At 38.9% G+C, this 288358-nt stretch overlaps 2 protein-coding genes and 1 pseudogene across 7 annotated transcripts; 2 read left to right on the top strand and 1 right to left on the bottom strand.

Annotated features, from left to right (window-relative positions):
- The first annotated feature begins 25932 nt into the window (after positions 1-25932).
- LOC311629198 (large ribosomal subunit protein uL23-like) lies at positions 25933-26435 on the top strand (annotated as a pseudogene). The gene has a single exon. The product of its transcript is annotated as a large ribosomal subunit protein uL23-like (transcript).
- A 25793-nt stretch (positions 26436-52228) lies between these two features.
- Positions 52229-222912, top strand: PTPRZ1 (protein tyrosine phosphatase receptor type Z1). 4 transcript variants are annotated; one of them, XM_084897130.1, is made up of 30 exons: positions 52229-52639; positions 103852-103917; positions 135268-135447; positions 141017-141168; positions 144969-145064; positions 145554-145620; positions 147017-147174; positions 147314-147464; positions 158954-159138; positions 160486-160612; positions 167762-167808; positions 172566-173541; positions 181680-181824; positions 190474-190565; positions 193600-193685; positions 195751-195771; positions 195936-196032; positions 199368-199450; positions 200919-201053; positions 201611-201745; positions 204094-204257; positions 207755-207890; positions 209728-209874; positions 213060-213153; positions 213453-213526; positions 214278-214406; positions 215265-215411; positions 218546-218688; positions 219724-219859; positions 221972-222912. In XM_084897130.1, the coding sequence occupies exons 1-30, from the start codon at positions 52582-52584 to the stop codon at positions 222110-222112; spliced, it is 4368 nt and encodes a 1455-aa protein (XP_084753256.1). In that variant the 5' UTR covers positions 52229-52581; the 3' UTR covers positions 222113-222912. The 4 variants fall into 4 exon arrangements, with proteins under 4 accessions (XP_084753256.1, XP_084753254.1, XP_084753257.1 ...); XM_084897128.1 differs by having other exon boundaries at positions 52438-52639; positions 172566-176109; XM_084897131.1 differs by lacking the exon at positions 195751-195771 and having other exon boundaries at positions 52438-52639.
- An 8209-nt stretch (positions 222913-231121) lies between these two features.
- AASS (aminoadipate-semialdehyde synthase) lies at positions 231122-287657 on the bottom strand. 2 transcript variants are annotated; one of them, XM_084897133.1, is made up of 24 exons: positions 287538-287657; positions 276777-277000; positions 273783-273959; positions 270464-270548; positions 267800-267867; positions 267553-267699; positions 266613-266691; positions 266338-266465; positions 264806-264954; positions 263511-263633; positions 263001-263112; positions 258120-258179; positions 257862-257929; positions 255342-255463; positions 255021-255147; positions 249014-249124; positions 248597-248705; positions 247448-247588; positions 243019-243186; positions 237573-237668; positions 235295-235410; positions 234549-234637; positions 233053-233229; positions 231122-231553 (listed from the first exon to the last, which is right to left on the bottom strand). In XM_084897133.1, the coding sequence occupies exons 2-24, from the start codon at positions 276984-276986 to the stop codon at positions 231435-231437; spliced, it is 2781 nt and encodes a 926-aa protein (XP_084753259.1). In that variant the 5' UTR covers positions 276987-277000; positions 287538-287657; the 3' UTR covers positions 231122-231434. The 2 variants fall into 2 exon arrangements, with proteins under 2 accessions (XP_084753259.1, XP_084753258.1); XM_084897132.1 differs by lacking the exon at positions 287538-287657 and adding an exon at positions 283043-283281 and having other exon boundaries at positions 276777-277437.
- Positions 287658-288358: the final 701 nt, after the last annotated feature.

Raw genomic sequence — 288358 nt, 5'->3', positions numbered from 1 at the left:
TCACACCAAATCCACGCAGAAGTGTTCAGTCATTTCACTGTGCTCTCAAAGCACTTGGTAAAAATGGTTAAGGTCTTCTAGCCAGTGCTGACTAGAAGGTGCTGACTTCATGGACACCCTTTCTCCTCTCTCTCCAAAATCAAGTGGACTGTGGTCCAAGCCTGCTCAAAGCTCCTGACGGTGAGCACTTTCCAGTGTGCCTGCATCCTTCTGCCTCTGCCAGGGAGTCACAGGATTACCAAGAGGCAGGTTATTTGTTGCCAAACTTCTTTATGCCACTGGCATTTAATACTTTTATCATTCATATAATATGTAAGCCAATAAAATATGAATGAAATGACAACTAAGTTACTTGTAGGTAAGACTCTAAGAGAAACTTCTATTGAGTTAGATGTGAGTTAGACATTAATAAACTATTAAGGAAAAAATAAAAGTACAACAAGATTCTACAAGTGGCTTTGCAAGCTTGTCTGTTTTCCAAGTGTCTTTAAGCTCCCATTCTACTTTCAGAAAAGTGTAATTAATAGGAGTTATACAGAATGTCTTTTAGGTGTTGTTTATGGAAGAAAGGGAAGTTGGAACTTCAATCAGGAAACCCATACTCAAAGGAATTACATATACTATTAAAATATTGACCAACAAATGTATATTTATTGGGGTTAAGTTAAAGTTATATGTGTATCACTCATGTGATATTTTATTTAAATTCACTTTTTTGATAACCAATTTTCTCCAGTGTGAATCTAATGGGTAAGTGGGTTTCTGTTGTACCTCCATCAAGTATTTATTACCATGATCAGCCATTATTTATGGGTCTGACTTCCTATCTGAGGGAGGGGACTCTGCCTTATTTATCATTGTACCCTCAATGCCTATTTCCTTACCTGGCACACCTTGCTCCATAATGTTTCTTTACTAAAAGGGCACATATTATCTTAGTTGACTTTCATAATAGTTGGTAAAGAAGCTAATGTAGATAATGCACTTACTCTACAGATGAGGAAACCACATCTCAGAGGTTGAGTGATTGTCCAGGGGCAAAAGCTTGGGATGAAAATGATGTGGCCGCCTAACTCCTGGCCAGCACCCTAAAGAGCAGATGGAACCAGTGAGTTTGATGAAAGATGTTTGTTTTGATGATTTTCCAGACAAGTTAGATCTTGTCTCTTACAGGAAAGGAGACCCCATTCAGTGGCTTATACAGAATGATTATTCCTTCTCTAATCAGAGAATTCTGGATGGCATATGTTTGCTAACCCTTTTGGTCACAAAGTCTACATAAGGGTTGCTGATTGGGCATGAATGTCATAGTTCCAGAAAGCTTAGGGCCATGGGTCACTGCTGTTACCCCACATCTGCAAGGCCAAAAGGAAAATCACCCTCCTACAAATATCCAGAAATCATCTGAGAGATTGGTTATGCATTTGCTTAACTCTCTCCACCGTTTTAAGAAAATAGGTAGCATGATAAAGAACAATAAAGGCATAGAAGAAACTGAGGAGCCTCCTGAAATAAGAATTAAATTGAAGTCTTCAGTTGCCAAGCCTTTGAAGAAATGTCAGCATTGAGGAAATCCAGAGTCTACTGAGTCAGCAGGCAGGGCCACACTGACTGAAGAACCTGAGGCTGAGTCACATGGAAGAGAAATGAAGGCTGTGGTAGGCTGAACGAGGAAGAGGAAGAAATCAGCATTGCTTTCACTTGCACACCTGCCTCCTGTAAGTTACCTGGTATTTTTGTGTTCTTTTCTCCACAGTGAAGACTTATCCAACATTAATCTTCAGTGTGAATAGCTTTAGAATTAAAATGATAAAAAGGAAACTATTTCAGAGATCCCGAGACTTGCAGGAGCACGTGTGGCAGCAATGTTTCTGGTTCTCATGGCAGTCACATGGAACGGGGGGAGCAATATCATAAAGAGGTGTTACTGCCTGTCTCAGGAACCATGATGATCTCCTGTTTTTGCTCTAGTTGTACTGAGAGCTACTATTTTTCAGCACCTTCTAAGTGCCTGGTGCTTTCCATAGATGGTCCTATTTGAATTCTGATAATAAACTGTCACACTTCATTCACGTCAGATACCTGAGCTCCCCTGATTGAAGAGATGTGATGAAATATTGATCAGATGACTAGCCCCTGCTAATGTGTCAGCTAGCTAATTTGTAACTCTAGTGTCTAGGGGAAAAATGTCTTTATTTATTTAGCAGATGTGTATCTCTAGAAGGTGACGCAGGAATTTTAGATAAATTAAATATGAATAAAATTTGTATTCAGGCTACCTTTGGAGGGCCCTCAAATTAAACAAAATAGCTGCCTCAACTGTTTCTCTATAAAGTCAGTCCTACTGAAAAAAAAAATGCTCAAAAGGCAGAGCACTTCAGTAACCTTGGTAATGACATATGAGCACCCTGCCCATACTCTCCATGAGTCATCAGGAAGTACCAGTTGAAGAAAGCAGCCAGCTCCCAGCCCAGCTCTTGCACACCATTTCCTCTGTCAATAGCTGTAGAACTGGATTTAGAAGACAAATGCCTCTAAATATTATATAACTGGATATAATCGCTTTTTATAAATGGCAGGAGAAACCTTAAAGACCAGGAGCAGCTGTGGAGAGAACAGAGAAACTCAAGCAGGCTTACATCCAAGCCCCCTTTTACCCCGTGCATAGTAAGACATCTGCAACAAGGATGGAGCAGAGGAATAGTCACATACATATACCCGAGGAAGAAACACAGTTTATAGACTACTTAAAAGCGCTGGATCTCGAAGTCAGATGTTTGGAGAATGGGCACTTTTTAAGGAGCTGACTTGAGTTGTGTAGGTACACCGGAAATAACAAGGTACTGACAAAATTTTAAGAAGAAACAAAATGTTGACAATTTTGAGTGATCGAGTGAAGAGGTGGGGTGTGATATTTCAAGAGGGTGGCTAGGAAAGTCCTTGAAAAGGTGACATGTAGGCAGAATCTAGAATAAAGTAAGAGTGAATCTTTCTTATCACACCTTCCAAAGGGGTGCATTTTTCACACCACCTTTAAGAGCCATGCCCATTTGTTAGAGGAAGCAGCGGAAAACACATAATTGGAGGAACAGTGGCCACATGGCAAAGTCACAGTAGAAAGGCAGTAAGGGAGAGGCATCTATATGTGAGGACACCCTCTTCAATCTGCACCCACCTGTCCTGCTCCCAGCACTAAGCTATGCCTCGGGCTTACATCCAGGTGGGGTTTCGGTGTCATTCTGATGCCCTTGACAGCCAGCTTTTCTATAGCTTTCCTTAAGAGTGGATCCCTGTGAGGACCAGTCCTTCTTCACTAGACCTTGTTTGGGGAGCTTCTGAATGTTGGGAAGAGGGCGCCCATTTTTTTCACTTTGTGTGTGTAGGTGTGGCAGTCCGGACCTCAGTGCACCTGTCACATCTGCCTAAGGCTGGTTCCAATTAGACTTTTCCCAATGGAACCAGGAAAAAGTTAATGTTGGTAGCTTCATTCTTAGTGATTCAGCAATTATTCATTTCATGCTAAGCCCTTGAGTGAGCATCCACCCTGAGTTACCAAGCATTGCTCTGATGTCATGGGATTTATGTGTAAGGACACTTTTCCATGGTGCAATCTTGAATGGCATTGTGTACGCTCTGCCTCTATGAGTGAGTGCCATTTTACCAGCATGCCAGGCAAGAGTCTCTTCTGATAAAGAGGTCATTACTGCAAATAAATAAACTATTTTCCTGAAATTACAACCTTTAAGGAAGCATCCAGGAGTGGAATTAGATGAGTGAACTGTGAATGGTTTTTACCAGGTGGCTCCAGCCAGAGTCAAGTAGAAAATTTCAAAGGAAGAAATTATGTTTCTGGAAATCTTCAGTACTCACTGAGTCTGAAACACATAGGTTTGCTTCTCTGCAGCTTTCAGCTTACCAAAGCTAGGTACAGAATTTCATCACCTCTAATAAACGTATATCCTTCAGGATATAAACTTTGAAGCTTTATGTGCGCCCTCCCCTATAGAATACGTTTTCCTCCTGTTCATTCAATACTACTTAGAATATCTATGATTCATTTTAGAATTTGACCAAATACTATAGAAAGTATTTTAGTTTGATACAAAAGAACAACCATAGTATTGAGCATGCTATATGATGGGTGCTTTTTGTGAATATTTTATTTAATCCTCACAGCCCTATGTATAATTATTATTAAGAAAACTGAGGCTTAGTGAGGCTTATATTGATCACCTGAATTTGCACAGCTGGTGAGTATGGCTGTATTGCCACCCTTTAGTTGGCCCCTTAATTAAATTCTGAATCTCTAGAACTTTAACACAAATATGGCGTGTGATAGCCAGCAATTTAACTGTTCATGTCCTATGCAAGTGGGTGCTTGTGAGCTGTGGGCTCTGACTCAGACCGGCATGTTTGTCCAATTATACAGCACCTCTACAACTGTGTCCTGATATTTTTTCCTAAAGTTTCTACCTTCACCTCCTTTATAGAGAAGAAATCCCTCTTCAACATTGCTGATAAGGTCATGGCTCAGTCTTAATATCTAGGTCTGTGGGTGGTAACTCAAGGGTCAGTGGTAGTCTCTGTAGAGCTCCTATATTAATGCTACTCAAAAATTGCAGGCTGCTGACCAGCTTCCTGTCTGTCCACTTTGTTGTTCTCAGTATGTGATTAGGAGCTGGTGTCAGAATGCCAATCAGCCATACAACTGTCTTAGTCTGCTGCTATCGCTAAATACCATAGTCTAGGTGGCTTATAAACAACAGGCATTTATCTCTCACAGTTCTGGAGGCTGGAAGTCCAAGACTAAGTTGTGGGAGGTTCATATCTGGTTCTCATATTTATTCACAGACTTATCTCAGGAAAGGCCACGACTTTTTTTTGAAGTGAAAGCCTCTAGAGAAGTGGTTCTCAGCCTTCCTAATGCAGTGACCCTTGAATATAGTTGCTCATGTTGTGGTGACCCCCAACCATAAAATTATTTTCGTTGCTACTTCATAACTGTAATTTTGCTACTGATATCAATCAAAATGTAAATATCTGTGTTTTCCAATGATCTTAGGCAACCCTGATAGTGGTTCTCAACCTGTGCACATGTGTCAAACACAAGGCCCGTGGGCCAAATCCAGCCCGCCAGGCCTTGCAATGTGGCCCGCACCGCGCTGTCATCACTGCACTCCGCTGTCAGTTTATGACATTGTCAGTTTATGACTGTTCAGTAAACCATTCGGCCCGTGATTTAGGCTGGATTTTAGATTTTGGCCCCTTCTCTGATTGAGTTCGACACCCCTAATAGAGTCTAGAGAATCTCCACATATAAGATATATAAAGGCATAACTTCTTAATTGCAGTGAAATCAGAGAAACCATTTAACCCCAGAAAGTACCCAAGGTATCTTCCCAAAGCCCTTGAATTTTTTCAACACAATTTGAAAATCACTCTTACAGTCATCAATTTCTGGTGTATTATTTACAGACTCTAGTTACCTCATCTTTTTCCATACTTCCAACTTTAGGTCCACTAGCCAGAAGTGGCTATGAACAGTGATGAATTCAATGTTTAAAACATGAAACTTCTTGGGGCAAGCTCCCCAAATATATCCCCAAAACATTGCCAGTTCTCAGTTCTGCAATGTGCTCCCATTAGACTTCAGGTGGCTTTTCTCCTAGTGTGATAACAAACAACCTCTAAAAATAAAACTTAGCTTACAGTAGTGCATCAAGTTAAGCAGTACCATTGCTTCATTCTAAGTATGTTCCAGATTTTGACCCAAAAATATGTTCCAGGTCTGGGTGGGGCCCAGCCATTTTTACCTTCAATTTCTCTCCTTTCTACAGAAAGAAACAATTTTTCTAAAAAAGTTATAAGGTCAGTGTTATTTTTCTATGTACTCCTCCCAAGATATTTATCTCTTCCTGGGTTTCAAAGATCATGGGATATTCACAGGTCAGCATTTGAGCTGACCTCCCTCTGAATACTTCATCCACTATTGCAGCTTCTATATCAGTCTGTATAATAGAAACCTTTCGTATTTGCCAGCCGTCATCACAGTCACTGATATCCCCACACTTTTCCTCTCAAAGCACACAAAACACAAATGTTTTGATGCTCTCAACTACTCATCTTATTTACCATCCAAATGAAACAGTTATATAAGTATTTGGTGCATGCTTGCTTGTGGGTTGGTTGTTTCTCTCTGTGTTTTTGTTTGTTTTGGCAGAAAGTATCAAATGAGTGTGTGTGTGTGTGTGTGTGTGTGTGTGTGTGTGTGTGTGTTTTGTTTGTAGTAAGGGTGAAGAGAAGACATAAATTTTATCTTATTTGACACTCTTTCCACTTTTGCTAGAGTGTTGATTAAGAAGTTGTACTGAACTCTGAATTTTCAAAAACTGTGATAAGTTAGACATGTCTTGTCTCATTGAATAGACTATAAATTCCTGAAGGATATAAATCATAGTTTGCATTTGTTTGGAGTTGCCAACAGTATTCAGAACAGTGCCCCTTCATAGTATTTTTGGCATTGAATCAAATCAAGGATTAAATTAAGCCACTGAGCAGTTCCTACATTGTCCTTAAATCTTGTGAGTGTCCTGTAATTTATTAAGTTTAGGCCTGATGTCTTACATACCGAATTGACTTATAACTTAAATGATAAAATCCATCACTGTTTAACATAGTTTTTCCACTTCTTTGGTGGACTATTATCCTGATATAAGAACTTGAAAAGAGTAAAGTGGGGGCCTACAAAGAGTAGGTGAAGAATGTTGAAAGGAAGGAAATTGCAAATTTAAAGGTCTTAAGTGAGCTAATACCTGATAATAGTAGCCAATCTCCCCTCCTTGTCCCCAAGTAATTTCCCATGATCCACTGGATATTTTTAAACAAAATTTTATTGCACTGAATAGAATTCTGTCATAAATTTAAAAATGCAAGTGACAGTTACAGAGTCACACTAGTTAGTATCAAATTAACTCATTGGAAATTGAGAATGTTGGTTATAGGCAGGGGTAAAGGTGGGGATATGAAGTAGGCAATTTTGAAAAGGGAGAAAGAAAGACATCCAAGCACATTTTCTTTGAATCTCTCTCAGAAGTTTTTATGAGTTAGCAAATGTCAAAAATGATCCCCATTTATGCAAAAATTTGTTTATTCATTCAGTTAATAAACCCACCAATATTTATGAAACATCTTCTCTGTCCCAGACATGCTCTGAGCCACCTACCACCATGCCCCCAAATATTTTTTTCTCAACCTCCTTTCACTTTTTTTTTTAACCTCTTTTGCACCAAAATGTAGTGTGGAGCCTCCACTTCCTAGACCTAAACTTCAAGGTGGTATATTTCAAACACAGTTCAAACTAATGGTGACTATATTTATTAAATTACTGGATACCCAAACTTTCATTTATAATAAATATAGACCCCAAAAGGTGTCAAATCTTAAAGCATTTTAAGAGCACAAAACTTACAGCTTGGAAAATTTGGTAAAAATATAGCTTCATGAAATTAAACATAAAATCAAACATATCTTCATTTCACGTGTCTACTAATTTTGAATTATACTCAGTGACTTTCTAGTTATAACTCAGGTTTTTGGTGATACTACCCTTTTACACTTTAATTTTTTTGTGTTCTAAGCATTTCTTTGGAGGTTCTCACTGTCATTCATAGTAAGATTGTAGTATAACCATTACAAAAACTTAAATGTAGTTGCTAATGTTTTATTGTGCATCAGTGACATATAAACAAGCAAGCAAAACAAAATGAGAAAGGTTGTTGAAAATAAATGAAACAAATGTCAGGAAAAAATGAGTTGCCCAGATTTAGGTATGAGTTAAAAAAACATATTGATTCATCTTAAACTCCTTCTGTGAATCTTGGGTTCAAATACTCAATTTCATATTTTGTTAAACCTGCATTACTTGAGCCAAAAAAACAAAACAAAACATTTTATTTATTTATTTATTTATTTATTTATTTATTTATTATTTCTTTAATACTCACCTGAAGCTATTTTTCTGTTGAATTTTAGAGAAAGATGAAGAGAGAGGGAAAGACAGAAAGAAACATTGATGTGAGAGAAGCACATCGATTAACTACCTCCTGCATTTGACCTGATCAGGGCCCTGCCTGTGGAGAAGCCTGTAACTGAAGTATGTGCCCTTGACTGGAATCGAACCCAAGACCCTTCGGTCCACAGGCTGATGCTCTATCCCCTGAGCCAAACTGGCTAGGGCCAGCAAACACTTTACAAGTAATTTTAGTAGATTGAGCTCATTTTATTGACATTTTCTTCATTTAGATCTAGATTCCACCACTTAGTGGGAAACATAACCAGCTTGCTCAACCAGCTGAGCATCAGTTTTCTAACTTAAATAAATATAAATCATATTACAGTACCTGCCTCATAGTCTCATATAAAAAAGTATAGGCAATAGCCTTCTATAAATGATAACATATCCTATAAATAAGTAATTAAAATATAAATCCAAAGAAAGCAACTAAGAAGAGCATTTGAGGAAAATGTGTCAAAAATCTGCAAATCCTCAAACATCTGAATGATTTAGACTAATGTTAACACTGTGTCCAAAGACAGAAACTATAGAACTTAAATATAAACTTGTACAAACAGGACACAACTAGATTAGAGATAAGTAGGTGATGTCTGTGGTATTAAATAAAAGCACAAGGGTCAACAGTCAGCAATGATTTTTACATAAAGACTAATTTACAAAAAAATCAATGTGTTAAAATGATCAATTTTTTCTTACCTAAAATAAACATAGCCTGACAACATTCTACAGAGAAACAATAGGTATTTTTTACAATTCAGATAAGTTACTTCCCCCAAATGAAAGATCATTAATGAGAAAGTTGTCATTGGAGTATGTCAGTGGTAGATGTTAATCTTCTCGCATATTTGAGAAGGACATGGAAGTAGATCTCTAAATATTTGCCTTAAAATACAATCAGGGGCTTTCTCTTTGCACAAAGTGGCTATGAATTGCTCACCGCCGATTTATGTAAAAGCCACCTACATATCTGTTTTGTTTTGAGTGTTAAATTTGGTTGTTTTAGATAGTACTGTTATCATTGCTTGCATCTCTTCTTAACTTATTTATATTGTTGCAAGAGCTGTTTTTTTGTTTTTGTTTTTTTTTAAAGAAGGAGAAATGTTAGCTTACTTTAAAAAGCTAAAACACAGGCAAAAAACTAATCAGGATTTTGTATATCAATTGCTATGTAGTCATTGTTGCTTAGCAACACAGTGATCCCTTCTATAGAGAGGTGAAAAAAATTGTATATACACACACACACACATATATATATATAAAACCTTTAAAAATGAATGTTTAATGAACTATCTTATCATTTTCAAACACAAATTTCTTCTTGTATACTGATATTCACACTGCGGCATATGATTTATTAATAGTTTATAAAAACAGGAAAAATAGTACAACTAAAATATACTTTAAAATTTTTAAAGAAAAAAGAGCAAAAAACTAAAAATATGAAACTCAAAACTATGATATTTGCTTTAACTATCAAATGTTAATAGAAACTACTCAGGTGACACACAGTATAGAGAGAAAATAGAATTGTTAGAAAAGTGTGTTAAATGATTAAGCCCTTTTGGATAAGTAGTCCCAGACTTTATCCTAGATAACAGAAAAATGGTTCAAGTATTTTCTTCAAGTGAAAGTATAATAATATATATATATATATATATATATATATATATATATATATATATATAGAGAGAGAGAGAGAGAGAGAGAGAGAGAATAATATATGACATGTAGTAGAATACAAGATAATTTAAAATGCTAAAGGTCTGCCAAAATAATCTAACATTTTTGATGTCTCAAAAGATATTTCAGTTTCTCTTAATAACTTAAGGTTTCATTATGAACAGTAATTCTTATTGCATAATACTGTGAAAGTTATATTTATTTAATTATTTTCTAATTCTGAATGCAAAAACCTACCATGCAGCCAATACTTAAAAAACAGTTGATTTTTCAAAATTTGGTTCCTAGTCAGTTCTTTGAAATAATGAAAATATTTTTTCTTTACAAAATTTTATATATACTTCTGTTTCTATTCAACATGAAGTAGAAAAAAAAATTAGAATTATCCTTCCACCTGAAACAGTTAATAGCTGACAAAATATATGACACAATGGTTTTCAAGAATCTGACATCAGGCAACCAAATGATCCCTGAGATGGGAAACAAATGAGATGGTCCCTGTGACTGTCTTCAGAGAATTTCCAAACTAATGAAAGAGGGAGAACCCATGTAGAGATTGACAGACTCTCTGAGTTTAGAAGATGGAGCTGAGATTCTGGAGTAATCAAATTATCTAGGCTTTTTAGGATAGAGTTCCAAAAAGGAGAGATACAAACAGAAAGAATATATCTTATTATCATAAGTTATGTAAGACATCCTGCTCTGGTCCCTAACATATCTTCAAAGCAGCACCTGAATGAATAAATTTCCCAAGAAACAAAGCTACATTACAGAACAGAGCTCTAGAATATTTATAGAAATACAAACACAAATGACACTCAACCAGGTAAATTTCATAATGCCTGATATCGAATAAAAAATTATTAGGCATATAAAGAAGCAGAAAAATCTGACTCATAAAAGGAAATACATCAAGTAAGGAAAACCAACCTAGATTGATACATGTGTTAGAATTATCAAACAGGAACACTAAAACAGTTACCACAGAATTTCATGTATTCAAAACGTTATGTAGAGACATGGAAGTTATAAATAGAGACCCTAATCAAACTTCTAGGATTAAAAAAACACCAGATGGAATAAATGGCAGAAAGAAAGATTAGCATACTGAAGCCATGAAAATAGAAACTAACAAAAATGAAATACATAGAACAAAGGGAATCAAACAAAAAGTTTAAAAAAAAAGCACGTTAGTGAGCTGTGGTACAATTTTAAGCAGGCTAATATACATATATTTGAAATCACAGAAGGGAAGATGAGATAATTTTTTTAAATGCTTAAAAATATTCCAAATTTCATGAAAATTATAATCCCACAGATTAAATAACACAATATGCCTCAGATATAATATGTATGAAGAAAACTACATCAAGGCACATTGTAATTAAACGGCTCGTAACCAATGAGAAAAGGAGAACCTAAAAGCACTCAGAGAAAAATGAAATACTAGGTCAGATGAACAAAGGTAAGGACACTGGATCTCTCAGAACAGTGCAAGTGAGAATATGGTGGAGCAATATCTTTATTATACTGAAAGAAAATAGTCAACTTATCTAGTTCAAGAACATAGGCAAAATTAAGACTTTTTCTGACATACAAAGGATAAATAATTCATGTCAAGTACACCTGCACTGCAAGACGTAATAAAGAGAGACCTTCAGGCAGAAGAAAATGATACCAGAGGGAAATGATCTACACTAAGGAATGAAGAGCATGAGAAACTATACCTACAGAGTAACAATGAGATTTTTTTTTGCTATTATGTAAATTCTTTAAAATATATTGATTATTTAAACAAAGATTTAAAAACCTGTATTATGGAGGTTATAAAATATGTTATAAAATATGAAAAAATAAAAAGTATGTCAATGTTGCCCCATGGCTGGAGTAGAAAAAAAAGGAAGCATATTATTATTAGGTTCTTATACTATGAAAAAAATAATCTACACTAATAAAAGAGAAAAATGTAAATTGACCATGCTTCCATGATGCCCACCAGCCAATCAGGAGCAAGTATGCAAATTAACCCAACAAAGATGGTGGGTTAATTTGCATAGGCTGTCAGGGGAGGGGTGTTGCTAAGCAGTCTGGGTCCCGGGGACGGGCACCAAGCCCTCAGCTTCCTGGGACCATTGCTGCCCCGGGCAGCCTCATCAAATCACTCACAGACTCCTAGGACAATCACTGGCCCTGGGAGGTGAGGGCTGCTGTGCCAAGCCATGCCTGCAGGCACCCAGGGCCATCGCTGGCCCCAGGAGGCAAGGGCAGCCACACAGCTTAACAGCAGACAGTATGGCCTGCTTGGCTATAGCTGTGGTGACCCATGAGCAGGCAAGCATGACCTGCAGTCAGCACCCAGCAGGGCCTGCTTGCCCATCACTGTAGTGTGGAGCAGGCAGGCCCCACAGAGAGCAGAGAATCATGGGGACCAGGCCTAAGCTGTCAGTGGGACATTCCCTGAGGGCTCCCAGATTGGAGAGAGTGCAGGTTGGGCTGAGGGATCCCTCCCCCCATGCACAAATTTCATGCACAGGGCTTCTAGTACAATATAATTTGAAGATGGAGTATAATGAGCTAAAGATGTATGCTACAAATCCTAAATCATCTACTAAAATAACAGAACAAAGATTTATAGGTAAGAAGCCAACACATGAAATAAAATTAAATCATAAAATGTATTCAATTAATCCCAGAGAAGACAGAAAATATTGCCAAGGAATAAAGACTAGTTAATAAATACAAATGTGTAAGTGGTTTAAACACCCTAATTAATAGACAGAGGTTTCAAATGGATAAATAAATAAGATATAACTGGATCCTGCCTATAAAAAATATACTTAAAATACAAAAACACAAATAGGTTACAAGTTTGAGGATTATATACACAATGCTAACACAATCAAAGGAAAGCTGGAGTAGCCATATCGATATCAATGTAGATTTTAGAATACAGAATACTATCTGGTACAAAGAAAGCCATTTCATAGTGATAAATAGGTCAATTCATCAAGAGGTTATAATAGCCCTAGACATTAATATACATAATAAGAGAACTTCAGACTACATGAAACAAACATTGACAGACTCACCAGAGAAATAGACAAAGTCATAAGAACAGTTGGAGATTTCAATATTTTTCTCTCAATAATTGGTGGAATAAGTAGAGAAAAGGTAGTAAGGATATAGAAAATTTGAACAAAATTATTAAACAACTTAGCACAATTTACATCTATAGAACATTATGCCCAACCACAGAATATACACATGTAAACATATTTACCAAGATAGACCATATTCAAAGTCATAATAGAAGTCAAAATAAATTCAAAAGAATTCAAGTCATCCACGTATATTTTCTGACCACAATAGCGTAAATTAAAAATCAGTCCTGACTGGTGTGGTTCAGTTGGTTGGAGTATCATCCTGTTAGCTGAAAGGTCATGGGTTTAATTCCCAGTTGGGGCACATACCCAGGTTTTGGGTTCAATCTCTGGTTAGGCACTTACTGGAGGCAACCAACTGATGTTTCTCTCTTTCTCTCTCTATCACCCTTCTCCCTCTCTCCCTAAAATCAATGAAAGCATGTCCTTGGGTGAGGATTGGGGGGAAATTCAATAAGAGAAAGATCTCTGAGAAAATCCCCAAATATTTGGAAATTAAAAACACTTCTAAATAACCCATGAGTCAGAAACAGAAATTAAAAGAAAATTAGAAATTTTTGAACTGATAAAAATAAAAATACACATACAAAAATGTGTGGGCTGTCTCTAAAGTAGTATTTAGAAAAAAAATTGGAACAAAAACAACAAATAAAATCAATACAATCAAAAGCTGGTTTTTTGAGACAATTAAAATGGATAACTGCTAGCCAGACTTACAAGGAACAAAAGCAAGATAATACAGAATACCAACATTAGGAGTAGGAAAAGTGAAATTTCCTACAGATTCTAAAGATAGAAAAGAAAAATAAAGAATATTAAGGGCAAGTTTATGCAATAAATTCAACACCTTGGATAAAATGGACAGGTAACTTAAAATATATCAACTAAGCTCACTCAAAAAAAAAAAAGTATGGATGTCCTAAATAGCCTCCCTGTGTCTATTAAATAAATTGAGTTTGTAGTTAAAAATTTTCCCATAAAGAGAACTCCAGGCACAGATAGCTTCACTGGTGAATATTCACAAACATCGATGGAAGAATTACTATTTTACACAGACTTTTCCAGAAATTGAAAAGGAGCGAATATTTCCCAGCTCTTCTAAGTGGGACCAGCATTACTCTGATACCAAATGAGACAAAAACAAAACAGAAAAGAAATCACAAGTGAGTATCCCCCATAAACATAAATGCAAAAATCTTCAGCAAAATACTAGCAAGTCAATTATAATGTGATGCCAAGTGGAAATTCTAGGTTCACTTAGCATTCAAAGATTCATCAATTTATTTCTTGTATCAATAACCAAAAGAACAAAAATGCACACTTATCTCAAGACAAAAAAAAAAATCATTTGAATGAATGTCATATCCATTTGTGATTCTTAAAAAAAAAAAAAAAAAAAAGTCTCTTAAAGCAGGAAAAGAAGGGAACTTTTAAAAAATGTGATGCATAGTGTTTCCAGGGTAGCTTGCAAATTGATTTAGTCCTTGTGTGAATTATTATATCTGTACTAGAGGCCTGGTACCCGGGATTAGTGCACTGGTGGGGGGCATGGCCTGCAAGGATTGCCCACTGTGGGAGCACCGCTCATCCTGGTCAGCTGAGTGGCTGTGGATCCACCCTCTGAGCGGCTGCTCCCTGGTCTGGCATCTTCTGTGGAGCTGGAGCACTCATCTCTCCAAGAGACTCAGTCGGGGCTGGGCCCAAGGACAATAGCACTGAGAGGCAGGGGAGTAGGCCTCAGTCCAGGGGCAGCAACCAACCCACCTCTCAGCCTCCAGGGTCAGCTGTGTGAGGAGGCAGCAGGGAGCAAGGAGGAGGAGCCTGGGGCAAGGAGGCTATGATAGCAGCCCAGGTTCCTGCCCATTGGCTCAGAGTTCACAGCGGGAGCAGCCGCTCATCCCAGTCAGCCAAGTGGTGCTCCCACTGTGGTATCGCACTGACCACCAGAGGACAGCTCCTGCATTGAGCATCTGCCCCTGGTGGTCAGTGCACATCATAGTGACTGGTCAACCGGCTGTTCTGCTGTTCAGTCACTGGGCTTTTATTATATAGGGTAATTATAAAGGATTGGAGGCAACACTGTGAAAATCTACATGCTGGCATTTCAGTTACACACACTCATGCCTTCAGCACTTAGGGTCCCTGGGGAGTAAGCTGGCTGCTGTCCCAGCATGCCTGAGCTTGTCCATGAAACTCAGCCACACTCGGGTGTAAATAACTAGTACCAGCTCAGTCTTGACTCTGCTAAAGAGGTGAAGACAGAAGACCAAGAAGCATCTACAGAGGAGATGGAAAACACTATTGGAATTTCTTACATTCTTAATCCTATCAAGGGCTTTTATTGTCCATCTCTGTCCAAGTATAAAGGCACATTTTTAATAGGTGTTAAAGCCAAATGGGAAAAGAGAATAGAAGGAAAAGGCCCTTTCCAGGCTGTACCAAACTTGAATGGGCTAAGATCAATACACATCATACATCAGAAGGAGAGAAGGGGAGACGCTCCTAAGATTTTCTACTACTAACCAAATCAATCCTTGTACTCACTGCAGCCTGAAGGTAAAGCTGGTTTCTCTTCAAGGCCTATTTTGTCCCACAAAATCCAGCCAATTGTCTTGCAGCTTAAAAACCTAAATGTAATGAGTCATACTATTCAGCTCTCAATAAAGGCCCTTGTAGTTCTTAAGGCTCCACAGAGTCAGCCTCTAGTGAAAGAGAAAGAAACTCTGAAGGTACATTTTCTGATAATTTCCTGTGACTAAGTGCCTGTATGTGAGAATGTGGTCCACACCCTATCAAAACCCACACGCACATATGCAAGACCATTGCTGCTTCAACTCTGGAAGCCCACACTGTCTACCACCTCACTCATCTCCAGGAGGCTCTTCACCTCTCCCCACTGTGGACAGGGATGGTGAGAAACCAATGTTGAGTATATACCACATCCAGCTGAGATAGATCTTTGGATTCTACAGGTAGATGGGATGAGAGGGAGGATGAGAGGGGTGCAGGACAATAGATCCCATGTAAAGGGGTAACATGCTTTTACCACAAGCATTGGAGGTAGTCAGTGTTTGCAGATGTGGGTCCCAAATATGGGGTTATTTGGAGCTCAAGAGGTAACATCCACTTTTCCCTGCCTGAGCTAACAGTGAGAAGAACCAGACAGAAAGAACACAGATAGAAAGAAAAAAAACACACAGATTTATCTTTATTACCTATAACGCTAACTGTGGACAATGTGCGCTACAAGAGCAGCCATGTAGGCTTTGCAGTACCGACTCACTGACTTAAACCAATTTCCACACCCACTCTTGGGCACTGCTGAGAAACAATGGAAATGGACAAGAATCCTCCAAGCAAGTGTGAGTCCACGCAGAGGGAGAAAGACGCTCCACCTAATTTTCATCACCACTGAAGAGCAAATTGACCATGTGGAAAGGGCAACAATGTAGGGTGGAGGCTACAGGGCTGCACAGGACTTGGTGACGATGAAGATTAGCCAGTGACAGTAACGCATGGGAATGAAAAGGTGGGGGCACAAGCATACTGCTGTAAAGGAATGGGCTTTGTGGGAACAGAGGTCACTTGGAATGATCTGAAGGGAAAGAATCTTAGCTAAGTAATCATTTTAAAATGCTCCAAATTTTTAAAGAAGGGAGGTAACTAAAGACACCTAAGAGGGGTGTGGAAAAATCATGGAATGTGGGCACATGACAAAGGCTAAACCAAAGAATCAGTATGGATGCCTATGAATAGCATCAGGAAGACTAAAGTCCTCACTGAAAAAGATGAGGCTCAAAGATCCCAAACAGAGCAAAAATAACTTGAAAGATGTTCCAATGGAAAAGAAAGAGAAATGGTCCCAGGGAATATGATGCAATGTTCGCAGATGACAAAGGCAGCTGACCTCACATTACTCTTGGGCAAGTCATTTTCTCTCTTCATGACAGTTTCCTGCCTCCTTAACAGGTGGAAGGTATTGGACACCAAGTTCCCGTCCAGCTTAATTTTGTTTCCGATGTTCATAAAGAAGCATGATCATCAAGCTTGGAAGGAGGGTATATACCCTAGGGATTTCTGTATCATCGTAGCACAGTGAGAAAATGAAGGTTGCATTAATAAGTGGAAAAGCTACCACAAGTCCAGTAAAAATCAAGCATGTCACATTGACTTTTTTTCTGCTGATGTGTTGAGAGGGAAGTTCATTAACATAAAGGTTCTTCATTTGGGTGATGTGTGTATGAATCCTCTAAAGATATACTTTTAGATAAAACAATTGGAGAGTAGAGAGGAAAATGAGAGTGAAGTTAAATAGAAACAATAGGCACAGTATGTATTTTTGTCATTCTAACTGTGTGACCTTGTAAACATTACTAAATTTCACTGGGTCTGTTTTTTGTTTGTTTGTTTGTTTTTAAATCTTTATTGTTGAAAATATTACATATGTCCCCGTTTCCCCCCACTGTCTTCTCCCAGCCTGTCCCTGCTGCCCCCCTCCCCCCCCCCACGTTAGCCCCAACCTTTCACCTCTCACCCCATTGTCTGTGTCCATTGGTTATGCATACAAGTTCTTTAGTTGACCTCTTATGCCCCCTAATTCTGTTCGCCCATCCACCCTCCTCTGCCTTCCCTCTGAGATTTGACTGTTCAGTGATTATATGTCTCTGGATCTATTTTTGCTCATCAGTTTATATTGTCCATTATATTCCACAAATGAGTAAGATCATGTGATACTTATGTTTTTCTGACTGGCTTATTTGGCTTAGCATAATGCTCTCCAGGTCCATCCATGCTGTTGTAAATGGTAAGAGTTCTTTATTTTTTTTTTTACAGCAGTATAGTATTCCATTATATAAATGTACCACAGTTTTTTATTCCACTTGTCTTCTGATGGGTCTGTTTTTGTTAGTAAAAAAAAAAAAAATAAGCACTTTGGCAATTTAATTCTGAGCTGACTTTTTACTGTAAAATGTAAAGGTTCTAAAGTTCTAGAAACTTGATATCCACATGTAAGGAGACTTTCGTAGACTGCAACAAGAACTCTGCTTTGGTTTTAGAGAGGGAAGAGGGTGAGAGAGAGGGTAAGGAGTTGTTCCTCCCATCAAGGAGCAATGGATTCTGCACTGGCCTCTACCAGCAGGAAGCCCTGCAAATGCCAAATGCCCATACCACTTGTGCTACCATTGCCACCACTGTTCTACAATTAAAGTGAGCTTCACCACCTCCTAAGGGGACTTGTACTGCTGTTCACAAAGCCTTGAGCATCTTGGAGAACACTGAGTATCAGAGTAAAAAGACCTTGGGTGACAAAACGGAGGTCATGGCTGCCCCTTCTTTCTCTTCACCTGGCTGGGCAATGGCAGACACCTTGCCCCTGAGCAGGTCCCTGCTAGCACCCCAGACCAGGTAGCTGCAGATTTGACTGCTCAGCAGACGTTGGATATTTATTTTATTTAAATGGACGATGCTGCTGTAAAAAAGAAGGAACCCTTACCATTTGCAACAGCATGGATGGAACTGGAGAGCACTATGCTAAGTGAAATAAGCCAGTCAGAGAAAGATACATATCGCATGATCTCACTCATATGTGGAACATAATGATCAACATAAACAAATGAACAAAAATAGATTCAGAGACAGAGAAGCATCGATCTAATGCTCAAACCTCAGAGGGAAAGTAGGGGATAGTGAGGGTAAGGAGGAGAGATCAACCAAAGGACTTGTATGCATGCATATAAGCCTAACCAATGGACACAGACACCAGGGGATAAAGGCATGAATGTGAGTGGGGTAGCGGGGAAGGACACATATTTAATACCTTAATCAGCAAAGAAAGAAAAAAAAATAGATTCAGAGACAAATGGTGGGGGTGGGGGTGGGGGTTAGAGAGCAACCAAAAGACTTGTATACATGTACAGTATATTAGCATAACCAATAGACACTGGGGCGGTGGGGGCTTGCCCCCAGAGGTGGGAGTGGTGGTGGGGGATGTAAAACTTTAAACAATAAAATTAAATAAAAATAAAACACACATTTACCTGGAAAAATAAATAAATTGGATGAATATAAAAAACAAACTTTCAACAATAAATATAAATTTAAAATAAAATGGACTTCTCCCTGTTTCCTCAGGGCTTAATTTAGCATGGAAGACTATTGATAAATGATTAATAAGTAAATGATTAATTAAGATCATGATAAATCTTAGGAATTATATATATAATAAAATTCATATATATATAGTGGACATATAAGATATCAATAAATATAATGTATGAAATAATATTTTATAATTCAAAATGCCTTTTTAAAATGAAGCCATATTCAGTCTACTTATAAATATTTGCTAGTTCTGTAGAAACAATTTTCCTTGATTCTCTATATGATCTTGCTATTATGAGTAAAGACAATGATATCTGAAGGACAAAATAGGAAACTGATTTCCCACTCCTGAGCAAGCATAACTGACTAGTTTAGCTGCAAACCTAAGGCAAAAGTATAATATTGACTTTTTCTTCCCGCTGTTTTACTCTGAAGCAGCTATTTTCTGCTTTTACCAGTTGTATGCAGCCATCTATCATGGTCAGTAATCTCCAACAAAATAAGAAGAACAAAAAAATAAAGAGACAAGTGATTCACCACTAGCCCTGATGCCAGCTGGAAGGGAGAAGGCCATTTCTGACTTGGAGCTAGCAGGCACAATAGCACATTATTCCCAAGGGAGCTATGACTTGAAATTTCTGAATGGGCTTGCCACCAGTCTCAGCTGGCAGCCTACTGTGCATGCTCAGGCATGCAAAGTTTTCAAATATACTTCCCTTCCTCCTCTTTCTACCCTCCACCCCCCAAATATTGGGACAGTTCCTGGAGTTTCTGTAATCATCAAAAAACAAGGCCAGATTTTCACTATTTGTTTTCTCCCATTGATTTAATGCTTCTCACTATGAGAGTATAAAATTTCCTGCTATTCTCTTATATAAGGCATTTCTTTTTTCTTTTTTTTTTAAACTTTCTTTTTTTATTTATTTATTTTAATATATTTTATTGATTTTTTTACAGAGAGGAAGAGAGAGGGACAGAGAGTTAGAAACATCAATGAGAGAGAATCATCGATCAGCTGCCTCTTGCACACCCCCTACTGGGGAGGTGCCTGCAACCAAGGTACATGCCCTTGACCACAATCGAACCCGGGACCCTTGAGTCCATAGGCTGACACTCTATCCACTGAGCCAAACCGGTTTCGGCCATAAGGCATTTCTTTTTCTCAAATTCGGGGCACCACATATAGGGTGACACCTCTGATTGCCAGTAATGAGTACTGAGAATAGCAAATTACAGGCTTTGATAGTCATATAAATGGAAGCAAGAAGGCCACCATCCCAGCCACTTTGTGGTGTGGCCTGTGGGTAAAACAAGGGCCACTCGGGCAGAATCTGCATTCCAGTTCCAGACGACCCCGTTGGGAATGAGACCACCTAGCAGACTTGACCATACACAAAAGGTTACTAGGGAGAACCAATTATGCTACGGTCCTCAATAGAAAGAAAGGGCATGGAACTAATAACAGCCATTGTTATTGTGTCCTGTAATTAAATGTCATTCACATGTTCCTAAAGGACTATGAAGAACACATTGTCCTTATAGGGCATTTTCCACAATGAGCTATGAATGTTGCCCTTGCAGCGAGTGATAAAGAGGGACGTGAAGAAATAAAATATGTTTTTCCAGTCACTACCCCCCACCCCCTTTCCCTAAGAGGGGAAAAAAGGATTTTTTTTTGTGGCAAACATATTGGAGACATTGTTAAAGAACAGTTCCTCTCCGCATAAAGGTTACCTCTGTCAAACTGCCAAGGTCAGTGCCCCGGTGGATTATCTGCCAACGAAGTGCCAGTTGTGAAATCTATACTGTGGCAGGCATGGAGGCGAGCTTCTCTCTCCCACCGTCCGCATGAATCGCCACCGTTCTTTGCCCCTTTGTACCAGAGCTGCCACTTTTCCCACTCTCTGCACCCTCCTCATTGGAGGGATCTCCTTCCTCACACGTGAGCTGAATGTGCCCTTGTCTGCCAGGAAGCCAGGCTCGCTGAATGCTGATTTCATGGGAGTCATTCAAGAGAGGCAAACAGTCGTTTCCCAAGCGATCCAAAATGAAAGGTGACCTGAAAAGGCACAAAGTGCTCTGCTTGGTGCATGCTGCAGCGTTGGTGCTATTTTAAAAAATTATTTTAAAAATGTCTTTATTGAATTGGTTGGGGTGGCATTGGTTAATATAATTATATAGGTGCCAGGCAGACAGTTGTGCAATACACCATCTGTGAATTGTATTGTGTGTTTATCCCAAATCAGATCTCCTTCCATCACCACTTATCACCCCTTTCCCCTTTCCTGCTTGTCCACATTCCCCCTTCCCTCTAGCAATCATTGTACTGTTGTCTGTGCCCATGAGTTTTTCTTTTATTTTCTTTGCTTAATCCCTTTACTCTTCCCACCCCTTTCTCCTCCTGACAGCCATCAGTCTGGAGAAGAGGAATATGCACTGAGTGGTCAGATTATTATGATCTCTGATAGATACACATATATGTATATGTTTTTATTTCTAAACTTTGGGAGTATTTTAAATGGCTTTGTCTTTTTTTTATTTTTTTTTATTTTATTTATTTATTTATTTTTTTTTTTTCCCAGAGAGGAAGTCGGATACTCAGAATCTGTCATGGGGGGAAAAGACTCAGTGTAGCTTGCCTGTGCAACTCAGCCCAGATGGACAGACAACTAAGAGCTATTGGGCCTTCTGGTAGCAATCTTGGCACCGATTTGGAAGGTTGAATGGAGACAAGTTCCTAAACACTCCCAACTGCTTAGGTGGGGCTGGTTGCAGAAGGGGAATGAGATACAAGGATTACAATTACAGAATGAGGGAACTGGATATTCTAAGGCTTCTCCTCAGGATGGAAACATAAGTCAGTTCCCAGCAACCAGAATATTCTATCATTGGATTTAAATGAACACAAAGGAGTCCTCAACACACATTTAAAATATTAATTTCCTTCGAACAAAGAGCATTTATGTTAGTCTTCTGAGATATTTAAAGACAGTTATGCTTCTATCTTGAGTGTCCTCAGGTCTAAGATATGAATTTTTCTTTCAGAGTAATTTTAATTGGAAATTACACAGGTATTTGATGTATTTAGTCCTAATGCTATAAAGCTTTAGGTGGTCATCTATTGATTTTCAAATATCATGTTCTAGATTAAGCAACGCTGTCCAGTTCATATATTTTGGAAAATGCATATAAAATAAAAGTCATAACCAATCAAAAATTCTAGATTAAAAATGTCTTTCCCTGTGTAACAATGTTTTTCCTTAAGGCAGATTAGAAATATGCACTCTTATTATCCATAAGGAAGCCACAAAAGTCCATTGAGTACTTAAACTGTGGCTAGTCTGAATTGACATGTAATATGAATAAAAAAATACCAGAATTTGAAGATATATGAGAAAATAATAAAAATTTCTTAATAAGGTTTTTATATTAGTTACACGCTGAAATTATATTTTAGATGTGTTGTATTAAATATTATATTGATATTAAAATTAATTTCACTTGTTTATTTTTAGTTTAAAAATGTGGCTAATAGAACATTTGAAATTACATATGTGGTTCACCTGGTGTATCTCTTAGATAGTGCTGGTATATACATATAGTAATAGTTAATAGTCAAGATAGAAGCAAATCCTGAAAAAAAGCACGAATTTTTATTTTTTTTATTTTGCCCAATCCATTTTTTATGTTTTATGCAGCCTACAGAGATATTTCATCTAGGAGAACATATGAGGATCATGTTAGGCAGAGGTATTTGACATCCAAAAGGTGGCCCTCAACATCAGCAGTATTGCTGTGGTCACCAGGGAAGAAGGGTCCTTAACACATGAGGTGATGGACATACTAATTTTTTTAAAAATATATTCTAATGATTTTTTACAGAGAGGAAAGGAGAGGGATAGAGAGCTAGAAACATCGATGAGAGAGAAACATCGACCAGCTGCCTCTTGCACACCCCCTATTGGGGATGTGCCCACAACCAAGGTACATGCCCTTGACCGGAATCCAACCTGGGACCCTTCAGTCCGCAGGCCAATGCTCTATCCACTGAGCCAAACCAGTTTCTGCTGGACATACTAATTTAACCTAAACCCTGAAGTGGAAAAAAGGATGGGACCACAAACACATTACAACGCAAAATACAATTCATTGCATTGAAGCATTCCTATAAGATGTAACACAGCACACTGCAAAATATTGAGCTTACTATTTCTTACACTCAGTAGAAAGCTTTGTCTATTTCTATATTCTACAATTTAAAATGGAAGAGTACAAAACCTTTCCATTGGTTTGGCATCTACATTATTAAATATTCGGCAAACCACGTAAGTTTTTCAAATAATTTGTCTTTTTTAGTTGAAGCCTTTTATTGTCTTCAAAATCAAACGAACAGTCTCCTGCTTTATGTCCCACAGGACTTGTTTCGTTAGTGGACATTATGTGAATGATCATCAGTTCATAAAAGAGACTAGACTAGGAAGAATATTCTTCCCTTTTGATAGGATGGATTTTGATTATTATTATATCAATAGTTTCTTTATACATAAGGAAAAAACTAACATGTTACTAATTTATGTTCAATTCTTAAAGATGGGTGTAATGTGATATATAACAGCTTTCTATACTTACTAAATACATATCACAACTTTGTACATAAGTTTTGTCCTCATTTTACAAAGAAGAAAACTGGAGACCAGAGATAGCAAATGGTGTGTCTATATTCACACAGTGTGTGGGAGAAAGGAAGGCATATCTGACTCCAGATTGGTCCCTTTCAGTCATGTAACTGCATTGCCTTTCAGCGTACGAATTGTGTGCACCAAAACCAGATGGTGCATGTGTTTGAAATTTGCAAAATATTACATCCATCTAGTGAAAATCATGAACAAGAGAAGGACATGCTTAGTCATCCTTTAATATAAAAATGTCCTCAAACAGAACAAGAACCTTGATAAAAATACATAGCTCACAACAAAGATGTATTTTTGTTTTTTTTAAACAGAATAACAAATCTAAGAATCAAGAAAATATATGTAATTAAAAAGCATGGAATCACCCTAGCCTTAGCCAGTTTGGCTGAGTGGATAGGGCATCAGCTCTTAGATTGAAGGGTCCCAGGTTTGATTCTGACTCCTGTCAAAGAGCATGTATTTTGGTTGAAGGCTTGATCCCTTGTGAAGGAGGCAATCAATTCAATGTGTCTTTCTCACACTGATGTTTCTCTCTCTCTGTCTCTCCCCGTCCCTTCCACTTTCTCTAAAAAGCAATACAAACATATCCTCAGGTGAGGATTAACAAAAGTGTGGAACTATAGGTATGTTATCAACTTAAAATTTGTCTTTCCCTATAAGTATCAAGTGATTTGGCAAGTATTTTTACTTATAAACTTTAAAAATATTTATGTCTGACCTACAAAAAATAACCTATAAATGTCATATGATTTTTGCGTTCTATTACTGCTTTCATGTATTTTTTTTTTTTTTTTTGAGAATGCCTGCTAAAATTGGCTTTGAAATGTATAATTTTTTTCTTTTCAGCCATGGAATCCATCTGTTTTCTTACACAAAGCCAGGGGCAATTAACAGAAAACACTATGATGGATTTCTTTAGAATGTGTAGATAATATTTCTGATCATTTCTGAATAATTGGCTGTTTTGAAACAAATATACCTGGCTTAATATAAATTAACAGCTGGTCAGTGCATGACACAATGAAATAATAAGTTCCACCCACAAACTAACAGATTGCATTTTAGGTACTGAAAAAAAGCAGCCAAATTCACTAATTAATTTTAATGTCAGGAAAATAATTTTAGCATCTTTTTAAAAGATTGTATTAAATGCACTTTCAGGTAAATAAAATTAAATTTGACAGACATATTCTTATGTATGTACATATTAATCTAAATTAAAGTGTGAGTGCCTTCATGATTCTAAATTGTTTTCAGTAGTTTCATGTTTATTACCTCTATCTATCCCATTCTCTGCCATTAAATTATATGTTCTTTTAATATATAGTCCATGGCTTTTTAAATTTATTTTCAACCATCTGACCAGGAATTAAACTGTGACCTCCTGGTTCCTAAATCGATGCTTAACCACTGAGCCATGACAGCTAGGCTATCATGTATTTTCTATTTTCCTTCTCTTTGTGCCTCCTTGTTGAATTCCAAATAATCTCTTTAGATATACATTGTGGTTTCAGTGATTTTAATTTTTTACTTCTAATTTTCTAGTTTGTTTCTCAGATTTGCTGTATTTTAAATCATATTGCTTGCCTATTTTGTGGTTTTGTGTTTTTATTTTCTTGAACTTTCTAGTCATTACTCTTTCTTGGTCCTTCAGGGTCTAATTTTGCTGCTTGTTTTTTCTTCTGACTTTTGTTCCTAGTAGCTTATTTCCTCTTCCCTTTTAAAATGTTGAACTATTAGATCATTTTTTCTTTTGCATCTAAGAAAATTATGTTGAACAATAGATGAGGATGAATTATGTCAAAGACGATTTGTTGTTAACCTATCTTTTACTAACTTATCTTTCGTATTTTTCATCGCTTTCTCTGCATTATTCTCTCAAAAATTTTCTTAGATCTACTTTCCAATGTAATAATACATTTTCCAGCTATTTACTCTGCTCTCTAAACCTCCCATTGTTCTTTTTATTGGAATGACTTAATTTTCAATTATAGAAATTTATCACTGTTTCAAATATCTTCATAAAAATATGTACTATTTCACTGCCTAGGTTTTGAATTTTGTTTCTATTATATTTTAATCTTTATTTAACTTTTAGTAAAATATTGCTACATACTTATTGTACAATAGATAGAATATTCATACCCATAGATGCCACTCCTGAAATGTTGTTGTCTTTTGAATATGAATTTTACCCACTAATTATTTAAGGAAACCCTTTTTTATGAAGATGGTGCCGAAAGTTAAGAAGGAAGCCCCTGTCCTTCCCAAAGCCAAAGCTAAAGCAAAGGCTTTGAAGGCAAAGAAAGCATTGTTGAAAGGTGTCCACAGCCACGCAAAAAAAGAAAACCTACCTTCCCGTGGTGGCCAAAGACACTAAGGCTCCGGAGGCCTCCCAAATATCCTCGAAAGAGTGCACCCAGGAGAAACAAACTTGACCTCTATGCCATCATCAAGTTCCCCTGACTACTGAGTCAGCCATGAAGAAGATAGAAGATAATAATACACTTATGTTCATTGTGGATGTCAAGGCGAACAAGCACCAGATCTAACAGGCTGTGAAGAAGCTCTATGACATTGATGTGGCCAAGGTCAACACCCTGATCAGGCCTGATGGCAAGAAGAAGGCATATGTTCAACTGGCTCTTGACCATGAGGTTTTGGATGTTGCCAACAAAATTGGAATCATCTAAACTGAGTCCAGCTGCCTAATTCTAAATATAAAAATTTTACACTGAATAAAAAAAGAAATAATGGGAAAGAAGGATTAATCACTTTGAGATTACCTCTTCTGTTACTATACTGCTTCTATTGAAGCAAAGTAACCTCCATCTTATATAATACTGTTGTCTGAATTTTCTGCTATTGTTAAATAGTCCATATCCTGTAAACTCTGTCATTATAAACTGTCACTTTAAGACCGTCTGTTATTCTGTAAAATACTTTGTTTTTAGTTCAAATAATAGAAAAAGATTAACTTAACTGTCTAACCTTGCAAACTAGTGATCCAATGTAATAGACTAAAATAGACTAATAGTGATAATAATTATGCCAAGTACAAACTCATTATGTAATCAAGGTTACAACTGTCTGTAACAATAACTCACACAGAGCCCTTTGTAATATCTGCAAACAAAGAGGCTCGAAGAGTAGAAATATGGAAAAACTTCCAGTATGGGTTGCTCAGAAATTGGGAAAGAGACACCTCCCTCTGGGCCAAGCGCAACAAATGACACCTAAGTAACTGGCTCATTAAGGCGTCTTATATCTCACTCGCTGATTTACAATATACCACTCAATGCAGAGTTTTGACAAGAGTTGTAACAGAAACTTGAACTACTTTCTACAATAATAATGCCTCTTTCTCTCATCAGCCAGATAGCATCCAAAATTTTCACCTGCATTCCTTGACTAATTTCTAAATATAGGACAGTAGGATTAAGTTTTCATTGACCACCCTGGATATTTTGAATTTCTCCAATCATGTGTGACTCTGATGTCAGTTATTGTGCAGTGCAAACTCTTCATATTCTAATGACAGCCTTCATTATTTTTGTACATTTCAGGAGTAAAGTCTCTTCATGCATGGCACTGTGCGCAAGTATAGAAAATGTTTCTTCCCCCGACTGATGAATAATTACTCCTCTTTCTATGAAGCTTCAAAAATTGCATCTCCCTGTTCCAAGAAACTTGGATCATTTTTTATAATGGAATATGGACAGTTTCTACTGTTTTATTTTCTGGATGCTCGAGATTTTGAATTGTGTTCATTGCTTGTTATATCTTCTCCATTGTGACTGAGGCTTGTTGAATGGCTTCCATTAAGTTTTTATTTGTGTCCCAGAAAATTTAGTATTGATTTCTATTACAGCTATTCCCTTATTGATGTCAGCTATTTTAAAATCTGTATCACCATTTTAATCTTCGGTCCCCATTATTTCTGTCAATAAATGATAATATCCTATTTTATCCTTCTCAGGAGTGTTTTTGTAAATCACATCACCAGCAGATGCAGTTGGAATCCCTGCATTCATGAATTCTAAACTTCCACTTCAGGTCAATACTTCTGACTTATACTATTCAATAATTAATAGTTAGGCACATGTACTATTCAAATTCAAACATAAATAAATTAAATTAAAATTTCAGTTTATGTGGTATGTTAGCTACATTTTAGGCACTCGGGAGACAGATGTGGCTGGTGGCTAGCATCTTGACAATGCAGATAAATGTAGAATATTTTGATCATCACAGAGAACTCTATTTGAGAGGACTTCTGTAGATGATGACCGGTTTTATTCAAGGACCTTGACTTTTACTCTAGCCGTGAAAGCAAACTCTTTCTGAACAACAGCATAGAAAGCTTTATCTGCCAGAGCACCATGTTCATGTTCTCTTAATCTATACAAGTGACTTTGTAAGTAGAAACCTCATAGTACAGCATAAAATGTGTACCTCTTATCCCATTATAGCTATTATAATAAAATAGGACTTCACAGTGAATTCTAATGAATCTAATGTGACAATACCAACTGCCAGCAACTGTCCTCCTTAAAATAGTGCTGATCCATGAAGAGTTTTGAACATATCAGTTTTACAATTTATATTCCTAAGTACAGTCATATCTCAACCATCATACCTTTTGTAATTATTAAAAAACCTCCCGAGAAATGGTATTGAAGGATTCTATTCATAAGGGATGACCTGTAGAAATTTTTCCTCAGTATCCAATATTACTTTACTGATAGCTTTATCTCTGGAAATTTTTAAATGTCCAAAATTATAACAAAATATGAATCTTTACAAGGTGAATATATGACAATATTTCACAATTCCTTTTAAAGCATTAAATAATATCTGACTTAGCTGCTTGGTAACACCAGCTTCTTTTACTCACTGATACATAGCCTAAACTATTTGTTGGGTAGATGTCACCACCACTTTGATGTCATGACAGGAATCTTGATGTACCTACTACCTTTTTAAGAAAATGATTTTAGAGAAAGAGAGGAAGTGGGGAGAGAGAGAAACTTTGATGTGAGAAACACCAATTGGTTGCCTCTCCTATGCACCCTGATTTCGGATGGAACTCGCAACCTAGGTATGTGCCCCAACCGGGATCAAACCTTCATCCTTTTGGGGCACAGCATAACGTTCCAACCAACTGAGCCAACTGGCCAGGGCCTGATGCATCACATTTTTTGCAGACACTTTCAATATGACAATCTGACTTTTTGGTGCTTGTGTATCTATCGAATTTAAAGTATAAATAGACTTTTTTTTTGCATGTGTATATTATGTTAACACATTCTCCATCAATCATTCCTAATTGTATCACCCCATCAATACCCATTCCAAGAAATATCTCATAACAAGAGGGTTACAAAAGGTCTATTGTTACCATCAATTACAAAAAATTATAAAGGTACTATGTATTGTAAAACTAGTCAGCTGGAAAGAGATGTTTAATTGAACCATCTGTTATTCACTTGTAACTTTTTTTTTAATCAGAGAAACCAAACTCCCTTTTGAGAGAGAATGTGGGAATTCCACTTGCTGTCAGCTTTCTGTCTATTGTCAACCACCAAAGGCAGGAGCAGAGAGTGTGAAGATTTTGTTTTACTGACCACGGTGACTATCACTGTAGTGTCACCCAACAGTACAACAGTAGAGTCATTCACAAATCTAGCCAGTTTTCCAGAGAATATTTCTGGTTTCCTTTGGCTTAATTTCACAGCCACAGCTCTAGACCCTGTGCCCATTTTCCACAGCACTTGCACCTTCATTGGTGGGTACAAAGGATGTCACTCCAGCAGTCAGTCACAGGAATGTCCCTGTAACCTACTTAAATATAAGTAGATGTAAGGTCTTTTGAATTGTTCTGATATTTCTAGTTCTTGTGGTGAAATTTCTCCTATTTTTAATAACACTCTCCGAGTAGTTTGTTTACTTCTGTTCTCTCTCTCTCTCTCTGTGTGTGTGTGTGTGTGTGTGTGTGTGTGTGAAAGATAGAGATAGAGATGAGAGAGAGAGAGAGAGAGAGAGAGAGAGAGAGAGAGAGAGAGAGAGAGAGAGAGAGACTTGAATTATGGACATGTCCAAACAACAGAGTTTTCATAAGTCCTATACCAATTGTTAATATTAATTTCCTTCTGATTTCTAAAATTCTACTGCAACAACTCCTACTGTTCCTTAAGCTGCTGAATATGAAACCATCACTATCGCCACAACTGATTTTAATTATGGGTCGTGTTCAAGCTCGTGGCACACAGGAATTTAGTTTGGGTTATAATTTTCAATCATAGATATGTGCTATTTTGGGGAAAAAAGAAAGAATAGAAGGAAGAGAAGAAGGAAGGTAGGGAGGCAAGAAAGGACTTAGTTTCTTCATGGGACAAATATGGCCTTACATTGAGATGTACCCTTGTTGTGAAGATTACATAAATGAATTAGTTTCCTCTCCCCTAGAAATTAAGGATCTATTTAATAATATTTGCTGATTTATTTTACCTAATAATGAATAATCATTCTAATAGGTACTAGATTTCTCCTGGATACAGACAGATATAATAATGGCCGCTTTTAGAGATTGTAGGCTCTAAAGAATTTAGTTCTTACTCGCCAGTTCACCATCTCATGCCCTATCTCTTTTCCCCAGGGTCAGTATTAATATTCTAACCCCTTGCTTCCTAAGTCTCATTGGTTTCAGCACCTCTTTATAGCTTTACTTTGATTTCTCTCTCTCTCTCCCCACTTTCTCGCAACCTGTCTCTCTGGAGGTTAACTCTGTATTTTGTTAGTCTTTAATTTTTACTAATATTTTTCTAAAATGATTCATTACTCAGTATATGATATTTTATGAGGAAAATTTAGCATTGATTATACATTTACTCATACAAACAGTCTTCAGAACTCATTGATATTGGGGAAAGAGTAAAATCAGTTAAAATATTAAATCAAGCATTACAAAACATCATAATTTATAATTCAATTATACCTGTTTGCTCACAATAGAGCATTTTCTATAATGAATAATAAAAAACAGGCATCATATTAATCACTCTGGAATTTAATGCTTCTAAGTTCCATGAGAGCTAATCAGATTGTAATTATTTTCAAATAACCAATTAGACTGCCATTTTGTCTTAAAGTGCTTTTCTAGGTTTTCCACCTTTTTTTCTTGTCACCCTGTTGTGACTATAATTCACTATTAAATGGACTTAATTGTTCTTAAAATTATGTCTTTTTTAACTTTGTGCTTAACTCTAACCAATTGTCTTACGTTAGAAATCAGTAAGTAAGGGAACGGTGGGGGAAATGTGGTAGCTAGAGGTGACACACCTACATGGCTCTCATGTGCACCCATTCACAAATAGCAGAGCATCAAAGGGGCCTGCTCCATTCAACATTGGGTTTCCCATTCATTTTGCTAAAAGACAAGAAAAAGTAATAAAAGCAGTTAAAAAAAATTAAAACACATTTACCACCATAGGTAACTATAAATCATCAAATAGCCAACTGTCATGTGTCTCAGGGGCCTGTTTCCTCATCTATAAAATTAGTCAGAGAACAAAAGAATAAATGGGAGCCATGAGGTTTCTTTAAACTGATCCTACTGTTACAAAATCACATGTGGAGAGTTGTAGCAATTCTCTTTATGTCTTCTACTAAAGAAGGAAGGAGCCCTCTTGCCGGGATGAAAGGCAATGTTTTTACTAAGTTGGAAAATATTTCCTGAGAGGTCAACCATTTGAATCCACTAAGTTTCTGCAGTTGAAGCCTTTATCTTTAATAATTGTTAACATACTATTCAACTTACTTCCTTATTTTCTCACCTGTTTCTCCCATATTTTATTGTTGGAATTCTGTTTTTTTTTTTTTTGGGGGGGGGGTGTTGTTTTTAGGATTTCAAAAGATCTTACATAGGTTCGATTTTCTCAAACTGCATCATTTTGGTTGATCCATCTCAAAGATTTATATCATTTGTAATAGTTGGCCTCAGACTTGGTTTTACTTGCTAAGGGCTTGAGCTACCTTAAGAATTCTCATTTATTTCTCAAAGAGTGAGCTTCACCCCTCACTAGGGAGATGCAGGAGACTCGGGATATAAGCTTGTAAGCAGTTACAGTAACAAAGGAGAAAGCGGAGGATGCATATGGCAGTGAGGGGTACTGTGGGAACACAGCAGGAGCACCCAGTTAGCTGTATTTCTTTAGGTTAACGCATGAATTTGCTTATCCCTAATTTTAAATGAGTGCTTTAAAATCATGCCATCCTAATCTTTACCTAAAATTCAAAGGTTTTCCTATTCCTCTACTCCAGCTTCTTGCTTCATTAATTATCCATTATTTTTTGAAATATTTCAGCTGCTTTTTCTCCAGTGACTCTCAATCTGCAAATAATAGTAATAAAAAAATTCCTCTTAACAATTCCTCCCTCCTGTTCTATTCTTTCTTTCCTTCCTTCAAATTTTTAAAAATCTTGACAGCAGTCTACATTCCTGTCTTCACTTCCTTAACTCTCCTACACTCACCTGCACATTGGAATCCGGCCTCCACTCGCCATTGCTCTACATAAACTTCTTTGTCACAAGTCAACCAAGCTATGTTAGATGAATGTCCAGTGACACCACCACACCGCTCCCTCGCTTGATCTCAGGCAGGATTTGATTCTGTTGAAACTATTGTTTCCTTTGAGTTCTGGTTCACAACTCTGGTCTAGTGGGCTATATGGGTTTTAGAGCTTGGACTAAACCCTTTATCCAATAGTCTATTGAGTTGCTAGTATTTTTCTTATTGGTTTAAATTAGCTCTGTATATATATAAAATATATATATATATATATTTTAAACAGCTCTTAGAGTCTCACATGAGTTGTAAATATTTCCCCCATTTTGTTTGTTCTAATATTTTAATCATAAAAAAATAATTAGCAATATTCATATTAAATGTACTTAGCTTTGTTGTGTAGATTTTAGGCTTTTGGATCTTGATTTCCAAGGTGAAAAATAATTGTACCATTACTTCTTCTAATAGTTTTATGATATCAGTTTTTGCCTTTAAATATTAATCAACCAAAAATTAAATAGATAATTATTTATTAGATCTATATAGACTGTTTCTAATTCTGATCCATTGATCTGCCTATCTACTCTCTTGTCAATACAAAAAGATTTTCATTTTTAAAATGGATCACTGTAGCTTTATATGCATTCAGTAACTTATAGTACTTATTCTTTTTATTAGTCTTCCTTTTCAGACTTTTTATTAATTTTAGCTACTTCTAAACTTCTATTTTCTTCATAAAAATGTTAGAATTCAGCTTGCCTAAGTTTTAAAAATAGCTCTCTATTTTTTGGTCTTATAATAATGTATGATATCTAGCGGAAATAAGATATATTTACACTACTGTTTTCAATCTATCCAAAAACATTGTGTGCCTTTCTACATGTTCAAGTCCCTTTCAGGCACATCAAACTAAAATCTCCAAAGTGGAAATTATTATTTCTTTGCCACCACTGCCTACACTGTTCCAGTTGGACAAAATAAAATGCTAAGAAATGTGCTAGAAGTAGTGAACATAAAATTGGTTGTGTACACTATAAAGCATAAGTCCAAGTTCTATTTGTGACACTACAAGACTGCATTTTTTTCTGTTAAAGAAAAAATTTTAGAGAAAGACCTATCATTTCATTCTTGCTACTCACCAAGGACACTACCAACATGCACTTTCTACTTAATGACTTTCTATTGTCTTACAGTTTTAGTTCACGGGGACAAATTAACAGAGATCACTCTTTGTGCACAAATTTGTCTTTCATTTTTATGAAATTTCAGTCATAACAATTTTCTCTTAATGATTGTTATTTAAAGATTATGGAACATAGTGAAAACCTATTTTCTTCCTCCTTAGCATCTTCTCCATGTCCAAACTGCTCCAACAGCCTGCGTGCTCTCTTCTTTCTTTCATTCCTCTTTTGTCCTGTCTCTTCCTTTTTCTCACTCATGATTCCTGAGAGAAGTTGTCCAAAGTCACCAGCATCCAAAGAGCAAGAGAAGCAACAAGACACAGTGTGAAGTGACAATTCGTTATATGGTGTCTGAGAACTGAAGTTCTAAGGCCATTGCCAGCTCCCTGTCGATCATGTTGCTGTAGATACACTGGTCTTTCAGTTCTTAGGTTTACCTGAGTCCTCTTTGCCTCTAAGTCTTTGCATATGCTGAAATACTCAATTATCTTCTCATCTCTTCAATTTGCTAATTCTTACGGAGCATTTAACATTCAGTTTAAATCACGTACCCAGGATAAGCCTTCTTTGTCATCTCATATGAGGTTAGGCTGTCACACAGCCATATTACATAGTGTGCTTTCTATTAATGAGACTTGTTTTAGCTTTGTTAGGATGAGTTGATAGCCTTTATTCTGAGGATAGGTTAATCTTACTAGTAAAATACGGCCTTTGAAATCCTTATTGAACACTACAACATGTTAAAATTATCTCAGCTCTGTTTCTTTGGAATTTGCATGTCTTCCAGCCATGAGTGAGCTCTGGGAAGTTTTCAGCTTATTCTTTTTGCCCAGGCTTATTGATTTCATCCACAGATGCAAGTAAGTTTTATGCAGATTTCTAGAGCTCAATCCCCTGTATTTTTCTTCCTAGATTTTAACTACCAGCCTCCCAAAACTCTGATTGGTCCCTCCAACTCAGCAAGATTACATGACATGCTCTGCTTGGGTACTCCTCTCCTGCACCACAAAAGAATACGGTATGCTTCCAGACAGAAAACCAGGGTTATCATTGGGCTTACCTTATTTGTTGCCCTTATCTGAGTATCCACAGTCTTGTGCTATCTATTGGTCAATATCTTAAAACAACTGTTTCCTGGCCCTAGCTGGTTTGGCTAAGTGGATAGAGCATCGGCCTGCAGACTGAAGGGTTCTGGGTTTGATTCCAATCCAGGGTACATGCCTGGCTTGCAGGCTCGATCCCCAGTGGGGGGCATGCAGGAGGCAGCCAATTGTCATAGTTGTTTCTATATCTTTCCCCTCTCCCCTCCTCTCTGAAATCAATATATATATATATATATATATATATATATATATATATATATGTAACCTAACTGCTTCCTGCATTTTGACTAATATTTATTTATAGCAAGACAGCAAGTCTGGTTCCAGTTCTTCTGTCCTATTTGAAAGAACAAGTCTCTGTATTTTTATTTAAATTATAATCTGCAAAGAATAGTTTAGTGAGGAAAAAAAAAAAAAGAATGTGGAAAGCAAGTAAAAGGCTATTGAAGCAGTCAGTGAGAAATGACCTAAGATGGTATTAATAGACTTTAAGATACATTTGAGGATGGATTAATGGGATTGAGGGGCAGAGGAAAAAAGCAGTGTCAAGGAAGATTCTCGGTCTTTTGGAGTAAACAGCTAGGTGGATGATAGGTCCATGTGTTCAAATGAGGAATAAGGGAATAGGGATTATAAGATATTCAAGAAGCAGAACCCAATATGCTTGATGTTAAGTTCACTCTGGTGGTGAGTCAATAGGAAGGAACAAACAATGGTAATCTCATGATATTTGTCTTAAGGATCAAATGATGAGGTACCTTAAAATGCTCATGTCCATATAACAAAATACAAAGAATCTTTAAAAGTTACAAAGACAGGAATGCTATTTCAATGATCAGATCCATTTGGAATTTATTTGGGGGTGACACTGAGTTCTCCCATTCTTGTGTTTTCATGGTTGCTTCTCAAGGATTATATTATTTTAGGACCTGGAGGTCATCTATTATTCCCAATTTGCTGATTTTTATATCCTAGTGTTAATAGTCACTAATAAATGCTTTATCATCTTTGTCTTTGTCATTGTTACATGCCTTCCCTTGTACTTGCTTTTGGATATGGAAACAGCCCTCATATCTTCTGCAAGTCTCAGTTGGTGAGTGCATGCCATTGCCTCCATTTGTAAACCCCCACACTGCGATCATGATATAAACTCAAGCTCAGACCAAAGACTGGTTTCTCTGTGGCTCATCCTCTGAATAATTTACAGACCTCTTCACCCTTCCTCAGATGGCTTCTCTTATGGAAATCCCACAAGAACTTTCCTACCTTCTTTCAATTGCTGGAGTACTTGTCTGCATCATTTATGTCAGTTGCCATTTTGTGATTGACAATGAAATATTCCTAGTTGCTCATGTCCTGGCCTTTACGTACGAATGTGCTCATTAATCTATTTCATATTTATTAACCATGTCTTAGACACAGTGTTATGTGCTGGTTCTAGATATTCCTATAATATAGCTCCTGTTCACAGCCTTTGAGAGGGGGAATGGGGGAATACCACAAATGAACAACCTATGCCTCAAATCATTTGTGTTTGTCAAAGAGAATGAACCTAAGAGGTATAATAAATATATGCAGAATAGGAAGATACTTATTTGGTATTAAAAACCTGAAATAACCACTTTCTCATTTTGAGGAAACTTGTCACATAATGATTGTATTTTACTGGATCTCAAATCCTGACCCACCCCCCCCCCCCCCCAAAAAAAATGCACAGATTCTTTCTTATATGCGAAAATAAGAGCCTGAATGTAGTCTTTAGAAAAAAAGGCTTATCCAGCAGAAATTTCAGATAGCAAGGAGAAAACCTTAAGAGGTTCAGAATTTCAGTTTAGAGAAGCATCCAGAAGTTCAGATGATTATCTGGCACTAATACAACTTCCTTAACATGAAAATAGAATTGTAAGTCTCAAAGAATAGAAAATATATTTTTAAAAGTAATATTTACCATTTTTTTTTCTCGCCCAAAGATATGCTTCTCATTGATTTTGGAGAGAGGGAAGGAGTGAGATGGAGGGAGGGAAGGAGAGACACAGGAATGGGGAGAGAGAGAGAGAGAGAGAGAGAGAGAGAGAGAGAGAGAGAGAGAGAGAGAGAGATGAGAGTGATAGAGAGATGAGAGTGATAGAGAGATAAGAGAGAGAGAGGAGAGAGAGAGAGAGAGAGAGAGAGAGAGAGAGAGAGAGAGAGAGAGATCAATGTGAGAGAAAAGCATCAATTCCCTGCCTCCTGTACACACTCTGACCTAGGATCGAACCAACAACCAGGGTATGAGTCCTGACAGGAAACCAAACCTGCCACCTTTCAGTGTATGCAATGACACTCCAACCACTGAGCAACACCACCCAGGGCTTATTTGGAAATCTTATAAGAGTAACCCTCTTTAAAACACCGATAATATGCTTCAAAGCTTAATATGTAGAAGCCTATGTTTGGCTAAGTGAAGGTCAGAAGAGAAGATGTGTTCCAGTTCCGTGCATTTTGGAGCCTCTGGTAAAATCATCTGTTTCTGCTGTGCTCTGTCATCATCTGTTAAAAGGAGGCAGCTCTGAAAACATCATTACAGAAATGCTTCACAGCTCCATGCGTCATGTCTCCACTTGTTTTAGAATGTCAATAACATCTCAACTATTACTGCAAAAAAACAGTAATAGTTAATTTTGGGTCATCTGCCTAGTACAGCTCTATCAAAATAAAAAAAATAAAAAGGAAAAGGGCACAGAATAACTATGATTTCCCCAAGGAGACACATTATTTTACAGTAAACCTGGGACAAGAACCGGGATACCCTTGAGCCCTTCCCCCTGTTCTCTCCCTGGGCTCTGAACAATGCAGAGAATCAGAAATACGAGGCCTTTGTTCTGTGCAACTGGTTCAGGATTGGGGCAAGACCGCAACTGCATCCCTGCTTAATAAATGGGTATCTGGAAATTCTGAAAACTAATTAAAATACATACCAGGCACAAAGAAAAGAATCGTTCCTACAGACAGCTCTGCGGAATGAGCAGGAATGGAATCTGAAGATGTGTGCGGGCTGCAGTTCCAAACAGGATGACTGAATGCTTGTTTTCAGGCACCTTGAAGTCCCACCTCACTGTGTTTGATAGCATTATAATGCAATGCAAACCACCATTCAGCCAGAGAAATCATTAAAGCCACCATACCAGTTGGATTTCCATGGCATTTTAAAAATTACAAAGGACATTCACACACTTTATCTCATTTAATCCTCCTAAGAGCCCTGTGAGAGAAATAACACTGTCCTCCTTTACCAGGGAGGCCAATAAAGTTTGGGTAAGTCATCTGCCCAAGCTCACTCAGCAAGCAAATGACAGAGCGGAGTCCAGATGGGTCTCTGTGCCTCAAAAGCCACACTAGGTTTTAACTATTCACGTCTTGGTTACTGCGCGTGAAGAAGAACCTTCACTCATTGACACCACTCGGAGAAAATGCATCCTTTCCTCTTGCTCTGGGCAAGGTGGCTCCATTCCAGGCAAAGCTGGCATGAGCTCCCATTATGTTCCTTTCCTGAACGCCCTCCTGCAAAACGCAATCATCATCACCTCAAACAGATTGAAGCTTCAGTTCATGGCAATATGGCACAGTTTTACTTTTTTTTTTTCCCTCTCACTGCAAATGACTTGACTCTCAGAAATTACCCCTAGCCTATTTAAGTTTTTGTAGAAAATGGCATTGCAAAATATTGTTAGCAGGCATATGTAAGATGTGTAGGATGAGGTAAATTCTCTCTTTGAACATCACATTTGCAGTTAAGTCTCTGAGGCTGAAAGTGATGGTGAAAATGAGCTCGAGGCACTAAGCACAGAAGCTGTGGAGTTGGCTTCTGGAGAATCTTGTCATTGAGGAAAACCTAGCTGTGCCTCCTGCCAGGATAAAAGTGGGAGAATTCAAGACATAGGAGACCTTGGTGTATAAAAGTTAATAAAGCAATTCGTCTGTTTTCCATCATCTAGAAATATAAGTTTATGTTTGAATTTACTTCATAATAGAATAATGTAAGAGGAAAGAACAATGAGAAGGTAAGAAAATGATCATTTCTAGACATAGATGCGGCTCCAGAGTAAGTTCCTGAAATGGAATCGGGGAGCATGAGGAAGAAAAGTGGTGCCACAGCATTGTGAGTCATTGATTATGATGCCTTTTAGCCTTGACTCCTGAGAATTTATGATGTGTGTGTTTTTTCAGGGAACTAGTATTAAAGTTGTTTTAACCCATTAAATATTTGTTAAAGGTAAGAAAGGAAAAAATGAAATGCTTTGAAATACAGTAAGTGCTATCTATTTGATTTGCTTGATGGACTTATATAAGAATTTTTCCTATTGGTCCTACTTTAGTACTTCCATTTCTCATTATATAGAACTATATATTATGAAATGTACCTAATCATATCTTCATTAAAGGAGATATATGCATTATTGCCACTAACTAATTAGCATTTGAAGACTGGCAAAATTTTGTGGAAGCACACAAAAAGTCTGTGCTGTAAGGGCAAGAATATAGATAAGCAAAAGACACAGGTGAAATAAATGCAACAGAATAATTATTATCAACTGTTTGATCATTCAGAACAACTCTGTAATTTAACTTGGGGGGAAACAATAGCCAGTTCAGTATATAACAGGATATTGAGTGAAATGTCTCCTGTTATCTCAAAATTTTAGCGAAGGCCCAAAGCCAAAAGTTAAATACGAAATTCTGAAGGCAATCCCCCTAAAACAAAAAAAATTGGGAAGAGACCCTCAAGGCAACATTTACTAAGAGGTTATCCAACTGGGTCTGAAACCACCAACGGGGGACGGGTGGAGTGGAGAGGGGTTGTTCTCTAGGCGGTGCCTGTGCCATCCTTCTCCCCACTGACACATGATTAGGATGGGCAGGATGATTTCCAAGTGAGTCATTCAAAAGACATATGGTGCCATTCCCCATTAAAGGTATTAAATAGGGTGGTCTGAACACACACATACATCTATCCCTATTCTTTCTAGAAGCCCTATTGAAACAACAGTTTGGAAAAGTTTTTAAGTAATAATAACACAAGGACAAAGAAAACATAGGAAAAATAATTGCAAAAGAAGACAAAAGAAAAATCAAATTTGAAAATCGGGGTGAAGGCTAAGGGATCTCCAGGGCCTGAGAGTGCTAGGCCCTGAACTAGCAATGGAGAAAGTCCATAAGCCACCCAGTTTGCACCGCGGGTCCCTGAAAACACGCCAGCTGGGAACTCCAGTGCTTCTGTGAGTAAAGGAAAGGCGGGTTTAAAAACAGCAGATTGGCTGACAGTCTGTTTAAGAGGCTCAAATCCTAGATCCTCTCACTTACTTCACACCTACAGATTACCCTGCCTTCCCAACCTGATAGAGAATAGAGACTCTCATCTCTGAAGAAGGTGAAATGGATGGTACAGCACAGCATTCCTGGAACAGGAACAGGATACTATTTTTGAAGAACATTTAAATGCCAATAAGAGCTCTTGAAAATGAAAAATATGATCAAATAAACCATAATCCCAACAGACATATTAAGAGAGAATTGACAAAACTCTCCCAGGAAGCAATAACTAACTAACTAACTAACTAACTAACTAACTAACTAACTAACTAAGTAAATAAATAAATAAATAAATAAATAAATAAATAAATAGAGATAGGAGAGAAAAGAAAAGCTATTCCTTATCTGTTTCAGCAACATAGCTTCTGAATGGCTTGCATCTAACAGAAATTTACTTCCTACCATTCTGGAGGTTTGGAAGACTAAGATCAAGGCACTGGCAGCAATGGTGTCAGCTCAGGACCAGCTTCCTAATTCACAGACGGCCTTCTTCTCACTATACCCTCACAGGGAGAAGGGGGGAAACTGTCCCTCATCTCTTTAGGAGCACCATTGAGGGCTGTCCCCTCATGACTTAATCACCTTCCAAAGACTCCATCTCCAAATGCAAACCTAAAAATGAAAAGGTGGACACTGCCATGTATGAAGGAAAGTGGAATTTTGTTCCCTTGGTCGACATCTGCCTGAGCTGTGGAATTGCTTGTCTGTACCTTTGCCCCCCAGAGTTGGGGAAATTAAGCACAAAACTAAGAGGAGAGGAGGCGGCCAAGTGTGGAGCAGCCAGTAGCGTTGACATGGTCAAGATGCAAGGTTGCCTGCTGCAGCAGTTGCCTCATTGTCATAGAGAATCACCACAGATCTAGTGGCTTAACACAGACTTCCCGCTCTGCAGTTGAGCAGTCTGAGGCTGGTGTCATGGGGCTGAAGTCAAAGGGCCACCACGGCTGCCTTTCCTCTGGAGGCTCTGGGAATGGACTCATTTCTCTGTCCTTACCAGCTTCCAGAGGTCACCCACAGTCCTCAGCTCACAGCCCTCTTCGTCCATCTTCAGAGCCAACAAGGGATGGTGGAGGCCTTTTTCCATCACACCACTCTGACTCAACCTTCCGCCGCCCTTTTAGAAGATTTAGAAATGGGAATCCTATAAGAATACACTACCACCAAGATGCTTGAGTCTATCGGTCCCTGGAGAAAAAGAAGAGCTTTGAATCCATGCAATATTGGAATTGCAGACTTGATTAGAGTTTGAATAAACAAGATTGTCTGGAAAAATTGCATACTCTGATCAAGAGGCTATAAGAAATGGGAAGTGTAGTTTACCACATAGTACCTGTTGAGGAGTGGTCAGTGAAAAAACTCAACTTTCTCATAATGTTACTTCTAGGTGTCTATATTCTTCAAGAACCTGTTACAAGTATATGAACATCTGGAAAGCCATTAAATTTGTATGTAATCTAGATGACATTAGTTGTGGGAAGTATAACAGAGGGACATGATGTCTCTTAGCTGAGCTAAAGGGCCATGGTCTTTCCTCAGGCTCTTCTTTCCAGCAACATATGTTTTTAAAACCATATTCTTACTGTAACATTAAGGAAATTTAGCTCAAGTTAAAAGTGGCAAAATTATTTTGCCTTTTCTAAGCAGTGATAGAACAACTGGTACTATGTGATGAGTCCATGCCTTCAAGGTCTTAAAGTATATAAATGTAATAAACATTTTTTTTCTAGGTTAAAAAAGGCAGGAAAGAACCAGAGAAATGATTTGCTTTTATAATACAAACTATTTGTCTTGCTGTCATATTCAATCCCTTCAGTCTTATTCATCTACCCTCTTCAACCGCCTACGGAAGCCATCAGCGATGGAGCAACAACTCAAAAACTTGTGATGTTGAGAGTATTAACAATTTGTGAGCTGACTCATCTCTGATGATGGAAATTTCCATATTTCTCCTGAAAGACTTCAGAATAATTTTTAACATTCAGAACCGAAGAAAATATAGCAAAACTATTGCAATTCAATATGCAATCATAAACCATTGTGCTCTGTTGATTTTGAGTTTCTTTATATCTTTTTATTTTATACTCTCATTCTCTCTCCCTCCCCCTCCTCTCTCTTCTTGTTTTCACTCTCTGTAGCAGACATCTATTTTACCCATAATTATTTCTCCTTTCCTTCTAGGCACATTGAAAAGCCAATGGTTGGAAGGAAAGTACTATATGCCCTCTCTGTATGGAGATATTTAAGTTGACAGTACAAGATGCACCAGCACTTTCTTTCCCTGAAATGGTGAAAATTGTGAAAAATGTGTGTTGAGAAAGAGATGCCAAAAACATAAAACAGCCTGAATTCAACGCAGCTACCCTGGCAAGTCAGGTTTCTTGGTCACTGCAGTATAATCTAGCCCATCCTGATGGTTACACTCACTTTGCATTATCTTTTTTTTTCCCCCATTTTGGTTTTTATTATTTTAATTTGCTCTCGTCCTTGGGTACTTCTTCATATTACTGAACATACTTAATCAGTCTTCAACTTTTAACTTGCCAAGTATACATCTATAAAGAGGTATTGGTATTACTGCTATGAAAAATCAGTTTCATTGGAGTATAAAGCTAGCAGGAATCCAGTTGAGCCACAGATGCTCCCTAGGGGAGTGGGTAAGTACTGGGCTACTTCTGCTTGAGAAAGAGGCCTTCCTGTGGCTAAGTAAATTCATGGTGTGTTTATGAAGAGAGCATACACACTGGCACCAGAGAAACTCAATTTTTAATGCCAATTTCACACACACACCCTCCAGGTCTTTGAGTAATGCTAAACTCATTCTGCCTTGGGAAACATCTACAAAATAGAGAAATGACATATCAAATTTGGGGTTTGGTTGTGATTAAAGATAACAATACAGAAACATTTGGCTTCGAGTTGATAGTCAGTACAAGATAAATGCTATTATTATGTTCTGTTTTCCTGACATGATTTTGAAGATGACCAGGTGCTGGCAGCTTCAGGGAAGAAAACGAGGGTACTAATGGTGCCCTTTCTCCAGCCGTGATGCCTCCTTCTCCTCGCCTCTCCTATATTGATTTCCCAAGCCCTTAGAGGTATAGTTCCAAAATATATCGACTTAGGTAACTGAAAAGAAACACCAGTCGGTATTGTCCCCAGGCTAACAAGAATCTTATTTGGGCAGATGGCATGCTTGAATTCCTGGAAGGATGTGTATTCCTTGCACCACGCACTGCAACAAGCCTTGTAAAATGTGCTATGTATCAGGAAAGCAACATAGCGACATGTGTAAGGCACCTGGTCTGAGTTTGGTAGGGGGTTGGTGTCTTAAGTGTCCTCAGAAAGATTCAGTGTACATTAATAATTAAATATATAGCTCATTAAAAAATACAACTTTATTTTGATTTTAAACAAAAAGAAATGGGAGTGACAGCAACAAACAAGGTTTTGCCACTGATAAATATATAGTTCACACCTGAGGTCTGTCACTTATGATCTATATGACTGATCAAATCATTTTTGTCTCAGTTTTCCTACAATATTGGGAAGATGACAATGTTACCCATCTCGTAGTTTTTTAAAAAATATATTTTATTTATTTTTCACAGAGAGGAAGGGAGAGGGATAGAAAATTAGAAACATTGATCAGAGAGAAACATTGACCAGCTGCCTCCTGCACATCCCCTACCGGTGATGTGCCTGCAACCAATGTACATGCCCTTGACTGGAATCGAACTTGGGACCCTTCAGTCTGCAGACCGATACTCCATCCACTGAGCCAAACCAGTTTCAGCCCATCTCTTAGTTTTGATGGAGGATTAAACAATTATATGGATTAAACAATTATATACAACACCTTCAGAACAACATTTGACACCTCATATGTGCTAAATAAGTGTGGCTATAATTATTATTATACTAGAAGGACTATAGTAGAGAGTTAATAATTAGTTTTCTAGAACTTTGGTGTATACCAGCTTCTCAACAGTATATATATATATATATATATATATATATATATATATATATTCTTTGTTATGAGAATAATGTGAGGATCCTCTAGGGCTGTGGAACCTCCTTAGCTTTTATTCCTATTTTAAGGAACAGGAGCAGCTGTGTAGAAATAATGTAAGTAAAAGTGAATGCTTAGACAGGTTTTGGCCAATGGCAAATTTCAGGGTTTTGCAATAGCCTCAAAATATAGATGCTTCTTAACTTTAAAAATTTTAAATAACTAAAGGCCAAATACTGCTGCTGAAAACATCAGGGAAAGATTGAAGTCCTCAGGCCTAGCTGGTTCTCTACTTAAACAGAATCTGTGGAGAAGTTAATCATTAAAGAAGAGGAGGGAATAAGATTGTGATCTGGGAATGAATGCACTGGAGGTTGGCAATGAATGCACTGACAGTTGAGGAACAAAAGTCAAGGAAAATGTGTTATGAGTAGTCTAAGTCTATTATCATAAAAACCAGCCAGTAAGGCAAGAGGAAGAAGAAGCCTCCTTGTTCAGAGAGTGTAAGTTAATGTCCAGGAAATGATAGGGAAACATCCAGGCTACAGGCTGATGAATTGCGTGGCTCTCTTGACACTTACCATAAGCAAGCAGGAGAGGCAGTGGGTAGTATTGTTTTGACAATGGCCCACCTTCAATAAATTAGTTCATATATGTAAATATTTATTAAGCACTGGCTATGTGGAAGGCCCATTGATTATCTGAATAAGTAATGATCCATACAGAGTAAAATTTCAGAGTAAACTGTAGGATTTGGTGACTGATGAGCTGAGGCTGGGGAGGAAGAGCCAAGGAGATTTCTCAGGTGTTATAGTGTTAATGACCATAGAAAGCACCAGTTTTAGAGAAACTATGAGATTTTAGTTTCAAGGTGCACTGCACTTGCAAGACCATTAGAATGGGATTGATTTTTTTTTATTATTATTATTATTTTTTTTACCTTTTAAAGATAACTATTAATGGAAAAAGGAAGGCAGAAACCTAATGTTGATGCTTTGAGGGAAATTGGAAGGTGAGGATGTAGAGATGATGATAGTCCATTCTTTCAAGAGAATTATGAATACTTACCAGGTACTATGATTATAATGAGATATGCAGTAAAAAAAAAAGACTTTTTAATTGAAAATATTTAATAGCCTGGTGAGAAGAATAAATTGGAAGGGACAGATTCAAAGAAATGATGGATCATTAATCCCAGAAGAGTCAGTGGATTCAGATCAATCTTGGAAGAATGAGCATTTAGCAAGAGAAGAAAAACAAAAAACAAACTCACTATCTAGGATTGGAGGAAAGCAGAAATTCTTTCTACAAGTAAAGGGGAGAGTTTTTTTCTTGGTCCCTAAGGTCAAGTGGATGGTATCATAGAGAGATAATTTAGGCTAAAAATAAAAGTGAACATAATAGTTTTTAATATTGTCAGAGTATAATGGATCATCTAGAGTGGTTGTATGTTATTTTTGATTGGAAATAGGCAGGAAAGAGTTAAGTGATTATTTATTGGAAATGTGTATGCCTTTGAAATAGAGTGGCTCATTCCAATGGCCCAGTGTAATGCTGATTTCCTGATTTTTTTCAGAACTTGTTTTACACCTTTAGTTTCCAGGCTAACACTATCATGGGTATTTTTTGAAGACCTAGAGAGCAAAGAAATATTGATTTTTAAATTAAGCTTATAAAAACTCTTTAAATCCTGTGCTTGCTTCTGATAAGAGAGGGAGAAGAATGTTTTCACCTTTAAATGGCAAAGAAATGGAAGTATCAATAAACCTAAATTTGGCCATATGAATCTTTGTAATTTAATGCAAATTCGAAGATACATTCCCTTGAAATTTACAATGAAATTCAGATCATGGATGTTGGGGGGGAAGAAAAACATCACTATTTATAATAGAGATGGTGGTGGAATGGGGAGAAGGGACAGCACACTGTAAGAGAGGAATCACCCCCTCCCATTCTAAAGAATACACTTCTCAGTTGTTGTTGTTTTAAATATGTTTTTATTGATTTTTTTAGAGAGAAAGGAAGAGAGAGGAATAGAAAGATAGAAACATCGATGAGAGAGAAACATCATCGATAGGCTGCCTCCTGCTTGTGCCCCACAGGAGACCGAGCCTGCAACCTGAGCACTTGCCCTGACCAGGTATCAAACTGGTGACCTTTTGGTCCCTGGGTTGATGCTCAATGGCTGAGCTACATCTGTTGGGTGTGGATACACTTCTCTTAATGCAACTAACAATTATCTTAGCACAACCAAAAATAAACAATATAGTACACTGTTGATTTACATAAGCTCCTCAAATAAAAGTTCCCACTATAGAGATGAATTAATAATTGTTGGATAATACTTTTAGATCTTTAGAAACAATCATTAATGGCATTTTCTATTTACGGGTGTGTATTCCATATTAGATATTCATTTAAAAAATTACTCTGGCATTGAGTATGGACTATCCAGTAGAAAGATTAATGGCAGGACAACTTATAAGAAAACAGGTACAATATTCTATCCAAGAGGGTTATAGCCAGTAACAAGGTTACTGCGGATGGAGGGAAGGGAGATTCATCTGAGAATAAACATTTTTAAAACCAAGAGCAACTTTTCCAAGGAAATATTTGGATTATTCTTAAATAATATGAAGTGGCTCCTAATGATGACTACTTCCTTTTCTAAATGATCGTAAATCATGCCGCTCATAAAATATTCTGGAATCAATATGCTTCTTTGATAAATTCAAGAAGACACCAAAGGAAAATGGCCTGAAAGATGGCTGGTGAAGTAGTTTAAATCAATCCAACTACTTTGCCCAGAAGGTCATTTTAGTTTATGGATATAGATGCAGATATGGACATAGGTATATACATATAAAAAGAGGAGAAATAAGAAGAAAAGAGAGAATGATAAAGGTAAATATAAACGATTAGAGAATTGCAGCTCAGTTCATCGATTATAACAATGTGCCTCTGTTGTGGAATGTTGACAGTGGAGAGGGCTGTGCAGGTCATAGAGTTCATGGGAACTCTCCCTACTTGCTGCTCAATTTTGTTGTGAACCTAAAACTGCTCTAAAAATAGCCTGTTTAAAAAGAAAAACCATTTTTATATGAGTTAATCAAGTTAAAAGTTTAGTTCAGGATAAAGAGAGGCTCAAGAATTTGAAGACCCTTATGTTTAAACGTATACAAAAATTGGGCTTATTCAAAGACAAGGAATATTTCCAAAGCAAGATAGCAGTATAACCAATCAAAAATTTAAGATGACACCTAAGATCCTTGTTACAATGACATGTTTGCTTTTTGAAAGAAAGATAAACATGTAAGCAATATTCATCCACAAGTAATTTTTACAGTTTTATACTTATTTTTTCTAACCACTGTTTTAAATTTATGCAAAATGCATAAATAAATTATTTTAATACACAGAGGAAAATTTATCCTGAACTAAATGTTTCTGACATGGATAAAATGGTTCCTACCTACCTTTTAGTGTTCTTTAATACAATTTTAATCACTAAATTATGTACTTTGCATATAATGAGTTTAAATTATTTTGTAGTGAATCATAATAATATACTAAAAGGCTAAGTATGTAGCTCACTGTGGTTTTCTTTTAAACATAATTATCCCTTCTTCACATGGACTCAGGGTACCATATCACACTTAGCTCTGGACCTATCAGTGAGGATCCTCCCACCTGTTTTATACCTGAAATTGTGAAAAGGTGGTAATAGGCCAACTAGCTAAACTCCTTAGGGTCATTAGAAGTAAAGATACAAAACTCAGGCAGGTTCCTACCTGCTTTTTAGGTAGGAAGTTGCTAGTGGGACAAATCCAAATAAAAGGTTTGACTATGTCAAAGAAAGTAAAATTATTCTTCAGTTTTCCCCCCAGAAATTTCACAAGAATACTGAGTATATGCCATTGTCTCAATCATTGTGAACACAATTTGTAAGGTTCAAAACACAAGATAAATCTATCATCACAATCTAAATTACTTGGTTTCAAATAAAATGAGATCTGCTCTGACAAACATAATCACAAAACACATATTTTATTTCTAAAAAAATAAAATAAAATTACGTTCTCAGACTGTAAATACTGAGTTGATCCAACCTAATGATTTCTGCTGAAATATATTTGTCAATAAAAATGGATAAAAAGGAGCAATAGCATATGTGAGCAAACCAGGAAGAACTCATTACTGTCATAGTATAAGAAGTATTTTACATGCCCCTAAATTCCATATTTTATTCAGTGATTATACCATACCCCATAGTTCTGAGCCACACATATTCTGCAGAGAAAACACCCTCCTTCCTCCAACTGCCCCTATCTTTATTCACATTAGGGACACTTCAAAAATAATTTACTGAGGAAGAAAACTTATGGGAGACCGTGGCTATTTCACCACCACAAATGACCAGCCCTGACATCAGACAGTTCCCAGAGCCACCCAAGTGTGATGGGATGACTTAGCAAATAAAAATACAGGACACCCTGTTAAATTTAAACTTCAGATAAATAATTCATTTTTACAAAATATAAAAATGTCCTAAAAGTTGCCTTGGAGAGCACTAAAAATTAATTTGTAAGTAAAAAGTATTCATTTCCCTAAAAACCTATTCCTTAAGTTTATTCATTAAATTTAGTGCATCGCAGTACACTAAAATTATTTTGCACTAAAAATTATTCTTTGTTTATATGAAATTCAAATTTAACTAGGTATCCTGTATTTTATCTGGCAATCCTCAGTAAAGGTATTTTGTAGAACAATGCTTTTATCTCCTTTCAGACTGTGAGTTCCGTTATGATAATGATAGAGCGACTAAAACTTTAATGGTCAGCTCCTAAAGCAATGCAAGACATATAATGGACACACAATAGAAATGTGATGCATAAGAAAAATAAATGTAAAGAATGAATTTTAAAGAATTGATGTAGACAGATAGAGGATGGGTGAATGGACAGATAGATGGGTGGATGGATGGGTGGATGGCTGAATGGATGGATAGATATAGGTAAAACCCTATAGCTTATTTTGTTTGCATAGCTCAACAAAATAATGATTACCCGTTCTGGCAAAAAGCGAGGCCAGAGTTCCATCCCCACCAGGTTTACCTCTTTGGCAACTGGTATGAACAACAGCACAGCTGCGATTCTATTTTGGCTACAGCGTGGCTGTGCAGTGGATGGAAATGGACATACCTGTCTTCCTGCGGTGAGGCCTCTGTATGCACACTGAAACTTTGGTTCCACTTCAGTTAACCACTTCTCTGGATGAGATCTAAGATGAAGACCCACTAGAAGATCCGAATCTTCACTGAATATTTAAGAATTAAACAAGGAGTTTATTGTAGAAAGCAAATAATTCTATGACTCTCTCATAAATTGCCATTGGCAACCTCTCGATATATTTCATTCTAAAATCCAAGACAATAACCCCCCAAACAAGAAAAATGTTCATTAAGCTACTGAACTCTCATATTAAGTGTATCCTGTTTTGTTTTTATTTTTGACAAAAGAAAACAACAACAACAACAACAAAATATCCTTCCAGGAATATACTAAACTCCACCTGTAAATACAAACTTCCAGAACTTAAAATGTGATTGGTATGATACAGCATAATTTAAATAAACTTTACCAGCACCACCACATACATATAATATTATAGATTATAGAATATATGTCTAAATATACAAAAGACATATATATATATATAAATATATTTTCATACATAAGTATATAATATATAATACATGACATGATATATGGCTATCAATTGACTTATATATGGGTAAATAGGTAAATAGGTAGATAGGTGATAGATTCAGATTCTGATGTGATTTCACAGGTTTATAACTTTAAATCACAATAACTAATGAATATTAATCAGGCAACACATCTCAGAAATGACCACGACCCCCATAAAATTGTGAAATGTGAGGTATAATCTGCTTTTTATGTTCTGACCCTTCTGATGCCTTCTCTTCTCCAACACCTGGGCTGTTGACCTATTTTTTCAAGAACCTGAACCAGCTGAGCCTCCTGCTCCATCACCCTCCCCAGGACCGTGAGATCCGCACTGGCTGGCTCTCCACGGCAGCTTTCCGTTGCCGTTACTCAGTCATATAGAATTGATTGCCATCCTGCTCCCAAACCTCAATAGCAACTTGACAATTCCCTCAAGGCGGCTGCCGTGCCTTCCTAGAAGAATGACAATGATTTTAGCTGAGAACTGAATTAGCAGAGACCACAGGACCCACCTGTCCTTTTTACCAGGGTAACTAGGATCTCAAAGGTGTCACTGTTTTGTGATTTCACTCAAAAGAGTGACTAGTGATGTGACTTTCTGGCCAAGTAAAAAGGGAGTTAGAGTCATTTCTGTTATTGTTGGATTATTCTGGCAGACTAGTCAGGTAGACTTGATAACAGACATTATGGAACACCACATATGCTCCTGAGCAAAACTAGCTTCTAAACAGTTGAAGATCTTGGGGGTTTCTTTTGTGGTTCCCTCTTGCTTAGTATTTCACGTATAAGCTCCTCCGATAGAAAAGCAATGTTTCCCACTTAATCTGCTCAAATTTAAGTCACACTATTTTTATAGCACATGGCTGCTTATTTCATTCTTGTTTGCTCCCAAACCTTTGACATCAATTTCCCCCCTTCTAGTCCTTCTCAATTAACTACAGTTCTTGAGGAAACCTCATCTATCTACTCCAGTCCGTATGAAACACTTTATGTGACCTCTTGGCACATTTCTAGTTTATATGCGTTTCTTGCTGTGTTAGCAAATATTTTCTTCCCTACTGGCAACTGAACAATCAACCCCCCGTTATAATTCTTTTCAAAGTTGCACCTTTTCTATTTTATTCATGGAAGGAATAAGATTGAATCAATTTTCTTAAAATGTACAAGTATTCCTGATTAAGCATTCTAGATCGATTTGAAATTTATTACATGATTACAATCAATTTCAGGAGTAATAGCAAACAGAACCACTGCCTCTGCACATTTACTAGAAACCTGGAGTTCAGACACTGTGGATATTGGTGAGAACAGGTGGTAACACTCGAAATACATTCAGAACCCAATTTTGCATGTGATAACTTTCTTTAAAATGTTTAAACTAAAATACTATTTTTGAGACCAGAACAGAACACAGGAACACTCACTCACTGTACAGGAAACCTATATCAAATGGTTGCTAAGAATACAAGCGATAAATTCAGAACTTGATTTTCTGTGTCTTGGCGTGGACTTTCTAAAAGCTCCAAATTTGGTCTCATATGAGTAGAAAAAATATTCCAATAGTTAGACGATATATAAATGAACATATTTGAAAAGTTCATGAATTTTCAGGACGTTGCATTATCTTGTCCTTTAGGCTTCAAGTTAATTCAACAAACACTTAGAGAACACATTGGCTATCTCTGCCTCTGGGGCGATAAGGAATAAGGCAAACTCCCACCACCAAGGTGCTCCCAGGCTAGCTATGGAGACCACCACTCAAACCAGCACGCACAGCGTGACATTGCCAGCTCCGAGGCAGCAGGAGGCGTGCAATATATCTCTTTCTTTATCTTTCAATCAACCAATTAAACTACATTTCCCTGCGACCCAGACCCATGCACTTGAAAGTTCCCCAAGCCGCTGTGCGCAGCAGAACAATGTGATGGCACTTTGGGGAAGGGGCATGGTCTGACTGGTCACACAGCCTGGGCCGGACGGAGATTATTTGCGGGTCAGCTGCCCGGGAAGTAAGTAACTGGGCTGGATGGAACGCCTTCGGTGATGTGGGCATTGGAGACGGAGAGGGGCGCCCAGCTCACTCTGGCTTCCCCACGCTTTCTGGTCGGAGCCACTTAGCATCTGCAGGGAGGGCAGGGATGAATGGAAAAACAGTTCCAGGCGTGAACCCCGAAGGTCCATCTCGGGCTGTGCGGGACTGTGGGGGTCTGGCCTCTTCTCTTCCAAAGGGATGGGGGAGTCCTCAGAGAGGATGGTCACTCCGCGAAGACTCTAAACCCCAGCGGGTCCCACCGACTTCGGCCAGGGCGGCTGCTGCGGGGGGCGGGGGGTGTCGCCATGCGCCTCCTGTATTGGGACCCGCACCCTGAGCGACAGCCGCGCCCCTCCGCCCACGGTCACGCGGAACCCGGACTGCGCCAGTTCCCACCGGCGAGGCGAGGCGGTGCGCCCCCGCCCCTGCCCGCGCCCCCGCCCCCGCCCCGTCCCTGCGTCCGCCCCCGCCCCCGCCCGGTCCCGCGGCCGCGCGCACAGCCCGGCCCCGCGCGCCCCCGCCTCCCGGCGCCGCTGCGCTCGGAGCGCTCAGACCTCGGCGGCCGCAGCCAGAGAAGGAGACCGACTCCCGCCGCCCGCCCGCCCGCCCGCCCGCCCGCCGGCATGCGCCTCGGCTAGTGGCTCCTATTCCCACGATCACCACCACGCTTCCTCTCTCTCTCTCTCTCTCTCTCTCTCTCTCTCTCTCTCTCTCTCTCTCTCTCTCTCTCACACACACACACACACACACACACACACACACACACACACGATCTGCACATCTATATGCTGGAGGAGAAGACCTTTCCTTCCCGCTCGCTCCCTCTGCGCCCCGAGAAGCTGAGCGGCCGCGCGGCGGGGGCCCCCGGATCGCCCGGAGATGCTCCTCCCGGCGCGCCTCCTCGCCCTCATCCCGCTGCTCTGCGTGTGCCGCCTGGGTGAGTGGGACCTCGGGCTTCCCCTCGGGGTCCTGTGGGACACAGGTGGGGTGTCTCGGAGCCTTAGGCACTGGCTCTCGCCGCCGCCGTGTACCAGGAGGAGAAGGGGCGGGGGGCCGGGACCCCACGGTGCCAGCTGCGTGGGAAGGCGCCCTCCCCACCGCGACCTCCGCCGCCTGCCACCTGCCCGCGGGCTCCGGTCCCGCCGCACAGGAGACACTGGGCATCACTGCCCCGTCCTCACAGCTCCTCTCTCTCTCATTTTGCATTGTGGGAAGAGCCTGTTGTTCTATACACATCAGAAGATGCAGCCTTACATATAACCATGGTGCGGGGCTGCACATTACAGCGCCGTTTTTGCTGTTAAGTTCATGCTACAGATATTATGGGCTTGAATGAAAAATGCACGAGCATTACACACACACACTCATACACACACACACACACACACACACACACACACATACTCACACCCCTTCCCCCCACTGCTCACACAATGCCTGAAAGGTAGTAACAGGAACAAGCACCAACCCGACTTTTCAGTGTTTTTTTCATACTTTTAATTTAGTCACATTCAAGTCTGGGCAGTTACTTTAAAAAAAAAGTTTCAATCAACATTTCTGTCAACCTTCCGCCCCTGGTGCCAGAGCCAGAGGAGAGCTGTAGGCTGATCTGTTTATCCAGGACTCATCTTTCATGCACCGCCTTTTAGGTGACACATTAAATAGTGGAGGTGCACTCAGAAGTAGCCATTTTCCTGAAGAATTGTAAGATTGGATTATTTGCATTTTATTAAAGAAATGCTTTGTTTTGTTTTCCTTTAGTAAGATTTGCTATGATGATGGACTGTAATAGGTTTGGAGGCATGCACTTGAAAGTTGGAAAGCATACCTCCATTTATGGGTGCACATACTCCTTTTAGGTAGAGGATAAGACTTTTGTTAAATGTTTAGGTTGTTCATATTCAAGTAGATATTAACCTACATTTTCATCCAACAGATGGTGCTGTTCTTGGCACAGTCACATGTACAAGAAAAAAATAATTTCATATTCTAACTAGTTAGAATTGTATGGCAAACGTGATAACTGCCACCTCCCCAAACCTACCCCAAGACACATGGTCAAAATATCGATCCCAAAAGCTTTGCGGAAGTACTCAGGGGTGATGTGAGACACAGGGACGCTGAAGATTTACAGGGGATTCTGGTGCTGGTTCTCTCCAGCATCATACAGCTGACTCTGGAGAGGGAACGACATTTTTCGTTAGTGCTGTGGTCATCAGCTACACACCTGTGGAATGTACATTTCCTCTGTAGATCTGTTTTAACCACAAAGCCAGATCCCCTTGGTACTTAGATGATTATTTAAAACACACCTCACTGCAGTATAGAAATAAATTAGAGCATACTGTTTTGTATGCCTTCCAAACCACATCCGCTGAGTCTACTATGAATTCTTTTTAATTGAGCTGTGATTCACATGGCGTACAATTCATCTCTGAGAGTGCACGATTCAGTAGTTTTGGGTGTTTTCACAAAGTTGTGCAACCATCACTGCTATCTGATTATAACATTTCATCACCCGTCACATAAACTCCATTAATCGTCATTCCTCATTCTCTTGACCCCAGCCCTGGAAACTTCTAATCTACTTTTTCTTCTCTAGATTTGCCTGTATGAGTATTTCATATAAATGGAGTCAGATAATATGCGGTCTTCGGTGGCTCGCTTCATTCCGTTAACATAGTGTTTTCAAGGATTCTTCCTCTAGTCTAGGGGTGTCGAACTCAATCAGAGAAGGGGCCAAAATCTAAAATCCAGCCTAAATCGCGGGCCGAATGGTTTACTGAACAGTCATAAACTGACAATGTCATAAACTGATAGCGAAGTGCAGTGATGACAGCGCGGTGCGGGCCACATTGCAAGGCCTGGCGGGCTGGATTTGGCCCACGGGCCTTGTGTTTGACACATGTGCTCTAGTCTGTATCAGTACTTCATTCCATCTTGTGGCTGAACGATACCCCATTCCAATAGGCCACATTTTGCAACTTCTTAATAAAACATAATTTGTAGCTTGTTGCTTTTGGTTATTTAGATTTTAGTTTATTGGATATTTTCTTTAATGTTTTGATGATGTTAGATTATAAAGGATTAAATTAATTGTTTAAGAGTACCACAAGTGTTTGTGATGATATAGAATGTAAGCCTGTTTTAGGATTCAAATTTGATTTTTTTTTTTTTTAGGCTAACAGTTGACTCCTTTATCAACCTTTCTCTATTTTGAGAAAGTTGGCCTTTTATAGTGTTGCCTGCAGGCAGACATAGGGGTCTTTACAATCTCAGATCTGATGAGTATCTTGATCTTAGAGTAGCACAGTTTGAAAAAAAACAGAGGCACATTATCTACAAATGAAAAATTCGGCCTCCACTTCAATTATCTTTCCCTCAACATCTACCTGGTATTGTGGATGAGTTTGTTACTTGTCTTCAGTGCCCCTGAAGCCAACAAGAGACCTTGCATAGCTAAAACCAGTTTGGCTCAGAGGATAGAGCGTCGGCCTGCGGACTGTAGGGTCCCAGGTTCGATTCCCGTCAAGGGCATGTACCTTGGTTGCGGGCACATCCCTAGTAGGGGGTGTGCAAGAGGCAGCTGATCGATGATTCTCTCTCATCGATGTTTCTAATTCTCTATCCCTCTCTCTTCCACTCTGTAAAAAATCAATAAAATATATTTAAAAAAGAGAGGGAGAGAGAGAGAGAGAGAGAGAGAGAGAGAGAGAGACCTTGCACTGGTAAGAGATGCTCATGAGAGTCTACCTACTGAGGCCAGCAGTTCCTGGTGACAGCTCTGGGACAATTTGAATGCTAGGCTGCCATTCTTGCCATTATCTGCAAAAATTTGTAGAATTCACTAATGCTTTCATTATTAGCAATTAAGCCTATCTTAATGACCTTATCACTTTTTGTCCAAAATATTCTGGTGTTTTGAATGAACATATAGACCAACTGCATCCCTCAAATAACTTCAGAACACAAACAAAATATCATTAAACTATTTAGACTGGAACAAATATTTTCCCAAATTACTAAAGAGAAACATTATGGGTTTTCTTTTTATTTGGGGGGGGGGGGAGGGTTGTTAAATATGTTGTGAGTTCATCTACTTGGACTATCCTGTCAAAATTGGCCTGTAGCCTGAACTGGTTTTACCAACTAGCTAGATTACAGACCTCAAACTTTAGTGTGTGTCAGAATCACCAGAAACACTTAAAACCCAGATTTCAGGACCCACCCTGAAGAGTTTCTGATTCGGTAGGTACGGGGTGGGGCTTGAGAATCCACATCTAACAGATTCCCAGGATATGCTGCTGCCAGGGCCAGGTCCGCACTGTGACAACTTCTGAGCTAGTTTGACATGTAAATATTAGCCTAGTGTCCAGATTATTAACAAGTTTTCACTGTGGATTTGATTTCTGATACCTGACTTAATATTATTATTTTAAAAAAACCACATGAGTAACACATTTAATGCTAGAGATTCTTAATAAGAGAGGCGGAACTTAAAGATGACTGTAAGGTAATCCCCTAAGTGAATCTGGACCTTCTCTAAAATAATTGAGAGGTGTGCTACTAGGTGGAGAACTAATGTAATGACTGTATGACTCTAATTATTATTTAATCTTGACCCACTGAACAGGTAATGGGAAAAGCTGCTGTGGCTTTCCTGTAAGGAAGCTTAACTATGAGTCATAGAGGAGAGGTAACTGTTTTAAGGGCTTTTATGGAATAGTTACATTGAACTAATGAGAATCCGGGATCTTTGAATTGAGTGATAGCCCTGCAAGGTATGCAAAATGTAAAAGTGTAAATATTATTGTTAAAGAAGGTGGGGCTAGGTGGTAGAGCTTTAATAGTGAAGACAGTTCCATAGCCACTCTGTGGCCTGTATAGACTGGTGTTAAAGGGGAGAGATTAGCTCTTAGCTCAGAAGTGAGTGCTCTGCTCCCACAGCACATCATCCGTGACGGGTTTTAGCATTCACCGTATCATTTTGTAGTGTATCTATCTCCCCCTCTAGCTCCTTGAGGGCAAAGACAGTATTTCATTCACACTTGGACTTAGGATTCTTGGACTTAGAACCTATAGTAGGTACCTGGTAAATATTTAATGTACAGGTCATAGAGAAAAAGAACTGTGAAGGTTCTTAGCAGTAGCTTTTGCTGTTGAGATGGGTCCACTTCAGCTGACATTTTCTTCTTTTGATTCTGACCCCCAGCCCAAGAGTTAGGTCACTATTCACTTTGAGCCATGCCACTTCTGGCATCTCATCCTCACATTCTTTGATTCTCCCAGAAAGGCCCATAAGCATCACCTAGATCCAGACAAGACCTGGGTCTTAAAATTGGAGCTCCTGAGATGGATACTGTGAGTGTCCTCGCAGTAGCAGTTTTGAGTGAAGGTTAAATTCTAGATGAGTTGGCAGTAATGATGCTTGGATATGGCCCAGGGAGCAGGGCATCAAGTCATTGTATGTGCCTGTGTGGGTGTGTGCATGTGACTGTGTATATACTCATGTTTACCCATTAGGGAGGAGAGGGCAGTCGAGGTGAGGGGTGGTCAGTAATGAAAAATGAAGTGTCTTGAGCCCATGAAGACTTGTGTTTTTAGTCAGTCAAAAGCCATCATATTGGATTAATCTCCTCCAGTCAAGCTGGCTGCAAGAGGTAGTGGCCAAAGCTGTTCTAGAAAGCAGATGAAGGACACGGCATATAGTTGTGGGGGGTCCTTCAGCTGGGCCTGTGCCTTCTTGCAGTCTGGGAGCCCTGTGATTGGTTGCCCCGAAGAGGGAGGCCCTGCCCACTGCAGGGTCGCTGGCCAGGTAGCCTGGGACTCCCTCTTTGATCAATCACATCACACCCACCTTGGCGGCAGCAGTGAGTGCTGGGTCACCATGGAACCCACAACCCAGGAGGGACCAAGAGGTCAGCAGTTCAGTCCACTCACCAATCCCTGCCCTCCTGAGCCTGCTGTGTGCGCAGCCTGGCATTTGGTTGTTCATTCAATAATTTTGGACATTATGGACCCTGGCTCTTTATATATTAGGATGGATATGCATGCTTTTGCAAATTGTCTCAAGTTTTATTATTAATCTAAGCTGTACCTAGCTTAGCCCTGCACATAGCAGATATTAAGCATATATTGAATTGAGTTGAATTCAAATGGAACTGGGTGTGGGGTGAGTTAAAAATCCTCAGAGGAGTTAAAAACAGAAAAAAAGACTTGGTCCTCTTTTAGGATCTTTGCTGTGTTTTCTCCTTACTCCCCTTCCTTCCTTTCTCTTATTTGTTTGCTTTTGGTGGCCATTGATCTTCCTCTTCACTTCCTTTAAGCATGAATTTAAGATTTAAAAAACCCTCAGCATTGCCCAGCATCTTGATGAAGAATTAGGGAGAACATTGATGTTATTTGATCCCATTATTTAAAAATATCTTACTGTGATATAATTTGTAGTTAACATCATTTTTAAAAGATACGTTAACATTTCTTTTTGCTTAAAAATTCTAGTGTCCTAAAATAGGCAGGTTGTCTTTTTTTCTTTCTTTCATATTTGCACACATATATGGAAGCATTTAAAGTGCTGGTTAATGTAAACTTTCTGATTTCATTCAATAAATGTGAATCAATTTATGTACACATTATATACATTGGCGGGAGATAAGTTTTTTACAAGTTTCCGTAGAAATATAGTCTTTATATATTTGAAAAGAATAATGCATTAATTGGTAGGAAAGAAGCATTTCCTTTTAAAATATTCATAGTGAGTAAAATTACTTTCCCACACTTGTAGAATAGTCTATCTTTCTTTCTCTGATTTCCCCGACAACATTGACTCCATACTTTTTCTGTTCTTTCACTGTCATCGACTGGACTGCTTATTTCTTGAATCCTAAAGCTCTGATATATTTACCAAAAGATGGACATTGTTACTAGACTTTTTCTCTGAACTTATTAATTCATAACTTTGAATAAGAAAAAAAACCACTGTTGTTGTTTACAAAAACCTCTTTTGGCAGAGATCATGGTCACCACCAGAGTCCTGATTGTGTGCTCATAATAATAAAATGCTGGCCAGACATAAGGAACTTTCTATAATAGATTTTCACAATGATTTTAAGTTGCGTCATCATTAGAGTACAAATTATTTCTGTAATTAACGCTTTTGCCCTCTTGCATTCTTACACATTTTCTTAAATGGGATACAGAATTGTGCAGAATGTTGGTCTGCTCACAGGAGTGCATTACACATACGCTATCATTGTCATGTTTGTTTCAGTGCAAATAAAGATTGACAACCATTTATCGAGGTCAATGGCTCTCAATTCTCAATGCACTTTGTAATTGGTTGGTATTATGTCTCCTCCCAACATTCCTATGTTGAAATCCTATTTCCCACTGTGATGGGATTTGGAGGTGGGGCCTTTGGGAGGTAATTCATTCCAGAGGAGATCCTAAGAGTAGAGCCCCCGTGATGGGATCAGTGTCCTTATAAGAAGAGAAAGGGAGGCCAGAGCTTTCTGTCTCTCTACCCTGTGAGGATACAGAGAGACTGCAGCTGTCTGAAAGCCAGGGAGAGAGTACTCTCCAGCTCTATCCAGAACCAAATATGCTGGCTCCTTGATCCTGGACTTCCCATTATCCAGAATGATCCTAAATAATAAAAGGCTATTATGCAAATTGTCCCCCTGACCAGGAGTTCCACAGGAGCTTGACCAGGGGGCGGGGCCAGTCAGCCAATGTCCATGCCCCTCCCCGCAGCTGGCCTGGGACCCGCTGGCTGGATCCCATCCATGCATGAATTTGTGCACCAGGCCTCTAGTGAGAAATAAATGTCTGTCATTTCGCCACTCATTTTATGGTATTTTATTATAGCAGCCTGGGCTGACCGAGACACCTTTGGAACTTTTAAAACATACTATGTCTGGGCCCCACCCTGGATCCAATACATGAGTGGGTACAGGACCCAGACAGAGATGTTTTCTTAAAATTTCCCAGGTGATTAAAGAATACAACCAGGGTTTAAAAAAACACAAATCTAGGTTAACCTTGTGATACTAGTAATCTTAGTTCATTTTTCTTAAGTAGAAATATTTGCAAATTCCGTGCTATCCTAAAACATAGCTAGTGCCACAGAACAAAGGTTCTGGAAAACTTCCCATCCCTTTCTGCTCTTCTTCTTTTTCTTCTTCTTCTTTTGGCTAATCCTCATGATGTTTTTCCATTGATTTTTTAGAGAGAGTAGAAGAGAGAGGGAAAGACAGAGAAACATCCATGTGAGAGAAACACATCAATTCAGTTGCCTTCAGGGCCAAGCTAGGGAGGAGCCTACAATCAAGGTTCATGTCCTTGACTGGAATCTAACCCAGGACCTTTTGGCTGGCCCTCTATCCACTGAGCCAAACAGGCTAGGGTGCTTTCTTCTCTCCTTAAGGCAGTTTCAGTGTCAGAGTAACCCTAGAAGGAGGAGTGTGGACTATAGTAGCTGACCTCATAGTCTCTGCAAGCCAGAGGAACCTCAGGAGGCCAGACAATCTTGGAGTTGGTCCAAAGATTTAAGTCTGTCAGCAGATGGATAGATACCTGAACCAGCCTCTGAGATGGGAGTCCCAGGTGCAATATAGGCACATAATATATTTAGTTTTGTCAATGACACATATTCTTGCTAACTGTTTGTCTTGTTTATTTTCTTTCTCCATTCATAAGTTGCCAGAATCAGACTTAACTGTTTTGTTATGTAATAGGTATAAAATATAGCCATATTTTTTTATTTCATCAATTGATTTGTATGTATTTCTTAGAACGTTTTCATATTCATCAGGTCTATGCTATTTGTTTTTACAATAATTATATTTGAAAATTAATAATAGCTCCATTTAAAAGTTAATGTAGAACTGTTTCAGATGGCCCAAATAACTACTTTATTATCATTAGTAATTAACAGTGAGGACAAAAGCACAAATCAATTCAGTGAGTCTTTGTTGAGCATCTCCCTTATAATAAATATTTTCATAGAGAGAATATTCATCTAGTGGTTTGCTAAGCCTTTGCCCGAGAGAGATCCATCCATAAAGGTCTCTCATCCATAGCAGAGTTTGCAGAATATGAAGGAGTGAGTTGTATGAGAGGGTAGACAGGATTCACCTTTGGGAAGGTTTCCAGGAGATAGGGTTGGGTGTAGACCCTGCAGTGTGGGTAGGTGGGATCAGGGGTTACTGTTGGAGAAAAGGGCATTAGTTTCAATATACACATGTATGTCACGATTTACATTAAAGATATATGAAATGGTAAATGAATGAAATAAGTGGTAAATTAATAACGTTTAGAAAAGAAATAATGCAAGCATAGTTTTTCTTGTGTAATGAAGAAATGTAATTATATTGTGCTATTGAGAGCTGATTGCAAGAATTTGATATTTAAGAAGTATGGCTGAATGGATTCTTCAAGAGTAATATTTGATTATGATAAATTTGCCCTTGATGGCTTATAAAGTGGGGAAATGACATGTAATATGTATTATAATATACTAGAGGCCCTAGGGGATTGGGCCTAACCTGGCAATAAGACATCCCTCTGGCAGCCCAGGACCACTCAGGGGATGTCAGACTAACGGCCGTTAGTTGGACATCCTTAGCACTGCTGAGGTGGCTGGAGAGGCTCTGGCTGAGCGGCACTCCTCCTGTGGAAGCACATTGACCACCAGGGGACAGCTCCAGCATTGAGCGTCTGCTCCCCTGGTGGTCAGTGTGCATCATAGCAACTGGTCATTACATTGTTAGGATCAATTTGCATATTACCCTTTTTTTATATAGAATATTTATATAAGTATTTTATCTGTAACTACATATGTATATTGTACATATATACACACAATAAATATATAAGAATATATGTTTCTGCTTCTCAAAATTGATAGTGCCTTATTTTGAGCATTCTAATTATAAGATTATATCCTTCAGAAAAATTAGGTTTAATGGTAGGACTTATCCTGGATATTTTGAGCCTGCCTTTTGCCTGCCTCCCACATAAAGAAAGAAGAGGAAGGTCTGCTTCTTCCTGTGACCTGAATACAGTTCTGTGCCTCTCAGAGGGGTGAGCCCAGTTGAGATCAATAGAACTCATTTCACCAGCTCCTCATTGAACAGCTACTGTTTGCTTAGCACTGTGCTGGACTTCAATAGTTTTTCTCTTTCAGGAGTTAATTTTGATACAGATATGAAATGAACCCTGGTGGGAGTATACCAGAATAGAGAAAAAATGAAATAAATGTTCGGTTATATGAATCAGATTTTAAGTCTGTAGAAAGTTATAAAAAGGACAGACAAAATAAAGATGTGAATTTATTTTAAAAATATATCTGTGACCATATGAGCAGCACTTTCTCCTTTTGAACATGGGACATTTACTATTTCATTTAATAATTGAAACCCCTTTTGTACCTCCTCCCTTATTTTTGCTAGATACAGAAACAAAAAGATAAGCTTATATTTATTACTCATTTCAGATTACTCACGGAAAGAGAAGCTTCAGTACAGAAGTTGGTTGGGTTTTGCATCTCTAGTCTGAAATGCATTTACTTCACCTTCATATCCTATCACATTGAAAATAGTAGTGCAAAGAGCAAGATACAGAAGCAAGATATTTGTTAAAACACTCATCCTGTATGTTCTGTTCAATACTTACTGTTAAGAAAATGTCACAGAATTTCCATAGTTATGTCTGTCCCAATGCAAAGTTTAATTTTTGGTAGTGGCAACTGCTGTTTTATTTCAAAGATAAACTCTTGGTGCTAAGATTTCAAAGACTGGGTGGATATGCCTATGATTCTTAGGTAAAAGTTTATCAAAACGGGGCAAGAATTTTAGACAAAGAAGTGCAGAGAATGAAATAAATTTTAATTAGTCGAGAATGGCTAGTACACGTTGCCTTTATATCCCTTAAGATGCAGAACAGTCTGGGCACCATCCATCCCACAGGAGAGGATCCCTCTTGCCTGTGACTCTAACTTCTATTCTTCCCTATCTTTCATTACATTTTAGCTATTTAGTATTCTTGGCAGAAGAAATCAAGAAAACACAAGATGCTTTCTTGTTCCTCAGTAATGAATTCAAAATTTTATACTAACCCTCCATTCCATGAAATGATAAAATAACCACCATTTTTTTTAAAAAAAAAGAGAATATTCCAGTTCCCTGTTTGATGGGAGCTTTTCAAGATGGCGCTCGCTCTCTTTCTCTCCTTCTCTTCCTCCTCTTTTTCCTCCTCCTCCCCATCCTTCTCCTTCTCCTCTTCCTCCACATTTTGGAATTAGAATCCTACAACATTTGCCATTTGAAAAAATAAAGCAATTGGTGCATTTTTACAAACATGATGAGCTGTGAAGATGTGTCAGACTCAGTGGCATTCAGGCAAATGAAGATGATATTTAGCCAAGTAATCACTCTGGTAATGGTTGTGGTGCATAAATCTTTTTACCTGAGACGAGTTGGGTCTTCTCTAAATGATGACAGAGGCTACCTCATGCAGTGAGTTTTTCATTATGAACCCATGGGGAGTGCTGGCTTTCTAAACATGAGGCTTTGAGACTGCAGCACACAGTCTTCTGGAGATTGGTTTGGGTGATTGGAGGAAATCCTGAAAATAGGTCAAGAAAAATTGATACAGATTTTTGTGTGGAAGAGATTGTGCTTGTGGCCTTCTACTATCATCAAATATGCCAGACTATGCAGCTTTAGTGAGAAAATGTGTTCACATTTATCCCAGTTAGGGTCCTTAGGCTGGAGTGTATGCTTCCACTGATTGGAACTCTCAAGACCTTTATATGAAGAGTTTTTTGCATATTTTATTGCTCAGTCATCTATAAACCCCAAACACATATCTATTTGTTGATCAAAACTCAGCTGGAAAGCTCCATTGCACCAAATGTCATTCATATACATACATACACCCACATACCCACACACAGAGCCATGGAAATAGTAACACATCCATCCATTCCCTACTAAGCTAGAAAACCTTGCTAATCGAGGAAACCAACCTGTCTCTTCCCATAAGGCAAAAAGTTCAATAAACATGCTATAGTCATTAGTGACTTAACACAAATTATTGCTTGTCTAAGGCCAATGTTAAAACTTTTTATGTAAATTTGTAGTGACAAATATTGTTGGTATGCTTTTCCTTTTACATGGTGTGTTTCTTTAATTCTCAGAAGAAAAAAAAACACTCACAAAAAACTAACTTCAATAATGAAACACAATAGAGGAATCAGGTCTCCATCCATGGAAACTAGAAAGTACTAGGTGGGATTTTGTTTTGCTTCTACTCAGTATTGGGAGGGATCTGTAGATTCATGTAACTCTTGATATCATAAGATGCTCTCATGAGAGCATTCAAGGTGCTTCAAACCTGAACTCCGGCTACCTGTCCCACTTGACCTGACCCTTCACACCAGTGCCCTTCACTTTGGCTCAAGCTTTTCCTTTTCCTGTGGAGGCTTTGGCTCCTTGCATCCCTAGTTTTCTTCTACGTGCACTGTGAAACCTTCTCTAACACAGCACGTTTCCCTGCCCCAGAGAGGAAACATCACTCATGCTATATCCATAACTCTCTTCCTTGAAAGAGTCTTGTCTCAAGGGATACAACAAGCCCTGGTCTGTCAAGACCCCTGACCGGTAAAGTAGATGCTCAATCAGTACTTGTGACATAAAGCAAGGGATGAAATTCCTGCCAAAGCAGTCACTTTAAGAACAGAAAATCCAATAGGATCCATGTAGTCAAAAGTGAAATATGGCCCACACCCCATCTCATTCAGCACACTGTTTAGCAGAGTGAGGAACTTGGGATCACATTTCCAGCATTCAGAATTAGAATTCAGTTCACCCTCTTATTTTAAAAAAAGTAAACCAAAAGTGGGTCAATCAAATTACATTCTCATTTCAACAGACCCAGGAGTCTATATGGATTTTGAACTGAATTGGCATACTCTCATGGACCACTTTCTAAGGGCTTTTCCTCTCGGCATTCAGGCTTTTAAGAAAGAAAAGTAAGCGATTGGAATAGAGTACAATAGTGAATGCAGAAGAAGGGGAGAAAGATGGCTGTGGCCAGAAACATGAGAGAAAGAGGACTATAAGTTTCTTTATTCTAAGCAGTGGTGGGAGAATCTACTTGCTGGCCTGCACAGCGGATGCGCCATTTCTGTGGCTGAGTTTTCCCTATGTTTCCTGTCAAACCAGGGTTTTAATGAAACAAAAAGATACCGGATCCTTGTCACTAACACCTCCTCATCCCTCCAGGGCCAGCCAAGAGCATTTCCCTCAGTTCTTTTTATCCTTTTTTTAAACCAAGAACAAGATCTAAGATACTTGAGATCCTGTTCGATTCAAGTGTGGAGAAAAGCGCTGTACATTTTATAGCCACTGGTTACCTGTTGCTGTCAATAGCTTTATTGTCTGCATTTTACCATGTGTCCAGTGCTTTAAAATTTTGCAACAGGCTACGTTTTAGATTTGTAGAGTAAAAGCTATTTTACTTGGAAAGAAGAGCCAGTGTTCTTGATACTTAAAATCTCTAAACAAACAAACAAACAAACAAATAAATAAAAATGTGAGAATAGCAGAGTTTTGTCTGGCCCTTCTTGGGGTTCTATGAGGGATATTCTAAAACCAAGTTTTGTGACAAGAATCCTAGTTTCTTTTCTTTGGGCTTCTGAACTGCTTTACAGTGTAGCTGAATGGCTCACAATAAGATATGTGAAATATGAAGAAGAGATTATGAATAAAAACAGATTGCTCAAATCAAGTCTATCAAGATGAGGCAAATGTTTAGTGAAGTATTATAGAGGTCAGTGTTCAATTCAATAAAAAGAATTTAAATATTTATGAGACAAATAGGCAAATAGAAATCATTTGCAGACTTCTGTAGCTTCCCAATTCTGCAAATAACCTTGAAAGGAAGTTGAATTCAGGAAAACTTGTCCCAGATAGACTAGGATAAAGGACCCTCTAAAATACATAATTGCTTATATTGAAAAAATTAGTCATTCTTTTTAACTTAATGTCAATTATATTATTATTTAGTAATAGATTATTTAAGGAATTATTTTGAAATGTTTAATATTTCCAGAACAAAATGTATGCATTATAATTTAAGAAATACAAAATTAAGAGAAAAAATATCTGAGGAAAAGAATTACAATACTCAGATATTTAATTAAAAGACACCGAAAAAGGAAGTACTTGGTGACATAGTGATGGTTGATAGGATGTTAGATTATTAAAAGTTCAAAAAACTATTTTCTTATATAATAGAAGAAGCAGTATTTGGTCTGATGCAGAATTAGCAAATAGGTTTAAACCTTTTTTTACTAGTTTTCAGGTTAGGAGTTACTCCTGGCAAGCAGCTCTGTCACCAGTCATCACTAAGTTATAGATAGACAATGCGTCTTTTTTTATTTCTACAGCCTAAATTCATCCTATTACTTACATTCAATTTCATGTTAATCCATTTCAGAACTCAGGGGGACGGAAAATAAGATTATCTTTCCAGATTGGGGAAATATTTTTATTTTTATTTATTTACTTATTTATTTTTTATTCAATTTATTAGGGTGACTTTGGTTAATAAAATTTTAGGTTTTAGAGGTACAATTGTATACCACCTCATCTGGATATTATCTATGTTCACCATCCAAAATCCAGACTCCTTTCATCACCATTTACCCCCTGTTTACCTTCTCCCCAGCTTCCTATCACTCCGGTATTCACCATATTGTTGTCTGTCTATGAGGGTGTTTTGTTTTGTTTTGATTTTAAATGCAATTCTTCACCTGTTTCACCCAGCTCTTCTATCTCCTCCTCTCTGAAAGCTGTCAGTCTGTTCTGGGTATCTCTAAGTGTGTTTCTATTTTGTTTATTTTGTTCATTACATTCCACATATAAGTGAAGTCCTATGGTATTTGCCTTTTTCTGTCTGGCTGATTTCACTTAGCACAATACCCTGTAGGTACATCCATGCCATCATAAAAAGTAAAATTTTCTTTTTTCTATCTTTATGCCCTAATAGTATTCCATTGTGTAAATATACCACATATTTTTAATCCACTCATATATTTATGGGCACTTGGGCAGCTTCCAAATCTTAGCTATTGTAAATAATGCTGCAAGGGACAGAGGAGTGCATATATTCTTTGGAATTAGTGTTTTGAGATTCTTTGGATACATTCCTAGAAATAGAATCTCTGGGTCTTAATGCAGTTCCATTTTTAATTTTTTGAGCTAAGTCCTATTGTTTTCCACAGTGGCTGTACCAATCTGCATTTCCACCAATAGTGCAATGGGTTCCATTTTCTCTACATCCTTGCCAACACTTGTTGTTTGTTGACATGATAGCCATTCTGACAGGTGATACCTCATTGTGGTTTTAATTGGTATATCTCTGATGATTAATAACATTGAGCATGTTTTCATATGTTTATTGGCCATCTGCATGTCCTCTTTGGAGAAGTATCTATTCAGGTTCTTTGCCCATTTTTATTGGATTTTTTTCTTGGGGTTGAGTTGTGTAAGTATTTCATAAATTTTGGATATCAATTCTTAGCAGATGTATCATTGCCAAATATGTTTTCCTATTCAATGAGTTGTCTTTGCATTTTGTTGATGCTTTCCTTTGCTGTGCAAGAACTTTTACTTATGAGGTAGATCCATCTGTCTATTTTGTTTGTTTCCCTTTCCTGTAGCAATATATATGAGAAAATATTGCTCTGAGAAATGTCTGAGATTTTATTTCATATGTTTTCTTCTAGGATTTTTATGATTTCAAGTCTAACATTTAAGTCTTTATAAACATTGTTTGAACTCTGTCTCTGGTATATTGCATTCCTCCATTTCATTTAATTCTTTTCCTGTGGATTTCTCCTGTTCTTTAATTTGGGGCCTGTTTATTGCTCTTTTCATTTGGCTGCCTCTCTGTACTTGTTTTTGTGTATAGGTAGATCTGCTATCTCTCCCTATTTTTGTAGGATGGCATTATATAGTAAGTTCCATTATAAGTGCCTTCTGTAGCTCATTAATATAGTCTCCCTATTCACCTAAGGTAGTTGCTTCATGAATGTCCCTAATCCTGATCCCAACAACATTACCACCAACCTAGATAAGAACATTTTCCCACTCCAATGAGATGATAGACTGGAAATACCCAGAAATGAGGATTCCCACTTACACCAGGCACAAAAGTTTTTAAGTCTCCCAGGTAACATAATAGGGATCTTATCCATCTGTTTTATAGTGAAAACACTCATAAAAGTAAATACTAAGACCCCTGATATTTTTATGAGTAAAGCAGCTTTCCAAACACTATACAACCGAACTTCTATAAATGACTTAAAGAGTTGATTTTCCTCCATATTAAATTCAATTATCATATAAAAGTTGCCATTTGATAATAGGAAAGAATTGGTGGGATTTTTAGAAACCAAAGGTCATATTAAGAATCAAGAAAAAGCCAAAACCAGTTTGGCTCAGTGGTAGAGCGTTGGTCTGTGGACTGAAAGGTCCCAGGTTCGATTCCGGTCAAGGGCATGTACCTTGGTTGCGGGCACATCCTCAGTAGGGGGTGTGCAAGAGGCAGCCAATCAATGATTCTCTCTCATCGATGTTTCTAACTCTCTATCCCTCTCTCTTCCACTCTGTAAAAATTCAATAAAAATATATTAAAAAAAGAAAAGAAAAAGAAAAACCAATAAAATAGATATATTAAATTTTTTTTTTTCCAAGACTGTTCAACTTCAGCCAGGTGACTATCAAAGTATGCATGGGGGGAAAAATTCTCTTTAATTGGTCTCAGTTATTTTGAAATATATGCTCTGAATAGTTTAATGTCACACTTGTCTTTTGAGTAACCAATATCTGCTTTCTTATGGCTAAAAGAACTTTCATTTGAACCACAAATAAGAAAAAAATCAAGCTGTTAAAAATGTGACTTTTTAACACAGCCTTTCCATTTTTGTATAGTAAGAAAAATAATTTATTACATAAAGGATGTGTTCTTCTTTTTTTAAATCAATTTTTATTGTTCATATTATTACAAAGGTTCCTCATTTCTTCCCCCCTCCACCAGGTTCCCACCCCACCCTCTGCCCTTTTCCCACCCCACATTGTCCTCATCCATAGGTGCACAGTTTATGTTCAGTCTCTTCCTGCATCCACCAAAGGATGTGTTCTTTTATATTTCACAAAATATTTTGAGACCTATTTTTACAAAGAGGTTTGTATTTAGCAATCAAATAAATGAATAAATTACGTTTGAAGTATGGCTTGAATCCTAACTAAATCAAAACAGAAAAGCAGAGAATTAAAAATTATATATATTTTTGCATGAACTTCTTGATCATCAGGAGAATCGTCAGAAATAAGAGACTTTTCTTCTGATAAGTCAGTATTTTCTTTTAGTGCATTAACTTCTATTTCATTATCTTCTTTTCAATTCCAGTGAGAGGACCCCAGAGGCCTTTATCTGTCAGTACTTAGAAACCCCTGCACCCACGTTAGCAGCTGATCAGCTTCCCTAATCTATGTGGACCAGGATTGTTAGAGCCCTTCCACTTTCTACGGACATTAGTGTTTTACCTAATTTCGTCAGTGCTCTGATGGGTAGTCTCAAAAATAAATCTTTGATAAATTGTGCAAGGATTTCTGTGGGATAAGCACTGCCAGGTGAAGGTGTGAGTCTGTGGGACTTGGGCAGGTCCTGCACATTCTCCTCCCAGAGGAGGGACCATTCCCCTTTCTGCTCAGGGAACCTTTGGGGGTCTCTGCTGCCTCACTTTGTCCCCAGGGCTGATGGTCATGAGACCGGAAAACAGCCAGTCCGATGGTGACAGTGATGTCTCCCCAGAGTTGACAGTGTGTGTGTGTGTCCCCCTGGGGACAGGGGGCATCTCTGACATGTGCTGGTATGGGCACTGCCTCTAGATAGACGGTGGTGATGCTTGCCCAGCATCATGAATGTACTTCAAGCTCAGAAATGGCAACACTTAAAATATGAATAATACGATTTATTTATTACTTAATCAGGGTTATACAATGGGAACATAAACGCTAAAAACAGAAAAAAGGAAATAATAAAGTCAAAAACCTCCCAACTCCCTGAAATAATAAGAGTCAAAACATGAAAAATTGTATCATGCCATGGAGAACAAAAAAACAAGAAAAGAAAAACAGAAGAGAAAAGGAAAATATAAAGTTTTCCCCTTATGACAGGATGTGCAAGCTCAGCCAGCAGCTCTTGAACTGGGTTCTCCACAGGCAGGTCCTCCACTGAGGCAGGAACCACCATGACCTCCACGGAGGGTTCTTCATCCAGCGGTGGTGGGGCCTCTATTTCTACTGGTGCCGCCCCTGGCTCCATAGCTACAGCTGGAGAGGCTGCTGGAGGTGGTGAAAGCTCTGCAGGTGGAGATGCCTCCAGCTCTGCATCAGGAGGAGCTGCCTCTGCCTCCTGGGCTGGTGCTGGAGTTGGGAGAGGAGAAAAGATCACTCAGGTGCTTGCATTTCCATCTGTCCCCCAAAGCAAGAGCACAGCTAGAGCCTAGGACCCACCAAAGGATGCGCTCCCTACTGGCAGTCAGCAGATGGATAGTCTTAGGTGGTCTTTGCTCCTGGCCAGGCTCTAGGGGTGCTCCCCATGTGTCTGTCAAGTGCCTCTCCCCATAAGCTCCCATGGACCTCCCCAAACCTTCCCACCCCTACACCACCCCATGTTCTCACCCTTGGGCCCTTGAGCTGGGCCATCCATAGGCAGCGCCTCCTTTGAGGCAGGAGCCAGCATGGGCTCCAGGGAGGGTTCTTCATCCAGCGTTGGTGGGGCCTCCTTTTCCTCTGGGGCCGGCCCTGGCTCCACAGCTGCAGCTGGAGAGGCTGCTGGAGGTGGTGAAAGCTCTACAGTTGGAGATGCCTCCAGCTCTGCATCCTGCTCCTGAGGCTGGACTTTGGTTGTGACAGGAGGAGCTGCCTCTGCCTCCTGGGCTGTTGCTGGAGTTGGGAGAGGAGAAAAGATCTCCCAGGTGCCTGCATGTCCATTGTCCCCCAAAGATAGAACACAGCCACAGCCCAGGACCCACCACAGGACATCTTCCCTGCCCCAAGTCCAGCAGATGGATGGTCAGAGGCTGGTCTTTGTTCCCGGCCAGCCTCTGGGGGTGCTCCTTGTGTGTTTGGCAGCATCCTCTCCCCATAAGGTCACATGGATCTCCCCACCCATTCCACCCATGTCAGCCCCACCTCCTCACCCTTAGGCTGTGCCTCGTTGGGCTCCAGATCTTCCCACTCGGTGTTATTAACAAGGATATAGCGCTTCAGGTCAGAGTTGAAAATTGGCATCTGCATGTTGAAACTGAGCAGCTTGGAGATTGGAGGCTTGTGGAGCCTAGACAACTTCGGTGGAGGAGTCCTCCTCCGCCCACCCACGGGCCCTGGCTCCCCAGATGCCCAGGAGGCCACACACACTTCAGGCCTGTCCTGGCCCTCAGTGGTGTGGCTCTCGGCCCCCTCACTCCTGGACATGAGGAAGGGGTCCTCCTGGACCAGCTGCTGCTCCACCTTGGTCTGGGTTGAGCTCTGCAATGACAGTGACCAGCAGCCAGTCAGTAGGACTCAATCATGGCCCTAGTCACTGCTGCTTCTGCCCCTGGACCTTCTGCTTCCGGATCAGGCCCAGCCCTGTGTCTGCACAGACCTCCTCCCAGGGGAAATGAGAGTCACCTCCAGGGCTCAGGATAGACCTCGGGCAGAGAGCAACCCACACTCCACGTCCACCCAGCCAGCCTTGATCTAGGGTGCGAGCATGACTGATCCTGACACCCCAACCTAACCTATTCCTGTTCCTGGCAGACCCTCCCCATGTGAACACCCCTTCACCACACACACACACACACACACACACACACACACACACACGGTGAGGACATAGGGCTGCTCAGGTGGGATCAGAGTGGTGACCTGGCCTGAACAAAACTGCCCTAAGCCTCCCTGTGTTACCGCCGGGTCCCGTCGTCTGGACTGAGTCCGGATCCAGCGGCGGGCATGTCGGAATATACACTCATCTTTGCCTTTCTTGAGGCCTCGGCCTCGGGACACGGGGAGACAACACGAAAACATGGTGTTCTCTCCAGTGCCTCTATCCGAGTGAGACGGGAAGGGCAATTACAGAATGTAGCTGCCTGGTTACCAGGTTCTGTTGGGTTCCATCGTCAGGAAGTGAGGTCGCCCATGGGTCCCCTACCCCGAGCATCTCCTCTGACATGAGCAGCGACCTCACTTCCTGACAATGGAGCCCAGCGGAAGCCGGTAACCAGGCAGCTCCATTCTATAACTGCCCTTCCCATCTCACTCAGATAGAGGCAATAAAAATTGCCTGATGACACAGTAATTCCACTTTTGGGTATATAATCAAAGAAACCCAAAACACTAATTCAAAAAGATATATGCACTCCTACATTTATTACAGCATTATTTACAATATTCAAGATATGGCAGCAACCCAAGTGCCCATCCTATATAATAAAAGGGTAATATGTATATTGACCCTAATGACTGGTTTTGGTGGTGCACAGTGACCACTAGGGGACAGACGCTCAATGTAGGAGCTGCCCTCTGGTGATCAGTACACTTCCACAGGGAGAGCACCACTTAGCCAGAGACTGGCTCATGTCTGGCCAGCGCAGTGGCAGAGGTAGGAGCCTCTTCCACTGCCATAGCAGTGCAAAGGATGTCTGGCTAATGGCTCTAAAGAGCGGGCCTAAGCAGGCAGGTGGACAGCCAGAGAGATGTCTGACTGCAGGCTTAGGTCTGGTCCCCCGAGTTAAGCCATTACTCAGATATCACCCGAGGGGTCCCAGACTGTGAGAGGGCACAGGCCAGCTTAGGGACCACCCCCTTAGTGCAAAAATTTTTGTTTACTGGGCCTCTAAGTCAATAGTTGAGTGGATAAAAAAGTAGTGCTACGAATACTAGTATACAATGGAATAATACTTGGCCATTAAAAATAATGAAATCTTACCATTTGCAAGAGCATGGATGGACTTACAGGGTATTATTGCTACGTGAAATAAGTCAGTTGGAGAAAGCAAATACCATGCGATTTCACTTATATGTGGACTCTAAAGAATGAAATAAATGACCAAACTAAATAGAAACAGACTTATCGATACAGAGAACAAACTTATTGTTGCCAGATGGGAGAGGGATTAGGGGGTTGGGAGAAGAAGGTGAAGGAATTAAGAAGTACAAATTGACAGTTACAAAATAGTCCTAGGAATGTTAAGTACATCATAAGGAATAGAGTCACTAATATTGTAGTAACTCTGTATGGTGCCAAGTAAGTACTAGACTTATTAGGGGGATCACTTCATAAATTATTTAAATTTATAACCACTATGCTGTATACCTAAAACTAATATAAAATTGAATATCAACTCTAATTGAAAAGTAAAAGAAATTATGAAAAAATCATGACACTATTTTGAATTTATGAATGAAAAAGTGGAAAGAGTAAATACTATAATTTCTTTTTAAATATAAGTTACAAAATTAACCCTATTAGAAGCCTAAACCCTATACAGAACAATTATGACAGAAGAAAATGAGGAAATATATAAAGAGTTCCTCTAATAAAAGGCCTAGATAGTGTCATGGGAAGTCTGTCATAATGTTTATAAGTCAAAATATAAAGAAAACTTAAACTACTCCAAAGCAGAGCAAGTGACTTCATTTTTCTTTCAAATTTGTTTTAAGGAACATTTCTCATTGACCCCCAAACTGATGAAGACTTCATAAAAATTTATTAGTTTTAAAATGTATAACCAATCTCAGTTATGACTGTTGATGCAGACATTTTAAGTAAGAGTTAACAGATTCTAACCGAATATTTTAAGCAATGATTAAGATTCCTATAGGACTTACTTTGGGAAAATCAGGTCTTAAAACAGTTATATAGGGAATGAATTAGATGATCAAAGTTTTTAAATTATGAGCACAGGGAAGAATTAGGTTAATTTAATATTAATTTTTAAGGGATGCAATATTTTCATCCTGCTTTTTAAAGAGGCTTTTGTGACTTTAATTAATAAGTTATTCATTCAAAATAAGAGGCTTTTGTGATTTTAGTTAATGAGTTAATCATTCAGTATACAGAGCCTCACACAAAATTCAGCCATTATGGTTGTGGTCCTTTGGATGTAACTTTAATCATAAAGTTATGTATAGCCCATGTTTTCAGAAAAGCTTGTTATGACTTCAGAAATTTTTGGTAATTATCTCTTTTGCAAAAGCAGAAGGGACAATGTAATATTAGGAAATGTGAGTTCTGTGTGTGACTGCAGAAGAACTTCCTCTCCTCCTAAAGCAGGAGGCTCTGTGTGAATGCTTACAGCTATAGGTGAGGTCTTGAACAGCAGCGTTTTATCTATTCATCACTACAGCGATGCTTTCTTCCCAGTTATTAGCTTAACATATGATAATACAAATTAATCAGCAGATGTTAACTTAATGAGTGTTTCTTATTAAATGTTAAAATAATGAATGTTTCTCATCATGCTGTTAGTTCTACCATTAAAAAGAATCCTCTAGCCTTCTGCCTCCTTTCTCTCATTCCCTTTTCAGCTAAACCTTTGGGAATGTTTTCTGTATCCATCGTCTCCATGTGCTCTCCTCCTGTTTGCTTCTGAACCACTCTACACAGGGTTCTGTTTCCACCCCTCCAAAAAACTGCCCTCACCAATCTCACCAGCAGCCTCAAGATTGCTACATCCAATAGGCAATGTTCTTGGTTTTCATTTTGTTGACCTACCAGCAGCTTTCGAAAATTATCACTTTGTGTTTTGGGCACGGCATTGTTCATGTGACTTTCAGAACGTGACACTTGGCCTGGTTCTCCGGGCTTTCCCACTGGCCATCTGCTTTGCCGATTCCCTCAAGCACTTTTGCTGGTTCCTTCTCATCTGCCCCCTGATGGACAGTGCATGTCATAAAGACTGATTTACTGGTCTACTATCTTCCCCTTGGTGGTGAGTGCATGTCATAGCAAGCTGTTGAGCACCCTTAACATATCATTAGCATATTACACTTTGATTGGTTGAATGGCCAACTGAATAACTAGACACTTAGCATATTAGGCTTTTATTATATATGATACTTATTGAGGGAGATTTAAAATAATGGTATTTTATTTTATTTATTTATTTATTTATTTAAAATATATTTTATTGACTTTTTGCAGAGAGAAAGAGAGAGGAATAGAGAGTCAGAAACATTGATGAGAGAGAATCATCGATCAGCTGCCTCTTGCACACCCCCACTGGGGAGTGCCCGCAACCAAGGTACATGCCCTCGACCAGAATCAAACCCAGGACCTTTCAGTCTGCAGACCAATGCTCTACCACTGAGCCAAACCGGTTTTGGCAAAATAATGGTATTTTAAAGGAAATATGAACAGAGGACAGAGTAGAGTTTTTTTATACATGCCATGTTGTGGTGAAGGCTCACCGTAGAAAGTTGTTTTATTATAACCATTTGATGAATCTTCTGGTATTATATACTATTGAGCTCAGAAATAAAGATATCTTTGTCTTGAAGAGTTATTTGAGAAAATTGTGATGACTCAGATGGGCCTTATGAGGAAAGATTATAAAAGGAATTGGCAACCCACAGTTTGTACCCAAAATAATTTAAGAAAATAATTTTCAATGAAATACAAAAAAACAAAAAGAAAATTTCAGACATGCAGGAAGATCTCAAAGAAAAAAAAAGTTTAGCTTAGCATATTTTCCTCTTCTTTTACTTATTTATCTATTTTAGTTAGTTAGAGTTTTCAATTATAGTTTACTTTCAATATTATTTTGTATTGGTTTCAGGCATAGAGCATAATGATTAGGAAATTATTTACTTTACAAATATTTTCCCTAGATATTTCCAGTACCAACCTGGCACCATACACAGTTATTGCAATATTATTGACTATAAACCCTATGTTGTACTTTACATCCTCATGACTATATTTTAATTGCAAATTTATATTTTAATCCCTTTACCTCTTTTACCCAAGCCCCTCAACCTCCTCCTCTCATACTAAACAAAACACAACACAAAACAAAACAAAAACACCCCAAACAATTCAATTTAAAAATGGGCAGATACTTCTCCAAAGAGGACATACAGGATAGCCAATAAACATATGAAAAGATGCTGAACATCACTAATTGTCAGAGAGATGCAAATGAAAACCACAATATTACCTTATACCTGTCAGAATGACTATCATCATTAAATCCACAAATGGCAAGTGTTGGTGAGGCAATGGACAAAAAGGAACTCTAATGTACTATTGATGGGACTGCAGATTGGTGCAGCCCCTATGGATGTTTCTCGAAAAATTAAAAATGGAACTGCCTTTGACCCAGCAATTCCACTTCTGGGCTTTTATCCAAAGAAACCCAAAACACTAATTCCAAAGAGTATAGGCTCCCCTCTGTTCATTGGAGTGTTATTTACAACTAGAGGCCCGGTTCACAAAATTTGTGCATGGGTAGGGTCCCTAGGCCTGGCCTGTGATCAAGGCCACCTTGCCATCAGCTGGCCCCACTGCCCTCCCCCCACTAACATGCTACTTTCTGTTGCCCTCTCTGTGGGGGGGCGACAGGAGGGGAGATCAAGGCCCTGGCACTGTCCGCACCTGCTGCTACCCACCCCCAATTCCTGGTTCCCCACCGGGGCAATAAGGGCCTGTCTTGAGCATTTGCCCCTGGTGTTCAGTGTGCATCATAGCTGACTGGTCCTTCCCTGTCTGGTCGTTTTGCATATATATATATATATATATATATATATATATATATAGACCCAGAATATGAAAGTAACCCAAGTGTCCATCAATGATGAGTAGATAAAAAAGCTGCAGTACCTACACGCAATGGAATGTTACCCAGCACTATTCTTGATTTATTCTTCTCCCATCCTCCTGAGACACGATACTTCAGGCTGCATTTGGAAGGCCTGCATCCACTGTTTCTGCACCTCTTCTGAATTCTCCTTTTAGCCAAGTGTTCCAGGCCCCCCTAATTAGTCAGCTGTTCTGCCCCTTTTTCCACTCAAATCTCCATTTCTTTATCTTGACTACTCAGTTGCATACTTCCTCATTGTCTGATCCATGTAATTCATGCTGATCTGTAAATGATCAAAATTAACAAGGACACAGGTAGATTTGAAAAGGCAAGCACATTAACACCAATGATTCTGTAACTGGCTCGATCCCTAGTAGGGAACCTGCAGGAGGCAGCCGATCCATGATTCTCTCTCATCATTAATGTTTCAATCTCTCTCTCCCTCTCCCTTCCTCTCTGAAATCAATAAAAATATTTTTTTTAAAAAAGAAAGAAATAGGACATAGATCCTTCCCAATCCAAAAAAAAGAATGGTATTGTTGTGGACAGTTCAGAGGTTGTCTCTGCCTTTGAAGGAATATCTTTAAAGTCTTTTCAGCTGCTATTTTGAGTAACCATAATATAAGTACACTACGTTAAATTCAAATACTATTTTCTGGAGCACGAGAAGCTGAAGTTTTCTGGCAATCTTTACTGTTATTTTGTTTTTTTGATGTTTTAAGGATAGTTTATTAATTTTTAGAGAGAGGGGAAGGGAAAGAGAGAGAGAGAGAGAGAAACATTGATGCAAGAGCAAAACATCGATTGGCTGCCCCCTGCACGTGCCCTACTTGGGATCCAGCCTGCAAACCCAGGCATGTGTCCTTGACAGGACAACAAACTGACAACCTCCTAGGGCTTGGGGCGATGCCCAACCAACTGATGCACACCAGCAGGGCAACCCTTACTGTTTTTTGTTTTTTTTGTTTTTTTTGTTTTTTTTTTTTAAATATTGGTTTTCTTTGCTGCAAGAGTAGTGGCAAATTAATTGATGTTGCTCCTTCTTTTGGCTCCATGACGAAGAATCTTAGATGCGTTTCCTTTGAGTAAACTGACAAGGCTGTCTGGGAAGTGCTGCTTTACACATCAGAATGAGGAGGATGCTGTTCTATTAAACATAAGAGCATCCTGCTGTAAAGAGAAGTGTTTCATATACTTGTGATCTACCAAAGCGTGCAGGGAAGCTCTTAATAAGTAGTTCAGGGTGACCAGCCTCCAGGGGAAAGCTGACGCAGAGTGTATCCGTGGGAAGTAAAGGAAGACATGGGTCAGAATAGTCAATGATGGGAGCGCAGGAGGAGTTGCTATGAAGTGACATCACAGGAGAGCAAATCCCGTCTAATGCTTGTGTTTACTCATGATCACACGGCTTTGGATTATTACTGTGTTTTAAAAACTTGCCATCGCCCATTGTTTCTCTTTTTCTTAGCTTGTCTTCCATTCAAGTCCTAGATGTTTCTTAAAAATAGCTTCAAAGCCAATGTTTTCCATTAGACTAAAACTGTAGTGATGAGGACATATCTCTATTCCTCCCCTTTGCAAATCCTGTTAGGCATTGCCGTTCCCATCCCAATTCAGATCGATTCCATTTCCTTTCAATCGTGCCTCAAAATGCCTCTTAACTTCTAATGCCTGGAGGTATTTCTGTGTCATTTCCAGATCTCTCAAATACATTTCTTGTGATTTTTTTTCTTCTTCATTATGTTCTTAATACTTTACGAATAACACTCTGAATATATGAATGATGAACTCTGCTCTTTGTACAAGTTCCTATCTTGTTGCTTACATTATCAGAAGTTTTATCTTTGAAGTTTCAGAAAGCTCTGATTTCGTTTGAACAGAATGATCACTTAGGAACCATATCTGGTTTCCTTCAGACTGTCTCTCCTCAGGAAGCTCAGATCTCGGAGTTGCTGGGAGTTGGAGCCAAGGCCAGGAGCAGGGGGTGGCTGTGGACTCAGGGGAAAGGGAGACCTGTGTTTCAGGCTCAGGCAAAGGCCAGATCTGATTGGAAGGCTCTACAGCTCGGTGCAGGCTGGGCTGGGCTGGAGCAGCTCTTCATGGGAGCTTGACCCATCTCCTGAGGCGAGGCAGTGTGACCTGGTGGGTGTGGATGGAGGTGCCTCCGATGGATTATTGGAGACCAAACTTGGGGTTGGGGACAAGAGAGAGTGTTTGTAGTACAGGCAACTTCTGGAACTATCGTTTATGACTCAAGCAACCTAGTTGTGTAATAGTGGCGACCATTGTGCTCTTGGTGGCTAAACTTGGGGCCTGCATTGCTTTTGGAACAGATTCACATCCATTTTTCTGAAGAAAATTCTGGCCTTGTCAATAGATACTCCTATGGCTGAAGTCTGAGCAGAGATGAGACAGCCATTCACTGAGGGACAACAGGACACCAGAACAGTTGTTGAAACTTGAGATACAGGTGTCAAGAATTCATATTCGGTTTTCAGAGTGAAGAGGTCAAGTGTGGGGCTGGAAGGAAGGAAGAAACATGACCCTGGGAGAGGGTAGATAGAAAGGGTGACCTGAAACTAGATGCTCAGGCCACGGTCATAAATGTGAACCAGGGTCAAAGCCCTGGCAACTCAGGAAACCACAGGAGGCCTCTCACCCTGCACAATAGAATATAAGCATCACCTTATTTCTGATGCTTTCCTCACCGTCCTGAGGGGGTCACTCGCTCTTCTGTGAAATCACATTGTTCAAGCACGCCTCTCATTGCCAAGATCCTGTGGTATGGCAATTGTTTATACATTCCTTTTCCAGTTCTAATGTGTGAACTTGGTGCCAGAAACTAGCTCACCACCTGGCACATGCATGCTGTTGAATTGGCAAAGAGACCTTGAGAATCTCTTTATCTGTCTATAGAGAGAGCCAACAGATAGCCTTGATATATTGGCTCATTCTGGGACATAGATAAGGATAAGTCACATTGCCCAGTCATATCCGTGGCTCTCCCTGCGTGCTCTAAATCTTCGCGTTGGTCGAGGGGCATAGGGATGTGTGGAGATACGTACCTGGAGCCAGAAGTGGCAGGTCTGTGCTTTGAGATAAGCATTCTGGTCAGTGTTTGGGATACAAAATGAAGATGATGAAATCCCCCCTCCCCCCTGCAAGGCCTAAGGCTGAGCATAATAACCACTGTTTCTTACACATGACCTGGTGCTCATTGTTGCTAAGTGTTGTCCGTTTTTATGTAATATAACTCCTCACAACAAGCCCATCGGATTTGTTTTATCCATTTTACAAATAGGAAGTGTAGAAAAGTCAAGTAACTTTCCCCAGCATCATGCAGCTGGTAAGTAGGAGAGCATGGAGTCAAGTGTCTAAGCAAAAGGAAAGGGAAGAGCTCAGCGGTATGTGTCCCTATAAATGTACTCCATTCTGTGTGTCTGACGCTTCCCACCATGGCTCTGAGTGATGGTGTCTTTTTCTTGAGAACGACAGCAGTAAAGAGAGCACTATTTAAGACATCCCTTCTAACACTTCAGGCAAAGACATTATGCTTGCCAGAAATCTCATTTTCACATTCACTATTTATGCAAAGTGAGAAAGCAAAACTAGAATATGGATGAGGCCATGTAATCTAAAGTTCCTGAGCAGTGTAGTGAAAGCTCGTTTTAAGTAAATAGTACTGAAAAAAGATGTATTTTGTTAAAATCGTGAGTAGTTGGGGGAAAGAACAATAAGATCTAAAAATATTTTCTATTATGTTTGTGTTCAACGGCTTGTCTGTCTAGCTCCACCACTTTGAAGGTAGCTGAATTTGTGCATTGTAAATATCAGCTCTTATCCAATGTGTGGTTCAGCCCTAGCTGGTTTGGCTCAGTGGATAGAGCTTCGGCCCACTTACTGAAGGGTCTCACGTTCAAGTCCAGTCAACGGAATGTACTTTGATTGCAGGCTCTATCCCCAGTCCTGGTTGGGGCATATGCAGGAGGCAACCAACTGATGTGTCTCTCTCACATCATTGTTTCTCTCTGTGAGTCTATTCCCCTTCCCTTCCACTCTCTTAAAAAAAAAAATCAATGGAAATATATCCTCGAGTGAGGATTAACAACAACAAAATGTGTGGTTCAGTTTTATTTGAAAAGAGTATCAACTATAAACTGTGTATTTCTTAGTTTTATTGTTTGTTCTTTGTTAAGAATAGTGGTGCATCCTTAATGTTCCTTTCTGATTGTGTCATATTTTAGGTTCTGCATCAGATTTATTATTTATTTTCATCCAGCTTCTCTTGTGGCTTCAGATACTAGTTTTCCCTGGTCTTACCACACCTCTGCTCCAAAATGGATTATATATTTCTGTAATGATTCTATCTGTATTTCTACTCTCTTTATGGCAAGTGACAACACTTTAGGTAAGCTCTCCTTAAAAATTAGTAACTTAAATAAGTTGAGACTTTAAAATAGGTCACTAAATAGCCTTTTGAACTAAGAATATTACCAATAAGCAGGTCTCAGGCTAGAATAACATTAGTAATGACCTTGTAGTGACAGTGCTACTTATCCTTTTGAAATAAATGTCAGATAGACTGGGATAGGATTAGCAAAGTAAAAATTGGAGCAAATTATTTTTGTAGAAAAAATCTATAGTGTTGATTTTTTTTTTCTTTTTTCATTTTTCTTTTATGGAATAGTCATTGGTACCTGAGGGTTTCATGGCAATTTTTTTAAGGATTTGCAGGATATCAGCAGATATGTTTAGGATTTAATATTGTTCTGACATTTCTGATTGTTCTATGTATTAAGTATATGTGCTTGTGCTAAGGTTATTTTGAATTAAGCTTTTCTCTTTTCAAATTAAACTTTCATCCTGCCCTTTACATCTTGCCTTGGATACCCAGGCATAGCAGAGGGCAGAGGTGAGCTATGGCGGGGGGCGGGGGGGGGGGGGGGGAGAATAGGGAATTAACGGAGAGTTTGAGCGCCAGCTGTGATGCATTCCTGCATCCTGGTCCCAGGATGCCAAAGGGGTGTGGATAACAGATACCGCTATTTGAAATGCCACAGTGGAAAATCTACCTTATGCTGTGATCACCCTCTAGTGAAACATCACTTAACAAACTTCACTCACGAAACATACCTTCTCTAGGTTTTAGTGTGTTTCTCATAAATAAAAAGGGTCAGTCTAGGATGACTATATATTTAAGCAAAGCCTCCTAGTAAGTAAGTGATCCTAAGAAACAATAAGTAAGCAAAAAAAGAGAAACTAAGACAAAACAGAAAATAAAGTGAAATTTTATAAAATCTATATAGTTAGAGATATTTTGTATTCACAAAACAAGAACAAGAGATTTTAAAGGGGCATAAAAAGATAACAAGAAAGTGCCCTTAGAATTTTTTTATAATGAAATAATGGTTGAAATAAACTATCAAATATTAGGTAGAAAATTTCCCTAAAAGTAGAACAAAAATCCAACTATGTGGACAGTAGGAAAGAGGAGATTGTTAAAAAATAGATTATCCATCCAGAAAATCAAGTATCTAGCTAACAGGAGTTTCAGAAAAATGAGTGATAGGAACAAAGAAGAGAAATTTATGGGAAGGAAATGTCAAGAAAATGTCCTATTACTGAAGAATCAGGTTCTCTAAATTGGAAAGAGCCAAAATAGACCCACTATAGTCAATGATAAAGAGATCCAAACCAAAGGATTATTGTGAAAAATTCAAAACATTGGAGATAAAGAAAATATTATGAAAGTTTAAAGTGGAAAACAACAACAACTAGATTCAATTTACAAAGGACTGAGAATAAAAATGGTGTCAAATTCCTCAGCACCCATCAAGGAGTGATACATATTTATATAGCTTTTGCTATATATATATATAGCAAAAGTTGGAAATTTGTTGGGAAACAAGCATAGAATCTCACATGGGGAAGGGAAAAGAGTCCCCGGGAAGGGTACTTTTTAGGGTACTAGGGTCGGGTGTGTTACCAGAGCCCAAGGAAAAAATCCAGTGAAGAGAGAGAGTAGGACAGATAAAAGGTAATTAGAAGGTGCAATGGCTTCTGTTTTCTTGGTGGTAACAGGGTGTTGGGTCAGCCTTTAATTGTAAAGGGAGAGATTTAGCACCATCACTGGTCTAGAAAATGTGGATTACCAGAGGGGGATAAAACGAATTATATATGTGGCAGGGAACATTCATCTGAGATTATAAATCCTAAATTTGTAGTTTATTCATTCAGTGAATATTTATTTAATACCTACTGTGTATCTATGTTAGGTGTTGAGGATACCGCAAAACAAGTAGACACATTTCCAATTCTCTCATTATAGCCTCGCACAGTAAACAAACATCAAAAATTATTACACAAGAAAAAAGAATTACCTAAGAAACAGTATAAACTGGTTCAATGTAGGGGAAGAGAAGGAAGAAAAACTATTACACAAGTTGTATTTCAAATATAATTCTGAGAAAGACCGTGCAAGAGTCATAATAGAAAGGACTTCTTTGAAAAGGTGGTACTAAGGTACAATAGGAAGGAAGAGAAGGATTGGGGGTGGGTAAGGAGCCAGAGAAGGGAGAGAGTAGCTGTCCAGCCAGGTGGATGGCTGAGCAAGAACTCTCAGGTAAGAAGTTGCTTGGGGGCAGAACTGCCAAGAGTGTGTCTAGGATTCATCTAGTCGGGTCTTACATGTCATCTTAGGGCACTGCAAGAATTATCATTTTCTAACTGAGTCACGATAGGAACAAGTGTGAGAAGCCCTGTATTAGGTGGATGGACGCTAAAAGGTTTCCATCTGAATCGGTAACAAGATGCCTGCAGTAGATGACACCTGGATGACACCTTCATCTGGCCCTTTGCATGCACCAAGTTTGGCACATACCAAGATGATGTTACATCTCCTGTGTTTACAGTCATGGAATGAATTCCTTTATTTAGTTGATATGTGTTTGATAAAATGATGCTACATTTAACCTGCCCTCATTGTATAAATACCATAAATCAGCATGCAGAGGGTGTGTGAAATGAAAGCTTATCTTGGGATTGCTTACAGAGAGAGTGGGATAGTGCTCTTGCCTTAGGCAGCAGGTATGGGAGAGTTTTCTTTCATGCTTTTTATATTGACTACCATCAGTAGACTAGAAAAAGATGGAGTGGAATTTCAAATTATGTCATATCCAACAAAAGGAGTTCTCAACTTATTTACACAAATTAATAACATAATTCAGCAAGTCACTCATAAAGTTCAGGCAAAAAATAATCCAAGTTAGTTGCCGGGGAAAAAGTGGAACTGTTGCCTGGAATTAGCCAGCTGCACGGACTATATTTCTTAAATTGTCTACTTATCCTCTTCATTTCTGTACACAGTTCCCATTTAAGAGAAGCAAACACTTAGCATTGCTTTTCTTAGCTGTGCGTTGTTACAACTCCAAAATCATGTGTTTCACACTATCTTACATCGTTGGTTTCTGATTACTTGATGTTGTCTGAATTTTTAAAGCATTCCATTTTTATTTCTGTAGAAAAAATTTTTTAGCATGATAGAAATTATTGGGAGTGATCTGTATTATCACTAACAAGGGTGCCTGTTAAGGTCCTAAGTAAGCTTCCTTCATAGGAGAGATTCCACGCTGTCTCTTCTTACACTCAGATGTGAACTTGTGGTGGTCTCCAGTCTGAACGGCCTGGGAGAGTGTGTCCATGGCAGTCTGCTGGCTGTGTATCGGAAGCTGCAGCAGCACTCAGCCATGAAAAGGATCAATTGTTTTTGTGAAAAATCCTCAAGGCATGCCTTGAATTCCAAGACACAAGTTCATTAAAATTGTGAAGCATCTATGAATCTTTTCTTTTCATCATGAGATCTTCCTGATGGCCAGTTGTCTTTTAAAGATCAAAATGAAAAGCATGATTGTTGAAGACCATGGAATACAATCCCTGCTGCCTTTTCTTCTTAAAGACTTTATACTGAATGCTTGCTATACCTACCTGACTACAGGCGTGACCATGATGTGAGGTTTATAACTTTCCGCTCATTTGTTCACTCCTGTGCCAGGCTCCCTGCTGGGTTTGCAGACGAAAACATCCCAGGGGTTCTTGTTATATCCAAAAGCACTGCTAGGTTTCCCATAAATCATCTGGTGGACTGGGCGTTGAGGACATTATATTGTTACCAGGGAATTAAACTGCCTTGTAGCTGGAGGGAGTGAGATGGAGGTTCTCGGGATGCCGCTGAAAGAAGAATGTTCAGAAGCCCCCGGGGGAGGAGGGGATGTGGGAAAAGGCTTTATTTGTGTGAACTTACATTTCTCAGGTTCCAAAGTCCCTGCCACTTCAGCCAGTCCTGGAAAGGGGGCAGCTGGGGTTCCAGCAGCCAGAAGCAATGCCAGGGTCCCGAACTTCCACCTCATGCTGAGCGGGTGCGGTTCAACATTCAGGCCAGATTCAAGTGCCTGAGTCCATTTGTGGTGCCCCACATGGCCCTGCGCTCTGTGGGTGCAGGGGAGCCCAAGCTCCCTGCAGTGGGAGGGCCCAGTGTGCCAAAGAGGGAGAAGAGAGGGGACTTCCTTCTTTTGGAAGTTTAATATTCAGGTTTCTCGCCCTTGCAGTGACCACACCCCAGGTGTGATTGAAGGGCAGACAGGTCGGTACCTTCCCAAGTCACCGGCACCTCACTGGGCATGCATCTAACTGCCTTTGTCTAGTCCCTCCCCCCACTGATGAGCAGGGAACAGACTTGGAGAGTGTGAAATGCAGTTTTTTGGCAAAGCTGTGTCAATGGCACGCCTATATCATCGGGCCTTCCCTTTTCTCCTTTCCCGTTCAATAATAAGCAGGTTATTACAAATGGCATCATTACGAGAGGCTGATCACATTGCATTACTTCTAGGTGGATGTCCCAGGAAGATGGGGTGGTCTTTCTCCCTGTGAGGAGAGATGAATGAAGAAGGCCCATAGGGTGTCACCATGTCCTGCATACATACTCCTGTGGCTGACAGGGGCTCTGCGGGAGATGGGAAAGCGTGTCAGGGCGATGGTGTTACCACCCCAGATCACCAGACGCTTCCCGAACTGGAGGGAGCAGTGAGCCTCTGGCCCGGTAATAACTAGGGAATGAATGCCAGGCGCCTGGCAGGGGTCTTGGGAAATGCAGACTGCTTGGCCTACTCATGCCCTTTGCCCTGATACCCAAGAGGCTTCTGGGAATCCTTCCTCACGGGAAACACTTCTTTCACTGAAATATTAAATGAAGTGAAACAGTTCGGTTAGCTGGAGGTATATAGATGTCATTTAAAACAGAAGGAGCTGACAGTTTCTGTAAGCTGTTTCTTCTGAAGTTTAAGAAAAAGGTAGTTAATTTGTATTTCAGTAGTCACTGTATTCTAAGTTTGCCAGAGAACTTGAATGGCATGTTAAAGAACTTTAGACATTATGCTATCATTTGTGAACAACTCGAAGAGAATCTTTTTATTTACTAGTAAGTGGCATGACCCTCATGCATACAGATTAGTAGGCACTAACTGTTAAATGAATTCTTAGTGAACATTCCATTTGGCACTGTTGTGATGGAATTGGAAAAATGTTGAAGTAACTAAAATATATCTGTTAAAGCCCCAAATATTTACTTTAAAATCTCCCCAGTTTATGATGAAAACCATTTTTCTACAATGTAAATAGTTTTTTCTACTTTGTTAAAAATATGTTTAATATATTCTAACTTCTTAAATGACATCTCACATCAGTATTCTCATCTATATCATATATATATATATATATATATATATAATATATATATGTATATATATATAAGCCTAAGCAACTGTTACAACTGGAATAGCTAGTTGAACAGTAACTATGACACGCACTGACCACTAGGGGGCAGACACTCAATGCTCTCCCACAGCCAGCCTCGTGTGGCCCCACCCCCTTCGGCTGGCCAGCCAACCTCCTGTGATCCTCTCCCCAGCCAGCCAGCCCCCCAATAGGTCTCGATCACCAGTCAGGCTGAGGGACCCCACCACCCATGCACAAATTTGTGCACTGGGCCTCTAGTCTATAATAATTCTTTAAGATGCTATTGAAAAATGAGGCCTATTTTCACATCATTAAATGGCTCATTACTGTTTTTGAGGTTATTTTTTTTTCTGATTTTTAACAGTTGTTTGGTCAATTTACTCCACTATCCATTGTCACTTTTAGATACTATTGGAATTTCTTTATTCAGATTTTTCTCCTTTGTGTTAGCATTTGTGATTTTTAACTTTCTCTGGATTCATGATATATATATATATATATATATATATATATATATATATATATATATATATATTGAAGATGTAAAATCTAAACTCTGGATAATATAAGAAGAATTCTTATGTATGAATTTGCTTTGAAGTTATTTCTGTTAACCATTCAGCTTTTTAAATTAATTTATTTCAGTTTAATTAAATTAAAATTTATTATTGATTGCTTACTCCTGTGGATCTCTTCAATTAGATTAATTTTGTTATTGAGTAAATCTGACTATAAAAATATCTTTGAAAATATAGATTTCTCCTTGAAGTGAATTCAGTGAACATTCCTGATAGTATCTTTATGTAAAATGACTTGTCAGATGCCAATTGTTTGCAAATTAACTTTTTTGTTTTGCAAAGAAGTTAATGAATCAGTGAAATTGATGAATTTAAAAAAATAGCAGGATGAACTCTAAATGTAAAGTAAATATATAGATACATATATACACATATATGTTTATATATATATATATGTGTGTGTGTGTATATATACATATATACTCACACATATACATATATATGCACATATCTATCTATATATCTATCTATCATCTATCTATCTATCTATCTATCTATCTATATACACTAGAGGCCCAGTGCATGAAATTTGTGTGGGGGGTGGGGAGGGTATCCCCCAGCCCAGCCTGCATCCTCTCCAATCTGGGATCCCTCTCACAATCCAGGACTGCTGACTCCCAACTGCTCGCCTGTCGGCCTGTCCTTCTGATTGCCCAAAACTGCTTCTGCCTATCAGCCTGATCACCCACTAACCACTCCCCTGGCAGCCTGATTGATGCCTAACTGCCCTCCCCTGCAGGCCTATTGCCCCTAACTGCCCTTCCCTATAGGCCTGATCACTCCTAACTGCCCTCCCCTGCAGATCTTGTCCCTCCCAACTTCCCTTCCCTGCTGGCCATCTTGTGGTGGCCATCTTTGACCACATGGGGGCAGTCATCTTGTGTGTTGGAGTGATGGTCAATCTGCATATTACTCTTTATTAGATAGGATAGAGGCCTGGTACATGGGTGGGGGCCGGTTGGTTTGCCCTGAAGGGTGTCCGGGATCAGGGTGGGGGTTCCCTTGGGGCGTGGAGTGGCTTGAGGGAGGGGCCTGTGGTGGTTTGCAGGCCAGCCACACCCCGCGTGAGCCAAGTATAGGCCAGTGCTGGCTGGAAGCAGGTATCTGGGATTTATTTATCTTCCATAATTGAAACTTTGTAGCCTTGAGCAGAGGGCAGGGCAGGCCAGGGCAGGAAGGAAGCTTGGCTTCCTTTCCCCCAGCCTCCTGCTTGTTCCAGATCTGTGGCCGCTGCCATATTTGTTAGTTTAATTTGCATACTTGCTTCTGATTGGTTGGTGGGTGTGGCCTGTGGGTGAAGCGAAGGTATGGTCAATTTGCATGTTTCTCTTTTATTAGATAGGATATATATTCTATAGATATGGGGTTTGAGACTTAAAGACAAACACCGACTGGCCCGCAGAGATAGGAAGCAATATGTTAAACAATAGGATTGAGTAATATCTCACATAGAACATAAAAGAAAGGATAGAGAAATCTCCTACTGTAGCAGTACATGAAATAACCTTTGTTCTTTAAGATAAGGTGAAAATAAGGTTCCATTTACTTCCCAGATGAAAACATTATTGCTATGTTAATAGGTTGTCTTATCCTTTATAAACACATGCAAATGAATTAATGAATTGGATCCCAAACCACCCCACCAGCATAGGAGGGCCTTATGCTGCAGACAGAGGAACTGAGGCTCTAAGGTGGGCAAATGTCTTCCGAAGTCCACAGCTGGGACATTTAAAGCCAGATGTAACATTCGTAGTTCTTCTGGCCCCCTGGCTGGTTCCAGTCCCTTTCCATTATGGTTCATAGCCTTTCAAAGTTTCACAAATGAAAAATAGCTTTCACTTTTGGGAGGCGCCCTTAACTGGAGAAGTGGGACCATTGCAGCAGGTGAGGGCTGTCAACTAGGGAACACAAATTCAAAATCTCCAATGAGATGTTAGTGCTAAATATAAACACACAAGGGCACTTAATATTTAGGCTTGCTTTTTCTTTTTCTTTTTTTTTTTTAAGAAAACTTTTCAAATGCTTTTTATTACATTCTCCAGAAGTAGTTGAAAGAAATCTACTTTTATGAAGGATCTATTTTTAGCACTCATTTTCTTTTCTGATTCCACATTTCACTTGCCTTTTCTTCCTATAATCTATATTCAGTGTGAATAAAATTTACATTTAGAGAGTAAATACAGTATGGGAGAAAATTATTATTTTTAATCGAAAGGTTACTATTTCTATGTTTAAAGGTGAACTTGAACTGGTAATTGTAGCATTTCTTTTAAATCATGGATCCGTTCAGTCATCCCACTATTTTTTATTTTAAAACTGAAGACATCAACAAAATAGCATTCACTTCAATATAAAATAGATATTGTGCAAATTTTATTTCCCAGGTTAAATCAATGTGTCTTTGACTAGATGTATAATAGATTATCAGTTATTGGCCACCAAAAATGAAAATTAGGATAAAGACATAAACTTCAAAAAAGCATAAAGTAACTTAGATGTTTAAAAATATATTAATGAAAACATAAATTATATATCAATATCTTAAGTATTTATGATCCTATATGATAAAACCCTCATGTGCAAATTGACTGAACAGCCGAACGACAAGTCACTATGATGCTCACTGACCACCAGGGGAAGAGACTCAATGCTGGAGCTGCCCCCTGGTGGTCAGTGCACTCCCAAAAGGGGAGCACTGCTCAGCCAGAAGCCGGGCTCATGGCTGGCTAGCACAGCTGCGGTGGTGGAAGCCTCTCCTGCCTCCACTGCAGGAGGGCGGTAAGGAGCAAGGGGTCCCGGACTGCGAGAGCCCCAGACTGCGAGAGGAATGTCTGACTGCCGGCTTAGGCCCGATCCCCAGGGGTAGTGAGCCTAGGCTGGTAGGTGGACATCCCCCAAGGGATCCCAGACTGCGAGAGGGCACAGGCTGGGCTAAGGGACCCCCCTCCAGTGCAGGAATGCTGTGCACTGGGCCTCTAGTATATATAATATCAAATATCTAGTATATATAATATCAAATATAAATAATTTCAAGGACTAAGTCCCTTCATAAAAAAAATTTTCTTTTTTTCTTTAAGCTACAAAGATACTACCCTGTGGGGGTTTTTTTGTTTGTTTGTTTGTTTGTTTGTTTTTTTGTTTTTGTTTTTAATCCTCACCCAAGGATATGCTTTTATTGATTTTTAGAGAAAGGAAGGGAGAGAGTGAGAAACATGCAAGTGAGAGAGAAATATCAATAGGTTGCCTCTCATATTCACCTTGACTGAGAACGGAACCTGCAGCTTCTTGGTGTATGGGACAAGGCTCCAACCAACTGAGCCGCCCGGCCCAGGCAGAGATGCTACCCTTGGTGTGTTGTAAAATGTTCTTTTTCATTTCACCATCTCCATTACCACATCAGACACTGCAGGAGTATGCTAATTATCTGGAGGTGCCCCAGTGGCCCAGTAACTCCAGGGCAAAATCCCAGCAGAGTCCTGGTTGCAATCCAGGTTGAAAACACTGCATTAACTTGTTTAGTCTCTCAGCATCATCACAAACAGTAAACCTGGAGAGAAAAATGTGTTTAATCAAGCTGAGTTAAGTATTCCAAAGTAAATAATACCTAACTCCTGGCCAACCATTTGTGATTGTGTGTAAAAAGTCACTAAAGAACTATATTCTCCAAGGCTATTAATTATCTACAGAACAGGAATGCTTTTTAGATATTGATCCTCTGAGTGCAATAAACCTGGGTTATTTAGGCAACCTAACATCTGTCACTGCACACAGCTTTCAAGTTTCAGGAAAAACAGTGGGCCACTAAGTCAAGACAGGTCACCAGTGCAAGACTTGAAGACAAGTGTGTCGTGATTGATGATTGAACGGACTCCTCTTTGCTTAGAGTGGACTTGGGTGGTTCAGAGAGTGAATGTCATGGGGATACCAAGTTCCATGGGGTGTACACATGTCTACACGAGAAAGTTGAGTGCAGGGGGAAGCTTTTCTATTTTATTGATTTTTACACAGAGAGGAATTGAGAGAGATAGAGAGTTAGAAACGTCGATGAGAGAAATACATCGACCAGCTGCCTCTTGCACACACCCCACTGGGGATGTGCCCGCAACCAAGGTACGTGCCCTTGACCGGAATCAAACCCGGGACCTTTCAGTCCGCAGGCCGACACTCTATCCATTGAGCCAAACCAGTTTTGGCAGGGGGAAGCTTTTCAAAGAGCAGCAACTTGGTGGGAGAGTAAGAAGGTGAAACACAAAAATGAATCTTCTATTCCAACAGAACATTCCTCAATGGAGCCAATAGGATTCGAGCAGTTTCCACTCATGTCAAATGCATTAACAGACCAAAAATAAGTTGATGAGTGGTATTTATCACTTGATAGTTTAATGGCTCGTTGTTCTTGCGAGAGTCAGTTGAACATTTGAATGTAGGGATTTGTATTCCCCATGTTCACAGTTACCTTTAAAGTATCCTTTAGTCTAAAAGTCAGACAACAGTAAACAAATGTTGTGACTGAATAGAATATGCTCTGCCATGATCTAAATATATTATTTTGGGGACTTTTGCTTCACTTGTAAAAGAAAAAACTAAACACTTAGAAAACAAATTCAGGAAATGAGTTGATATAAGCCTTTATTGTATTTTACAAAAGAGAAAGATCAGATAAGGCTTCATAGAGAGTATAGTGTTGACAATTATTATTTACTGATGGTGGTGTTGGTGGGTATATTACTTTCTGATTGCCATTTTAAAAATTTATCATTATTTTAGAGAGAGGAAGAGATAGAGGGGGAGGAGAGAAAGAAAGAGAGGAGAAACATCTATTGTTTGCCTTCCATAACCACCCCGACTGGGAATTGAGCCCACAACCCAGTCATGTGCTCTGACTGGAAATCAAACCAGAAACCTATTGCTGCACAGGGTGATACTCAGCCAGGGCACTATGTAAGCCATTTTTAGGAATCTCAAAATGGCTTAATATATGCCCTATTATTTGTTACAGCATCCTTATCAGTAAACAGGAGATAACGGTCCCTGTTTTATAATTATCAAAATGCCACCAAAGACATGTCACTTCTCCAAGAGGGAGGGTCTATATTTCTGACCCTAAAGATTCCTGAAAGAATCTACCACGCTTACTCTGATTTCTGTTTGAAATATTGCCCAAGCCCATGGAGGTGTAATGAGCAGTAACATCTGGCTTAGTAAGCTTATAAAAAATTATAAAATAATAGATACTCAAAAATTATTAACAGCTATTGAAAAATGCCCTGACTGGTGTGGGTCAGTTGGTTGGACCATCATCCGCACACTGAAAGTTTGCTGGTTCAATTCTGGTCAAGGCAAAAACCTAGGTTGCAAGTTCGAGTTCAGTCCTGGGTCAGAGTGAATAGGGGAGGCAACCAACTGATGTTTTTCTCTCACAGCCATGTTTCTCTCTCTTAAAAATAAAATAAAATAAAATAATCTATTAAAAATTATCAGCCTCTTTATTACAATGACTATGCTTATGAATAAACGCTTTTTTGCTAGACTGTTAAAAAAATAAAGTCTAAATGAAAAGTGACAAAAATGAATTTTCAGTCACCACATTGGAAAGTCAAGAAAATGGTTCTGCCTTGTCCAGGCATAATAACGAATCAGTCAAAACACCGGCAGCTGTTTTAACATACAATCCACCTATAACCTACTTCATAACAGGCTGCCAACTCATAAAGTTGCCAGATTTTCCTGCTTAATAGGTAGATATGTACATATGGGTCTAATTTTGTCTCGGCAAAAAGTATTTGTTTTAGAAGACACAAAGTGAAATAAAATTAAAAAAAAAAGTTTACCCCAAAATAGATGACTTAATCAATCCAGTCATCATAGCTAATTAGATGTTCTGAGAGTTTGCTACATTCCTATTTTGCTATGGCTCTTGTTTTTAATTTTCTTGGTCGTTGAAATGTTCAGATTGCCTAACATGTGCAGACTTGGTTTTGATTTTCTAAACTTAGCTTAAAAATATTGTTAATGCTACTGTATGCAGTCTCTTGTGAATAAAGATAAGCTGTTACTGTAAAATCTAAAATAAGAAAGGAAAATGGATTTCAAATTTTTCTTTACCCAGTCTTCAAGACATAAATTTGGCCCGAACTGGTTTGGCTCATTGGATAGAGCATTAGCCTGTGGACTAAAGGGTATAAGGGTCCCGAGTTTGATTCCTGGTCAAGGGCACATGTCCAAATTGGAGATCGATCCCCAGTAGGGGACATGTGAGAGGCAGCCAATCAATGATTTTTTCTTGCTGAAACTGGTTTGGCTCAATGGTTAGAGCGTCGGCTTGGGGACTGAAGGGTCCCAGGTTCGATTCCGGTCAAGGGCATGTACCTTGGTTGCGGGCATATCCCCAGTAGGGGGTGTGCAAGAGGCAGCTGATCAATGACTCTCTCATCGATGTTTCTAACTCTCTATCTCTCTCCCTTCCTCTCTGTACAAAACCAATAAAATATATATTTTTTTAAAATGATTTTTTCTTATAATTGATGTTTCTCTCTCTCTCTCCCTCTCCCTTTCTCTTTGAAATCAATAAAAATATATTAAAAATAAATAAAACTTAAATTTGTCTCTAACCTATTTGGCTTTAGAATTAGAGATACTGTTTCAGAAATGCATATACATTTTACTTTTTTTCATTTTACATTTTTAAATATTTAACTAATACAAACGTAAAATACACTGAAAACTTAAAAACATATTAAAAATAAAAATCACATACAAACTTATTTTACGTCTGAATATATGTAATATTATAAAATTTTTACCATCACTGTTGATACTGTTTTATATCATGTGCATTTCTCCAAATCAATAAATACATTATTTCATATTATGAACATTACATCATTTCTTTAAATTTCCCCTCACTTATTGTACATTAATTTATTTTCCAACTGGTCACTGTTACTTTCAGTGTTGTGAGCACCATGGAACATGGCCCTTTGTTCTTATCTCTGTTAATCTTTTAAAATATTCTCCTTCAAATGGAATTACTGTCTCACAGGATATGAAGATCCTTATGAATCTTGATGACTCTTGCCAGCTTACTTTTCAGAAAATTTATACTTATTCATACTTCCACTTGTCTATTAAGAAACATATCAAGATAATTTGGGTGTCACTGAATATTTATAATAATAATAATAATAATAATAATAAACTTTTGACACCCAATATCTTAGCATTATTTTAATTTTTGTTTCTTTGATACCCAGTAAAATCTAAAAGTTCTCTCTAGGTTTATTAGTTATATTTTCATTTTAAAAACTTGTCTGTTCATATATTTGCCTTTATTTATTTATTTATTTATTTATTTATTTATTTATTTATTTTTAAATATATTTTATTGATTTTACACAGAGAGGAATTGAGAGGTACAGAGAGCTAGAAATGTCGATGAGAGAGAAACATCAACCAGCTGCCTCCTGCACACCCCCCAATGGGGATGTGCCCGCAACCAAGGTACATGCCCTTGACCGGAATCGAACCCGGGACCCTTCAGTCTGCAGGCCAATGCTCTATCCACTGAGCCAAACTGGTCCTGGCTATTTATTTATTTACTTATTTTTAAAATATATTTTATTGATTTTCCACAGAGAGGAAGGGAGAGGGATAGAGAGCTAGAAACATCAAGGGGAGAGAAACATCAATCAGCTGCCTCCTGCACACCCCCCACCGGGATGTGCCCACAACCAATGTACATGCCCTTGACCAGAACTGAACCTGGGACCCTTCAGTCCACAGACCGACGCTCTATCCACTGAGCCAAACTGGTTTCAGCTATTTGCCTTTATTGATTTGTAAGAATTTATATGTTTGGAATATATTGTCACATTTGTTGAGTGCATTTTAGCAATAACCAATAGTTTAACATTTGTAATTTGCATTTTACTAAGCATTTTTCTTCAAGTTTTGAATGTTATGGAGTCAGTACTATAAATATTCTTATTATATCTTTTGTTTGTGTGTACAAAGGTCTTCCCCATCTTAAAATAGATTAAATACTTACTTATATTTTTCCTGTAGTTTCTGTGAATTCTTTTTTCATCAGTCCTTAATACACTTGGCTTTTATTTTTGTTATTTTTTATTTTTAATCCTTACCCAAGGATGGGTTTCCATTGATTCTAGAGAGGAAGGGAGAAAGAAAGTGAAAGAGAAACATCAATCAGTTGTTTCCCGTACATGCCTGAAAGATTCCTGTACATGTGGGTCAAACCCACAACCTAGGCATGTTGACTGGGAATAGAACCTGCAACCTTTTGGTGTACAGGACTATGCTCCAAACAACTAAACCACCTGGCCAGGACCACATGGATTTTATTTTGATACAGTGTGACTTAACTGCCTTTCCAAATAGCCAGTGTCCCCAAATTTGTTGAACTTTCATATTTTCCTTATTTGACTGTGATGTTTCCTTTATCATGGATTATATTAGTATCTATTCTAGGTCCAATTTTAGTGCTATATGCTTTGTTATATTGATCTGCCTATCAATTTATCTCTTAGTGATTGCTTAACCAAACCCCGCATTATTTCACTCTTTTTCTTAACTGTATTATTAATTGTTATTTTTCATTTAATTTCTACTGAACTTTAGAATAACTTTGCTGATTAAAAATACTCCATTGAGATTTGACCTATTTATTGATATGGAAAGAACTTATATCTTTCCCAAATCCTGTTTCTATTTAAGAATTTCATATTCTCCTTATTTATTTATGTTTTCTTTTGTGTTAAAAACAGGTCATATCTCTATTTAGGAAATGTCTTCATATTTTATGCTTTTCATGGTAAATGTAAATAGAATCCCTTTGTATCTTTGGGAATTTTTGGTGTGCTGGTTGTCCAGAACTTCCTGAGTGATCCTGACCATGGAGAGACACAGATATTCTTGCTCTACTCCTGATTTCACATGGGCATAAGACTGAACAGCAGAAACATCATTTAGACTGCTGAATAATCACGCACTTTCATTTAGATATCAATATAATTGTACATAATAGAATCTTATCTAATAAAAAAGAATCATGCAAATTAACCATCACTCCGCTATGCCCACAGCCAATCAGAGTGAGTATGCAAATTAACCCAACAAAGATGGAAGTTAATTTGCATATGCAGGCTCAGAGCAGTGTGAAGCCTGTTTTGAAGGGAAGGGGGCGGTGGAGGGAGCTACTGGAGTGGTGCTCCAGACAGAAGGACTTGCTGGCTCTGGGTGGCCAGGGAGCAGGGACATGCTGGCTTCTGGGTGGCCAGGGAGCAGGGATGTGCTGGCTCCCAGGCAGCTGGGAGTGAAGCCAGGGGAAGGAAGGCCTATTCTTCCAAGAATATTGTGCAGTGGGCCTCTAGTAATAGTATATTAATACATAACACAAATGTGATAGTACATTATATTTGTGTATTGGTGAATTCCATGTTTTCTCTTCACATTCATATGCTTTTTCTTCTACAGATTTGATTCTCTTCCCACTTTTAGCATTATTTTTAGCTCCTTCTTCTGACAACTATTTTCACATATGTTATTTCTATCTTTGATCCCATCACCATTATTTCATCACCAATTGTGTTTTTCTCTTATAGTGGGATAATTTCACTGTTAGTTGTTGTCATAAACCTAGGTAGCTGTGATAATTATAGCCCTGTACAATAGCAATGAGTTTGTGCCATGTTAGTGTTTCCTTGGTGAAGTAGAACACAGCTGACAGGGAAAATAAAAAGTGTTGCTTTACTCTCCTTCAGACTTTATTTTATACATGAAGCTCAAACTAGCTTAATGGAAACTTTCATCACCTACATAATTTAAGTCGAAGGAATAAATTTCCCAAAGTTAAATCAACATTTCATTTTAGTATTCAGAATATAGAGATGGTTTTAATGGAACAGTTATGAGGCTATAAAACCCTACTTATTAACTTGAGAATATATCAGTGATTTATTATGATGAAAAAAAACACAAAAAAACAACAAGTCACGAAATAATGAAGTAGTGTAATTCAATTTACATAAATTATAAATTCATTACATAGACATAGTAAAACATGCACAAAATTATACTGGTTGTCTGTAAGAGATGGGATTATAAGTGATTTTTAAAATTATTTTTCTTATCTTTATTTTTCTAACTTCTTTGAAACAGGCATGTGTTATTGCTCATGTAATACAGATTAAAATTATTCATATGTTTTTGACAGAAAAGGCCTCAACTTTAAGGATACAAACAAATCACAGTAGGTTAAACCCACACATCTAAGGAGTGTAAGAAAATACACTGGTTACTTTTTCAAGAAAAGCTTGTGAATATTTTGAGCTTTTATTGAAAAGTTTTCAGTAGGTTTGGTAGATAAATTGCCAATATACAAATCCTTTTTAGGGAGGCACACAGTACTCAGTGTCTAGGGAACAGTAAAATCTAATTGCTCACCTCCAAACCTGTCCTTAGTCCTATGAGAAATGTGTATTTAATTAGGTAACTATCAAAATAAGCATATGGAAGAAATAGCTCCCTTTGTGCTCTTATTTAATTATCTTTTATATCTCTTACATTTAATCTTTCTATCTCTCTGGATAATTTTCTCATTTTCAGTATAGTGTCTCAAGGATATATTTTTTCATCTTTTTAACCTTATCTTTAAATGAAGAGGTCATCTGGACTTTAGTAATTCACCTCTTTGCAGAATTCCTTGTTGTTATCAATATGAATTAAGTAACTTCTTATTTGGCATTAAGTTGTAAATTTAAGTTTTAAGATTAAGCAGTACATTAATTTTTAAATCTTTACAGAGAAGAAAATAACCAATGGAATTATTCTTACTAACACTGAAAGGTAGCTGAAATTAGAAAACAAATGATTTTTGGAAAAATTTATATATAAATATATAATTTTTCAGAGGAGTACTTTTTTAGGAAGTTTTATTACATCTGAAGAATAAACAGGAAGTATTATGTTTGAACTGTAACAGTATTCTAAACAAGCCTATTACCTGAATTATCATAATTAAGTAAATTATGTTTCACAAACATCTTTGCATATATACTGGATGAAAGTTTATAATCCTGATGGGTAAAGGCAGGCTATATGTTAACACAATTTGATAGCAATATTAAATGACAGGAAAATCCAGAGAAAATCTGCCCTGTATGATATTATAGACTCTACTATATCATGGGCAGATTTAATTTTACTTGGAAAGTTTGCCTTAGTTATTTAATCAGGATTTTGGTTTAGATCACTTGGATCATAAACTCAGCTTTCTTATCAAACAAAGATACTACACTAGAACTAGAGGCCCATTGCATGAAGATTCATGCAAGAATAGGCCTTTCTTCCCCTGGCTCTGCTCCCGGATGCCCAGGAGCCTTTACAAGCCTTCGCTCCCAGCCTGAGCACTGCTCCTGTACCTCCCTCAGCCCCCCTCCCCAGCCCTCCTCCTCATAGCAGATGACCTGCCCTACCCGGCCACTCCGCAGCACCTCCACATGCAAATTAACCTTCCATCTTTGTTGGATTAATTTGCATACTCCTTATTGGATGATGGGTGTCATGGAAGTGTGGCCAATTTGCATATTTCTCTTTTATTAGTGTAGATACTGACAAAATAAAGGACTTTCAAAGCTAGGTGATGTGTTCACAGGTGTTCTTTAATCAAAAGCTAATTCTCTTCTTAAAGGAACTCTTATTTCTGATTTTTTTTTTTCTTTTCTGAGAGGGGACTTCTATTATTTTGTTTCTGGTAATAGATGGGCAATGACTGCTATAGCGATCACTCTTTTTTATCACTGCCGCTTCAGTCTAATGGGTGTCTGACGGCCACATTATTTAATAGGTGATAATTGTTCCGATGACATTAAATTGTGGTCAGGGGTTTCCAGATCTTCCTTCAAGCAGATACCAGCCATCTAAATTCTTTACCCACCCACCCCCAACCTCTCTCACTTCAATTAGAAATATTTATTGCATTATTACCCAATCTTATTTATCCATTTATTTATTTTACTAAATATTTTTCATTGAATTTAGGGAGAGAAGAAAGGGAGAGGCATAGAGAGATAGAAGCATTGATTAGAGGAAAACATCAATTGTCTGCCTCCTGCACACCCCCTACTGTGGGTCGAGCCCTAAACCTTGGTGTGGGCCCTGACCAGGAATCTAACTGGTGACCTCCTGGTTCATGGGTGGATGGTCAGCCCCTGAGCCACACCAGCCAGACTACATACACTTCTGTAATACTTTCCTTTAAAATATGCGCAGTATATAAATATATTAATACTTTCCAGTTAACTTAGCAGATTATCTCCTTCCTGTTTTTAAAAGAAATGTAGATAAGAGGAGAGAGTTGGATGACAAAAAGTATGAACATTGAAGTGACTTTTGTATCATGGTGAGTTGTCACCAAGAATAAGTTCCTAGTGACCTATGCAGACCCTATATGAGGGCCCAACTGGCGTATTAAACCTTTGGTTTCAGCATTTGCCACTGCTTGGTGCTCATGCCTTTTCCTCTATCTGAACCTGTCAATGCCTGTCTCCCAGTCTCCTTGTCAGTCTTAAGGGCTTTAAAGATTCATTTTTAATTTTATTTCTTCTCTGCCTTTCCAGATGTCCCTCCTCTGAAGTTCCTTAGTGATTTTCTTTCAAAGGATGTGGAATTTGTTAGTATCATCTCCTTTGGCAAAGTCCACTAGAGAAATTTAGTTTTAGAATCTTAAACTTCAAACTTGTATCTGTGGTTATTTCCCACCAAAAGCTGAATTTCTTCTCATCATAATATCTGGCTACTTTATAGTATTAAAGAGTGTGTGTGTGTGTGTGTGTGTGTGTGTGTGTGTGTGTGTGTTTTGTCAGAGCACTGCTGCTAGTTTATGTACTTGTATACAAACAATAAGTAGAATATATGTTAACCAACAAGAAGCAGAGACTTTTTAAGTTAAGGGCAAAATCAGAGGCATTTTTGTAATTTTGAAATATTTATAATGATATTTTAATAGGAAATGAGCACTCTAATTTTGTTGTTTTAAAAACATGAGCAAGGGCAAGTATAGCAGTAGGGTGGGGAGGGGCAAAAAATGAAAAAAAAAAAACTTTAGCAAAAAAAATGCTAATTTTACCTTTACCTTTCATACACATATTTTTCTTTATATTCTTTGAATATAATATATGTGTGTATATATAATATAACATATATGTATATATATATGTGTGTATACACACACACACATATATACACATATACACACATAGACATATACAGATTTGCATATATCTAGAAGCTCAAGTTAAGTATAAGATCGAATATGTTGCAACAAGTACTTTTAAGGTTACCTGAAATAAAATAAAGCAAATTTCTCTTTTTTTTTTTTTTTTTTTTTTTTGTAGCAGGTTATAAAACCATTTTATAAAGAATATTTTGGGACAAATTTTAGAGTAGCCTTAACAAATATACATACATACATATACATATACATATATATATATATATATATATATATATATATATATATGTTTTTTGTGTATCATGTGTACAATTCATTTCTGAAATTTATTTCTTAGTTTTAACAGTACAAAGCACACCAAAACAGACCTGGCAAATATGTTTAAATGGAAAGAAAAATATATAAAAACTAAAGAAACTGAAGTTCACAGAAACAGAAAAAGAAGTCTATTTTATTATTTTAATTGATTTAAAAATGTTTAAGTACTTTGATAGATTCTATTTTATATGTTGATTTTCAAAGTATATAATGCAAGAAAAATAGTGACCCTGGCTTCTTTTTTCTGGTTCATTGGAGCTATCACATCTTATCTATCAGACCTCTAAGGAGATACCCTCACACTCAAAGACTATGCAATTAGCATATGAATGTGCAATGGGTTGTTTGAAGTGACAAGAAAACAATATGGAAAGGAACTGAAGGGAGCTACCAACATCTGGGAATCTTGTATTGAAAAAAGCTTTTTTTTTTTTTTTTTTTTTAAATAATAATTCTTTATTGTTGAAAGTATTACACATGTCCCCTTTCCCTCCCATTGACCTCCTCCAGTCCGCCCCCACCCTCCACCCCAGGCCCTCACTGCCCCATTGTCTGTGTCCATCGGCCATGCCATGCAGATATGCATGCAAGGTCCTAGACTGATTACCTTTCACTCTCCTACCCTCCCACCCCCCACCCCCTGCCTTCCATCTGAGATTCTGCCCTCTGTTCCAAGCTTCCAGAGACATGGAAGCATGGGGGAAAGCTTTCTTAAGGTAAGCGATTAAAAACCAAGGACAACTGCTCATTCTGTAGAGTTTGAGCCCCAAGGAAAGCTAAATTTTGCTATTTACTGTCATCTTTTAGACTGAATCATTTAAACAAGACTTTACTGTTTTATTTATTTCAATATAATACTTGATAAATGTAGGTTTTGTATGATCTTTGATCTGAAATCATCAAAATGCATTGAGAGGACAAAAAGTCTTATATTTAAAAATATTTATATTTAAAATATATAATAAGATGAAAGACTTTTTCCCTCTGGTCAGTGCAAAGTTTCAGAGGAAAATTACTGTTGATGGCCAGTTCAAATTAGGTATACAGTCAATTCTCAGCCATTTATATATCTAAATAATTTCTGTCTCATTTTGTTTTATTTTGGTTCTCTTGACAGTATATGTGCAATAGTGGTTCCTGCTCAGGCAGCACACCTTTGGGTAGTAATGAATAGCTCAGGATTGTTATAATAATTGAATTGGGTAGTAATGAATAGCTCAGGAATTACTGATACTGGGAAGGCTCAGCGCAGTAGGAGGCAGGTGCCATGCTTATTGTGTTCATTTCTGTCGCTACCTTTACACACCACTTACATTTCTTTGGCATAAATACCTTACTCTAAAATAAGAATTAAATATATATATATATATATATATATATATATATATATATATACACACACACACACACACACACACACACACACACACATATATATATATATATATATATATATATATATATATAAAATTGATTTCAGAGATGAAGGGAGAGGGGAGAGAGACAGAAACATCAATGATGAGAGAGAATCATTGATCAGCTGCCTCCTGCAGCACCCCACTGGGGATCGAGCCCATAACCCAGGTATATACCCTTGACCGGAATGGAACCCAGGACCTTTCAGTCCACAGGCCAATGCTCTCTCCACTGAGCCAAACCAGCTAGGACAGGAATTTTTTTTTTTTGTAGACTATTGAGGTCTGAGTCAAATGATCTTTGAGACATTTTCTAATATTTAATTTGATGTATTCCTTGATCATGAAGAAACATTTTAACCATAAATGACCACCATACTATGGGATAACTATTTGATAAATGAAGTAGAAACCTAACATTGAATTTTTAAGTAGAAAAACAAATACATGTATGAATATTAATATCAATTCTATTCATAATAGCCTCCCTCCCAAAGAAACAACCTAACTATCCATTAATTAGTTGGTGAATGGATAAATAAAATGTGGTATATCTGTTGTCAAAAGAAAAATTGTACCAGTCAAGTTTAAACAGCAAGAGAGACTTTATTCAAAGCTATTGCAATTGGGAAAGAAGCCATAATTAAGTCTGAATTCAACTCCATTGAGGCAGAGGGGGTAAAGTTGTTTAAAGGTTGGAGTGAGCCCCAGTGGAAAAGAACTGCAGAACATTAAGGGGGAAATCATAAACCATTTGAGTTTGCTAATTGGCTTTATTCAAAGGAAAAATAAATGCATAACTTTATGACAAAGGGGTAATTTTTGAACTTGGAGCAGTCACCCCAATGAAGTTAGGCTCCTACCTGCTCATAGAAAGAGGAGATAAGGGTGCTATTTCCTTTGATGATTTCATTTCAAAGAGAAGATTCCCCAGTCCTTGAGCATACATTTCTGACTGTAAAACTGCCACGTGGCTAGGAAAAAAGACTTACATCTCACAGGGACACAGAGAGAATTTACCATACAAGTCTTCTAAACTCCAAGGAAAGGTGGGTCAGGGGCCTAGAGTCAAGAAGAAGCCAGGCCAAAGTTTATTCCAGCTGAGGAGAACTTTAAGACAGACCATTTTGGTCACCGTACAATGAGTATTTTTAAGGCAATGAAAGGAATGAAGTAATGATTGCTGCAAAATGGATGAACTTTGGAAATATTAATTATGCTAAATTAAAGAAGCCTGTCACAAAAGGCCATATATTATGTGATTCTGTTTATAGGAAATGTCTAGAATACCAAATCTGTAGTGACGAAGTATAATATTTTTAGTGGTTGGCTAGATCTGAGGGTTTCTCCCAGCCAACACACACACATCTCAGTTCTCACTTCTGCAAGCACCTCATTTAACTTTGTATTGTAAAAGAAGCAAACTTTCAAAACATGATAACCTCTGGGTCTCCCAGAAGTGTTTACAGATAAAACCTGTGTTTTTATAAACCCAAAAGTATTACTAATAATCAATAGGATTATAAGCATTAGACTTAGGAAATGGGAAGAAAAATTTGATGACAGGAAAAGTTGAACTGAGAACTTATAGAATGCCTGACATAGTCTCTCTTTTGGGTTAAACCCCTCTGAATTGCTCCTACTTTACCCACAATATATGCTTTGTCCCTGCCTGAACTTCAGCCTTCTTTAAATTGCCTCCTAAAATTTACACTGTCTACAAAAAGAGCAACAATGGGATCTATAAGGGTAGTGATTGGGGTTGGGAGAAAACATTGGGAAGGTGACATGGTAAGGGTAATAAGGAACCGTTTATGGCATCGATAATTTGACCATCTTACTTAAAAAAACATTAATTAATTGTTTTTTTCTTGGTTCTAGATTGGGCTTATGGATACTATAGACAACAGAGAAAACTTGTTGAAGAGATTGGCTGGTCCTATACAGGTAAACATGTTAACATATAATGATTTTCAGAAGAAAGTTTTATTGGCTTTTTATCTATTTTTATATGTAATAGGAAACTTTGTAGCCAATGCACCTTTTTTAACTTAGCAACACGGATGTTTATTTAGATTAACTAATAAAAATGTTATATGCAAAATGATTTCTAGTGGATTTTCCATAAGCAAATTTTTTAGTGTAGAGATATTGATATCAAATAGAGCCTAGATTTGAATCCCATTTCTACAGTGGCTGTATCTCCTTGGGAAATATGCCTAAACTACGTGAGGCTTATTTTTTTCACATTTGAAATCGAGGATTATTCTGGGCATTAAGATAAATGAAATTTGAACAGTGCCTTCTTATAAACAGAAAGGTCTCAAGAAATGTTACTGCTATTGTTATGATGACAGTAGTGATTTTTTAAATTCATTTAACGAATACTAATGGGATTTTTGCTCTCAGAGGGGTTCTCCTTTTCTCTTTCTGAATTGCTGGGCTGCACTAATTGGAATCAGGTCCAAAATGATTTTTTAGAATGGCCAACCTTGGCTGAGAGCATCACGAATATCTTAAGTTGGCTTTACATGGTTATAACCGGAAATCGTGGTCAGAAACCCTGGGGCAGAGGAGAAGCTCCAGACCTGATGGGCGGCATCTCGATGGCCCATAACATGCCTGGCGACCATCTGAGACAGTGTTGAGTGGTAGAGGAGTGGAGAGGGGCTGGGGAACTGTGTGAAAAGGTGAAGGGATTAATAAAATAAAATAAAATAAAATAAAATAAAATAAAATAAAATAAAATAAAATAAAACTCAAACTCATAGACAATAGTACAGTAATTACCGTAGGGAAAGGGGATGGGGGAGGTAGAAGAGGGTAAAGAGGGAATAAGTGGTGATGGAAGGAGATGACTTGGGGTGGTGAACATACAATACATTATACAGACGATGTGTTATTGAATTATACACCTGAAACCTACATGATTTTGTCAACAAATGTCAACCCAATAAATTCAATAAAAAGGAAAAAAAGAATAAAATTGGATGGATAAAATGGAATCAGATCGAAAGGCCTTTAACATGAATATAGCCAATTTGAACTTTATTTTATAGGTGAAAGGCAACAGCACCATGGGATTTATAGATAGTTGTAATTTTTTATTATTTCTTTAAAAGTAGTAAATATTTGTTGTGTAAAATTTAGAAAATATGTTAAAGGAAAAAGAAAAATATAAAAATTACTCTTAAGTACTTGCCAGGATATCCACTAAAAAAATTTGTATATATTTCTTTTAGGCCAGTTTTTATTATATTATGTTTGTTTATTTTATACATAGAGTTATGTACCCAATATGCTAGAAATTATTTTTTGAGCATTTACTCATTCCAGTGATAATTCTTGTTGATCATCATGTTTTATTTTTAACCATTCATTATTTTTTATATTTAAGCTACTGTAGAAACAACACTGTATGAATAGACAGAATGATAGAAGTCTTTATTTGTAATTTTACCATTTGGTTATTAGAGAATATTTGATATGCAGTCACTGAGTACAAAAAATTAAATGCTTTCCTTCAAAATTCTTGATATACATAGCCTAACTGTTTTTCTAGACTAACCCACTGAATGTTAGCCAGGGTTTGTGATTGTCATTTTTCAAATCTTTACTAATTGGATAGCTTTAAAAGTGAAATGATATGATTCTTAACTTTTTCTGTTTGACTTCACTTAACATGATATTCTTAAGGTCCAACCATGTTGTTGCAAATGGCAGTATTTTATCTTTGCTTATGGCTGAGTCCATTATATAGATGTACCACATCTGCTTTATCCAATCATCTCTCAAATGACACTTTGGTTGTTTCCATGTCTTGGCCACCATGAATAATGCTGCAATGACCACAGGGGTGCATATAGCTTTGCCAATAAATGTTTTCAAAATTTTCAGTTAGACAGCCAGAATAGGGCTTGCTGGGGCATATGGTAACTATGGTATTACTGTTTTGAGGAGCTAGCATATTGTTCCCATTGTGGCTGTACCTGTTTACATTCCTACCAGCAGTGAATGAAGGTTTCTTTCTCTCCAAGCCTCTCTAACATTTGTTACTACTTGTCTTGTTGATAATAGCCATCTAACAGGTGTGAGGTGGTATCTCATTATAGTTTTGATTTGCATTTCTCTAATAGCTAGTGAAGTTGAGCATCTTTTCATATATCTGTTGTTCATTTGCATGTCTTCTTGGGAGAAGTCTGTTCATGTTCTCTGATGTTTTTTAATTGGGTTGTTTGTTTGGTGGAATTACATGAGTTATTTATATATTTTAGATAGTAAACCCTTGTCTGAGCAGAGATCCCAGAGATAAGCTCATATGTATGTCTGCAAATATTTTTTGACAAAGGAGAAAAGAAAGCCTCTTGAGTAAATGGTGCTGGGAAAATTGGAAAGCCACATACAAAAGAATGAAATTAAACTATTGATTGTTCCCAATGCAAAAATTAACTCAAAATGGGTCAAAGAACTAAATATAAGACCTGAAAAAATAAATTACACAGAAGACATAGCAACTAACTTATGGACCTTGATCCTAGAGAAGATTTTATGAATTTGACCCCAGAGACAAGGGAAGTAAAGGCAAAAATAAATAATTGTGATTAAATCAGATTAAAAAGCTTCTGCACAGCAAAAGAAACTCCCAACAAAACAAAAGGCACCCAACCAAATGGGAAAAGATATTTGCAAAGAACAGCTCCAGGCTGTAATAAGTTTATTAATCGATGTAAAAAGTATTGTTTTATTTTTCAAAGCTGTTTGTGCTTAGTAATTTTATATCTGACTCTGTAACTAATTTTGTCTTTTTCCCCCCTTCAAAATAAAAATTCTAGTCTTTTTATAAAAGTGACCCCTCTAGTAATTATGAAAAAGTCTGAATACTTGGAGTGCATTTATAACCAAGGAAGATAACATCCTGATGGACAGCCCTCTTGTTCTCTTGGAAAATATTTGCTGATGTCACCATTTGGGGATTTAATACAGGATATCTTTTTAAAAGATTTATCTAGATATCACTCATTCGTGTTTGGGAATGTTGGTTGCAGATAAACTTTTCTCTAAGTTTTTGATGAGGATTAAATTTCTACCTTCTTTGGCTGGTTACATTTATATTTCTCATTTTTAACTGCCAAGAATATCACAGCCAATTTTTAAAAGTTCACCACTCTGGATAGTTTTGGCTGTGGATAAAAAGTGATATAGATAGCCTTTTTAGGAAACTTGATACAGAGAGACATGTTCATAGATAAAAATCATCCAGGTTTAGTTTCTTAACAACTCCCTAGTCTTAGAGATACAACTAAAAGTGAGTTACTTTCCTCTCTACAATAAATCTTTAAAGAGAGAACTCAGATATTCACCAGGTATGACTTAAATGGAAAGCAAGCGTTAATGTAGCCTCCATCCTTCCTAAACCTAGAATCAGAAAATGGCCTAAGGAAAGAGAGGGGTACAATTCTCACCAAGCACCAAAGTGTGTTGACTGACAGAGTGTAGTGTTGTGTGTTTTCCGGCAGACCTGGGTCCCTGAGCAGCTGGGTGTGCCTCACCAGGTCGGGAGAAGACAGCACTTCTACTTTTGGGTTTATTATTTGCCAATGCAGATACCACTGTGTATATTCTATTGTATTATAGAGCTCTTCCTTTAATGGGCAGAATGTGTATAGACCTGGCATCTGTAGGGTGGCCAGGCTTCTGTAGAGGGGTCTTGGCATAAACAATGAAGTTCTTTGCTCTCTCGTATTTATTTATTTATTTATTTATTTATTTATTTATTTATTATATTTATTTATTTATTTTACTAAACCATCCACTTAAGCTAGCTTTTATTTACTAAGGATTAATCTTAAATCACAGGAACTTGAAAAGCATTGAGTTAGTTTCTGTATTTCTGAGAATTTTAGAATGCTCAATCCTTACAAGTGCTTGCCTTTGAATTCATTTTGACAATACCATCTGGAGGTAGAAAATTATCGCATATTTATAATGCACATATATTTGCATACCCAGATAGACACACACAGAGAACAGTTGGATTCAAATTTTGTTTTGGAGGCTTTTTGTGATTTATATCTGCCCTTGACAAGTCAAGTTCCAACTGACCTTCTCTTTTTAGAATAAGGACAGCCATTTTTAACACCCTAAAGAATTGTTTTGACATAATAGGTTGATCTATTTCTCTAAACACTGTTTTATGAAGCTTCTGTAGACCAATGAAAGGTTTGATTTTATAGCTATTTTTTTCTAATTGTGTGCACAAACATTAATTTAGAAGAATCCAGGGATCCTCATCTTGGCCATCTTTATATTAATGGGAAACTGTGGTTGGCCTTGCTGGATTGGGAGGCTCTATTTCCCGTGTTAATTTTGAGAGCTGTGGAGTCTACACAAACTTCTACGGAGCACTGACCTTTATGTGCACATTTCTAGATGAGCCTAATGCTGTGGATCTCTGAATAGGACTGACTGCTTTATGCTAGGGGTAAAATTTGCTCAGGAAACTCCACAAAGATTCTTAGTCTGCTAAGAATACTAGCGGAAGGATCAACAAGAGCTTACCAGGTGTGATGGAGCTGTGGTGCTTCCCAAGGCACAGTCCCTCTCTCGGGGTGAACCCATTCCAGGGTGCCCCCTGGCTTCTCTGGAATCACCTGTGCTTAATTGCACTAGACAACTCCTGATACCCATCTCTGCCACTCAGATATGGGGTTTGAAACAACTGCTGTCACCCCATTGGCTATTCTGGTTGGGGAAGCAAATGTTCTCTCTCTTTCAGAGCCAAAGAGAGTTTAATCTATTGTTTAACCAGCAAACATTTTGTTCAGATTCTGAGTAAGTGTATGATTAAAATTCCAAAATTAAAAACAACAACCCATCCCCCCCCCCCCCTTCCCTTGGTTCTCTCAACACTTAACCCATGCCGAGGATTTCCTTAGTCCAAATAAAGTCATGGTCTGCTTCTTGAAGCACAGAGGCCCGAAATCCCGATGACACTCACCCTAGTTCACCCAATGCGAAGCTGGGGGCCAGGAAGGCACAATGGGCCCCTGCTTGTCCCACCACCAGGTCCGGGTCTCTGGGGCGATCCTGGGTAGGTTTCTTTGGAGTCCTGCTGATGACACCAAGTAAATGTCAATGTAAGAAACATCCAGACCTGTAGAAAATGTTGTAAGAGCTTTTTTTTGAGCCAAACTGATAACATATGCCAGGGAGCGAGATCTCAAATGCTCCCCCAGTTCTTTGCTTTATGATCAAGTTGCACCATATTGTTTATAACATAAGACCTATAGGCTTCTACTCCTTTAAGGGACAGTCTACCAATTAAAGGGATAGACTCATTAAAAAATGTCATTTTCTGTGTGGGGAAGTGTTATAGGTCTCAAAAGGGAATGTTTCAGATGAGGACATTTTACAACTGCTTAGCTCCAACTGACTACAGATTCCCCCCCCCCCCCCCCCGAATTCCTAAAGTGTTAAAAAGAAAGCAAATGAAAGTCTTGATCCAAATGGATGTGTCTCTTTCAAACAAATTACATCTAACCAGGCATTTATAATGTGGATTATTCACTATAAAGTTTATTATCTCTTTTATTGTTAACACAAGTAGTTAAAGGTTGATAGTATTTTCAATTTCTATGCTTACTATTATACATAGAAAGTGAAAAACTATCCTCTTTAATAAAAGTTTTAAGATTCTTAATTTTAACTAATTGATGAATGGCTGAAGTAAACTGGTTTTGATTACACTTAATGCTAGTTTCATAACAGATTATCTTGGTGAGCTATATATTTCTATTCTTTCTTGTGCTGTGTTATCATTGAAATGTGTTAGATTAGCTGCTATCTCAGAAGGAAGGATTTGTCCTTGAATATTTGTACATATAGAATTCTATAAAAATTACTCGGAACATCATAACATTTGACTATAGAAGAGCTCATTGCTTTACCATAGCCATTTAAATTATTACTTAAATGGAATCACATCAGGCTAAGGTTGTTTATGAAAGATTACAGAATTATTATACATGAAGAAACAATGGAAATCTCTGCTGGCTGCCAGCTGGGTAGAGGAATAGAGGGTGGAAGAAGAGAAGTACTACTCTTTCAGCTGTGTTATTTATATAGGTTAAAAACAGCTATATAGGATGTTTGCTGTAATTATGTTGAGAAATGACAGGGTTGGTAAATACAGTTGACAGTCCCGTTTTTAAAGTTATTATGGGAAAGTGAGCAAGACATGTTAGTCATTGTGACAAAATAGTGAATGTTAAACCTGGGCACTAAAATCCTTAGTAATTTAGTTCTTTCCTTAGTAACTTCATTTCATTAAAGGGTTTCAGAAGGTGAATTTCCTTCTTCCTAGTAACCTAAAATTTTCTCTGACAATTCAATAAAAATAAAAACTAAGTTGCTTGACCTTCCTTATATATATATATATATATATATATATATATATATATATATATATATATATATATATATATATATAGAACACATAACCCATGATCATCATGTGAAATGTTCAGATCCTCCGTTTGAGGTGTTAGAACTTTGCAACTTCAAGCAGTAGAGGGGCTTTCACTGCTGCGTTCTTAGGAGTTTCACTATTGAAATGGAGTCTTTATTGCCCTGTCTGGTGTGGCTCAGTTGGTTGAAGCATCATCTAGTCACCAAAAGGTTGCCAGCTCAGTTCCTGGCCAGGGCATGTGCCCAGGTTACAGGTTCAATCTTTGTGTGGCCAATCAATGTTTCTCACATCAAATTTTTTTTCCTCTCTCTCCCTCACTCTTCCTCTTTCTCTAAAATCAATAAAAATGTATTGCCCAGCTGGACATGGCTCAGTGGTTGAGCATCAATCTATGAATCAGGAGGTCACAGTTCAATTCCCAGTCAGGGCACATGCCCAGGTTGCAGGCTTGATCCCCAGTGTGGGGCATGTCAGAGGCAGCTGATCAATGATTCTCTCTTTTCATTGTTGTTTCTATCTCTCTCTCCCTCTCCCTTCCTCTACGAAATCAATTAAAATATATTTTAAATTTTAAAAATAAAAATTTATTGAAAAAATAAAGAAATGTAGTATTTATTTTCTGGATTTTAAAAATATGTTGTTGTGTGTTTTTCCACCATTTTCAGAGCAACGTGAAATTGAAATTTTTTTGTATACTGTCTTGTCAAATTCTTAAAACCTTAATACCTTTAAAGTTTTGGTTAAAGGGTTGCATTGGATACAAGTAAAAAAGGCCACACGGGTGTCACTCTTAGACACTTGGCTGAACACCTCTGGAGGAAGGAGGCTTTAAATACTGAATTGATTCTGTTGTCTTAAATGGAATATCCTGTCTAAACAGTATTTCCATTCCAATAAGTATATGTACTAGAAGCTGCCACTTATTGCAAACTCAAGAGCCATAACAGAAGTTTGTGTGCAGTGTGGTTTTATGTTTGGCATTTATTTTTGGGCATTCTTGGATTTCATGTTTTATCTGTCTTAAACTAGGAGAAAGTAGCTAAACATATCTCAGAAAGAAATTTTCAATCCACATAGAATAATGACTGGTTTCTGACTCATCCAGGCATCCTTTTTCTTCTAAAATCTAAAATGTATTTTTTTACAGTAACATATTGTATTTTCCTCTTTGATTCACTCCTTATATTAAACATACTGTTCACTTATCGTTTCAAGCTTAGGAGTGAAAAAAGCAAGTTCCAGAACTCTATGTATAGAATTATCTCATTTCTGTAAAAACCTGTTTATGAACATAGACGAAAGGCCTAGAACAGTGGTTCTCAACCTTTCTAATGCCGACACCCTTTAATTCAGTTCCTCACGTTGCAGTGACCTCCAACCATAACATTATTTTTGTTGCTACTTCCTAACTGTAATTTTGCTACTATATTAATGAATCGTAATGTAAATAGCTGAGTTTTCCGATGGTCTTAGGCTCTTCAGCAGCAGTTCTCAACCCATGGGTCACCTAAGACCATCAGAAAACACAGCTGTTTACATTATGATTCATTAACAGTAGTAAAATTACAGTTGTGAAGTAGCAACGAAAATAATGTTATGGTTGGAGGTCACCACAACATGAGGAACTGTAGTAAAGGGTCGCGGCATTAGAAGGTTGAGAACCATTAGCCTAGAAGGATACATACCGAACTGTTGGCACCAAGGAATGGGTCTATGGAAGGCCAAAAGAGGCCAGAGACGTTCACTGCTCATTGTATACTGCTTACCTCTATTGGATTAAAATTTTAAAACAAGTATATTGAAACAAAAGGTTTTCAACTCCCTTAGCTAAGAAGGGTAAGGCAGTTGGATAAGGACCACACTTTGGGTTTTCCCCAGACAGAATGTAAGGCCTCTGCTTTGCTGATTTGCAGGGAGAGGATGTCCCAGACAGCTGATCAGAGCAGAGAGCACCTAAGCAGGCTTTGTGGACATCACTAACTCACAGACTCACCAGCCTGCCAAACTGTTCTATATTTCAGTTTTGTCAAAAGTTTTTAATGATGCCCTACTTAATTGTTCATGGGTCAAATAAATGTCGTAGGAGAGCTGTTTGAACGAGCTCACTGCAAATCTAAGTGATTATTATTTGGCAGCATCTTAACTTGGACCCAAACAGATTGAACAGAGTCTCACAGAAGGATTTAGAAGGAGTTGTCTTGCTTGAATGCATATTCTAGACAAGTACTTTCTATCAACTGTCTATTTCTAAGAGTTGAGCTAAGATTTGTGTCTGGGAAAGCTTTCCCTATGCTAAACGATCAGTAGACTATGCCTCGTTGTAGAGGCTGAATAGAGTGCAGTTAAATGATCTAAAAACTCAGAACTTATTTCCCTGAAACTATCATTTAGTATGGAATTAAAAACATAAAAGTGTGGCTGTGGAATAGCATCCTGATTGAATAATCACAGCAAAATGTTTCTAGTAGTAAAATAAGATACTAGTGAGTGTTCTGCCATGAGTAACATTAAAATTACATAGATTCTCTAGCCGGGCCTCATAAGTAACCCTCCGGCAGCACCTAGTAGAGTCTTGAATGGATGGGTCAAGTCCTTTGGCAGCTCAGGCTGAGAAAATCTGGCTGTTCCTCCTCTGTCTGTGCTCACACTTGTGGGTTTCATATCTGTGTATATTGTTCTTCCCTTTTCTGGAACTTTATCTCTTTGTGTTCTTTTCTCTGGAGCACTCTACTATGTGAAATATGTATTTTAGCAAGAGAAAATAAAATAGGTTATTAAATGGTTAAGAAAACATATAAGATTAGGCCACAGTTTGTATTGTCACACAAAACTCATTTATATGTTTTCAACTTTTAGGCAAAATAGTATTGCAGTAATTTTAAGCTGGCCTTCCTATTTATGAGTCAGTAAAGACTGAATACTAGTCTTATTTAGTTAGTTTCCTGTGTTTTCTGTATGATAATTCTGAATCTTTAAACCAAAGATTATCACAGAGTGAAAAGTTGAAAAATAATATAAATGACTTATTATATTCAGAAAAATTCTTACTAAATTGAATATAAAATTTCTTATATATTTTAATGACAAAAGCACAAAATTACAAAAATGACTTTGAAATATATTAAAATATGTTTAGGACTGATAGATTTTATTTTTTTATCCCTTGAATGTATATGTGTCAACCAATATGATTATCTCTCTATTGTGCTATCCATAAATGCCACAGTTTTTTTAGAGAGAGAAAGGGAGAGGGAGAGAGAGAAAGAAACATCCACATGAGAGAGAAACATGGATTAGCTGCCTCCCACACACACCCCAACCTGGGACTGAGCCTGCAACTTGGGCATATGCCCCAACCCGGAATCAAACCAGTGACCCTTCAGTGCATGGGACAAGCTTCAACCAATTGAGCCACACCAGCCAGAGCTGCCCAATTTCCGTTTTAATCATGTACTGTGTTTTATTCAGATTAGCGAGCCTTTTAATGGCCCGGAGCTAGGACCTTTTCTGGCTTGAGAGTGGAGGACCCTAGAGGTCCTTTATGGCCTCTGGCACACCAGCCTCAAACTATTTTAGACCACACAAGGAGCTTCTTAATTATTGTGGAATATCCCAGGACACTCACAACACTGCACAGAGTCACGCTTTAAACTGTATAAGCATAGGGTTTCATGGAGAGAGCAGAGAATTGGGGCTGTATTTAGAGGTAGGTTTGGAGGGAGGGGGGGATGAAGGAAGCCAGAACCAGGGAAGGGTAGTAAGGAGCCCCTGTGAGGCAATTAGCAAGACGGAGGGAGAAACCTGGTGGCAGCAGCCGAATGCAGACAGAGCCTGGCATCCACTGGAGCAGGTTCCAGGTTAAACTGGTTTCCTGCTGCTTCAACAGCTCACTCCTGACCTAGAGCCTCCCTTCCTCTCCAATGCCTGCCCTCCACTGAGCTGGCGGTGAACTGCCCCCCATCTCCACTGCCGGAGTCTTCAAAGAGTCAAAAATGAGATGAGGAAGACCCTGGGGTTCCAAGGCTGACCATCTACAGGGAGGAGCAGCAACCTGGGGCTTAAAATCAGATTCTTGGTCCACATGGGCTAAATTTCATTTTCTAATTTAACGAAATAATTTTTGGTGACAGATGATGAAAGAGGAGACCCTACCCAGGCTGAGGAAAGTGTGATGAGACCAGACTAACGCCGGGGAGATGGTAGATGCCTTTCTGACCCATTTCTCCCAATGAACCTGTGAATCTATGAAGTGTAAAGATCCTAGCCATTCTCATAATGAGTATCATGGATGAGGATCTGATGTGTGGGTAGATTCCCTTTCCCCCAACTGGAAATCAGTTCACTTATTTTTCATTTAAAAGAAAAAATGTTCAGAAATATCGAATACAGGGTGTCCCAAAAAATGTATATGCACGCTGAGTGATTATTAAGTCAGTGTTCGTTAACATGCAGTTCATTTTCAAAATGTAATAGAATCAACAGAAATGAATAATTTGGGGGGGGCAATGCCATTCTTGTCCAGACACTGCTGATAGCGTGAAGCAATGGCATCCCACACATTAAGAATCATTTAGTCCCGTATTTATGCACCCCATTTTGTCAACTGTTGCCTGTTTTGCACCATAAACTTGTTTCTTTATGTATCCTCATAAAAAAAAAAAAAAGTTTAGTGGCACTTTAGGATAAATTTTCTTTGTTCAGATTTAGTCTGGCTTCACCCCATTATTTCAGACCAGTTAAACCTGAAAAGGAGTGAAAATTAAGTGAGCTATCAGCTGAGTATACATTTTGGGACATCCTGTTATATGCTTATATAAATATTTACATAAATATATGAGTATACTTATAAGCATAGGTAAATATTTATAAACGTATACATATAAAGTATATGGTATTTATAGGTGTAAATATGAAATAGCTGGGATTTCATCCTCCAGAGATAAAACTGCTATTAATGTCTTATGTTCAGGAAATATAATTAAAAATAAAATCTCCCAACACAGAATCCCTCTCCATAAAAGTAGTAGAGAAAGGGAACTGTTTTATTATTGAATAAGCATTGAACCAGAACATCAAGACCATCCACTGAGAGACTGCAAAGACAAAAAAGAACCTCATCCCTATCCAGTCAAGCAGATACAACCAATGGCACACATGTTTTCAAGATAAACAATGACTAGTCAGTCCTCAAGCACTTGGCAGCAGCTTTATCACATATAGTTCACACGAAGTTTCCCTGGTAATTGGAGTGACTACATAATATTGGCTTTATCTAGAAGGAAAACAAACCTCCTAGCTTTATCAGAGGAGGTAGCTTTGCAAATTGGAACCAGGCAACCACCTAAGCCAGGCTCCTACCTTCCCACAGAAACTGGGAGATGGCGCTTTGTGTTCCTTCTTATTCACATCCCATAAAAGATGGCTCCCAGGCCCTTGAGAAAGACATTCCTGGCTCATAGAGCTCACAAAAGGCCCGTGGGATTTTCAAAAGGATGCATATATTTTTCAAAGAGCAGAGAAAGGACTGACCATGATCGAATTTCTAACGAAAACGCTCTAAGGCGAAGTCGCTTTCCTATCTTCAGCAGAATTGTCTCTTATTTTTAAGATTCATTTTTCCTTACACTTCCTAATTATTCTTTCACACATGTTTCTGACCTCTTACTAAATGTGCTACTCTGTACTCTGTTTTATTCTCAAGAATACTTTTTGGCTATTTTTCTAGGGAAATCTATTGTAACTAAGTGGAGGAAACAAAGAACTAAGCTGCTCCTGAGCTAAGCTTTCTCTTCTTCCTTGTATTTCCGAGCCCAGAGCAGAGCCTCACACATAGTCGATGACCAATAGATATTTGATACTTATTCATCTACCTCATTCTGTCTCGTTGGGACATAGAATTAATTTCACCTGGGAGAAATTGTGACTACTAATAACATAATTTTAGGGAATCAACCCAGATCAATCTTGCAACAAATAGGATAGAGAAAAAAACGAATACTGTGGAGTGAGTTCAGAGCTAGTTTTAGAACATGAGAAGTAGCTATACCTCTTAATGAAGGCGGGAAAGGCTGTATTTTGTAGCCCTTTGCCACCTGGAAATTGAAGCAATAGAGAAAATTCCAAAATCAGCTTTAGAGCAAATTCAAAACTTGGCATAAGCCAAATTAGGTGATCTCTAAACTGAGCATGACTAATTTAGCTTTTCCTCCCATGTGGTTCCTATCCTTTCTTATTCCATGAGCATCTCTAGGATGTAAGAGCTGTTTGCAGAACTCTTTCCATAGATAACATATAGTTGTTCTTTCCCCAAACCCCAAAACTTGAGGACCAGCTGAATTTAGGCATGTAGTGCCCTCAACATGTCCGAGATTTTTATATTCAGTTCATCTTTGTTAGAATGTGTAGGATTCCACTTCCTATCACTTCTCTGGCTTTTCTTTTCTCTGAATCTTATTCTCTAGTCTTCAGCAAAGGAAAATCTAAAGTCTTGAGATTATTCGCTTAATTAACAAATGCTTACTGGGTGCAAAAACATGAGCCAGAGCGTGTGCTGGCCCCCAGGATGCAGTGAAGGAGGGAAGCAGCCACAGACATGATACATGCCCAGTGGTAGGTTGTGGGAGCCCCTTTTCACATCCTCGTGGTTCAGAGTTTCCAGTTCAGGGTCTGGGTTCTGGAGAAGGAGGCCGCACACAAATGAAAGAGACTAGAAAAGTATTAATTTGGGAATATCGGGGGCCAGGCAGGAGGCCACCTCTCATGGGAAGACTACACACTGCTCTGGCTTTGCCATCCCTTTTATTGAGACTATGGGATACACCCATAGCCTTTAGGCAGGAGTCTCCAATAACAGAAATTTACATAGACAACAGAGGTGGAGGTTGCTTCCGCTAACAATGTTTCAACTAAGCTGTGAGCAAACTAGCTCTGACCTTTCAGAGCAATGAAGGTTGTTGACAATGATCAGTTTCCTGCAGATTGTGGTCACAAGCACAAGGTCAGGGGCCTCTGCATAGCTCCAGGGGTTCAGGGAAAGCTTCCTACAGAAAGGGACTTCAGACTGAGACAAAGCATGTGGAGGAGCTCATTAAGCCAACAGTGGGAGAAAGATTGCTCCAGGCACAGGGAGTTGCTGAGCCAGCCTGGAGGTGAGAGAGAAGTGGCTGCGCTCCAGCCTCTGATATTCCTCCTGTCTTTGGACACAAAACTGTGAATGTGGACGTTCTCTATGGAGCATGCCCGTCCCAAACTCTCCACCCTCTTTTGTCTCTCGAGGCTTGAGTTTCCCTCTCTCCCCTAAGCTCCAAGGGCCCTGCTTTTGCTGCAACTTGTTTCCTGGGACCTTTTCTTCTATGTCTCACATCTTCTACCCCTGTGACTTTCTAAATAAACTTTTAATTATAATTGGAAGGGGGGAAAATACTAGGAGTGTGATGAGACCAATTCTTAGAGCCTCCTGAGTTAATTCTCATTTAATTGACATCCTTGTCCTGTTCAGATTTCTGGGGAATAAAACTCATACCATATTTTGATTGGCAAAGACTTGAAACGTTAGTTATTGGATTATTTTGCATTAAGAGATATTAGGCATAATTTTACACCAACATGTTAGTAAACGAAAGGAAGATGAACTGTTTAAAAACAAAAACAAAAACACAAACAAACAACAGAGAGGTCTGAGGAGGTGGAGTTTTCACCGAAATGGGAGAGGGTTTCAAAAAGACAAGATTAATCAACATCACCACGTGACTTCACAGGGAGTCCATGTGAGAGAAAGATGATGGACCAGGCCATGTTCTAAGGAAACAGGTTTTGGTGGGAATTCTTCTATCAGTTTGTCTGAGAAGGGACAAGCTCTGGGATCAAACTATCTATGCTTGCCTTCAAAGATGGCCTCCTTAGACCTCACATCTTTCCCATTTCCTCATCTGTAAAAAGCTAAAGTAGAGATGTGATTGTATTATTCCCCTGTTCAAACCCCTTCCTTTGCTCTCCATCACCTACAGCATGAAAAACTGACTCTAAAGAGTGGATATAGAAACTCTTGTGATCTGGTTCAACCCACCTCTCTGTTACCCATCAGTCATCATTCTCCCTCTCCCGCTCCCTCTCCCTTTCTCTCTTTCTGCCTACTGCTACACTGGCATTTTCAAAAGCAGGTTCTCTCTGATTCTAATTGTTCTCCACTGTTTTGCCTGCATCCCAAACCTCTGCATCTCCTTCAGGAAGTGAAGTCTTCCAGATGCCTCCTGCCCTTGTGTTCTGTCCCCAGCTCTTCTCTTTGTTGCCCACCACACAGAGATGTGGCCGGTCCCATGTTCTTTGCATCTTACGTTCGCAGAGTGCAGCATAAAGTTTGAGCTCAGCAAGTGTGGGTGGCGTGAGTGAACCAAGCTGAGAAGCAGCCAGTGTTTTCACTTCACAAATGCAGAACCAGGTGAAGTCACTAGAGTGACAAGAGAGCAGGAGACTGGGCCCTTGAGTCTTGATTTCAGCGCTGTTTCCTGAGGAACCTGAAGGCCACCTTTGATTTTTTTTGTCTCAGTGATTTGGGCAATAACATAGGTGTAAAGCTGTCTGATTTTGAAATCTTGTGTAGATGTAAAAAATGTTGGTTCCAAAGCCACTGTGTTTGATATATATATATATATATATATATATATACACACACACATACATATATATTTTACTTTACACGTGTGTTTTTACTTTTTTAAGAATAACTTATTGCCCTAACCTGTTTGGCTCAGTGGATAGAGCGCTGGCCTGTGGACTGCAAAGTCCCAGGTTTGATTCCAGTCAAGGGCATGTACCTTGGCTGCCAACACATCCCCAGTAAGAGGTGTGCAGGAGACAGCTGATTGATGTTTCTCTCTCATCGATGTTTCTGACTCTCTGTCCCTCACCCTTCCTCTCTGTAAAAAATCAATAAAATAATTTTTTTTTTTTTTTTACAAAAGAATAACATTGAATTTGAAAGAGAGAGAAAGGGAGAAGGAGAGAGAAACATCGATGTGAAAGAGATACATATATCCACTGTCACCTGCACACCTTCTACTGGGGATCTAGCCCACAACCCTGAACTTGGAATTGAACCAGCAACCTCCTGGTGCACCAGATGACACCCAACCAACTGAGCCACCCTGGTCAGGGCATGCACGTGTCTTTATTAGGAATTTGTTAGAAGAGCAGACACTTCTAACAAATGTGATGGTGGGTGCCTTTTTCCTTTCTATTTTTAAATCTTCACCTGAGGTATTTGTTGTATTGATTTTTAGAGAGAGATGAAGGGAGGGAGGGAGAGAAAGAAAGAGAGAGATAGAGAGAAACATTAATCCAATGTCTCCCGTATGTTCCCCGACAAGTATGTGCCCTGACAGGGAATCGAACCCTCAAGCTTTTGGTGCATGGGGCAATATTCCAGCCAACTGATGTATTTGTTTTATAATCGAATTGGGGGAAGGAGGGAGGCTTAAACATATACTGAATATTCGTTAATTTTTATTCTGTGGATGATTGAAAAGTTGTTTTGGCATCACAGAAAAGCTTCTGCCTCTTCATATTTCCTCACTCAGTAGTGGTCTAGTGATTTATGTATCTGGACCCATTGCTATTTGACCATAGCAGGTGAACTGCTTTGCTGATAAATAAAGTGAAAAATACTATCTTAACCATTTGTATCCTTAAAGAGTATGTGGTAAGTTGTAATCGATGTAGGAATCACCAATGTTCTCTCACAGAAATGGTAATGTTATACGTTTGCATTTCCCCAGGACTCAATCTAGCCAGCGTTCCATCGAGGGGAGGGCACTGATGGGCTCACAACCTGGTGTTCTCCTCTGCCCTGGCACTATCTGCTCACTTTCCATTCACTTCATAGTCTGGGTCATTATCCCAGCTCAGTGAGAATCTCTTTCCAATCGTTCATTGAACCACTGCCAGCTCAGTCACATTTTGTACATCATTTACCACAGAGTATATGTTTTTTAAGAAATCAGAACACTCGTGCATGTCTCCTAGAGCCTTGAAATGCCCCCAAATGTGCTTCGGAGGACTTGCCCATCCCTGGAGCTCCACTTCCTCTGCACATTGATTGACAGTGTGGCTGGCCCCTAGATAAAGGATCCCCATTCCAATTCACTGTCTTCTAAGTGAGTCTCTGTTGACATGAAAGAGTTTATTCTCTTTTGAAAGGAGGACGGCTTCTCTTTGGAAATCAACCTCTATTGTTGCCTTGTAGCAGAATAATTGCCCCTTTAATTTCTGTGGGGATAATGAAGAAAGCCAGTTCGGTCCTATGTCTGTGTGGCTTCAGTTAGATTTGGAGAGAAGGTTCTATGATTTTTAATTATGATTGTTTATCCCCAAAACATAGATGTTTTAGTAAATAAGAACTTCTATTGCCAGTCCCCATTATTTCTTATTCATACTTAAGCACAAAAAAGGCTTGATTTAAAATCCAAGGCCTATTGATGTGTTTTAAAATGCTATCAACATTTCAAAAAGTAAATTGAAGTAAAAAAAAATAAGATCTGGCATATGCAAATTCCTCTAAAGTATCTGGCCTTTGTTTAATCATTTATGAGTTATCACTGCAAGATGTTTATATAGATTAGACACCACAGAGATCTAAGGAGCTATATTTATTTGATCCTAATTAATATTTGGCCTTACTTAAATAATCAAACCACTTTCCAATTTCCTAACGGTAAGCAATTAAGCAAGCAGCTGTTGGCCAGATAAATATTAAGTATGCCAAGTGGATGTGTCAAGTTGTTTACCATAGTTGGGCTGTATTAGGATAGATTCCTAGACATGCTAAAATTCAAATACCTTAAAAAGAGTGTGTGTTTAATAGTGTCAATATTTATGCTGAATTATCACAGATAATTTAGTGCATGTTTGTTCATAGTTTATGAGAATACAACAATTAAACTTAACTTTTTGAGACTATGAAAAAGTGATTCATACTTAACACTAAAAATAATAGAATACTGGATTAGTAAGGAATTTAATTACCTTCACTGAAATGTTCTTAAACTTTAAATGTTGCCATTTTGGGGAAATGAAATTGCCAGAGGAGCAATTACAATGGTAAAGAAGAAAGGGGAAACTAGATATAGTTTATCACTTAGACCAGCTGTTCTAAACTTTAGTGTGCATTAGAGTTACCTGGGCAATCATTCAAATAAGACTACTGAGTCTGACTTCCAGAATTCCCAGTTCAGTAAATCCTAGGTCAAGGTTGGAAATTTAATATCTAACAAATCCTCAGGTGATCCTGCTGCTGATCTGGAGACCTCAAATTGCACTACCCAGAATCGTAATCAGTCTCTACTTCTATTGCCTTAATCTGTGAAATGAATGAATGAATGAGTAAAAATTAAGAGAAATAATATGCATTTATAATTGTGAAAGTGCTTTAGCTCTCCGGATGTGTTAAATTGATAAGAAAGAATATTATCATTGCTTCTATTTACTATACTGTTACAGAGTTCCGGAACAATCAAACAATGCAGGAGAGTTTGGAAAGATTCACTTTATTCACCGATGTGGGCTTAGAGAAAATGAATTCAAATTCTAATCAAGGCCACAAGCACAACTTCCCTTTTTATTAAAGAGCCAGTCCTATGTGCACTTAGTGGTTATCTCGCTGCTGGCCTTGAAAACAACACAGTTCTATCCAATTAAAAAATGCACCTGGAATGGCATTGAGATTATGGGCAAATCTAGTCTCTGGTCTACAAGGTCAGACAGCTAAGTTTATCTTCCTCATTATTCAAGCAGGCTAAAGCAGGCTAGAAAGCAAACATTTTCTTAGAATAAGAAGCCATATAAGAAAAACAGCAGAAAATTCCAAACAGTTTTTTTTGTTTTTGTTTTTGTTTTTTTGTTTTTGTTTTTGTTTTTGTTTTACAAAATAGGGGTTTTCTTTCTCTATACTATCATATCTTAAATGTAATTTTCAAAACCTGCTAAGTCTACAGAAAGATAAGGAAAGTTCTCAAACCATTGTAAATACAACTTGCTTTAATTTGCCCCACTAGACAGAAGGCTCATTACCTGAATCAGGAAGTTTCTGGCCTATGGGGGGGTCCAAGGAGAACCCCTCACTAGTGAGCCTGGCTGCAAGCCATCTTTACCTTGAGTTAGTCTAGACACACTTATCTCCAGCAATTTCCAAGGAATGTTCTTTCTCCTAACCTTTTAAAAATAATACTTTATTGACCTGGCCCCAAAGAGCCTGGATCCCGATGATATCACAGTTGTATTTTCAACTTTAGCCAGTTTGGCTCAGTGGATAGAGCGCTGGCCTGTGGACCAAAGGGTCCCAGGTCAATTCCAGTCAAAGGCATGTACCTTGGTTGCAGGCTCTTCCCCAGCCCGGGCCCTGGTCAGGACTCATGCAGAAGGCAACCAGTCAATGCATTTCTCTCACATTGATGTTTCTCTCTTTCTCTTCCACTCTCCCTAAAAATCAATGGGAAAAAAACAAAAACAAAAACAAATTTTTAAAAGATTGTATTTTCCTTGAATTCATTTTTATTTATTTTTTTTAATTTCCAAATTTCAGGGTTTTAGTCTCCTTAATTATGTTAATGATTTCTTCCTAATTTTATGAGGTATTGATAATGTAATTTAGTGCTACTTTCAAAAGTTTTAAAATAAAATAGAAGTATTTCTGGATTTTTGTTTATAAAGTCTGTTATACTTTTCATTCTTCGGTAGATGTTTAGAATTAATTCACTTGTATAATTGTCACTTTCCAAGTCACGCCAGTTCCCTAGGACAAGTTACTACTACACATACAAATTACATTTCCCATCATTGGGCTGGACTTTTCTTGGAATTTAGTCTCTAACCATGGGGGATATGTTTGAAAGTTTTAATAATTTCTAAAGAAATTGAGAATAAAAGCATCTGCCATATGGCATTATTCTAGCAGAGAACTCATTTGAAAATCTTTCAGTGGATAGTAGAGCCTGAACTTGTTGGAGAAATAAGTTCATTTGAGCTTTTTTTGTTGTTGTTGTTGTTAATCCTCACCTGAGGACATTTTTCCCTCGGCTTTTCAGAGAGAGTGGAAGAGAAGGAGAGAGGGAGGAAGAGAAAGGGAGTTGGGGGGGAGGGGGCAAGGGGAAGAGAGAGAGAAAGAGAGAGAAACATCGATGTGAGAAAGACACATCTATTGGTTGCCTCCCACACATACTCTGACAGGAGGAGGAGTGAATCTGCAACCCAGGTAGGTGCCCTTGACTAGAATCCAAGGAGACCTTTCAGTGAGCTGGCTAGCACTCTAATCACTTAACCACACCTACCAGGGCGATAACTTCATTTATTCAACACATTTTAATTGAACATGTCCTATCTGGCATCATATGTATTTATTTGGTACTTGGACCTTTTCTTTTTTTTTTAAGTTTAAAATTGTTTCCACAAGAAAATTTATACAACAACCATTTATTAGGACTTGCCTTTTAAAGGAGGAGACGTGAGGGAGGTAAAAATGGAGCCTTTTACTATTTTACTCTATAGTTGTGTGTTGCTCATTCACATTGAAAATACATGCAAATTTTAATTATTTAGTGGAAAATAAAGGAAAAGTTCATATCACAGAGCCTATAAATATGTGACTAATAAAGCAGAAATTTGATTACACTAGCTTCAACTATTGAATTTCCTTCTGGTTTTAATTTATTTTATTTATTTATTTATTTATTTATTTATTTATTTAAAACATATTTTATTGATTTATTAGAGAGGAAGGGAAAGAGATAGAGAGCTAGAAACGTCGATGAGAGAGAAACATCGACCAGCTGCCTCTTGCACACCCCCTACCGGGGATGTGCCCGCAACCAATGTACATGCCCTTGTCCGGAATCGAACCTGGGACCTTTCAGTCCGCAGACCGACACTCTACCACTGAGCCAAACCGGCTTCGGCTGGTTTTAATTTAAAAATAAAGATAATTCAGTTGGTAATTCTACACTGAGTTTAATGCTTTCTCTATAGAAATAATTTTGATTAGAAAACAATGCAAGGACCTCGGCAATGCATAATTTAATGTGACCTCTTTATTCCAGTCTGCTGAGACTTCTAACTAGAATAGATGAAAGCTGGATGTTGCAGTGAGAATCTGTTTTGTAATTTTAAAATTTTGTTACTGAGCCTGTTTTAAAAGAATTTTGTTTGTGAGGCCAAATCCAGTCTAAATTAAATATATTAACCATGGTAACATATCATTTGGAGCTCTCAAAAAGTACTTCCTTTTAGTATGAGTACTAAAATATTTTAATAAGACAAACTGGAGCACATGAAATAGAGTTTCATGCTCCATTGAACTGAATTCTCTGTAGCTGCTTAGAGATGTTTAGGGAGTGTTAGTAACTTTATTCAGTCTTAGTGATGATGTTTCTCCTTACATTGTAAAGTGCATTTTGTTGTTCATTTCAGTTATGCTGGAAATGTGAGTTTTTTTTATCTTCCTGCTTCAGAGAGCACTTATAAGAATGAAGAGAAATTATAAATACTAATAAATACAATAACAATTATAGGTAATACCAATTTATTAATTCAATACTAGTCTCTGTCGATACAGTTAACTGAACAGATAAGGTACCTGCCCTGAGTAAGCTTACATTCTATTAGGGAGGGAAAGACAGAAAAACAAATAACTGTCAATGTAAGAAATATTCAAACCTGTAAGTAATATTTGTGAGTTTATATGAGCCAAACTGACAACGTTAGCGGTTTGAGAAAATGCTCCAAAAAAGTGGCAGTTTTGCACCTTATTTTATACATTACAATCAAAAGAGAAGACTTAAATTGGATAAAATGTAAAATGATAGACACATGTGGGTACAGGGTAGTTAACATTTAACATGATATCAACAACAGAGAGGGGATTTGTGGTCTTTGCTCTGGTGCAGTGCCTGTGCTTTGAGAGGTCTGGAAAGAGGTATGTTATCATAGATGCAAAAACACAATAGACAGACTCAGTGTAAGTAAATATTGACTTTTGTTGGGGAAGATTTGTTCCTATTCTTCACTTAGGTTTTGCCCATTGAGTATGATGTTGGCTGTAGGCTTGGCATATAAGGCCTTTATTATTTTTAGGTATGATCCCTCTATTGCCACTTTGCTGAGAGGTGTCACAAAAAATTGGTACTTGCCAAAACCAGTTTGGCTCTTGGATAGAGTGTCGGCCTGCGGACTGAAAGGTCCCGGGTTCGATTCCAGTCAAGGGCATGTACTTTGGTTGCAGGCACATCCCCAGTAGGGGGTGTGCAAGAGGCAGCTCATCGATAATTGTCTCATCGATGTTTCTAACTCTCTATCCCTTTGTCTTCCTCTCTATAAAAAATCAATAAAAATATATTAAAAAACAAACAAACAAACAAAAACATGAAAAATGGGTACTGGCTATTCCTTCTGTTCTCTCATTTGGGGCCTGTTTCTTTGTTTTCCTCTCTTTTCTATTTCTTTGTGTTTGTTTCATTATGCCAGAGAATACTATTATGCCTCTCAATCTTGGTGGGGTGGCATCTTATAGTGGTATAATCTTCTTTATCTAAGTTCAGTGCCCTAGGAATGACCCTTGTGTGAGTTATTTGGGTTTCCTGTTGAATTTGGGTCTTCCTGTTGAATTTGGGTCTTGATAGTTGTTGTTATATTTGTGGATGAGCTCAGCCCTCAAGCTTGTTGACCATGAGTATCAGCCCCAAACACATCATGCCAACTGTTATATGGGTGTTAACAGAACTAGACTAAACCAAAAAGAAAATGAAGAAAACAACAAAAACTAAAAAAGGAAAACAAATACCAGTACCAACAATAATAAAACAACAGCCTCAACCAGAAGACTAAAATACAAACAAACAAACAAATGAAAAACAGACACTAAAAAAGAACCCTAGAATACATGAGACCAGAAGAATTAGAAGAGGAAATAAGTAAGTAAAAGAGAATATGAAAGCAAAGAAGGAAGAGATCAGAAATTGGGTAAGGCTGAAACCGGTTTGGCTCAATCGATAGAGTGTCGGTCTGAGGACTGAGAGGTCTCAGGTTCGATTCAGGTCAAGGGCATGTACCTTAGCTGCAGGCACATCCCCAGTGGAGGGTGTGCAGGAGGCAGCTGATCTATATTTCTCTCTCATCGATGTTTTTAACTCTCTCTCTTCCTTCCTCTCTGTAAAAAATCAATAAAATATATTTTAAAATATATATATATTTAAAAAAAAGAAATAGGGTAAGTATAAAAATAAAAGATAGAAAATAACAAATAAAATAATAATAATAAATTTTAAAGTGATAATACTAAATAAAATAAAAGTGGGAACAGAGAAAAGAAAATAAATTGAATTAAAAATAAGAATTAACAAGAAATAGAGGATGAGAAAGAAAAGAGCAGACCAAAATAAAAAAATAGCAATTAAAGACTATGCAAATAAAGAGAGAGAAAGAAAATCAAAATCAAACAACAACAACAAAAAAAAACACAAAAGAAAAAAAACAAATAACAAAACACACACACACAAAAAGCCTTGGGTATGCAATATGTGAAGCTCACTGGAATTTGCTTTGATGCTGTTTTATCTGGCCCCTTGATATATGGGTCTTAAATCAAATAAGAGGATCATACCTCAGGGTGTTATGTGTGTGTTGTGGGAGGAGGTAGGTGAGGGTGTTACCGTAGTTTGAGGGTGAGGGGCAAATGAGCCCTGTTGAGAAGTATCTGCAACTTAAATCCCTTCAATAACCTATCAGAAAAAAGTTCAAACCCTTTACCCTGGCATTTAAAACCTCAAAATCTGCTCCTCTCTACTCATTCCTCTCCCCTCCCTGCCTTGCATTTATTGTGTCATCGCATGGAACTTCCTGCCTTTTTTTTTTTTTTTCCCAAATAACCATTCTGTGTTCATGCTGTTCTTTCTCCCCTTCTAGATACCTTTGGCCCTGACTTTCTTCCCCACTTTCAATTTGATGATACTTGCCCATTATTTAAGACTTCTCTCAAGTGTCTTGTCATTCAAAAGTCTTCTGTATCTCTTGTCCTGTCTAGATTAGGCAAGACATTTTTATGTTCCTGGAATACTTCGTGCATCTCTCTGCTGTCATACTTATTACAGTTCACAGTTGATATGTCTTAGGTCTTACTAGAGCATGAATTATTTGATGATGTGTGCTGTTTTATTCATATTTGAATCTTTTGTACCAGATTTATATTCTATCTCCCACTAGGCACTTTGTTAAATATTTGATGACTGAGTGAACCAATGAATAAATGAAAGCTGCCTTCATTGGGATTAAATTTTGATGGGATGTAGAGATAATACAAAATATAAACTTTCCAGCTGAAGCAATGGATTTATGATATCTTCCCACAGCTTTTTCTCGGTCCTTACATGGAGCAGAAACACGCATGGAGGAGATCTGATTTCGGAAAGAACCCCTTAGTCAGTGTTTACAGAAAGGAGGAACTGACGTTTCTATATAAGGATTAAACCAGAATATTTGGTCCTGTGGACATTGTGCTCTTCAACCAAAGCAACAAAATAATACTGCAGAAAATTGTATCAAAGGGCCTCTCACAAATAGAAGGACATAGGATGATATCTGTGTCTCAGACTTCAACTCTGAATCTCTGGTTCTTTTACCAAAAGTAGGAAACAGAGCCAAGAGTCTCACTCCATGGCAGTAATAAGCTTGTGGACAGTAACCCGTGGGGGCAGATAAGATGGTGGTGGTCCTGTCGGAAAACCCGTGTTGTCTGTTGTGCCATTGCTTCCTTGCATAGGAGCCTGGCTCCTCTGTTATTGAAGAGGAATGTTGATGGCCACAAGCGTTCTCAGTGACTCTAAAGCACTTTCAGAGCTTTTCCTCAAACCAGGAAGTAACTTGCAGGGCTTTTTTCTTTTTCTTTTTTTTGTTCTGTATTTACTATATCATCAGTGGTAACCAGTCTGCAGTGACAAAGTAAAGAAATCTCACTCTGTTTCTCTTTCATTATTCCACAGGCAGTTTGAGATTAGTTAGTTAACTGCAAATACTATAGAAAGGTCCGGCACTAAGCCTGAATAGTCAAACACAGTGGACTCATTTGGAATCGTGCCAATCTAAAGGTCATGACTTAAATCAGAGTTACCTAATCCCAGCCTTATCTTCCTTTTTGGAAGTGCTAGCTTGTCAGGGTAGGTAGACTAATAACTCTTCATGGTTCCTGTAGCTTGCTCAGTTTCAGCTGTGTTTATCTGATTTAATTAGTGAATATTTGATATCAGGCTACAGCAGTAGAAACGCTACACTATCGCATTGGGCCACAGTAATTCATAAAGCCGTGATTTGTAATGTATGGAATCTTGGAATATTCAAGGCAATTAGTAATGAGTGTTATGATCACTACTACAGCCTGACAGCAATATTACATTTATATTTGCCTTTTAATATTTTTATATGTAAAGATAAAGAAATGCAAACATATTCTTAACACAAAATCTGGACCAGGGCTCCAGCCCCAGAGACTAGGTTGGAACGTCATCCTGAACATCCTGTACAAAAGGTGGTGAGTTCAATTCCTAGTCAGGGCACATACCTAGGTTTCGGGTTCCATTCCAAGATGGGGCACATATGGGAGTCAACTGATAGATGTTTCTCTCTCACATAGATGTTCCCCCCCTCTCTCCCTTTTCTCTCTCTAAAACAATATATATATATATATATATATATATATATATACATATATACATATATATATATATACACACACACATATATATATATATACATATATATATATAAATAATTTGGACTGGAAAATAAATTCATTAAAATATGTTTTTCTTAACAATAGCTTGCTATTTGAGTAATCAGTTCTGAGTCAAATTTTGTTCAATAATAGCACTTAAAATAAATCATATTGGAATTTTTATCAAATTTTTTGAATTTTCAGTGGCTTTTTGCTGAATACCTTAAACAATATTACAATTATTTTATCCATTTTTCTCACGTTGGAAGGGAAGACTCAATAGGAATAATATAAAAATAGACAGGAATAATTGTTTTTTAAAACTTTTGTTTTCTTACTTTTTTCTTTCCAAACAATGAAAACATCTTCTTTCTTTCCTTCCTTCCTTCCTTCCTTCCTTCCTTCCTTCCTTCCTTCCTTCCTTCCTTCCTCCCTCCCTTCCTTCTTTCCTGATTTTCTTTCTTTCTTTCTTTCTTTCTTTCTTTCTTTCTTTCTTTCTTTCTTTCTTTCTTTCTTCTTTTTGTTAGAGACTGGTGAAATAATATTTCCCTACATAGAATATTTTAAGTGTGTTTTTATTTAAGACAATAATTGGTCAAGATGTATAATACAAAGACAGAGAAGGGTAAATAACTGTGGATATCTTGTTGAAGCATTTATTCATTCAGGAAATGTTTAAGCCTTAAATGGAGTTCTAAGAAAGTTGCTGAAATTACAACATGAATAAGACACAGACATATTGTAGTTCAAATAAGTCCTTTCGGGCTGCTATACCAAAATCCCATAGGCTGATAGCTTATAAAAAAAAACAAAACAAAAAATCTATTTCTTACACTTTTGGGAGTTCAGAAGTCCAAGATCAAAGTGCCAGCAGATTCAGTGTCTAGCGGGAATTGTTTCCTAGGCTGCCATCTTTCCTCTACAACCTCACCTGGTAAGAAGGGCCAGGGATCTCTCGGAGGTCTCTCTCATGTGGCACCAAGCTCATTCACTAGGGCTCAACCCTCCTGACCTAATCACCTCCCAAAGACCTGCCTTCAAATACATCCCAATGGGGATTTGGATTTCAACATATAAAATCTGAGAAGGCCAATACTCAGTCCCTTGCTAGGGATTTTGTAAAAAGTGAATGAAAACAGCTGAAACCGGTTTGGCTCAGTGGTAGAGCATCGGTCTGTGGATTAAAAGGTCCCAGGTTTGATTCAGGTCAAGGGCTTGTACATTGGTTGTGGGCACATCCCCAGTAGGGGATGTGCAGGAGGCAGCTTGTCAATGTTTCTCTCTCATTGATGTTTCTAGCTCTCTATTCCTCTCCCTTCTTCTCTGTAAAAAATCAATAAAATATTTTTTTTTAAAGTGAATGAAAACAAATAATGGATGCCTGTGAAATGTCTGCTATTTATACAGCCTCGCTTTCTCTGCCTATTCCACAGTCTCGCCCGCTTCATTTCTCTCATAGGACTGTTGTGAACTCTTTTACTCTTCCAAGGTCTCCGTGCCTCCCCTGGCCCACGCAGTCTGCTCTTCCACCTCCATCTGGAGGTCCTTGGCAGCCACTCTTTGTTCATGGACCAAGCTGGGCTGTTCACTTCTCTCTGAGCATTGCCTGCACTTTTCTGCCACAGGGCATGTACCTTGGTTGTAGGTACACCCCCAGTAGGGGGTGTGCAGGAAGCAGCTAATTGATGTTTCTCTCTCATCGATGTTTCTAACTCTCTTCCCTTCTCCCTTCTTCTCTGTAAAAAATCAGTAAAATACATTTTTAAAAAAGAAACACATGCAGTAGGTAACCAAGTTAACAAAATATAGTCTCTCGCATGCTCCTGTAGAGATAACCACAGGAAATTTATGGGAGTGGTACTAATCCAGGTAAGTCAATAATTGGATGAAAGAATGGATGTCAATGTGAATGAATAATTTATTTTAATTTGCTAGAGCTGACATTTAGTCCTCTACAGTCCTCCTCATGGGTAATCAGCCTGATGATTCTGTGTTGCAACTACAGGGACTCACCTAATTTCTCCTTCACCATATTCACTAATAATGCAGTGGGTGTCATTCTAATGAATTCTGTGCACCTGCTTTCTCAGGCACATCATCATGGCTTTAACCACAATGTGGACTGAGCTCTCCAATTGTGACATGAAAAATATTAATTTTGGGAGTTTTTAAAATGTTTAAGCATAACATGAATCTAATATTTTATTATTAAAGACAGGTAAAATACATTTAATGCCGCTTTGACCTATGTTTCGTCTGTGTGCATAATTTTAACACATTATTATTTTACTTCCCTTGGTTTTGTACTTATGACTATTTGAAAGAACCTAATTTCCAGAGTTCTTTGCAAAAAAAACACAACAAACAAACAAACAAACAACAACAAAAAAATCAGTGAGCTTTTGTTGTTCTATAGTTTTTTAAATGTGTTTTTCTTTTTATGGGACTTTTTCTCTTTTACAATCTTTCCATAAAATTATTTTCCCTACTCTGCCTCTTTTATTTTCTTTTAGTCACAAATGTTAAGGAGGCTTCTTGACCCTGTACTTGACCCCATGCTCTATTTGATGTTTTGAACTAGGTCCACACTCAGTGTAACTGTTTGATTCACTTCAAACCTAACCTTGTCACTCGGGATCACTGTGCTATAAAGTGTCAGACAACATTTAGGTTGGACGTCATGTCTTTCTTGATAGCCTTCAGCAGAAGTTTAGTAGGGACTACCCAACAAATCCATCATATGGCAAACAGTAAAATGTGACCTACTGTTGAGGTCAGAAATGGTTTTCTTTTTTTTTCTTCCTGTTGCCATTTTATGATAGATCCCTATGAGCTCAAACTCATATAACGAAAGACATCATCATCTTTTATTTGATTCAATCATTCAACAAATGTTTATTGAACACCTAGGCTATATGCCAGGGCTTTTTCCCCCTCAGGTTCTAGGGTATAGGAACAAATACACATACTTAATATCTAAGGAGAGCAAAATGAACTAAAGAGAGGGAATCAGGAATGACCAGGGCAGGGAAGTGTGTTTTATACAGGATGTCCAGAGAAAGCCTGCAGGGACCTCACTGAAGCAACAGAGAATGAGAGAGAGCTTTTCGGGACGCTTTCCGGGAAGAGGTGGCAGCAAGTGCTGGGCCCTGGGGCTGCCCATGTTCCAGGAACAGAAAAGCCAGAGCAGCTAGTGTGGAGCCGGCACCACAGCACAATGGGAAATGAGATTGGGGAGGATGGAAGTGGTGATGTCAGGTGGCATCCGTCCGCCATGGTAATGCGTTTCTTTACATTTTACTCTGTGCAAAATGAAAAGTTATTTGAGGGACCCAAGCCAAGGAGTGACACGCAATCTGATACATATTTTAAAATATTACTTTCCCCACTTGTTGCATTCGTTTTCTTACACTGCACAACAAATTAATACAACTTACAATGTGTATTTGTTATTTCACAGTTTCTATGGGTCTAGAGTCAAAGAGGAGAGGCCATTTAGCTGGATTCTCTGCTCAGCATCTCATAAATCTAAAATCAAGATGCCCTTTGCCGGGCAGAGTCCTATTTCCAGCTCATGCAAGTTGTTGCCCGAGTTCACATCCCTGTCGTCCTAAGATTGTGGTTCAGGTCCCCAATTTTTGTTTGTTTGTTTTTGCCACCCTAATCATTTTCCTACTGTGGTAAGAATTTCACAGTATAAAATGTACCCTCTTAACCATTTTTTTTTAAGTGTACACAGTTCATTAGTTAAGTATACTGACATTAGTGTGACATGAAATAATTTCCCTTTATCCCTCCCCCCTCCCCCCGCTTCCTGGTAACCACCATTCTGCTTCCTATCTGTGTGAGTGTGACAACTGTATATGCTGCAAATAAGCGGAATCATGCAGTATCTGCCTTATTGGTACCAGCTTGTCTGTTTTTGGCTGGTTATCAGCCGGAGGCCACTCTTAGTACCTAGACATACAGGGTGTGGGAGTTTGGGGGTCCATTTCATAATCCTGCCAACTATGTAATTGGGGAACAGACTTGTGGGAGGGACAGGAGAAGGAGGGTGGAAATCAGAGAGAAAGCAATAGAGATGTCTAACCTATTGTGACTCATAATTTAATATGTGTCTGAATCTCCTGGGGTTTGTGTTAAAATTAGATTCTGACCTAGTAAGGCTATGACCTGCCTCTCCTAACAATCTCTTAGGACCTAGGTGATGGCAGTGCTGCTTGTGGAAGAGAAAGACATAGACTAATGATGACTGTGGGCTGGGCTGGGCTAGGTGGTAACAGTGGAAAGGAGAAACGGTCTGATTAGGGATATGCTTTGAAGATAGACCCAAAGGGCTTGCTGAGGAGGAAAGACTTCCAAGTTTAAGGGACCACAAAGATTACAGGAGGAGCTGGTTTCAGTTGTTCAGTTTGGATAAACCAAATAGGAAGCCAAACAGAGATGATCATGAACTGCTATGGGAAATAGCAGGTTTATAAATCACAGGAACTGGTACCAGAGGCTTACGTAAGTTTGTATGTTTCTGTGAACCACAACTGTAAGATTGGTCCTAGCTGTCTTGGATTTATTTCACTCTATTAAAAACTTAAGCAAACAAAGGGCCTATTGGTTTGTGCTGCATTTTCTCTGCTCCTCTTGCTCTCACACGGTAACATGAGCAGTGTTTTATGTCCTCATGCCAATGTTCTTTACAGTGAAATAAGCATAGTATTACTCCTTACTGGAAGCTGACATGTGCATCACGGTGCATACTTAAAGCGTCTGATACTCAAGTGCTCTCTAGGAATAGAGTTAGGTTTAAAAAAAAAATTAACACCTGTCAATTTTGGTAGATGCCTCACTAGGGGATGAATTACCTAATCGCCCCTGGCTATATAGGCAGTTTCATGGTATGACTGATTATTATTTTTTTCCTGAGCTAAATTATGGGTATATACGATTACACATATAAGTGTATTATATAATATTAATATTTATATTTACATGCTTATATTTTATGGGAATATAATTTAATGCACAATTATATATAAAATGGATCATGCAAAGCTAGTTTTGCCACATTACGAGAGCTTGCATGAAAGTCCTTCCACACTGAGTTCTTTTTCACAGTAATTTTAGTGTGTCACAAAACTTTTTGGGCAAACCCAAAAAAATATATTTTGCTGATCTGACAAAATAGTAGGTATAATTTTGAATGATTTAAAAAAATAATAGTAATTACCTACCCTTTTTTACTCCAAAGTGACTTTTTAAAAATTCAGGTGCCTATAAAGGATTTCTGGTACCAAGAATTAATGAATCATACCCAGCTGGCATGGCTCAGTGGGTGAGCATCAACCTCTGAACCAGGAGGTCATGGTTCAATTCCTAGTCAGGGCATATGCCCAGGTGGTGGGCTTAATCTCCAGTAGGAGGGTATGCAGGAGACAGGTGATCAATGATTCTCTCTCATCATTGATGTTGATGTGACCAACAAGATTATATGACCTATTTATTTATGGTTCAAGACAGGGCATTCATACCGGATAGTTACTGTTGTGTTGACTGTTGTCATATTTTTATTTGACAATCTAGGAAAAAGAGGTCAGAGCCCTTCACTAAATAATTAGGTATTGCATGTTTAAAAAATTCTTGCAGCACACTGTTTGAAAATTGCTGTTTTATCACAAGAAGTAGATTGCATAGACTGCAGGTACAGGGGGGATGCAGGTTGTTTGTTTACTTATCATTTCCTTCAACATCAATCATGGAAAACCTTGGCCTTGCTCAAACATGGGCTAAGACTTACATGACAACCAGGTTTTCTGCTGATTTGGGAGAGAGTGTGGTGGCTAAAGAAAGGCTGTTGATCTCTGTACTTGATGTGGTTGTCCTAGAGGCCTGTTTTTTTTTTTATAGTGCATTATATTAAAATCCAGAATCTAACTCTAGGCACAATTGTTTTATGAATTGGTTCAAAGATGTCTGAATTTTCTTCCTATTATATATATTTTCATGTAATGGATTCATTACTTTATAATATAAAATTTAGCTTTTGCATGGTAATTTATGAAACTATCTTCTTACCCTTTTCTTTTCCTAGGAGCACTGAATCAAAAAAATTGGGGAAAGAAATATCCAACATGTAATAGCCCCAAACAATCTCCTATCAATATTGATGAAGATATTACACAAGTAAATGTGAATCTTAAGAAACTTAAATTTCAGGGTTGGGATAAAACATCTTTGGAAAACACATTCATTCATAACAATGGGAAAACAGGTAACATGTTTGCATTTTTGTGTGTGACTTTTTAATATATTTATTGGACCTAGAGGAAGTTCAGATTAGTTTCATTTGAATTGTCTTTTATAATGTACTATGAACTGGACATAAACTATCTATACAACAAACCAAACAGAGCATAGAAAATCCAAAGTTTAGACATTTTGAAAATGTATACAAAATAATAAAATCACCAAAGTAGTTACCTCATGATGCCTCCACTAGAAGATGTGATAAATATACTGTAATATATAATTAATGTAATCTAATAATTCCATCACTGGTTAATCACTTAGCCAATCAGGATTTCTTTTTCTTGGGCATTATAGTTTGATTTGTCTGCTAAACCTCAGACTATATTCAATAATTGGATAAGAAAAAAAGCAATTGACTATAATTGAATTTTAAGAAATTACTAGCGTTTCTACACAAAAGTTTAAAATTATATACAACTCTTAGGAAGCACTCTCAACGTGCTTTTTCTTGACACTGTTTTTAAAAACATGCAAATTATAATAACATAAAAATTCCACTAAATGATAAGTTAAAAAAATAGTTTTCAAAATATGAACATCTTTTTTCTCTGATATGTTTTAAATAAAATTGTATGTATGTCAAGAAGTTAGATAAAACAAATGTAATTATGGGGAAGAGATTGGAAAAAATATTGAAAATTGTAATAATGGTAATGTTGAGGTGGTTTATCATTAGTGAATTTTTTCTCTATTTTCCATGTTTTAATAATATAATTATTTGAATGTGGCATTTTAGTTTTAAATTCCATAAGGGTAGGATTTTTTTCTATATCAATGCCTAATGCAGATTAAATAAGTATTCAGTAAATATGTGTTGAATAAAAAATTAAGAAAATTACTATATTATAATATATTCTTCATTAAATTCATAAAATTATATTGTTGTAAATCTTGACATTTCCAGTACTGTTTGTTTTTGTTTTTTTAATGCATCTATATTATTGAAAGTATATGGATGTCCCATTGACTCTCTCAATCCCGTACCCACCCCTCCCAGGCCTTCACCACACTATTGTCTGTGTCCATGGGTTATGCATTTATGCATATAAGTTCCCTGGTTAATCTCCCATCTTGCCTTCCCTCTGAAATTTGCCGGTCTGTTCCATGCTTCTATGTCTCTGAATCTATTTTGTTCATTAGTTTATTTTGTTCATTAGATTCCACATATGAGTGAGATCATGTGATACTTATCTTTCTCTGACTGGCTTATTTCGCTTAGCATAATACTCTCCAGGTCCATCCATGCTGTTGCAAAATGGTAAGACTTCCTTCTTTTTACAGCCATAATGTGTAAATGTACCACAGCTTTTTTTTTTTTTTTTTTTTTTTTTTTTTTTGGCACTCGGGCTGTTTCCAAATCGTAGCTATTGTAAATTGTTCTGCTATGAACATAGGGATATATATATTCTTTTCTATTGGTTTTTAAGTTTTTTGGGATATATTCCTAGAAGTAGAATCACTAGGTCAAATGGCAGTTCCATTTTTAATATTTTGAGGAAACTTCATACTGTTTTCCATAATGGCTGCACCAGTCTGCATTCCCAGCAGCAGTGTACTAGGGTTCCCTTTTCTCCACAACCTCGCCAGCACTTGCCATTTGTTGATTTGTTGATGGTAGCCATTCTGACAGGTGTGAGGTGATACCTCGTTTTAATTTGCAGCTCTCAGATGATTAGTGACTTTGAGCATTTTTTCATATGTCTCTTGGCCATCTGTATGTTCACTTTGAAGAAGTGTCTATTTAGGTTGGCCCATTTTTTAAAATTGGATTGTCTTCCTTTTGATAAATTGTGTGAGTCCCTAATATATTTTGGATATTAATCCTTTATCAGATGTATCATTATCAAATATATTCTCTTGTACAGTGGGCTCTATTTTCATTTTTTAATAGTTTCTTTTGCTGTATATAAGTTTTTATTTTGATGCAGTCCCATTTGTTTATTTTCTTTTTAGTTTCCTTTGCCCTAGGTCTAGGAGATGTATCAGTAAACATAGTGCCATGAGAAATGTCTGAGATTTTACTGCCTATGTTTTCTTCTAGGATTTTTATGGTTTCATGAGTTACATGTAAGTTTTTATCCATTTTTAGTGTGGTCTAGTTTCATTTTTTTGCACTACCTGTCTAGTTTTCCCAGCACTATTTATTAAAGAGACTGTCTTGACTCCATTGTATGCTCTTGCATACTCTGTCAAATATTAATAGAGCATAAAGGCTTGGGTTGATTTCTGGGATCTCTTCTGTTCCATTCATCTATATGCCTATTCTTTTGCCAGTATCAGGCTGTTTTGATTATGGTGGCTTTATAGTATCATTTGATATTGATATCTGGTATTGTAATTCCTCCAACTTTGTTCTTCTTCCTCAAGATTGCTAAAACTATTTGTGGGGGTTTTATTTTATTATTATACCATATAAATTTTTGGAGAGTTTATTCTCGATCTGTGAAATATGCCCTTTAATAGGGATTGCAATGAGTCTATAGATTGCTTTGGGTGGTATGGACATTTTAATAATGTTAATTCTACCAATCCATGAATTGGTATATTCTTCCACTTGTTAATGTCTTGCTCTCTTTTTTCAATGCCCTGTAGTTTTCTGAGTACAATATTCTACAGAACTCCTTGATTAAGTTTATTCCTAAGTATCTTTTTTTGTTCTAATGTAAATGGTATTGTTTTATTAGTTTCTCTTTCTGAGAATACATCATTGGTGTATAAAAATGCCATTGAGCCCTAATCAGTTTGGCTCAGTGGACAGAGCATTGGCCTATGAACTGAAAGGTCCTGGTTTGATTGTGGTCAGGGGCATGTACCTTGATTGCAGGCTCAATCCCCAATAGGGGATGTGCAAGAGGCAGCTGATCTATGTTTCTCTCTCACTGATGTTTCTAACTCTCTATTCTTCTCTCTTCCTTTCTGTAAAAATCAGTAAAATATATATATTTAAAATGTCATTAATTCCTGGGTATTAAATTTGTATTCTGCTACATTGCTGAATTCACTTATTAAATATAGTAGTTTTCTGGTGGAGTGTTTAGGGTTTATATGTACAATATCATGTCATCTGCAAATAATGACAATTTTACTTCCTCTGGTCCCATTTGGATGCCTTTTATGTTTTCTTCTTGTCTGATCGCTGTGGCTAGGATTTCCAGTCTATGTTGAATAAGTCGTGGTGAAAGCAGACATCCCTAACTTGTTCCTGTTCTTAGGGGAAATGATAGTTTTTGCACATTGAGTATGATGTTGGCTATAAGTTTGTTACATATGGCTGTTACTGTGTTGAGGTATGATCTATTCCTACTTTGCAGAGAGTTTTCATCAAAAATAGGTGTTGGCTTTTGTGGAATGCTTTCTGTGCATCTACTGACATGATCATATGATTTTTGTCCTTCAATTTGTTTACGTGATATATCAAGTTTATTGTTTTGCAAATAATGTACCAGCCTTGCATCCCTGGAATAGGTCCCACTTGGTCATGGTGTAAGATCTTTTTAATAACAAATTGCTGGATCCAATTTGCTAATATTTTGAGGGTGCCTGCATTCCAGCCATTTTCCCCTGGTAGACCACAGCCCTGCTGCTTTTCACAGCCAGGTGTTATGTGGACACCTTTCTCAGTTGTGCTGCTCTGGGCTGCAGAGCCCAGCTTGGGGTTTAGACCCCAGAGTTCTTCATGAGAAGCCTCCCTAGCTAGGTGTCCCTCTGGAACTTCAGCTGCTGCCTGTAGGTGCCTGGCCAGCCCTCTCCCACCTCTGCACTTCCTACCAGTCTCTATGCCACCCCCACTTTCCATCCTTGGTTATCAGGATTCTATGCAGCTAATCCTCAGTTGATTATTCAGGGTGGTTTTTCTGTATTTTAGTTGAAAATCCAGTTTGGTGGGAGAATATCAGTGTAGCTTCAATTTACTCTGCCACCATTTCCAAACTTTCAAGCACCAGCTTTGAAGGCTCTTATGAAACCATGAGGCATGTCCTCTGCTGTATTTTCTCAGTGGAGTGCAGCCAACACTTGATGAGCCATTCCTGTTTAGTTATTTTTGCAATTTTTTACTAAAAATGTTTAATGTTGACATTATTTTAGGTGTTCTTTCCCTCTCCCCCACTTTTCCACCTGCACCCACCCCATCTCCCCCTTCCTGGGCCTTCACCAAATTATAGACGGGGTCTGTGGGGTATGCATATATTTTCTTTAGCTGATCCCTTCACCTTCTTTTTCCAGTCACCCCCACCACCCCCGACTCTTGGGCACAGGGCAGTTGTGAGTTTACTACTAACTTTTAAGTACAGCATTAAGCTCAGCAAGTGTGGTTCAGTGGTTGAGTGTCGACCTATGAACCAGGAGGTCATATTCAATTCCAGTCAGAGCACATGCCCAGGTTGTGGCTTGATCCTCAGTGGGGGGCATGCAGGAGGCAGCCGATCAATGATTTTCTCTCATCATTTGATATTTCTATCTCTCTTTCCCTCTCTCTTCCTCTCTGAAATCAATAAAAAAATATATATACTTTTTTTTTAAAAAAAAGTACAGCATTAAATCTTGATCCGGTTACTCTCTGTGACTCAATTTCCTTATCCGTAAAATAGGATAATAATTATGTCTCCTACTTCCTAGGATGTGTGAGTAGCAAATATTTAATACATGTAAATTAGTGTAATACACGGCACATTGTAAGTAATAAAAAAGAATGTTGACCATTATTGTTATTGTATTGTTATTATTGTTGTTATTAATGGAAGTTTATATATCTCCAGTTGGTTGTACCAGCATGTTGGATTAAGTCCCTAATGCCAACAGTGGTGTCTGCTTCATGGAACATAAACTGTTTAAATCTCATTGAGAGATTTCACCATCATATATTAAGCTCTCAAGAGAATCCTTAATCTCCAGACAACTCTTAAAATACTGTCAGATGATATCTGATATGGAATTCAAATTAAGAGATTTTAAGATTCTGAAAGTTGTTGCTCAGGATTCAAACATGAGATGGCTAAAACCTCTCAATGGGTCTGGGTTTCCACCTGCCTTGCCGCAGCCTGGGACACTGCTTGACGAAGCCTGGGGTGATACATGGAGGGGTACGAAGGGGAGACAGAAACAGCAGCCTGGTAACGAGTAGAAATGAGCTGAACGTGAGAAGGTGGGGAGCACTCCCAAGGGAAGACTTTTCTCCTGTCCACTCTTCTGTTCCTTCGCCCTTCACTCTGTCCTCTCACTGTCACATGCCTTTGGGGTAAGGGCCATCTCAGGACACCAGAGAAGCAGGGCAGGTGGACTGGCTGGCTGTCTTCTGCTAAAGGGTCCCACAGCACTTAAGGTCTTCCGGTTAGTTTACATTTTAGGCAATAAGATATATTGATTATATTGTGCAGAGTTACAGTTCAGCTTCCAAAGTGGCAACTTAATTTTTTTAATTAGTCAAAGACATTAATGTACCTGTAATAGGAGAAAATTTTACTTGAAATTTGTAATTTTGATTTTTAGAAATTTAAATGCAGTTTCATTTTTGTCTGTGTATGTGTTTTTAGTGGAAATTAATCTCACTAATGACTACCAGCTTGTTGGAGGAGTTTCAGAAACGGTGTTCAAAGCAAGCAAGATCACTTTTCACTGGGGAAAATGCAACATGTCTTCCGATGGATCAGAACATAGTTTGGAAGGACAAAAATTTCCACTTGAGGTAAGTTCTGCTGGTGCTCCAATCTGGACTGGTCGCCCTCTGCATCCATGCACAGCCATCCTAAGATCCCCCTAATCATTCTCCTCTGAGTTCCCTCTGATTCTTTCCTCTATTCATTGAGATTTTATTAAGCATACTATTATATTAATTTGTTATCAAGTGTTATAATTTGTGCAGTTATATCTTGTTTGCTTTGTTAATATCTGTCTTCCTTACCAGACTAAGTTAAATAATACCCAAATTTAGTTTTTCACTTCCTGGTAACCCAGAATGTCACATTATATATTGATGATAAATGGTTATGAGTAAATGAATAAATGAAATTTATTCATATCCCTGTAGGGAAAAAAAAGGGGGAGGGTAAGGGGACTTCATCATTATACTGGAGAATCAAAGGAATGCAAAGTAAAATGAGAAAAAAATTTCAGCTTTAAAATTGGCAAGATAAATATAATTATAATAAGTCATAAATGTGGGATGAATTAATACTTTTATACATGTCTAGAGAGTATAAATTGGTAGACTTTCTGGATGCACTTTGCTGTTTTTATCAAGAGCTTTAATAAGCTTATTGCCAATATCTATCATTTCAATTTGTAGCAATTTAATCTAAAATATAATTAGCCCTAACCAGTTTGGCTCAGGGGATAGAGCGTCAGCCTGTGGACTGAAGGATCCCAGGTTTGATTCCAGTCAAGGACATGTACCTTGGTTGGGGGCACATCCCCAGGAGGCAGCTGATCAATGTTTCTCTCTCATTGATGTTTCTAACTTTCTATTCCTCTCCCTTCCGCTCTGTAAAGAATCAATAAAATATAAAATGAAATAAAAAATAAAATATAATTATAGATATACTAAAAAATGTATGTGCAAAGAGTTTTTACAGTAATAAAAAGTTGAAACAAAAGAAATTGATTAAATACATTATGATGGGATATTATATATCTTGTAAAAATAATATTCTTGTATGATTTACACAAAGATGGTTCATCATAAGATATTACCATAGATAGTAATGCTTTTTACTTTTTAAAGATTTTAATGCTTTTAAAAAAGAAAAGAAAATGGTGAACATGGCATTATTTCTATTTTGTGAAATATGAAAACTAGTGACTGAGAGTAAGTTTGAATCACTAAGTTTCAATATGGATTTCACCATTTAATTATTAAAGACACAACATTGTACAAATTATTGTTACTTTAGTTATTAGTTAAAGACATGAGATTGTAGAAATTATTTACTTTACCTAAGCTTCCAGTTCTCTTCTGTGAAATTCATATAATAGTAGTAACAGCTATCTTATGCAGTTATTATGAGATTAAAGGAGAAGATGGATTATTACTAATATAAAAATAAGTGAGGGAAATTAAGAAAACATTAACAATGATTTTTCCCTTTGTGATGGCATATAGGTGCCTTCTTTAAAATTCCCATGTTTTCTAGTTGGTCCGAAGGTTGTGGGTCATTGTTAAGCTGATTAACATAAAATTCCCATGTTTTCTAAATTACTTATAATGAAACTATGAATTTATAATCCAAAATATATATTGATAATAACAATAAGACTAGCATGAATGATCTTTTAAAGGACTAAAGATCATTTTTAATGTGGATAAGCACATTCAGATTTATAGCTTGTAATTTATTTTTAAACTAAGGCCCAGTGCATGAATTTGTGCACCTTGAAAGGAACTGTGGGCCATGAGGCTGTGGTGGGCACAGGGGTAGGTCTCGGCCCATCCTTCATACCCCTGCCCAGCCCCTCCCACTGCAACCCCCAGTTCTCCGTCTGCCATCAGCGCCACTAACACCACCGCCACTTCCATGCGCTGACTGTGCCGGCCCCAATTGCACCTGTGACAGCATGGAACCATTGGAGCTGGCACCAGCAGTGGGTGTGAGCTGTGGCTGCTGCCCCAATCGTGCCTCAAGGTGCTTACCTGCTCCACAGTCCTGCCACAGGTGACACCCACCATGTTCCATGAGTACCCCCTGGTGGTTAGCACCTGACATAGTGACCAGTTGTTCCATTCCACCATTCTGTCTATTTGCATATTAGGGTTTTATATATATATAGATATATTAACTATTCTTAAAGAAAATACAGTATCAAATTTGGTTTGTGAAAGAAAAGTAAATTCATTAAACACACATAACATTCTCATTTCTGAGAGTTTAGCTCTCTCACAATTTAGAACAGAGATGAAAATCAATATAGGGTACAGATGATGTATTATAGAAGTATACACTTGAAACCTATATAATTTTATTAACCAATGTCACCTCAGGAAATTCAATAAAATTTTTTTAAAAGTCAAGAAAAACTCTTGACAACAACATAAGTTCTGAACCAGCAAAATAAACAGTAGAGAGTCTGTGCACTAACCTTCATATATTTTTCTTATTTGAAAAGACCCTCGAGTGTTCTCTCAGTGGTATTGTTTGTTTGATGTTTGCTTGTGTAAATTCTCTCCATATCATTTTGCAAACAGGAAACTGAGGGGCATCCTGGACTTGTTCTATTTTTCTGGTCTTTCTGCATTGCTACAGACAGATCTTCTCCATTCTGCCCCTAAATGAAGTGGGAGATCAGATAAAAATTTAAACCACCTTTGTCTCTTCCTTCGAATGTTGAACTGGTTTCCTTCTCTCTAGTCTTAATGTCTTCCACGTTCCCCTTTCCCCTACCCCCATCCTGCTCCTTCCCCACCCTGTTAGATGAAATGCATCAGGATTTGTCATTGCTCTCAAGACCAAACTGCATGCAGGCTGGGACAGCATCACATACCTGCCTGGTGTGCCCCCTGCCTACGTCTCCAGCATCACCTCTCCTCTCCCGTCATATATGCCCAGCTGAAATCACCACCCATTTCTTCCCATTTCCTCCACTTCTCATATTTGCTTGCCTGTTGGCCTTTCCCAACCTGGTCCCTCTAACTTGAACACAAGCTCATCTTTCTGCCTTTTCAGCTCTGAGCTTGAAAGCTTCTCATCCTTTTGGGTTCAGCTTAGAAATTCTCTCTTTGAAAGGCTTTGGGGATCACTCAAGACAGGAGCCACTGCCACCCCCTGCTTCACACCCACTATTTCTCCGATCACAGCCCTACTGCACATTAACCTTCTCAGAGGCGTTCTGTTCTTTCCTTAATTATGTTCTAAACTGAGTTACCTTATTCCCAAGCCCACAGCATGAGGATCACCAAATTATAAGTGAGACTAGAATCTATCAACAGATATATAGGCTAAAGTAGAAATTAACAAGGTGTAGCCTCATACCCAGAGAGAAGACAAAACAAGAAATTAAAACTCCTAGCATTTTTTAGGTGGAAATAAAGTCTTAAAGAATTTCACAATTAATAGAGTGGAAGACAAAGTTCAAAAATACTAACCCTCAGACCATCAAGAAAGGCATGTCCAGTCAAAAAAGAATGAAACTGTATTTGAAAGAATACCAGCAAAATAGTTTAAATAATATTTGATCATTTATTGCATTTGATAATTGTTCTAGAAATTATTACTTTAATGCCACCTGGTAATCTCAATGTGTTATTTCAGTTACAGTATATCATCTAACTTGTGTTTCCTTCCTCATTGCAGGATGAGAAATGATAGTAAATGCAGTTATGTATACTAGTACACAAAATTGAAAAATTATTTTTAAATATGCAGAGTACAGAATTATACAGTTTAGAAAATTTTTCAGGTAGAAGTGATTGAATTGGTAAATCATTTTATTGTCTCTTTGCTCACTTTTGTGAAGCCTTTCTATATACTAAAGCCGTCATTGTTACATTTACAGATGCAAATCTACTGCTTTGATGTGGACCAATTCTCAAGCTTTGAAGAAGCAGTTAAAGGAAAAGGGAAGATAAGAGCATTATCTATTTTATTTGAGGTAATCATTATACTTAGATTTAACACTAACTCAATTTTTGAATCACATGAAATATTGACGTGAAATATCAAAACGTTCTTTGGAACCAGTAGAAGAGCTCACAAGTAGAATGCTAACTGGGAGAACCACCTCTTGGCTGGGTAGTTGAAAGGGCCTCTTGGACACATTTGTTGGGTACCTCACTGCCTGCCAGCTTGAACTGTATGTTCTGAGAGCACCAATTTGCCTCTTTGTATAGGCGAAATGTCGTAATGATATAGCAGAGACTGTGAGTCATGACATTTTAAAATGTACTTCTCTTGGTGGAAAGTTGAAGAGATTTAAAAGGTTTATGTTGCATTTGTTTGTACCTTGCTGTGGAAAAAAAGTGAGCAATTTAGAGAACATTACTTTTGACTACTTAAAATGCAAATCACTAATCTTTACATTGTAGTGAACACTTAATCAAACAGTTTATCCCATTTTTAGAATGTCATTCTTCTTTAACAGATTGGAATAGAGGAAAATTTGGATTACAAAGCAATTATTGATGGAGTCGAGAAAGTTGGTCGTTTTGGTAAGTAAGCTATTTGAAGACATCTTCTAGATTCTGCTTGGGGTACTTACGAATTTTTACATTATTACAAAAATCAGTTGGGTGGGAGAATGAGTTACACACAAATCTCGCTGGGAGATTGCTTCCTGCATGAGTGAGGGATGGCACACAAAATGCCCAAGGCAGTGGTCGTGCTACTGGGACATGCTTCTGGGAAAATGCAGAAACAAAAATGGGACTATCCAAGGAGCCAGGAAAGCCAGATTGTTTCAGGATTCTAAGACCAGATGAAATACTTAGGAAAACTATATCCTTTTTTTTTTTTTTGGCGGGGGGGGGGGGGGGGGGGGTGGTGTAGGAATTCTCTGTTTTGAATAAAAGTCCCATATTCTTATATATCTAGCAAGTTAAATCAATATTTATTATTGTATTATACATGTATGTGTATTTATATACATACTAGAGGCCTGGTGCATGAAATTCATACATGGTGGTAGGGGATCCCCTTAGTCCAGCCTACACCTTCTCCAATCGGGACCCCTCGGGGGATGTCCAACTGCCGGTTTCAGCCTGATCCCAGGGATTGGGACTAAACCAGCAGTCCCTCTCACAATCTGGGTCCACTGGCTCCTAACTGCTCACCTTCCTGCCTGCCTGATTGCCCCTAACTGCCCCCCTTGCTGGCTTGGCCGCCCTATAGTGCCCCCTCTGCCAGCCTGATTACCTCCAACTGCACATCCCTGCTGGCCTGGTCACCCCTAACTGCCCCCCCTGCTGGCCTGGTCGTCCCTAACTGCCCTCCCCGCCAGCCTGCTTGCCTCTTACTGTCCCTCCCTGCTGGCCTGGTCACCCCTAACTGCGCCCCCTGCTGGCCTGGTCACCCCTAACTGCCCCACCCCCCATGGCCACCCCACTAGCCTGGTCGCTCCAAGCAGCCTGCAGTTCAATCATTTGGTCATCCTTCTCTAACTCTCCTGCTGGCCTGGTTGTAGGTAACCATCTTATGAGAGTCAATTTGCATATTACCTCTATTATATAGGATGGACTTTTGAAGATAATCATCAGAATAAGCTTTTGTTTTTGTTTTCCACTAAGTGTATTGAATCTTATCAAATAATTTTTCTGTATTTATTAAAATGGTCATATAATTTATGAATATCTTTTATATGTATAATAATCTTTCTAGCATCTTCCTGGTGTAAAGATGAAGCATCTAACACTATGTAGTGATGATATATGTAAGAAGGTTATGTATATGCCAGTTTTATTGCCATTTAAAAAGTAGATCCAAACTGTTCTCAAATTTTCACTTCTGATTAAATAGATGTCAAGGCATATGTCTCTATTTCATAGAAGTTTTGAACAGCTGAGTTGCAGAGTTGGGATGCCAGCTGAGACATATGTGATTACTTTGCAGGGAAACAGGCGGCGTTAGATCCTTTCATATTGCTGACCCTTCTGCCAAATTCAACCGACAAGTATTACACCTACAACGGCTCGCTGACCTCCCCTCCCTGCACAGACACCGTTGACTGGATTGTTTTTAAAGATACAGTTAGCATCTCTGAAAGCCAGGTAATATTAGAAATTCAAACAAATGAAGTAATTTGAAAAAATAATTTTCTAAGCTTCACTACAGAGTATGTTTTAGAGCATTTACTGATGCCCGTGGAGCAGGAATGTTAACGTACATGTTACATTCTCTTCTTTTTAGTTGGCTGTTTTTTGTGAAGTTCTCACCATGCAACAGTCTGGTTATGTCATGCTGATGGAGTACTTACAAAATAATTTTCGAGAACAACAGTACAAGTTTTCCAGGCAGGTGTTTACCTCTTATACTGGAAAGGAAGAGATTCATGAAGCGGGTATGTATTGAAATATGATTTTTCTACAACTCACAGATTCAGTGTTGTAGAAGATAATTGTGGCACGATGGAAAACAACAATTCCTAGAAATATTTTTATTATTAGCTTTGTAGCTTTAAACAAACTATTTAACTTCTCTAAATCTCAGTTATCACATTCATAAAATGGCAACTTAAAATATCTGTTCTTTCGCACATGGATATTTCCAGTTTGCAGATGAAAAACAGTGAGATTCAATAAGGCAGTAATTTTTTCTAAAACACACAGCAATAGATGGCAAAGCTACAGACACACCTCTGAATTCACTTGATGGAATTTGTCTGTTTTAAGAGCTATGAAAGAGAAGTGAATAAACAACCAAGGTGTTCAGAGCATGGGGAGATCACATCCGGTTGGGGTGATCAGGGAACCCCTGTGAAAGAACTACATTTGAGCTGAGCCTTGACAGGTGGTTTTGTTTTGTTTGTTTGTTTGTTTGTTTGTTTTTGAGGTAGATCAATCATTTGTTTCAACAAGTGTTTTTAAAATAAATTTATTGGGTTGACATTGGTTAAGAAGATGATGTAGGGTACATTTCTAAAATACTGCATTGAGTGCCCACCACCAAAAGTCAAATCTTTTGTCACCATATAGTTGGGTTTTAAGGTGTTCATTTAGTGTCAGCAGCTCCTGGAGAAGAGCTATTGCCTAGTAGAAATGGAAACTAAATGCGCTGAATTATCCTATATAATAAAGAGGCAACATACAAACGGTCGTTACACCGTGATGTGTAAGGACCAATCACCAGGAGGGCAGGGCAAAGAGCTACCAGCCACAGAGAGCTACAGGAGGGTGGGGCAGTGAGCTATGTGCAGGGAGAGCTACAGCAGTGGGGGGGCGGGGCAGCCAGCTGAGGCAAGTGGCAGCAAGCTATTTGCGCACAGATTTGTGTGTACAGGGCCACTAAGTAATGAATAAAAAGTGAGTCTTTTCCCCAGTTGCCTTCTTTGGGGGGAGAAATGTCTTGTCAGGCAATGGAGAAGACTTGGGGGAACATCTCCTCAGTGACTTCTGAGTCTTTTGAAGCCAGCCCAGCAGCTGGAGCCTTTGGAAATGCCCAGAGGATACAATCGGTTATATCTACTGACTTGTCCTTTTCATTTCAGCCTTTGAATGGATTAGTTCATGAAGGAAATAGTTGAAGTGGCCTTAAGGGACTTAAAACCTTTTCAAGGACATGGTCTTCTTTGATCTCAGCCCTGCAATGAATTTTTGGCCATGTATAACATTAATTTCATAATCATCTGCTTTTGAAGATTAGGCATTAAAATGGCATGTTTTAATGTGCTATTTGTGAGCATTGTTTATGCTTTAACCACACAAGAAAAAAAAATACAGCACAAGACAGCAATGATGAATAGCTGCATTTAATGTTACATTAAGTTTCAAATTAAATTGCCCCAAAGTGAGGAAATTTAATTATATTTCTACTAGCAACACTAAGTACTATAAGATCCTGTCTGGTAAATAATAGACAATTGATTAGAAAAAAGAAGTGGGATTTAACCATTTCCTCTTCTAAAATGCAAATGACCAAATAAAAAATTTTAAATAAATGTATTTCTGTCATGTACTTTTATATTTTATTGAAACCCTTCCATACCATTTGCCATTTTACGGTAGGTCCTATTTATATTTTATTGAAACCCTTCCATACCATTTGCCATTTCACGGTAGTCTCAGGGCATTCTGCTCCCCACCCAGCTTCCTCCTTTCATTCTGAAGAGGGCAGACCCTGACTCCCAAGTTGCACTTACACATGTTCTTTCCTGTCCATGGTATGTTCTTCCCCGCTGTCTTCACTAACTGGTCTTCTCATTCTTCAAGACCAAGTAGATGGTTGCATCCACTGGAGAGCCAGCCACTCTGACTCCACGTCCACCCCCACCAAGTCTAGCTCTGGCCGGGGCACAGGATTGTGCACTGGTGGAGGTGCTGTACCCACAGAGTACAAGATAAATTATGTGCATCTGACGTTGTGTGATGGGCCCAGGTGTGCCTATTTTCTGCGCATCCACACCTCATAGCAGTTGGCATAGAATGATAATTGTCTGTTTACTCATGAAAGAAGTCGCTAAGTGTCTCACCTCTTCACCTCTATTGCTAACATGCAGGTCTTATTCACCAGACATCTACCAAATGACTAAAAGAGTTCATCTCCATAGAATGCAAGTAGGGCAGGTCTATTGCACCATTTAACATGTCTACCCATATATAGTTCTGATTTAATGTGGAACATCGTTGTTTCCACAGTTAAGTGATGAAGACCAAAAGTAATCAATAAAAACAACAATCTACCCTGTATGGTGTGAATCAGTGTGTGCAACCATACACACTGATTCACACCTTATTTTCCAGTTTGAAAAGATGATATAAAGTGGTTTGTCCAAGTTCACAGAACTATAAAGTACTGAATGAGTATTTGAACCCAGGTCTTCTTGATTTTAAAGACTTCCAAAACTTTCTCCACTACGCTTTATATTTAGAAGGGAACATGATTTCTGCCTATATGAATTCATCATAAAAACTGATTACCTTAATGACATGAAACTTTTCAAAAATAGTATTTCATTTTTTCTACAGAAGGTAACAACTGAATTCTTGCTTGTCCCATCATTAGTACTGGTGTTCAACAAGCTCCTATTATCAATTGCTTTGTGCATATCCCTGTGGTGGTTGTTTTCTTAATCGATACACTACTTCCTGTCTACTTTCTTGAACTGAATTTGAGAATAAGAATTGAGGTTTGCATTTATGTTCAGCACTTAATTTTTATTATATTTAATCTGAAAGTAAGTTTTTATTAAAATAAATACTTTTTTAAAATCAGAAAATGTAGATAAACACACAGAAGAAAATAAAAACATTTTATAATGTCACCACCCAAAGATAATTGCTATGAGGATTTTGATGAATATCCTTCCAGACATTTTCCTTAAAAATATATTCTTATTTCTCACAGAAATGAAATTGCACTACATACATATTTTTTATGGATTTTTTTATTCCATGATATAAATATATTATTAATACATAATTTTTATGTAATATTGCATTATAGAGTCATAACAGCTTATTAATCCAACCTCTCAGTTCTGGATATTTGGGTTACATTTATATATTTTACTATTATAAATATCTAACATTCTCATTTTGACCAAGAGTTGGCATGAATATGGTCAAAATTCTCCTCTCAGTAAATGCATTGTAGAAAAATACACTCTGCAAAACTACATTGCAAATAATTGCAAAACCCACATGAGGTCTGTATATCTATACCCTTTAGAGCAGAGGTCCAGCTTCATTCACTTCTGCATTCAGAGCAGGAACACAGTCAGAGTTTGTGTGTGAACATGTCTTACCAGAACTCAGTCCTCAAGTTTTGCATTTTTTATGTGGAGCTGCCACTTATTAGAAAGGCATGTCTTTTTGGCACCATAGGATGCACAATTGCTTTCTAAGAATCACAGAATTTAGTAGAACCATTGGATCCTGAAGGAGTTAGTAAAAGCAGTCTTTTAGATAATGAGAAATACGTGTGAGTAACCATACAGACACAGCGTGAGTGGGAAGTAGGTAAAGTTCAACTTTGTCACCTGCCTTCCAGGCGCCAGGTGCTTCCCTGCTGCCCTCGCAGCCCACTGGCAAGACTTCCACTGAGAAGCAGGGCCTGGGCAAGCACAGTGGGAAAGGCGTGGTCTTTAAAGTCCAGTAGGCTCTTGCTTTCAAACCCCTGTGCCAACACTTATTAGTTACACAGAAATTGTCAGTTTACTTAATTTATCATAGCCTCAGTTTCTGCACCTAAAAAATGAGAGTTAAAATGCCACCTTTGGCCTAAACCGGTTTGGCTCAGTGGATAGAGCGTCGGCCTGCAGACTGAAAGGTCCCGGGTTCGATTCCGGTCAAGGGCATGTACCTTGGTTGGGGGCACATCCCCAGTAGGGGGTGTGCAAGAGGCAGCTGATCGATGATTCTCTCTCATCGATGTTTCTAACTCTCTATCCCTCTCTCTTCCTCTCTGTAAAAAATCAATAATATATATATATATATATATATATATATATATATATATATTTTTTTTTTTTTTAAATGCCACCTTTGTAGGGTTGTTGTGGGTTTTAAATGAACAAAAGTTTGCAAAGCAGAGCAGTCCTTTGAACATAATGTGCTTCAGACTTATAACTACTACTAGAGGCCCAGTACATGAAAATTCGTGTACTTGTGGGGGCGTCCCTTAGCCCAGCCTGCTCCCTCTTGCAGTCTGGGAGCCCTCAGGGGATGTCTGTCTAAAGGCTTAGGCCCACTCGGCCGTCTGACATCCATAGCACTGCTGCTGCAGTCACCAGCCTTGAGCCTGGCTGCATTGAGCATTTGCTCTCTGGTGGTCAGTGTGTGTCATAGAGACCAGTTGTTCTGCCATTCAGTTGATTTGCATATTAGTTTTTTATTGTATAGGATTATTGTAGTGTGTGTGTGTGCGTGTGTGTGTGTGTGTGTGTGTGTGTGTTACACTCTTGTTTATATGTGTGTATGCATATATGTGTCTATATATGATGGATAAGCTATCACAGCAAGTATGGCATACTATTCAAGTTTTCCATGTTTAAGGCTCTTGTTTGTTGAATAGAATTACAAATGCACTTCATTTGCTGGCATGGTAATATATTTAATGATGCTTTTCAGTGGAAAATGGCATTACAGGACTGTCTTTATCCCCTAATGTTGTATTTGAGCAATAAGAAATTGTCTATAATTGCCTGAAAAATGTCACGATGAATTATACATCAGCAGACTTACTTTCTTGAAAGTCAGTAGTTATAAATAGCATTCATTAATGTCACATGTCCACTGACACTCTCTACGGAAAAGTGACTTGAGACTTATTAGGAGATTATATTAGTATATTACTAATCAAACTATTGATGAAGTTCCTGTGCTCCCCAAGAGAAGACTGACTGAATTAGGGAGAATTTAAAAGATTCCTCTTGGCTATTTATCTCAAGTGAATGCTGTCATAATTTAGAGTATCAAACAGTCACAGATCATTTCTAGTTATTTGTCACAGTTGTGGCCATGTTTGCATTAGCTTTATTAAGATCTGCTACTCCCTGAGGGGAAATCGCAACCTTAATATTGATTGTCTTCTGGGTCTGTAAATCTTTAAGCTCCTCTCACAATAGTTTTTCAAATAATGCTCATAAACCTCAAACAAAGATGAGGTGGGTTTACAGTTTGTCCACAAAGTCCTCTGTCATGGATTGTGTTAAATGGCACCAAACTTCAAGTCAGTGTAAAATAACTGGGTAAAACTTAGCAACATCGCAGGCAATTGTAACATTTTCTCTGCCCCTCCCTAAGAATCACCATCTGTCTTGTCACCTTAACTCATAAGCCATGGAGCTAAGCCTGGACCTTCTCCCTCAGGGCAGACTGCCCTTCCCCCAAGGGGGGTGGGGGGGCGCGCATGAAGCAGCAGAAGGAGACTCGCACCTCCCCTGACCATCTGCAGCCACTTGCTCCATTAGCTGAGAGATGTGTCAAGCCGAAGAGTTGTCATGTTCTCATTTGTACTTTGCCTCTTCCTTTTCTTTTCTTTTTCTTCTTTTTTTTTTTCTCATGACACCAGTGCTTTGCTTATTAATCTTTCATACTTGTTCTCCAAGTCATGCACATCCCTACATATGAGATATTCACCCTTCATATAAACTTATATATGTAATAGAGGATAAATGACTCTCTGTCAGCTGAAAGTTTGTGAAACTTTTACAACTTATAGTGAAAAAAATGGGTGGTTTTGAAAATCAGAACTTAATTTGGTCTAAATGGTATATTTTTACAAATTTATTTTTATTCCTCTATAAATGGAGTCTAGGACTAAGAAACTAAAAACAGCCATTCTGTTTTATAGCTTACTAGCTGTGAGGGTTAGAACAAGCTTCATAGAGACAGGGACAGCATCACCTGTATTTGTATATTAAGAGAGCCTGCTATCAAGTGGATGAGAATTTAACGTGAGAAGAAAGTTTTTAAGTGAGAATATGTATTGTACCCTGAAAAAGGGGACTGCATCCTCATTCTTTATACGTGAACGTCCTTTGCATTCCTACCAAGGCAGTTGATGCACTCTACGTGACTTGACATGGACCACAGGATGGTCAAGGGCAAGGGCTTGCAGAAACCAAATTCTCATTCTTGGCCAGTGTTGCTTAAAGAATCTGTAACTATGGTTCAGATCACATGTATCTTGTAGAAAGATATTGGGAGATGTGATTCAGTCCTACTGTAGGAACTGGGACCTCAACATAGTTCTGAACTTCCCATAATCAAGAAAATTAATTACATTCTTATTATTACTTTATTATATCAATTGGTAGTCTGATCTGGAAAATGTTTCGTAATTTTAAATCCAGATAATATGCTTTGTAGAGTATATGTCCTTCTGATATGATAATTATACTAATTCCAATAAAAAAAATATAATGAAAACCTGGAAAATTTAGTGCAAATTAAAAACTCATTTCATGGTAATTACCAGTTTTATGCTTGAATATCAAGTAGTGTGTATATATATATATATATATATATATATATATATATGGTTAACTAGATTGTTATTTAAAGATTCCATCCTACCTTATAGAAGGGCAGTCCTTTGGCAAGATCAATGACTACAAATAGAAGTATAGGCTTATATTTTTAGTATATCCTGAAATATATATATTTTCCCCATAAGAACCTGTATTTCAATATCTAAAGTACAAGATTGGGCTGTAGCTTTGTAACCTATTATTAAGTTTTTGGTTATCAATAAACAAAGGGAACCCTGGCCAGGTGATTCAGTTGATTGGAGCCTTGTCTCTGCATCAAAAAAGGCTTCAGGTTCAATCCCCAGTCAGGGCAACCACAAACAATCCATGTTTCTTTCTCACATTGATCTCTCTCTCTCTCTCTCTCTCTCTCTCTCTCTCTCTCTCTCTCTCTCTTTCTCTCTCTCCACCCCCTCTCTCTTTCTCTAAAATCAATTAAAAAAAACACATACACATATCCTCCAGTGAGGATTAAAATGTTTTTAAGCCGCCGAAACCAGTTTGGCTCAGCGGTAGAGCATCGGTCTGCGGACTGAAAGGTCCCAGGTTCGATTCCAGTCAAGGGCATGTACATTGGTTGCAGGCACATCCCCGGTAGGGGGTATGCAAGAGGCAGCTGGTCGGTGTTTCTCTCATCAACGTTTCTAGCTCTCTATCTCTCTCCCTTCCTCTCTGTAAAAAAATCAATAAAATATTAAAAATAAATAAATAAAATAAAATGTTTTTAATCCACCGAAACCAGTTTGGCTCAGTGGATAGAGCGTCAGCCTGTGGACTGAAAGGTCCCAGGTTTGATTCCTGTCAAGGGCATGTACCTTGGTTGCAGGCACATTCCCAGTAGGGGGTGTGCAAGAGGCAGCTGATCAATGATTCTCATCGATGTTTCTAACTCTCTATCCCTCTCTCTTCTTTGTAAAAAAAAAAAAATCAATAAAATGTTTTAAAAATTTGTTTTTAAAATAGTGTAATTAACATACCATTTATAATTAAAAATAAGTAAACTTATTTTTAATTACCAATAGGCTCTTATCTTACCTAATAATAGACAAACATGTGAATTGACTGTACCTCCACTACACCCACAGCCAATCAGAGTGAGTATGCAAATTAGAAGGCCAAAGATGGTGGCCACCCAGTTGCTCCAACCCAGAGTGGCCAGGTGGAGCAGGACACCTGCTATGAGAGGGAGGGCCAGAGGAGGGGACAAAAGAGGATCTACAGGAGCACAGTGCCACAGTGAAGACAAGGCTACAGACTCCGGAGTCTGCAGCAAAGATGAAGAAGCCAAACTGGCCAGAGTGAAGGCCTGGGTCCCGGGTCCTAGAGGAAAACTGGTGCTAGAAGCCAAGGGAAAGAAGCTTTTTGCATGAATCTCTTCATGCAACAGGCCTCTACTAGGTCTATAAATAAGAAAGCAAATCAATGATGACTTAATGAAAATTAGAGCTTTTTTTTTTTTTTTTTTTTTTTTTAGAATTCTTTTTACTAATGTTGATTCTTAAAATATGAAGCATCTGTGATTTCTACTATTATTAAATTTAGCTAAACATAGACATCTGACCAAAGAAGTTTGTGCTATTTAGAGAATAGTCATTTGGGTATTTTGCAGTCATTTGGGTATTTATATTTTTCTCAAGCAATTTTTATCATTTCTGGGCATGCACAAAATTTATGAATTTTAAGATTAATTTGGGGGAAAGAGAATTCTAGCCGAAACTGGTTTGACTTAGTGGTAGAGCGTCGGTCTGCGGACTGAAAGGTCCCAGGTTCGATTCCGGTCAAGGGCATGTACCCGAGTTGCGGGCACATCCCCAGTAGGGGGTGTGCAAGAGGCAGCTGGTCGGTGTTTCTCTCTCATCGACGTTTCTAGCTCTCTATATCTCTCCCTTCCTCTCTGTAAAAAATCAATAAAATATATATATATATTTTAAAAATAAATAAATAAATCATTCCCATAGTCTAAAACCTGGGATTGAATTTTTAGGACAAAATCAACAAATTATATTGTCTAGAATTGCTTCTTTTCCTTCCAAAAAGAACTTGGGAATCATTACAAGCAAAACTGAGGAATCTTGTTCCTACAATGACAGTTTGTGTGAGTAGCTCACATATATTTTGAGATGACTTGATGGTCTTCTGCCATCTGGTGGACACTAATAGAAGTGTCACTAGGAAGAGTAAAGATAATATCTGGATCTAAATTAGAATATATTTTCTTATTATGAATTCATATTTTATGATAATGGAAGAATCCTATTCTTATTCCCAAAGGAACACTTTACCCTAATTCCCTAATAAACAACAACAAAAAAAACACTTCATAGTTTTTACAATAATAAATCCTATCTCTAACTCATATGAAGTTATTCATGCACTTATTTATACAAAGTATAAAATATGTTTATATTTTCCTGAATCATTCATATTTCATTACTAGCATAGTGCACATTTGCTAAAATTGTTAATACTAAGTACTGTATGTAAAACTTTTCAATTTACAAAGGCCAATTGTTAGTTTTGGGTGCCCTCCTGTGTTCATGAGATAAACTACAGACTTGTACAGAGATGCAGACGATGCTATTAAGGAACATTTTCACTGAATCGTTGAACTATTTCTTAGAGCAGTGACAATTGGGTGACCTGAGTCAACTGCCTGATCTCAGCCAGATGCTTTGTAACTTTAAGTATCTCCCGAAAACAAAACCCAGATTGTGTGAGCTGATTACTTAATCCTGGGTCTTAGTGACCTTGCTTTCTCTGTCTTTTGCAGCTCAATATGGTCTATGAAGAGATATATACTTATTATTTTGCTTCATTTGCACAATATAATTTTCATTCTCACAATTAGCTCAAACTAGCACATTATGAATGTGTTTCAGAAAGTATCAGACTACTCTTTCATTGGACTAAGTATTTGGCACCATTCCCAGCATAGGCTTCAATTCTATTAGAAATCCCTGGATGATTAAAAAAACAAAAAAAAACCCACTTTTTGCAGATGAGATAAGCGAAATTTCTAATTCCATGAAATTAATTGTTTAATCAATTTATTATATCAAAGTGGGATTTTTGTTAGCAGATCTGAAAAATACTGAAATGATTGTTTTACTTGTTCTCCTATGGTTTTTCTCTGGTTGGAAATTTTTAATTATTTAAGGATTTTCTGTCAGCAAAATGTTCAGTAATAGGCCATATTTTATAACTGAAATTCTCCTCATCCCAAGCTAACCACCTTGGTCAAGTACCTAACAAGAGAAATAAAGACATCATAAACTTGTAGGTACCCTTTGTACATTTATTTCCAAAAATAATGCCAAATATTCAAAATAGCATTTTAGTCAATCCTATCTAATAAAGAGGGAATATGCTAATTGACTGCCACACCACAGCCACATGATGGTGATACCTAATCCCCTCAGCCCTGCTGGGGCGGCAGGTGTAGGGCACGGCTGGGACCACCCCCAGGAGGGTCTGACTGCTTTGTGCACCTGCCTCTGGAGTCCCCCCATCCACTCAGCCACCCAGCCACCCAGGGCCAGCCTGAGGCTCAGCTAACCAGGGCCAGCCAAGGCTTTCACTGTCGGCAATGGCAGCAGCATAGGTGTGATGGGGGCCTCACCTTCCCCTGATTTCCAGGTCACCTCCAGCACCTGAGGGATCCCAGACTGTGAGAGGGGGAAGGCCGGGCTGAGGGACTCCCCTCCAGTGCATGAATTTTCATGCACCGGGCCTCTAGTCTAGAAATAAAAGGCTATGGCTTTTATGTTTATAATCAGCTAGAGAAGTTAAGAAAGACCAATTCAGAAAAACAATATAGGAGAAAGTGCGATTAATCCAGTAGTGAAACCAAGCAGACAAATGACACAGAACAGCAGAAGTGAGAGCATTTGACCTAGACTTTTCCTGAATGGAAATGTAGGACTTGAACAGCTAGAGGTAGGTGGGAAGGAAGTGGCATAAACAAAAGCTCTCCAGCAAGTAAGTATAACTCTTTACATTCTTTTGAAATACAATACAAAAAAAAATCATCTATATATATAAAAGGATAATATGCTAAGTGTCCAACTATCCAGGTAATAACATCATGTAGTAATGACCGGCTTCCTCTCCCTAGTGACGACTAGCCTCCTTGCAGTTTCTTCAGCCCAGAAACATGACTTGCTTTATAGCCAGATGGAAACATTTCACACTTTAACCAAATGTCTGTGAAGCATTTTTTCCATGCCTGATCTCATTTGATCCTCACAGAAGTCCTGGAGTAGGTAGATAGGAGACTCAGTGGAATCCTATTTTCATTAGCTGGAAAATGGAGATTTAGAAAGCTTAGAAACTTGACCTGACTGAAAAGAAGTAAGAAATGGTGGACCTTGAAAATGACTTCAGGTTTTCTCACTGTGCAGAATATAGTCAAACACTGCTGCAGTTAAATATTTTACCCTTTGTTCTCCATGCATGACTATAATAATAATCTGCTTTGTGTTGATATTTACTGCTGTGTTGCTGACAATTACCTGAAAGAGAAGTTGGGCTGCTTCACTGGGCTGGGAAAAGTTTAGCTAAATCAGAAAGCAGGTCTAGTTAAGCAAATTTATTTATCACACATGCACGATACATATAAAGCTCTCACTGGTGCCAATTGCATGCCTGTGCTTCAATCTGTCATTGTTGATGTGAATTTGGTTGACACTTCTAATATAGAGAAAGGGCAAATAATGATATTATAATGTTTCTTCTAATTAATTTTCTTTCAATGTGCATGAATTCATATGCCAGGCCATTAGTAGAATATCATCTATTACTTGTTAAAATCCTAGAGGCTGACAGCTGTATCAATAACTGTAAATTTTTTCTCTCTGAAGTTTGTAGCTCAGAACCAGAAAATGTTCAAGCCGACCCAAAGAATTACACCAGCCTTCTTGTTACATGGGAGAGACCTCGCGTCGTCTATGATAATATGATAGAGAAGTTTGCCGTTCTTTACCAGCAGTTAGAGGGAGAAGACCAAACCAAACATGAATTTTTGACAGATGGCTATCAAGATCTGGTAACTATAAAATCAATTGTTTCTTATATTGATAATATTATAGTTTAATTTTCAAGGAAAATCTTACCAGTGATTGTATATTGTTGCTCTTGGTTATTTAGAGTTGGTCACCAGAGGGAGGAGGAGGAAGAGGACCTAGCTTAAGTTATGTCAAATCTTATAGTGAATCACACTAGGTTATTATTTATGGTTTTAATTATGGGAGACCACCACTTTGCCAACAACGACATTACAGAGTAGACACAGACAGAAGGCTTAGGAATTAGAGGTCATCTAGGGTCACTTCTCTTTAGAAGTAAAGGGACGGAAAGAACAGTTAAATTTTTGGAGTGTGATCTCACGATTGTGGAAAGAACTGGGCTGGAATCTCCATGCTCTGGCACCATCATGTGTTCTTTGCCCCTTCACGTTACACCAGCATAAGGCAAATACAGTAGGGCTCTCCAAAGGTCTTTTTTTTTTGCATCAAGTTTGCAAGTAGCAAAGAAAACAATTGAGATAGAACTTTCGGGACACAAGGCAGGTAAGCCTCAGGAAAGATCTACCTGCTCTTCCTCCCTGCCCAGGCACATGAACTAAAGAAAATAAAGGACAAAGTCCCACACGACCTGAGCGTCTCAGTAGCAGACTTTGCCTGGGCAGGGAGTGTTGGAAGTGTTGGCTGTGGACTCGAGTTTCTTTGAGGCAACACCATCTGGGTGTGGCTCTAGGAAGATCCCACTGCAGGCCAGACTCTGCACTCTGCATTCAGACATTCGAGTCCCACATGCCCTAGGAAGCTGCCTTTAAACAAAAACTGTCCCTGTGATCGTGGTGTTGACTACCATATGGACAAAATGGATCAAATTTGTTCCAACTTTTAGATTCACTTAACTAGAACTGAGACACTATGAACATGGAAGATTGTGGAATTTATAGAAATACACTATTTTTCATTTCATAATAGTATGATGATAATAATTCTGTTACTACCTAGCTTATATATTGTTAAAACTGGAAATAAGTTGTTTTTCCATTGTGTTTTCTTCACCTTTTGCTCCTTGCAAATGCTACGTGTTTATTTGTCTAGAATATTAATTTGCAGATTTTGACACTCATGTATAACTTTTATGAGTTCTAGTTAAAAAAATGAAACTTTCTAAAACTAAATCGGATTTTTTTTTTGTAAAGTTAAAAGATGCCTAGTTTTCGGTAGGTTTTCCATTTAACACTACATAAACATTTTCTTTGGTTAATAAACTATAAATATTTCTCATTTAATGAGAAAAAAGTTTTCAAGGACAAATGTGTACATGCTATACTCCTTGAAAATAACACAGTTATAATTTATTGACATCTTTCTTTTAGGGTGCTATCCTCAGTAACTTACTACCCAATATGAGTTACGTTCTTCAAATAGTAGCCATATGCACCAATGGCTTATATGGAAAATATAGTGACCAGCTGATTGTGGACATGCCTTCCAATGACTTTGGTAAGTGCCCACCTAGCAAGCCTTTATATTATCTACATAAATGAGGCTAGTTTCATTATTGGATGCATTGGTGTTTTCTCTCTGCTTTTATATCCTTTGGGCCAGAAGGCAAAATGATTCTCTTTAGAGTCTGGGTCACGGGTAATTTTATGAAACATGGAAGCCATTTTTCACCCAGCAGGTCTGGGCAGGACAATCACTGAATTTACTCTGAATATTGAATTTTTCTATTTGTAAACTAAGACCAGCAAAACCTTTTGTAACATCTGTGATGTTCATCAAATGAAAATAGCTGTGTAAACACTAAGACTTTTATTTTGGACAATGAGCTTTGGTTTCATTTGTGTTTACTTCCTTTTCAGCCCTCAAAGCATTTTGTAGTAAGTATATGTGATGCTGGGATTATTTAAGGTACTTTGGAATATCTATACAAAGCACTTTAAGAGTTTATCTAGATATTTGTATTCACTTTTTGTGATTTGGTCTGGGGGTGGGAGTGCTTTTCTCTTAATTGATTTCCTAAAAGCAAAACAGAAAGTTGGTTCTAATTGTATTTTATTTGCATGCATCTTCTCTGAGTATTATGGGGAAATCTTTTGATCTCAAAACATATGCAATAATTAAATGAATTGCTAACTATCATAATTTTACAATTTATAGATATACCTAATTAAACAAAAGTCTTCCTTTGCTAATATAAGCAGTTTTAAATAATAGAATGGAATTAAATATATATATCAATATATATATATGTATACATGCATACACATACATACCTACATATGCATATTCATAAATATATTCAAAGATACATATATAAATCTAAATAGTGTGTGGTCATCCCTATAATGAGGTAACTCACTGAAATTTTTACAGGTTTTTAATGGAAATGAATGGTTACAAATTACATTAAGTATAGCAAGTTTCAGTCTTACATATGGATGGACAACTGATGTGTGTTGACTTTCCTGTGGTCCATTTGCTATAGCATAGACTTTATTTAATCCATATGAGCTGTTCACTAATTATCTCATCTCAGTATTCTTACTAGTTGAATTTTCACTGAAAGAATATATGTAGAGCACTAGATATTAGAGTATGTATTTTTCCAAACTACAGGCTACAAAACTTGCCAAGATATTTCCCAAGTTAAAACATTGATGGCTAATGAATATTACTACTATCTTGTTGGCAATAAGGCGACCCAGCACTGACTGCCACTGACAAGGCAGGTGCGATATGACTGGTCAGGGGGCCCCAGCTTTGCCCCACGATTGCCCAGCAGAGGGAAGCCCAGGCCACTGGTGGGGGGTCTCCATAATTGCCCCAAAGAGGGAGGCCCAGGCTACCCAGCTGATGGCGGTGGGCGGGGCCTCCCTCTGCAGAGCAATCAATTGTGGGGCTCCTGAACTGCGAGAGGGCGCAGGCCAGGCAGAAGAACCCCCCATGTCCCTGAGAGCACGATTTCTGTGCACCGGGCCTCTAGTTATTTCATAATATTTCACATGGCCTGGGTATAAAAATCTTTCCTATTCTTCTTATTTAGCATTGTTTTTCAAAATCAGGTTACTTTTAAGTGGAATGTTAGCTCTAAGTCTTATTAAAAGGTGAGTATCAAATGAACTAACCATGGTTTCAGCTGTACCATCTCATGCTCCTCCACGGAATGTCATCCCTCACCCAGCAAAGTGCTCCTATTGATCCCTTCCAAAAAATGGCATCTTTAGCAGTGCAACACTGACCATGTTGGTCTGTATCATATGTGATAGGGCATCCAAAAACCTCCTCTAATCCTATTATGTCTTTTAAGAAATGAATTATATTGAATATATTCACTCGATACTATCTTGGTTTCATGATAGCTATCTAATTTCTTTATATAAAAGAATTTCCCAGTAGTTTACAAAAAACACTTACTGTTAGCTATTTATATTATACTCTTCCTTATTCTATCCACTATAGTGAAATTTAAGTCCACTATGGCAAAATTTTAAACTTTCTGAATGTTTTTTTCTTTTTGAGAAACTTATTGCATATGAAAAAATAGATCAAATGTCTATTTTTTATAGAAGTGATTTCTGAGTGATCCTTTTAGACTGAATCTATATTGGCACAAAGTACAATACTCTTGTATCGTTTGTAGCACTTTCACATTTATACAAAATAATCAATATTATAACTTAATTTCTATTTATTTAAAGGGCCAGGACACTATTGAACTAATGAGATGCTAGTGTGGACACACCATTTAATCTCCATGAATGTCTCAGTCTTTTAAAACATTTTATATTGTAATGATGTTTTAGTAGAAGATGGTATTCGATTTATGCTTCACTATGATACTCATTTTAAAAACCAAAGGTTAAAAACAAATAAATGATCCTTTAATTATTCTTTCAAAAACCACTTCATCAAAAGTCAATTTACCCAAAATTTGGGGTCTTCCTGTTTTATATAGAAAAAAGATTAGTTCTTTTACAACTCATCCTTTCTGATCTTACAGGCTGCAGAATCATTCTAATCAATATGTTTTCAATTCATTATGTTAAATATTGTTTCTATGGTAAATACACCACAGTACAAGTCATGGTTTAGTGTGATGGTGCCTTTGTGAAGTTTGTGATTTATGTGGCTAATATAGATGTAAGTAGATTTGAGTTTGCTTATTTCATTGTCTTTGTTATACCATTTCATCCTGTTAATCATGTTGTTTCATTACTTTAGTAACCTTGTAATATGTCCTATTGAAGTACTCTATTATTATTTTGGATAAACTGTTTTCTAAATACTGTATTGTTTATTGCTTCTGCTCAAAAGAAATGAAGGAGGTCATTTATAATTGCCTTTATTCTTTCAATCAATGATTTCAAATATTTTAATCAATATCTGTGAAGGAAACCTCAATCTTCCAAACTGGGCATTTAACTTTGGCTTCTTCGATTAAGTTATTGCTTTGCATTAAATTATATTTGTTGTGTACAACAGTATCACAATACACTAGGGGTCATTAAATATAATTAGAACCTGCTGTTTTAAAATAAATTCATATTCATAAACAATTTAACTTTTTTTCCCGTTTAAAAAGGAAAACTTTTTAAGGTTAAACAGAAACAACAGTCTTTTCAAATACTTTGCAGACGATTTTATTTATAAATAAATAATTTGTAAATATTGTTTCTATTATAACTGAAATAATTTTATTTGTTTCTTTTCTACAAAGTAGAGCTAATTACTATACATTTGTGGAGAATTATATAGGTACATGTTTTAGGGCCTTGATAATTATGTGTTCAATTTAAATGCATGGTGAATTAAATCAACACATTTTTTCTGTTATGTGTGGTTTTCAGTTGTGTAACAATTGTCTTTGTTAAATCACTCTATATCTGTGCTTATCCTGCTTGTACCATCCCACGCTGTGGCTAATATGATATAATATAATATCACAGTTTGAAGAAATCGCAGTCCACGTGGCTTTCACTTTTTGCACTGTGAAACTTGGCTTACCTTCAAACAATTAAATAAGTCTTTCTTGCCAACCTACACTAGTGTTGCTTTTTTTGTGTGCTATGGAATATTAATGTCTAACTAACAGGCTCTTTTAGAAAATCTGCCATTATAAGTACCCAAAACCAGAATGGGTCAAGAGCTTTTGTTCAGTTATCACACAAATATGAATTTTAAGTATTTACTAAAAAAAAAAAAAAAGAAAAAAGAAAAAAAAATTCTGACAATCTTGGCTGTTGGACTTTTACAGCCCTCATGGGATCTATTTTGATGAAGGGAAAGGATTCTGTTAACAAGCGTAATTTTTTTCACTCTTATATATGAGTGTAGAACCTGAGTCAGACCAGTGGCTACTAAAACATCATTATTATTTGTGAGGAAACAGCAGGCCAAAGGGTACCCAATATGAGACCTTTTGCCAATCACTAGAGTTTGACCTTGGCTGCTATGAACTCTCAGACCCAGAAGTATGACTTCTGAATCTCCAGGATGATAGAAACTATCTCCCCAAATTATTTTATTTCAAAATTGTTCTGAAGAGATTCAGCAAAAAAAACGTATTTGGATTATTTGGAGGGGGTATTGAAGTGTTGCTGGGTAACCCTGATTTCAGATAATTAAAATGATCTAAGTTTAATAGGAAACCAGAATTTGGGTTTTTCAAAGTGTGTGTATACTTACCAATATGAAGGCCCACACATGGGGTACTCACCCATAAGAGTGCCTTGAAACAGAAGGGATCAAAAGGCTGTGTGGGTGCATACATGCTTCCCCTTTTAAAAAATATATCTTAATTGATTTCAGGGAGGAAGGGAGAGGGAGAGAGAGATAAAAACATGAAAAATGAGAGAGAATCATCGATTAGCTGCCTCCTGAACTGGAGATGGAGCCTGTCACCTAGACATGTGCCCTGACCAGGAATCCAATGATGACTTCCTGATTCATAGGTCAATGCTCAACCACTGGGCCACACTGTTCAGGCAGAACTTCAACTTCTTAATGCAGCAAACACAGAGTAGAACTCACTGATACGTTAGGGATATGTTTGGGTAAAATCATGTATTTTAACTTTTCAGGATCCATAATCCATATAGTTAATTTATACTCTGTAATGGAGGAATAAGGACACATGTGTAATACCATAATCAATAAAGACATTTTAAAAATAATTATACTCTGGCAAAATGATACAAATAAATTCTCTGTTAACACAGAGAATATTGATAGAGAAGAAAATCAGTCTTCAATGTGATCATTATGTGTACCCCCCCAACCCTGACAATGAATAAGAAAATTACTTTTACCAATTACAATTATAGAGTTAGGTGAAGTTAGGACTTTTTTTTTTTTTTTAATATATTTTGATTTTTTTACAGAGAGGAAGAGAGAGGAATAGAGAGTTAGAAACATCGATGAGAGAGAATCATCGATTGCCTGCCTCTTGCACACCCCCTACTGGGGATATGCCCGCAACCAAGGTACATGCCCTTGACCAGAATCAAACCTGGGACCTTTTAGTTCGCAGACCAACGCTCTACCACTAAGCCAAACCGGTTTCGGCATGTTAGGGCTTTTTTTATTTTTTATTTTATTTTTTTAAAATATATTTTATTGATTTTTTTCAAGAGGAAGGGAGAGGGATAGAGAGTTAGAAACATCGATGAGAGAGAAACATCAATCAGCTGCCTCCTGCATACCCCCTACTGAGGATGTCCCCGCAACCAAGGTGCATGCCCTTGAGCAGAATAGAACCTGGGACCCTTGTTCCATAGGCCAATGCTCTATCCACTGAGCCAAACCGGTTAGGGCAGTTAGGCCTTAAAAAAATAATAATAATAAAAAAAAAATGAACACTTCCTTAAGCATATTGGAGAGAAAAGACTACCTTTGAGATTTTTGCTCCTAGCTTCTTAGCAGAGATAGAGCAACAGTATAATATATGTATCACCAAGTATTTGATTATGATTTGCCCTTATTAACATTAAAGTATTTTAAAAGTCCACGAGAAGGAGTGACTGCGTTTGAAAGCATTGCCAGTCAAATTTTGCATTGTCTGACTGCTGAATTTGAAGATTTTACATGCACGACCTTCTTAAATTGCAGTTTTTACAGTCATACTGAAGTTTTTATATGTCTCTCAGTTTAGTTGCCTCCCACTTTAAATTCACATGTAGTGTTTCCTGCTTTCCTTGGCAGTTATAGAGACACAATTGTTTCCAACTATTGAAATCGCTTTCATTGGTAACCTAAGGAATAAAGAGCGTGAAAATCATGGTGAGGAAGCGGTTTCATACAAACAAAACTAGAAAAGAGAGAACAGTAATAACCCAAACATCCAAACTCCTTCCGTTTTGGTCGGCTGTAATAAGAAAAAACATTGAGAGCTAAAATTTAAGATTTGTTGTTCTCAGGGAATATTTTCATTTTTACAGCACAGAAAATTGTTCCGGGTAAGTAACTTTGAAATAGCTAACAATAAACACTATGAACTTTATCTATTTTTTTTAATTCATGCATACCACTGTATCTTATGGGTTTACATTTCTGAGCAGCTAGAAATTTCCTGATAAAAATAAACTCAGGAAAGTCTATGCTATAAAACGGGCCTGGGTTTGAGAAACATTTATTGTTAGTTCAGTCATGCATTTGAAAATTCTATAGGACTTGCATTGCCTTTGAGGATAAAGAGAGGCATAAGACAGACCATCAACAGCATGGGGATAGTGAAGAGCATAAACTTCGGTGACGGAATAAGATTTTTATAAAATAATAGCAATAGCAACCTCATTGTAGTAATGCCCGCACCCTCCCAGTTAGCCTGTCTCCCTCGGCAGCTCAGATGGAGAGTGAGCAGGAACCCTCTGTCCCCCAGTAATTGGCCATGGGGCTAGGTCTCTTGGAGAGAATCAACTCCTAACCTTTTCTAATACCTACAGACAGATCTTGTTTTAGGATTCATATGTCCATGTACTAGAAATATGCTATTCTAGTCCGTTGGAAAGTGGGTATGAATGCTCCTGGTCATTACGCTCTTTGGATGGGCACCATTAACTGCGTTTCCCTGGGGAGGAGGCAGGGAATGCCAGCCCAGCCTGAACCTGCTGGAAAACACGCTCCAGTTTACCTGGAGCAGCACCCTGTGTACAGTTAGTTATGAGCACACATATGAAGAATAAAAAGACGCAGTCGACCCTTAGTCAGAAGATGAACTTAGGGAATAGTAGCTAATGAGAAAGTAAGGCCTGTTACTTCTCCCCCAAACCTCTGTCATCTCCCCAGTTGTGCCTTCATCAGCTCTGCACAGGTTGTAAGTAAATCTGCACCGATGAAAATTCTTTGATTTTTTATACTCAGAACATCAGCCTCACTGCCTCCCTCTTCCTTCTTTAGCTTCAAATACACAGGGGTGGGAATGGGGAAGGGAGTTGGATTAGATTCATAAAGGTGCATGTAGTGTGTTTTATAGTGTTCAGTAGTGTTGAAAACTGAAATTCAAGATTTTTATTTGGACAGATTCTGTATTTTCAAAGCTAATAGTCTTTTTTTTTTTTTTTTGTCTTTTTTCTCTTTCCATACAAAGGTAAACCCACACAGCTAAAAAATTGAATAAAAACGTTAATAATTTTGTTTTTAATTTCGTAGAACTTGACTTCTTTCCTGAATTAATTGGAGCTGAAGAAATAATCAAGGTATCATAGTTATATTTTATATTCAAATGTTTTAAACTTTAAAAGTCTATTATGAATTATTCACTAGGTTTCAGATATTACTTTAATAAAAATTAGTGTTGCATTAGATTTTGTAGGATTGGTTGATGAGCTTCATAGATAGTTATATAATTGGTGTACATAATTTTTATATGAAGAACTTAGAACTTTTATTAATGGGTATAATAAAAATAATAGAGATACAAAAGATTTGGTGATAATGAAAAATAAATTTTAAAAAATAATTATAGCTATGAACTATAGTTCAGTGTCAAATTTTTCAAAAAGAATAAAATATCAATTATTTTTCCAGTTGTATTTTTATTTTTTAATTAATTCTTAATATTACTACAGTTTATTTATAACCAACTTAACTAATGATTAGTAGATTGATAATAACTATGGGCCAAAATATAAATTGAATATATTTTTTGCCCATTTAATTTGAATATTTGTGTTTGGACTATTCAGATTATAATGTTTGTTTTTCAAGTAAAGGGGTAATTAAAAATATTTGTACATTTTAATGTTGTCTTAATTTTTAAAAGATAGAGAAACTGACTGATATATCTTATATTTAATCCTAAACCCAAATGCACTATTCATCTTAACTGAGATTATATGTTTAAATCCAGGTGCTGTTGTTAATATATTATAGTATGAATGTGTGTATATGTACATATATATGCGTGAGATCACAAAGTGTGATAACTAATGTTATTATCTAGCAATAAGTAGCAATTAGGTCGTGTTTTACATCAATACTTTATATAACTTACAGCAATTCTCTCTTGCAAAGGATTATTTTACCAAATAGTCAATTTATCTATTAAGGAGAGCTCCATAGAATTCAGCTAAGGGTATTTTTGTGTGAGTGTGTGTGCCTACATGCTTGTGTGCACATGCGCATGGATATGTATGTACCTAGAAATTATCACCAGAATCAAGCCAAAGGCAGGAAAAAGAGAATATTTTTACGCTGTAAATTCAAACCTTTAGTTTGTGTCTTAAACTGGGAGTCTGGGATTAAGGTTCAAGCAAGATCAGATTCCGGAGGGGGCCTTCTGGGTGCAGGCTGCACGCTTCTCCACATGGCAGCCAGCAGAGCAGAAGCAAGCTCTCTGATGACTCTTATAAAGGCACTGATCCCACTCTCGAGGGTTCCCTCTTAAAACCTAATTTTAATTACCCCCCCAAAATCTCCACCTCCTGATGCCATCACATTGGGAGGGTAGAATTTCAAAAGATGAGTTGGGAGGGGGTGGGCACAAACATTCAGTCCATAAACACTGCTCACTTTAATTGATTCATGCAGGAATGAATGATAGAGGTTGGAGAATATCTAGAATACATTTGTAGTGGGTTTAAGCCTCAATATGGAAATGAATAGTTTTGGGATGTTTCTTGGATCCTCTTTAAGTAGAATTGTATGACTTTGAAAGACAAAGTATCTCCAGCATAATCAAGGCTTTCCAATTATTTTTGAAAAATGGAAGTTGTGAAGCACAGATCAAAACCACAGTGGAAGAGAGATTCACAATAACTCCATAAGAAATTAGAGGAAGAAGTAGCCATTAAAATATCTGTATAATCGTAAAGCATGACTTACATATTCTTCTTGAAATGCTGACAAAGGCAGTATGGCCTCATAAAGATTTTCAAGATTGGATGGGTAGGATTAATAAATGATCCATCACCTTCATCAGATTCTAGTAGGTATTTGAACTTCATAAAGTCTAAAATCTGCTAGAAAAAAGAGAAATAGAAGGGAGGTGTGTGCCTACCCGCATATACTAATTTTTCCAGATTTAACAGAAGAAGAAGGTGTGTAGTATTATGTTTTAAGAAAAATTTTATAGAAATCCACAGAGCTTATGGTAGGAAGATAATAAAGTGTGTTTGTATAACAAAAAGAAAGAGAAACAATGCTATTGTGTGATTTGATAGAAATTGTTAGATCATATAGAGAATATAGATGATGTCTTTTGGGAACTTCGGTTGAGAAGGGGAGGAGAAGGTGGAATAATAACTAGAAGTTAATTAGAGAGGGTGGAGTGGTAGGCCCCTGTTTTGGGTGTTTTAGTGTTAGCAGGAGGTATGTGTTTGTCTGTGGCTTCTATTTTCCCTGTAAACAGTAAGGTGAATGAAGGGAGAGGAGAGGAAAACAGAGGTTCGAATAGAGTAGAAAAAGGTTTGAAAGAGTCTTGGCAGAGGATAAGAACATGGAGTGATACCAGAAACTAGGCACAAATCCAGATTTGCAAAAATGAGGAAGAGTTGAGAAAATCCATGTTGTTAAACTTGACACTGATCCTCAGCAAAACTTTCAATCAGATTAGAAACCGTATTTTTAAGAACTTCTAGGGAAAGGAGAGATATCTGGCACCAACAAATTTTCCCCAAGAGAGAGTCAAGGCAATCTATTCTCATTTCCTTTTTTATGAAGTATTCGGGCTTGTAGATTAAGTGAGTATTTTATTCAGGAAAATTATTTAGCGAAAGCACTTGGGTTGTCTTTATGAACAAGATATTAAACAATGCAAAATTACATGAATAAATACTGACCACTAGTGAGGCAATTGTCTAGGGCAGTGGTCGGCAAACTCATTAGTCAGCAGAGCCAAATATCAACAGTATATCAATTGAAATTTCTTTTGAGATCCAAATTTTTTTAATTTAAACTTCTTCTAATGCCAATTCTTCAAAATAGACTCGCCCAGGCCCTGGTATTTTGTGGAAGAGCCACACTCAAGAGACAAAAGAGCTGCATGTGGCTCGAGAGCCACAGCTTGCCGAACACAGGTCTAGGGGATCTAAAAGAATATTTATTTTTAGCATCAATACAATCTAGATCATTGAAATTGAAATCCTTCCCACAAAAGTCAACCTATCTCTTAGAAAATACTTAAAATCAAAATAATTAAGTTCTGGATATGAAAACTTGTTTTTACCAATGTAGCTTTTCATATGTAAGAGAGACATGATCATGAACACACGTGGTTTAGGATTCAAATATTATCTATGGATATTGGTCAGGTTCTACTGATTAATTTCTACTCAGTCACTTTTTTCTTCTTTTAAGGGACATGGCCCTAAAAGACCTAATAGGTGACAGTGCTAACAAACTGAAAATCATATCTCATATGGGCTAAAAATATAATATTTTGATACCTTCGGCAGTTTCGTTTCTAAATATATAATTAGGCATGTTATAAAATGAACAGACTAAGTGGTCATGAAAGGCTGGGCCACCTGAATGGTGTTTCCAAAGGAAACACAAAATTAAATAACTAGCACTAGAAATGTATTTTGACAAGTTGTCTCTAAAATGTCTGCCTAAGTCATTTGTTTGGAAAGTATTTCAAACAAAATGAAAAACAAAAATAAATAAAAAACCTCTTTCTATTATGAAGGCTTAAAAATTGTGGTTTTTTTCTTAATTTACACAATGAAATATGCTGAATGTGCAACTACTTTAGTCTTTGAAATAAGTTGTTTCATTGACATTTCATATTACAAAAAGCTGATTTCTATTTAGTTTGTTGTCAGATGCACTGAACAGAGAAACATAAAACAAAAAAATAATAAATACTATGTTACATAACACTCTCAGTAAATAAATGTAACTACAAAGTGTCTTCCTTTCAAAACTGTGGTATCTATTAATTTGATTACTTCATTATATAGCATTAAAATAAAGGCAGCCATAAGTAAGATGTTTTCATTAAATTTAATTACTCTCTCTAGAGCAGTGGTTCTCAACCTTTCTAATGCCACGACCCTTTAATACAGTTCCTCATGTTGTGGTGACCCCCAACCATAAAATTATTTTCGTTGCTACTTCATAACTGTAATTTTGCTACTGTTATGAATCGTTCTGTAAATATCTGTGTTTTCGATGGTCTTAGGCGACCCTGCTAGCGGTTCTCAATCTGTGGGGCGAGACGAAAATAACTTTATGGTTGGGGGTCACCACAACATGAGGAACTGTATTAAAGGTTCGTGGCATTAGAAAGGTTGAGAACCACTGCTCTAGGGAGTGGATGATAAACGTTATAGTATAGAGCAGGGATTTTCAACCCGTGTGCCAGAACACTTTTTAAAACATGCAATACCTGGCTCTTTAATTAGAGGCACTGACCTCTTTTCCCTTAGATTGTCAAGGGAAAAGACAATCTTTTGTCTTTTAAAAAGTGTTGTCAATTAAAAAAATGTTGACAATTAAAAAAAATGACAACATCCCAGCCAGTGTGTCTCAGTGGTTGAGTGTCATCCTATGAACCAGAAAGCCACTGTTTGATTTCCAGTCAGGGCACATGCTCAGGTTGCCACTAAACCTCCAGTGGCAGAAGGCAGCAAATCAATGATTCCCATCATTGATGTTTCTATTCCTCTCTCCCTCTCCCTTCCTCTCTGAATAAAGAAGGAAAAACATATTTGAAAAAAAAAAAAATGACAACAGCCAACCCAATAACCGCCTAGTGTGAATGAAACAAAATTATATCTAATTGTTTCAGCAGATTGGAAAAAAATATAATATATTTTTGTTGGGCCACCGAATTTTAGTCATTAGTGTTTTTTTTTGTGCCAAGAGATGAGAAAGCCTTCTCTGGAATGGTGCTTTATGGGAAGTCCCCGAGATCTCACGAAGATTAGCAGTATAATGCAGTTTAAGATATTATAAAACAGAGATTTAGCTGTTCTCTCATGTTCCATTAAATCTTGTTTGCTTTTCCAAGGAGGAAGAAGAGGGAGAAGACACTCTTGTGAACCCTGGTAGAGACAGTGCCACAAACCAAATAAGGAGAAAGGAACCCCAGAGTGCTACCACAACAAACTACCATCGCCTGGAGACCAAATCCAACGAGGCCAAGACCAACCGGTCCCCAGCGCGAGGAAGCGGATTCTCTGGAAAGGGGGCTGTTCCCAGCACGTCCTTAGATTCCACCTCCCAACCAGTCACTGAGTCAGCCCCAGAAAAGGAGCTTTCTTTGACATCACGGACTGGGACCAAACCTCCTCCTCTTCACACTCCGGAAGGCACTTCAGCCTCTACAGCGGTCCTCAGATTTCCGCAGAAGACCGTGTCTGGGACTGCAGAACCTGTAAGCACAGCTTCTGGAGTGGAATCTCAAGAGGTGTCCACTGATCTCGGGGAGGAAGAGAGCTTACTCGTCAGTGTCAAGCTGGACGGGGGAGCTGATGATGCGTCAGGCTCCATTCCCACGCCAGCTGCTGGCCCGTTTGCCTCTGAGAGCACATCCCACGGGTATGTGCTTTCTTCAGACAGCCCGGAGACCATCACCGATGACGCCCTTCTCCCAGACCCTGCGAGAAATGTCTCCGAAGAGCCGGCATCGTCGGGTTCAGAAGACTCCCTCCGAGACCCTTCCGGGGAGGGAAGTGTGTGGTTTCCCGGCCCCACGGATGGGAGGACACCGCCCGAAGTTGGGTCAGGTGGCGAGGGCCCTCTCCAGACCCATCCCACCGAGGTCCAGGTGGACCCATCTGAGAAGACAGCCGAGTCCTCTTCCCCAGGCCCGTGGGTGTCCCAGGGCCCCCCGGTCACAGATATGGAAATGCCACCCTCTTCTTCCTTTGCCTTCTTCCCCACCGAGGGGACACCGGGCGCTTTCACTCCGTCCTCCGGGCAACGTGACTCGGGGCCCACCGTCGGCGTGGCCCCTGCGCAGACCACGCAGCCCGGGTACAACGGTGAGACACCGCTCCAGCCTCCCTCCAGTAGTGACGCCTCTCCTCTAGCCGCCCCTCTGTCGCTTGGCCATCCGATCCTCGACACTCCCCCTGCCGCTTCGAGTAGTGAGCCGGCCTTGCATGCGACGCCTGTGCTCCCCAGTGTCCCTGTGTCATTCGAACCCGTCCTGTCTGCCTTTGGTGGTGCGCCTCTGCTTCCGTTTTCCTCTGCTTCCTCCAGTAGTGAACCGTTTCGCCGCCTGCACACAGCCTCTCAGACCCTCCTTCCACGAGTGACCTCCGCTGGGCCCCTGCATGCTTCTCTGCCCGTGGCCGGGGGTGATGTCCCGTTAGCGCCCAGCCTTGCCCCGTACGCTCCCGTGATGCCGCATCAGGCCACTCCTCCTGCTGCTGCTGCTTCAGAGATGCTGGAATTCAGTGGTAGTGAAGCTGGTGTCCTTCATAAAACGAGCCTGTCTCCACAAGCTGAGCCGTCCAGCGGCGATGTCACCGGGCATGCACGTTCTCCAGGGCCCGGGCCTTCCTCTGCCCTGTCCCATGCCGAGGCCTCCCGGCACCTCTTCACTGCTTCTTACGGTTCTGCGGTCCCCGTGCATGGTCCTGTCGGTGTGTCTTCTCGGGGTTCCTCACTTAGCAGGCCTAGCCACACCCCCACGCCTCAGCCTTCCTTACTGTCCCCAACCGCACCGTGGCTGCAGCCCACTCACGGCCTCTCTGGTGACGGGGAGTGGTCCGGAGCCTCCTCTGATGGTGAATTTCTCTCACCTGACACAGATGGTCTGCCAGCCCTTAACATTTCCTCACCTGTTTCCGTAGCTGAATTTACCTACACGGTATCTGTGTTTGGGGATGATGATGATGATAAGCCGCTCTCTCAAAGTGATGTAGTGGATGGAAATCAGACTGAACTGCACATTTCTCCTCTCACGGAGATGGGTTCCCAGTCTGAAAGCACGCCCGGCCTGCACAGTGATGTGAATAAGCTACAAGAATCCCCTGTTTCCATTTCTATCACAAAGGGCACGCCTCCAGGCTCGCCTGCTTATACCGCCACTAGGGCTTTTGATCATGAGATTAGTCAATTTCCAGAAAATAGCTTTTCAATTCAACCTACACATGCTGTCTCTCAAGCACCCGGTGATACTTTCCTTACACCTGTGCTTAGTGTGAGCTCAGACCCAGCGCCCTCTGACCCTGCTTCTAGTGAAATGTTATCTCCTTCAACTCAACTCTCCTTTTACGAGGCCTCCTCTTCTTTTAACCCTGAAGTGTCGCTGCCACCTTCTGATGGTGACACATGGCTCACAACTGCTCTTTCGGCTGTGCCTAGAGAGCCAATATTGGCTGCGTCCCCCGAGGCTGAGCACATTAGTCCTACAATATTGCATCCCATGGCATCCACTTCTGCTTCAAGTGAAAACATGCCACTCTCTACATCTGTGTCAGTTTTTGGTGTGTCACCTGCTTCTAGTATGCCTGCTGCCTCACTTGAAAGTGCAACTGTTTCTTATACCAATAAGAAAGATGTTGAACCAGTCTTGCTTAAGAGTGAACGTTCCCAGCAAGTGGTACCGTCATTACTCGGTAATGATAAGTTCTTCCAAACGGCCGGTTTGGAGACTAACCAGGCCTTTCCCCAAAAAGAGAGGCAGGCATTTGCTACTCCTGTCTTATCGATGGATGTACCTCCCCATACACTTTTCACTAAGTTTGTCTATCCTGATGAAGTCTTTACCTCCTCCCAGGGTTCCATTCCTGAGGAGGTGTTGGCTGGTATGCCAACAGGTGTTCCCGATACACTTTTCACTGCTGATCATTCTGTTCCTTTCGGAAATGTGCATGTTTCTATTCCAGCCGCTTTTCCCAACCAAGAAGGTTCCGTTGCCACAACAAAGTTGCTGTTTCCTTCTGAAACAATTTCCGTGCTGACTCACAGCGCCAAATCCGATGCTGAGTTAGTGGGTGGTGATCGTGATACGGATGATGATGATGATGATGTTGATGATGATGATGGTGGTGATGACAGAGAGAGAGATGGCTTAGCTGTCAATAAGTGTATGTCCTGCTCCTTCTATAGAGAATCCCAGGAAAAGGTGATGAATGATTCAGACCCCGAGGAGGATGGTCTTGTGGATCAGAATAACCCCATACCATACTCCCTGTCTGAGAAGTCTGAAGAAGAAAGTAAAGTCACAGCTGTGACCTCAGAAAGTCAGACCTTTATGCACAGAAGTCCTGATAAATCACCATCACCAGATGTGCTCTCCCAAAAGCACAATGATGGGAAACAGGACAATGACATTCAGACTGCTAACGCCCTGCTTCCTTTCAGGGCAGCATCTACAGCATGGGCCATTCTTGCAGAAGAGAGTGGATCAGGGCAAAGTATGTCAGACAGTCTTAATGAGAACGAGACCGCCACAGGTTTCAGTTTTCCAGATGTTAATGAAAGAGCTGTGGCTGGGGTCCCGGAAGCAGGTGACTCAGAAATAACCCCTGGACCCCCACAGTCCTCAGCACCGACTGTTGCTAGCAGGCACTCAGAAGTGTTCAACATTGCAGAGGCAGGTTAGTTGTGGATCAAAAGGATAGACTGAGGCTGGTGGTTTTCTTCCTCAAAAATTAGGAAAGTCAGGAAAACATAGAAATTTGGTAAAATGATGTATCAGTTTTTAACCAAAACTTCAAATCAGTTTACGATTTTTAGGGTATGATTTTGTTCATTACTTCAAATGAATACTCAAATTTTTATTTTTTTTTTGCTTTTTATTAAAATATTGTTGGCATACAATGTTGTGTTAGTTTTAGGTGTACAACGTAGGGATTCAACATTTATATACCTTATGATGTGTTCACCACAAGTCTATTACCCATCTGTCACCGTGCAAAATTAGTATGTTATTATTGGCTCTATTTCCTATGCTGTATGCTATATCCCTAGGTCTTATTTATTTTATGACTGGAAGTTGTCCCTCTTATTCCCCTTCACCTTTTTCAGTCATTGCCCCATTTCCCCACCCCAACTCCAGAAGCCATCACAATTTGTTCTCTGAATCTGAGTCTGTTTCTGTTTTGTTTGTTTTGGTCTTTAATTCTCTGCAAAAGAGAGAAAGTGACTTTTATTTATTGTCAGTTTTTCATGTTCTACATGATGCCTGCTGTATGTGGGAGCAATTATGCGTGCATAATATATTTTTACTTATCCTGCTTTTTGAATGATAGATTAACGTGTGCTTTTTTAAAGATAATTTTCATTTTCATATTTACGTATTTTCTAAAATAAGTTATAAATGAAATCTATTGAATTCGAAAATGAATTATAAATTCTGAGAGTAATATGACATAAGCACCTTTTTCTGACCGGCCCCATGAAAAGGAATTACATAATTTGCACCATATTAGCTTGGGAACTTTATAAAAAAGTTCTATTGCTAACTTTTGAGAGTGAATGGTGTGCTTCTTTATAAAATAAGGTTTTAATTTTTTTAAATTGTCTTTGTTTGATTATCTTAATGTTGCCTAAAGAGGGCAGTGTAAACTAACAAAGCATAGTCTACTAAGTACTTGTTATATACCTTTCTAAGAAGTTAAATAATGGGCATTAATATGCAGTGTATGTACAGGTATTGTATGACAAGATGCAAAATGTTAGAACACTTTCTGTGGAGATGCATTTCATTTATTAATGTATTTTATGCAAATTAGTTTATTGGCCAGATGTTTCTTAGAGCAGATTATTTAAAGCATGTTTTCTTCAAATGCCAATGAGAAAAAAAGGAAATTCAATACCATTAACCACATGGGATACTAGATAATTTTATTGAATTGATCATAAGAATTTTACAATTTGCTTTTATTAAATTTTAAAGCACTTTTTAAATTAACAATGAAAATAATTAAATCTAACAGTAAGTTAAAAGACAGGCTAGAGTAACATCTTTCACTATTATTGCATAAAAGTGAATATTTATAATCCAGAACACAGACAGCAGACTCATTGGGAGATTTTTTCTCTTTCATTATTTGTATTCCTTCAATTGTATGCTGTTCTTTCAATACAGCAGCAATTAAAAGTTTGTACATTTTGAAAGAGAAGTTGTCTAAGTATTCTGACTTGATATTATTTAACTTGATATTATTTAAAAACTTAAACTCTGTGTGAGAATAAATAATGAACCCATAGGTCACCATATTCACTAATATATTAGTGAATATGGTGACCTATGGGTTCATTATATATTCTCTCTCTCTCTCTCTATATATATATATATATAGAGAGAGAGAGAGAGAGAGTTATATGGCTCCAATTATAGTATATTTTTAAAATGTTTATCAGATGCATTTTAGAGGAAAATATCAGGAATCAATCTATTTTTCTGTCCTACTGGGTAGTGACATTATTGAGATATTCTTGCTAGATTATGCTTTTATAGAAAGACAATAAATATAGGGAAATAACAAACCTAGAATTATTGACTAAAACTTAGCAATTTCTCTTCAATAAATCTTAGTAGATTTATGAATTATTAAAAGTATGTTTTCCCACTGATGAGGAGAAAACAACATGAATATAGCATCCCACATCATAAAATAACAATTAATGAAGTAAAGTAAAACAAGATTAGGGAAATTATGGCTTGTTTTTAAACCTTTATCTATTAAAAAAAACACACATAATTTGTCTTATCAAATAATTGAATAGGCTTCTTTGACAAATGCCTATTGACTAATTCTGAAACTTATAATTTGATTATGTATCTTTAAAGATAGAATAACTTACAAGACATGTTCCTCAAAATAATATAGGTAAGCCAAATATTAATATATGCAGTTTATGACTGCATAAATCTAGACACAGAGATACTAGATTATCTGATCCAGGTCAGTTAGGGAGTTAATACAAAACTGAAACTGAAAACCTGAGTTATTGGTGTCTTTGTCTTAGGACTAAGCTTTTGAGATTGTAGATAATAAAATATGTATATAATGCTTAGTTTGTAATGCCAGAATTATAATGTTTTATTCTGAAAAGTTACTTTAAAATAATAATCTTTGTTTTTTTATTTTCTAATTGTCTATTAGTAGACTCTTGCCTTATCATTTCAGTAAGTCATATATACAATTTAGCTTATATCAAAATTAACATTTTAGTTTAATATATATATGAAATATATAATATATATAAAAATCAATACAACTAGTTGTCATTATAACATGCAGTGCAATCAGTTGATTGTGTGCATTGCCCTGTAGTATCCCACTTTGAACAAAAAAACCTAGGTTTCATAATATATAATTAATTATTATGGATTTATCATTCTAATTCCTCAATTAAAGATTTTATTTAAAATCAGACCTCTCAGAAAACTTAAGAGAAAGTCCGTATACAAAACTATATTGTGCACATGTGTATGGATAGTGTATGTACATAGTGTGTATGGTATATATGGTAATTTGTTATGCATTTTGTTTTCTGTATCTTATATAGCACATATATGATTATACATACCTCATATATGTTGCACATGCATATATATGAATGAGATATGTATGTATCTATACATGTTTATGTGCATATTGTTATGAATATTTGTAGTCATTGAAGACCTCTGTAATTATATAAGCTCACTTTGTATGTAAAATAATGTACATCATTGGTTCTCAAACTTTAATGTGAACCAGAATCACCTGGAGGACTTGTTAAACACAGATTTCAGGGCCTTATCCACAGTGTCTTTAATTTCCAGAAAGAGAGAGAGAGAGAGAGAGAGAGAGAGAGAGAGAGAGAGAGAGAGAGAACAAACCATTGACTTGTTCCACTTACTTATGCATTTCTTGGTTGATTCTTGTTTTTTGTGGGGGGAGAGTTTTTTTTGTGTGTGTGTGTTTGTTGTTGTTTTTTGTATGTGTGTGTGTGTGTGTGTGTTTAGTTGTTTTTTTTGTTTGTTTTTTGCTGGTTATTTGTGTATTTTTAATTCTTTATTGTTCAAAGTATTATATATGTCTCCTTCACCCCCACCCCCACCCCATTGACCTCTCCCAGCCTGCTTCCACCCCCCAGCACAGGCCCTCACCCCCCTATTGTATGTGTCCATTGGTTATGCTTATGCATGCATACAAGTCCTTTGGTTGATCTTTTACCACCCGCCTCCCACCTTCCCCTGCCTTCCCTCTGAGGTTTTACAGTCTGTTCGCTGCTTCTGTGTCTCTGGTTCTATTCTTGTTCATCAGTTTATGTTGTTCATTATATTCCACAAATGAGTGAGATCAGGTGATACTTATTTCTCTGACAGGCTTATTTCACTTAGTATATGCTCTCCAGGTTGATTCTTTTATGCCCTGATTGGAGATTGAACCTGTAACCTTGGCATATCAGGACGACACTCTAATCAACACTCTAACCTACTCAGCCAGGGCACCACTGAGTTTCAGTAAATATGGGATAGACCTCAAACATGCATTTTTAACAAATTTCAGGGGATCCAATGCCACTAAGGACTGCACTTCAATAATAACAGACACAGATAATATTAACCACCCTGTGTAATTACTAGGTACCAGGAACTTTGCTAAGAGGTGATTTCATTTATTACACACAGACTTGCCATTTAGATCATGATCGTTATGATAGATAAAAGTGTGAAGACACTAAAATAAGGTGCTTTTGTAAATTTCATAGAGATATTTTAAAGGATTCATCGTCAGATTAATTCATTTTCTAAATGAGCCTTGCCCTAATACAGAACTGCTGGAGCATCTGGCTAACAAAGTAGAAAGTAACCGTATTCTCACAGTATATTAAGTACAGGAGTCAGTTGATTTACAATATTTCCACTTTTCCATTTTATGATTTTTAGGCACATGCTTGAATTCCACTATATATTTTTTTTAGAAAATGCATCCATAAATTGAAAGAACAAACATTTGTGGAAATTTGGGTATCATTTCTATGCCTTTGATCTGTATGAGCAGATTAAATTGTTGGCCCTTTTTGCAGCATCCAGTTACAGAAGGAAGCTATCATTTTACATCTTAAGCTCTCTGCATTAGATATATTTTGCTTATGAATGTATATCACTCTCAAAATATTTCAGTTTCCATTGAATCCTTTTGTCTCATGTCACTAATGGTAAGGTACTTCGTACAACAGCACCAAATGTGCCATTTGTGAGGAAGCAGTGGAGACTCTCCTGGAGAACGTAAATGTAGTTCTTTCTAAACCTCTCCAGGCAGACGGGTAGTGGTGTCAGCATGTCATTATGGTAGAACAGTTCTGTTCAGGCACTTTGTCTCCCACTGCACACACCTCAGAGTAGAAGGAACAATGGTGCCTGGCCACTGACATCCTGGGTTCTGAACCACCTTTACCAACTTGGACAGCGCCAGTGGCAGTGATTTTGAAAATGCTAGAACAATGACATTCCTGATTGCTCACAAAAATACTTGTGACCTTTTTAAATGAACCCAAGGAGAGAATTTATTCTTTTTTATTTGCATATTTGAAAATAACTTCTTAGATCTATGAAGTCCTTCCATTCACGTGCAGTCGTATCTTTATTTTTGATATTTTTATTTTTGAAACATTTGATAAGAAAGATAACATTTTAAAGTATCCTGCACCTAAAGTTTAAATAGTTGTTATCTTCATTAAGATTTATCTTAATGTAATAAGGGTTGTCCTAAGATTCTCTTTGAATGAAATGATTAACTGCTCCTAATTATTTATCTAATTGCAAGATTAAAAATTAGTCTTATATGGTGATTCAGTAAGTAGCATTGTTTTCCTGATTGTTTTATTTAAAAGCTGGATAGCCTTCTTATTTTAATACTTCCATTTCCCTTTTAACAATCTTCTCACGGCAGTATTATGCTCACTCTTGCTATGGCTCCCCTACCGGGGTGCCAATCTCTGTTAGGATTTTATAGTTCTTCAGGTCTGATCTCCTGCCTTCTTTTTAGATTTTGGTTTATAAATTGGCTTATAATCATAAACATTCTTTGCATCATAGAGTCAAAATTTTAAAGGTAAGCAATTATTTGCAATTGTTTATGATTGAAAATTGCAATTATTTGATTGAAAATGTTGTAACTTTCCTTGACACTTAAATATCAACTCTCTTCATTTTCTCCGACTACAGAGGCCAGTAATAGTAGCCATGAGTCTCGTATTGGTCTAGCTGAGGGGTTGGAATCCGAAAAGAAGGCAGTTATACCCCTTGTGATCGTGTCAGCCCTGACTTTTATCTGTCTAGTGGTTCTTGTGGGTATTCTCATCTATTGGAGGTAAGTTGAGTGTTCGTTTTGTAAATGTTTCTCTTAAAGCTCAGATTTTTGCCTGTTTTTACCTGAAAATTTGTCAAAGCACATTCAGATTCCTTTTACTTGAGAGCTACCATTAACTTATCCAGGTACTGTGAATGAGATTAATTTTTGAATCCAGAGTCATAATAATAAAAGATTTGATTATTCTTCATACTTCAATCAAACAATGAAAGGTAAAATGGAGGACTTTTGGCTTAAGTTACTATAATACAGTGCTCTTACAATTGTACTTTCATATTTATCTAACATTCAAACCTTATCATAACATTTAACATGATTATAAGTTTATTTGCTTCAATGCTCCCACTGTTATAATTTTAAAAATTATTATTTAGGAACACATAATTTTTGATATAGTAAAAAATAGTTTTTTAATTATTGGATTATGTACAAGATGCATACAACTGCATACTAAAAAAAAATAGTACCCCAGATGAAACTGGTTTGGTTCAGTGGATAGAGCATTGCAGACTGAAGGGTCCCAGGTTCAATTCCGGTCAGGGGCATGTACATTGGTTATGGGCACATCCCCATTAGGGAGGTGTGCAGGAGGCAGCTGGTCAATGTTTCTCTCTCATGGATGTTTCTAGCTCTCTATCCCTCTCCCTTCCTCTCTGTTAAAAAATCAATAAAATATATTTTTTTAAAAGATTGAAAAAATAGTACCCCATATATAAAAGTAAAATTTAAGCAATTAAAATATGAATTTAATTAGAAAATAAAAAATTTAAATAACATAAAGACCTATGGGATTTGAAAATATATTATAATTTGCCTTGAGGATGAAATTTAGCTTATAATACCTATAACATACTAAAATCTTGAAAAGATAGGGAAAATTGTATCCATCATAAGCTTCCCCGCCGATAGCAAGATAAACACAAAGCAAATTAGTGAGTTTAACATGGACACAATGTAGGTCAGTATAGCTGTTATGATTGTGTCAGTTAGTAAACAAGAACTTTATAACAATAAAGGGAATCATATCTGTAAACCAAGAAAGAATATAGCTTAGTATTTTCTACTTCTGTTTTCAAAGAGCATTTTGTTCAGAAGATCTATAATTAACTCCTTTTTGCTATAAATCCATTAACTACATTTTGCTAGAAACCCATATTACCATTCTTTATGTGTTATCCCAAAATATATTCTCATTTTTTAAAAAAATATTTACTATTTAAAAATATTGACAATTTTCCATGTACTACAACTATGGGAGAATATTTTTAAATGAATGAATGACAGTCACTTCTGTCAAGAAATTTATGCTCGTTGAGGAGAAAAATTCTCTATGGAAATACTAGTATATAAAATATCATAAAAGTACATGCATGTAAAGCTAAAAGTGGTCTAAAAGAACTAAAGAGCTAAAGCTAACTGAGAACAAAGGATCTTGCCAGGCCAGAAATGGCAGGCAATCGTAAAATGTAGTGTTGGAGTTGAACGGAATTCAGAAGGTGGAGATAGGCCTGGCTGGCGTAGCTCAGTGGTAGAGTGTTGACCTATGAACCAGGAGGTCACGGTCTGATTCCTGGTCAGGGCATATGTGGGACATACAGAAGCAGCCTACCAATGATTCTCTCTCATCATTGATGTTTCTATCTCTCCCTCTCTGAAATCAATAAAAATATGTTAATAAAAATATTTTGAAAACCTTCAACAAGGCTTTGTTAAAAAAAAAAAAAAAAAAAAAAAAAAAAAAAAAAAAGAAGGTGGAGATAAAGATAAAGGAGAAGGCATTGCAGGCAGGAGGCAAAACCAGAAGCAGCATGAGCTGAGTAGCTGAGAGCCATCCCTGATGCAGGTGGTTGCATGACATTGGTTGGCTACAGTAGAATGTTTTCAAGGCCAACTGCATTTCATACCTGATTTCCTTTACAGAACAGAATAGACTGCAGACTGTGGAGAACAGATCATGCTTCTGTTATTGTACGTGGGTTAGGTGCCTATTTTGCAATTATGCACACAAAGCTGCTTTTTTCAGTAAGTTCTGTAGTTGACAATGACTCTTTTTCCCAGAAGATCCCATGCTCTGCAGAGTCCCGAGATCACAGTACAGAATTCATACATGTTTGCTCAACAAGGATTCATATTGCTTTTCTCCCTTCTTACCAACAGTGATATCATATTTATTTAAATGACTAATTTATATCTAATCTGATTCCCCCTGCCAAATCAGTGTTTGAACTTATTAGGAATTGGAGTTAAACAAATTTAAAATAAGATGGAAAGCAGGACCTAATTCTACTTTATAGTAAATAGTGCTAGAACAAAGTTCCAATGAAGATGTCAGATAGTTTAGTTATAACCTTGAAATAATTATTATGAGTCTTCTAGTCTCTTAATATTTTAAGTTTATTTTCTACAAATTTATTTTCTCTTATTTCAATACGATTTGATATTTCATGGAAAATTAAACTTTGGAGTGTTTTTTATCTTATATTAATAATGGGTTATTCCACCTGTATTAAGCATGGAAAAAATATAAAATTATAAGTTGGACAAAATAAATTTTACTTTCACAATAAGATGTTTCTCTTTTCCTCACAAATAACATGTGATGTACCTTGAATAGAGAGTGCATTAGCACTCTGGTGGTTTTATGTATGTGTGTTTTTTTAATATATTTATTGATTTCAGAGAGAGTAAGGGAGAGGGAGATAGAAACATCAATGATGATAGAGAATCATTGATAGGGTGCCTCCTGCACATCCCCTATCAGGGATCAAGCCCGAAACCTGGGCATGTGCCCTTGACCAGAATTGAACTCACAACACTTCAGTCCGCAGGCTGACACTCTATCCACCAAGCTAAACCAGCTGGGCTTTATGCATATATTTTATACCTAACTATCAAATGTTTTGATAATTTTTGCTACTTTTACTTACCCATTTCAGAACTTGACATATTTGTTCTACTCACATCCACCTGAAGTTAAGTAACTTTGAAATGTAACCTTTTAGATCAATAATATGGTAGTGGTATCATTTGCTAAATTACAAAATGCCAGTGCTGTACATTCTTCAAGGTTTGTGTCCATTACCCAAATTCCAGTGTAGATGCATTTGTGAACAATATGATTCCACTAGTCAATTTAGGCCTTCCTGGAGACTGCAGCCTGTGGAAAGGTTAAAAATCATACCAGCCCTGCTAGCATGGCTCAATGGCTGAGTATCGACCTATGAACCAAGAAGTCATGGTTCTACTCTCGATCAGGGCACATGCCTGAGTTGCAGGCTCGATCCCCAGTAGGGCGTGCAGGAGGCAGCTAATCAGTAATTCTCTCTCATTATTGGTATTTCTGTCTTTCTCTCTGAAATCAATAAAAATATATATTTTTAAATCATACCAACAAGAGTCCCAATGGCCCTTATATGGGTTTCCAAGCTTACATATTTAAACATTTTTCTAGCCTAGTTTTTAGAGGAAAAATATAACCTCAGAGTATGATGATAAATCCTCTCTTGTCTAATTTACCTAACTCAAGGTGGTCTATGTTTTGTGTAAATCTTGAGAGAAAATATGTTGTAGCGGGAAGACAGAATAAATTAGAGTTATAAAATATAGATCCCTTCCCCAGTTCATCCTGGCATTTGCTTTATGGCCTCACTCTCCCACCTAAGAATTAGGCTTCTCTTTTTACCATTTGCAGGGAAGTTTTACTAGATTACCGTAAAGGTATCAGTCAGACCTTTCAGGTTTCTGTCATGAATTCAGCATGAAGAATGGATATTGTTTCATATTTGTATAAGAATCTAAAAAATTGAGTAATAATTACAAAATTTTAGGTTTTAATTCTAAATACTTACGGTGATGAAAAGGTGTAAATTGAATAATCAGATTAACGTTGATTGATAGGGCCTATGTCTGCAAGTTTAAAACAGTCATCACTTTCTCATCATGGCTGAGTGATAATTAGCAGGAGACATTGTGATCAACACTTAGCACATAGACGTGAAGACAGTCACTGCTTATACAGAACAGATGGACTATAGATAGTGAGTCTTGTCATACATTAAATAATATGCCTTGAAATTATCTTCCAGATGTTTTAAGGTATAATTTACATAAGCTAAGTTGTAAGTTTCAAAGATGCAAAATTACTTTATAAGGAAGATATTTAAAAAGTACCTTTTAAGCCAAAACTGGTTTGGCTCAGTGGGTTGAGTGTCAGCCTGCGGACTGAAGGGTCCCAGGTTCGGTTCTGGTCAAGGGCATGTATCTTGGTTGCAGGCACATTCCGGGGGGGGGGGGGGGGTTGTTGTAGGAGGCAGCAGATCGATGTTTCTCTCTCATCAATGTTTCTAACTCTATCTCTCTCCCTTCCTCTCTGTAAAAAATCAATAAAAAAATATTTTTTAAAAAGTACCTTTTAAAAAGACAAAGGATAAAAAATTTTAGAGCTGTTTTAGTAGTTAGAATCTAACAAAACAAAACAAAACAAAAACACCACCAAAGTTATATTCAACAAAACAGCATTCATTAAAAGCAGTATAGAGAAGAACTTGCCATGGACACATTGTTTTGACTGTGGCGAGTGGGAAGAAAAGCATTTTGAATTCTCTCTTCATCGTAAATGTAAGTGTGCAGGCCCTTGAGGGGAGCTACCACCCCAGAATAGAGGCCTCCCAGTACCATGCTGCCTTTTAAGTAGAATGTCACTTCCTAAGTATGATTATCTAGTAGCAATATACAAATGCCCTTCATCCAAATATTTTAATACTTCCCACTTATAAGCTTTTTTGTATGATTTTCCTCCTTACAAGATTCTTTTGTTAAAAAAAAAAAAAAGTAGAGTTGGTATTTACCCAGATACTACAGTGAGCATTAGCAACATGTTAAACCTCAGTACCAGTGTGTTTTTAATTTATCTTTTCTGTTGTATGTGATGCTATCTTCTTTCCATTTTCTCAGAGACAAGCTCTTTCTATTTGTCCTTCCATTCATCCATCCATACATTCATCTTTCTCTAGCTATATACTCCACCTCTCCCTCCCAAATGCTTTGAGATTTTTAAGTTATCCCATTTGGGGCTTGAGTAGATTAGAGACTTTAGAATGCAGCTGTAAACTAATTTATGATTGGTAGATTTACTTGCTCCTGGAAATCCATCTAATCTTTTAATGTTTAACACCTACTGTACTCCAGGCACTATATTAAGAGTTGAGTCTACATAAATCCCATCTTTAAATATATATGGCACGAAATAAACATTTTGCAAAATAATTACTCTAACCACCAACTAAGAAGAGAATTTAAAATAAAATAATGGAGAATTATGTCCAGTGAGGTGGAGGTCAGGGTTACTTAGGCACATTTTTGAAATCAAGTAAAGGTGATTGTGATTGGAAGTTTGTGTTAGGTGCAGTGGGAACAGGGAAACTGAATGCTAGAATCTGCTCAGACAGCCAGGGGTTGTTTTCCCAGGGAAGATGTCACTGAGCATCTCGAAGGAGGACAGCACTTGCCTGGCATCTCAGTAAGAGAGGCATTTGACCAGAAGGAGGACAATGTTTACAGCTGGGAGGAGAAATACTGAGTTCGGACAGACAAGGGCATGTTCAATGATCTGTAACTTGTTAGTATTATTAGAGTAGAAATGTCAAAACAGGTGAGGACCGTAGGTGGATAGGGTATACATGTTGTAAGATACCGGGTACCATAATCTAAAGGTCTGTAACATACAGAACTAGAGCCAGTGTGTTAAAGGAATAGGGAGACTGAGTTCCGGTTTGATACAAGAACGATTTCAACAGTAAGAGGCACAGCAGGGGGACAGGAAGGCCTGCCTTTGGTGCCATTTGGAGGCACTTAGAAGGGAATGAGCTTTGAAGTAGGAGGATGAAAAAAATTTCTAGAAGCTAAAGATAACACAAAGAAGTGAGCTCCTTGTTACGGAAGGCATTCAGACTGGGCCTTCTTTCTGTGTCAAAGATGCTGCAGAAGAGATTCTTGTATCAGCTGCTATATTGCTCTGTCTCTTCACGCATCTTATAGCTTTAAGACTCATTGAAAAATGAATACAAACCCTTTTACCTGCTTGTGTAACCTTATCTTAGAGGAATGAAAGAGATTGTATTCTGTGATCATAAAAGCAAGTGTCTAACCCAGTTTCAGAATAGGCTACATCTGTGGTTGCAAAGATAAGCCAAACTTTCCCCGGGGTTTCTGCTCCAGTCTGCTTTTAATTCTATTCAAATGTGGTCTTTTAATAGGATGGTTTCTTTATTGATTGACTGATTGGTTGATTTGAGAGAGAAACATCAATTTGTTGTTCCACTTTTTTATGCAATCATTGGTTGCTCCTTATATATGCCCTGACCAGGGATCGAACCCAAATCCTTGGTGTATTGGGGCAATCTTCTAACCAACTGAGCTATCCAGCTAGAGTTAGGGGATGGTTTCTTTATCATAAGATATACTAGAGGCCCGGTGCACAGATTCGTGCACCACTGGGGTTCCTCAACCTGTCCTGGGGGATCAGGCCAAAACTGGCTCTGACATCCCCCCAAGGGGTTCTAGAATGTGAGAGGGTTCAGGCGAGGCCAAGAGACCCCACCAGTGCACAATCAGGGCTGGGGAAGGACCATGGAGGGATCCAGTCTTGCCCAGTCCCAATCAGCCAGACCCCAGCAGCAAGCTAATTTACTGGTCGGAGCATCTGCCCCTGGGTGGTCAGTGTGTGTCATAGTGACTGGTGGAACAGTCAAACAAATGGTCAGGCACTTAGCATATTAGGTTTTTATTATATAGGATGGCCCTCATCCCTCCCTCCACTCCTCACTGATCTGCCATATCTACTCCACTTTCCAGATGTGAACAGGATCCCTTTGTCATCTGATTCTACATCCACTCATTTTCCTTTTGCACCACCTGTTCAGTTTTTAAGGCATTCTTGTGTTCTCTCCATTATCTATGCTCTCAAAGGTTTCATTATCAAAGACATAGAAGCATTGCAGCAGAGGGCTAGGTTTTGCTATGCACATCATTGCTTTTGAATTATTTTTCTTGTGACATGAAGGTTACAAATAAACTATATAATGTTATGTGACTCATACTGATAGCAATGAATTCATTGAACAAATATCTGAGGGCCCCTACACATGCCAGACCTGTTCTTAGCACTGAGAACTAACACTGCACTGATTAAGACAAAGTACTTTGCCTTCATGGGATTTACATTCTGATGAGGGGGGACTAGCTAAAAATATATAAGGCAAATGAACAGATACATAAATAGGCCATCACACAGTGCTAAGTGCCACAAAGCAAAGGTCAAAGAATAGGAAGTTGGTGGGCTAGGCTGGTATCTTTAGCTAGCATGGTCAGTGAAGGACTCTCAGAGGAAGTGGCTTTTGGGCCAATGCAAAACTGATGGGAAAGAGGAAGGTGGCCAGAGGGAACAGCAAGAGCCAAGGGCTTGGGATGGTACTAACAGGGCCTCCTCCAGGGAGAAAGAGGAGCCAGGAGGACTAGAGCCCACTGGGTAAGGGAAAGTGTTATAGGTGATGAGAGAATTGAAGTAGGCAAGGGACCAAATCATGAAGGGTCTTCAGTCTTTCCTGAAATACTTGAATGCCATTCTATTGGGAAGCCATTGAAGAATTTATGCAGAGAACTGATTACTGAAACAATATAGGTGTGTCGTGGAAGAACAAATGTTGTGTTCGAGTTCATTAGGATAAATATTTTGTAGCTTGACGCTTTTAAATGGAAAATGAGATTGGCATTTTCTCACATAGATATTTCTATTTAAGCTTAACCACTCATGAGTAATACTTCAAATAAATTAAATGACCCACATCAAAGAGTGTCATTAGCAGTTTTAATTATCTAAGTTTTTAAATGAAGCATGTTTTGCATTCGTTTATAGCAGCAGTTGGTTCTTTGCTCTTCTCAGTAGTTTGTAGTGTGCTCTTACCAGATGTTACACTTATTATCTGAATGGAAATAGGTTCAGGTGACATTGTGGGTTATAGTTACCGTTGATTCCAAATGTGTTTATTCTCAAAACCCTCATCAACAAGGCCAGCATTTGTTGGGAAGAAAATCACCCCTATTTTTGGTTATATGCTCATTATTTCCTCACTTTGTTCTGTCATCAGTGCATTATCATACAGTATAAAGCTGACTTCTTTTTTTCATCAAAATGTTACCACTGTGGAATTTTATTTCTACGTGATCATAGCTTGCTGCCTTTTGCTAGCAGCTGACTGGGCTCGGAAGGGCTTGGTCACTGAAATATTGAGTGAAAATAGCTTTGGACAAGCTCTTTTCCACTGTGGTCCTGTCCAAGGTAGAAACAGTGGAAGAGTAACTAGGGTGTTAAGACATTCTACCTCAGCCAAGCTACAACTTCAACTACAACTTCAAATACCACCACTGCTTACAGCAAGTTTGATATCCACTTGCTCTTCTGCATCTGGTACATAAAACTGAGATAAATTTGGAGGCCATAAATTGCTCCAATACTTTGTGTTTTATAAAATAAATATAGATGCCCCCTTATGTTTTGTTTCTGATGATTTCTGTCATGACTTTGAGGTAGCGCAGAAATTGTCTCATTCTCTGAGGCAGCTGGTAGTTTAAATTGCTTTCTTTCCTTTCCAGGAAGTGCTTCCAGACTGCACACTTTTACTTGGAGGACAGTACTTCCCCCAGAGTGATATCCACACCTCCAACACCTATCTTTCCAGTTGCAGGTAACAGCTTAACGTATGACCACGAGGAGCTGGTTGATGTTGAATGAAACGCAAAATGCTGGAAGGGTTGTCCTTATTGTACTTTGCAAATGCCTATAATATACTTTCATAAACATTTGTGTTGTCCAAAATATGTATGACATCATTTATCAGGCACCCAGTTGTCTAACTTGTTCTCAGAGATTTTGAACATTCTTAACCATACACATGATGTGGGGAAATAGTTTATAATTGTTCAGATGTACTATGTTAAAGAGCATAAGCATTTACAGCAATAACGTATTAGTTAAGAATAATGCTGAGTTTTGGTCCTTTCAGCTTCTTTTAATGCAAACCTAAACAAAACAAAAAATGAACTAAACCAGTGCAGTAGGGTAGATAGGACAAAATAACAAAAATGAGGAGAATCTTTAGTTCTTTCTGACCATCTGCATTTGTGTGGGGAAAGGTTTCTTAACTGTTAGAAAAAAAATCAACGACTTTTATCAGAACTTGCCTAATTAACACTATGCAAGAATCAGCCAGTGTCATTGAAGACACCCATTGACCCTCGAGTTCACACTATGACTACATTCCCAGACACTTATTTTATTACCATTGTACAACCTCTCAGCATGAAAGAGGTAACAAACAAGGAATTGTCTAGAAATGTGTGACCTATGGAAGAAGCACAGATAGAAGGTGAGATAAGGACATGGAAAGTCATCAAGTCAGGGAAAACAAGAGGAGAAATTCATCCACGTGGCCATTTTACAGAAGCCTCTTTTTAAATTTTCTGGGACTACATATATATATTATTGCTAAAGACACAAGTTTCACCTGATATTATCTTTGGAAATCTCATGATTTAAAAAATGGAAAAAAGAGAAGTATTTTCTTTGTAACTTTTAACAGACATAGGAATTAGACATCTTTGGCTGTTTTTCACCTTTCATCAACTATGTCTTTAATCTGCTACTGTTTTCGTTGTTGTTGTTGTTGTTTTTAAAATATATTTTATTGATTTTGTACAGAGAGGAAGGGAGAGAGATAGAGAGCTAGAAACATCGATGAGAGAGAGTCATCGATCAGCTGCCTCTTGCACACCCCATACTGGGGATATGCCCGCAACCAAGGTACATGCCCTTGACCGGAATCGAACCCGGGTCCCTTCAGTTCCCAAGCCAACGCTCTATCCATTGAGCCAAACCAGTCTCGGCCCGCTACTGTTTTATTTCTATTTAACTCTTCGTATTAAATTACTGTGTATTTATGTTAGTGTAGCATAGTGGTCGACAAACTCATTAGTCAACAGAGCCAAACATCAACAGTACAACGATTGAAATTTATTTTGAGAGCCGAAAACCAACTTCTGCAGATGGGCCAAGAAGTTTCAATCGCACTATATGTGTGTGCCCTCAGGTGGTATTTTGTGGAAGAGCCACATTAAGGGGCCAAAGAGCCTCATATGGCTTGCGAGCCACAGTTTGCCAATCACTGGTACAGCACAGTTTCTCATGGACATATAAGGGATTTTGAGACTTTCCGTTCTGTTATCTATTGCATTTTGATCCCCTTCACTTTCAAACATAACTCTTCTACATATCCTGTTAGCCTGGGTATGCAAATTAACCACAATATTATCCAAAGTCCAGCATAGGCTATTATTAACAATATAAAGAGTTAATCCAAGATCAGGACCTTTGTTTAGGAAATCCAAAATCCCTGTTCTGCTTCTCAGAATAGTGATCAAGGGATCTCCTCTTTTTTCCCTGCTCAGCTCTCAAAAATGCACTCTTGATCACCCAAATGTGTGCATTTTCATATGAAATTGGAAAATAAAAAGATATTTGGGTCTTATTTGCAGACCAATTCATAAAAGTAATCAGCAAAATAGCAAAATTTTAAATAAAAAGTAGTCCGTGTGCTTGTGCACAGAGCTTACCTGTGCGGGATAGCATCGGTGGATTTGAAGGATCTTTAGTAAAGAACCAACAATTTTGATGCCACAAATTATTTCTGTTTCCTTATCTGCTTATAAAAGCTACTTGCAGGCAAGATCCTCCAGGAGGTGTGAAGGTGGAGTTACACCCTTGTCTAGAGTTTCTTAAACTTAACTGGCTAATTCAATGTTAGTATTCAGGTATACTCATCTAAGAGAGAGAACAGATGGATTCTAATTTTTTTTAATCAATCAATTCTTGGTAATTGAGGCTTAAAAATATTAAATGTCCTGGATGCTTGAACAGCTGTTGATGTAAATAACTGTTTCCAGTGAAATGTGTTTGATGTTTCCTTGTCAGAGAAATCACTTGTGAAATTGCATGCTGTGAACTAGTAATATGTTTAATCGAAGAAAGTCTTTCCAGGAATAAAAATAGAGCCAGTTGAAATAATTTGGCCTCTTCACAATTAACTCACAGATATGATAACTTTGTTTTCATAGTATATTCAACTTAAAATTCTTGGTATACTAAAGATTAAACGTCCCAAAGATTTTTTATATCATTTTCAATGAATAGTCTTCTCTATTACATAGAAAATAAAGGAAAAATGTTTTCAACTGTAAAAAAAATCTTACTATTTAACTGTAACACAGTGAGCCATACAATTTTTTAAAAACTGAAATTGCACTATATATCATGTCTGTGGTAAAATTGAAAGTATATTGTTTCTGCATTTTCCCCTAGAATTTACATGCAACTCATACCCATGTTAAAGAAAGTTGGCCATAAAGAGTTGCAGTTCACTGATAAGAAGTGAGGCTTTGGTGGTATTTATCATTTAACATTGAAAATGAACTCTTCTCTCTTTGGAATATAAAAAGGAAAAAGAGATTCTTCATCTAATCAGAATTCTAAAATGCAGATTATGGTAAATAGTAAATATAGAAAACATTGGCAATTGTTGCTAAAGGTTTCATTGAGGTTATAAGAATAATTGAATTTTGAAGTTCTTTTAGAAGAAGCCTCCTAGTAAGTCTTTATAATAGGAGGCACATTCATGTAAGTTGAATCATCCTTTCCAACCTCATTTTTTTTTTTTATTCACTTAGATGATGTCGGAGCAATTCCAATAAAACACTTTCCAAAGCATGTTGCAGACTTACATGCAAGTAGTGGGTTTACTGAAGAATTCGAGGTACGGTTTTACTACGTCTATGTTAAGTAATAGGGAAAATGGCAAATTTAAACGATTCAGCAGTAGACTATTTTTTCAAATGTCTACTGAAACCATTGAAACCATTTTCACTTCTAGTAAGAATATTAGTTCAATATATGTGTTTAGGAGATGTGTTATGATTATCATATAATTTAGAAAATTGGTTTTCCATTTTAAAAAGCCATGTTGTGCTAATGAAAAAATTAAAAAAAACAAAACAAAACATAGTTAATACTGGCACATAAAATACAGAAATCTAGCATTCTTTTTAAAAATAATAGGCATTAGTAACACTAATTTCTTTTAATTTTCTAAATTATATAAATTACCCTAAATGACTAAATTTTTAAAAAATATATTTTATTGATTTTTCACAGAGAGGAAGAGAGAGGGATAGAGAGTTAGAAACATTGATGAGAGAGAATCATCAATCAGCTGCCTCTTGCACACCCCCTATTGGGGATGTGCCCGCAACCAAGGTACATGCCCTGGACCGGAATTGAACCTGGGACCTTTCAGTCCACAGGCCGATGCTCTATCCACTGAGCCAAACCGGTTTCAGCTAAATGACTAAATTTTATGCTTCTCAGCCAAAGTATATACAAAAATTAATTATAAACATCACAGCAGTGTAAATGCAGGAACATTTATTATACAGATATAATAAATATTATACAAAGTGACATCCCAATTTCTCAAAAAAAAAATGCACTTAAAAGCATTTAAAATTTACAATCAATGAAAATTTTATTAGTAACATCTCTTAAAATACTCCTAGGTAGATGAGGCAGATAATTTGCTGTGAATTTATCATGGCCCATTGAACTATCAGTTCACAGACTTTTTAAAATAGGGTCACCTATCGTACTGTCAGCCTTCGCCCAACTCCAACTCACCTCAAACAAAATTGTAATTGAAAGAGGGAGAATGTGCCAAAGATAAGTCTGATTCTCCAAATGTGAAAAACCATCAAGAAAAAATAGACAATTTATAATAAAGTTGCTGATAGCAAATGGGCTAAAGCAGGTTTATCGCTTTCACAACTATACAATCATTTTGAATATTACTATGCTATTTGTAATAATGAAATTAATAACCTCAAGAATGTGTTTTTTAATTCCATTGTTTTTAACTCACAGTTTGAGTCAAGAAAGAAAACTTTTCATTAACTTAATAATTAGCTTAGTAACTAATAATGTTATACTTTTTAAATATTAAATTGTTTCTAAATCTAGAGTCAGAATGACTTGCTGCAAAAAAAGGCATTAAAAGCTTACTTGGAGAGAGGGTGGGCCATTTGTGATTAATCAGGTTCATATTGGGGTTATATACTTTCTCAAAAAAGTATAAGGCTTTCATGTTATTATTTTAACATTAAATAATTATTAATTTCAAACTCATATAATTAGAAAATATCTCTGAAAATAATTTTAGCTCATTTTTAAAGATAATTGCCAGAAGTAATTTTCTATACCCATTAAAGTTTAAATTAAAAAGGGTCAGTATATAGAAAGTACGTAATGCTATCTAAATTTTTGTTTCAAAAAATATATGATAAAAAGTTTTTGGAGATTTTTAATATTTTGTAACCCTAAATCTATTTCAAACCACCTAATAGGAAGTGTTTTATTCTTTAAAATTACTCAAACAAAAATATGTATCATTAATTCAGTTTCAAATAGTGCTACAGTGATCAAATAGCATTATATTTGGTTATTAGCAAATCTAACTAATATGACAAAATGTGTCCTCAAATAGATGGGTTTCCTCATCTGAATTTTTTTTAAAACCATCATATTATCGTACCACTGTCCTTTTTAAAAATGTTTATTTTTCCTTTCACATAATCTTAAAGTTCCAAATTGTTAGAAATTTTGATTTGCATGTGACATGTTTGAAACATTCTGTTTTGTATTTGATAAATGTATTTATTGCATGATCATAGTTTTCCATTGTAAACCTAATATGAACACTTTTTTTTCTCATTTGTCGTGTGCTGTGGAATTTGATTTCTTTACTTATTTGGCATTCATTCCCTCATTAGACACTGAAAGAGTTTTACCAGGTAAGGCATTATTTCACTGCATTTTCTCTTAGCCAAGAACTAGTTGTAACATGCTAAAAATTTTTTAGATAGACTATTTTTGTTTGTTTTGTCTTCATTATATTTTAAGGCCCTTTCTCTGAAAGGACATGTGTGAAAATGTTGCACGTACAATTTCTTTTCAGGAAGTGCAGAGCTGTACTGTTGACTTAGGTATCACGGCAGACAGCTCCAACCACCCAGACAACAAGCACAAGAACCGATACGTAAATATCGTTGCCTGTAAGTATGTCCTTCACTCAGCTCTGACTTGGTTACCATTGTCATTGCTATACCTTTAAACAATGTCCTCAAGTCTTCTCAGCAGCCCTATTGTTGTTGCTGTTGCTGTTGCTGTTGCCAAACCTTTATGTCTGGGAATAAGACGTGTTAGATAATAGATCGAATTTATCTCTATGATTTAAATGCATTTTGCCATTAAGGTCACCTGTTTCTTTTATTTTTTTTAAATTTATCTTTATTGTTGAAAGTATTACAATTGTCCCCACAGCACTATTGTCTGTGTCCATGGGCTGTGCATATATGCATATAAATTTTTTGGTTAACGTCGTTCCACCCCCCACTTCCCACTTCCCTGTTTCTTTTAAATAAAACAAACTCATTTTAATCCAGTCCTCTCCTCAGGTTCTATTGACTATAAATCTATTCTTATGGTTTCTGTCATTATTTATACTGGTACTAGAGGCCTGGTGCACGAATTTGTACATGGGTGGGGTCCCTGCAGGAATTGGCCAAAGCCCCAGTCCAACACCACCTGCAGCTCCTACCTACAACTCTCGCTCATCCTGGCCCCACTGTGCCTCTGTGGGCTTGCACCCAATCAGTCCCTATCAGGAGAGGCTTGAGCTGCTATAGCAGAGCTTGCCAGCCATGAGCCCTGTGTCTGGCGCCCTCTCAAGGGGCGTGGCCTGTGGGATGGGGCTGAAACCAGCTCTCTGACATCCCCCAAAGGGTCCCAGATTGCAAGAGGGCATAGGCCAGGCTGAGGGACCCCACTGGTGTATGATCAGGTCAAGAAGGGACCACAGGAGGGTTCCAGGATGTGTCCAGCCCATCTCACTTAGACCCTATCTACCAGACTCTACAGGTCAAAGCATCTACCCCCTGGTGGTCAGTGCACATCATAGCAACTGGTCAACCAGTTGACTGCCCCCTGGTGGTCAGTACACCCCTGGTGGTCAGTACATGTCATAGCGAGTGGTTGAGCAGCCTTAGCATATCATTAGCCTATTATGCTTTGATTGGTTGTTCAGTTGTTCTACTGTTCAGTCTATTTGCATATTACCTTTTTATTATATAGGAATTCCATGGTCCTATTTGCATTTGAGATCTACTTACTATTATGTTAATTTATTAACCAAGGTATATTTTCTTTGGACTTTATTTTTCCTTCCACTCTTTCCTCCCTGTCTTGTCATTCTTCCTGGGGTCTTGTAAAGGGTTAGTTGGATTCTTTCTTTCCCTTTATTTTCTTAGTTATGTTTCTCTTTTTCTTCTCAATAACTCTTTTCCTTAATGCAAGTTTACCTCTTTTTTTTCCTATGAAATTACCATCTTTCTTCTGTTGTTGTTTTTTAAATTGAAGTATAATTGACATATACAACATTATATTAGTTTCAGGTGTACAAGCTGAAGATGCAACATTTGTATATATCACCTCTTGCTTATATCTCTTCCCTCTGATTTTCTCCTATATTCCCTCCCCTCCATCTCTTGCAATCCATCTTCATCCCCCTTCCTGAATCTCTACTTACATTCTTTCTTATATATTCCATGTGCTTCCCTAGATCCATATGAACATAGTATTACCGGCCTGGTTATTTAAATACTGGTTCCAGCCTAGTTTCTGGAGGCCAATGAAACTGCACTCGCCTCCCTTTGTTACTACATTTTTTCTAAATAGTTTGCATAGATCCTGCCTGTCTCTCCATGGGGCTTACACCAGTGTTTATTTTTTTAGTAGAAGGTCCCCCTTCATGTTTGTCTTCCTCAACTGAAGCAACTGCCTGGCTGCACACAAAACTCAGCTGCTTCTTGGAGAGGGTGAAGTTGTTAAACTATTCCCTTTACAAGCTAAATAGAAAATGCCCAGCAGGTAACTAAGAAGAAGATGGAGATGAACATTTGTTGAACAACTCCTATGTGCCTGGCACTGTAAAAACATCATTTTGTTTAGCCTGAGACTATTTGGGTCAGTGTATAGAGTATCAGCCTGTGGACTGAAGAGTCCCGGGTTCGATTCCGTTCCGGGGCACGTACCTCGGTTGCATACACCTCCAAGACCCAGGCTCTGGTCGGGGCATGTGCAGAAGGCAACCAATCGATGTTTTCTCTGACATCAATATTTCTGCCTTTCCCTCTCTCTTCCACTCTCTCTCAAAATCAATGGGAAAATATCCTCAGGTGAGGATAAAAAAAAACAAAACAAAACAAAAAAACCCACAAAACATTATTTTGTTTAATTCCTGAAACAATCTGGCAAGATGGGTAATTAACAGTCCTGCTTTAGAGATGGAGAAAAACAACTCGGAAATTTTAGCCAGTAACATCCATTGAAATATATTAGAACAAAAGTACAAAAATCGGTGAACCTGCCTCACACCCCTCCTTCCATTGCCGTACATTATTTCTGCTTATATCCCTGCGCCTGTGTGAGCAGCTGTCATCACAGAAGCATTAATGTCGCTGAATATCTCTAAATCTTGTCACTGATTGGTCTGTACTCACTTCTTTACCCTTGAAAAGAATAGTCTGCCCTGTGAAACTACCATGTTTTCTTCCGTTAACATTTTCCTTTCTTATTCTGTAGTTCTCCCAAATAGTTTCTCTGCAGAAATGCAGCTAATCCCACACACTTCATTTCAATTTATTTAAATTGCCACAGTACACAGTGTGGAAGTCAGTACGGCTTTCATGGACAAGGCAGGATCCATGTCTGTTGTTGGGCAACCTTTCTCCTGCCTCCTTTTGCAGGAGTTCCTCTTTGAGGTTCTTCCCTTGATAGAGCTGTTTGCTGTAACTGTTACAGAAGTCCAGAAAGAAAAACCAGCAATGCTTCAAGCGTTTGGAATCACACTTTAATATACACCAGTAGGCTTAGAGAAAAATGAAGTCAAATTCTAAGCAGAGCTGAGACCCCATCACTCTTCTCTCCCTTCAGTGGCTCCTCCCAGTTCACAGCCCAGGATCCACCTTTAGACATCTAAGATGTCAAGTTCAGATTTCAATCTCTACAAAAATGTTTATCATCCCAAACCTATCCAGGTTCTTCCTTCATACCCCTCTACTACTTTGTACCTCTCTCAACGCCTCAGCCTTCCTTTCTGTGTGCATGTCCATTCTCACCTTCTACATTAGAAAACTTGAAGTCAGAAGCTCTTGTTATTTTTATATTTATCTTTGTCATCTCTGGAGTCCCCAAAAGCCTGCTATAGTAAATTACATCGCATTGATTCTAATTATACTTGACAAATTATTACATAAATAGAAAGAACCTTTATGCTGAAAAGTAGTCCATGCTATAATGAATTTTTTTTTTTTTTTTTTTTTTTTTACAGATGACCATAGTAGGGTTAAGCTGGCACAACTTGCTGAAAAAGATGGCAAACTGACTGATTACATCAATGCCAATTATGTTGATGTAAGCATGCTTTAAATGAAATGTTATAGAAGTTATATTAAAGTAAGAATTTATTGTGCCACTTACTAGTATTTAATACATGTTATATGATCGATAATAAGAAATACAAATCAGTGGTGAGAGATTTCCCTGTTTAAAGGATTTCAGACTGAATAACAGTCCAGCTCATAAATATGGTTTATCTTCTAGATGTGTGAGGGATTCAGGCTGGGAATGTATATTGAGGGTAGGATGGATGGATAGATAGATAGCTGGAAAGATAGGTAGGTAGGTAGATAGATGATAGATGATAAATAGGTGGTAGATAGATAATAGATGATGATAGATGATAGATAGATGATAGATAGATAGATAGATAGATAGATAGATAAATAGATAGATAGAAAGAAAGAAAGAAGGGATTTAGGAAGGTTTATAACCCCTTCAATATGAAGGGCAGGACCAGTGCTTATTTTACATGTCCCAGAACTCCTGGCACAATGCTGTGTAGATAGCAGATGATCAATAAATCCTTACTGGAAAATCTCCCAAGGTGGTGCTGGCTAAAAGTGATTACTCCTAACCAGTTATCAATCTTCATAACCTTGGGCATCCCTCAGGACACCAGCTTTGTAGGACCTGTTAGAGTTCCTCAGGGACTAACTTAATTGGTTTTTCACTGTGGTCAACAGAATGTCAGTGGAGCTCCGTTATTCTCCTGATAGTGAGCTCTCAGTCTTGCTGCCTTCATGTTTATGCTGTGTGGAACACTGAATTCAAAGATGCGAGCACCAAATAGAAGTACACAGTGGGTTTGTTGTAGGCAACCACTTCTTGCTTCCAGATAAGGCAATAAGTATGTCATATGAAACAGGGGGCTGGGAGTCAGCACTACCGTTTTGAATCCAGGTCTGCCGCTGGCTAGCTGTGGGAGCTTGGAAAGCCACTTAACTCCTCTGAGCTCCAGTGTCCTTACCTTCAAATGAGGATGGTGCTTCCATTTAGCATGTATCAATAGCTTATGGATTAGAGTCAATGTCTGTAGAGCATCTTGGCCAGCAATGGGTGCTCACTGAAGCATAGTTATTAATCATTAACGTTGCTCAGTTCCACCAAGGAAAGGGTAAGGAGACACCAGAGGTTTCCTAACTGTTGTAAACAATTGAGTCCCAATGCCTGGACCACATTTCAAAGCAGCACATTTAAGGACCAGATATTAAGCAAAGTCCATAGACTTAGAGTAAATATACTTGGATTAAAGATGCACAGAATGGTACACCTCTTTTTCTACAAAAACATGTAGCTAAAGAAGAGTTGCTATATATTTTTTTTAGTACTAATAAGTTTATCCAGCTTTGCAGGTTTATTTTTTTTACGATTTTCTTTTATAGAAAAAAAAAAAATGTGCTGACCTAAAAATGTAAGTCTTAGATTGTTAAAAATGGCACACAAATCAGTTATTAAGAAATGTTTTCATTTATTTCTTCAGGGTTACACCAGACCAAAAGCTTACATTGCTGCTCAAGGCCCCCTGAAGTGCACAGCCGAAGATTTCTGGAGAATGATATGGGAGCATAATGTGGAAGTCATCGTCATGATCACAAACCTCGTGGAGAAGGGAAGGGTATGTGGGTAATCCCTTATGGCATCCCCAGAGTAACAACCAGAGGCACTTCAAAGTGCTTTCATGGAGTCAGCTTTAGGAAGCAGCCAAAGATAGGAGAGCTCATCAGGATTCTTTTCCAGGAAGTATGACAACTAAAGGAAAACAACATTTTAGGGCAAAAAGTTTCACTATTAATCCAGTTATCTGCTATTGAAATGCATTCTTTATAGTTTGGGGAAGATAAATGGAGCTCTTTAAGTAGCAATGTGGAGTGAAGCTGATTATAATTTAGAGGAGCTGTATTCCAGTGCTGGCCCTAGGTGACTAGATACATTCAGCCTCACTTTCCTCATCTGAAAAAGGGAAGTTTGGACCAGATAACTGCACTGTCCTTTTGCTTCTTTGATCTGTCTCTGGTCTCCTCTTCAGCCAATCTGGTATCACTTAGAAAGGAAAGAAATATTTAGGATAGTGCGAGAGTCCATTCCTGTCACAGTCTCAGACCTTAAGGCCCCCTCTTCCCAGTACATTGTTCATTGGATATGGAAAAAGCATCTTTACTTTCCCTTTTGCAGAGAAAATGTGACCAGTACTGGCCTGCTGATGGTAGTGAAGAGTATGGGAACTTTCTGGTCACTCAGAAGAGTGTTCAAATGCTTGCCTATTATACTGTGAGAAATTTTACCCTTAGAAACACAAAGATAAAAAAGGTGAGTCCATAAACACATCTGGCCCATTCTCAAGTGAGTGGGTGGTATAAGGAAAATAGGGTAAAAATGTATAATAAAGACATTAAGCGCTTTTATTGGGTGTACCGTTAATAATATCGGATTTTGTAATAAAATAAATCACGATAATTTCAAGAGTAACATCAAAAGTGCTTTATTCAAAGTAATGTACATTGCTAGCTACATGTTTCCCCATCTTTCAGGTAATTTGTGGATACTGTCCTAATACAATACAAGAACTTTTCTTGTATTGAGGCAAACAATTCAGAGACCCAATTTTCTACTTCTTTGTATTGTGAAGTGCTGTTCAGAAAGTGCGTGTGCTATTGATCGGAACAAGTGGTAATCTGAAGGAGCAAGGTCTGGTGAATACAGTGGGTGGGTCAATACTTCCCAGCCAAGATCTTTTAACATGTCTTCAACTGATTTTAAAGTGTGTGATGGTGTGTCATCATGAAGCAAATTTACTTTGCCACGTCTTCTGGAACATTCTGGTTGTTTCATGATCAAAGCATTACTTGTTCAAATTGATTACTTGCTGTTGGTAGTGATCAGTATTAACAGTTTCATCTGGTTTTAGAAGCTTATAATACACCACACCTTCTTGATCCCACCAAACGCAAAGCATTATCTTCTTTCCAAAGTGATTTGGCCTTGCAGTCAATGTTGATGGTTGACCTGGATCACCCCATGATTTTGTGCGTTTGGGATTCTCAAAATAAATCCACTTTTTGTCACCAGTCACAATTCAATGCAAAAAAAAATAAAAAAATAAATACTTTCTTTTGTGCCATTGAAGCAACATTTTACTAATGACTCTTCGGTTTTCCATTTGTCTTTTGTTCAGTTGATGTGGCACCCATTTTCCTTCCTTTAAAACCTTTCCCATTGCTTGTAAACAATTGAAAACTGTTTGCTGAGCAACGTTTAATCTTTCTGCAAGTTGTTTTTGAGTTTGCAACACCTCTTCATCCAATAATGCTTGTAACTGTTGGTCCTCAAACTTTTTCATTTGACCTGAACATCTTTTGTCTTTCACATAGAAAAATATCACTTTTAAAGCATTTTAACCAGTGTTCACAAGTATCTTGAGATGGATGTTCACCATAATTTTCCCGAGGTATTCAGCAGCACTTATCTTCAAAATAAAGTAATGAATTAAAACTTCCAGCAAATGCTCCTTTTTTGGCATGAAATTCAACGTTTTTAAGCATAAAAATATCTATGATGGTAACACCTTCAGCAAATTTGACATATGAAGTTTTGAAGCTTATTGTCAATACAACAAAATAGCATACATATCAAATCGCGCATATATATATATATATATATATATATATATATATATATATATATGCAGTATCTGTGTTACAGATGGGAGAAGAATTCCTTCCTTCCTCTTTCAAAAACCTCAGTCTGCTCTTCAGGCCTTCATCTATAATTGCATGAGACCCACTCATATTTTGGAGCTTAACCTGCTTTACTTAAAGTCTATTAATTTAAATGTCAAACACATATAAAAATATCTTGACAGAAACATCTGGTGTTCGACTAAACCAGTGGTCGGCAAACTGCGGCTCACGAGGCACATGTGGCTTTTTGGCCCCTTGAGTTTTTAGCAAAGGCCAGCTTAGGAGTATCCTAATTAAGTTAATAACAATGTACCTAACTATATAGTTTAAGTTTTTGATAGATCCTCCCGGTTTGGAACTCAAGAGGCTAGAGGCCTGGCTAGCCTGGGAAGGGCTGCGGAGCCTGTTCCCTTCCCGCCTCCCCCACCCTGCCCCCCAACCCCTGCCTTATAGAAATACTTAATGGAAGGTCTGAGGCATGGCTATGCATTTTTGAAGGACATAGAAAGAAGGTTTGAAGGCTAATTTGAAAGGTTTTGTGAAGGTTTGTGCATGTAAGGCACATGATTAGGGACCTAGGGACTTAGGAATCAGGGGCTTAGGGTATTTGGCAGGTGCTGATTGGTGGTTCAGTGCTCAGGAATGTCCGGGCTGTACGTGGAGTTTACATCATTCTCTGTCCATCAGTTGGAGGAAAGGAGGATCTATCAGTTTTTAAAAAATTGGCTCTCAAAAGAAATTTCAGTCATTGTACTGTTGATACTTGGCTCTGTTGACTAATGAGTTTGCTAACCACTGGACTAAACCACAGGCCACTACAGCCTGGCCAAGTCAACACCTAAGATCAGCCACCACAAACAACAGTGTGCACACTTCCTTCATTACAGGCTGATGACATCCAGCTATGAACCCTAAGCCGCTTTAGAGTCCCGTGTGATTTGTATGTATTCCTGTGATTGGCTGTCTGGTCTCTTCCAGGGCTCCCAGAAAGGAAGGCCCAGTGGGCGTGTGGTCACGCAGTACCACTACACGCAGTGGCCCGACATGGGAGTGCCAGAATACTCACTGCCCGTGCTGACCTTCGTGAGAAAGGCGTCCCAGGCCAAGCGCTACGCGGTGGGGCCCGTGGTTGTCCATTGCAGGTGAGTCCTGGAGATGGGCTTCTAACCCATAGACTTGCTTATGCTGATGACAAGGGAATCAGTGGAACCAAGATTTTGCCAAAATGGGAATGATTTCATGAAGTGGTTTTGGAACCGGACAGCCAATGGGTCCAGGCTGCCGGTTACTACTTGAGCCAATTCAGCAGAGACAGGGTTGAATCATATATGAGTGTTTATTCCAATGAGAGCAGCAAGTCATCCGCAAAAATCTGCTCTGCAGCCCCCCTAAACCAGTTGCTTATATAGGGTTGGACAAAGATTGCACGGAGAAGTAGGGATTACAGGTATAGGGAAGTAGTTAATTCAGGCTGGGGTGAGACCTTTGTTTGGGCAGCAAGGTGGTTCATTTTGTCATTCTTGAATGAGAATGGACCACATTCCAAGGTTGACTCCCAGGTCCTGGGGGCATACAACTCCCAGCCTGGTCAGAATGTCCTTCATTGGTGATAGATTAGAGGTGGGAGAAAGCAAAAGGGGGGAGAGGGAGAGGCGGAACCTCTGGGATTGGATAAAAAATAAAATGATAGACACACACTTCTTTTACTTAGGTGGGTGCAGGATAGTTAACCGCAACAATTAACATGATAACAATAACAATGAAGGAATTTGTGGTCTGTCCTGGCATGCCGGGCATTTGGCATTTGGTTGTGCCTTGAGGGTTCGGGGGGGGGGGGGGGGGGGAGGAGGAAGTTAAAAGTTACCCTGACATTTCAAAGATGTGTTATCGGAGATGCCAAAAGACAATAGGCTCAGTTCAGGTAAAGACTGACCTTATCAGGGAAGAGGCTGGCATGTGATGTGACTACCCACCACAACTGCTTTAGTTAAAGTTTAATTTAGGACCATCCTTGTGGTTACTTTAGGTCTTAGAGTTTGCAAGACCACTATGCAGGCCTTCCCTGAGCTTGCCAGATTAGCATGTGCCTCTTTTGTCCACAAGGGCTAGTCCCCTATATTCTATTTTTGCCCCTAACAGTTTCATGAGGGGAATGAAATTACATACAGGTTTTCAAAAATATTGATCACTAGGTAATCAATATGTCAGACTCACAATTTGATTGCTAAATATTTCAAAGCATCAGGTATTGTTATAATGTTTATTATATCCTATTTGACTGTTGAATTTGGTTTCAACTTATTAACCATGTGAGGCAGGTGGAACAATATTTTGTACTTAAACAAACATTTATACAATACTAGAGGCCCAGCACATGAATTCGTGCACAGATGGGGTCCCTCAGCCTGGCTGGCAATCTGGGCCAATCTGGGCCATCTAGCCCAGTCCTGACTAGGGGCCGATCGGGGCCAGCCAGTTGGGGAGAGGTACCATGGGAGGTTGGCTGGCCACAGGAACTTGGCTGTGGGAATACACTGACCATCAGGGCAGCTCCTGCATTGATTGTCTGCCCCCTTGTGGTCAGTGCGCATCAGAGAAACTGGTTGATTGGTCAATCGGCTGGTCATAACAGTTGCTTAGGCTTTTATATATATAGATAATGGCATGAGATAAAAATGCTTGAGAAGCAACCCCTGTTCCTAGGACTTAATAATCTATTGTAGAGGGTTTGTTTTGTTTTGTTTTAATCCTCACCCAAGGACATGCTTAGAGAGAGGAGGGGAGAGAGAAACATTGATATGAAAGAAATATCTATCGTTCCCCCCCATATATGTCCTACTAGGATCATAGCTACAACACAAGTAGGTACCCTGACTGGGAACAAAACTGACAACCTTTGGTGCACAGGGCAATGTTCAGTCAGCCGAGCCACATTGGCAGAGCTGTTGTAGAGTTATTATGCCAGGCTTACATTAGAGAAAACGAAGCACATGGAATGTGAGGAATTTGACAGAATACTTTTTAAAAAATATATATTTTATTGATTTGTTACAGAGAGGAAGGGAAAGAGAGAGTTAGAAACATTGATCAGCTGCCTCCTGCTCACCCCCTACAGGGGATGTGCCCACAACCAAGGTACATGCTCTTGACTGGAATTGAACCTGGGACTATCCACTGAGCCAAACCAGTTTCGGCTTGACAGTATACTTTGAAGTTGTTTTAAAACAGTTTTGGATCTAAAACCCTTTTCTTATTTTCTTGAGTTCTCCCTAATATATACTACTGAATGTGTTATCAATTCATCCTTGCCCAAGTTCATTTAATTTCCAAGCCTGGATTGATGATAAGGACAAAATGATATAACAGAGAAAGGAAACAACATTGGCCGTTCCAGGTGCTATTTTTCAGTTAAAATAAAAGAAGCAGTTAACCATTCCTGAGTGTTGACTCTCCACCACGCTTTGTAACCACAGAAATCAAATCCCTCTCTGTGTGCAGTGTTTTCATCAAAGCAATACCTGTGTTCTCATAGAAGCAAGCATTTTCCTTTGCTCTACAGCTTATCTGACATATTCTAATTACCTATCTCAGGAGTTCTCTTCAGACAAAGTTTGAGAGATCTGTCTTGAGGTTTTTATCTGTTCACCTGAAGATAAGCTGAGGGAAACAGGAAGATGCAAGGAAAACGGCTCTGAAGGTCAGAAATTGTTTCCGAGCAAATGGAGAAGGACCAGGGTATTGTGCAGAGCAGGTGCCAATTTTCCTTTCTAGCACTTTCCACTTGTTGGAGCAGCTGAAAGGAATCCAGTCTGTGAATTCTGTCCCTTCAGTAGAGTCTTTGAAGAAGTCAGTAGATAATGACCCTTTAGAAATGACTGAAGTTAAGCTTTATTCTTCACGCTCTCGCTGAAATGATATTTTTCAGCTGTAAGCCTGATCGAATTCTTTTTCCTGTTAATGCGGAAATCTTTACAAATATCTCTCTTTGGCAATACAGACCCAGGGACCTTTCTTTTTTTTCTTTTTTTCAGAATCTGGTGTCACTGGTGCTTTTATTTTTCTCAGATTGTCTATTTATTATGCTCTGACAAATAATATTTTCACTGTGCAATATAAATTAAATAATAAATATACTTATTGAAAATAAAAATCCACAACAGAGCCCTGTCTGACGTGGCTCAATGGACAGAGCATCAGCCAGCAGACTGAAGGGTCTCGGGTTCAATTCCGGTCAAGGGCACATGTCTGGGTGTGGGCCGATCTCCAGTGTGGGGCATGCAGGAAACAGTTTATTAATGATTCTCTCTCATCATTGATATTTCTATCTCTCTCTACCTCTCTCTTCTTCTCTTAAATCAATAAAAAAATTTTTTTTTTTAAAATCTACATCAGAAATGGGTTGTTTTGCAGTTTGACTGGTAGCAAAAAAAAAAAAAATTAATGGAAACTTTGTCATTTGAAGCATATGTTTAACAACTACTTACAGTTTTGGGTAGCTAATTATTCATTATGTGGCTCATTTGCTCGAGGAAGGAAATTATTTTAAGTTACAAGACAGCTGATAGTGACCTATCTTCCAATTTATTCTGTGCTTGATATTGAAATAATTTTTGTTTGTTTGTTTGTTTGTTCTCTTTAGCGCTGGAGTTGGGAGAACAGGCACATACATTGTGCTGGACAGCATGTTGCAGCAAATTCAGCATGAAGGCACCGTCAACATATTCGGCTTCTTAAAACACATTCGTTCACAAAGAAACTATTTGGTGCAAACTGAGGTATGAGAAGAAGGATAATTTTATTTACCTAAGGGTTGGAATTAAAATGCTAGCGATGGGTAGACAAGTGTTTGTCTAGCAGGTGAATTAGTCTGGTGGGGCTGCCATATAAAGTACTACAAACTGGTTTAAAACAACAGATGCGGATTGCCCCATAGTTTTGGAAGCCAGAAGTGCACAATCATGGAGTTGGCAGGGCCATGCTGCCTCTGCAACCTCTAGGGAAGGATCCCTTATTATCTTTTCGAGCTTTTGGTAGCACGTGTGTTCCTGGGATGGAGCAGCATAATTCCACCTCCTGTCTCTATCTTCAAAAGGCCCTCTTCCCTCCGTGTCCTGGTCCACATTTTCCTGTGACTAGCCACCACCTCATTCCAATTATTTACATGTGCAGTGATTCTGTTTACAAGTACAGTCACATTCTGAAGTGCTGAGGGTTAAGGCTTCAGCACAACTTTTGTGGGGGACACAGTTCAACCCATAAGAGGTAATTGTATATAATTCATTAAAGGACCAACTAAGTTTTGTCTATTTTGTGATCAAATGGGAACTATCTTTAAAGCAACACCAGTTACAGAGAAGATTCAGAAAATGAGTCATCTGCTAGCAAAATCTTCAAGTTTTTCCTCCATGTAGTAAACAAATGGATTCATTTTTATATTTAAAAAGTATGCATTATGCTAAAGTTCTATCCATTTTTAGGCCCAAATTCTTTACATGTCTATGGCACAGGAGAAGTCTGCATATCTGTGTTGGTTTTTGCTATGTCTAAATAGAAAGGAATGTAAATTGAAAATTATTGATGGCAGCTTGAAAGCGACTGGAAACTGAACAGGTTTAAAACCAAACCAAATTTCATTTCATAAGAGAACTGACATTCTAGTCACGTAAGACTAGAAAAGAGGTTCCCAGTGTGGGGCACACACCCCATAGGGGGCAATTGGATTTTTTGAGAATGAGTTATTAACAGTGAATTTTTTGCATTTCTTCTGATTCTAGGGGCCTCGTATACAGTATATAAATATATCTTGTGACATATTTATGCATTTCAATTCTCTATTATATGTTTTGAAACTCTATTTGCTATTTTTATATTGCTTTGTATTATTATTATTTTTTAAACAATTTCTCAGTGATTATTCCTCAGTACTTCAACTGTCCCTTCGTTCTTTTATTTTTCTCTTTCATGAATGCCATAGTCTTTGGAAGCTTGTTTAGACCAAATGAATGGCTTTTGATGCTTCCTCCACATGAATAGGAGTTCACTTTGTGAATAGTAAGAATTATATGTCACAGGGACAGGCATCAGGGTTTTAGAGATGCTCAGGTGGGGCATGGCCAAAAGAAGGTTGGGAACCACTGATCTAGAGAAAAAGAGTCCTATTCATAGAAAAGAAGATAACTCTTAAAAACCGTATAAATCATTACACTAAGTTATATATGACTGGCGACAAGGAGCATTAGAATGGACAGAGGGGCAGACCCATCCGAGGGAGAGAGGTCATGGAAGTCCTCATGCAGAAGGTGGAAGTGGGCCTTGGGTTGAAGGCAGGGCAGAGAAGAGGCATTGCTTTGCTTCCCCGAATCACCTGCCTCCTTCCCACAGATGTGAGTCCACAGGAATGGAGAGGTGAGGGAAGAGCAGAGCTGTGTTCTGCCCCCACTGCCTCTCTCCCTCCCCCTGCCTTCCTGCCTGGCCTGATAAGCAATCTTTTGTGGCTCTCTCTCCACCCTCAGTATAACTCCTTCTGTCTTTCTGTGGAAGATACTGCTTTTATACCTAGATGCACATAAGGAAAGCCTGAAGTAATATTCCCTACTGTCCCTGCCTCGCCAGGAACAGTATGTCTTCATTCATGATGCGCTGGTGGAGGCCATACTTAGCAAGGAGACCGAGGTGCCCGACAGTCACATTCACGCCTATGTCAACGCGCTCCTCATCCCCGGGCCCACGGGCAAAACAAAGCTGGAGAAACAATTCAAGGTGAGTCCTCTTGGCAGCGCCTCGGGCCTCTCTGCCCACAGAACTGAGTGTGCCTGCCTCCTCCTCTCCGCATCCACAGGGCCACGGGGATGGGCCCAGAGAGCTATTGGCACAGTGGCTCCTATTGTTCTCTGCCCCCGGCAGCGAGGCCACGTGGTGCATTTCAAGGAGAACCTTCCTCTGGAGTGGCGAGGAGAAAAAGTTCTCAGAAACTAGACCAACTTTTATAAATGCAGACTCGGTCAGGGATGGGGAGGGGGGCACCCAGCCCACCAGGATGAACAGACAGGATTGACAATACAGAGCGGACAAGGGCTCTTCTCGCTTTGAAAAAGCCAGACCACTCAGCCGGGAGGGCTGTTCTGCTCCTGGGGAGAAGCCTGCCCCACTTGAAGCCCCTGAAGGAGAAGAGGCGACACCACAATAGCTTCTGCAGACCACTCCTCCCCCGCACCCTGTCCCAAGGCCGCGCGCACCGGGGAGGAGGGCACGGGGTGTTTCTGCTGTTGTTTAGTATTATTCCTCCTGCAGCCCAGCTCTCTGCCTCCCAGAAATCAGGGAGCAGAGAGCTCAGAAAGCAGATGTGCCCCGGCCTGCCAGCTGGGATGGGCATTGCAGAGGCGAGGCTTCCAGAGGAATGGAGGAGTTACTGTGCTTCCCGTTATTCCTGTAGTAACCTCCTACTTCCCGGGATTCCCGGGGAGACAGGGCCAAGTTCTGAAGAAGGACTATCGGGGGAGAATTTGGAAGACATTGGAAAAATCCAGGAGAGTTCGTTAACAAACCTTGAGATTTTGGGTTTCCCCCTCCTTTCTCTCCCAGCCTGCAACATAGAAGATTTGTTTCTGATGTGTTGCCCTCTTAGCACTGTTTGCACTTTGTAGGAGTAAGAGAAAGATGAGATGCCTTAGCTGGTTTGGCTCAGTTGAGAGCATTGGCCTGTTGACTGAAGGGTCCCAGGTTCGATTCCAGTCAAAGGCATGTACCTTGGTTGCAGGCACATACCCAGTAGGGTGTGTGCAGGAGGCAGCTGATCGATGTTTCTCTCTCATCGATGTTTCTAACTCTCTATCCCTCTCTCTTTCTCTCTGTAAAAAATTAATAAAATGTGTTGTTGTTTTTTAAAAGAGGAAGGCGAGAGGTGAATGCTGAACTGAGCACCTGTCAGAAAACATGAATGTTTCCCTCAGCCAAGCTTATCTGAGGCAGGAAGGAACGCTTAAGGAAAAGTGCACAGCATGGCTCCCAGAAACAGATAATAAGGAAATATTAAATGTTAACATTAGCTTTTCCATTAATTAAAAAAATACATATATATTACTCATATTCCGCATTTCACTATGCGTTATCCCTGACACAGTTCTATAGGAGAACTGATATGGCTTCCACTAGATGGCCAGGATCAAAATGGAAATATCAATTATGACATCAGAATCCATTGAAAAAGAGGGACATTTGACTGTTTTCTGTTAACATCACAACTAGGAAATGCAGGTGTGTGTGTGTGTGTGTGTGTGTGTGTGCTTATTGTCGTATAAGGAAAGGTATTGATTCAAGTTTAACCATAGGAAAATTTCTCTGCAATAAATTTTGCATGTCTGTTTATTCAACTAATATATATGAGACACCTATCACATGTCAGGCTTTTGTGTTTGACACTGGTTTTATTTTATTTTTTTGACACTGATTTTAAAATTAATATAGCATAAAAGTCCCAAAACATGCAAACCAATACTGAAAAGTAAGAAATAGAAATGTATTGTTCTACTTATGGAAGACTTATTATGCAGATATAATAATATTTAAAAACAGACAAATAAGCCAAAGGACCCACGCACATGTGTAAATTAGGTGAGGTAAGGTAAGGATGAACTAATGGATAAACGATATTAGAACAATTTCTATGTGGAAACAAGTAAATTTAGGCTGCTACCACACCTCAAATACTAAAATTATTCAGAATGGATTTTAAGTATCTCAAGGTGAACGCTAAGTATTATAACTATTAGAGGAATGTATCTTTCAAGGGTTCAGGGTAGAGAAGGGGTTTTTAAATAAAAACATAATTTACAGAAAACTTAAGGGAAAACTTAATACATTGGGTGTAAATGTCTATATAATTAAAGAGAAAGATATTTGCAACTTTTTTAACAGACTGGAGGTTTACATTCAAGATATCAAAAACCCCTACAAATCAATAACTGACAGTGAAGTAGAAATAAGAAACTACAGTTCTCAAAGGAGAAATCTAAATGGCTAATGAACATTAAAGTACTTCATTTCACAATAATTAAGGAAATGCAAACCAAAACCATGATACAGCATTTTTTATATATCAAACTATCAAAACTTAAGCACTGAACACTCTGGCTGGTTTGGCTCAGTGAATAGAGTGTCAGCCTGCAGACTGATGAGTTCCTGGTTCGATTCTGGTCAAGGCAAATGCTTGCGTTGCAGGCTCGATCCCCAGTGAGGGGCATGCAGGAGGTAGCCGATCAATGATTCTCTCTCATCATTGACGTTTCTATCTCTCTCTCCCTTTCCCTTACTCTCTGAAATCAATAAAAAATATATTTTAACAAAAGATTTAAACACTTGGTGACTCCTAATTCTCTATAGAAATCCTCACATGTGAACATTCAGAAATATAGAAGGGAAATTCATTGCTACAATTTTGGACATAGCAAAACATTGGAAATGACCTGGACCTTCAGTAATTGGGGAATAGATAAATAGCAAGTAGACTGCTCATGTGTTGGAGTTCTAAAAGAATGAATAAAATCCAACTATACCCATATATATTAACACACACACACACACACACACACAGTATGCAGCTCATCTCCCAACTGCATGAGATTTAAGTAGAGGAAATGGAGAGTGCACACCCACAGAGGAAGCCATGGGGAAGATCTTCCTGATGCTGCAAGTCAAGTAGGAAGCTAGTATTCTCTGCTTCTTCCAACTTTCCTGGTGTCAAACACGGATGTGCCATGGAGTTCCCTAAAACAACTTCAGTTCAAGGAATTCTTGAAAAAAAAAGTCAGATATATTTATATTTGGTATCTTACCTTGGTTGGGCTGTGTATGTATAGGACTGTGTGTGTGTGTGTGTGTGTGTGTGTGTGTGTATTTGAGTGACTTTACTGAAATAACCTGTATTTTCCCTTCACTCCCATTCTCAGCTCCTGAGCCAATCAAACATACAGCAGAGTGACTATTCTACAGCCCTAAAGCAATGCAACAGGGAAAAGAACAGAACTTCTTCCATCATTCCTGGTAAGATAAGTGAATCTTGGGGGGAAAAAAATTTTTTTTTCATTTATAATAGAAACCTTGTAATAATTTAACAATATTTATACATTATAGGACAAAAGCAATACATTCAGATATTTCTAATTATGTAACTTTTAAAGAAGAATCTCAAACCCTGAAGTGTCACCTAAAACTGCAAAATGCATAGTTAACATGAGCTTAAAGGTCACAGACACTCAGTATGAGACATGCAGCTGTGTTTTTCCATGTGGGGCTGGAGTGGGGGAGGCCCAGTTGTTTACCCAGAATGCTCTGTGTTGCAGTGGAAAGATCACGGGTTGGCATTTCGTCTCTGAGCGGGGAAGGCACAGACTACATCAATGCCTCCTATATCATGGTAAGTCAGAGAAGTCGCTGGGGAGACTGCCTGCCAGTTTGTACCACCAGGACCAACACCAGAGTGAGTTGCCTGAGGCAGTAGCTGGGGACATGGGCAGCAGCCCTGGGGGACATAAGTCAGATCTGATGACGTCAACACCACCCCCCTACCCCCCAAAATCCCCCCGCAGAAGCGATAGATAATAGCCTTCCCTGATGCTTTAACTAGGCCGGAACTGGGAAAATCTGCAAGTAAGTAGGTGCAGGATCCAAACACCATAAGGGCTGATGCATAGACACAAAACATGTGCTCACCCATCAGAGGGCCTCTGGACACCAAAAGTGCCCTGTTGCCAGCATTGTGAAATGTGGCACTCTGTCGCTGGGATTTGTGGGAAATGAGAAATGTAATTCTTCTCTAGATTTCCACTTTTTATAGTGAAGGAAATACGGTTCGTAAGTCATGTTGATAAGTCTGCTCCTAGAGCTGACGACTGTGTGAACTTGGGCATCTGCTTAACCACCTGTAAAACGTGGATAGCATTTTTTATCCCATAGTACCGCTGGGAGGAATGACCCACTTAAGGGGAGAAAATGCTTAGTGCTATACCTGGCATAGAGCAGTGTCCCCTAAACATTGATTGGAGGAATCACATTGTTATTTATAAACACTATCTGAAAATAAAGAGACTGCCATAAGCTTACCAATGTTTTCTGAATACGTAAAGTCATATGCCAAGGTTTTATCTACCTTCTTCTTGATTGTGTAGGGTTATTACCAGAGCAACGAGTTTATCATCACGCAGCATCCCCTTCTCCAAACCATCAAAGATTTCTGGAGGATGATATGGGACCATAACGCCCAGCTGGTGGTTATGCTTCCTGATGGCCAAAACATGGTAAGGCCCTCAGGTCCCTGTTAGTATTGTCCTTGAAGAGCTCACAATCATTGGAAGTCCAGCAAACAGATAGGTCATGTTTGCAACTAATAAATTAATGTCACTGGAATTGCACCTTGACTGTTATTGGGCCCGGTTTGGTTATGCAATCAGGTCTGAAATTGTTGAATGACCGTTGTTGAAATTGTTGAATAAATTTCAAGGGTAGGTTGAAATTTATTTAAATTTAAGTATTTTGTGACACAGTCTAAGAAAATCACAATCATAATCATGAATGTAGTCAGTCCATATGCTTCTAAGTATTTTTAATAAAACTTTGTAAGATATTTGGAGATTCCCCCACTTTGAGGCTATCCATAGAAGACCAATTTGGAATAAAGTAAACTGCCAGTATCAGAAGGACTTCTTTAGTATCAGAAAATCATGGATGCCCTATGCTACTATTCATATGTATTTGGAGAAACCACAAAATAAAATAAAATTAATATTTCATTTAGCCTTTGCAATTATATCTTGAGATTCATTTCTTATCCTTAAAGTTATGCTGACCGTTCCAAATGATGCTGTAAATTGCTGAGCTCTAAAATCACTTGACTTTCATCTGCTAAGTTATCAATTATAGAAGCAACCACTAATCTTTGTTATTGATAAACCAAGGAAACAAAATAACAAAACAATAACTTGGGTTCTTAAGTTTCATTCTGCAGGTTTATAATACACAAGATTTTAAGAGTAAATTTTGAATTCAAAGTAAAATGTGTTGAATTGTCTATGGTAACCAGTTAACTTCATTTCACAACCTGCTTAATTAGACATTTTATTAAAATCTAGCATTTTCTTTGGTTTTTAATCCTCCAGGCAGAAGATGAATTTGTTTATTGGCCAAATAAAGATGAGCCTATAAATTGTGAAAGCTTTAAGGTCACTCTTATGGCTGAAGAACACAAATGTCTGTCTAATGAAGAAAAACTTTTAATTCAAGATTTTATCTTAGAAGCTACACAGGTATGGCTATAATCTAAATGACAAACTTTTCATCTTAAGCACCTGTTAAATATATGCTCTTTGAGGATCTTTTCCAGCAATAAAAAGAAGGAAACTGATATCTTACAAATTGAGACAGATTACCTAAATAGTAAGTTTTACTTTACTTGTCACTTTCATTTTCAAAATCTTGTAGAATCATTAAATACTTGATTATCACTAAATGGAAAACAAATATTTCTACACACACATGAAAACAAAGATTTCTCTTTTACTTCAGAACAGTTGCCAATGGAACTTAAATTGAAAGTAAACACAATTAAAAAAAAAAAAAGTTGAATCAATCCTTGTTCTCATGTGTTAACTTTACGTTGGATTCTGCTAAATAAAATGGAAAACATATTACTTAGTAAATTAACGCATTGCTCTCCAGGAATTTATGAGTCAATAAGTGAAGAAGTGCTTTTTTTTATTATTTAATATATTTTATTGATTTCTCACAGAGAGGAAGGGAGAGGGATAGTTAAAAACATCAATGAGATAGAAACATCAATCAGCATGCCTCCTGCACAACCCCCACTGGGGATGTGCTTAAAGCCAAGGTACATGCCCCTGACCGGATTCAACCTGGGACCCTTCAGTCCAAAGGCTGACACTCTATCCATTGAGCCAAACCATCCATGGCAAGAAGTTTTTTGAAAATAAGCAGTGAACTAGAATTGTTTTACTAAATTCTTTTTAAAAATATATATTTATTTTTATTTATTTCAGAGAGGAAGAGAGAGGAAGAGGGAGATAGAAACATCAATGATGAGAGAGAATAATTTATCAGTTGCCCCCTGCACACCCCCTACTGGGAATCAAACTCAAAATCCAGGCCAGAATCAAACCAGGGATCCTTCAGTCCCCAGGCAGATGCTCCATCCACTAAGCCAAACCAGCAAGGGCTGTTTTACTAATCTCTTGATTATCTATAAGGCATTACTCTAAATTTTTTTGTCAATATTTACATAACTGCAGTACAGTACATTATTTGTTGTATAGCCATAATAAAATACTAAAAGATATTAGGAATGATAAGTAAGGAATGTGAAGTTCAGAATAACTTCACAATCAAAAAAAAAGTTTTGGATGTTTTAGTTGTTTCACTTTACAATACCCTAATTCTGAAACCAGTAAACCATATCCTACCCTATATAATAAAATCCTAATATGCAAATAGAGTGAACAGCCAAACAACCAGTCAGTGGGGGGTGGGGCCAGTGAGCATGTGGATGCTAATCCCTAGTCAACTATATATACTGGAAATACCTTCTTTTCTGTTTGTGATTTGACATTTGTGATTTGTGATTTTTTTGGTGAATAAAAGTTTTAATATTTAATCCATGTAAATTTATTATATTTTTTTCTTCCCACTTTAAAAAAAATAACTTTTATTGATTTCAGAGAGAAAGGGAGTAGGAGAGAGAGATAGAAACATTAATGATGAGAGAGAATCATTGGTTAGCTATCTCCTGCATGCCCCCTACTGGAGATTGAGCCCAAAACCCGGGCATGTGCCCTGACCCGGAATCAAACCATGACCTCCTGGTTCAGAGGCCAACCTATGCTGAACCACTGAGACTTGCCAGACAGGCTCTTGTTACTTTTATAAGGAAATCATTTGGTGTCTTCTAAAAAATAAAAATAAAAATCCATTTTTAGCTTGAAAAATCAGTTTTTTTTATCCTTTTTTCTAAATGTTTTATAGCTCCACCTGAAATTGACATTTTGTATTATGTTTTGTAAGGCAAGGGTCAAATTTCTTTATTTTCCATGTGGATAACCATTGTTCCAGCATACTTAGTGATCAGCAATACCAGTTCAGTCATAAATCAAATTTCTCTCCTATATGTATGGGCTTGTTTCTTGTATCTCTGTGTATTGTATTGGTCTCTTTGTTCACGCCTCTGCCCAAAATACAGGGTCTTGTTCATTCTTTTATGATATAAGACTTTGTGATAGCTAATGAGATAGTCTCCTATATTGATTATCTTCTTCAGTGGTTTCTTGGCTATTTTTGACTTTTGCACTTTCATATACTAGAACTAGTAAATTGTTGGCTCTGCTGCTTTTTTAAGTTTATTTTTTATTAATCTCTAAAATATTTTCATAGATTTCAGAGAGGAAGGGAGGGGGAAAGAGAGAAACATCTAAATGAGAATCATTGATCAGCTTCCTGCACGCCCCCTACTGGAGGTTCAGTTTGCAACTGGGCATATGCCCTTGACCAGAATTAAACCTGGGGCCCTTCAGTCCGCAGGCCAATGCTCTCTATCCACTGAACCAAGCCAGCTAGAACATCTGCTGCTTGTTTTTAGATGTAACATTTGATTGCATACACTTCAGGAGCTGGAGGTCAGAGGTGTAAGGGATTAAAGTCACACAGGCTGCTTGGTCACTTAAGCAAGAATCAGAACTGGGACCAGCTGAAACTGATTTGGCTCAGTGGTAGAGCGTCGGTTTGCAGACTGAAAGGTCCCAGGTTGGATTCCGGTCAAGGCCATGTACATTGCTTGCGGGCACATCCCCAGTAGGGGGTATGCAAGAGGCAGCTGGTTGATATTTCTCTCTCATTGACGTTTCTAGCTCTCTCTCTCTCTCTCTCCCTTCCTCTCTGTAAAAAATCAATAAAATATATTAAGAAAAAGAAAAAAAGAAAAGAACTGGGACCAGCTTGAAACCAAAACCACCCTCCTTGCCAGCATCTTCCCCAGTGTCCTGCTGTCTCATTTTCCCTTCAGTTAAACCTGAGTGATAGTGGTACTGAAAAAGTCTATGTTATTTTTAAAATAAGTTTTAACACTGAAGATTTCTCCTTGTAAGTTTAAATGTAGCATCACAGACACATCTTTGGCACATACTGCCATGGTTTGATTGGCATACACCCACAAATGAGGTTTATTGTTGGAATAAGTAAGAGATGCATCTGTGTGTGGCCAGCGTGGCCTCAGACCAATGCCTTCCTTCCGTGAAGGACAGGCTGACACTGCTGCTGCTCGCTTGTGCGTGCCTTTTGCTTTCATCACCTTCCTGTGATTTCTGATTTCCTCACTTATTCTGCTCAGTGACCCATCTGATTCTTTTAGCACCTGATTTTTTCTTTGTTGTCACAGGATGATTATGTACTGGAAGTGAGGCATTTTCAGTGTCCCAAATGGCCAAACCCAGACAGCCCCCTCAGTAAAACTTTTGAACTTCTAAGTATTATCAAAGAAGAAGCTGCCAGCAGGGATGGGCCCATGATTGTCCACGATGAGTAAGTACCACACTTGAAATCAAGTTGTGCCTTAGCATCCCCTAGGTCAGTGGTCAGCAAGCTCATTAGTCAACAGAGCGGCAAACCGCGGCCTGCGATTTGCCGACCACTGCCTAGATGTACGCAGATTTCTGCTGTCTTTGTTCTCACCTAATGCTTTGGGCCAATGTAGTGATTCAGTCTGGGTGGATTATCTGCTTCTTACAGACAAGGTGAACACGGAATTTTTGTTCACTTCTCTTGGAGCTTCTCCTGAAGGCAGGAGATGGGTGTGTGATCACAAAAATGTGCTCTTGCAATGGATGCCAAGAGCCCGCCATTGGGTGATGGTCCAGATTTATTGATTTATTTATAGTTAATCCTCACCCAAGGATATTTTTCCATTGATTTTTATAGAGGGTAGAAGGGAGACAGATAGAGAGAAACATTAATGTGAGAGACACATTGATTGGTTGCCTCCCACACATGCCCTGACCAGCAACCCAGGTGCGTGCCCTTGACTGGAATCAAACCTGGGACTCTTCAGTTCATGGGCCGACCCTATCCACTGAGCCAGGGCTGGTGGCTCAGTTTTAGCATTTGAGTTTTTACGGGTGCTAATCAGAGACATTTCTCAGCCATGGACTTTCTTGGAATAGGAGTAAAATTGATATATTTTTTATTTACCAGAAACAGAGATCTTTATCCAATAAATGTTTCCAGGTTTCTGTTATAAGCAAATAAAAAAATATGTGTGCTGGAATTATATATTATATACATATTATATGTAATGCATATTAATAACCTTAGAGTGTTCTGATTTATTGCTAGCTCCAGGTAAAGCAAATCTTAATCCTCTATAAAGTATCTCATTACTAATATCATGAGCACTTGTTGAGTGTTCTATAAACCATAGTTTTATGCACAATAAAGAGAGGCAATTCATTGGAAATCTCAGTGTTCTTAGGACAAAGTTGTCAAGAGTACAATCTGTGAATCTCAAATATGAAAGTCTGGTGAATCTGAACGAAGTCTGTCCCTTCCCTTTGCTTCAAGGCACGGAGGAGTGACAGCAGGAACTTTCTGTGCTCTGGTGACCCTTATGCACCAACTAGAAAAAGAGAATTCCGTGGATGTCTACCAGGTAGCCAAGATGATTAATCTGATGAGGCCAGGAGTCTTCGCTGACATCGTAAGTAACCAAGCAATGAAGCAAACACCTCACTGTTACTACTGACTTCCTGGAGGCTGCCAACCTCATTTTATCCTACATCAAAAAAGGTCACATTGACTGATAGCATTAGATGTAGTTTTCAGCCTGAATTACAAGTTATTCTGTCTCCGATCCATATAACTGGAACTATTAATAAGAAACATTTACATTTTTTCTTCTAGAAAATGTATGGCTAAAAATGTTAAGTCACGTGTGTGCTTTTTTTTTTTTTTTTTTTTTTTTACAAGACTTGTAATTCTGCAAAATGTCCCCAGAAGAAGCATCAACACCCTGACTGATCCAAACAAAATAAATAACTACATTTCCAGAGTTCACGTTCTGCCCAGCTCAGAGAATTGTTAGAAGACACACCCCAAAGTCTTAAACTTTTGAAGTTTTCACTTTTTTATCAAGTGAAATTTAATTTCTGAAGTTAACAAATGGCTAATTTTGGGGTACTTTTTTTTTTTTAATATATATTTTATTGATTTTTTCAGAGAGGAAGAGAGAGGGATAGAAAGTTAGAAACATCGATGAGAGAGAATCATCGATCAGCTGCCTCTTGCACACCCCCTACTGGGGATGCGCCCACAACCAAGGTACATGCCCTTGACCGGAATCGAACCGGGACCTTTCAGTCCCCAGGCCGACGCTCTATCCACTGAGCCAAACTGGTCCTGGCATAATTTTGGGGTACTTTTAAAAAGAAAGAGAGACTCAGATGATCAAGGTGATCCCCTAGGTCAGTGGTCAGCAAGCACATCTGGAGAAGTTGGTCTCAACACTGAAATAATCTGGAAGTTTTTACTGTAGAAATATGGGCTGGAAAGACGATAGGGAACTTAGTTCAAGTGGCCCAATGGGAGGAGCTTATGTGGATGTAGAATATAGGCTCATCCCCTGGTCTGTGCATGTTTAAGGGACTTAGAAAAGCCCATTTTTTAAGCTATAGCCCAAACCCAATGGCCAAAGGCAAGGTTACCCTGCACACCTGCACTTCAGAGGAGTCCCTAACAAACATCCCATTCAGATCCTTTGGGTTGTATCAAGCTTTTCCTGTGTATGAAATTGCTCTCCAGAGGTTGACCTTTGACCTATTTTGAAGATGCCTTCAATGGGGCACCAGTTCCCATGTCATCCTAAGACCTGTTTGCTATGATGTCAGTCCCCAACTCACTTTTTCTATAGCTATCTTCCCCTTTGCCCACCCCCACAACCAAACCAGCATCTGTAAGAGGAAAGCTACCTTATTCTACAGTGTCTTTACTCTGAGACCTCAGCAGGGCACACACTCACTAACCTTTGGCAAAGCAGGGATAGCGTGGTCAGGTGGGGAGAGGATGAAGAATACTTGATAAGTGGATTCTGCATGGGTGTCTTAGCTGACTGATGTGCAATCTTTGACTTCCCCCTTAATAGACAAACCCAATGGTTTCCATAGCAACTAGAGAATGGAGAATGAGCACCTTATTTGGTAGTGGGTCACAAGTGCCCATGCCAGAGAGCTACACACAAGTTGACCAGTCAGTGACGGAACCCTGTCACGTTGCCTTCTCACTGACGTCATGAAGTAAATGAGTAAGGACAGAGTGCTTACCATAAGTCAATGTGTGCGGACCAATTTTCTAGGACATAAATGTTAACTATATAATTAAACAGCTTTTTTTTTTTTTTTAATCACTTGAGGATATTTTTCCATTGATTTTTAGAAAGAGTGGAAGAGAGAGGAAAAGAGAGAGAAACATCAATGTGAGAGAAACACATCAATTGGTTGCCTCCTGCACGTGCCCCAACCAGAGCCCAGACCCAGGAGGGGCCTGCAACCAAGGTACTTGCCCTTGACCAGAATCGAACCTGGGACCCTTCAGTCTGCAGTCCAACACTCTACCCACTGAGCCAAGCCAGCTAGGGAAATTAAAAAGCTATTTTAATTGTATCAGAAGAAGAGATTCATATAGATTGTGTGCCTCTGCTGAGTATAACAGAGCCCTTAATGAGCTCTTCCATGGACAGTGCCCAAGTGTCACTAAAAATATTCCAGATGCATGTCTTCACTGAGCCTCTTTATGTCTCCCGTTCTCTGTTTCCTAGGAGCAGTATCAGTTTCTCTACAAAGCAGTCCTCAGCCTTGTGAGCACGAGGCAGGAAGAGAATCCATCCACCTCTCTGGACAGTAACGGCGCAGCATTGACCGATGGAAATATAGCCGAGAGCTTAGAGTCTTTAGTTTAACACAGAGAAGGGGGCGAAACTCCATATCTCAAATCAGACTGGAAAACCCGTTCTTCTATTCCCTGTTTTCTTTCCCATCCCCTGACAGTAACTTTCATGACATAGGATTCTGCTGCCAAATTTATATTATTAACAATGTGTGCCTTTTTGCAGAACTTCTTGTAATTCACTTATTGTGCTTAAACTAAAAATGATTGAATTTTACAGTGTTTCTAAGAATGGAATTAGGGTGTTTTTTGTATTGATTTTAACAAAAATTTTCAATTTATAGATATTAGGAATTACAAATTACAAAAAAAAACACGTTGTTTTAGTGTCAAATTTTTAGCTGTATTTGTAGCAATCATCAGGTTTGCTGGGAATATAACTTTTAATACAGTAGACTGTAAATAAAATGTTCTGTTCCTTATGATATTCAACATTTTACAACTGCAGTATTCACCTACAGTATGAAATAATCTTCTACTCACTGTAAATACTGCTCTAGTGTCTCCATGGACCAAATTTATATTTATAATCGTAGATTTTTATATTTTAATACTGAGTCGGTTTTCTAGTTCTGTGTAATTGCTTAGTTTAATTATATAGCTCCTGGCCTGGTCTTGCTTTATATGTCTCCTGATATTGTTCCATGTTATCTCAGTGACTAACTGTTTTAGCATGTGATTTTAACTTTTATGGGAAATAGAAACACATTTGTTGTGAAAGAATATGTTTTTATGAAAATAACACCTTACCCAACATTGTTTAAATGGTTTATTGAAGGGATTGAAAAAAAATAAATATAAGTATCGTCGTCAGCTTGCATTTGCCTGTGGAGTGTTGTGTGCAGGGCCTGTGTGACAGCGAATGGAGATGATGGAAATGAAAAAGATGGATCTGATGGGACTGTGATTCCAAACCGCACTGAGGCACACAGGGACGTCACCACATTTTCCATATTTGAAGACAACATAGTAACAAGTACTGACACTGCACAGCTACTCACCTGAAATTAGTTGGACCTAATTACTTCATAAAGGAAACCATGTTGTATGTCTTTTGGCTTAGTGGAGCTAGGAAAATGTTCCCGAGAAGAGAAGCTGTGGGTACCACATACCAAGAAATGTTGAGAAATTTTTGTTGAGAACCAAACTTGAGAGTTAGATTTGCCAGCCAGGGACAGGCTCAGCTGGTTTGAAAACTAGGTGAGTAGAAAAGGACCGGAAGGTCATAAATCCCAGCATGGAAAAGGGGAAGTCCTATGTGAAGGTAAATTGGCAGGGCCCAGTGGCTGTGGGGAGCACAAATGCAGCAAAAGAGGGAGTCATGGGTAGCCAGCCTGCTGTGATACTGGAAACTGCCCCGACTCAGCCGGGAGTGTTTTGTAGCGCTGCCTGCTGCAGAGGGCTGTGATCCCCAAGAATGCCCATCTTGGGGCCCCGGCAGGAGGCCAGGAAAAGCTTTGTCTAAACCAGTGGTCCTCAGAGTCAGGTTCCCAGGCCAGCGGCACCACCAAAACCTGGGAACTTGTTAGAAATGCGAATCCTGGGTTCCCATCCCAGACCTACCATGTCAGAAACTCTGAGGTTGGGATCTAGCAACCTTAAGGCATGTTCAGATTTGACAACAATTCAGGGAGCCTCGAGTCTCCTCTAGCAATATACCAGGAAGTTTTCACTAAATCCTTAAAGTAGAACTAAAATTAATTAGCTCTTTTTTGAAGCTTATTTTTTAAAGCAATAGTCATGAAGATAATCTGAAATAGGAACATACAAAATGGAAAAACAGCCCTAGCCATTTGGCTCAGTAGATAGAGTGTCGGCCTGCAGACTGAAGGGTCCTGTGTTGGGTTCTAGTCAAGGGCATATGCCTGATTGCAGGCTCAATCTCCAGTAGGGGGTGTGCAGTAGGCAGCCGATCAATGATTCTCTGTCAGCATTGATGTTTCCATCTATCTCCCCTCAATCAAAAATATAATAATTTTTAAAAATGGGAAAACAGATATTAGAGTGTCGCAAATCACAAAATGGATAGGCCCCGGATCACCCACCACTAAATGTCAGTAGTACCAAGATGGACAAGCCCTATTATCAATGTACACCAGGGATCTTGTTATAATTTTCCTGATGTTAACTATTTAGGCTCTTTTCAAATTTTTCCTACTGCAACACTATGACAAACATTTCTTTATGTAAAAAGCTTTTACCATGTTTCACATTATTCCTTAGGCCCTAGCCGGTTTGGCTCTGTGGATAGAGTGTCAGCTTGTGGACAAAAGGGTCCCAGGTTTGATTCCCATCAAGGGCACTTACCTTGGTTGCTGGCTCCTCCCCGGCCTTGCTCTAGTCAGGGCGTGTGCATGAGGCAACCAACCAATGTATTTCTCTCACATTGATGTTTCTCACTGTCTTTGCTACTCTTTTCCACTCTCTCCAAAAAATCATGAAAAAAATGTCCTTGATGAGGGTTTTTTTTGTTTTGTTTTTTTTTTAAGAAAAACATTATTCTTAAGTGCTGATTTCTTTTAAGTATCATTGGGCAAGCAGATTGTATGAATATTTTTATGTCTTAAAACTCTTTCACTCTTCAAAAGAGTTATACCATCTACATTCCCACTGGTGAGAGAATAGTTTTTTAATGTTCCATTCATGGGTTCAGGCCTCTGCTCAAATATCTCCTCCTCGGAGCAGCATTCCCAGATCAGTCTGTCTGAAGTAGCATTGCTCCCAAGGAAGATGTTCTACATATCTAGCACTGATCATCACAAGAGACATGGCTGTCCTGAGTGAACCAGCTGCATGGCATCACTGTCCTGAGTGAACCAGCTACAGGGCAACCCACCGCTCTGCACCCCCTTCGTCCTAAGGACCCCCTCATCTTCTTATCTTGCTTTAATTTTTCTCAGTAGCAGACGTTGTTTCCTGACATACTTTATGTTGGTTGCCCATTTCCTCTATGAGTGAGCAAGCTTCATGAGGAGATGAATTTTGACTTTTCTTTTTAAAAATATATATTTTATTGATTTTTCTTTTTACAGAGAGGAAGGGAGGGGGATAGAGAGTTAGAAATATCAATGAGACAGGAAATCCATCAGCTGTCTTCTGCACACCCTCTATTGGGGATGTGCAGGCAACCAAGGTACATGCCCTTGACTGGAATCAAACCTAGGACCCTGCAGTCCGCAGGCCGATGCCCTATCCACATTAGCACAAACTGGTTATGGCTTGCCTCTTCTTAATGTCTGCATTCCCAGACAGTACCTGGCACATTAAAGGCAGTCAGTAATTTTAGATGCATGAATGAAGAATGAATGAATGAGTTGATTTTTACCTAGAGCAAAACTTCTCTCTTTAATAGTCTTGAGAAACTTGATACCCTGTAGGTAATGCTCCTCAACATATGATAAATACCAATTTTGACAAAATATGTCTATTCTTCATTTTTTTCTATAGCACCTTTGTAAGTTAGCTCTGTTGAATAAAGGTGTTCAATACAGATTTTTATCTCCAATTATGCAACCTCATGAAAGTATTAAGAATGAACATAATCTAGCTATTCAGTTAAATGCACCAGAACCATAAATTCCATCATCATCCCAGTATTATACTCCCTGAAAACTATGGCAACTGCTGCTTCAGATAAAATGAGTATAAACATTTAATGCATGGATATACTACTTAGTATCACACCATAAGGATCTTACTTGATTTTCATATTTCTGATCCGAATCCCCCTAATTGTTACCACTTAAAAAGACTCATACCAGTAACCTAATACACAAAACATGGAGAATAAGATCTCTTTAAAAGCAGATACATTTTAAAGTATTTTATTAGAATTAAATCCCACTCACATAGCTCACAGATACAGACATACTAAGCATTTATTGAATTAAAATTAACTTTTTAGAAAAACTGGGAAAGAAAATCTACACATTTGTCAAAATAAAGAAAAGCTTTTATTATAAAATTTAAAATGATTTAATATTATTCACTCACTTGCTAATTGCAAAATATTCTGGTACATTAGAGGTAGCCTCCTCATTAGCACAATATTGGCATGTGACTAGGTGGTATTAAATGTTAAGGCATGTAAATGAGACACACTACACCAGTTTGAAGAATCTAGGCATCCTTGTCATTAAATCATAATGAAGTTTTTCTAAGGTTATCATTTCTTAAAAGAAAAACAAGAGTGATGTCAGAGGAATGGCAGCCTGAGAGATCCCCTTGGCTTCTCCCATTGAAATTTTAGCACGTTAACCAACTCTAATTCAACAAAGAATTCTATACTCAGTACAGAGGCATGCTCGAGAGACCTGCCGATTGAAGCATCTAAAGATGGGCAACCGGGAATAAGTAGAAAGATGAGGGGAGTAGACTGCAAGAGGCCACAGATAGCAGGCACTTTCTTAGGCCTGGAGCAACAGGAAGTTGCAGGGGGCAGCCCAGCAGGGCAAGGAGAGTGAACAGTGATTGAGCCAGCAGATGAGTGATAGGACACGGGGTTCTGTGCATGGCTCTCCATTGTTGGGTGTTGGATTTTCAGACAAAAAAAAAAATGGGACTACAGAGATCTACTTCCCCTTGGACTCCCAAAAACTCACCTCCCATTGCCATTGGTGTCAAGTAAAGGAGCAAAGTACCTATAAAACAAAAGTTATTGCAGATAAGTGCTGCTTCCCTCTGTGATTGATCCCCAGTTCAGGTCCTTGGGGAGGGTCCCCACGAAGGCCTGGGGTTGCCATTAAGGTGAGGGCAAACCAAACCCTACCACCAAGCAGTGTGGCTGTACTGTCTACAGATGCTGTGGTGGTAAGCTCTGGGAGATAACAGTGGTAAAAATCTTGGGATTCAGCAAGATCTACTGAAAAATAGTAGAAAAACCTCTTCAGAAAAAGCTGCTAGAAAAGGGCCACTAATATGGATATCCATACATGCCTAGACATTGGAGACCAGCAAATGCCACGAATAACCATGAATACCATCAGTAACAAGGATGCTCAGAAATAAAATGAAAAACCCCCAGAAATCTACCTAGAACACATAGAAATCTCTATATATAAAACCCTAATATGCAAATAGACCAAACAGCAGAACAATTGAATAACTAAACAACCTGTCACTATGACATGCACTGACCACCAGTGCATCGGCTGCAGTAGGATGGTGGAGCAGATGAGCAAGGGTGCCAGACCAAGGCGGAGCAGCAGTCGCTGTCATCCAGGTGAGACTTTGGTGGTTACTGAAAATTCTTTGTTCCCAGTCACCCCTCAGGGCTTCTCCATCTACCACTGCTCCTGAGAGGCAATCAGGGCCAGCAGCTGCCTCTTGCACCCACTACCAGTGACAGCCCCACTTGCACCTGGTGCCTGCACCAGAGCCACTGCTTGAACCCGCTGCTGATGCTGGAGCCACCATTCGTACCCAGTGCCAGCATCTGGCACTGGTCCCGATTGCTTGGTGCCATCAGTGGATGTGAGCAACAGCAGCAGTGGGAGTGGGGCTGCCAGCAGGGAGGGGATTGGGGCTGCGACAGGAGGGGCCAGGCAGTAGTACGGAGGATGGGCTGAGACCTGCCCTGTGCTCACTGTAGCCTTGCAGCCCATCATTTCTTTCAAGATGCACAAATTCGTGCATTGGGCCCCTAGTATCTGATATAAATAACAGATTTCAAGTCATTTAACTTTGAAAGACATATTTTCTCTTCTGCAACATCAGAGGTCTGGCCAAATTATTAATTTGGTCCTTTCTACTCTATGACCACTTAAGATTCTTATTGTGGAGCAGATACATCTATAATTCATTTGAGTAGCATAGATGTTTGAGGAGTCCTCCAAAGATACTCAAAAGATTAACATAAACTTCAGGCAAATATGTCATTGCTAAAGAATGTGAATCAAGGGAATGTGAATCTTTTGGAACATCTACTAGGTTACAGGCTTTTATTAGCTCATTAACCTTTATAAATATCCTATCTCTCTGTTACCTTCATTTCATGTAGAAGAAAATAAGTAGCATATTGGATGACTAATCACACTGCATCTCAGAGACCCAGGCTCTACTATCTCAAGGGTCTGGGACAAGGAAAATGGATAATAGAAAATAGTATCTGAAAGAGGCCAAAAAGGTAGAAAGATCTGGAAGATGTGTGCTTTAAACCTACCAACATGGTTAGACCAGGAGTTCACAAACTTGGCTCAAGGGCCAAGTCGTCCCATCACCTGTTTTCATAAAGTTTTAATGGTACCAATCATGTCCACTCATTTAGGTACCATCAATGGCTGCTTTCACACTACACAGGCAGGAAATAGCAGCTGTGACACCCCTTAGCCTTCATAGCCTAAAATATTTATTTACCATATAAGTTTCCTGACCCTCTGATAGAGTCATATGCTTATTAACTATAAGCTAGACATTCATCCCCAGATCCTATCACCACCATCTTTATTTTTGACATTTCTGTTGGAAATGTCTTTACTGAAGCTTACTGACATTTCCTTTTCTAGTGTTGACATTAAATCAGCCCTGCAATCACATCCCCTATATCACTGCTATCATAAACCCAAAGCAGTTAATTATATCAAGATCTCAACAAGTTCCCACTCCCACACAAGGTGCTCTTTCCCTAGTTCCCATTCCATCAGGACACTCTTCAAGGTTGGGGTGGAATCAAGTTCTATTTCCAAATTCATTCTGTTAAACTCAATGAAGAGGTAAAAACTTCCATAACAGAATATCTTTACTTATTAACAGATTAGAGGCTATGTGCATAAAATTCGTGAACGGGGAGGTCCCCCTCAGCCCAGCCTGCACCCTCTCCAGTCTGGGACCCCTCGGGGGATGTCCAATGGCCGGTTTAGACCCAATCCCAGGAATTGGGCCTAAACCGGCCATTGGACATCTGTCTCACAATCCTGGACTGCTGGATCCTAACTGCCTGATCACACCTAATTGCCTCTGCCTGGCCTGATTGCTCCTAACTGCCCCCCTGATGGCCTGGTTGCCCCATGCAGCCTGCTGCTCAGTAGTTACTGTGATGGAGTCCTGGAGAATTTGCATATTCTTCTATTATTAATATGGATTATTGTACTCCATAGAGTATTTGTGATAGGTAGCACCAGGCCTTAAATCAACTTTGATCCTTTCAAATAGTATAGATGCTTTCTCGCTTTCATATACTCTGCATCTAATATCTGCTATTTCAAAGGTAGAATTAGTTTTATGTGCCAGGATATGAGCAGTCAGTGAAAGTCAAACAGGCATTTAGTTTATATGAATAACTATAAAATTTTTATTAGTTATATATAATGGTTTTCCCAAGGAGCAAAAAAGTGCTTTATTTGTAATTGAATTTCTTTTATAACAACTTGAGATCTAATTCACATTCATACAGTGTATATTCAAAGTACATAACTCAGTGATTTTTTAGGATATTCAGAATTGCCTACCATTATCACAATCAACTGTACAATATTTTCATCACCCCAGAAAAGGAACCCCCAATTCATCATTAGTCACTCCCACTCACCTCCAGCTCTAAGTAACCTCTAATCTAGTTTCTCTATATACAGATTTGACTACTCTGCACATTTTATATTAATGAAATCATATATGTGGCCTTTTCTGTCTGGCTTCTTTCACTTGGCACAATGCTTTCAAGGTCTGTCCATCTTGTAGCTTGTATCAGTAATTCATGTCTTTTTTTGTCAAATATTCCATTGTATGAATACACCACATTTTGTTTACGCAATTATTAATTGACTGGCACTTGGATTGTTTTCATTTTTGGCTATTATAGATAATGCTGTTACATTTATTTACAAGTTTGCACGGACAAGTGTTTTCATTTCCCTTGTGTATATACCTGAGAGTGGAATTGCTGTCAAATCGTAACTAGGTTTAGCCTTTGTGCTAAGCTGTTTTCCAAAGCAACTGCACCATTTTGCATTTCCACCAGCCCTTTATGAGGGCTCCAATGTCTCTACATCCTCACCAGCATGCTTTTATTATAACTATCTTTGTGAGTATAAAGTGATACCTCGTTGTAAGTTTCATTTGCATTTTTTCTGATAGCTAATGACGTTGAGCATCTTTTTATGTGCTTATATCGATAGTCTGTTGTTTAACTTCTTCGGAGAACTGTCAATTCAGATCCTTTGTCCATTTCTTTACTATGGGATCTTTGTTTTTTTGTTGGGTTACAGTAGTTCTTTATGTATTTTAAATATATGTAAGTTCCTCTCTTACTTATGATTTGCAAACATTTTCTCTCATTCTGTGGATTGTTGTTTTGCTTTTTTGATGGTACCTTTGGAAGCACAAAGGTTTTTTATTCTGATGATGTCCATTTTTTTTCCTTTAGTTGCTTGTTCTTTTGATTTCATTTATTTAAGAAATTATTGCCATAAAACCAAGGTCATGAGGATTTATGCCTATAATTTTTTCTAATAGTTTTACTGTGTTTGCTCTTATATTTAGGCATTTGGTTCACTTTGACTTAATTTTTGTTTGTACTGTGAGGTAAGGATCCAACTTCATTCCTAAGCATGGAGATATTCAGTTGTTCCAGCACCAATAAAGACACTATTTTCCTCTAATAAATTGTCTTAGCAACCTTTTCAATAATCTATTGGCCATAAATGTGAGAGTTATTTCTGGACTCTCAATCTATTCCTATGAGTTTGGAAGTGTTCCTTCCTCTCTAATTTCTTGGAATGATTTGAGAAAGATATGTGTTAACTCTTCTTAAATGTTTGGTAGAATTCACCAGGGAAGCCATCAAATCCTGAACTTTGTTTGGGGGGAGTTTTTAATTTACTGATTCAATTTTATTAACTATAATTGGTTTACTCAGATTTTCTACTTCTTCATGACTCAGTCTTGGAAGGTTTATGTTTCTAAAACTGTATCCATTCCTTCTAGGTTTTTCAATTTGTTGGCATATCATTGTAGAAGTCTCTTAGGATCCTTTGCGTTTCTGTGATGTTGAGGAAATATTTTCTATCTAAAAAGATGAAACATCGTCTGCTGAATATAGGAAAATATATTCTTGTAGGAAAACAGTTGCACAATAAATTAACAAAAAGTACAATCATTATCACTTTTACACACACATGAAAAAATACACGATAGAATTATTAAAGTTCTCTGGTAATGACTGGCATATCCTGTTTCAAATATTTGCATAAGAAAATAGAGATTTATATTTCACAAACCATTGTAGTGACAATCAAAATATAAGTCTTATACTTTAAAATAGTACTGTAGCAAACGTGTTTGTTGCACAAATGTTCAGAGCTTTATTGCTTGGGAAGATAAAAATAAAATATAATTCTCAATTAAGGTTTGATTGTGCTCTGTGTTGTATAGATAATGCCTTCTGCTTTAATTCGCTCCAATATTGGTCCATATATCTCCTTTGAAAAGGGTCCCATTAGGCCTTTAGCACGAATTTCACCTGAAAGAAAGTTAATTTATAGTTACCATTTTAAAGGTGGTATTAAATGCTAATTTCTGCAGCAAGGATCTCCATATAGCAGTCAAGTCAGAGTCAATGAATTATTGGAGGCCTAAACATTTTTAAAAATAGCTGCTTAAATGTCCCCTACTAAATTATTACTTAATCAATTTTAGATTAAAAACAACTGGATTTAGAAATAGTGTCAGAATTTATACACTTGACTGCATTATCTCCTGCCAGGACAATCCCGAGAAAAAAGTAAAATAAGGAAGTAAAGTTGCCAAGACTGGTTTGGCTCAGTGGGTAGAGCGTCGATCTGCAGAATGAAAGGTCCCAGGTTCGATTCCTATCAAGGGCTTGTACCAGTAGGGGGTGTGCAAGAGGCAGCTGATCGATGTTTCTAACTTTCTATCCCTTTCTCTTCCTCTCTGTAAAAAATCAATAAAATATATATATATATATATATATATATATATATATATATATATATATATATATAAAGTAAATCTAACTGGCTACTTCATTTGCTGATTTCATTTTATTTAAAAGCATAATACCCAACAGAATGAAGGAAAGCCCATCTGGTCATTTGGGCAAGTCTGTCTGATTGCTGAAACAGTAAGTCTGGACACATTCCTTAAAGGCCATTATTACTTCATCCTTCATCACTTCATCACCCTTGTTCCGCAATCCCTAAGTACATGGTTTAACTTGATATTAGCTGATACGCTATTGTAGATACATTTTCTCATTATTTGACATTGATGTGCTTTGATGTTTTCTATTCTCCCTCACACTTTCACAAGGATCAAATGGGGCATTGTGTTCAGAGGTAATGCTTACTTGAATACATATATGATCTTCAGGAAAGAGTGAAGAGTTTAAATTTTAATTCATTCTGTTCAAAATATTTATTGAGTACTGATAATATATTGAGACATGAAGATTAATAAAACATGGTCTCCATAAAACAAGTGCTTCACAACAAAAAAACAAAATAAAATAAAACCTGGTCTCTGTGTTGGAAAACCTGGAAGTGAATGCCCTTTGCTATTTCAGTGTTACAGTTTCCCAAATTAAAAAAAACAAAAAACAAAACAAAACAAAAAAAAAACACAGAAAGAAAGGGAGTTCACTTTGCTTGGAGGTCCCCCCATGTGGTAGGAGCTTTACATATTATTTCACTTAAGCGTCACAACAACCCTATAAATTGGCGATGACAATCCCCAGATTGAAGATGAGGGAACTCTGGCTCAGAGATGCTGAGTAACTTGCACCTGATCGCTCAGCCATCTGTGCCTGAGCTGGGAGAGAAGGCAGTGGGTGCTCACTCCAAAGCCCATGCTGTCACTCCCGTGGAGTCATTCCCAGTCAGCCAGCACCTGGGATTTCTGAGGTGGCTCACTTTTAGTGAATGCGGTGTCTTACTCAAGATTACTTATTTGGTGTCCAGGCACCGAGTGACTTGAAGATGATAAGGAGATGAAAGAACTTACCATCAAGCAGCATCTTGGCCGCCATGGCGGTGGGGAAGCCCACAGTTTTAGCCATGGCTGAAAAGCCATTGATGTCTCCATAAACCACAAGATCAATAGTTTTATTTTCTAAATGTCCGGAAGGATGTCTGATTCCAAAGCTGTCTCTCATCACAATCATATCTTTCTCTCCGGGACCTTAAAGTAAGTAAGCAGACATTATAAAATGCCACTGTCATTACAACCCCAATATTGTATTTGCTCTTCTGCTGCTGCCCTCTTGCTCTCACACATCTCCCTCCCCTTAGATATGGTTCTTAGACAACTAGCCATCCTGCTCTGTAGCTCAAAGACCCATAGAAAACGCAAAGAAATTATGACTCAAATCAGTCTGCTTTCCAGGTTTGTTATCACTATAGCCTGGTATAGGCACGAGGGCTCTGCTAAAGAGGCCATCCACTTTTCTCTCAAAAGTGCTCCTGTAGTTTTCCCAAATGAGCTAAAAATTAAAAGTAAAACTAAAAATATTTTCCTTTTACATATTACCAAAGTTCATTCTTTTCTTTAATGTTATTATTTATTTTAGAGAAAAAGGAAGGAAGAGGGAGAGAGAGAAAGAAACATCAACAATGAAGGATGCTTGGGTCATTCACTGAGAGGGTCAGATTGGGCAAGAACAGGTTTTGGGTGGAAATGAAGAGCTCTGCATTAGCTATGATCATTAGGTACCACTTCGATAGCTCAACCAGGTTTGGGTCTGTAACTCCAGCTGGGGTGCAGACTGGAGACTTGAATCCGGAATTTTTTAACCTACAGCACAGCGCTGTGCAACAGAAATAGAATGTGAGCCAACTATGTAATTTAAAACTCCCCAGCAGCCGAATTAAAAAATAAAAAGAGCTGGCAGGTGTGGCTTAGTGGCTAAGAGCTGACCCATGAACCAGGAGGTCACGGTTGATCCCCTCTCCAGGCACAGGTGGGGTTGTGGGCTCTGTCCCCGGTAAAGGACCTACATGAGGCAGCCCATGGATGATTCTCTCTCATCGTGAATGTTTCTCTTCTTCCCTCTCCCTTCTCTCTGAAATCAATAAAAATGTTAGGAGGAAGGAAGGAAAGAAAGAAAGAAGGAAGGAAGGAAGGAAGGAAGGAAGGAAGGAAGGAAGGAAGGAAGGAAGGAAGGAAGGAAGGAAGGATCAACATTGAGAGAGAATCACTGATTGGCTGCCTCCTGGGGATCAAGCCCACAACCCAGGCAAGTGCCCTGACTGGGAATACAACTGTGAACTCTTGGTTCATAGGATGATGCTCAACCACTGGGAGACGCTGGCCGAGGCCAATTCATTCTTATTTTATAGTTCTCTCATTTTTTCCTCTGAAAAAAAGTCAAGTGCTCTTTCCCTCATATCATACTGCCCGACTCCTACTGCTTCGCTCCAGCCCTCTAACATAACTTGTTGATTATACTGAGTACATCGTATGTTCCTTCTGAGATGTCCAGCTAATGTCCAATGGCTTACCATAGGAAAGTTTCGCGGCCAAATACTTGGAAAGTGCATCCACAACAGACTCTGCCCGAGGGACTTGTTCATCCCCAAGTAAGCCCAGCCTAAGAAGCACAAGAGATTGGCTGCATTAGTGCAAATCCTGGACATATTCTCACTTGGGAAGCGGAAGGGAGCACTCCTGGATTTCATCTTGAAGGGAAGAATCACAAAATGACAGTTCAAGGTATAGGACTCTCCTACATTGTAAAATAATAGTAACAACAGCAACAGCCTTTACAATCATCCCCAGATTCTCCCAGGCAGCACTCTCTGGAGCAGAACTAACACACTGGAAATCCATGCTATTGCAAAGCTTTTTATGGGATTCTCTTGCAGGTTCGTTCCTCCCACATTTAGGAAGCAGCTGAATGTGCCACCTCTGTGTGAGCAAATGTTTTAAAACAGTTGGAAAATGACTGGATGATTCTCCAGAGGAAGAAAAAAAAAAATCCCACCTGCCTTGAGTACTGAGTAGTAAAGTGTACAAAATAGGTATTTCCCGAGTTATAATTGCCATTGAATTTCTCTCTTAATCTACATTTCATCCCCACATGAACATGGCACCTGATAATCTCTCTAAAACAGGCCAACACTAGAGCAGCAAGTTAACCAAAGACCATGTGAAGCGTTTGGTATTATTCTGATCTTTCTTTGATGGAAAAGGGGCTAAGGGATCATCTATCCAATTGTTAGCTCTACGTTGACCAGTGGGTGCCTACCTTTCAGCGGCCTCCAGCTGGGTACCGTCTCCACCTAGTTTCTTAAGGACAGCTTCCTTAAGCACGTCCTGCGTGGAAGAGGGCGGAATCCCAACCAGATCACACAGGAGCTCTTTCTGGTTAGAAAAATGAAAATTAAAACTCTAAGTTACTAATAGAATAAATAAGTTGAGAAAGTATTTTGATAAGACATTGGACCTCAAATGCACCTCGAATTAAATTAGAAATAGTACACTGTAATGCATACATGTGCATACACATGTGTCTGCACACTCACACATCGATAAATGCATGGTATTCCAGAATGATATTTCATCAATAAAAATGAGCCATAACATTACAACAATACTAAATGGATGGTATCATAATAACATCACATGTCCTGTCTTTGCATATCCTCTCTATCATTTTTTCACCCATTCCCCCCTCACCCTCCAGCTATCCATTTTGGCCAGGATGAAGTTATTTTGTAGGTTCCAGAGATGAAAAAGACCTCGCAGATAATAAAATATCAAAGAAGAGAACTTAAACAGTGGACATAGCTTTTTCTACTAGCTAAACAAGAGTTTTTCTCAGGCTCCCAAGGGAAAAGTTATGCTTTAGGTGGAAGGGGTAGGGAACGTCCAGCCCACAGGCCATAAAAGGCCCCTAAATCCTTCGGTCTGGCCCTGCGAAGGCATTGGGGTGAGTGAATAAAATGTTTGACCAAATATAGCGAGCTAATTTTTAAGTTGATAATTCTGTATGGCCCACAAATGATATTGTAAATATTCAAGTGGCCCTTGGCCGAAAAATGGTCCCCAACCCCTGGTTAAGGAAAAACAAGCTGATTCACAGGTCAAATTTGGCTCACCACCTGGCTTTGCAAATAAAAAGTTTTATTAAAACTTGCTCATGTGGCCAAAACCAGTTTGGCTCAGTGGATAGAGCGTCAGCCTGAGGACTGAAAGGTCCCGGGTCCGATTCTGGTCAAGGGCATGTACCTTGGTTGCAGGCACATCTCCAGTAGGGGGTGTGCAAGAGGCAGCTGATCGATGATTCTCTCTCATCGATGTTTCCAACTCTCTATCCCTTTCTCTTCCTCTCTGTAAAATATTAATAAAATATATATATTTTTTAAAAACAAAAAAAACTTGCTCATTTGTTGACCTATTGTCTATGGCAGAATTGAGTAGTCTGACAGACATCGCTGGTCCATAAAGCCAAATATATTTTTAATTTGGTCTTTAAAACGTGGACCAGCTCTAAGAATACCTGTACCAACATTCCCAATGCAGCTGCCTCACCCCCACGTTCACCCTAAAGATACCTAATCACTCCTGTCCAACAAGTACACTTATGGATGGAAAACTTGAATTGAAAAGACTCTCAGCATATAAAATAACTGAATTGAAAAGAAACTGACCAACAAGAATACCAAAGTTTCTTTGGGGAGACTTACAAGGATCGGCAATATTGACCCTTTTCTCCCAGTGATACATTTCTGGCATTCCTACTGGGCACATAAAATTGGATGACCAGCTAGTAACAAGTTGATTCCTAGCCAAGAGTGGAAGCTCTACTTTACATTTAGTTCCAAGCCTCCAAAGTCCCTTCCAACACTTAACCTTTTTTAACTGACATTTTTTTAGAGAGTGGAAGGGAGAGGGAGAGAGAGAAACATCGATGTGAGAGAGAAACATCGACTGGCTACCTCCTGCATGACCTCTACAGGGGATCGAGCCTGAGACCATGTGCCCTGACACAGAATGGAACCGGCAACCTTTTCATGCACGCGACAACACCCAACCAACTGAGCCACCTGGGGGGAAATATCTTCCCATTTTAATTGATTTTAACACAACACAGATATGGGGTGAACTCGGGAACTGGAAACTCAAATTACACTTGATTACAAATGGCGGAACGAAAGAACTGCGGGGATTCTCGGGTTAGGAATCAGTTCTGGTACCAGCACCCTCCTGTGCTATTAGTGCAGGAGGCCCAGGCTTCATTCCTCTCAGGGGGTCACGACGTAGGCCAGTGGCAGAGCCCAGAGCCCAGTGCAGAGGGCAAGCCCATCTCTCCCTGGAGTGAGGGAGCCCTCCAATGGTAGAAGTTCCTGAGGAAACAGGCCCAGAGTCCGCCTCCAAGCTCTCTCCATCCGCCCAAAGGGACAGGGGACTTTGGGGCTAGGGTTTCTCTTGCTGCGGGTAAGCCACACAATGGGCTCCTTAGCTGATCCAAACCAAGTTCAACCCTAACCAGTCAGAATGCGTATCACTGTGGAATCACTCACCCAGGTGAGAGGCTTGGCCTCAGGTCGAAGCGCGGGAAATGCATCTCTGTTTATAAGCCCCAGTTTCACAAGCCCATTCAAGGCTTTGGCGTATCCCTGCGAGGAGAATGATTAAGCAGTGTATGAACATTTTCTCTTCAAGAAACATGTTGAAGTGTTTTTGGAAAGAGGGCTCTATCTCTACATGTTCAGAACACAGGCTGACAGAGTCATCTGCGTGGCTCCTGTGGATGCAGCCTCCTTCAGGTTCGAAACAAAATCAATCGTGTCAACAACAAGCCCGCTGGTTTACATAAGCGGCCTTGAGAAAGCGGGGTACTGACTGCTGTTTGTGGGGCCACCCAGTGGAACTCTCTGGCAGCAGGAAGGCAAATTTCCTTCTGCATCAGATCTCAGCTCAGCAAACAGTATTCAATAGAACAGTTGTTCTCTCTCCTAATGGAAGAAGGACGTTTTAAGAATAGCTCCCAAAAGCAGGTAATCCATTCTGATGATTAACAGCCACCATTCTAATGCCCATAGAAAGCAGGGGGGAAATAAACCAGAAAGATTTTTCTAAAATGTCATAACTCTGACAAAAATTCCTCCTGTGTTCTTCATTGTCTACAGAAGTCTGAAGTCCTTGGTCTATTTCATAAAATCCATCCCAATGTGCCTCTCTAGCCGGCTCACTATCAACTCCCCCACCGCTCACCATTCCCCAAACACGCTGTGCTCTTCAGAGACCTGGGCCTCTGTGCACGCTGCCCCTGCGCCTGGAATGGGGAACCCCCTTCTCCACCAGGGGAATGTTTACTCCTCCCGGAAGGTTCAGCTCAGCAAACCTACTGAGCCCTAGGTGAACAGCACTCCCTTCTCCTCTGTAGCATGTTGTATATATCTCTGTTATGGCACTTGGCACATATTGTGATTATCTATTCAGCTGCTGAACATAAGTATAGAGTGGGGTGTGTGTGTGTGTGTGTGTGTGTGTGTGCGCGCGCGCGCGCGCCCTCACCCTTTTATCCATCATGCCAGCAAGCTGAGAGAACAAGTGACTGCATGAATAGATTCAGAAATTTTGATGAAGTGATTGAAGACCATAACAGTATGTTATGCTGTGAGCAAATATGGGGGTGGGGGTAAGGGGCTTTATATCAGAGACAGAGGCAGAGAGGGAAAGAGCGGAAGAGGAGGAGGAAGAGGAGCAGGAGGAGAAGGAAGAAGAGAAAAATGTAAAATTGTTTTAAGAAACAATAAAATGTTAACATATCAAAGCCCCTGCAGCCATCAATAGTTCACCATTTAATGTGTGGCCAACTAGTAATTTTCACATTTCAGAGGTTGTATTATTCAAACTGTTCAAAGGTTACTAATTAAAGTTCACATTTATTTGACCCTATCCAATGCAAATATATTTCAAACAGGAGAAACAAGAAAGCAGTCCCAAGCTTGCTTCTGGAACCCCTTGATCCAATTTCTCCAATGCTGGGACATTTCTTAACCTCAGAAATGTATTTTATGGCGATCTCTAGAAGTAAATGTACCATCTGTGTTCACTCACCAGGAAGCATTTAGCAAATTGCTACCCTGTGTCAGACTTGTGCTAGGGGCTGAGGCCACAGAGATGATGAATGCAGTCCTTGCCCATAAAGAAACTGAAATCCAATAGAAAGTTGAAAAAAAAAATGCCCAGTGCATAGTGAGCAAAGCTACGTGATCGCTGTTGACTACACTGCAGGAGAACATTCTAGGTGCTATGACAGAGGTACACAGAGCCGTGGGAGCTCAGAGGGGGGGCCTCACGTAGGTGTGGGGGAGGGGAGTCCAGGAGAAGGAGTTAAGAGAAGATCCCAGGGGAAGGTGATATCAAACTGAGTCTACAAAGACAGCAGGTGATGGACAGGTGCCTAATGCCCGAGGAGTCCCTGTCACTCCGGGATGTCAGTGTTCATCTCTAACACCCAAAAGAATGGCTGGGCTGTGAAAGGGTGGCTGACACTGCTCAGGACGGTGGCCCTTGTGGACATGACACCGTGACGTCTTCCATCTCCAGGGCTCGGTGGCCTGGCTCCCAGCCATGCACTGGGGAGCTGGGTTCAGTTTCTGAATCTCTCAAAACCCTGTTTCTGGGTCTCCACGTTTGGGAAGCAACTCTACCTAAAGCTAACAGAAAACCCTAATTCCTGCACCTCCCCCAAGAAGTTACTACTTTCGAAATGGGAATCAAGAAATGTGCCAGAGCTGGGGCCGGTCTGGCTTTCACTCAGACTAGAACTTCTGTTGTTTTTCAAGGCCCGTGGGACATCGAGGCACCTAGATCCCCTCGGGAGGTCGCCACAGGCATCTCAGTTGATTCCTGGCCAGTGAGGAAATCCCAGTCATGACTGTACATGTCCCTGCCCTCCAGGGGCTTAAAGTCTATTTCAGGAGGCAAGAAAAATATACATAAAATAGAAGTAGAAATGCTGGAAGTAAATGCTATGCCAACAAATGCCACAGATGCTCTAAAGAGCAAGCGATGTGGTGGTTGTCTTCTCTTTAAGGTACACGGGGCTCGAGGAGAAACTAGGCAGACCAGAAGGCAGTCTTCACGAGCCGGCACCGTGGGGACAGCCTCTGCCCTCAGCCACTTTCCCAGTGATTCCCTTCACACACACACACACACACACACACACACACACACACACATACACACACACACATACACACACATACACACACCCATGCCACCGGCACCCACCGCACACAGGGAAGGGGACCGGAAGGATCCTGAATGACAGAGTTCTGATCTTACTTACTTTTAAGAACGTAATTCAGTTTAGTCTTTAAAAAAAAAAAAAAAAAAATATATATATATATATATATATATATATATATATATATATATATATATATATATATAGGGTCGGCAACTAAGTAATTGCGGGTTTCACACACATGGCTTCAGTTGAATTTTTAGGTTTGCAGACGTAGTACAAATGTAAAACACATTTTGTTATTTGATAGTTGGCTATTCAGCTGTTAATCAGTAAAAAAAGTTTTTTGATCTGTTTTGTAGTTTTCGTTTGGCGTTCGTTAAAAAATGGAAAATCAAAAGGAACATTTTCGTCATATTTTGCTTTTTTATTTCCTCAAAGGGAAAAACGCATCGCAAGCTCATAAAAAGTTATGTGCTGTTTATGGTGACGAAGCCTTAAAACAACGGCAGTGTCAAAATTGGTTTGCCAAATTTCGTTCTAGTGATTTTTCACTCAAAGATGAAAAACGCTCTGGTCGTCCAGTTGAAGTTGATGACGCCCTAATCAAAGCAATAATCAATTCGGACTGTCACAGTACAACACGTGAGATTGCAGAGAAGCTTCATGTATCACATACATGCATTGAAAATCACTTAAAACAACTTGGCTATGTTTTAAAACTCGATACATGGGTTCCTCACGAAATTAAAGAATCACAGTTAACGCAACACATTAGCAGCTGCGATTTGCTAAAGAAACGTAATGAAAATGATCCATTTTTAAAACGACTGATAACTGGCGATGAAAAATGGGTTGTTTACAACAATATCAAGCGGAAAAGATCGTGGAGCAGGCCAGGTGAACCAACTCAAACAACATCAAAAGCTGATATTCATCAAAAGAAGGTTTTGTTATCAGTTTGGTGGGATTACAAAGGAATTGTCTACTTTGAACTCTTACCACCCAACCGAACGATCAATTCTGATGTCTACATTGAACAACTAATGAAATTAAACAATGCAGTTGAAGAAAAGCGGCCCGAATTGACAAATCGAAAAGGTGTTGTATTCCATCATGACAATGCAAGGCCACACACATCTTTGGTCACTCGGCAAAAATTAATGTAGCTTGGTTGGGATGTTTTGCCACATCCACCATATAGTCCTGACCTTGCACCATCTGATTACTTTTTGTTTCGATCTTTACAAAACTCCTTGAATGGTAAAAATTTCAATAATGATGATGATGTCAAATCGTACCTGATTCAGTTTTTTGCTAATAAAAACCAGAAGTTTTTTGAACGTGGGATTATGATGCTGCCTGAAAGATGGCAAAAGGTCATTGATCAAAATGGGCAATACATTACAGAATAAAGTTATTTAGTTCCATGAAAAAATTGTCTTTGATTTTCTTTAAAAAATCCGCAATTACTTAGCTGCCGACCCAATATATATATATATATTGTTATTGATTTTAGAGAAGAAGGGAAAGGGAGGGAGGGAGAGAGAAAAATCAATTATGAGAATCATTGATTGGCTGCCCCCTACTGAGGATCGAGCCCACAACCCAGACATGTGCCCTTGACCCGAATGGAACCCGAGACCTTCAATCCTCAGGCTGATGCTCTATCCACTGAGCCAGAACGGCAAGGGCCAGAGTTGTGATTTTAAATACCAAGGTATGGAAAGCCACACAGGCATGGGACAGTTTCTTTCTCAAAGCCTTCAGAAGGTACCCACCCTGCCTGCACTTTGATTTCAGACTTCTGGCTTCCTGATGGTGAGAAAAGACATTTGTTGTTTTAAAGCACCCAGTTAGTAGTAACTTGTTATTATAGCTCTAGGAAACTATTTCAATAAAATGTCTTAATCTGGTCATTCTTGTAACTACTCTTTTGTGATTAATAAATGTGTAGTGACATTTGTGTTTATGCTCCTAGAACCTACACCTCCTTTTGTGGTAAAAAGATGTTGCTTTGGCCAAGCCAGAGTGGCTCAGTGGTTGACCTATGAGCCAGGAAGTCATAGTTTTATTCCGGTCAAGGGCACATGCCCGGGTTGCAGGTTTGATCCCCAGTTGGAAGGTGGATGGAGGGGAAAGAGAATGCAAGAGGCAGTGGATCAATGGTTCTCTCTCATCCTTGATGTTTCTATCTCTTTCTCCCTCTAACTTCCTCTTTGAAATCAATAACAATATATCATATTTTAAAAAAAGATGTTGCTTTAGGAAAAGTGATGCTGACTACATCTTCAGCTTAAAGGACATAAAACAGAGGGCAAAGCTGATTGGCCTCAGGCACTAATGAACCAAAATTACATTTTTCGGTATTAAAAGATGCACTTTTCCTCCTCACTGAACCTAAGAGGGTGGGGATGTACCACCACGCGGTGGGGATGTACCACCACGCTCCGCCGCGGGAGCCGGGACAGCAGCCAAAGCCTGAAGGCAGAGCTGAGAGGTGAAGAGAGAGCCAGTCCCAGCAAGGTCACTTGACTCCCCAAAACCCATTACCCCTGAAACTGGTCCTCTGCCAGCCCCCACTCCTCCTGGGTCTGAAGTTCCCTTGTTGCTCACCTCATTTTGAGCGGTCTCCTGATATCGCTCAATCGAGAGTCCTGAGGACACGGACTCCGGCGTGGCCCAGCATCCCCATTATTCTGATTGCTAGTCACAATGACGTGTGCACATCACTCACATCAAAACAGGCAGGAAACACAGCCGCTTACCTGATATCTCAGTGTCCCCCGCAACAAGGTGTGAGCAGACGAAATGCCATAAATGTCTGCGTATTTGGTGCTGTCTCTGTTAGGGTAGCCTTCCAAATTCAGCCCAGGGTAGAAGTCCATGGGCCTCACCGAGTCGAGGAAGGAGACACCCCCTGCAGCGTTCACAACCTGAGGAGATGGCACTCTGGTTACACAGCACTCCCCGGGCACCTATCCCCAGCCTGGCATTTGCATAACGAAGAAATCAACGTTTTAAAGGAAAGTGATAGGGAATAAAAAAAATAAAAAAAGACTTTACTGAAACTACCATAATCATTCCATTTTCAAGCTGTTTCACTAGTATGGGGATTCACAAGGCCATATGCTCTCAAGCTTCACTTTAATCATTTTTTACTAAATTTATTGAAGTAACTGTTGGTTAGAATCATATTATAAATTTCAGACTTACAACATTACAGTTTGATATCGGTGTCCTCTATGGCATGCTCACCAATAAAAGTCCAGTTTTATTCCACTACCATATAGTTGGCTTCCTTTACCCAATTTACCCTCTTCCCATCTTGTCTCTAGTCCCCCCGCACCCCCCCCCCCCCACACTTCTTTCAAACTTGAAAATCTGACTGAAGCATTTCATTTTTTACTAAGATCCAATTTCTCTCTATTTTCTCATGCCCCCGGATTAAGTGGCACTGTATAGGGTCCCCATGGGGTTTTGTTCTTAAGCAAACAATAAGTTAAAAGCAGCAGCAGATACTCATTTCAATGGCTTCTAAGCTCAGAGCATCGGCAATGTTCGCTCTGTTCTTTGGCTTTCCCCATCCCCTTTCTGCATCCACCAGAGGCACCAGCCTGGTACATCTCACTCACACGGCTAGCGCTTGCCGAGCACCCGCTCCGTGGCCTGGATCCCACTCACTGCGGAGGGAATGTGATGGATCAGGCACAATTCCTGCCTCCATTCACTCCTCTACTCACTGAACAAACACTCCCTGAATGTCCACCAAGCGCCAGGAGCTGTGCTGGAGCAATTATAAAGAACTCATAGCCTGCACTAGTCAACCTGCAGTGAGTGTGTTGGGGACAGGGAGCAGGGGAGATGTCCCTCACAAGAAAGACAACCAAATGAACATACAGTGAAACTCAAAACAGTGCTGCCCCCACTCTTACTGCTGGGGAGAAGCTAAATAGCTGGTGCCTCTTTGGCCCCTTGAGGGTGGCTCTTCCACAGAATACCATGGCCTGGGCAAGTCTATTTTGAAGAAGTGGCGTTAGAAGAAGTTTAAGTTTAAAAAATTTGGCTCTCAAAAGAAACTTCAATCATTGTACTGTTGATATTTGGCTCTGCTGACTAATGAGTTTATTGACCACTGATGTAGGCCAACGAGACACATCCTAATTCATGGGTCACTGCCTATGTTGCTGGGGAAGTGTGAGGCTTCACTTTAAGCAGAAGCTGAGGTCTCCTGGGTCCCCCTTTATGATCCTATGAGTAACGTAAGGCCACTCCACTGTCACAGAGGGATTGGAGGGACAGGAACACAAGAGAGGATTCTGGGCTGTGAGACAGGCTGATGCACTTGAGTTACTGAGTGAGTGACACAGCATCCGAAAGGATCTTAGACACAAAAGTGTGAGAGTGCAGACAAAGGAATGGTAAGGGCTGGAGTGGTCAGGGAAAGAGATGCCAGTAAGAGGAAAACTTGAGCAGGACCTTGAAAAGAGTCTCCATTTTAGCAAAGAAAAGCATCAGTTTTCTCTCAGAGTCCTCCACAGAGGCAGAGAGATGCAAAAAGCACTTTTTACAAAAGGAGTTCAGGCTGGAAGGGAAAAACTTCAAATTCAACAAATACAACTTCTGCTGCCTGAAATCTCCTCTGCTTTCCCCCCAGCTTTCCCTGCCATTGAAGCTCCGGCAGGGACACTGCAGGCGGGTGTTACGTTTATCTTCCAGCTGGGAGCCCAAAGCTCAGAGGGATGGAGTGATTGTTCTAGTGCCCCAGCCGGGCCAGAACACGAAGCCAGGCCAGCTGACATCAAAGTCCTTGTTCATATATATATATATATATATATATATATATATATATATATATATATATTGATTGACTTTTAGAGAGGAGGAGAGGGAGATAGAGATAAAAACATCAACAATGAGAAAGAATCATTGACTGGCTACCTCCTGCATGCTCCCTATTGGGGATTGAGCCACAACCCAGGCATGTGCCCTTGACTGGAATTGAACCCAGGACCCTTTAGCCAACGCTCTATCCACTGAGTCAAACCAGCTCGGGCAAAGCCCTTGTTCTTTATGTAGCACTCTCCTGACCTGACCCGCTCATTGCCATCACTGATATGGCCACCTGGAGCATTTTGCCCAAATGAAGAAAGACGTTTTCCTGCACTCATAGGTGGGCCAGTCCCTTTTCCAGGACTGCAGAGGTGACAGACAGGGGCATCGGGAGACAGGCTCCAGCAGAAAAAAGGCATGTTGTTGGGAAACCAATGATGAGTTTCTTGGCCAAGCCTTCATGAGTCACAGACTCGGAGAACTTGATGGAGCACTGGTGCTCATATCACATCACATTGCATCAGGAGACAGACAGAGTTCCAGGGGACCTATGCCTGGCCTTTGGGGACATTGTCAGGGGTGCCACCACCTGGACCAGAACTCAGAGGTCTGTTTCATCCTAAAACCTGTGAGTGTATCTTTCCAGCATCACATTTAAGTGTCCCGATTGTGTAGTAGGATCTTATGTGCAGCTCTGGTCCTCTGGTCACTGACTCTGTCCTTCCTAAATCCAGCTGCACATAAGAATCATGGGGAATCAGAAGTGCTGAGAACGGGGCCAGGCACCAGGGTTTTGTAAACTTCCCCATGATTCCAATGTGCAGCAAGGCTGTGAGCCAAACTGTCCACCAAGGCCCAGAAGACCATGGCTGGTAAGAACATGCACCTCATTTCTAAAGAAACTATTCAAGCCGTAGCCGGTTTGGCTCAGTGGATAGACTGTCGGCCTGTGGACTAAAGGGTCCTGGGTTCAATTTAGTAAGAGCCCATGCCCAGGTTGCAGGCTCAAACCCCAGTATGGGGCATGCAGGAGGCAGCCAATCAATAATGATTCTCATCATCGATGTTTCTCTCTCTCCCTCTCCCTTCCAGTTGGAAATTAATAAAAAAAATATTAAAAAAAAGAAATTATTTAACTTTACTCTTTTGTTTGTATACAAAAAACTCTTAGATTCACAGTACACTGGGAATTTGTAATATTGCTGCCAGACGAACCTTTTTAAGGTGCACATCTGATCACATAAGTCCTCACTCCCTGCGGGGCCAGGACAGGACGAGGGCAGGGAAGGGTGGTGCCAAGGTCACAGCGTGTGAAGAGGAGCCACATTTCTTCCCAAACCTGAGTCTTTCCTCCTGGTAAGGGAATAACCTCTGAAGGCAACCACAATGCTTCAGTCAGATTTTCAAGTTTAAAAATCCTTTGTTATCATCCTGTTACCACTGCGACTTAGAGATTGGCCGTGCCAGTTGCAACCTCTTGAACCGTGGCTGTTAGCCAGGCTTCCTATGCTTGCTTTCTGCCTTCTGAACCTGGTAAGGCTGTTGTAAGAAATGAGTGGCAGCAATCCAGCCCGCCTGGCAGCTTCTTATCCTTCAAGGCCAAGCACATCTTCTCTTCTCCACTAATTTTCTCCTCCCCACCCCCTCACCAAATTCACCTCAACCCTGTGGCACTTCAGCACACTTCGGAACTGCTCTTCCTGGAGAGCAGCTATCATTCCTGGGCCTGGCTTGCCCACCATGAGGAAGAAAGAAACAGCTCAGAAGTTAGTGAGACATACTTTTGGAAGCTAGTGAGACACACATTTTCAAACCAGGCTGAGTGATCTTCATGTTCTCTTTAAGCCACAGTCTCATTACCAAACTCGGAGAGCACTTAGATTCTGGTACACAGCAACTGGGGGGAAATTTGTCTTTCTCTGACCCACCAAACCCTCTATTCCAAGAGCCACCCCACTCCAGCTGTAGGTTCTCTGAGGTCAGGAACCTCATGCACTGTGACAACCTTGGGAGTCGTGCCCGCTGGCCAGCACACAGTAGGGACTCTAATCACTTGCCATGTTGAAGTAAATCACAAGATGACCAGCAGTGGCACATGCAGAGAAGTCGAGAAGTGAGTTTTCCAAATGCAGAAACAACTTGAAAGAAGAGGAGAGAATGAGCGCAGGCCATGCTGGGAACAGTGAGGAGAGGAGAGGGAACAGAAAATACGCTCTGGGAAATGTCAGAGGAGGAGGGGATGGGGCACAGGCAGCTCAGCCAGCATGCAAGGGCCTCGGTATCAGGGAGGAAGTCTGGACTTTGTCAGGCAGTTGCTACAGGTCTGTATCTGACCACAGGTTTTGTATCAGGAGCATCCCTCACCTTTCCGTTGAGCAGGTAGGTGGCGGACTGCATTATGTTCATCAGAACGCCCACCGGGCTCCAGCTGAACTTGTACCGCAGAGGGTTGTCTGAGTGCTCGGGGGCGGGAAGCCCACCACAGTAGGAAATGTAAGATTCAATCTGTAAAATGAAGATTCAACAAATTAGGAAGAATTAGCAATCACTTAGGCAGGGAGTATGACATGCATGAGGTAGACTTGCTACAGTTTTTTCTTTCTTAAAGTTACTAAGTCTTCCCAAAAGTCTTTCCATATCCTTAAAGACAGATATCATTTTGATTAAGTCACAGTTATATTTTATGCTTACTTAATTTTTAAAAAACCCTCTAGAGATTGCGTCTAACACTTTGTTTATTTAAAAATCTAACTATTAAATCAAGTTGGCTTGGTATTATATTGTATGCTGGATGATCATTTGATTATATATATTATAATATGCAACTTTAAATACACTAATAGGTATATGACATAAATAGTATATATACAGTTAAACCTTGTTTCTCGAACATCTCCCATCTCCAACTATTTGCTTCTCAATCAGATAACCCTTTCATGTTGGTACCTGTATGACCAGCCACACATCTCTCAGGTGACAAAGAAGGAGAGAGTGTGTGAGTATGAGTCAGTTTATAGCTGTTACCTTAGGATATTGTGCTGTGGATATTTTTGGGTTTGGTTATTTTTTTACTTTTGTTACTACTTATTATTGTCATTAAATTTTCATTTTTTTACTGTATATTTCCTTTTTGTTAAATTTTCATTTATATTTCATGTCCTTTTTATTTTTAAAGTATTTATTTATAGATTAAACAGTACCTTATTCATGTACTGGAAATAAGAAAGGTTAAAACAGGGAATCATTTTGGAGTCTGGAACGGATTAATTCAATTTACATTATTCTAATGGGGAAAAATGCTTCGATTTTCATACATCCTTCATGAATGAATAAAGTTTGAGAATCAAGGTTCCACTGTAATTATAATTTATTTGAATTTATATTTGTTTACATATATCACACACATAAAACCTAAAGCATTTCATCTGATTCATCACATTTAATGTCCAATAGTTCTTTCTCCTGCATAAAAGATACTTCATGTACCAATAAATGGGTGTAAATGAGACTCACAGTGGCTCCCACTTCTTTGGCTTTATCTATCGTATCCATTGCCAGCATGTGATCAAGACCAGGGTCCAGTCCCAATTCACCAATGACTGTGATGCCAGCATCGTCCACACTACAACAGGTGAAAACAGGAGGAAGAAAAAGTTCAATGTGAAATAAAAATAATGCACCCAGCTGGCATGGTTCACTGGTTGAGCATCAACCTATGAACCTGGAGGTCACAGTTCAATTCCCAGTCAGGGCACATGCCCGTGTTGTGGGCTTAATCCCCAGTAGGGGGCGTGCAGGAGGCAGCCAATCAATGATTCTCCCACCATTGACATTTCTCTCTCTCGCTCCCTCTCTGAAGTCAATAAAAAAATTAAAAATAAAATTAAAATAATGCCATGGAGCTACTTTCTTGAAAATGACTGAACTTACCTCTTTTCTAATTCCTTTAGTGCTGGTGTGATGTAGCTTGCTGTGACCATGTTAACTTTGCTTTTGATGCATGCCTTGGCCACAAGAGGATGCAATACATAAGGCAACAAGCTTAAAAACAAAGGGAGGAGCCAATCAGAAACTTGTCCAACCTTATCTCCCAGTGTACCTTGAAGCATTAAAGTGAAGACATTGCTCTGATTAATTTATTCTCTAAGAGATGATCATGACTCCTTAAGGACTATAGAACACATGATGCATCCTGTTATCACATTTAAAACTCCACAATATGACCATCACCTAACTTCACTGTTTTTCTCCCTCCATCTTCTTTATAGATTACATGTGGGAACCAAAGAAGCCATTATAACTCTCAACTCCCAGTCTTTACTTTGCCATCTCTGAACCTTAACTCACTGTGTCTTCCACATGAAATGCTCCCTTCCCATTTCCCCTCCCCCAGGCCATACCCTCATTAAAGAAATGTCTAAACAGTTATCTCCTCCAAGAAGCTTTCCCAGATTCGCCCAAATCCAATTGTCCTTCCTCTTCAGGTATCCAGCTATTTTTTTTATAACATTAAGTGGAATTTATTTTATCCATCCTTATATTTATATTATATCCTGTTTAGAGGATATAACCCCTGTAAACATATATGCAATCTACTAAAGGGTAAGGCTGCTGTTCTTTTCACTTTTACATTTCTCAAGTGATAATCAGGAAGGGGTGAAACTTAGTCTAGGTGGCCTGTGTGTTACGTTAAGGAGCAGAGTCTATGAAGGGCCAGGGTGGAAGATAGGTTTTAATGGTATTGCCTGGTGTAAAGCCTATCAGAATGGCTAAAAGGCTATGTACTGAGTAAAAAATGAAGATGTACTTATAACTCAATTTAAAGTGGGTTTTCCAAAACTCTGGTTTTAGTGTTTTAACTTGGTGCTGGGAACATACAATCACACACAAAAAAAAATGAATTTCTATAAATGTTTATATAAATGAGTATATTCATATTCTAGCCAAGAAATAATAAAACATATTGCAACTCACTTCCCACTACTTAAGTTCCACTAGCATTTGATAAAGCATTCTACACAGTAACCATGAAAATGTAAGTACAAACTTATAAACACATTCATGCTGTGTCCATGTGTATATCAATGTCACCCTGCATACTTGAGCTTTTCTTTTACATAAAACAAAAATTCTTAGATTCTACTCTTGCTCAGGTTAATAGAATAAGTATAGTTAAATAGATTTATTATCATATAGAATTAAATTATGTACATAGTTTGCCAGTATCAATAGGAAAGCCCTTGATCTCTCTTTTCTGGCTTTTTCAATTCAAAGGAGTTATTATTGAAAGTAAAGAGATGGAAAAAGTATTTCATACAAATTAAAAAAGCTAGGATAGCAATACTTATATCAGACAAAATAAAATTCAAAAACAAAGGCCATAATGAGGTACAAAGAAGGTCACCACATAATACTAAAGGGATTGAGCCAACAAGAGGATATAACCCCTGTAAACATATATGCAACCAATATAGGAGCAATTAAAATATAAAGAAATTACTGGTAGACATTAAGTGAAAGATCAATAGCAATACAGTCATTGTAGAGGATTTAATTGACATCAATGGATAGATCTTCTAGACAAAAAAATCAACAAAGCAACAGCGACCTTAAACAACAATTGGATGAATTTAATAGATATTTACAGAACATTTTATTTCAAAGCAACAGAAATTACATTCTTCTGAAATGTACATGGAAATTTCTCAAAGATAGACCACATGTTAGGACACAAAATAAGTCTTAACAAATTAAAAATGATTAAAAATATATCAAGCATCTTCTCTAACCACAATGGTATAAAACTAGAAATTAATTACAATAAAAAAAAAACTGAAAAATATTCAAACACATTGAGGCAAAATAGCATGTTATTAAACAGTGAATGGGTTACCAATGAGATCAAAGAAGAAATCAAAAGCTGCCTGGAAATGAACTAAACAGAACACACAACAACCCAAAATCTCTGGGACACAGCAAAAGCTGTCCTAAGAGGAAAGTTCATAGCAATATAGGCCAACCTTAAGAAGCAAGAAAAAAAATCAAACAATTTAGCCCTCTACCTAAAAGAAGTAAAACAACAACAACAACAACAACAACCAATAAACAAATCCCAGAGAAAGTAGAAGGAAAGAAATAATTAAGATTAGAGTGGAAATAAATGACATAGAGACTAAAAAGGCATTACAAAAGATCAATGAAAACAAGAACTGGTTCTTTGAAAAGATAAACAAGATTGATGAACCTTCAACCAGACTCATCAAGAAAAAAGAGAGGTCCCAAATAAATAAAATCAGAAATGAAAGAGGAGAAGTAACAACTGATACAACAGAAATACAAAGGATTGTAAAATAAAATAATATGAATAACTATATGCCAACAAATTGGACAACCTGAGCAAAAAGGAACATACAATCTTCCAAAACTGATTCATGAAGAATCAGAAAATTTGAATAAACCAATTACAACTGAAGAAATTGAAGCAATAAAAAACAAAAACAAAAAAAAAAACCCTCTTTTTATGAGGCCAGCATTATCCTAATTCCAAATCCAGATAAAGACACCACAAAAAAGGAGAATTACAGGTCAATATCTCTGATGAACATAGATACTAAAGTCCTCAACAAAATATTAGCAAATCTGATCCAGCAACATATTAAAAAGATCACACACCATGACCAAGTGAGATTTATTCCAAAGATACAAGGCTGGTACAATATTCGCAAATCAATAAACGTGATACATCACATAAACAAAGTGAAAGTCAAAAATCACATGATCATATCAACAGATGCAGAAAAAGCATTTGACTAAATCTAACACCCATTTTTGATAAAAACTCTCGGCATAATGGGAATAAGGAAGTATATCTCAATATGATAAAAGCTATATATGACAAGCCTACAACGAACATCACACTCAATGGGGAAAAAAACTAAAATTATTTCCCTTAAGAACAGGTACAAGATAGGGTTGTTTACTGGCATCACTCTTTTTTTTAAAAAAAATATATTTTTATTAATTTTTTTACAGAGAGGAAGGGAGAGAGAGAGTTAGAAACATCGAAGAGAGAAGAGTCATTGATCAGCTGACTCTTGCACACCCCCTACTGGGGACATGCCCGAAACCAAGGTACATGCCCTTGACTGGAATCAAACCTGGGACCCTTCAGTCCACAGGCCGACGCTCTATCCACTGAGCCAAACCAGTTTCACCCACTCTCACCACTCTTATTCAACATAGCACTAGAAGTCCTAGCAACAGCAATCAGACAAGAAGAAGAAATAAATGGCATCCAAATGGAAAAGGAGGAGTAAAACTCTCATTATTCACAGATGACATGATATTATACATAGAAAATAATAAAGACTCCACCAAAAAACTACTAGATTTAATAGATGAATTTGGCAATATAGCAGGATACAAAATCAACACTCTTTTTTATAAACCAATAAAGAATTATCAGAAAGAGAAATTAAACAAAATGTCCCATTTATCATTGCAACAACAACAACAAAAATAAGATACTTAGGAATAAGTTTAACCAAGGGGGCAAAAGAATTATATTTAGAAAACTACAGGACTTAAAAAAAAAAAAAGGAAATCTTATATTTTGCAACTTTATGGATGGACCTGGAGATTATAATACTAAGTGAAATAAGCCAGACGGAGAAAGATAAATACCCTGTGATCTCGTGGAATCTAATGAACAAAATAAACTGGAGAGCAAAATAGAAACAGAGGCTTGCATACATGGAATGGACTGACAGCTGAAGGAGGGGAGAGTGTTGGAGGGCTAGATGAAAGATAGCAAAAGAATTAAGCAAAACAAACAAAACCAACACCGTGTGTCTGATAACTCAGACAGCACTGTGGTGATAGCCAGAGGGAAAAGGTGACAGGAGGTAGCTGGGTAAAGGTGGGGAGAACTGTGACAGAAAGATACTTCGCTTGGGGTGATGGGTGCACAAGCAGTGTGAAGATGATGTTTAGTCGAGTTGTAGACTTGAAACCTATATGATTTTGTGAAGCAATGCCACCCCAATAAATTCAATTTAAAAAAAAGAAAGTCAACATGGATAAATTAATAGCTATTTAACCCCAAGAAAATGAAATGTAAGTGAAACCCATTAACATTTTATGTTGTAATATATTTTTGGAAGATTAAGAATACTTCACCCTGGCCAGTTTGGCCTTCCCTAGTTCGATTCCGGATAAGGGCACATGCCCAGGTTCCGGGTTCAATTCCCAGTGTGGGGCGTGCAGGAGGCAGCCGCCCATCAATATGTAGTTTATCTCATCATTGATGTCTCTATCTCTCTTTCCTTCTCCCTTCCTCTCTGAAATCAATAAAAATATATATATTTTAAAAAAGAATACTTCAATAATGTTCATTATTTAATCCTTTTGTATACTTAGAAAATCATTAAATTTTCAACTCTCCTTAAAAATTCTCTATAAATAAAATTTTAAAAATAAATAATAAAAGAATTGTCTAACCACTATTTTGTATACCTGAAACCAATATAAAATAATATTGAAAACAAAGTGTAATTGAAAATAAAAACATAAAAGAATTATTACTAAATATCAAAACAATTTAAAAGCCAATGAGCAAAATACTTGCAAAATGCTTTGTTGAAAAAGTATTAATAGACATATAGAATTACATCATCTGAAAGATTAAGTGGAGACTTTTTGTCACCTTCCGATCACCGAAAACTTGCCTACTAAAAGTGTTATCTAGAGCTAATAATTTTTTATTTGGCATTAATTGCACTAACCTAATAATATGGTGAGAACTAGAATGATAGAACTTTGATTGATGGTGCTTTTTTAAACAAAGAGATTAGAATTCATAACTGATTGTCTTTTTTAAAAAAAATATATTTTATTGATTTCTTACAGAGAGGAAGGGAGAGAGATAGAGAGCTAGAAACGTTGATGAGAGAGAAACATCGACCAGCTGCCTCTTGCACACCCCCTACCAGGGATGTGCCCACAACCAAGGTACATGCCCTTGACCGGAATCAAACACAGGACCTTTCAGTCCGCAGACCGACGCTCTACCACTGAGCCAAACCGGTTTCGGCCATAACTGTTTGTTTATGTGATATAGTAACTAGCCAAGGGCCATAACTCTAAGTCAAACACTTGCAAATACCCTTGTAAAAGCAAATACAAATGTAATTTTCAAAGCAATGTATCAAACTTGATTAATATTTACATTAAATCATCAAAAACTAAACTTGAAACATTCAAACCAAAAAGATTTGATATACCATTATATACCGTATTTTCGGCCCATAAGACGCACCGGACCATAAGACGCACCAGTTTTTAGAGAAGGGAAATGAAGAAAAAAAGATTCTGAAACAAATAGTGTCCTAAAATATTTTATGTGCATTAAAACCCAACATCACAGTCATAAACACATGTAATCAACCCTGTAAAGTAAACAGCAGCATTTAGAACCATTTTAGAGCCGGGCAAGCACACAGAGACCACACAGAGCCGGGCAAGTAAAAAAACTTTTTTTTAAAGTATATGTGTAGGCTATATTTGGACCATAAGACGCAGGGACTTTTTCCCCCCACTTCTGGGGGAAAAAAAGTGCGTCTTATGGTCCGAAAAATACGGTAATTTTTTTGTGAAACATATCCCATATTTTATTTTGGTGGTCACTGCGCTTAAAACATTCTTTCTGCAACTTAAAAATAAGGTATTTGAGGAACATTACAGGATAACCATGTCCCACAGCATTATCACTATTCAGTAGGGAAACTCAACCAAGAAAAACTAAATATAAAACAGATTTGCTAATGCTAACTTTCATGAAAGGCCACCAGTTTACTAAATTTTAAAATTTTAAAATTAAGGAAAGAGAAATAATAACACCAACAAAACACACAGCAATCATTTCATGCTAAATACTAACCTGATGACAAGATCCTGTTTTGCCACTAAGGAGGCCAACTTCTCTTCCTGTTTGCAGATGTCCATGATAACAGGATTAATATTATATTTCTTGCCTAACTGCTCAAGTTGACTCCTTAGGTCAGAGCCTATTTCCAGAATAAAGAAGCCCAAATTTTAGATTTCCCTCTACTAGTCAGAGAGCAAACACACTTTAATATCTCCCAAGTAACTTTTCAAAGTTTAGAAACAAAATAGTCATTTAAAATTCACAAGGAAAACATGAAATTCGTGTGGTTTTTTTTTTCCTTTTCTTCTTCTTCAAATACTAGGACTTATTTACCTACTGTTATTGATATGTTGTGATATCTTGACAGGTATTCCAATACAGGCTCAGATACATAACCAGTTCCAAGGACCAAGACCTTTTTCTCAGTGCCCATTGCAAGTGACTGAGCACGTTCCCTATAGAAATCAATAAAAAGGCAGGGTAGGGGAAATCATTTAACAACAACAAAAATTAAATAATAGAATCATGCTGGCAACAAAACAAAATAAAAATTAACACTATAAAGCAATAATTTCCCCACATTATTAATAAAAAGAACCTCAACAGGAGTTCCCCACACCAACATTTTTCATTGATTATTTTAGATTTTGGACAATAGACAACGGACCCTGACATCTCTGAGGTGCGTGTTCACAGACTTTCACGAATTTGCCTAGTGAGGCACAGGTGCTGGGCCACTGACTGTCTTACTCATGACTGAGTAACGTGGTCTCACACTTTGTCCTTCCAGGGGATGTGATTCAAAATCCTGCTAGCAGCTTCACCATGAAACCCGATTCGCTCCACACAAAATCCGGGGAAATTATTAATATCCATATTAGACATTTGTTTGGTCGTTTGTCTTTAGGATCACTCGAGAACAGTTGCAACCATAACTTTGAAATCACAAATGTCAGGGGTCAAATATAGAAACCGAAGTTACCAGGCAGGAATCTAATTATTGAACAGTTGATTCTGTTAAGAATTTTTACCTTCCTGACAGATAACTCTTTGTCTTTCCAACAAACTATGACCTCCAAGACAGTGATTAAGTCTTACTCATCCTTATAAACCCACTGATTCTCAGTTTAGTTTGTCTTAAATACAATAGGTACTCACTAAAGGCCTTCTGAATCAAATTCCCAGGTATCAGTGTAAAACCATGGAAATGGCCTGGTGCCAGGAACTTACGCAGCAAGCTCTGTTGTTTAGATCTTTTAGACTAGGATATCACTCAAACTTGAACTTTTTCATTCATTATGACGATTGACTAAAAATAACTATAAATGTAAAATGTTCCTGTCTCTCATCACCCCAACACTTATATTACTGATGAGGGAAGGTCTTTAACTTCCACCCCATTCCATGCCACCTCCCAGAGAATATCACTATTATTTGATTATTGATATGCTTCCTAATAACACTTCCTACAGTTTATATAATTGAAACATATTTTGATATCTAAATGTGGTGTGTTCAAAATAATTTTTTTTAAATCTCACCTAGATTCTAATACAGATCATATCATGAGCACCCCCAAACACTACAGGTTAAAAGCCACCATGTTAAGTAATAAAGATAACATCAGAATAAGGCAGGGTGCAAGATAATTATATTTCCTTTCAAAATTCAATCTTCAGATTACACTCTTGGCACAAGATTCCGCTAGAGAAGGAAGGCAGGAAACCCTAATTACGGGAGCCGAGTAGACCCGCTGCCACATGAAACAGGGCGTGTAAGAGTGAAGATGCCATCGTCACTGGTCACGTCAGATATGACGTTGGGATTAGTATGAGATCATCAGGTGATGAGGATCAAAAGACACAGGGAGTATAAAAAAACAAATGCATGTGACGTTTCCCAATAATTAACTCTCCTAAGGGGTTATAGAGTTAGCTCTTTTTTTTTTTTTTAACACAAATTATGCATACTTGCTATCTTATGCCAAAATATCTCATTGAAGCATACAAAGTAACTATAAGCAAATACATGGAAACAGCATAACAGTAGTATACTTGGTCTGTGCCGCTCTCCTCATTTACCTCTTGTAAAGACAACAACTGAGAAAGAAGACAAGGCAGTTTGTTTGCTTGTTTATTAGTTATTAATTTCCCCACCTGCCTTTTTCCTGTGCATTCAGTGCATGGGTTATTTTGTTAGATGGGAATAGGCCAGTGGGGAGCAGAGCTAAACACAAACCAAGCGCACTCGGCTGAAGTGGACTAGAACATTCCAAAGAAATGATTTTGAGTAGGAAAATCAGTCGAGGGACTGAGGGCCTTAGCTAAGCACCTTTCTGTGAGAACTGTTCTCTTGGGAAGATTTGTCACAGTACTTTCTGGCACCTCCTAGGAAGAATCTCCGGGAAAACTGACTTCTGATCATTTTCTTTCTTCATGGCTTCTAATCTCTAACCAAGAGCCTTCTTTCCTACATATTACACTACACAAAAGAGAGCCCAAACCCTCAGCTAAAAACCGGACTGAAAGCACCACAGAAAGAGTTAGTTTGCTCACTGTCTTCAATCAAGTAACAGAGGCAGGACGTAGTCAAAGTGCTAGGAGGGCGGGTTTCCCAGAATGGATAGTCTTTTCGACTTATGTGGGTTTGCATACAAAGCTACACAGGATAGGATATAGCCCAACACTGTCCCAGAGAAAATAATTCTCACTGGTTTCAACCAGTCACTTAGTTTGGATGTCCTATATTTATAGGCATTTTCAAAATTTCCCTGTTGTATAAACCTAGTTCTACTGAACTCACATTGAAACATTAAAAAATACTCATCAGATCCAAGATAAGAACAATGCTTACCTGCTCTCTCGGAGTGTCTGGATATATTTATACTTATCAGTCAATATACCGTTGGATGTAATCACTGCCTAAATGTATATGACACAAGACATTTCTTTAATATCCACATATTAGTCCCACAAACATGGCTCATGATAGATAGAGAAGAGACAGAGAGATAAAGAAAAGTTGGGGAGGGAGAAAGGGAAGGGAGATAGGGGAGGAGGATGGTAGTGGGGGAAAGTACATTCATAGAAAAAAATTATTTTTATAACTTACATCTCGCACCACAGGAGAAAAATTCTGACTTTCAAGAGGCTGTGTTGCGTCTGATAATATCTGAAAGGAAAATGAGATTGGTAAGAGATAAATGATATTGCAAGGAAGGCTTCTTGGCATTTCTATTCATATTACAATATTACTCAAAAGAAAAAGGAATTTAGAAAAGTTTCTGAAGATCAGTAAATAATTGGTAATGAAGTCTGCCCCCAAACACATGCCATTTCACAATTTTAAAAGTAAAATTTGATTAAATTCATCTTCACTTACTGGAAAGGTGAAAAACTCAGACCCCCCCAACCCCACCGCCCCCCCCCCCCCCACACACACACACACACATCCCAGTTAGATGTCATATTGAGCATGCTGGCAAATATCACCACAAGGTCTATAGCCTCACTCTGGGGCTTTCCTTCACATTTCAAAGGTTCGGGCAACAAGCCCCTAAGCCCCCAATAGGGAATCTCCCTCAGGTCAATATGAGTTCTGAATATAGACACATTTAGCTTTTCAAGAGTGTTAGGGAAAATGACTTCAAGAAGTAGATTTGAAAAGTCGTCCACACTCTTCCCTTAATTTTGCAAGAATGACTCAGATGGCCAACAACAAAAATGGTGCCACCCATTTTAACATCCTAGCATCTTTCTCAGTCTCCTCTTTTCTTGCAAAATAAATAATAAATGAATAAATAAATAAATAAATAAATACTACTCTAGAATAGACTGCAAAGGGGCAAAGATAATATAAATCAGTATTGTTGCTTCTGGTGGTCAGAGTATTGGGGTTAATGAGCAATCCATAGGTTAACTCTGGAGCACCCACCCAAATAAGAAAGAGCAAACTGAGCAGATGCTGGCATTGGAGCGTTTATATTCTGCATTAAAATACACATGAAACTACTTTCATGTATCTAAAACACAAGACATCTAGGCTATCTTTTCACAGGACAAGGGCATTTAAATATATATATATATATACTAGAGGCCTGGTGCACAAAATTCATGCATGGGGAGGGTCCCCTCAGCCCAGCCTGCATCCTCTCCAATCCGGGACATCCCTCTTACAATCTGGGACCGCTGGCTCCTAACTGCTCACCTGCCTGCCTGCCTGTTTGATCATCCCAACTGCCCCCCCCTGCCAGCCTGATCACCCCTAACTGCCCCCCAACCTGCCTGGTCACTCCCAATTGCCCCCCCTGCTGGCCTGGTCACCCCACGCAGCCTGCTGTTGAGTCGTTTGTTTGTCCCTCACTAACCCCCCTGCCAGCCTTGTCATACCAGGCTGCCTGCTGGTCATCACTCTTATTGTGATGGCATCCTGGACAATTTGCATATTTCTCTGTTATTAGATAGATAGATAGCATAAGCAAGTACGTACTTTGGGAAGCTCATGGAATTAACACGCCAAGGGTCCTCCCACTGCCCCTTTCTCCCAGGCTCCCTTGGAGTGTTCCTTTCTCAAGCTGATTCCTCCACCTACCAACCCTGTCTACAGGCTGGAAACCATTAGTAGATAATAAAATGAGGCCTGAATTTCACTCTGCATATGGTCAAACCACTGAACACTTGTGTATCATTCCCTTATCTGGGCTCTTTCTCTATATTTCTAGTCTTACTTAGGCCTTACCGGGATCATGAGAACTGCCTCTCACCTTTGTTCCTTTCATTTAAATCACAAACTGATTGCTTCCCTGTGCCTATTTAAACTGACTCAGTATCTTTCCCTTACCTCCAAGATAAAGTCTCTTGAAGTGTTCCTAAGTGTCCTACAACATTCTCTACAGGCTGGTTCTGCCTCTCCACCTCAGCTCTCCCTTTTGCCTCACACCAATTATTCAGACCCATTAACAGCATGAAGTTACTGCTCTGGGTCATGCTTTTTTTTTTTTTTTTTTTTTTTTTTTTTGCTTTTTTTCTTTTTTAATATATTTTATTGATTTTTTCAGAGAGGAAGAGGAGAGATAGAGAGCCAGAAACGTCGATGAGAGAGAAACATTGACCAGCTGCCTCCTGCACACCCCCCACCGGGGATGTGCCCACAACAAAGGTACATGCCCTTGACCCGAGTCGAACCCGGGAACCTTTCAGTCCGCAGACCGATGCTCTACCACTGAGCCAAACCGGTTTCGGCTGGGTCATGCTTTTACAATATATGCTTCTGTGCTATGCCAGGTAAATGCCTCCCTCACATGCTGTTTCTCTACCTGGAGCTCCCACTTTTCCTACTGCAAGGAGCAGCTGAAGAACTGTCTCAGCTGTGAAGTCTTTACCAAAATCTGCCCCTGAGCACACCTGGAAGGGAGGAATTGTACTTGGCATCCTACCATATACCTGCTACATTATAAAATGGTAAATATTCAGTGAATATATTAGTAGATCCATACAATAATTATTTAAAGTTCAATGGACTTTTCCCCCAAGAAAGCTAATAGTTATCATGAGTTCACTTAAAGAAAGGCACGCATGCAAGACAACCAAAGGCTACTCAATTCACCCGTTACACATGTGCAAGCACAAGGGTCTTGAAGCATATGGGATGCCTTATCACTTTCACATAGAGCTTTGAGAGCTCATCACTCTTTTTCTTTCTTTCTTTTTTTGTTTTGTTAATCCTCACCCAAGGGTATTTTTCCATAGATTTTTAGAGAGAGTGCAAAGGATGGGGGAGACGGAAAGAGATAAACATCATCGATGTGAGAGAGACACATTGATTGGTTACCTCCCACACGAACCCAGCCTGCAACCTAGGTACATATCTTTCACCAGAATCGAAGCCGGGACCCTTCAGTTTGTGGGCTGATGGAGACCTCATCACTCTTGCCCAAATTAATTTCAAGCTATTTTTTCTGATGTTAAGACCCTTCCTGATATGAAACAAACATACCTAACCTTTACTTCAATCAGAATCCCTAGATTAAATTAACTCCCTCATTTGCTCTCCTGTCTCCATCACATATTGTGCCTCCCACTACCATGCAAAGGAACAGATACTATACATCTATCAGGGGCCAGCTCAAACATCACCTCTTTCATAAAAGCTTTCCTAACTTTACCCAACAAGACATCGAATTCAACTAAAACAAAAATTCTATGTTGGTACAAAATAATAGTATGTACCCTGCAATGCTACAAAAGCTACCAGGACCTTAAGTCAAGAAGGGAAATCTGTAGGGGAAAGGACATTATATACTTTAAATACAGTTCACATACAGTTACAGGAAGAGATCACAGACAATATACTTAATATTTTAGCTATAAGCTCACACACACACACACACACACACACACACACACACACATATATGTATATATCAACACTACAAAATACACAGTCATCAACTATCACAAAAGTTCAATACTTCAAGGTAGCACAGAAATAAATGCCCCTAAGCCAAGCCAACCAAGCTATTTAGAGGACTAGCCTTTGTAAGAAAAGCCTAATACGTTAAGTGTCCAACCATTCGTTCAACTGTTCGACCAGTCACTGTGACACACACTGACCACCAGGGGGCAGACACTCCGACCAGTAGGTTAGCTTGTTGCTGGGGTCCGGCTGATCAGGACTGGGCCAGATGGGTCAGACATACCCTGGAGCTCTCCCACAGTTCCTCCCCAGCCGGCCAACCTCCTGTGGTCCCTCACCAGCTGGCCAACCCCAATAAGCCCCGATTGGGATTGGGTGAGACGACACCAATTGACCTCAATCAGGACTGGGCAAGATGAACCAGACACGCCCTGGAGTCAACCTCCCGCAGTCCCTCCCCGGCTGGCCAATTTCCCACAGCCCCTCCCCAGCCTCTAAAATATTTCTTCTAATTAATTTCCTCTCAATGTGCATGAACCCATGCACTGGGCCTCTAGTCTATCCTACCTAATAAAAGAGTACTACACAAATTAGCCATCACTCCACTACACCTACCAGCCATGCCCACCAGCCAATCAGAGTGAGTATGCAAATTAACCCCAACCAAGATGCCTGCCACCACAGAGAACAGGAGGGAGGCTTGGGTTTCCCCGGCGATGGAGGAAGCCAAGCTTTCCAAACACCTTGGCTGGCCCAGGCCTCTACTCAAGGATACAAAGTTTTAATTATAGAAGATAAATCCCAAGAAAAATGGCAGCCACATAGCTGGAGAGAGCAGGCCAAGGTTGCCCCTGGAGACGGAGGATCAAGCCAAAAAGAAAGAAAAGGAATTCAGGGACAGGGACAACCGTGTGGTGATGGGGCAGGGTGGGGGAGGGCAGTGAAAAAGGATATAGGTGGGATAAATGGTGATGGACTGAGACTTAACTTTAGGTGGTGAATACACAGTACAGTGTATGAATAAAACCTGTATAATTTTGTTAACCAAGGTCACCCCTGTAAATTTAATAAAAAGGAGGGGAAAAAAAAGAAAATGGAATTTAGATAACATAGTATTTCATTAATCAATTACTGACCACAGTGAAAAATACAAGACCTCAAGAAAAGCTGTCACTGAACTAAGCATTAGCGACGAAAATCCAATAAAATTTCCTATATACCTGATTTTTCAAGTCTGCTAATCACAGCACACTAAGAATACCCCAATATGAATTGACCAAGGAAGCAGGAAAATTGAAAATAAATCTAATCTTATCTTCCACGTCATGAACATTCTTACCAAAACATGCATAAGGAGAGGCAAGAGCAAACTGTAATTAAGCATGAAGCAGTTATACAACCATATTTCCCATGAGACACAGAAGCAGAATATGTAAAGTGTCAATAAGGGCTTCAGGGAAGGGCTGGCATTTCACTTTGCAACAGATTTCTTAATACCGGAGACCAGAACATCGATAAAATCACACCACAGTTCTATTTCCAGCCATGGAATTGTCACAAGGCTCTAGGTTTGCTTACCATTTCTTCAACGTAAGGAAAAAGCATGTCTCCAAAGTATTCTGTGGCTTCTTTTGGAAGCTGCGCAGGCAAATTGTCAATGGAACACATCAGAATCCCAGAACCTTCAACACTAGGAGAAGCGACATGCTTTATTTGGATGTACAAAATGTTACTTGTGAGCTCTAACTTTTCCAGAAAAAGTTTCTAACTACTCCATTAGATATGCTTCATATCATTTGTAACATGGTACTAGAATATGTAACAAAATAAGCAAGAATTTTTAAACAAAGTTTTTCCCTTCTTCAGCAACCTGTTTCCCATTTAAACATTGTGATTATGGATTTAAGTGTTCTAATTTGCATGTGGGTCTTCTACCAAATTTTTAAATATTTTTCAGTATAGTTCTGGAAATTTGCGTAGTCTTCATAATGATGTAAAATATTGAGTATTTTAGGACTAGTATACAAAGTTAAGTAAATGATGTGTTTTTATGTCTTTCTCGCCATCTAACAGCTTTAGCAAACTCACCTGTCATGAATCATATGCTGGTCTGCATCGTACATGCAGAAGGGATGTTCTATTGTCGTGCACTCCGTCATAAACTCTATCGATCCCCCTGTGTCTGCAGAAATGTCACATATCGCTACGAGTCTGCAAAGAACATCAACACGTAGGTCAGAGTGTGGAACTTTAAAGTCTCCAACAAGATCACAAACGATTCAAGATGAAAGGTGCTTGGAACGATTTTTAAGGTGGCTGCCTAGGCTCTTAGCTTTCCCCCTACAGTTCCCTGTGTTCTGGAACACACCACATCTCCTCACTATGAGTTTCAGGCTTCACAAGGAAGAAAAAGGGGAGGGGAGAGAAGAGGGAAATAAAAGTGGAAAATCCCTTCCCTACATAAGTCATTGAAAACAGCCTGAATTTAACCTACTTGGCCTACTCCCTCCTTCCTGCTTTGTACAACATAAATTCACATGTTATTACATGGAACAAAGGTCACCACCTGAAATCCTTTAGCGTTTGACCCCATATTCCTGCCCAATCTCCGATTACCACTTGCCTATATAAACCCTCAGCTAGACCTAGACTGGCCCACACACTGTCTTAAACTGTGCTTTGGTGACCCCGTATTTATCAAGCAGCAATCCTGTCACTTGCAATTTTCATTCTCCTCACTCATCCCTCTTAAGGTGTTGCTGAGGTCAGCTCCCACTTTCTCCTAAACTCTGGTCATAGCGATTGCTCCCTGCATTCCCTTGGCACCTACTTGCTGCCAGCGACATGCCTGAGGGGAGCAACCGCAGGTCTATTCTCCTTTATCTTTTAGCTCAGCAGAGTGTCCAACAGACCTGGTGTTCCATAAAGATTGATTGATTAATTAATTAACTGGACATTGAATCATCATTTGAATGTATATGATTTGTCAGGCAATGTTCTGGATACTTGTAGCCAAGAGACATGGGGGCCCTCTCCTTAAGAAGACCAAGTTCAAGGAGGAGAGGGAAAATCATAAACACTGGGAAATAAATGACGGCGAGTTTCAGTAAAAGAAGCAGAGGAGAAGACTAGAGAGAGAGAGAGAGGGAATGGAGAAGCAGGAAAGGACCTCACTGAGGAGGAGACTTCTGAGCTACATTTGGAGACACAGAACTTCAGCGATTCAAGAAGGAGGGAAGTTTAACTGTCAAATGTTCTCAAGAGCTCGGCTAAGATAAGGCAACTAATGACTCAGTAACAGTCCAGTCCTATGACACATGAATCCCCTCTGTGTGGCACCCTAACAGTGGGCCCTGCCGTCATTGCTGAAGTAAGGTCCTTACTTGTGTGACAGTGCAGGGCAGCCTTCCACACCAACAACAGGGGACTTGCCTGGAGCCAGGAGATTCTGAAGATCTTGGCGGGTTAGTAGACGTGGGCTCCTTTGTTCCCAATAGATTCCATTAACGAGACAAGTTGTGTAGGGTGCAATCTGTAAAGCAAGTTTCAGGTTCAACAAACCAGGAAACAGTGTATTTCCATACAGTGTGCTGAAAGAGAGCTATCTGTAAATGCCATGAGAAATAATTTCATGTTATTTCAAGTTGACTTTATTTGCTAGGTCAGTGGACTTCTTTTGTGCCCGAGACAATAAATAACCACCCAGATTCAGTGTAAAATTTCCCATGATAAATATATGAGCATAAATATATTAATACTTTTGCTCTCTCATATATTACATAGCTAAGAAAAAGAAAGGGACCAAGAATCAGGTGACCTAACACTCTATACCTAAATCAGGCTACCTCAACTTTGCTGTTTTCTTTATCTGCCAGTTGGAGATAATACATACCCCATCCTCAAAGGAAAGCTGTAAAGATTAAAGCATCTGTAGGTTCCATAAACAAATGTACTACGTACATGCATACACAGTAACTAGGTCATTATAAGTTTTAGGATGCAGCAAATAACTGATACTTCTGAGATTGGGAAAGACAGAAGGAATAGAAATTTACTAGATGCAAAACTTTTCAGTTTGAGTCTAGTTTCATAATATTTCTTTCTCAAGTGTCTCAAGAATTGGCAAGTTACAGGTAAGATACTCTTCCTATAACATGCTTTACATGCTAACCATTACATATCACACCAGGATCTAAAAATGCTATGTTGTTGAAATTTATTCAAAGTTACTTAAAGTACAATATTCCTTCTCACCATATATGCCTGCATTTTTGTTTTATTTTTTGTTGATTTCTTTTGAAGAGGATGGTTGCATGACCAATGACTACAGAACATACAAACATGTTCTTATGAGTTCAGTATGCTCCCATCAGAAGGATTTTAATTGAAAGTAACCTTTTTTTTTTTTGTCCACTGGGGATGGGTCTATGCTTCTATAGCCTCACTGTTTCACCCTGGAGCGCTATAATCAATGGCATGCATTTCAAGGCAGCTGGCTGAGGTTATGACTGCAATTCGTGGCCTGGAAGGAATAAACCTATGTTGAAATCAAACCTCATAGACACTGTGCTTTGCCAATAGTACAAGCTAGTCCAGGATAGACACCAAAAATAACAATCCATAGGAAATGTTTTAGAGCTATTGGGCACATGCAGACCTGAAGAAGAAACAGAGACAGTAAAATAAAAAAAAATAGAGACAGCCACAGAAACCACCAAAACCACTCAGCAAAGGCCCCTGCAAATTTCAGTAAAAGACAACAGTGCCTTAGGCCAACTCATAACATCCAAGGGACTCACCACAAGTCAATCTGAGGAACTCAAAACAATGTGCGCATCCATAATTTCTCTCCTGAAAACAGCCTGGCTATAGTGTATCATGAGCAACCAACTCAAAAGCTGAGTGTGCTACTCACATAGGTATTAAAGCGACTTATGTAGCGCTCAGGATATTTGTCATATTCCACGGGATCATATACACCATCTGTTTTCCTGACAAGGTGATGATGGCGACTTATCACCGTTCCATACACTTTCCTCAGGTCTTGCAGAGGAGAAAGAAATTAGGAAAGTGGGTGACAAATGATAAAGATTGATAGTGATAAAATATTGTAACACAGACACTGTTAAAACAAAAAACAAAAAACAAAAAAACAGTCAAAAATACACACAGCCGCCCTCTCCCTCTTACCTCCTGTTTGGGAAACTTCTTTTAATTCATGTGGTTCTACATATTCACAGGGCAGTTCATTGAAGATTTCTTGGGCCCCCTGTCAATAACACGTGAGTAAAAATCTAAAACTCCATAGGAAAAGAGCCAACATGATGTCATGCAAAGATTCGAATTCATCTTCCCCACAATTACAGCTCCGCTTGTCCCGCCCTGCGACCAGGACTGCGACAAGGAGTACAGATGAGGTTCTTGCTCACAGCAAGCAGTGTGAACACCATGCATTTAATTTAAAAGATATACAGTATAGAAACAAGAGTATTTAGAAATGAGAGCACCATAAAGTATTTTTATTTACTTTTTGCTCCATTGTAGAAGTTATTTCAAGTGGGAAAACTATATTTCCTACCAAAAAATTAGATACCTATCTCACAGAATAATATAAATAGTGATGTCCTCTTTGTAAAATATTTTCATTAAAGAAAGATCTATTTTATAAGTTTCTTGGAGGATGGGGAGGAGTTTGGGGGAGGTCTACAAATGCATCCTCAAAACCATCCCAGAAGGAAGAAAGTATTAATTCATCTTGAATGCATCCGATTAACAAAACTCCAAGTCATCTTGAAAAATTTACAGTCTAGGGTAATGTCCAAACTTCTGGACATCTCTGTGATGGAGGTAAAACAGATCACCCTAAAACTGAGTTTTACACCATTAAAAATTAGTTTTCCCTCTAAAAAGCAGGGGAAAGCATTCAAAACCTCTTACAGCTTGGAATCAAAAACATAGAACAAAAGTTTAGACTATGGCTGCTCTTTACTATAGTCAAGGTACATATATGGATAAGGAAAGTACCCAAAACAGAATGCCCACTTATGAAATGCTCTGAAATGCTCACAAAATGCCCACATCCTCTTAGAGTTTCAGGCTGCTTTACAGAAACAAGACAGGTGGGATTTACCTTGGATACATTACCAGTCCCTGTGAACACAAATGTTAAGGGCCCTATCGACTTGGGCATCAAACCCAGAGATATTTCATAGCCAGCATCACGGACAGCTTGCACAGCCTGACTGCTGTTCCTATAGTTATGAGCCATGCCAATGTGCTGAAAGCAAGCACACAGTTCAAGTTAGTCTACCACTTGAGACATTTTCCAACTCTAAAAGTGTAATATGTATTTTTAAAAAATCAAATAAACATCTCACCATAAAAGGTGTGTGATGTCCCAAAGCAAGGAGCCTTAAACCCATTCCATGCAAAATGTTGATCATCCCTATTGTAGAATCAGACCAATAGAGAGACCATTAGTTGGGAGAAGCAGGACCTGTCCTCTCTGCCCATTCTCCAACCTGCTCAGGGCTCTGAGGAAGCCCCAGTCACAGCCCCTCAGCTTTGGAGGAGGCCATCATCTTATCCATCCCCTCAGCTTGCTGCAATCCAAGGCACTCAGCCAGCTTCATTCCCACCCTCCCTGCCACTTTCAATCCAGCTATAATGGGATGAGTGTCCCTCTTCTTCTCTATGAGTAATCGCTCCACCTTTGCTCAGATACCATGCCCTCCTGCCTCTCAAAGGAATCCACTCCACACTTGAATTATTCTTTTCATTACCACTGTCTATTGGTTTATTCCAATCAACATTTAAACACTCTTCCATTCTTGCCATGCCAAAAAAAAAAAAAAAAAAAGAATGAACAAATGAAAACAGTCACTATTGACTCCATGACCCCCATTAGCAATTTTAGTAACCTAAATAACTATACTCAGTGGACACTTCAGATCTTGAATTACTTGTCAGAGGTATTTGGCAATAAGGAGTCCCTTTGTTGGAGTCTCTTCCCTCAGTACTCCATGCCCATTCCTTTTACATCAGTGTCCTCTGCCTTTGCCTTAAAGATTAATCAAAACCTAACCATCCACTGATTCCTCAGTTTGGATGTCCCCCGCAAAAAAATAAAAACTCAGCATGCCTGTAGCAAAGTCCTCAGCATTCATTCTTTTCTTCTTTATTGGGACATACTTTTCCTGTCCTACAAAATGTTCTTTTATCTTTTTTCCCCCCTGAAATCAACTTTTAAATGGATAATTTATACACAATAAAACACAGCAAAAAATGTATTTACCCACATTACCCCTAACATATCAAGATAAGAATATTTCCATCACCCCAGTCAATTCTTGCCAACCCTTAGCCAAAAATAACTACTGATCTATTTCTGTCTGTATAGATTAGTTCCTCCTACAGTTTCATATAAATGTATGAAGTGTATATTTTTGTGTGTGTCAGCTTTCACTCAGCTGAATGTTTTTGAGATCCATACATACTTTGTGTGTATAGGCAGCTTGCTTCTCTCTATTGCTGAGTTTTCCATTTTATAGATATACCACAATCTATTTATCCATTCCTGTGCTGATGGGCACTTGGATTGTTTCTAGCCTATTATGAATAAAGATACTATAAATAAGTTTCCACAAGATATAATTCATTTCCCTTAAGTGCATATGTATGGTATTTATTTTATACATTGATATTCAAGTTTTTTATTTCTCCTTGAGTTGAAATTGGTAATTTGTGTCTTTCAAGAATTTGTCTATTTTACTGCATTGTCAAATTTCTTGGCCTATTTATAATATTCTCTTAACCTCTTAATGTTTGTAAGATACATAGTGTGTCCCCTCTTGGTAAATAGTGTCTTCTCTCATTTTTAAATCAACCTAACTAAAGACTTATCAATTTTATTAATTTTTTAAAAAAGAATCAGCTTTTGATTTAATTGATGTTCTCTATTGTTGTCCTGCTTTGATTTCATTGATTTTTCTCTCTTTCCTTTATTATGTCCTTTCTTCTACTTGTTTTTGGTTTAATTTCTTGTTCATTTTCTAACTTTTTAAAATGGAAGTTTAGATCATTAACTTAAGAACTTTCTTCTTTTCTAATAAAAGCATTAAATGCTGTAGATTGCCTTCTAAGACCCACTCTATCCACATCCCAAAATTTTGGGCATGCTGTTTTTAAACTTTTATTCAATTAAAAATATTTTCTAATTTGTCTTATGATTTCTTCTTGACCTTGAATGGGTTATCCGATAATACATCATTTCTTTTTCAAATATTTGGAAAATCTCTAGTTTTCTTTCAATTATAATTTCTAAGTCAGTTTTCTTATAGAGCACATACTCCATGATTTCAAATCTTTTAAATTAAGTAATAATTGTTTTGTGGGCCATCTGGGCGAATGTTCCACATGACATGGAAAGAATATGCATTCTGCAGTTGTTGGGAGAAGTGCTCAGTAACTGTTGCTTTGATCAGGGAGGATGGTAGTGTGCTGGTATCCTATGTCCCTACAAATTTCTATCTACCTGTTCTGAAATCTGATACAGTTATACCACATGGTGTTTCTTGACTAAACAAGGTTCAAAGTACTAACTGAAAAATCAAGTAGAGTTTTTACCCAAACTCCAGCTTCTATCCCTTCTAGATTTCTCCTTTGTTGCTCCTGCCCCATACCTTTATCCTCTTTGTCCCTTTCTTCCACTCCCCAAGTTCTCATCACCAAACTGACCTCTCCGTCTAGTCTTCCAACAGAACTACTGAGAAAGTCAGAGTCTATCTACAGTTGCTTTCCGTCTCCTTGCCCTCTTTTTCTTTTTAATTTTTATAATAAACATATTTCCATGATTTACTTTGTTATTCTAGCCCCCTGATAGTCATCACCCTCAAACACACCCTCACATTTTTTTATTGGTGAAAATGGACACTTTTGCCACAAAAAAACACACACACACAAAAAAACAAAAACAAAAAAAACACACAGTCACTCCACAGTCAAATGTAGAGGGTGAGTGGTGTCAATGCCCACACACCTACCTGCCACACCGGCCCACTGTCCAAACGCCACGACCCGGATTCCTCTATGATCCACCATTTTCTCATAATCAATAAGTCGGATTTCCTGACAAAAGAATAAAAGATTTCTCAACCAGACCCACCAAGTTTAATTTCAAGGAGTAAAGCACATACATAAGCAAGTCAGTATTGCATATATTTCCCTCTAATAAAATACAACTTCACTGGCCAACATCAGTTACCCTAAGGGGCACCCTGAAACATTTAAAAATATTTAGAAAATACCATAGGTCAATCATGGGTCACAAGCCAATGACAGGTTTATGATTAGAGATGAAAAACATGGTCCTAGACCCGTGCATGCTAAATGCCCCTGGAAGGGAGTCAATCAAATAACAGTTATTATTTCTTTTAATTTTTAGCCCAGCAGTATCTATAAATATATCAACAACCCTGTGTCTTCTCACATCTTCCTTCTAGTTTCAAAGAAAACAAGCCCCTCTGGAGACTAAGCCCTGTGAGCTAGATCCCAGCTTTCTCCATGTCCTCCAAGACCATCATTCTTGAGCTTTTCTCTGTCCTGCATTCTTCCTCTCTGCACAGCTCCTTCCCCTCAGCCATTCTGACATTCACCTAGGTCCCTTCTACCTTAAAAATAACAACACTTTCTCTCAAGTTTATACACTCAAATATCTCATTCCTTTTCTCTCTCCCTCCATCCCTCCCTCCTTCCTACCTGCCTCTTTCTCTTTCTTCTTTATCTGTCTCTCTTTTTTTCTCTCCTCTTTTTTTTTCTCTTTATCCCTTCACAAGGAAGCTCCATTTCAAAAGTAGCACAGTCTACCTGCCTTTTATTTCCTTGCCTTCACTAAAGCCAGCCTTCCACCACTTTCCTTGGGAATCTCCCCTCTCTTGGGAATGTCTAATTAACTGGTGGTTAAAAGCTACTGACAGTAAGATATGTACACATATAATACCTTAATAAAAAAATTTAAAAAGCTACTGACATGTTGTAATTATGCAATGTTTCAAACAGTCCTTTATTATTCCTCAAATATCACATGATTTTACCAGATGCATGAATGTAAGGATGTTTACTGTTTATCCAACTCCAAGTAATTGGTTACAAACCGCTGCCAAAAAGCAGCCCTGAAGGATATGTTTCATTAATTTACTTGTAATGAATGAAAGTTCATATAATAAGCACAAAAAATGTTTCTAAAGTACTTTTTAAAAGAGTTTATTTGCTTAAGCTGAAACATTCTTCTTAAAATATTACTTCAATTAACTGCTTTCTGAATTTGTTCTTCAGAAACACTGCAAATTCAATGCAGCCTGGATATAGCATATTTCAAATGACTAAGAATGTGTTTTAGCCCAGCTGGTAGCTCAGTGGTTGAGCATTGACCTATGAGCCAGGAGGTCATGGTTTGATTCTAGGTCAGGGTCCGTACTCTGGTTGTGGGTTTGATCCCCAGTAGGGGGTGTGCAGGGAGCAGCCAAAGTAATTCTCTCATCACTGATGTTTCTATCTCTCTTTCCCTTTCCTTTCCTCTCAGAAATCAATTAAAAAAATTTCCTTTTAAGAATGTGTTCTATCACCTATATAAAATACTTCCACTGCTTTTTTGTAAACTATCCTTTCCTCTGCCTGTTCTCAGGTTCTAGTCTAGTTTCTTACACTCTAGCATCCTTACCCCAGGACTTTGTAAAATGTCTAGTTGTCTCTCTATTATAACAGACCTCAGGCTTCTCTAGCTACACTCATTCCGATGCTCATCCACTCTTCTGGCTTTACATTCCACCTAGTCTCTGACAACCACATGTGTGTCAGAAGGAGTGGCCCTCCTGAGCTACAAATTCACATCCAACGGCCCACACAGCGACTCCTCTTAAATACCAATGGACAAGCTAAACTCGACAGGCCCTAAACTCAACTCCTGGTCCTCCATCCAAGCCTGCTCCTCTTACAGTAGCATCCTTTCAATTTATGGCAACTCCTTTAAAGTCTTGGCATCATCACTGTCTCTTCTCTCCCTCATATTCCACATTCGTTTCATCAGGGAATCCTTTGGAATCAGACCTCTAAAGTACATCCAGTATTTGTCCCTGCATCACAAACTCCATTGTAGCCTAGCATCTAGACTGGTCTAGACTTACAATCTTCTTATCAGCTTTGCTCTCTCCCATTTCCACAAAGCAGAACGAATAAGCTTCTTAGAACATCATGATTTACTCTCACCCTTCACTCAAAAAGACCAGCAGGTTTTGTGTTACTATTCTCTCTGCGTGGAAGACATCCAGATGGACAGTGTGATCCTTCATCTCCTTCAAATTTTTGCTCAGTGAGGCTCTCCCTGATAATCCTATTTAAACTAGCATTGTCCCTTTCCCCCGGGCCCAACACTCCTTTTCTCCTTCTAGATTCTATTTGTCTCCATTACGCATATCACCAAGTGACCTAGGAGAGGTCATTTATTTACCTGTCTTCTCCCACTAGAATGAAAGCTCATGTCAGACACAGTATCAGTATCGGCACTCAACAAATATTTGTGGAATGTATACTCTGTATTTTAAATAGCTGCTAGTCATTCCAATAGTATTTATATCTCAAAAATGCTTTTCTCCCCTTTTAATGTTAATGAAGGTAAAAATCATCTACACTCCAGTTCTGGTTCTACGGAGTTGTGCAACCTCAGGCAACACTTCACCTTTCTGGGCTCCATCTGAAAAATCAGGAGGATTGCCAAAACTGATTTGGCTCAGTGGATAGAGCATTGGCCTGCGGGCTGGAGGATCCCGGATTCGATTCCAGTAGGGGGCATGTACCTTGGTTGCGGGCACATCCCCAGTGGGGGGTGTGCAGGAGGCAGCTGATGGATGTTTTTCTCTCATCAATGTTTCTTACTCTCTATCCTTCTCCCTTCGTCTCTGAAAAAAGTCAGTAAAATATATTTTTTTAAAAAGTAGGAGGATGGATTATATGATTCCTGAGGTTCTTTTCAGCTCAAAAATTCTATTTGCTAATATCTGACCCAGTGGCCTCATAAACTGGGGATCATTTGAGAGAACGGTTCTCTTGTTCCTTCCATTTCAGAATTCAAAAGGAATAAAATCTGTTTGTCTTCTCCTTTAACAAACTCCAAACTCAGGCCAAAGAGAAGCCTCAAGAACAACAGAGCTATTCAAGCACTAGCTCATAGATCACCTTTCCTCCTGAGGTGAATAACAAGATGCATTTCCCAGATGCTAAAAAAAAAAAAAAAAAAAAAAAATTCAAACTCTGCTTGATAATTCAAAGTAATTTTTATGACATTTATGAGTGTTGTTTACCAATTACCTGTTTTAGGATTTCATCCAACAGGCCCATATTGGCCTCCTGGGCCTTTATTGTGTGGGAGAAGAATGCGTACGTCTTCTTGGGCATTAACTTTTCCTCTGGGGGTCTTTTCACTCCCAAAATAAGACATGCTTCAGAAATATCCTCCTGAAGAATGCCGCCAGCCTTGACATATTCCTGAGAATGCAATTTTGGTTAAGAGTTATTCCCCTGAGTTGTATTCATGTTTTCTTCCATAACTAAGTATTGCGATTAAAGGCACAACCTTCTGAAGGAATACAATCTTTATGAATAAGAGCACATAATAGAATAGCTACTAATATTTTCACTTGCTGGCTAAAGATCAATCTAACATGTTTGACTTTTATAGCAAAACATGTAGAAAATTCAGCACATTTTCCTATTTTAAGAACAGTTAATAGTTTGATCATAACCACTAGCACAAATGATTTCAATATCATTGTGAAATATATATTTTATACCAACAATGCACTGAAATATTAAATGCGAAGGACTAATTTATTACTCAGGTTCGTTTTTTTAAAGGAAGACATATCTGTAATATTTACTTTTCTGTGTTTAATTACTATTTATTACTGTCCTATTCTATAGGCAGACTGTGTTAGAGATGAGATGATGAGACACAAAGAAAGCCAGGTAAATCCCTCCTATAAAGGAGTCCACAAAATACAGTAGGAAAGAAGTCAGACCTTGGGCTGGCATGGCTCAGTGGTTGAGGTCAACCTATGAACCAGGAGATCATGGTTCAAGTCCCAGTCAGGGCACATGCCTGGGTTTCGGGCTTGATATCAGTAGGGGACCTGCAGGAAGCAGCTGACCAATGATTTTTCCCCATCATTGATGTTTATATCTTTCTCCCTCTCCCTCTCTGAAATCAATAAAAATGTATAAAAGAATAAAAAAGAAGAAGTCAGGAGCACAGTAAATGAGGCTGAATTAAAAATAACATCATGATCTGCAGAATCTAAGTGATTATTACTTTAATCAATACTGAGATAATTCTCAGGTGAGATGATGAAGGAAGTAGAATATTTTCAATTAATCTAAAAGGTTGGGTAAGATTTGAAGAGATGGCAATATCAGCAAGAGGCTTTAAAAGCATAGATATAAGTATGGAGGCAGGAAAGTAAAGATGTTTAGGGCATAAAGGGTAAATCAATTTGAAAAAGTAGACTAACTATTATCATTGTAAAGGTGCCCTTTATTGTATAAAATAATCATCAACATTTATTAATAATTTACTATGTGCTTTGCCAAGTTCTTCGCATGGATCGTTCTATTTAATTCTCATAAAATTCCATGAGGCTGGTACAGTTATCATCCCCATTTTACCAATGGGAAACCTGAGACTTGAACACCTAACTGAGATTGGACAGCTGGTACGGAGGCAATCTTGAGAAAGAGGAGTAAGGAGTCACGCTACCTGATATCAAACTATACTACAAGGCCACTGTAAACCAAACAGCATTGTATTGGCATAAAAACAGACATATAGACCAAAGGAACAGGCTAAAGAACCTATAATTGAGCCTATGCCTCATGGTTAATTAATATTTGAGAAAGAAGGCAAAAACATACAATGGGATAATTGCGCAGATATGTGCTGGGAAATTGCACAGATATGTGCAAAAAAAAGAAAAGAAAAAGAAACCAAACCACCTTCTTATACCATTCACAACAATAAACTCAAAATGGATCAAAAACTTCAATGTAAGACTCACAACCAAAATCCTAGAAGAAAATATAGGCAGTAAATCTTGGACATTTCTCATAGCAACATTTTTTCTGATATATCTCATTGGGCAAGGGAAAAGAAAAAGTAAATAAGAGATTACATCAAAAGAAAAAATAAACAAAAGAGATTACATCAAGCTGAAAAAAAGTTTTTTTGTGCAGCAAAGGAAACCATCAACAAAATGAAAAGACAACCCACTGAATGGGAGAACATATTCGCCAATGAGACATCTGATAAGAAGTTAATATCTAAAAATTATTTTTTTAAAAAAAAACTTATATAGCTCAACACCAAAATACAACAACAAAAACAATCCAGTAAAAAATTGGCAAAGGATCTGAATACACTTCTCCAAAGAGGATATATAGCTATACAGAGGGCAATAGACATATGAAAAAATGCTCAATGTCAATAGTCATCAGAGAGATGCAAATTAAAACTACAATGAGGTATCACCTCTCATCTGTCAGAAAAGCTATTATCAACAAATCTACAAACAACAAGCGCTAGTGAGTATGTGGGGAAAAGGGAACCCTCCTGCACTGCTGGTGGGAATGCAGACTGGTGCAACCACTGTGGAGAACAGTCAGAGAAAGACAAATACCAAATGATTTCACTTACATGTGGATTCTAATGAACAAAATGAACTGACAAACAAAATGGAAACAGACTCATAGATACATAGAACAGACTGACAGCTATCAGAAAGGAGTGGGTTAGCAGGCTGAGTGGAAAAAGTGAAGGGATTAAACAAAACAAAAATTCATAGACACAGACAACAGTATGGTAATTACCAGAAGGAAAAGGTGGGGCGGGTGGTCGATGGGGGAGGCAGAAGAGAGTAAAGGGCCAATAAATGGTGACAAAAGGAGACTTGCCTATGGTCAGTGAACAGACAATACAACATACGGATGATGAAATGCAGAGCTGTACACCTGAGACCTATATAATTTTATTAATCAATTTATTAATAAATTCAATTAAAACATTTTAAAAACCTTAAAAGAAATAGAAAGGTCAAAAATGTTTTTAAAAATTAAAGTAATCCCTTTACCCCTCAACTGGAGAAAGCATGAAATGGGATGAAAAGAATATTTATTGGTTGAATTCTGGACTCAGACAAGGATTCTACTAGCCATCTCATGATAACCAAACATGTTCTCTTCACTCAGGAGCTCCCTTATCTCCATTGCAGGGTCCCTTTACTCTCACAGACTGAAAACATCGCCGCTATTTACCTCATCGTGAATGGCTCGCCGGTTGGAGGGCTGGATTAGGACCTTGTAGCCCAGGTTGGTGATGGCCTTGATGTGCCGGGGGGCCAGCGGCGCCCTCCGCTCCCAGGCGTTCACGTCCTCCCGCCGCACCGCCATCACGGGCTTGTGGTGCAGGCCCCTGCGGAGGCCGGGCCCCAGCCGGCCCAGCCGGGAGCCGCAGGTGCGCAGCATCTTCAGGCCTGTGGCTGCAAAGACAGCGTGAGAGCCAGGGACAGCACGGGCAGGCGGGCGCACAGGTCAGTTCTGGTCTCCTAAGAAATCTGCTGCAAAAGCCAGCCCGCTCAGAGGGTAGCAGATAGAGGACAGAGCAAACAGGAGGGGAAACCTGGACGGTAGTGTTCCTTTACCAGGACAAGCGCAAACTGCCACAAAAGATGTTATTCCTTTCCAAAACTGAGAAAAGTACAGAGCACCTGGCCGGGTGGCTCAGTTGGCTGGAAGGTTGTCCATGCACTAAAAGGTTTTGGGTTTGATCCCCCGTCAGGGCACATACCTAAATTTCAGGTTCCATCCCACATCCGGGTGTGTTCAGGAGGCAACCAACTGATGTTTCTCTCTCATATCTTGCTCTCTCTCTTGCTCTGTTTCTCAAAATCAATAAAAACAGCCGAAACCGGTTTGGCTCAGTGGATAGAGCGTTGGCCTATAGACTGAAAGGTCCCAGGTTCGATTCCGGTCAAGGGTATGTACCTTGGTTGCGGGCACATCCCCTACTGGCAGCTGATCGATGATTCTCTCTCATCGATGTTTCTAACTCTCTATCCCTCTCTTCCTCTCTGTAAAAAATCAATAAAATATATTTTTTTCAATAAAATATATTTTTTAAATCAATTAAAACATATCCTTGGGTGAGGGTTAAAAAAAAAAAAGTACAGAGCAACTTATGGGTCACTAACCCATATCTGGGGAGCTGAAGTCGATTTTTAAATATACGTTTTCATCAAACAACTATTCAGCACAAAAATTTTAAGCAAGTTAACCTGCTATGCAAATATAGGAAGATAACGTATGTCAATTCTGAGAGCATGACATTAGGAATTCTTTGATCACGTACAAGATTCTTAGCTCAACGTGTTTCAAGTTTCATCTCTGACCATTTTCTACAAGCGCCGCTCAGTGCTGAGTGATCTGCTTTCCACTTTCACCGCTCGGTGATGCACAGAATAGAAAGGTAGCACTTAGAGACCTTTGTGTCACATGATCACTTTTCTAGTAATTCGCCGTTACTGAATTTTATAAAAGTATTGGTCCCGGGCAGGCTGGAAGTTTAAGAAAACAAAACAAACACACATGTTCGTCCACCGCACGTGTTAAAGAGTTTTAAGAAGCAGAGCCCTGAACGCAACCCCCACCTCCACCTGGGACGCCCAGCCTCACCCTCAATGGCTCTTTCGTTGCTCTACTTGCTGTTCCCTTTCCCAGGGTTTCCTTTCCAGAACAATCCTCCTCTCATATTAAACCTGAGCCTGTCTCAACCAGTTTTTTTTTTTTTTTTGCTGTTATTCCAGACTGCAAAATTCCACTCATTGATTCAATCCCAAAATGTTTACACGGAGGCTCACTATTAGTTTTTTTGTTTGTTTGTTTTTGTTTTTATTGATTTTTTTTATAGAGAGGAATAGAGAGGGATAGAGAGTCAGAAACATCGATGAGAGAGAATTATCGATCAGCTGCCTCTTGCACACCCCCTACTGGGGATGTGCCCGCAACCAAGTACATGCCCTTGACCGGAATCGAACCCAGGACCTTTCAGTCCGCAGGCCGATGCTCTATCCACTCTATCCACTGAGCCAAACCGGTTTCGGCAGTATTAGTTTACATAAAGTCTTAGAGCACAAATATCAAACAGTATTCTATCCCTCTCCATATGGCTAAATACACTTGGTAGTCAAATGTCATTTCAGATGATAATTTACTGGATAATTTGGATGCTAGTGTTTAGGCTCTTATGTTTAGGTTGGCATCAAAATATAGTGTTTGGCTCAGTGGATGGAGCATAGGCCTGTGGACTGAAAGGTCCAGGGCACATGCGGGCTTGATCCCCAGTAAAGGGCAGGCAGGAGGCAGCCTATCAATGATTCTCATCACTGATGTTTCTGTCTGCCTCTCCCTCATTTCTGAAATCAATATATATATATATATATATATATATATATATATATATTCACACTACATGATTTCACACCTCCCAGAAATGTTCTACCAATCACTACTAGCATTAAGCCAAATTGGTATGGAACACATTACTGTTACATCAGACTGCAACCTCTAAATCAGACCCACCACGCTGATGGGGAATCTTTATCCAAACCTGGGGGCATACAAATACCTGCCCCCCCTCACCCCCAAGAAGGCAGCTCACAGCACCACCGAGCACAAGAGCACAGGGACCAGCGCGGAGCCCTCTCAGAGGCTTTGGGAAGGAGAGGGCATGGGCAGAAGGGCTGCCCGCAGCGAGTGAGCACGCAGGTGGTGAGGGCCGCATCGGTGATCAGCACCTCAGGAAAAGACTGCTGTGTGCCCTCTCTAAATGGCGGTTTACTTAACATACTCTTGTTTCTAAAAGAGACAACATAGAGGCCAAACCCAAGCCAAAGCACATAGCAGCTATTCTCTCCCAAGACAGAGAAGAAAAAAAAAAAAGAAAAAAAAAAAAAAACAGCAGCAGCCCAGGACACTTGAATCCCTATGTTCTCCAATAAAACCCACTCCAAAGACACGTGATTCTTTTAACACACAGGTAAGCCCAGAAATGGCCCCATCCTCCCAGCAGGAGCTTTCCTTCACATTCCCTAGGTGGTGGAGGGGCGCCACATCCTCTGTTCTTTACAGCAATTCTCAACATGAGGGAGCACTTTCAGAAATATAGCCTCTCCCCCCTCAACCTCATAACCACAGCCTCTCCTCCCTCAGGGACCATCCCTCTTCCTCCTCTCTCCTCCTCCGCCCGGGGTGGAGGAGCGCGATATGGTAGGAGAGACACAGACACACGTATGTAACAGGCACATAGACACCGGCACAGGCGGGCTTTCCGTGGGGACAGGAACAGAAAGCAGCAGGTGGGAGCCTCTGCAGTTTGTGTGGGAAGCTGCTTTCACTCTTCCTGCTTGCAGGCAAGTCTCAAATCACAAGTCCCAAAACTGTGTTTTCAAAGAAATGTTAACGATGGTTATCACTGACTCCGCATATATGCCAAGCACCAGGCTGAGCACCTTACAGATATTATTTCATTTTCTCCCTGCAAACAGTCTTAACAGGTAGACACTTGTTACCCCGTTTTACAGGTGAAGAAACTGACGTGGAGTCTAGGTAGAACTGGCGCTTTGAAGCAGAAGCAGGATTCCTGTTCCTATTTAACACTCAGGATTTTCTCTTTGCTGAAGCTTGCAGATCCGCACCATGGAGACCTGACCCAGGGTGTTTCTGCTGCCAGCTTGTTTCAGAAACCGATCAGGTCCATATGGCATTGGCATTGACAATTAATCTTAGTGAATGATCAATTCTGCCCCAAGCGTGGGCTGCCTCTACCCATCCCTTTCCCCTGTGCCACCAAAACCCATTTCTGGGTCCCTGGCCAAGTTCAAGTCCAGTTCTCTGGGAGCTCAGGAAAACATGCGTGCCCAGATCACTGCATTGCTAATTGCTTGAACCGGAAACTTGGTGTCAGCCGAGCACTTCCCGGACCCACCATTCATCTCACTGTAAAGTTATCCTGAACCATCTAGCAGTGAAGATCTCTCCATTGCTTTCAGGTGAGGGACGGCAGGTGTCTGGTATTTATTTCCTGGAAATGCCCAGGTTGGCTGTTCCGGGTGTCCCTGTCCTGGAATTTGTGTGTTTTTCTGAGGAGATCAGGAAATGATCAACATGTATATTCCTGGCAATGCCTCCAGTGAGGCACAGAAGGAAGGCCCCTGGCTTCCCGCGGGCGCTGGCCAGGTCACTGCAAGGTGACAGGTGCTGAAAATGGCCTTCAGCATGAGCAAAGAGGATGTGAAAGAGCAAGAGGAGAAGAAAAAGAAAGATCTGGGGGGAATAAGGAGGAGCGAGAGGAGAGAACTAGTGGAGGAAAGAGAAGTGTCACCCAGTCAGGGGAGGAGAATGAGACCCTTCTCCTGACAATCGCTAAAGTCTTCCCTTCAACTCAGCAAGGGCTACTGCTTCAACAGCATAAAAATGAAATTTAAAAGATTCCACCCCATGTTTTTGTAAAACAAGAAGAGCACTAAGGTATACATTTTACTTCCCTAGAACTGATCGGGAGTTGGAAATGACTCTGAAGTCGTGGGAGGACTCTACTGAACTAAGTGCTCAGACACGCACAGAGACAGGGGGACAAGCAGGGGATGGGCTCTTGCAATTGGACACAGTGTGTGATATTGCAGTACCTTAAGAATTTCTTTCAACTCACAAATTATCGATCTTTGCAATGTACACATGAGAACCAGGGGAAGAAGGAGAACATGCTTAAATGTTCTTGGTATTTTCTATCCTTTTTGAGAGAAATGAAAAGGGAAATGGTGATTAAAAATAGAAATAGAGGGGACCCTTTCTCACTCCCCATGTGGGAGTCCGTTCTGTGGGACTCTTTCCCTCACCCCACAGGGGAGTCTGTACTTGTTCTTCAATAAAGCTCCACCTTTGAAAAAAATAGAAATAGATGGATAGATAGAGCGTAGCACTCCATACATATCCCACAGTTCTCCTTCAGTGACCATGATATAAACTATGGTGATTAAGTATATCATCACCCCAAATCACATGAAGGAAACAAAGAAAATTTTGTGAGGTGTGCTGGTATTTATAAAAGATTCTATCTGAGAAAAAGCCATGTTCACAGGCAGAGGAACTGATACGTATTTGGGAAGGTTCTTTCAAATGATGAGCAGATTGGTCTTTGTACAATTACGATATTTAAATAAAAATATAATAAAAGCCCAAAATGTTCTTGATGGAGTTAAATTTTTCATATTGATTATAGAAGAGGTGTTTTGATTTCCTCTTTAATTAAAAAAAATTATGTGGTGTATCCCTAAGGTGTGTATAGCATGATGTTAGGTACTTCTAAAGAAGCAGAAATCCTATTTCTGCTCATTTTCATGGAATCCCAGGGTGGGACAATTTCATTTAATTAAATGGCCCCCATTAAAATCTGATGGTGAGTCCTGGCTGGTGTGGCTCATTTGGTTGGAGCATCATCCTGTAAACTAAAAGGTGGCAGGTTCGATTCCCAGTCGGCACATGGGCACATGTGGGATGCAGCTCATTGATGTTTCTCATCTCTTTCTCTCTCTCTCTCTCTCTCTCTCCCTCTCCCTCTCCCTCTCCCTCTCCCTCTCCCTCTCCCTCTCCTTCTCCTCTCATGAATTTCTAAAAAATTTTAAAAATCTGATGGAGATGTATCAATTACTGTTTCTAACTGGTGAATTATCAATTACTGGTTCTAACTGAATATTAGAGTCAGAATGACCCTGAAGGTAGTGAACCCCATGAAAATCAGGAATTTTCTGTGGTTTATAAAAATCATTTTCCAAGTATCTATAAATGAATCACAATAAAACTGTCTACTATTCTGGTAGGCATAACTTTTAAATGTCACTGGATTAACTGTTTGTATGCCATAAGTGTCTATAGACGCAAGCAGCGGAACTTTTTAAATTAAATCCAATATATTGTGACAGTTAACTGGTTAAGTTATATCTATCTGCTACTGTTTAGGTAGTACTTATGCCATAAAACATTGTATTTGATTTGTGCTGATTTTCATGAGTAAAAGTGGTAGGTTGTTTAATAGAGCTGAGATCTACATAGAGATTTTTATTCTTTCATCTAATATTAAAAAATCCTTTAAGTCTCTTCAATCCTTTTCATAGCATCAGCCTAACCAGGAAACATTTTAAATTCACAAACCACCCACCTAAACCAGAACAATTTGTGATCTAAATACAAAAACTTAAGTACAAAAAGGGCCACCTAAATTCTGTTTGATTTATTTATTTATTTATTTATTTATTAAATATATTTTTATTGATTTTTCACAGAGAGGAAGAAAGAAGGATAGAGAGTCAGAAACATTGATGAGAGAGAATCATCAATCAGCTGTCTCTTGCACGCCCCCTACTGGGGATGTGCCCGCAACCACGGTAAATGCCCTTGACCAGAATTGAACCTGGGACCTTTCAGTCCACAGGCCTAAGCTCTATCCACTGAGCCAAACCAGTTTCGGCTAATTTCTGTTGTTTTAAACTCACAAACCTAAACCAGAACAATTTGTGATCTAAATACAAGAACTTAAGTACAAAAAGGGCTTCCTAATTTCTGTTGTTCCCAGTGGGACATGTATAAAGGATTACAAATTCCTAATTAACAAATGAAGTCCAAATCTCCCATATCTAGCCCCAGTAGTCAGAGATGTGCTCTTTGTCCTTTAGATTTTTAAAATAATGCCTCTAGACTACAATTCAATAGCTAAAACTCAATCCCATGGAGAGATTTATCAATGCCAATTATTTGTTGTACCAATCAGACCCACATCTTGATTAAATATTGAGAGACTAAATAATGGAGTAGCCTTGAGTTGAACAAAATAAGGAAACAGATGAGAAATGAAAATGTTTTATACCTGCCCTTCCACGTCACTCAAAAACCACAAGTGTCTATTAAAACACACACACACACACACACACACACACACACAAAAACACATGGTTTCCCAGGAAGCCCTGGTACTAAAGCTCCATGACCATGTGCCTTGGCCCACACTACACAGTATGTGGTATTCAGACCATAATAATCCTGGCGAGGTCCAAAAAAGTTACAAATTAACAGAACACCTGATGATGGCCTAGAACTAATTCAAATACCTTCCAACCCCAAGGCTTGCTAGAACGAAGCTAGGGCATGCAGTAACACCGTCCTCCCTCCATATCTGTACTTCCTGTTGCACAAGTACATCCATTAAACTCCTTATAGCCGGCCAGAAATTTAAAAACAAAAATAAGTAGACTTGGGTAGGTGGACTCTAATAATATCAACTAACCTGGTCTAGGAATAGTCATAAGTTTTCAAGCCCATGAACTAGGTAAGCATAGTTATCCAAGGACATGAGACCCAAGATTCTCCTGGTGGCTAGCCCACAGATTTTGTTTCACTGAGATGGAATGCAAAGTTCGTTCTGAACTGCAGACTCATCCAAAATGTCTCTCCGCTTATTTGTCTCTTTGCTGAACTGTAAATGCTCTGAGGGAATTAACGGTGTTTTATTCATCTTTTGTTACTGGTGCATAGGAGAGCTCAAATGTTTTAAGAAAAAAAAAATCAATGACCAAGTTTAAGCGAACATCATAAAGACCTATGCAGCAGAGAAAACAAAATAGACACACCAAACAGAGACTCATATTCCCCTCCCCACCCCGACTCCTAGCCACAACATTCAACAACAAAAAAGGCTATTCTCTGCCAAGGTCTTATAGACCAATAAATGTTATGCCATGCAATAGGATATGGTAGGAAAATTCATACCTGGGAGCTGAAACTAATAACTAGTTGTAGGTTCCTTCTATTGACCTCAGTTTCCTCTTCCAGACTAGATTGTAGTACAGAAGTCCTTTTCAGCTCTCATAGTCTATTAAGAATATTAGTGCCGAAACCAGTTTGGCTCAGTGGATAGAGGGTCCGTCTGCGGACTGCAAGGTCCTGGGTTTGATTCCAGTCAAGGGCATATACCTTGGTTGAGGGCACATCCCCGGTGGGGGATGTGCAAGAGGCAGCTAATCAATGATTCTCTCTCATCAGTGTTTCTAACTCTCTATCCCTCTCTCTTCCTCTCTGTAAAAATCAATAAAAATATATTTTAAAAAAAAGAAAGAATATTAGTGCCCAGGCACTGTGGATCACAAAATCATTAGAATTTTAGAACATAATAGACACTCTGACTCAGGGAGATCCAGCTAAAGTACACTAAACAAAGAAGCAGAAACACGAAAAAGACTATGGGAGGCAGACATTCACCTGTTCCCTGCATTAACCAACAGCCCTCAGCCGGAGCCCAGAGCTTGCAGCAGGAGGGGCACACCTCAACGGTACACCAACTCCCTGTCTCCACAGACGGCCTGGCGACTGGTTCCACTCACTCTGTGCCCTCGGTGCATAACCACCTGTCTATATTTTACCTGCAACATGGAGTCAGGGCTGCTGTGAAGTTCATTTCAACAAATACATATAAAGTGCTGAGCGCAGCCTCACACGCTGCAAACACTCCGGAAACGCTAACAAACGAAGTCCCGAAGCCTGCCCGCTCCTCCAGGATGAGCGCAGTGACACCCCCAGCAGAAGACACCACCTTCCTCTCCTCTTCCTCAGACCTGTAGGCAAGCAAGTCAAACTCACGGCCCGCGGCCCACAATGAATATTTTTGCAGCCCAGTCAATATAACGGTATGTAAGGAACGTTTTAATAAAAGTTTAGTAACTTAATTTTTACAATATCCTGTTATACATAATTATTAATAACGAACTATAGCATTTACTAATGACTGATTACTATAATCGTGTTGCACTGATTTCCCTTTCTCGCCATACACACAGGTCCACCATCTCCTCCATTAATACTAGCACAAACATTTTAGCAGCCGATTACTATGTCATTAATCTTACACCGACTTGTTTGATGTGCGCAACAGGAAATATTTTGCTTTCGGAGAACAAGAAAAATAGGTTTCTTTGCATTATGCATATTAATTTGTGCAGTTATTCAGTGTCTGGCAAGTTCATGTTCAAGAAGAAATACTAATTTTTATTAAAATGTTCTATTATTTAATGTTTAGCAATGACTCATTTATTTCAGCCCTTTGTATTCAGCATGTCTATGAAATAAACCTGTGTTTCTATGAAAATTGAAGCTTTTGTTTTTTTTGCAGCCCACGTAAACTTAAACCTTGTTTTTCTGGCTCGTGTTAGCCTCTGAGTTTGACATGTTTGTGGTAAGGCCTTCCCAATGGCTTCATGTTGACTCCCTCTCGGTCTTCCATCCAAAAAAGGAGCCCAGGAGGCCCCCTTTTCAACGCCCCCCGTTAGGCCTGGGCATTCAGGATAAATAGCTTACCCTTCTGATGCTGCATTTCATCAAATTTTAGACTTTTTATTTTTTCACATTTTACATCCCTGAAATAGGAATGCATCTTAAATGATTTCACCTGAGGTTAACATGGCGATAATGTTGTTGGTTCTTTCCCATTCAAAATGCACAGTGTTTCTGTGACCCCATGAATTTCAGGAATTTGTTGTGGCCTCACCAAGGAAATTTGCCACTATTTATAGTTTTATTTCTATATATATATATAAAAAAAAAAAACCCACTAAAGAATATTTGCAAAAATGAAAACTTTTTTGTTAAAGGGACACTGCCTACACTCGAAAGACCACTTCCAAACTCCCATGCCATGCTTGGTTAAGGCTTAAACAGAGATCATTAGGGGGGAATTTTTCGGTTGTAAAGAATTCAAATTAAAGTGCTGATGCTGCTGCCACCAATAACAAGGGAGACTGGTAACAAATACGAATTTCCGGAGAGTGGGAGAGTGACTTAGGAACGCTGGTTTAAACCTCTGTCCTCCTAACTCACTCTCCAGGAAAGCCACCGCTTAGGTCACCGGGTCAGGAAGCCCTGGGTTCCCACGTCTTCATCGGGAAAAGGCGGGAAAGGAAGTGCAAGTGGCAAAATCAAAACACAGGCACACACATAGACAATAGCACGACCACACAAAGCCCTATGAGTGGTTTCTTTTTTTAAATAAAGTATGTGAAAGCCACTGCCCGGGTCAGCGGCCTGTGGACAGCTTAGCTACACCTGCATAATCACAGCTGCATCTTCTCCCCATCCCGATGCCTGATGACCCGCAGTATCAAAACATGTTCATCGCTGATCAGGTTACTGAGCTCGCTGTCCTCCCCCCTCTCCAGGCCCCCATCCCGCTTCCACTCCCCTAAAACCGGCGCCTGGAAAGCATATCTCTTCTGGAAGTTGTGAGGACACTGGAGTCCTTTTCCATCATGCAGGACAGGCAAGCAAACAGCTTCTACCCGCACCCACTCCCGGGGCGAGCTCCTTACTGGCCCACACAGACCCTGCAGGTCTGGGGGTGGGGATGGGGTGCAACTGTGGGGTCCATATCAAAGCCAGCCCGAGATGGCCAGGGTGAGAAGTTTGTGATCAGAGTTGGGCTTGCAGGCCAGAACTGGGAAACAACTGCACAGAAAGACGGCAGCGGGGGTGGGGGGTTGCCCCCCGCAATCTCCATCAACCACCCCCCAAAATCCCCTTCTCCCATCCCCCGCAGCCAGCCCATCGAAATACGCACTCAGTCCAAGGATCAACCCAGAGTTCGCTCCTGGGCTTCAACCCCAATCCTGTACCCCTCGGCTGCCCCACCCCCTTCCACCGCCAAAAAAAAAGAAATCCGAATTGCATGCCTCCCCCTTCCAGTTCTGCAAGTTGGGAGCTGCGCCAGGGGCCCCCCTTGCGGGGTGAAGCCGCAGTCAGTCCCCCGCTCCCAGCCCAGCGTGCAGCGGCCAGAGGGAGCCTGCGGGCGGCGGGCTGAGCGGAGCGGGAGGAGCGGGAGCCGGAGCGGGACGCAGAGCGCCCTCGGGCTCCCGGCCGCACCCCGCGTCCTGCCCGCGCCCTCCCGGCGCATCCCGCCAGCGGAGCCCGCCGCCCCCTCCTCACCTCGTCCTCCCGGGCGCCGACCGCTCCCCGCCGCCTCCCAGCTCCCGCTGCCCGCAGGGTAGGCCCCGGAGTCCCGGCAACAATTGGGATGCGAGCCGGGAGGAGGAGGTGTTTGCTCAACTTCTGGGGACGTCATGCCTACCCCCCCTCCCGCAGCCAATCAGCGGCCTCCCTGAGGGAACAACCTCCTCCTCCGCCAATGGGCGGCGCTCCCAGGTGCTGGGTCATGCCCGCCCCCGCCCCTCCCCGCCGCCCGCTGACCGGCGTCCTTCGGGGGCCAGCGGTCCTCCCAGGACAGTTATTGACCAAGTTCACTGCCGTCCGCGGCGGAGGGCAGGCGGAGACCCGGGAGGACGAGAATAGCCTGGGCCACACACGCCACAGAGATGCGTGCATTTCCTGGAAAAAGTTGTGAGCTCCTGTCCATTGCGTTTGTTCAGCAATATACTTTTTTTTCAAAGCACGTTCACAGCACACCGCTGGAGGCAGGTAACAGTTCCTAGAACAGTTGTTTTTGTTTTGATTTGTTTTTAATATATTTTATTGATTTTTTTACAGAGGGGAAGAGAGTTAGAAACATCGATGAGAGAGAATCATCAATCAGCTGCCTCTTGCATAGCCCCTACTGGGGATGTGCCCGCAACCAAGGTACATGCCCTTGACTGGAATTGAACCGGGGACCTTTCGGTTCATAGGCCTACGCTCTATCCACTGAGCCAAATTGGTTTTGGCCGTAGAACAGTTTTTGAGCCCAGCAAAATGAGACTGAAAAAAAAATTAGTGTATCCATGTCCAATGATTCTTGTGAATCATGAGTGTTT

This window comes from Pipistrellus hanaki, assembly GCF_964339955.1.
Source record: "Pipistrellus hanaki genome assembly, chromosome: 10".
NCBI lineage: Eukaryota > Metazoa > Chordata > Mammalia > Chiroptera > Vespertilionidae > Pipistrellus > Pipistrellus hanaki.
This window is presented reverse-complemented; position numbering and strand designations above follow the sequence as displayed.

What these genes read in the sequence shown, in the direction of transcription:
- PTPRZ1 (XM_084897128.1), top strand. Translation starts at nt 52,582, where the DNA reads ATGCTCCTCCCGGCGCGCCTCCTCGCCCTCATCCCGCTGCTCTGCGTG. An exon ending in GACAAAAATTTCCACTTGAG is followed by an intron (nt 141,169 to 144,968) that starts GTAAGTTCTGCT and finishes TTACATTTACAG; the next exon opens with ATGCAAATCTACTGCTTTGA. An exon ending in GAAACACAAAGATAAAAAAG is followed by an intron (nt 201,746 to 204,093) that starts GTGAGTCCATAA and finishes GGTCTCTTCCAG; the next exon opens with GGCTCCCAGAAAGGAAGGCC.
- AASS (XM_084897133.1), bottom strand. Translation starts at nt 276,986, where the DNA reads ATGCTGCGCACCTGCGGCTCCCGGCTGGGCCGGCTGGGGCCCGGCCTC. An exon ending in TTTCTCCTGTGGTGCGAGAT is followed by an intron (nt 257,930 to 258,119) that starts GTAAGTTATAAA and finishes ATATACATTTAG; the next exon opens with GCAGTGATTACATCCAACGG. An exon ending in AAACAGGATCTTGTCATCAG is followed by an intron (nt 249,125 to 255,020) that starts GTTAGTATTTAG and finishes TTTGTTTTTAAG; the next exon opens with CTTGTTGCCTTATGTATTGC.